General features: G+C 40.8%; 2 protein-coding genes across 6 annotated transcripts; one reads left to right on the forward strand and one right to left on the reverse strand.

Moving 5' to 3' along the window:
* Positions 1-2,720: 2,720 nt before the first annotated feature.
* Positions 2,721-44,507, forward strand: Fbxo38 (F-box protein 38). 4 transcript variants are annotated; one of them, XM_075968494.1, is made up of 22 exons: positions 2,721-2,861; positions 10,822-11,008; positions 13,612-13,745; positions 16,244-16,407; positions 16,611-16,776; positions 20,176-20,313; positions 21,312-21,449; positions 23,714-23,807; positions 24,963-25,093; positions 27,990-28,160; positions 29,731-29,873; positions 30,629-30,842; positions 32,880-32,999; positions 34,330-34,509; positions 34,956-35,690; positions 37,290-37,390; positions 37,588-37,690; positions 40,410-40,576; positions 41,646-41,791; positions 42,328-42,431; positions 42,780-42,893; positions 43,689-44,507. In XM_075968494.1, exons 2-22 carry the CDS (start codon positions 10,881-10,883, stop codon positions 43,865-43,867), a joined length of 3,570 nt encoding a protein of 1,189 aa, XP_075824609.1. In that variant the 5' UTR covers positions 2,721-2,861; positions 10,822-10,880; the 3' UTR covers positions 43,868-44,507. The 4 variants fall into 4 exon arrangements, with proteins under 4 accessions (XP_075824609.1, XP_075824611.1, XP_075824610.1 ...); XM_075968496.1 differs by having other exon boundaries at positions 34,956-35,465; XM_075968495.1 differs by having other exon boundaries at positions 2,726-2,820.
* A 1,321-nt stretch (positions 44,508-45,828) lies between these two features.
* Positions 45,829-213,302, reverse strand: Htr4 (5-hydroxytryptamine receptor 4). 2 transcript variants are annotated; one of them, XM_075968498.1, is made up of 7 exons: positions 212,993-213,302; positions 194,540-194,612; positions 135,075-135,200; positions 133,646-133,846; positions 118,974-119,127; positions 106,533-107,101; positions 45,829-52,119 (listed from the first exon to the last, which is right to left on the reverse strand). In XM_075968498.1, the coding sequence occupies exons 2-7, from the start codon at positions 194,563-194,565 to the stop codon at positions 52,032-52,034; spliced, it is 1,164 nt and encodes a 387-aa protein (XP_075824613.1). In that variant the 5' UTR covers positions 194,566-194,612; positions 212,993-213,302; the 3' UTR covers positions 45,829-52,031. The 2 variants fall into 2 exon arrangements, with proteins under 2 accessions (XP_075824613.1, XP_075824614.1); XM_075968499.1 differs by lacking the exon at positions 45,829-52,119 and adding an exon at positions 81,739-82,539.
* Positions 213,303-252,822: the final 39,520 nt, after the last annotated feature.

The following is a 252,822-nucleotide window of genomic DNA, read 5'->3' on the forward strand; positions in this document are numbered from 1 at the left end:
GGGTCAGGGAATATGAGCAGAAGCATGAGTGACCTTCAAGCAATGAAAGTCAGCATCCAGCAGAGCTGATCACTCCTCCATGGTTATCTAAAGCCCTCTTTCTCCAGCCTACATACTCTAGCATCTCCAAGCTCCTGTGGCCAGGCACAAGAATGGCTGAAAGGAGTGTCTGGACAGCCAGGTGAGGGTTCAACGTCCTTTCCCACACCCTTCACCATAAAGGACAATCAGTAGTAAAGAAGCCTGCATGTGATGACTGTTTGCAGGCTGGTCTTACAAGGGTGGCTTCTGTTTGGCTAGGAGGAGTAAGTACAGTACAACGCCAGACCAGAGGATAGCTTCCACATGCTTTTCTTGTAATCCTTTCTGCCTCTCCATTGACTCTGTGAACAAGAGATCCTGGGAGCAAGTTATGTCTGCAAAAGCTGACGGACAGATTGAACTTAGTGATGTGGAGAAGCTGGAATGCTGCAGACCTTGATCCTACTTAGAGTTTACCTCTTGCTATCTTTGTGCTACTTAATAGGTATTTCTTGCTCCTTTCTGTGTCAGGCCTAACATGTTAACAGACAAAAAACCTTTTGGAACATATTAACAAAACCCTAGCTTTCCACCAATCAAAGGGCTGAAAGTGTCCGATAGCATTGAAGACCTACAGTAGAGTCTCCCCTGTCTTGTTTAGCCAGCCAATTTGGTATACCCACCAATGTATTTAAAAGGTGCCTCGGGTTATGACTTTTCTTCTTCCTGTTACCATCAAAAAGTCCACAAAATGAGAGCATTTGTGGTAACCAAAATCTATGTTCTCTGGGCCAAACATAGTCACTCATCTTTGGCCCCAGAATTATTCTGAGCTGGTTATTTAAAGAACTTGTTTGGTAGATACCTTTTTATTTGTGCCAAAAGTATTTGGTTTAAGATATATATTTTGCTTTGAAAGAATTTTGACTCAACACTCAATTTTTGTTTGTTTTCTTTCGGATCTCTGAAGGTATTTTGTTAAGTAGTGAAACTGGATAACATCTCCTCCTTCTTGTCCCTCTCCCCTTCTTCTTTTTTCCAGTTTTCCTGAACTCTTCTCCCTTATTTAACCTAAGGAATGGGAACATGTTGGGTTGATTGTGAGTTTGATTAGTGCACTAATTTAACTTACAATTTTTTTAAAAATAGAAAACTATAGTTAAAAAAGATTCCTCTCAATGAAAAACATTTACTGCCTCCAAATTGGTTTCTTTGTACACTTAATTAAAAGTCCTAGGCTCACTGACAAACATGTAGCCTCTTTTAATTGGAATGTAAAATGATCTCTAAAAGAAATGATATAATTACTAATTCATCATAATAGCTTTAAAAACAAGTGTAAAGGAGATACTAAAATTAAAAATTTTTAGAGATTAAACTATATATAAACACAAACATATGTATATATACATATACACACATGTAAGTTATGAAATAATGTCCAACTCTCATCTTCTCTGACTTTGTTTCTCCATTCTCCATCAGAAAAAAATTATATACCAAAGAGAAAGACTGTGGCCAATTTTATGATGCAAAAAATTCTCATTTGTAAAGGCCACACTACTTTGGGAAGCTACACTCACACTTAGAGCTGTCATATATCTTTATTATCTCATTGCTATTTATTTTTCAGAACCTGGGAAATGGGGGCAAAGGAGCTTATTCTTATTTACTGAAGTCCAAATAAATTGAAAAGAAATAAGCACCATGAGAACACACATTTCTTCACTTACAGGAAGCATGCAGTATGAAAGTTAGCCTGAACATATATGAAGTTTAGTTTTTCCACCAGAGCTCCAAATTGATCCAGATACATGGTTGATAAATGGAGCCCTGAGTGTGGAAGAAAAAGCTAGCTTAGGGTGCTAATTCTTAGCAAGGGAAGATCCACTAAAGTCTGGTATAAATTAAAAATTACAATATGGTGCAGGGTGTTCCCATATGCCATATTTAATTCTGTAACAGCACAGTTACCGTATCCACCCCCCTCCCCCAGCCCAGTCCCCATTTCTTAACAAATTGTCTTAAAATGGTCCTGTGTACACGAACTCTGTCCCTATTGGGTGCTTACAGACAACTAGGTGCCAGTCACTTTAGTTCCAGGCCTGTTAGGCACATTGACAAGGGAGCTGTACGTTAAAAATCGATTTCAGTCCAGTTTTGTGACATTGTCACAGCTATCCTCTCTGAAGACAATTTGGCTATAAAACAAAAGAAAACTGATCAAGCTCACTTCTCATAAGTCAAAGGCTTATTTATTAATGAAACACTGATAAGAAAACTTCGATGTTCAAAAGATTATAAATCACATACAAAGGAAGTATTCGAAATGACTCTATAATTTAATAGTACCTTTGCGCCTTTCCACTTAGCCACATCCCTCGAAAACAAGTTCCTATTTTTAGTCAAAAAAAATCTGGAGGAAAATATCTTTAGTGAACTTATTAATTTTGCAAATGATAATGATGAGAAGAGCGAAAGCATGACCAGGACTACAGCACCACAAAAGCGACGTCAAAAGAATCCCAGGATTTCTGGCGGGGAACTTCCACGTCACCGGAAAAAAGGGCCGGTTGAAACGCTTCAGGAAATGCCACGTTGAACATGGCTGCCTCGCCGGGACGCAGCCACACTCAATATGGACACAGCGGGGGCCCGCCCACGCCCAACCTCCGATGACACTATTTCCGAAGGCTCTTGAGCCGGCGGAAGCGGAAGCTCCGCAGAGGTGGGGGCGGCAGGAAGAGTCTGTCGCGTTTCTCGGTCCCTCTCAACCACAAAAACAGACGGAGGGCCGGCGTAAGTGAGCCGCGGCCTGGGAGGCTGTCGCGAAGGTGGAGGTGCGCGGTTGTGGGCAAGTGGAGGGGTCCGGGGCTCCCACCGCCCAGACCTTCCCTCTGGGGCTCTGGAACTCCTGGGGGCCTAGAGTGACCGAGAAAGGAGTGTCTGAATATGTGGTTCTTGCCTTGCGGGCCTTACTTGTAAGGCATCCAACCTTCTATTCCGCCATAGAGAGCCTTCCCTGGGTCTCTGTTTCATCGACGAAGTGGGAGGTTTGCCCGGACTTTGGGCCTCTCCCCCAACACATACCCTGAGCGTCACAAATTCAACGATGTTAGTGTTGAGTCGTTTAGGCCAGTAAATTGAGGAACGCCTGCCCTCATCCTGCAGAGGACGTAGCTCTAGTATGATGCGGTTTATTCATCTTGGGAAAGATGGGAGACCCTAATTTTTGTCCCAGTGTTACTGGTTACTTGGTGCTTTCTTTTCTTTCTTTCTTTCTTTTTTTCTTTTTGAGCCGATCCCTTCATTGTTTTGAACCTGGAGTTTCTTATCTGTCAGAGCAACTGGCTTAATCTCCTCTCCCACCCCCAAGCCCGTCACAAATGGGAGATAAAAGAAGGTTTCTGTAAAGCTAAGGTTTTTCTGGAGGTGGAGAAATTGGAACATGGAGAGCACATACCATGTAGTACAGACTGAGGACTATCTATTCTTGTAATTTCAAAGTTTATTTGAGAATTCCATTTTTAGATGTCTGGAAAGACTCCATCCTTCTCGTCAGAATTTGTGATGTTGCAGTTGTACTGGGTTTGGGAGAAGGCTGTTGTAGAACATATGTATTGTAGAGTGAGCTCCATCCTCCAAGCTTAGCAGCAGCCTTCAGCCCTTGTCAGAGCATCTATGACTTCCTGAAAAAGACCCTGCAATTGGGCCTACTGTTTGTTGTCATTCCTTCATAGAAGGTGATGGAGGATGGGTCATTGGCCCTCATCTGAGATTCAGGACTCGAACCACCTGGCCTTTTGTATGTAATTCTGCCCCAGTTGCACATGGCCTCTTGGTAGGGAGGCACTAAAGTATTTAGTCTGGAAAGGTTAACTCTGTGGGTACAACTCTGAGGAAGCTGTCATCCATACCGGGTGAAGACTTGACAGTCTCGCTGCTTTTGAGTACACCAGGCTCCTGTAAGTAGCCCCTCAGTCATGCTCTGTAGTAAGCCTAGCTAGTAAACAAACATTAGTTCCTCAGGGTAAACTTTGGTGGAATTGTACCTTTGTTATTGGGGCCTCAGAAGGGAGATGGTATGTCTCCCCAGAGACGGAATTCAGACAACACTGTATTTAAATGGTTGTGTGCCTGAAGTACACATTTTATCTTTAGACAACAGGATATAATAGAAAGGGGAAACTAGCTTTCACTAAAGTTAGGTGATACAAAAATTGGTCTTGAGTTGGAATTGAAGGCCTAGATTCTTCCTTCAGAAATGGTATGTTCTGCCTCAGTGGCAGGTACTATGTCATTCTGGTACTCATTTTCATTATTTGTAAAATAAAGGGTTGAACTAGCGTCCTTGCTCTTTTCATTAGTATAGGTTTGGCTCCCATTCCCCCTTTAAATCAGAAGTGTGATGGCTGGATGACCCTTTTGAGGCAGAGAGTATATCCTAGATAGTAGATACATAAAATGTCTTGTGAATATTAATTAGCTGATTTGCAAGGTTACTGTGGCGTAGATTGAAGCCAACAGAAAATAAAGAGGCATTAGAAACCTCACAGGCAGGAAAGACATTGGCATTGTAAAACGATTGGGATGTTTGAAAGAGATCTTTGTTCTGTGTTTATGTTTGTTTTTTAGGGCGATGAGCTGTCATTTGCTCTTAGTCAATGGGAATGATTGAAGTGAGAATTATCTCTAAGGATAAACCGTGTGGGAAGGCTTTGCTGCTACCTTTAGCTACCAAACAGTAAATAAGTGAGTGAGGGGAGGGAGGAATGGGGAGATGCTGGGAATCAGGAGAAAGGAGCCTTTTCAAGGGGGTTGCCATTGATTAGACACAGATGGAAATGTTGATTCAGAATGGGGGGTGGGTTACTAGATCCTGCATTTTCGGCTAGTTTCATGAGAAGTTAGTTTAGCTCTTCTCTGTGAAGTACCCATATGAAACGAATATGTGTTCCAGAGTGCCTGTGTGAGATGAGGAAAGGAGTAATTACTCCATGTAATTAGTAGGCCCTGCTAGAGACGCTGACAGGATAGCTCGGGCTGTCGGTTGAAAGGGGTTTAAGGACTCCAGGACGTAAGCTGTTTGTAGGCACAGCTGATTTCAGAAGTATGCACTGTAGTTTTCAGTAAAACCTTTGATGGAAACACACAATTAAACGAACTTAATTCCAGGCAAGAGAATGTTGGAGCATTAAAGCTTGAGACAGGCACATTTTGGGGAGTAACACAAACGAATCTGTCAGCTATAGTATAATGTCCTTTTAGCTGAGGACATGGCTGAAGATGAAGAGGGACTTTAAAGAAAGTGTATTTTAGAAAGCCCTAGTTTCAAGGGCACTGGCAAAGAACTCAGGCTGAAGAGTGCTTGGGGGTGCCCAGACAAAATTGAAGCTCTCAGTGCTTAAGCTCTGGTAAACAGGCTTCTGTGGCAGGATAATGGACCGCACAGGTGGCTGTGGGCTACTGTGTGGAAGCCTAGCTTTGTGAGGAAGGGTATGGTTAGGATTCTAATAGGAGCATCCTGAAGCCCATCTCTAGGCATTGGGGAGTAGCTCTGGAAGGCGGAGAGACAGCTGTGGTGGCTGAGGACTGACAGTCGTCAGGTATGTTATGTAGGCCAGGAGTCAGAGTCTTCTGAGCTCTGACACTTCGTATTTGACCCAAGGCAGGTGGCTTCCCGATTTATCCTCTCTGGCTTCTTGTTCATCTGAAAGAGCCTCTGAAAGTTTATTTGTAATTCCCTTGGCATGGGAGTAGGAGAGAAGCACCACCGTGGTATTCTCAGGCGAGTTGGTAACCCACAAACTGTCAGCGGTGTCACTGTGTGCTCTCTGAGGGCCCTTGCGGCATGTAATATTCAGGGATTCGTTATCATTCCTGTCAGAGTAACATTTCCTACAGGTTCAGAGCCAACCAGAGTCTCCCAAAGCTGTTAACCTTAGAAATAATGCTTGGTGTTTTAAAATACCATCTTCACATACTTCCATTTGCATTGTTGATTGTCGCCTGCCCCTCACTTACATGATTCAGCCAGGTCCACCTCATCTCTGCTGCTGCTGGTAACTAGACCCTCTCCTTTAACTTGCTACTCCTCAATCTGTCTTGGCATTTCTCCAGGGAAGCAGAGTGCTTAGTGGTATGGGGTGGATAAGGTGGGAAGAAAGGGAAATAAAGGCTAGTTGTGGCGGTTTCCTTCCGGTTTTTACTTGCTCTTTAATCCCTCTCGAGACAAAGGTAAAGCATGGTAGTCTCCTTCCTAGAGAGATCCCTTCTTACCTGGGAGTTTGCTTCACATGCAGGAGATGCTCGGCATAGCTCAGCTTGGTATTTGATGTAAATGAGATGATGCCCAGTGGAGTTGAACAATTCTGTTGTCTTTTGTCAGTGAGCACTGGGCTAAGGAAATCAGCAGAGTCCTTGAGTGAGGGAGATTTTCTCACACATGTTTCCAGAGGTCTACTAATGTTGGAGAGGGCTTCCCGTTGTCTGTAGGCCCTCTGCTTGTCAACCTCCTGATGGAGAGATCTGCCCCTTATCCCAGAGCCGTTTCACGTCCCCCCTTCACCGAAGGCTTACGCCTTCCTTACCTGACAGGTACGGTAGAGAACACATGTTTAATTACAGGCCTAATAGAGCTCTGATGCCCTGGCAGTCCTGGTCATTTGGATTTTTTTTTTTTGTCGTTGTTTTTTGGTTTTAGATAAAGATTATAGGCTAAGTAGACTTCATAGGCTTCTTGAACTATTATATCTTCTATGTGATTTATCTCTGTAGTTTTGAGTTCTAAACAAATTTTGTAAAGTTAATGATGTTAATGCTAATTAATTTAGAATTTGAAGCGTACATGGGACAAATGGGCACTGAGGGTTACTAAATATGTCTCAGGAAGAGCACTGCAAAATAATAATGCATAGTCAGAGATCCAGGCATAAAAGGAAGGTGCTTTAAGAGCAGTGGCCTCAGGGGGGGAAAGGAAGAAGGGCTCAGGAAACGCCAGGAGCGTGTCATCTGAAGGGCTGTCAAAACTCTTAAGTCTGAAGCATGTCCTCAGCACCTGGAGGATTGTTCTGAACATCTGCGCAGCCCCTGGGTAAATTGGGCTCTACAAGTTAAGTGTGTTTTAGAGCTTTTGCATGCTAGAGGTAGGTGTTATGTATGTTTTTATTGGACTAAACTCTGATAGTATTTACTGCTGAGATTACTGAATATTGTAGCATCAAACTGCTCATAGGAGTGTGAAATGATTAGTGGATGCATATGGAATAATGAATTTCTTATGAGAAAAGACTTGTTGCCTGGAGGTGAGATTGAAACCCTTTCCTGCCTCCCCACAAAAGTGATCATGAGACCAATACACAATTGCCGTAGAATTTTTCTGTTATGTTCCATAGAGTACAGATGAAAGAAGTTTTCATAAAACACTTAAACTTTAAATTGGATGTTGGAGGCTAATTAATGGTTTTCTAGACTAGAGAGAAGGGGAAATGGGAGGGGATGGTGTAAGGAAAGATCCATGTTTAGAGAGATGAATGGATAGGAGTCACAGGTGAGCTCAGAAAAGACCTACAGCTGGATTAGAAGGATCTCACTCTTTAAGAGCCAGGGTTCCTTGGACTTTGATTTTCTTTCCTTTTTTAATTTTTAATGAAATCCCATATGCAGGTCAATCTGAAAATCTCAAATGATTGAGGTGAATATGACATAAAAAGTAAGTTCCTTTTTTATGTTCAGATCAAATCTCATTTCCTAGAAGTAACCACTGCGAATATTTTGTCACAACCAGGCGTACGTGTCATTTACTCTCATCTAGAGAAAATCATACCTGAGACTGAGACTTAGTCTACACCTTGTTTTGATTATACTTTCTTTTTGTAACCGTAGTAGAAATCAGAGAAATGTGTTGAAAAGATAGCCATAGCGGCAGTGTAAAATGTGGTATGGTAAGCATTTAGTTAACGAGTTGCCTTCTGAAAGCCTGAGCAATGGTTGGCTTTTGCTGTAGGCTTTGACAGTGCAGTGCTGTGTCCCTCATAGAAAGCCATGAGCCACAATAGCATAGATGAGGGTTGATGGAGTTTCAGAAGCCAATTGGAATGCATATTTCAAGAACAATATTTTGGGAAAATAGGTGATAGCTTGTTGAGTAGTTATGGAACATGAAGATACCTGGATGTGTTTACGATGGTCAAGGTTTATAATTTAGGAATTTAGTGACCTATAATAGAGGACAATATGTTATATGTTGTGTTTGCATTTGTAGTAGTGGAACCTTAGGAATGAGCACAGTTGTCAGTGAGAAGCTGGCTTACAGGGGAACTGGCAAAGGGGACCAAAGAGTGGTCACAGAGAAGAGGATAACTTCGGAACCCAAGGATGAGAAAGAAGCAGGTTCAGGAGTTACTGGAACATGCGGAGTTTCAGTTGGTGAGAAGGGACAATGAGCAGGCAAATGTGGGTGTGATATAATCAGAAACTGGTTTGTATAATTTTTAAATAGTTTCATAGGTTCTGTCACTAGCGGTCTGAAAGCCATAATAAGGTGGATAACATAAATCAGCCACCAAGAAGCCAACGTCGGTGTCACAAACTCACTGTACTCTAGCTTCGTCTCCTCTAGCAACCCACTGGTTGCAGAATGTTTTAGGTCCTTTTGTTAAGAACCCACACAGTTACATAAGTAACTGGGTTGTGACTGGGGAGAAGCAACCGATCAGGGAGTATGCTTATGGTTAATGGAACACAAGCAGTGGCAAGCATGCTGATACCAACAAGAACCTTTTTCAGTGAGGAAAGAGGAGGTCAGAACTCAGACAAGCACATGGATATAAGGATTCATTTAGTTTGCTCCCGTTTGTTGCTGAAGCAGAGGCTTCCTGGGAACTACACATATTTCAGCTGTGTCCTATTTTGAGGTGCCCAAGTTCCCTAGGTATAGTGCATGCTCACTTTGATGGTTCTTTACCGGCTTTTCATCACATTGAGGATTAAGAACTCTGCTAATAGTTCAGCCGCATCTTCCATTTCACCTTCTTTATCCTAACATCATCATTGGTTTTGTTTTTAGTTCTGTAAAATTGATTCCCTCCAGAGTTTAGCACATCTGGGGAGGAAAGGGAACTCTGAGAATGTAAAGTCCTGAATGAATGTATGTTGTTAACATGGGTGCCGTCTCATGAAGACCCTAGCATCAGATCCAGAGGGAAATGGCAAAACCTTCTCTTTTGGTCCATGCATGGATGCTGATAGTGTATGCAAAAAAGTCCACCATAGGACCACCCCCCACCCCCACCCCCCCGGGATATATACAGCCTGAAAACCATTCCTCTACAGAGACTTTGTGCCTATTGAGATTAGTCTACTTGTATACCATAAGCCCCGCCTCCCTGTCTAACTCTAGGTAAACACACTGACTGTTTGGGGTGCTGTAGTTTCTCTACCTGGGATCCCAGCCCATCTAACTCTTAGCATTTCATTCTGCCCCAGTGAGGTCCAACTCTCTGGGAGCCATTTGAGGACATGCAGTCGCATGCTACTGGGATCTCCTAAAATACTTTTTTAAAACTCTCTTACTCCCTTTTTGCCCTATTTTCAGATCACCCCTTAGGTATCATTTTAATTGCCCTGTCCTTCAAAGAACCAGCAGTGAATGAGGCTGATGTGTTACACTTGCTACTTTGAAACTGAGTTTGCTTTCTTCACACCGCTTATCTTGACTTGAAGGTCTAAGCTCCTTTGCTGGGTTCCTTATCTCCTCACTGGCTTCCCCAAGGTCTTTTGTTTACTTTGGACGCTGCTAGGCTTACTGCAGGCACTGAAAGTATGTGAAGGTACGTCTGAATTGAGGAATACTCAAATCTTATGTCTACAGAGCCCCATTCCTACTGAGGAGATCTATATTTCATAACTATTCTATATCTGGACCACCATCGTTCACATAGTTATTCCCAGACAGTCTGACAATCTGGGTGTTACTCCCACATACCAATAAACAGAACAAAACAAAATATGTTGCTGCTTCTCATTTTCCTTCCCTTTTCCTCTTCCCTTACTAAGGTTTTATTTTAAAAGCAAAGTGTATATACTTTATAAAAGTGAATTTTCCCTCCAAAATTGTAAGCTTTGTATGGTTTTTAAGGAGAGTGTCTGTAGTTTGATTTTACCCTGTTCACACAGAGTATGGTTTCATTCCCTCAATTTGTAGATAGGAGAATGAAGAATTTGTAAGGTTGATTCCTGTCTTGGAAGTAATCCTTTGTGACAGATCACAGCTGAGAGTCTAAGAGTCTCTGCTGTGGTGGGGTAGCTTCTGTGAAGCGCTGGAGATGAGGGGGCAACTTCAGTTAATAGCTGAGAAGTTCACTCCTCTGAGTTCAGACATCCCTTTACAAACTAATTTTGGTTGCATGTTTAGAATCATAAGCTCTCAGCCAGAAGCGGTTTTGCTACCTAGTTTAGTGAAGAAATTGATGCTTGGAGAAACTGAGAGAACCAGCTGGGTAGGAAGCTCCAGAATACAAATGAAAAAAAAAATGGGACTTAATTCTTGGGGTTTTGTTCATGCTAAATATGTTTATAATCTCAACTATTCTCCAGGAAAAGGTACTCTGTCTTGAGAATAGGACAAATGAATAATTTCTAAGTGTGAATATGGTGTAATGTTGTAATAACATCAGTATTTTAGGCTTTTGGCCTTTGGCAGTTCCAAAAGAACATTATTGTAACTCACTTGTAACAGGGACAGTCTGGGGCTTAAGTTTGGTGTGCTGATTTTAGACTCCTCTACTCTTTTTCTTGCAGGTGTTTTGAACTAAAATCAGAGGCCAGATTTGTTCTTTGGCACTAACGGCAGCACAACAATGGGGCCACGAAAGAAAAGTGTGAAAATGTGTCTGATGGACGATGAGACCCCAGAGGAAACGATAGCAGAGGAAACGAAGGACTACATGAATCAGCTGTCACATGAAGTGCTTTGTCATATTTTTAGGTGAGACTTTATTTGGTTCACTTTTATGTACCTGAAACGTAAAGCTAAGAGCAAACTTGTTTTATAAAGCTTTTGTTTTTCCTTTAGGTTTATTTATTTTACTCTATACGCATTGGTGTTTTGCTGACATGTTTGTCTGTGTGCCATGTGGCATGTATGTCTGTGTACCACGTGTGTGCCTGGTGCCCATGAAGTCCGAAGAGGGTGTTGGATCCCCTAAGTCTGGAGTTGCAGATGATGTGTGCTATTTGGAGGGCATCAAACCTGAGCCTTGTAAAAACAGCAAGTGCTCTTAACTGTTGTCATTTCCTAGCCTCCAAACAATTTTAAAATTACTATTTTTTTACTTAACTTCGTTATTATAGCCATTAATTAAAGCAAGAAGGAAAATGTTTTATTTCTTTTCACTCTTTTTCTTTTCAAGTTTTATTTGTAGGCTCCTAAAATGTTTATCAGAGGACTCTTGTTGTGACGGTGTAATGATTACTTAACATGTTTTTGAGACAAAAAAGTTGTTTCCTTTAAAAGAAACTTTTTCTTTGTTGACTCAAAATGCACTTACATACTTTTATAATATGGTTTTTTATTAACTTATGAAGAATTAGGTCTCATTATGCTATTTTTCAAATAAAATATTATTGGTGTGCACCCATCCCCTGCCTCTCCCCACTCCACTTTCTATGTGCCCTTTCAACTATAGATTTTAATCACATCTACCGTAGAAAAACATACATTTCTCCCTAGGAAAAGTTTTATATAAAACAATCTTGATTTATTTTTTTAAAGTTGGTCAGGGCTTATAAAACTAACATGGGCAAATATTTTTGGATAACAGTAAAAGTGTTGGAAAGCTGGGTGGTGGTGGCGCATGCCTTTAATCCCAGCACTTGGGAGGCAGATGCAGGCGGATCTCAGTGAGATTTAGAACAGCTGAACTGTTACACAGAGAAACCCTGTCTTGAAAATCCAATATATATTTTCTGAGGCAGTTCCTCTGCTTTTAAAATGGCATGTGTGTGTGTGTATATATATATATATATATATGATAGAAAACTTGATTTAAAAAGCAAGCAGTGTTTTTTTTCATTGCATACATAATGTGTAGTCTTGTATTTTCTGAAAATTGTTTGAGTTCTAGAGAGCTAGTTAGGTTATAGCTAGCGATAATGTTTTTGGTGAAAATTTAATTTGACTTTAATCTCTTTATTTAAATAGCTTTGAAGAAGGGCCAGTGGTAAGAAAACAATGCAGTAGAAAAATACTGAGCATCCACACATAGACTTTTCTCTTAAAATTAGCATGCTTCTTAGGGATTAGAGTCAGCTGCAATGATTGTCATTGTTGCTCTTCCCACTTAGCCAGCTGTGGGAACTTTTTAGGCTTAGCTTTTCTGAGGCAGTTCTTCTGCTTTTAAAATGGCATAATAATAGCACCTACCTGCTGAGTGAGGATTCCAGCAGACCATGGACTTTGAGGATAAAGGAGCAGTCAAGTGTGTTGAAGATTCATCTAGGAGACTGGTGGCAGCAGAAAGCAGCCCTGCAGTTGGTGCCTCCTTGCCACAGTAGCTGTTAGCTAGAGGACCAGGCACAGGATGACACAGAGGAGAAGAAAGAAACTGGGCAAAGGTTGTGTGGCAAGAAGGAGCAGCCAGCTGCATACCTTGTAATGCAGTTGTAACCCAGTCCCCACTGAGTAAAACATGGCTTCCACTCGACAGTTAGGTGAGTGTGGAGGACTCTGAAGAGACAAAGGTGAGGTTTCCTGCTATTTAAAGGTACATGTTGTTACTAGAAACAAGCTAGAAACAGGTTAGTTGTGACTTTCAGGAAGGAGATGAGAAGATTGGGAAGAGAGGTGCATCACAGGGAAGACTTGAGCCACACTGCTGTAACCTCGTGCTTATGTGCTTATTGATAGAGAAACAAAGGCGTTTGAGGGAGCAGTGATGGTTGAGAGGGAGCAGCAGGGACCGTGCTGTGACACTGTCACATGTCGGCTGTGTTCCAATCTCTGCTCTTCGGCTGCCATCTTCCTTTTCTTGTCAGTGTACCTAAAAATGTGCTGAGGGTTTTGTTTGTTATCTTCTTTGCGTCATTTTTGCTTTTTGGTATGCTTATTTTTAAATGTTTTTTGTCCATGAAAACTTATGGGAAGGTTAGCAGGTTTTATCAGCTATCACATGGAAAGAGCTCAGCCTCTATTTGGTACTTGAGTTTGCTGACTTACCTATATTTACTCAAAAGCCAGAACGGGGCTGGTTCAGTCAGTGGTTAAGAGCACTTGTTGCTCTTGCTGAGGTTACAGATTCGATTCCTAGTGCCTACATGATATCTCACAACCATCTTTAATTGTAGTCTAAAAGGATCCAGTACCCTTTTCTGACCTCCAAGTTCACCAGGGTGCATACTATGTACATATATACATGCAGGCAAAACATTTATACACATAAAATAATAAATCTAAAAACGATAAGCTGAATTACCTTACACCTTAAGGTGCTGCTGATGTTCCTAAGACCTCACATCATTTAAAGGGTGGGGGCATGGTAGAGGGAAGGGAACTGCATACATCCTTGATTAATATTTCTTTCCATTACAAAGGTACCTCCCCCTGCAGGATATCATGTGCATGGAATGTCTCTCTCGGAAGCTAAAGGAAGCAGTTACTCTGTATCTGAGAGTTGTCAGAGTGGTGGATCTCTGTGCAGGCCGGTGGTGGGAATATATGCCAAGTGGTAAGTAGGCAAAGCTTTAAAGTACATTTGTACCATTAGAACCAATAAAAATGGCTCCGCAGAATGTGACACCTTTTTAAAAAGTGTTTGTTTGCTTGTTTGTTTATTTTGGTGACCCAATTTATGACAAGAAAATTGAAAACAGGAGGGACTGTATGGAGGGGAGGGAGAAAGTAGGTCTAGCAGGAGAAAGGGGAACAAAAGATGGTGGGGAAATCCATGATACACGTGTATGAAGCAAAAGAAGCCCTAGTTTGTATCCTTGTTAAACTAACAATAAAAAGGACTGCCTTTCTTTAACAGTAGTCTGTTAGTTACTGTGCTCTGCTGTTGCTTTTTAGAGTCTTCTAAAATCATGCTTTTAAAACATAATATTCAGATGTTTATAAGACTTTGAACATGGATTGAAGCTGAGGCAAACTCCTTAACAGCATCAAAACAAGAGAGCAAAGTCCTTACCAGAAGCACAGAGGTGGAAGGCTGAAGAGCTGCCTTGTTGCGCTCTCCTGAACAGACAGACAGACTACCTCTAGAGTGCTGTAGTGTGCAGTCTTGAAAAGACCATTGCAATGCCAGGCTAGCACTTAGCTTCAAGGAAACAAACGTAGTTGTCATAGTTACTTAGGAAGCAGTATGAAGGGAAAGTGTTCATCTAATTCTAGACAGTTGCGCTTTGTAGTGGGCAAGAAATCAGTCAAGGCAGCATGAGAATAGTGATGTGATGCTGTGTTAGATTTGCTTTACCGGGGCCTGAAAGCAGGATTCTGGAAGATAGCATAGCTCCTGTGTGCGCCAAGCTTAGCATTAACACCGTGGCACGTACCACGTTAGGGAAGAATCTGTGTGCGCACGGGCCGATTTTCAGACTGCAATAAATACCGGAGAGCCCAAAACTTTTCGTTTCTTAGCGAATTTAAGAAAATGAAAGCTTACAGACTGTAGCCTGGGTGAAGAGTACATTAAATGTGTGTAATGATCCACTGGCCTGTTCTCTGGAGTTTAAGCCCTGAATCATTTTTTAAGACCAGGTCTCACTGTGTAGCCTTGGCTGTGGAACTCACTATATAGACGACTTAAATTCAGAGATTCAGCTATATCTGCCCAGGTGTTGAGATTGAAAGCATGTGCCACCATACCCAACCAAAGCCCTAAATCTTGATAGACACACCTGATGACTCACACCCATGATCTCTTTGGAGTCACATCCTATCTCACTTAACTTTCCCTATTTATGATGCTTATAGTCTGTGTAAAAAGAAGCCGACATTCATGGTGCTCACATTAGGTTTTGAATTCTAGCATTGCTGATTGGTTCTTCATTTTTTTCATTTGTATATGAGGTACTAATCTACCTTATCTATTATGTTGTTAGAAATGAGAAACATATAAAATAGTTAATTTTTAATGGTTCAGCCAGTAAGCACTACAAGAGAATAATGGTCACTTACTGTTCACTTTGTTGTTAAAACCAACTGGCTTGTAGGCCAGGCTGGTTTTAAACTTACTATGGAAGTGGACTGAGGTTGACGTTGAATTTTTGGCCCTTCCTGCCTCTACCTCTTGTTGCTGGGGTTATAGGCTGCACCACCGTGCCTGGCTCACTATTTACCTTCCTGATTCTGTAGTTAGTAACTCTGGACTAGCCCTGTACAAGTATAACAGATAACTTCAGTACTTTGGTTTAGTTAGAAGGTTAATATTTGGTTATCAGCTAGCAGACTGTTGGCTTTCACACACCTCCCAGGGCCTCAGTAATAGAAAGTATGTCCTGCCTGTCTCCATTTGTATTCTGCCAGTAGCTCCTGCTCTGAATGTTTGCATCTTGTCAATTCCTGCTACAGAGCACACTTGGCCTCCCAGATACATAGTTTCTTAGCATCTCCCACATTCAGTTGTTCTTGTTTTCCTAGCCAGGTTCCTGCTGTCTTTTGGGTTTTGTTTGTTTGTTTTGTTTTGTTTTTGGACTGTCAGAAGTAATAGGGAGTAACAGTTAAACATAGAAGAGAGAATTGCCAGGAAATGGTTAGAATAAGATGAACTCAGTTTGGGATGGCATTTAGATGAAACGTTGAATTTCTTAAAGGTGAGGATTGTATCCTATTTTTACTTTTAGTGTTCTGCAGAACTCTGGAGGTTTTCTAGAATAGCAGCTATGGAGGAGGTGAAGAGACTGGGTGGTAATGTGATGAGTAGTCCTTACCATCCTCCCATCCAGAAGTCCACGTTATCTAGGTTAAATATGTGTTGTTAGGACACAGATGAAAAACCTTAGTTGTAAAGTATGCTAAACATGCAGTGGATACTTGAGCAAGTCGTACTTGTGCCTCATTTTCCGTGTAGAGACTAGCATACATATCATCTTCTGTTGTAAAGTTTACTCAGCATTAGCTGTATAGAACTTTCAAAGGACCCTTTTCTTTTGAATGTTTGTTGAATCTTATAAGTAAACATTGATGGACGAATGATGTCCCTGTTCTAAATGCCTCTGACCTTCTCAGGCTTCACAGATTCCAGTTTCCTCACTCTTTTGAAGAAGATGCCAGATGTTGAACAGCTATATGGCCTTCACCCTAGATACCTCGAGAGGCGAAGAGTGAGGGGCCATGAGGCTTTCAGCATTCCAGGAGTCCTAGAAGCTTTGCAAGCATGCCCAAACTTGGTGGTAAGTGTACCTGGTGGAACATTTTAACTGGCTGGTTGATGAAACGGTGGCTCAGAGGACTGTGGAACCTGTTCACACACATGCAGACTGCACACTTAATAGACTTTTTCTTAAGTTGCATTGCATATTCAGCATCTTGTACAGAGACACTTTGGATGTGAAATGAAAGCCTTCCTTATGCTTGCCATGGTGCTATTTTCTAGGGCGTAGAAACATCTCATTTGGAGTTGGTAGAATCCATTTGGACATATATGCCGCATGTTCATATTTTGGGGAAATTTCGTAATCGCAATGGAGCATTTCCAATTCCTCCTGAAAATAAACTGAAAATCCCCATAGGAGCCAAAATCCAAACTTTGCATTTAGTTGGTGAGTACCTGCTTTCTGGTTCACTTGTCATGCCTTATAACACCGTGTAAATGAGTAGTCACGGAAATAGTTATGACATTTTAAAGATTGTGTTATTGATTGGCTGTAGAAAAGGAAGTGCTTGTGAGATTTGTTTGAAAGCTCAGATTTTTCCATTAGATAAAGATCTCTTTCAAGGGAAAATGTTATGTTGCTTTTCAAACAGTCTATTGCCATGTTGAAGACAGTTGTGAAGTTTTTATCTTTTTTGTGTTTTCCCATTGAACTAGAATCCTGCCCTTACTTTGATTTTAGATGTGGGATCTCTTATACAACTTTTGGAGAGGAGGAATTTTATCTAATTTGCTGTGTTAACATGTATGATGTGTGTGTGCCACAGTGCACACGTGGAGATTAAATGAAAAGTGTATATAGTTAGTTCTCTCTTTCCTTTTTTTTTTTTTTGAGACAGGGTTTCTCTAGTTTTAGAGCCTGTCTTAGAACTAGCTCTTGTAGATTAGGCTGGCCTCAAACTCACAGAGACCCATCTTGCCTCTGACTCCCGAGTGCTGGGATTAAAGGCATGCATCGCCACCACTGTCCAGCTTCCCTTTCCACTTTTAAGTGGGCTCCGTGGGTGGAATTTGGGTCACCAAACTTGCATGGCAAGTGCCTTTACTACAAGACAAGTGCTTTCCAACAGTAAGCCATGGACAGTGTTTTACTGTGCTGTGTGGCACTCATTCAAGCTACTGAAACTAAGGAACTACACTTTTAAAATTTATTTAAATTCCTTTTTATTAAACAAAGAGACGAGTCAGGATCTTCTATGTAGCTCAGACTGACCATGAGTTGTCTATCCATCTTTGTTTTTCCAGCTCCTGAGTATTGGCATTACAGGTGCACACAACCATGCCCAATTAATTTACTTAAATTTAAACAGGCAGACATACCTAGTGCCTATTAAACCTCAGTCTAGAACATACGGCCCTCAGTAATTGTTAGTTTTTTTCTTTAAGTAAAACAATTACCATGTTCTTCAATGAAATGAACATTCTGCCTCTTACCATTTTTCTCTAAAAAGATGGTGATGGAGTGGTCTTTTCCAGAAATTCTTTTATTTCCATCATTACATTGTACTTTGTCCGTATGTATGCTCTTTAAAATTACATCACCGTAATTTCAAAAAGGGCAGATATTTTATCAAGTTTAGCTTTTCATCTTTGCCTTAGTCTACTAAGACACTTTTGAGGGACCCTTATTATACAGCCTGACACTTTATTTATTTACTTATTTCCTTATTTCTTTATTTACTTATTTATTTATTTTGAGGCAGAGTGTTACATAGCTCAGGGTGGCCTCAAATTCACTAAATAGCTAAGGATGGCTCTGAATTTTTTTATCCTTGTGCCTTTACTTCCCAAGAGCTTGGATTATGAATACATTAAATGCTCAGTTTTATGTGGTGTCAGACAAAGATGAAATCCAGGTAGATCTTTGCGCATGCTAGGCAAGTACTCTTGTATTATGGCTGAGCCATATCCTCAGCCAAAATATTTTCAGTTTTATACTTTATTAATATTTTAGAGAACCTAGACAACAATGAGGACCCTAAGAGAGACATCCATGGATCTAATCTACATGGGAAATAGAAAAAGACAAGATTTCCTGAGTAAACTGGGATCATGGGGACCATGGGAGAGGGTTGAAGGGGAGGGGAGAGAAAGGAAGGGGAGCGGAGAAAAATACAATAAAAAATTTTAAAAAGAAAAAAAAAAGATTTATGTTTTACTTTTAAGTTTATTTTGTATTTTTCTATTAATATTTATATTAAATATATGCTATATTCCAATAATTATTCCAGATATAGGGGATATTCTAAGGATATAGAAGTTTCTAAAACAGGTTAGATAGTCATAGAACGACCTGAGGATAATATGGGACAGGACTTAAGTCCATGCGCATGACTATGGAAGGACAGTACAGATCCTCTTGTCTGTAAGACTGTAGAATAAGTCTGAGCAAGGATTTGGACATTTGGATTTTTAGTTTGTAAAGAGGTTCTACTTCTGTAATATCTGAAATTTATAATGTAACCTTAAGGTAGAAGATTCTTATATCTTCACATTTTCTGTAGTGCCTGCACCAGTTAATTGCAAATATAAGTATTTGCTACGTTTCACTGAAATGAGTTAGTTATGGCTCATAGCTTTGTAGTGACTATATGGTGGTAATGTGAAGAAAATATACATTATCCTTTGTTTATAGGCTACATTTGGCAAAAAATAGGATTGAGCATCATATAACTGTCTTTGGATCTTTCTGACCTTGCCCTTTGACCCTTATAGCAGCCAGCAGTACCACCTTCATGGTAGACATTAAGTTTAATTTGTAAATTCTTTGCTTTTTCGTCTCATTTTCTTCCTTTGGTTTTATCCCCATTTTATTTCCTGTTTGTTGCCGTATGGTGTGTTTACATAGTAAAACTGAAGTACACTACAGTTTGGAGAAGACGGGTTAAGGAATAATCCATGTAAGTGATAGTAGGGCGTTCTTCAGTTTATCTTCCGAAGAACCAACCAGTTTTAAGTTCTGTGGCTTTGCTTTCTTTAGCTATTCTTCTTAGGAGTCTAGAGAATAAAGTGGCATTATGTTAATTTTTTAAGCTACTGTCTGTTAAGTGCTGTCACCCTCAACCCTTAGATTTTTCTCAGAGGCTTTTGGATTATTAGAGCACATTTCTGAAGCTGCCTCCTTCCGTTTAGGATTTACAAGTTAGCAATCTTTCTTCTTTCACATCTGCTGACGTCTCTCTAGTACATACCCTTCACCTTTTCCAGATTGAGTTCTGTGGGGATATGAGTCATCAGAGGCATAAAATATCCTTAACATTTTGAGGCATTGAAATAAATAGCTGTCAGATTCTGTTCTCAAGGCTGTGCTAGCTTATTCTACATATTTACAAATGCTTAAGATTCTTATATATTGTAGAAATGACTTCAAGGTGTATTTTGAATGTGTTGTCACCAACCATAATAAAAAATCTTACCTTTAGCTGAGAGATTTGTCTTTCTTACTGATAGGGCAGTAGTGGCCATTGGCAGCCGTACAGTATTTACTTAACTCACCTCTATCATCACAACTGTACTTCCAGAAATTTACTTTTACTTCGCATCCTATAAGATATGGCTGTTAGTTGTTTGTTTTAAATACAGAAATAGATTTTAAGTCTCCCATTCTTTATAATACAGTTTCCGTCTTTACTACCTGTTTACATAAACCAAATTTGATGGACTTTAGTTATTTCATAGATAAGCTCGAAGGATAGTTTTATCAATTGAAAACTGGATTCTTGAACATGCTGTACAGAGAGTGCTGATTGTTTTTGTCATGTTCTTGTTCTTTTGTGTGTGTGCTCAGGGGTCAATGTTCCTGAAATCCCCTGCATCCCGATGCTAAGGCACCTGTACATGAAGTGGGTGAGACTCACTAAGCCACAGCCGTTCAAAGATTTTCTTTGCATCAGCTTGAGAACCTTTGTCATGAGGAACTGCGCAGGTAATGCTATACAGTTATGCTTGAATTAAGCATCCGCTTTTCTAAAAATGTCCTGGCAGACTCTACGTCTGACTGAAAGTATGTTATTACTGTCTACATTTCGTGACTTACACATCTTGGGAATGCATATCTTTTGTTTTGTGGACAGTAGAAACACAATCAACCTTAGCAAAAAACAAAGACTATGACTATCTTGTATTTTATATAAGCTCAGGTTTCAGTCCATCGAATTCAATAGATTTCATCTTTTTAGCCTCTGATTTCCTAAGCATTGTGAACAGTTATTCCACCTTAAGCTTTGTTTTTATGATGTTATGCAACTGAACAGGGCCCTTAGTACCCAGTGTGCTGATTAAAGGGTGTTTATCCTTCCCGTGGCTTTTTTCTGACCGTCTTCCTGGTCACATCTACCTCTTTACTGCCCACGCAGATGTGCGGCTTCCCCTGAGGTTGCCTTTGGTTACTCTTTCTTACCCTGAGATGCATGCATCTTTTCAGCTTATGCATGTTCTTCAGGGTCTGTTTTTCCTGACATCTCTCTCTCTCTTTTCTCTTTTTTCCTTTTTATTGAATATGGTATGTATTATTTTGGTACTTCATATATTTGGCCTTTTTGTCCTTTTGGAATTAGTTATATGCTGCTTCTCCTTTGGAGAGAATCTAACACACTACTGGACATAGATGCTGAAATGATAGAGCAACTCATTTGAGTGAGGGAACACATTTTCCTCTATATTTTTTCCCATTTATTATTTTGAAATTAAAATTATTGAAACTTAAGTGTATTTTAAAAACATTGAATATCTCAACATGGTTTTTGAAAGATTCTTGTGCTGAATAAGTATATGGTTAGCAGACTAGCCCTTTGACCTAGTAAAACACAGGACACTGACAGTCACCAATAGTCTGTCTATCTTTTCAACATAGGAGGTTTATAGGAAAATTTATCTTTGAAATAAGTTATTAAATTAAGATTTATTGTTATTTACTTTTTCTAGGACCTACAAATTCCTTGAAATATGTGCCCTTGGTAACCGGTCTGGCATCTGCCCGGAACTTAGAACACTTGGAAATGGTCCGAGTCCCTTTTCTGGGAGGTCTCATCCAACATGTGGTTGAAGACAGCTGGAGATCAGGTATTGGATTCTCTTAGTTACAAAACAGTTTTAAAATTAGCTTTTATTTCTTTTAAGCTTTGTTTAGATGCTCTTATCCTCTTAATTTTTAAAAAACAATGCTTATGTGGTTGGTTGTCTTTGCTTTCTTTATGGTGTATTCGAGGATGACTCACATCCGTGAGCACAGGCTAATATCCTTTGCCTTTTTATGCATGTTAAACCTCAGGAGAAACAGAGGAGTGATAAGGCTGGTTTTCTGTTTTGTTACTTGCTACTTGGTAAATAGGTAATACCTTTTGTTATATTTGAGCTCTTTCTTAGAACAGCTCACCCAGTTTCGTTGCCCTTTGAAAAAGAGGTCCTATGACGTGGACATCTTAGGTCTCTAGACGAGCTCAGGCTTTAGTATTGCTGATGTGTCTGGTATTTACTATTATAGAGTATAGATGTTTGTCATGCCCGATAACCTTGACATTAGATTCATCTGCCACATGACATCTCTTGAAAGAAAAAGTACTTACTCATAACATCCCTTAGATGCAGGGTTGCAAGATGCTAATCATTTCACTGGTAAAGAAAAAATTAACCGAGATGATTAGTAATTAAAACTAGAAACATAGTTAACATAAATTATTAATAAAGCAAGTTGGAAAAGAAAGTAAAATGAAAAATAATAAAATGGAAAATCATCCAGTAACATCAATAACATGTAGATGTGGCTAATACTGCTAACTCATGTTGAAGACTCTTTGTCACCTAATTAAGTCAGTGATGAGTTCCCTGCATTGCATTAAATCATAGATGGGAACAGGCTCCCTCCAGACCACCATCAGTACTTTCATTTTATTTTAATGAACAAGAGAAAAGTCAAGAATCAAGATCACAGTATCTGTTAGATAGAAGGCCTGAAGAGAGTGGCCAGGGATGATCTCAAGGGCATGATTAAGAGTGACAAGGCAGTCTGTATGCGGAGTAGGAAGAACTCTTGAGTGCAGATCTCTAACAGTTTGCTTGCATTAAAAATGTGTAAGGAATTCTTGAAATTAAGAAAAAAAAAGCAGGCATCGTAGTTGGAAAAATGGGAAAGGACTAATAACAAAAGCCTTCACAAAGGTAGGAGTTTTATCCATATGACTGATAAATATAAAAGAAATGATAAAATTTGGCAGGACTCGGAAGTACAAATTAAAGTTATAGTGTGCCACACAAGCACTGACCTGACCAATATGAAAAACAGTAGTGTTGGCCAGGTTGTACACCAGCAAGACAATGCTGAGTATGTAAGTTGATAAAAGCCCTTATCTGCTAACATTGATCATTCAGATAAGCTTTAAACCCAACAGAAAAGAATGCATGTTTATTCAAAAATACATGGGAGATTGTTTATAGGAGCATTGTTGCTAATAGGCCCCCAAATGGGACGCTCAAACCTCAATAATCCATAGAATAGATAATTAAAATGTGGCATATTCACATACTGTTCTGCACAATGCAAAAGGAACAGACTGAGAGCCACCAACAGCAGTGTATAAATCACACGACAGTCAAAGAGGCCAGACACAAAAGTGTATATACTTGGTAATTTGTGTTCAAGCAGAATTCATTGATCTATACGTTTTTGATTTTTGTCTGCTGCTCTTCCCTTTTGGTACGTAGTTAAGCCTTTCAAAAAAAAAAAAAGGAAAGGAGAAATGTCTCTGTGGGTAAAGTACTTAGCATACGGACAAGCTGGACCTGACTCAACAGTCAGGCTTACAGCACACAGGCAACATGCATCACCCACAGTGCTTGGTGGTGGAGGCAGGCAGGTGGGTGGCCAGCCCATGTAGCCAGATGGCACATTCTAGTTTCCGTGAAAGATTTGTCTTAACACATATAAGATTTAAAAGGAAATAAACATCTGGCTACCACATGGGCATGTGCACCAATATATATACACACACACAATAAAGTTTGAAAAATTTAAACATGAAAATGAATTGAAGTAGTACTGTCTTATTCATGATACACTGGAGGTTCAGGATTTGGCCAGGAAACATCAATCCTGCACTTCCCTCATGAGTTTCCAGCATTTTCTTTGTCTTAAGGCTTGAAGTGTTCTGATGCTCCAAGTGTGTTTTCAGAGTGAGTATCTGTTTGGGGGAAATAACTATGAGGAATAATTCGCCTGGTAATTTGGTTGCAAAAACAAAGCATTTCCTTTTAAACAAGTAATTATTTCCTTTGCCAGAAGTTCCGAGGTCAGAGAAATGATTGTTTTTATTCCCTTTGTCTCTACCCAGGAGGTTTTAGAAATCTGCACACTATTGTTTTAGGAGCTTGCAAGAATGCCCTGGAAGTAGACCTCGGTTACCTCATCATCACTGCTGCCCGTAGGTATGTTTTGTCTTCACCTTACGGTTTTTGTTCGAGAATTAGAAGTTTTAGAAAACTTTGGGGTTAATGTAAATAAATATTTGTGTATAATGACCATGTCTCATTTGGATTTAAAATCTAAATTAAGTAGCAGGTGACTCGTCTTCTTCATGTTTTGTTTAAATGAAGAACTGGAGCCATTTGAGCTGGCTGGGTAGGTCAGCCCTAGAAGGGTGTATGGTATCACTGCACAGGAAATCAGTACGTGAGTGTAGCATGAATAGAAGTTGGTGGCCCTCTCTGGAAGCATTTTCTATCTGTACTTCGTCTCCTGAATTGTTTTAGCTGATAAGCTTTAGAAACATGTCTTAAATTGGTTTTTGCAATGTTGGACCTCCATATCTTTTAATGTGTCTTCATATCACTTTATACTACATTTGCTGTTTTCCACTTCTCAGAGGTCTACCTCTACTTACTTTTTTTCCTTATGTTGAATATTTCTATCAGCTTATTAAAAGTTTTTACCAGTAGAATGTTAATTATGAATAAAACAAAGGTGTTTAACTAAGTATTTTTACATACCACAGAAGTATATCTTTATTAAAATGAAGCATTAATGCTCACATAAGAAAAATGTCAGATATTCTTCTCTGATACCAGATATACTCTATCACACTTTTGTTTTTATTACTCCGCATGTGCGTATGCATGTGCACACCACAACATGCATATGAAAGTCAGAGGACAAAACGTTGAGTAGGCAATTCCCACCCTCCATTGTTGGTTCTTCAAATTGAACTCAGGTAACCGAGGTTGTCATTGTCAGGCCTGCATAGCAAGTGCTCTTCTGTCCACCAGCTCTACACTCTCGCCCTGATCATGCTTAATGTAGTTCTTAGGAAAGAAAGAAAAGGTCCTCCAGCAGGCTGTAGGATTCTTGCTCTCTGGGTCATTGTTGCTGTAGGGCACTGCTAATGTAAGGCTGCACTTGAGCAACCTGGGTGGGGGGAGGGTTGTTTGCTTGATTTCTTGGTTTTGTTATTGCTGTTTGGTCTTTAATGGAAAGGGGAAAGTTGTTGATACCTGTGATAACTTTAGTAAAAGTATAAACTGTTATTGAGCTCTGTTATCAGGAAGAATCTAATTCAGTGTTTTAATAAATTTTTCTGTTTGTAGGTTACATGAAGTTCGCATCCAGCCTTCTTTAACCAAAGATGGTGTCTTTTCTGCCCTAAAGATGGCAGAATTGGAGTTTCCACAGTTTGAAACACTGCACCTGGGATACGTAGATGAGTTCTTGTTGCAGAGTAAGACATGATGTTTCATTCCATGGATTTGCTGAGGGAAACATGCTTGATAGACTGAAATCTGGATATTATGTGCCTTTATTTTCCTGAGCGTAAGCTGACCTAATGTCTTAAGTGCTTGCATGTCTCGGAGAAGAATTGTTGTATTTCGACTCAGACGTATGGACTTCCTCTGGGTCTGTTAACATGCTGTTAGGAGTGTAGTGATGAACACCATGCCAACAAGATCAGTATCTAGGTTTGCAGTTGTTTCCTCTTCACTGTCCACATTTCTTTCCAATTCTGGTTCATTTTTCCACAGAACGTCACTCATAGTTCCATTTGTTGAATTTGATCTGTCACATTTCTTGAAGCTTTTGATGGTCTCCTCAGATGAGGCCCCATTCTTTGCTCATATTAATAAGCCTGCTGGGATTCTGAACTTTGCAGATACTGTAGCACACAGTGGTTAGTATTCATTTTATGGTAATTGCTGCTGGCTTGATAACGTTTGGGGTATGCATTTACAATTAGGAACTCGTGCCTTGGGGTTGAATTTAAGCCAGTCAAATTCATTATTTAAACTGTTTTCCCATGAGGCATTTGTAAGATAGGGAAGAAAATTTTCACCAATGTGTTTTCATTTGTTTTCATTCTATCAAGAATTAATTTGTTTCTCAGATAATTTATAAAAGTTTTTGAACATCCAATGTCATACTAGATAGTTTTTCTGTTTCCTTTGGCTCTAATTTGCATTACAGAACATAGAAAGTTATAAATACTATTGACTGAGACAAGCATAGGACAATCCTGTGCAAAAAAAAAAAAGATTACCTTCCTCCTTCATTTCAGGATATGTCACAGCATGTGTTTTTATTTCTTTTCTTCATCGTTGAGGTTCTCATTTGTATAAGTGCAGGATTCTTTAAAAGAATAATAAATCAAAACACCCATTTTTAGATAATACTGGAATAATCTATGTAGCTTGGAAACTCTCAGGTTTTATCAGCATAGCATTAGGAGGCTGAGATGGTTTCATAGAAAATTAACTCATCCCTTGTCTTGGTCTTCTGGTTATGAAAGAGATTCTGCTATTCTCTTTTTTGTAGCATCTGGGTTCAGAAGTCCTCATGTCAGAATCTGGTCTTTCTAAAAGCCCATAATGTAGCAACTTCCCTACCTAGTCTACAAGAGCTAGTTCCAGGACAGGAACCAAAAGCTACGGAGAAACCCTGTCCTCTAGGACTTAATAAGATTGTCAGGGCCAGATTGGGTGATGAATGTTCTGAAAAGCGGATGCTGTATATTAGGAATAAAGGTTGCTGGGATTCAGTGACCTAAGGATATTTGGAGAAGGAGTTTTCATCTCAGAGCTTTATGTGAAGGTGATCATGATGTAAAACTCAGCAATATCAACTTTAAGTTTTAGAACTCTAGAGAGAGATGGAATTGAGAGTTGCCTGTTGTTAGTCGTGAGTTTGTATACGATACTTAAGTACTTCCCTACTTTTCTCTTGATTGGCTCTGAGGAGATATTGGAAAAATGATAAATTTTTCTCTAGCCAAGTTTGGGCTAGAGGAAGGAGAATCAGAAGGTCAAGGTCATCCTTTGCTACGTAACAAAATGGACACCATCCTAGGCAATGTGAGACTATCTCAAAAAAAAAGATAAATTCATTTATAGCAATTTCTAACACTTGAGGTATTTATTTAGTAAATAGTAGTAGTTTTTACCATTAGCTGCCCTGTAAGCTTAAAACAAAGAAAAGGAATGGAAATGAATTTTTGATGACATCATTGGGATTTTAAAATTTTTGGCCAGTAGAAAAACTTAGGAGCAGTAATGGGTTGCCCTAAAGGCTGGTCGTAGGACATGCGTTTGTCATTTTATAGTGGAGCGTTTATGTGGACAGCACCTAATAAATAGGGTCAGTTCAAGATTTTGCTCATTGTAAGAGAATAAGTAATCTTAAAGTCCAAAGAGCAGCAAAGAGGTCTAAGTTTAGGATGGCAAGATGACTTCTGCAAGAAGTGCCTGCAGTTACCAATACTGGACAGTAATAGAAAGCACAAACTATATGGAGAATAAAATGGGCAGAACTTGGGGTAGATTGATTGGTTAACACATATTCCAAGCAAAAAAATGTACATTGCTCTGTTCAAAAACAGTTCCACCAAGAGCAATTGAGTTTTTGTTTGTAGGGTTGTTGCATTAATTTAAAGGACTATAAGGTTTATGTATGTGTATCTGTGTATGTTTCTCTTAGATTGCTAGTACTATCTAACACACAGAGGATGATACAACTTAACTAACATCCTTCAGAGAGCTCTTATGTTTAAGTTAACTGTCCTGAAGTGTGAGGACCCGCCATTCGGAGGAGAGAATGATGATATGTAAGAGTTGAAGTATGGTTGCCAGTGGCATGATTTAGGATAACTTAACACCCTCAACCTCCCCTCCACATTGTGACCTGGCCAGTGACATGTGTCTGAGTTAGAATCAATTCAGGGTAGACACCTATTCACCTGTATTATGGGTTCTGATCCTAGTTTTCCATGGCCACACTATACTTTAAAAACTCACTCCTTATACCATGAGAGAGTTCCATTTTATGGTTTCGTTTTCCTTTTTAAAGGATAAATTAAAGCATTATAGTTGTACAAACCAGTACATCTCTGAGTTAGTCTTTTTCTTCTTTCTAAACAGTTTAATATTATTTGTTTCCTATTATTTATCCTTTGACTTTTAACATAAATTCTGTGGGTATGAGAATGGTACCATATATTCAGAACAGACTTTAAACCTGAAGTCAGCCTGATGATGGCTGAAACAGAACAGGTTAATCACATGGAATGATAAGATACAGAATTGGCAACACTCCATGGCACTGAGACTTTAAAATTGATTTCTTTCTAGGCAGAATGGCTAATGCAGATTTGGTGAAGTATGGTTTGGCAGATGTGGTAGAAAATCCTGGTATCATCACTGATATAGGAATGAAGGCAGTCAATGAAGTTTTTTCCTGTATCAAATATCTGGCAATTTATAACTGTCCTCATCTACACAACCCATACAATTGGATCTCAGGTACAGTAAACTTGACAATAACACTGTGTTTTCTGGTAGTGAAATATGTCTTTTTATGTGATATGATTGTATTCCTAATGTAGATTTTATATACATATACTTGATGTGGATTATTTATACAAGTTTTGAGGACCATTATTCAGTGAGTTGGAAATACGATAGAATCTTTTTCAATTTTTAAAGTTCTTAGCTTAGAAGTTTGCAGTGCCCCAGTTATAGATTTAAGTACCCTGATCTTTGCCTGCACTTTGCACATGCGATTAAAACTAAGAGTCTCTGCCCAGAACCTAGGATATTGTTGTTGATTCCTTTGAATTACCTTCAAAGTGGCACATTATCTGGAAGGAAAAAGTAGGGGCATATTTCTAAAAACCTTACTTACATGACTTATTAAACACTAACCTGAAATTAAAGCTTTGATTGACCAGGAATTCTATTCCTTTTAACCTGTCCTGCCTATCCCATCTCAAATATAGAAGTGACTTTTGTGCTTGATATTTTTCCTTATGGCACAAGCTCATTTTCTCCTATGAAAAAATTTAATGCTGTTTATTTTAAAGGCCTTCAACTGTCTGTATTCACAAAACTTAAGTAGATTACCGGTTAGAGGATAAGGTTTTTGTGATACCTACTTTAACCAAACACCCTCGCAAATACATACTGAACCCTTGACCTCTTGCCAAGGATCTGCACCTCCTTGCAGAGCTGCCCTCAGGACTGTTCAGAGCCCTCGAGCCTCTTCTGAGATTGCTTGCCAGAATGTCCATACCTTACCTGTCTGTGGCCCAGATGAATCAACATGTTACTGGAATTTAGGAATTTTAGGATATAACAGGTATAGATCACTTTTAAAAAATAACATTTATTGGGTTTTTGGTTTGTTTTTCTTAAATACAGAAGAGTTTAAAGAAGAAAACAAAAAATGGCTTATAATCCCATCACTCAGAACTCCTGTTAACACTTAAATTAAAGTAATACATGCACTTGATAAATTTCAGACAGTACAGAAAGGTACAAAATGAAAAGTCTCCTCTTCTCAAGGTAACCATCATCAACAGTTTCTTATATATTCTTCTGGACAAATTATTTTGTGCATATTACATCCTATACCTATATAGCATTTAAAGTGATTTTTGTTCGAAGGCTCTTCCTGTGTTTACACTGTCCTGTGCCTTAGTTTGCATACTAAGTATGTTCAGGAGAGCGGTCCATCTCAGCAAGCCTGTAGCTCTCCTCATTCTGTCAAAGTAGGTGCATCTGTTCAGCTAAATGAATGTGCCACGTTTGCTTTCCCCAGTGTCCTGTTGCTGAAGGGATATAGGCTGATAGAGTGACATTTCAATCAGGGCCACCTTAGCTTCATGTCAGTGTTTCCTGGGCCATGTATTTCTCACAGTGAAATTAGCTCTGGAGCTTCGTAATAGGTAGTCATCAAGTCTTAAAGACTATGAAATAAGGGAAAAATTACTCAAAAGGAGAGGATTGGAAAGACTTTTGTGATCTGTAGCAAAAATTCATGAGTTGCCTGGGGACAGTGCCGAGTAAACACTTGTCGTATTGTTTTCAACAGATCACTCTAGATGGACACGGCTGGTTGATATCAACCTTGTGCGGTGCCATGCTTTGAAGCTGGATTCTTTCGGTCAGTTTATTGAATTATTGCCCAGCCTGGAGTTTATTTCCCTGGACCAGATGTTTCGTGAGCCGCCCAAGGTGAATCCCAGTTGAGAGAAGTTTTTGGGGTTTTTTTTGTTTGTTTTGTTGTGTTTCAGTATGGATACAGGGAAGAAAGCAAAACAACCTGTCATATATGCCTTTCTGCTGTTATAGTTGTATTTTTAAATTCTATCTTCAGTGAAGGTGTGGCATTTATAGCATTGGATGGCCTCTTATTTTTCAGTGTGTGTTAAGGGGTCTTCAGGGAAGGGAAAGTAAAAGTTAGGCTGCCGCCTGTTTTGTAAATTTGTAAAGACATTAGGACACAGTGCTTTCCCAGAGCACTTAGAAATTAGTCCGCAGAAGCTCAAGTCTGAGGATAGGAATTCATTTTGGAAATGTTTTACTTTGCTGTCATCTCCTAATGTTGTCCCGTTGTACAAATGTTATTTTTAAACAGCCTCACCAGTAGAACAGTATTCATGGTAATCTGTGCTGCTGTGGTTTTTCCTCACTGCTGAAACAGTTCATTATAGTGGGGAAAACATAGAATCTGCTTTTGGTTCCCAGCTAAGCCACTTATCAGTCATGTGATGTCACACATCTCTTTTCCCAGTGTGCACTGATAATTGCAAATCAGGCTAGTGATGCTTTGTCTTGCTTGAAGTGTGGTAGCTTTGAATGAGATCTTTTCTACATATATGAAAGCATTTCTGAAGTTGTACTTTTAAATACTCGTCCTTATGTGAGGAGTTATTATAAATAAAGTATTCCAACCCAAATTAATAAGCACATGGTTTGTTTTTGCCTAGGGCTGTGCTCGAGTTGGTCTGAGTGCAGGCACTGGAATTGGGGTTTCCTCAGCACTTGTTAGCAACCAGAATTCCAACAATGACAATGATAATAATGCTCAGAATAATAATGCCAACATCCATGACAACAATCACCATCACCCAGATGATTCGGATGAGGAGAATGACTTTCGTCAAGAGCTACAGCCGGGAGAGCAGCAGTTTGGTGCTGATGGTAACTCAGATCTTTCATGAGCTCCAGATGCAAATGAGCTTTGCTTTAGTTTCTGATTCTATCCTGTTGGTTTTTTTCTTACTTGAGCTTGTCACTCGTGGTCCACACACAGAGAATTCAGAGTGGAAGGACTGGTAATACTAGGACTCAGAGTACGTTGACAGCATTAGAGGCTTGATTTAACTGAGCTTTAACTCTGAGGATTATAGCAAAGTAGCTTTTAAACTACTTAGGTTAAAAAGGAAATGAGTACCCACTACATGCATGGGCAAGCTTCACATGCTCTCAGTCTGCAGATCTTTACAGCTGCCCTGCAGACAAAGTGCATGATCTAATTCCAGCCTATGAAATGTCAGCTCTGTAATTGCCTGCCCAGTTCTTTCCTAGCTACTAAACAGCTGCTGTCTGTTAGCCTGTGTACTAATAGGCTCCATCTCCATGCCCTCTGCCATTGAGTACGAATGAGCCAAGGTAGTTTTCTGGTTTCTCAGTTGATCCCTCAAAGCTAGGAAAATAATTCCTCTAGCCATCTTCCTGTCATTCTTTTGTCTACCGCATAGACGTTGTAACTGAGAAGAAATGGGTGTCCTGATCCTGTGGAATGACTTGTAACTAAAGGCGTGCTGTGAACATAGATGTCCTGAACAGAGTTACCTATAAACTTTTTTTGTTTTTTGGTCTCAGCAAAATCACCAAAGACTCTCGATCCTGGTGGTTATCTTACTGGACAGATCAACTGTATTTGAGAGTTCTGTCTACTTCTACCTTCTTGAAATACTTTCTTCTCTTGGTGACTCCGTAGTCATTTTCCTGGTTTTACCCTGACCTAATTTGGCATTCCTCCTCAGTTTCTTCCTCTCCCCTGTCCTCCCCTCCTTTCCCCCCCGTCTCTCCGTATTCATTGTCACTTAGAGTAATAGCATTAGTGCCAACTATATATTGAGCTCTAGATCTTTTTCTAGCCTTGAACTTCACACTTTTTTAGAGTAAATGAGGCCGTATGCAGCTCTAAACTTTTTTATTGTCGCATACAAACTCCTAGACATTGCAAGCTTAGAGTCAAATCCATCTCCTGATCTGAACCCCAAGAGATATAAAGACATATAGAGCCAGCAGGTAGTAAAGATGAAAGAGGAAGTGTGAAGTTGAATATTGTCACTTTGATGTGGCCAGAGAGGAGTCATATATGTACAGGTCACAGGCATAAAAATACAGACTGGAGCAGCATAAATCATCTCTGGAAAGTTATTACAACTGCTATAACACAAAACACTACAAATCCTATAAGCCTAGTTGTGATGAATTGCAGTGGAAAATTATGTGCCCGCAGCTCAGTACAGGGAAGAAAATGCCTTTTGTTGCAAAATCTCATTAGAATACATTCAATACTGGTCTTGTTCTGACTCAAACTAAGATCAGTTAACAAGTTTTGGGAAATAGGATGTTGTTATAGAAATCTTGAATATTGCTTTGAGGAATTTCAACATCTGATAAAGTTAGCTATTAGTAGTAGTAAGTTGAAGCTTTTTGGTCTTAAGGCTTTAGTGGACCTTATCCTTTGGAATAATGTGAGAATAAAATCACATGTTCTCATTCATTGATAGGCACTTGATAGAGTAAACACTGAAAAAATCAGGCATTTAAATGCCATTAAAGAGTTATAAACTGTATGTAGTTTATTAATGGTCCTTGCCATATATCAGCCAAAGGGAGAATTTGAGTTTGTGTGCTCAATATAGCCTGGTTAAGACAGCAGGTGCCACAAGGATCATTGTTCATAAGATGATCATCATCTTCAATTGTGACCTTTCTCCTGCCTTTGTCTTACATTGATTTATGAAATAATCCTTTCCCATCTGTGATTTCCTTCTCTTGGATTAGCTGGGCCTGTCTTTGTCTCTATTGAAGCAGTTACAAGCTACTCTTTTAAGAGTAGGTCTCGTAATGACGGTGTGTGCTGTCCTGGCCAGAACTGCCAGTTTTACATGCATTGTGGATTTTTGCGTTTCTTTAGTTTTCACTTTATTTTTATTTAAGCATTAAATGAGATGGAAGACATGGTGCAGGAGGATGGAGAGGTGGGAGCTGAGAGTGGAAGTGACGTGCCAGCTCCCAATCAGGGACTCCTTCCTATGGATGCTGATGAGGAACAAGCAGGTAATCATGACACTCTTCCCACATCCATCATCCAGGAAATTAGAATCGGAGTGTAATGGCGAATAGGAAGTACTGAGAACAAGCACTGATGTGTTATCTGCTATTCCCTACTGAGCCTTGTTATAAATCATTGATATTCTCCTTGCCGCATACATCTGTATCTTAAGAGTTGTTTATTTGTTTGTTTTGTTTGTAGCTTCAGCCAACAACTGCTTTTTCATTTCACTGTGTGTCTCGTGTGTGTAGATGTAGAAAAAGAAAGCACTCAGACTTTGGAAAATAACTTGATTACATACTCTTGTGTTTGTATGAGCTATGTTCAATGGACACAGCAAGCTGTGTGTGTGTGTGTAACAATCATTAAGAGGTCATCCGTGTGAGAGGTCAGGAGAGAGGACTGTAAATGATGCAAATACAGTGTTTATTTATGTGAGTCTCAAAACTAATATTTTATTTAAATTTAAAAAATGTGTTTGTACTCTGACCTCACTTTGGAGGGGAGGAGGAACAAGGCAGAGGCTGTTCTGGATTAGTGAGTGGACTAAAAAATCCCAGTCTCTCACCCTAGTGGCAGGCTAGTGTCACAAGTCTTTTAAATGGCCTTGATTGGCTCTTTGCTTTCTATGGGAAACAGATTTTCAGAGGTGAGTGGTGTGCTCAGCACAGCGACAGGGAGCAGCCTGAGATTAGAACCCAGCACTGTCCTTCCTGGCTTACCTTGTTCCAAGTGTCTGACGAATGCAGTCACTTACCCCGCAGACTTACTGCCAGCTTTGCCAGTCAGTGTGACAGGCAAGGGCAGACAAGGTTCCTTGCAGCTTGTGTTCTGTCAGGATCACCCGGATTGGAAGAGCTGGAGGTCTGAAGCTGTGCTTTACTTAAGTGCCCATTCTCTACCAAAGTATAGCGAGTGGTCCTCCAGAGAGACTGTACTCACCACTCCATACATTCTGAGGGTTATCTTCTTGTGTTCTTATACTTTTGGGAAATTGTGTAGCTTAGTTTTTAAAATATTGCAGCTGTTACTTGGATTATTTTAGGATAGATTCTTGTGCTTTGTGAACTATTGAAATTGGGACAGATGTTTTCACTTGCCTCTAGAAATGTATGATACCAGTTGTCATTCTAGTCAGCCTCATGTTGTCGTAGTGGCTGTAGCTGCTGAAATGCTTTCACAGAATCTCACACAGGGACTTGTTTCACCACAGTAAGTGATAGAAGGCTGCTTGCCAAAAGCATCTTTCTCACCCTAGGTCTCAGAAATAGTACTTTCTGTGAGATTTTTTCTTGAACAAGTATTCTTAGTCATTGTTTTTGTTTTTTGCTTTAGGACCTAGTGGTCTACAACGCGTAGTAAAACCACCCCCAATTACAGTTCACGATTCAGAGAGTGATGACGAAGAAGACAGTCTAGAACTCCAAGAAGTCTGGATTCCTAAGAATGGCGCCCGGCGTTATTCAGAACGGGAAGAGAAAAACGGAGATTCGGTCCAGTCTAGGGAGCTGGCAGGTGAGCAGCGCCCAGCTCTGGCTTGGCAGTGGGAGGTGTCCGAGCTGCTTCACTCCATCTTCATATGTGTCTTTACTGCAGCCCACGGTGCAGCTTGCATGTTAGGGTGTGTGCTAGAAAGCAAGGAGGGCAAAAGTCTGAGCAGGAGAGGGCACCACTGTGTGGGTGAGTAGCACAGCAGAGACGGCCGTGAGGAATCCTTCAGTGCGGCTTTAGGTTGCTGTGCATCAGGTTGTCAGTGGTCAGCAGAAGGCCTTGGTTTCTGGAAGGATGGGTGGAGAGCTAATGAGGGAGGCACTAGAGATAGTGCCGAGTTTTGTAGTAGTGAGGTACACAACTAGGAAAGATGCTGCACTTTGGCATCCAGATTTACTCTTGCCTTTTGTCCAGAGTTCGCACTGAAGTCTTTTCTTTCCCTCGGGCCGTTCTTCTTTTTCTGTAAGCAGTAAGTGGAAAAGGCAAGACTCCACTTCGGAAGAGACACAACTCCCATCAGACGGGCCCGTCGAAGCCATTTCCCCTGGAGGAGGGCAGCTGTGAGAAAGGCTGTCAGGTCACCAGTGAGCAGATCAAAGCTGACATGAAAGCAGCGAGGGATATTCCTGAAAAGAAAAAAAGCAAGGATGTTCATCCCAGCTGCAGCAGCACCAGCGCCAGCGCAGTGGCAAACTCCAGCTCATCCAGCACTGCTTCTCAGAGCCCCGACTTTGTAAGGACGGTGACCAGCGGGGGCTCTTCTGAGCCTAGCCCTGCAGAAGTGGATGTGTCCAGGCAGTGTGTCTGCTCCCCTGCTGGGTCAGAGGACTCTGAGGCCATGGAGGAGGGAGACGCAGAGAGTTCTGTCTGCCCCAGATGCTGCTGTCACAGGCCCCAGGAGTCCCAAAGGAGAACTAGCAGGTGTTCTGATGAGGAACGTCCTTCAACCAGCCGAGCCTGTGTTGTGAATGGCCCGGATGGTACGAGATCCGCCTTTTCCTTTAGGACTCTGCCACAAGGGGGGTCTTCAGGCCCAGCAGATGATGAGAGGACTAATGGGAGTGGCTGTGGGGCTACAGGTGAGGACAGGAGGGGGAGCTCCCAGCCTGAGAGTTGTGACGTGCAGTCTAATGAAGACTACCCTCGGAGGCCCCTTACCAGGGCCAGGAGCAGACTGTCCCATGTACCGCTGATATCTGAGTCAGGTATGACAATGCTCCCAGGGTTAGCAACTGCAGGGCAGGGCTGGACAATGGCCCGAGCTTGTGTCATGAGTCTTCGTATAAAAAGCTAATTTATGGTAAATAGTACTCTTATTTGGGAGTTCTGTGGATCATAGAAACTTTTAAATAATTTTTAAGAATGTTTTGGTGGAAGGGGGTATAAAACAGGTTCGATCCAGAAAACCCAGAGTCATTTCACCTTTAAGAAAAGAGAAACCATGTGTGTTTGCCCAGAATGCAGTCCCAATTCTGAGGCCTCAGCCCCCATAGATGAACAGTGCTTCCACCCCACACTCAGGGTACCTTGGAAAGTGGTCAGGGGATGGCAGGAGCGTGAGGTGGCTGGGCTGGTACAGTTCCTTGTCCGTTCCTTGTTCTACTTTTATGGGATTTAGTGATTGCTTTTTGTTTTGTGTGTGTGTTACTGTTTTGTTTTTCCTGAAATTTATTTTGCTCCCAACTAGGTTTGGCAAGAAATAAGCAGGTAAGTAATTAGTTTTCCTCGGATTCTTTGGGTGAAAGTACACACACACATACACACACACACACTTAATTTCACTGCTATTTGTAGTGTATCTGGTTGGCATTGAGTTGAACTGAACATGTTTTTAATCTTAATTCTATTTCTGTTCTAAGGTGATCCCTCTTGCCTTTATTAAATTACTAGTATTTATCAGTAGATAGTAATGGATTTTAATTTTCTCTAAGCATCTCAGCCTTAAAATAAGTCCCACAACAGAGGTAGGGTCCTCTTTTTCATCTACTACAAAAGTGAATTCATGAGGCACTGAGCTCACAAAAGTGAGCTGCTTTTTATTTTTATTTTTATTTATTTATTTATTTATTGGTTTTTTGAGACAGGGTTTCTCTAGCTTTGGAGCCTGTGCTGGAACTAGCTCTTATAGACGAGGTTGGCCTCAAACTCACAGAGATCTGCCTGCCTCTGCCTCCCGGGTGCTAGGATTAAAAGCAATGTTGAAAGCCAGGTTTTCTTTATCCAGAAAAGTTGTTGCCTTTAAGGAACTTTACTTTAAATATGGAAACAGGTATACAGGGAATTTTGCAGAACAATAAATATTTGGAGGTCCAAATAAATTTGTTAGAAGCAAATGATGATTGAATAGGACTGAGATAGGTCATCTTTACCCTGAATACACAAAGATGTTCTGAGCAGAAAGAATGATGGCTTCAGACACAAGTAATGGGAGATAGAGAGGAGAATACTGTTGAGAACAGTACAGTGGGGGCCTTTGCCTCACATTTACCCCCAGTGTCAGAAATTGAAGCATACACACTAAGCAGCAGTCATTGAAAGGATTTTGGTAGGAAAGTCTTGAGTTAATCCTCCAAGAGTATCTCTAATGAGTTTTAAACCGGGAATATGGATGAGATTTGGGGGTTGCGTGTGGGATGAGCTGGTTCAGGTAGATCATGACTTGGAGCAGTCTTGGAAACGCACCTAACAATTTCAACAACCAAGTTGAATTTTGGAGTTATGATGGAGTTTTCGTATGTAACTGAACTTGCTCTGGGAGGAAATAAGGAAGGATAAAATTTGAGGGTTTGTTTTTCTTTTTATAGAAGTTGCCAAAACTAAGCCATGTCATGCCGTGAAGCGGAAGCGAACTGCAGATAAGTCTACCAGTACCAGTGACCCTGTGATTGAGGATGACCATGTACAGGTAAAAAAGAACTAACTGCCCAGCCCAGTTTTCATGCAACGATACTGAAGTTTCTATCTTTATCTATTTTCTATATTCTAAAGAGAAAATTTTGTTAGCAGCTTCTAGGTTCTAATGTTGAAAAATTTACCCTTTAAGAAAACAAAGCCCAGGGGAAGATATACTCACTTGTAAATTTTAAACATTTATCATTGTAGGTTCTTGTATTAAAATCTAAAAATCTTGTTGGAGTCACAATGACCAATTGTGGAATCACAGATCTTGTGCTGAAAGACTGCCCCAAGATGATGTTCATCCATGGTATGTATTTGGGGTTATATTGTATAAGAGCATCATGCATCCTAAAGCCAGACCAGTGGTGCAGGCTGTAACCCCAGCTACATAGACTGAGGCTGGAGGATTCTCCAGTCCCACTGCACATGCCTTCTCTTTCTCATTTATTTTATATACTCCTATATATCTTTCATGACCTTCCTCACATGACTGTCTCAAATCTAGGCTGGTCTCTGTAAGGTTTTAAAGTTTTAAATGTATATTATACCCATTTATAGTGGTTTTGTTTCCTATTTATATTTTTTTCCTTTAAAATAGAAATATAAAAGGAAAAAAATAATCTAGGCTGGGTGTGGTGGCATACACCTTCAATCCAAAACACTTTGGAGGAAAAGGTAGGCAGTACTCAGAGTTTGAGGCTAGCCTAGTCTTCATAGCAAGTTCCAGGCTAGCCAAGCCTACACAGTGAGACCTTGTATAAAAAAAAAATCAAGTTAATATCTGCCTTGTTCCTGCCTTGAGTGATTTACATGTTGTATGTTCGTTTTCTTCTGTGTATAAAGTGTATATAATTTTGCTTAAGTCACTTGGGCTTTGGCCTTTGTTGTAGTTAAATGCAGTGGGGTGTGTATGTGTGTTGTGTGTGTACATTCATATATACATACATGTAGGTACACAGTACAGAGTATGACTGCTACCAGATACCTTATACAGCTGGGCATGACTCACATGTAGTCTTAGTACTTAAGAGGCTGAAACAGGACTGCCGGGAACCCAGTGCCAGCTTGGGCCACAGAGCAAGAATCTGTCTTGAAGGAAACATCTAGCAGATGTTATATTAGTATTTCAGAAAAATTGTTAAAACAGTTTAGTTATATTTTCTGTTTCCTGTGGTACTGGTGATTATAGTGATATTTTATTATGTTTTAATAAATAAAGCTTGCCTAAAGAGCAGAAGGACCAAGCTAAGCCACTAGAGGTCAGGCAGTAGTGGCACACACCTTCAATCCCAGGATTTGGGAGACAGAGGCAGATGGATCTCTGTGAGTTCAAGGCCACCCTGGGCTACAGGAGATTAATGCAAAATCAAACCCAGGTGGTGGTGGTGCAAACCTTTAATCTCAGCACTAGAGGGAGTATAAAATGGGAGGAGAGAGGCTCTGTCTGCTTAGTCTACAGGCACCCAGCCTTAGTAGAGCTAACACTTCTAGTGGCTTGGCTGCCTTGCTTTTCTGAGTTTTAGGTTTAGTCAATATCTGACTCTTGAGTTTTCATTATTTGTGCTACATATGAAATCCCATTAATTCCATTAAAAGACACCTTCCAAATATGTCATCAAAGTAGGAGAATATAAAAAGGACAGATATGACTCTCTCCCCTGATTTCTATAAGATGTCAGACTCTGTTCATGCTGCAGAAATTTGAATATTTTTCTATTTCAACCAACAAGGTTTATGCCATAGAATATCTGATCAAGTCACTACCTCCATTTGGAGTTTCTTCCTGAAACAGAAAGCTCTGAATGCATACAATAGGCTTGCCCTTCCTAAGTTGCTCAGGAGTCCACCCTCTGCCTCTGGGCATCTAAAACAACTTCCAGACACTCCCCTTTGCTATATCAACCTCTCAAAGTAATGAAGTGCTTCTTAGAGAGTGCCACTGGCTTTAGTGCTGGGCTTTGCCCATAATTCTCTGGCATCATCCTCAGCCTGCTGATATAGATCATAGGGTCCACCTTCTGCCCTTGAAAGCAAGGTGTGTAGTTCAGTGTGTCTGAGACACAGGGTCTTAGAAAAGTAACTCAACCTCTAGACAGCAGCTAAGTTAATGGCAAATGGGATGCCTAAATGAGATTAAATCTAAGCTTTGTCTGATTTTACAGCAGAGAGCCGTCAGGTCCGTATCACCATCTGGTTCACTCTCTTTTTTATTTCTGTCTAATTCCTTCTTTTTTATGTAACAGAGGATGCAGTTGGCCTGAAGGCAGGATGCTGACAGTAGTTAAACATGGAAGTTAGAGGGCAGAGTGCTCTGGAAGATGGTGTTTGTGCTGAAGATCTTGTAGACCTTTATGAAAGTTTAATCAGGCAAATCAGCTTTGTGTTTGTACAGTTGCATCCATTTAATCCTCTCTCCAGATGAACTACGTGATTTAAAGCAGGAAAGGAGAAGGGATGGGGTGTAGTTGGTGTATCAGCGTAGTGACGCTTGTGAGGTGAGGAGCAGACACTTCTCCCTCTGACTTGATGTTTGCTGTGCTGAACAAGAAGTTGTTTTAGGTAATGTTTCCAGTAGATCTTTGCACAGTGCTGGAATCCCTAGCCGAAGACTTCAGAGTTCACATAGTGCTGTGCCTTTTCTCCAGATCTGTTTCTGTATTTGTGACAGGAGTTAAAATTAACTCTGTTCAGTTTTACCATTAAATACAAGGTAATATTTGTGAATTGTTCTAGGTATGACCTTTAACTATGTAGTTATGCCATTCAGTAGTTCTTCAGCATTAAATGTCTCCTGGGCAGGTCAGCTGCTAAGGAAGAGGGTCCTTACTGTCTTGATGACATGAGGATAGCCAGTTTCTGAATTGAGTCACGGTGTCATCTCTTAGCTGTTATTTGTATTTGACCAGCATAGTACCTGTGTTCACAAACACAGTGCCTGGGCCAGGGTTTCCCAGAGAAGCTTCTGGGACTCTATGCTTTGCACTCTTGTGTGAATTATTTATAGCATTTATTGCTTTATTTTATAGCTACCAGGTGCAGAGTACTGAAACATTTAAAAGTAGAAAATGCACCAATTGTAAACAGATTTGACTATGCACAGTGCAAGAAACTAAATATGGATCAGGTCCTAGATCAAATACTGAAGATGCCTCCAGAGAGGAACCGCATCATCTACCTGCGTCCAATGCAGCAGGTAACGAGCTCTGCTTTTTTATGATAAAGTACATCTTGTACTAATACTTGTTTATGAAATCTGTTTTGTTCAATCTTCAATAATGATTCTTTAAAATCTGTTGAGCTTTCATAAGCAAACCAGATTTTTTTGCCAATATTGCATGTTAATGCTTTGCTGCTAATTCTTTAGGGACTCCTAGCAGCTACATGGCCTCCTTCGGCAGGCTGGAAGTGGCCTGTTGACTAAGAGCATGCGCTCAGATCACAGACTTCCTGGTTCAGATTCTCCTTTGGCATGGAGCAAGTTCTTTAACATCTGTCTCTTAATTTGTTATGTGTAAAATTAGAATCATACTTAAGTTTTTGTGGTGTTTTAGCTAATTTATATGATATACTAGGACAGTTGCTGGTGTACCTTAAGCAATAGTGTGATAGCTGTAATTTTTATTGGAAGTGTGTATGTAGGATGATGCTTGTTGCCAGAATGAAATATTAAACAACTCTTGGACTCTTGAGATTTAGGCTCCTAAAATAAGTTAATCAAATTCATAAGTGTATTAATACTCAAAACTGGCTACATGATTAAAACTAGATGATGTTTTTCTTCCTTAAGCAAGTTTTCCTTTCTGACAAGGAGTTAAATTCATGTTTCCCTGAAAGCTCAAGATGCAGAAGGGCATCCACGAGAATGCACTGTCAGCACAGAGTCTGTAACGAGAAAAGAAACGCACTGTCCCTCAAACTTAGCGATTGTTCTAAGTAGGACAGTTGTATACACTCTGGGTTCTGTAAAGCAGCCTGGAGCGACACCTGTGAAGGACAGCCTCTGGAGATGTGGAGTTGACGGCCATCACCTGAGTCAGCTCTCTGACTTACCGGGTTCTTACACAGCAGTGAGGGGGAAATTGCTGAGTCCTCTGTGCAGAGAATTCGCTGTCTTAATCCAAACATGGCAAGCTGTGCTTTGAGACAGAGCTATTATTTGATTTCCAAATCAGCCAGGCATTTCAAAACTGAAGCTTTTCAAGGTCTTCAGAAGTCTCAGACATATTATTAGTCCGAATACCTTTTTCTGGTGTCTTCCACAGGTAGATACACTAACTTTGGAGCAGAAGCTGTTTAGTGGCCCCTACCCCTATCACATTTGTATAATTCACGAGTTCAGTAATCCTCCCAACGTGCGGAACAAGGTGCGCATTCGCAACTGGATGGACACTATAGCCAATATCAATCAGTAAGTGACTCTGTGGCACTTTTTCATAGTTCTCCCGTTGGTTGCTTTTAGGAGCAAATTCTAATTCATTTTAAATGATTCCAATTTGTCTTTCTAAGTAGACTTGGCATGACATAAATGTGTAAAAAAGCTTCAAAGAAAATTTCAAACTTAAAATCATGCATGTATTTATGTAACATTTTATTCAAACTTAGAGAAAAAATCCTAAGAAACCGCATACACATGTTATTTCTCCAGACATGGAGGATGCCAAAAATTCAAGTTAATGACAGTCTTGAGACTCTACAGAAAATTGTTTTTAATCTTAAAACAGTGTACTAAGTACCCTTAATATACAAGGTATTTGCCCAGAGACTTCCGTGAATGCAGGTTAGACTTGCTCTCTGTGTGGAGTCATTGGTGATGACGGAGAGTTGTCGTCATTCTACCTGAAGTTGTTGGTAGAATCTAAGCTTGAATGGACCAGACGGTTGCTTTCTCTCCAGCATTCTTTTTCAGTTGTTTATTTACCTGATTTTTTCTCCTATTGCCTCCAGAGAACTCATTAAATATGAATTTTTCCTGGAAGCCACTCGGACTGAAGAAGATTTAAAGAAGTACCCTAAGTACCCCTGGGGGAGAGAAATTTACACTTTAGAGGGTAAGAATTTACCTACACTGGGGAGTTAAATTTCAAGCTGTGAACTAGATGGGAGGGGCTTGCCTTAGGATGGAGCGCCTTAGAATTAATTCATCAGATTGGGTGTGAATCTCTGCAAGAAGCAGAGGCTGGATAAATATTCGTCTGTCTATGTCTTTACCACCCCTAGAATAACCAGAATCTGTTGACACACAAAAGGTAAATCAAAATTAAGAGTTGTAGTGGTTAGAAACGCCTTTGAAGGCAGTTGTTTCAGTCTCTGTACCCAGCTGTAACTGCTTAGGTCTAGTTTGCTGCTATTACCATTTCTATGCCAACGGGACTTTGATAGCTGTCTGCTTATTTCAGGTGTTGTGGATGGAGCACCATATTCCATGATTTCTGACTTCCCTTGGCTGAGGTCACTGCGGGCAGCAGAGCCCAACAGCTTCGCCAGATACGATTTTGAAGATGACGAAGAGAGTAATTATGGCCTGATCTAACTTGTGTTCTCTAGCTTGAGTCTGTCTTAGTGTGTTAAATAGTTAATAGCAGCAGATGCACAGTGGGTCTGCTGTCCACACGATGGGAATCTCGGATACCCTCAGTTTCCTGTGCATTTAGTTGTTTTGTTGTATGGTACATTGGATATACACTGGAAATTTAACTCAGGACTAATGAAAAATACAGCAGCCTTACAAAACCACTTCGAGTTTGCCTCTTGAGAAAGATTCTCATGTAGCCCAAGCTTGCCTCCAGTTATCTGTGTAGTGAGTCTGGCCTTGAGTGCCTAGTCCAGGTTGCTGGGATTATGTTCAGCACGTACACCTGCACCTGACAAGCTCACTGATCTTTACTGAAAAATTTACAAACACGGTCTTTCAGATTGCTCAGTTACACTAATTAGTTGCCTGATTATGGAAGCGTTGTGTCACTGCAACTTATTGTGATTTAAGTGTAGAAATTTGGGGGGAAGCTTTTAATAATTTTTTCCAAGTTTTAACATATTTGTATATTTTACCTATAGGCAAAACTTTGAAATAAATATGTATGAAGAAGTGAGTTTTTTAGTTGTACTTAGCATAATTTACTCATTGGTGCATTATTTTTACCTGGGGACTTTGATCATGTCTGCTGTCTTAGACTTCAGCTCTGATATAAAACTGAAGTAGCGAGGACAAATTCTATGAGCTGTCCTTGCGTCAGCTACATTGTGGTACAGGAAGTGGACCCGGTGATTCATTCTAAGTCTTTTCTCATCTCTTTGCTGTTTCCCAGGCACCATCTATGCTCCTCGAAGGAAAGGACAGCTGTCTGCAGACATTTGTATGGAGACAATAGGAGAGGAGATCTCAGAGATGCGCCAGATGAAAAGGGGCGTATTTCAGCGAGTGGTGGCCATTTTTATCCACTACTGTGATGTCAATGGAGAGCCAGTTGAAGACGACTACATTTAAAGAGACCTTCCCTGGCTCTTCTGCCTCAGAACGGTCAAGAAGACTACACAGGAAACTTCGGGCTTGGAATTGGGAGGCCCTGGCTCAGTTTGTTATATAGGAGATATATAAGGAACATGGAAATTGTATACAAAGATTTATATATAGAGGAAATATACAAAGACACTTCCGAAAGTAACATCTTTATATCCTATGTTTATACATCTTAATTTAAAGAAGTCATTTGAATGAAGGCAGATAATTGACTATTGATTCTGTTCCCTTTTCCTGACTTAGTTCTCAGTGCCGTGTGCGTGAGCCCATTTTCTCTGCTACTCGCCATTGTCCCTTCAGTCTGTGCCTTTTCTCCTTCAGCAGAGCTTCTGCGTCAGTGCTAAAGAGTGCTGTGTCCTGTGTGTTTCGTTATTAAAATGCCAACTAACTCTCAGTCAGAGAAGGCTGTCTCTGTATTATGGTGGGCTTCTGTTTTTCTTAGTGTTTATATTTGGCATATTTCTTTAAATGAAAAGATCCACAAACTTAAAAAATGAATTTGGAGGGCAAATAGAAAGTTTTCAGAGCATTTCTAGTTATTTATTTCTGCATTCAATTGTGTATATGCTTTATCTTGAACATGAAAATAAACATTTAGTAAAAACTTTATTGTTGCCATGGACTTGAAACTGTGTTTTACGGTAGCAGTACTACACAGAGAAGCAGTGTGTAGTTGTGTCTGACTCAGCAGCGGTGTCCACTTTCTGATCCAATTTCAAAGTATGACCATGAGCAGCGCAGTACCCTAAAGCTGCGGGCTGCAGAGCTGCGGCAGAATGCTGAGGAAATGGGCCATGGGCTAGTTCAGAGGAACCGCCTTTCTCTTGCTGCTGGAGGCTGCCTCCTGCGGCAGTGGTGGTGCTGTTCACTCTCAGGGGCATCACCAAATGACTTTGCCATTCGATAAATAAGTGACCTTTAACAGGCTTCAGAAGCCAAAGGCTAAAGTCAAAGGAATTATGGTCTCGAAATGGTCAGGTCTTTCAGAATTTGTTCAGCCCCTTCCTTTTCCCGGGGTTTAATTAAGGCCAAGAAAGGAAAATATCAGTCATCCATGATCGGGACTTGGTGTTTGCTGGATAAGACATGAATTTGGTTTATGATCGCAACTGTATAGACAGACAGGCACGGGTGCTGGTGAGCTTCCCTAACACTGGACTCCTGCATGACAGGTGCCCGTGTCTTCAAAACTTTTAAAATTCTTGACATGCTAGATTTTTAAACATCTTAAATATGATTGGATAGTTCATCTTTTGGTTACATTGGGGGTTTTTTTAGCACTTTTTTATTTAAATTTTTTAAATTTTGCACACTAGCCCAGTTACCCTTTCCTCCCCTTCTCCCACCCCCTCACCTCATCCCATCTCAGCTCCATTCAGTCAGTAGAGGTGATATGGCCTCCTTGGAGAGTCAACAAAGTCTGGTATACCATTCTCCCCACAGATTGAGGTACATAACTGTCACCCAAATTCAGGGGTCATTGCATTGTTTTTTAACTGTTTAGTTGACTGCTCAGGTTATAACTGCTCAGTAAGAGGCAGGATACAAATGCAGAATAATAACCTATAGTTCTCAGCAAGAACCAACCCCTCTAGTTTCCCCCTCGCTCTAGCAAGGACCTCAGATAGACGATGCTTACATTGGCCACAAGAGGTCGCTGCTCTTTAACATTACTCAGTTGCCAGTCATCACAGACTCCTTGATTACAAAGGGGCCCTAAGATCATTAATAAAGATGCTGAAGGTAGACAACCGAAAACACAAGAGTGGAAGCCACCCACTCTCAGACACTTGGTAAATATGAACAAACAGCTAGGAGTGACTGTCTTATAGCAAGGTCAGCAAGTGTGTGGGCTAGAGAGTTAATATTTTATGTTCAGTGAGCCATAGACCTCTGATGGGTAAGCCATGAACAGCACACAAAGATGGTCATATTATGACAAAACTTTATTTATAGACAGAAAATTGAATTCCACAGAATATTCACATCACAAAATAGTACTCTTGGGTTTCAGCCGAGACATACTAAAAAACAAAAACCATTCTGAAGGTTTGCAGACTACATCTTGGCCAGTTTACCAACACCTGATGCACAGCTGAGTTTTCCACCCATTCAGTTATGTCACCAGCTTTGTGGTCCAAAGGTCTGCTTTTAAAAGACCTTAAATAGTTCACAGATGACCTCTGAGCATCAGGATCAAAAAGAACCGTGTGTCTCATGCTGCCAGGCCCAGTATATGGATCTAATACTTTAAACAACAGCCGACACTGAGTCTTAAGGTGACTTAGTACGTGCAGTCAGAAGTCCTGGATTCAGATTCCGACTTCCTCAGACAACAGCTCTCACCAGGAGACAGTGCTCTGTGGTGGAGAGGCCAGAGCTGGAGCCTCTCTTTTGGTCATTTGTAATTTGGTCGTCTGTAAAGTGATAATAGTTACCTACCCCCACCAGGCAGGGGTGAGGGTTCAGCGGGAACATCCAGTATAATCCCAGGTTTATTATAAAAGTCAGGTTTGCTTGGTTTTCTGGGTTTTGTGTCTGTGTGTGTGGTTTTTGTCAGTTTATTCTCATGTTTTTTTTTCCTTAATATTTCCTTAATGTCCCTTAGACCATATCCTAGGATAGCGATCTTTGAGAACTAGACAGGCCTTAGAGAGGAGGCCACACTTGACACTAGCATCTTGAGTTGGTTACCATGCCTCCTAAGCTTGTTCACATCCAATTTAGCAGTATAGATAGAGACCTTGCTCAAAAGCAGGTGCTTAGGATTACTGGAAGTGGGTGTTTATCAGTCTGACTCCAAAGAATCCCTCCAAGGAAAAGGAAGTCAGGTGAGCCCCATTGTGAGGCTGGCTCTTGCCCACAGGGCAACGGCTGTGTCTCAGCTGCCACTTCATCCTGAAACCGTCCAGCTGACCTCGTGGAAGACACTGGATGCAGTCGGTTACTGAATCTCCCACTCTGCAAGACTGGCAGCATGAAACACGTGTGTATTGGTGTGAAGTGATGTGCAGTGTTGACTGTTGAGAGGCAAATAGCGGATCACATACAGCATTACCTTAGTCGTAAACAACAGCGCACAACCACAAATTACCAAACTACATATGCCAAGTGATAAGTCCCCACCCCCACCCACCTTGGGAATGGAGTGGCACTGAACTGGGGTCAAGAGTATTTACCTTATCAGTGTTATGGGGCTTTTTTTTATAGTGGGAATAGACTACATAAATGCATCATTTATATAAACCATAATTTACGTAGGAGGGAAAACAATCACTGTGCCAGGATAGGAGGACCTATGTGTTTCCATTCATTTGTCACATTTCCTTGGGCAAGTCACTTGCTGTGACCAAGTCTTGTCTATAAAAATGAACCAGTAATCACACCACAAGCTTTTGTAAAGTTCTGAGAACTTGTGAAAGGGCAGATAAACTGTAAAGTGCCCATAGTGGTGAGCAGATACTAAGAAAATCAGGCTTGCATCCAAATAATTTAAGTTCAACCAAGAAGTCTGGAGAATTCAGATTGCCTTCTGCAGGGGGCCTTGATGAAGGTTTGCAATATTCAGGGTTCAACCATTTACCTCAGTCTGCTGCTGGCTACCCAGTAACCCCAGGCTCCGAGTGCTAGAGAGCCTTCCTGCTGCTCATCCCTGGACCAGAATACCTCCATCATTTGATTTAATTATGGAAACGATGCCCAGGGAAGAAAACAATAGAGCAAGTGAATGGCAGAGCTCAGACCAGAACAAGCACAGCTCTGGGTCCCTAGGTGATAGGGGAGGGACGTGGCCATGAGAACAAAGAGCTTGTCCCTGCTCTCTCCTACCACAGCCCAGTACTTCAATACATCCTCCCATTGAAGGCCATTGGGAGTGTTGAACATGGTGGACTACGGAATCGGGAGGCCTGGGCCTCCATTCCACATCCGTCACCAGATGTTTTCTCTGCCGAGGTTTGCTCATTTTTAGTGGGATGTAGTTTTGGTACTTGCAGTAAAGATGCTCATGAGAAAATCCATGAAAAGCACTTAACCAAGTGCCCAGTGGAAAGGAGTTTGTTAGTTAGCTTCTCTTGCTCTTGTCTTACTATTCATTAAGTTCAGAAGGTGCTAGAGTAAAGGAGACGCAACCTGGATTAAGTACAACGCTAATAAAAATAGTAAGCAATTTGTTTCCCTTCTATCTTTGTTTCCAAAAACATGGAATGTAATTTGTACTAAGTGGATAAATTTCTATAGCTTGGGATTCAGTTTAAATTCTTTCGATATTTCCAACTCCCAGAAAAGAGATAGGGAGACCCTACCATCACATGTTTGTCTTCCTGGGACATGAAGAGGCAGGGGACATGCTCTGAGTATTGACATCTGGTTAGAATGTAACAGCTTGGTGTTATTTTTATTTATCTCTATGGCTGCTTTCTATTTACAGCAAATAAAGCTGATTTTCTATTTTGGGTCTGATAAAGCGTTTCCTTCTAAACTAAATTCCTGTAAGTGAAATGAAGATATTAACATAATTAACAGTACAGGCAAAGCATATCTTCAGCGAAACTTGTAACAGTGGCTTTTGGTGGCCCATGTTGGGATGTTCACACAGATACAGCCAGCTCAGAGACCGTCTGCATTTTGCAGAATAGAGCGAGGCAAGTTCTGCTCAGAGCAGAGCAACAGTATGCCTGATCCCAGATCTTAAGTCAGTCCCTGTGCTGGCTACATTCAAATCCAATTCTTAGTCTTGGTTTCCTAGGTTGTGTGCAAAGAGTCCACTTTTGGCCAAAAAGGGCAAAAAACGTTTTCCTCGTAGGGGCAGCTTTTGAGCACAGCCAATTGCAGGAAAGAGGGAAAGAAAAGTACCTTGCATCGCTCACCTAAGAGAGCCACAATGCCAAAGAGAAATAGCTGGATGGCACAGCACCAGGATGACACTTTGTTCTCACTTGAAGATAATTTGGTTGTTGCCGCTCTCTGGTCTCTCACTGAGTCCCCTCCCTCAACTACCCACAATGCCCCTGCCCTACCCCATTTCCCAGATAGTTGTTTCAGGGCAGAGCAAGCAGGAAGTGGAAATGTTACTGAGAGGCAAAGCTGAAATCTGAAAGTTGGTTTTGTTCGTTTGTTTTTAACCAATACATTGTAGGTTTTATTTCTTTTACTTTCTAGTTGCTAATGGAGATGGCTGGTGACCTGGACCAGCAGGTTGTTCTTCAGTGACAGCCTTCAAAGTCAAAAGGCCAGAAGAGAAGATAGGAAAACCAGGACTGAGAGGATTTGCACAAGCTGTGTCTTATGCCAAGCAAGCTTATTTAAGAAGTAAAGCATCTTTTGTATCCTATTTTCTGAGGGAGAATGGCCAAGGTCGACAGAAAGCTAAATCAGTCAATGTTGATGAAAAAACACGGACTATCGCAGCTGCAGCTGTCTTAGGACTGATAACCACAGCCCTTCAGAGGGGAAACTGGTTTCCCAGGAACTGAAGCCTTAACTCCTTCAAGGCCCAGGCCTCAGAGTGGGCCTTGCCAAGTCTGCTCCTGGGCAAGGAAAAAAACTAACATGCCCTTTTTCCTTTCATCCGGATCTCTGAGCCTTGGATCATTCTGGCTCCCAGCAAGATGGGCTGGGATCTTCAGAACTGGGCATTTCTATGGACTGCAAAGTCAAATGGAGAGAAACACAGTGAATCAATCCCTTTATCCCTGGCATGGAGACAGACTTCATTAAACATCCAAGCAGTTGCCAGTGTTCATCTGGCCAGAGTAACTGGACCACAGCCTCCTCTTTCCTATCTCATCTTAACAGCAGCCTTTCTGAAAGAGGACTTTTTAGGAAGAGGACAGGTTTGGGTCTCCTTGAAGCCTGGGCCGCTGTATGTCTTCTGTGTCTTCCACCCTCAAGCTGTCTGGATTGTCTGGATTCCTGGAAGCCAGGGATGCTGTAATAGCAGCTGTCCAGACAGAATGAATCCAGTCTTGTCCCATGGATTCGCATTTGGTCTATCATCATGTCCTCTTGTCCCTAGTTCCTTTCTTCAGGTTTTTTTTTTTTTTTGAAAAGAGAGAAAGGGACTCAGATGTCTATCTAAAGGGTTTAACTTCATTGCTTTGTGAGGGGTGACCATCCTTCTCAGAGACAAGGATGCCATTGTGACCTGTCATCACGGGTGAAGAAGGAACGGCACAGGAAAGGCAAGGAAAACTTGGTATGATGACTGAGACCTGTGGCCCCAACACTTGGAAGGTGGAGGTAGGGAGGACGGAGTTCAGTTCAGCCTCAGCTACATAGTGAGTTTGTAGCCAGCCTGGGCAATGCCAAACCCTGTCTCAAAAAAGTATAAGGGGAGAAAGAAGTGAGAACGGTGGAAGAGTGGGAGAGAGAAGAGGGAAAAAGAATGAGGGGTTAGAACAGGGCAAGGAGAACTTTTGGTTGAGGCTCCAGACACATCCTGATCTTACAGTGTGCCGCCTAAGGATGCCAGGCCATGCCCACCTTCCCCATTCCCCACGTTTCACCAGCAATAAATCAAACTGGTTTTTGTCAGCAGAAAAAAATGAAAGAAAAACTCTTGTGAGTTTCAAGTCTTCTCTCTCTCTCAAAGACATAACTTACCCAAGACAAAGAAGGTGATGACAGATTTAGCATGGGAGAGAAAATACCTCTTGGGTTTAGAACAAACAGCATTCTGCAAAATATTTGTATGATGGAAGCATAGTAGCTTCAAAGCTAGGGTTCTATGACAGCTCCCAATACAGAAAGATGGGTTTGTTCTTTGCTCAAAGCGGAAAGTGGCCTAGGACTAGACTATTGGGTTGTTCAACACAGGACCCTGACCATCCTTAAAAGACAATCTCCATGGGAGCAAGTCACTTTCCTTCCTTAACATTTTTTGTTGTTGTTGTTTTGTTTTTTTGTCTTAGAGTGTGTGAGTGTGTGTTGGGGAAGGGGTGCTGAATGTGCTTGAGTGTATGTTTATGACCATGTGTGTGCAGGAGCCTGTGGCAGTCAGGAGTGGTATCGGATTCCCTGGAACTGGAGTAACAGATGGTTGTGAGCCACTATGTAGATGCTGGGCGCTAAACTTGGGTCTTCTGCCAGAGTATCAAGTATTGTTCTCCTAAACACCGAGCCATCTTTCCAGTCCCCTACTCCCACCCCTCAGTTTTTGAGTTGTGACTGTTCCTTGTCAGCATCCATAGCAAGAAGGGTTCAGGTTCAATGTCATGGAAGGGAAGCAAATAAAGATTCATTCCAGATGACGCAGAGGGAAAATGACAAGTTTACACACATGTGCATGTATGGGCATGCTCGCGCGCGCGTGCACACACACACACAATCTGTATAGAGGTCCTTTGGTAATGGATCCAAAGGCAAACTGTAAGCAGAGTCTTTAAAATCTGTCCTGGAGGGGGAACTATTACCTCAAGTAGTATGCTATGATAAGAAATAAGGGAGGGAGGAAGGGAGGGAGGGAGGGAGGGAGGAAGGAAGGAAAAGAAAATGTTTGTAGCTGTAAACCAAACTTCCTGACGCCCTTCATGTCAGTACTTCAGTGCTTCTGGACAGACAACTGGACCCAGCAAAGCGGTCCAGAAGACTGCTGGAAAGAAAAGGAAACTGAAGGTGTTCCACTGAGAGAGAAGACTGAGGGGTGGGTGGGGGGAGGTGGGTCATTTCCTTCCAATATCTAAGGCTTTCTGACAGGAAGAGGAGACCGAACCGCTCTGTCCTGACAGAAGCTATAGAGCACAGCAGACTCGTGTGCCAATGAACGACAGAGTTTCCACGTGATTCGAGCGTTTCCGCCACAGAAGGGGCTGCATTAGGAGGTAGTGAGCTCCTGTCCCTGGAGAGGTGCGAGCAGAGACTGTCCTCATGTCAGTATGCGATGAGAGGTGCCCCTCAGGCTCTGGTACAACGCTGGGTCTGATGATGCCTGAAGTCCCCACACAATTTGGAAGTCCTTGATGTGCTGGATCCAGGTTCCACTCAACACCACCTTCCGTGTATCTTCACTGGGCCCTGGTACCCATACTTCATGCGTCACTGGTGATGACCAGGGTCAAGAGTGTGTCCAGGGGGTCCTGTTCATGCAGACATGAATGGGAATGGCTAGCCTGATGGCAAGCCATGTCGTCCATCAAAAGCATGACTCCAGGGACTCTGGGTCATTGTGGATGGGCAGTTTCTCCAGTTCCTGGTGATGTCTACTGTGCAAAACGGTGTACCTAAGGAGGAAGGCGAGAAAGCAGAAGAGTTTCAGCAAGCATCCTTCAAAGGGATGAGAGGCACCCTGTCACCTCTCCACACCCCCTTTTTTGAATGTATTTGAGGAATAGAGAGGTGGGGATGGAATGGGATGAATCTACACAGAGAGGGAAAACCAAAGCACCCACCTAGATTGTCTAAGTTAAAGGTGGGGAAATGGCATCCTAGGGGAAGGAGCCCTAGGGGAATAGCATCCTAGGGGAATGGCATCCTAGGGGAATGGCATCCTAGGGGAATAGCATCCTAGAGGAAGGAGCCCTAAGTTCCACAGAGAGCAAATGATAGAGCTGGGGCAAGGACCCAGATTCCTTTTTCCAAAGCAATTCCTGTGCCACTTGTCAGAATAAACCCGCAAACAGTCGCAAACTAGACCTGAATAAGCCCTTACAGTAGCTCTCTGGTGCCTGTGCTAAAATGTTAATCAACTATCTGTTGTGGTTTCTGATGCCAGACTACACCCTGTGACCTTGATTGAGGAGGGAAGATGCACACAACTCGTGTTCTGAGGGACTGTCCTTCAAACCAAGCAGCTGCCATCTTGGGGCATTCATCTGTACTCTTTGGAAAAAAAAATCTCATCTGGGATTGTTTACAATTTACACCCCCTCCTGAGTATTCAACTGCCTCCATACCAACTGACTACCCTGCACATGGTCTGAAGGAGGATAGTGTGTGTGTGTGTGTGTGTGTGTGTGTGTAAATGTGTGAGTGTGTGTGAGTGTTTAGGTGTGTTGTGTGTTTGAGTGTGTGTGTGTGTGTGTGTCTGTCTGTAAACAGATGCTCCTAAAAGCCATGAAGTTGGGAATCCCAATGCTAGGAGTAGGTTACCTCCTTTGGAGTTGTTAGCCATAGCATCCTAGGAGTCCTAAAACAATAGGACACAGTTGCTCGCCGCCTTCCAGAACTGAACCAACTGTTGCTAATTGCTAAAGAGGTTGCATGCTTTCTTTGCCTGCCAGACTTAGAAGGCCCACACCCCAGCTGCCTGCAGGCATACCTGTGAACATCCATACCTCCTCAGATTGAACAAGTATTGAGAGAAAATCAAACTCTCCATCAGCTAGTTGTATAAGCTGACCAAGCCAGCTATTCCTGTGTACCTGACACCTTTGAGGTAAGGGTCAAATTAACATCTGTCAAGCAGCTGGGCACATAGTGGGTGGCAGAATATTCACACGTGAACAAATCAAGCTTAGAAGATGTGACTTTCCTAAGGTTGAAGTGGGATATGGGATAGTTAGGAATAAGAAGTATATGTATGGGTAGTTAAGAATTCTTGAGGCAGAATGCTTGGGTCCAAACTCTAACTCTGCCTCTCATTTGCTGTGTGAAGTTCTGAGGTTTCCGGAAAGTTGTGCCCATTAAATGAGAAAATTACCATCAAACTCTTGTTAATGACAGCCAGATACTGAATAATAAGCAACAGCGATAACCTGGTTATAAGACGTCTAAGGGCAGGACTTGAACCAGTTGAACCCAGCACTTAATTCCTGGTTTAGTGCAGAATCCCATTCCCGAGGAACTGACGCATGTGTTGCCTGCTGCTAACTGATCACAGGGATGAAGGAAACTTTCAAGATGGCATGAGAGATGAGATAGCACACCTAGGGAGGGGTTGTCATCCCTCAGCATGCCCAAGGCCTCCAAGCTCTGGTGTGAGATCTAACTGCCAGGCTAACCTGGGAGACACCAACCCCTGCGAGGGAGTGCTTGCATCTGCTGAGATTCATGACCTGGGAAAAGTCACTGCTGCTTCTCAAGCAGCCTGGAAGCAGCTGTCTGCTTTGTATTAATTTATTCAAACATGACAGGAGCCACATTAGGTTTGGTGATTACCTGAATCTGCAATTTGTTCACTGAGCAATTAGTATCAAACTTGGAGCAGCCTGGATAGAGCAATAATTAATAGCATCACAGTGCTGCTTCTCCCTGCCTAGCTTGGCACCACCAGGAAATGCTTAGACTTTTTAGTACATAGGGCCTCAGGCCTCCTCTGGGCAACAGGCCTGGCACACTCTCCCTGAAGATGCTTGCAAAATAAGAGCAGCTCCATTTAAATAGATCAAATGCTCAAGCAGATCGGAGCCCTGTTGCTTGGAATGCCAGATACTTCGGGAGCAGGTGGGTTATTTTTTTCCCCAATGTTTATGAAGAAATGAGATTTTTGCCTGGTGGTGGTAGCACATGCCTTTAATCCCAGCGCTCAGGAGGCAGAGGCAGGCAGATCTATGTGAGTTCGAGGCCAACCTGGTCTACAAGAGCTAGTTCCAGAACAGGCACCAAAACAGAGAAACCCTGTCTAAAAAAAAAGAAAGAAAGAAAAAAAGAAAGAAAGAAAGAAAGAAAGAAAGAAAGAAAGAAAGAAAGAAAGAAAGAAAAACAAGATTTTCAAATGCTGGGCATGTATTAACCCAACTACTCATTTTAAAATTCACCCTGTGGACCTACTGAGGCTCAGCCCCTCTGCCAGGCCTGGTGAAGCTGAGGTGGGGAACTGACACCGCTGTTGCTCATCGAGTTCCCAGTACTTGGTGAGCCCCGCAGTCAGGAGGACATCTGTAAACATGTGACGTCCTTGATGGTGCAGAGGGCATATGAGGAGGACACGAACCCAGTGAGGGCATCAGGGCAGAGCTAAGAACAACAGCAAGTGGCAAAACCCACAGTGGTGGAACAGAGCAGAGGAGGGGCATTCATTGGCCCAAAATGTGCTGTTGGCAGAGCCCTACGGTGCTAGGGGCCATTGCCCACATCCTAAGTGCAACCAGGAGACAGACCCAGGTGTAAGTAGAGAGAGGCCCTCATGTTCTGTAGGAAAATTAGGCTGTGGTATAGGCGAGGCTGTACTGGGACACAACAGCACATTGGGAGTGATATTAGCTTTCTGTTGCTACTGTAAAAAAATCCGCCAAACACAGAAGCTTGAAATAACATAAACTTCAAGTCCTACAGTTCTAGAGCCTATCAATCCAAAATGAGTCTCACGGGACTAAAAAGAAGGTGTTGGCAGATCTGCCTTCTTTCAGAAGGACAATTCATTCCTTGCCATTTCCATCTTCCAGCATTCCTGCCCACATTCCTAGACTTATGGTGTCAATTTGTTAACTTCTGCTTTTATTTTTATATGCTCCTTCTCTGACTTGGTCCTCTTGTCCATTCCTTATAAGAAAACCTGTGACTACTGAGATCCTCCACACAGTCTTGAGAACCCTACCCACATCAAGACAACACAGAGTTCAACCATATAATAATCAACCTCTCAACGCATGGTATAACATATTCAAAGGTCCTAGAGAACAGGATGTAGATCTAACTGAGTGGGCATCATTTCACCCAGCACAGGTGATTTTAAACGATCCCCAGACCCAAGATCTGTAGAACGGCTGCAGTCGGGGGTTGGGAAGAAGTCTCATTCTAGATATGCAGTGAGGAACAAAACTATAGGTCCTGTTAACACTTACTCTGGACCCAGGAGCATCCATGGAAACACAAGGAAGCAAGGACTATCATAGAGCACAGACTTCAGGTGAGGAGGTGGGAACATCCCAAGAGCATCCTTATACAGTGAGGCTAGAAGTACTGATGTGTCCAGGCTACAAACTTAGACTCACGCTAGACACTCAAGTCAGCCCATTCCTGGGACCAGTGATGGCATCTGGCCCCATTATTCTGGGCAAAGTTCTCCTCTCTGCTACCACCTTTGATGCTCTTAATTCTCACGTCCTTCTCTTTTCCAGAGACTGGTCTGAGCTTTAGATGTCACCTCCCTACCCAAGGCAGTCATTGCTCTGTTCACTGGTCATCATGTAAGCATTCCACCCAACTACAGTCCAGCTTTGAAGGCTCTCAATGTTGTTGCTGGACGTTAGCCTCACATCTCTGTCAGTGTTCCTCACCAATTCTTGTCTGCTTTATCTGCCACTGTTGGATGTTTGGTCTAGCCTATGTATGGCCTCCTTAGGTTCTTGAGGGATGGAGTGCACATCTCATCGTGGCCTAAGAGATAACACACTTCCAATCTCTGCCTGACCCTATTAAATGTTCTTTAAGTATTGTAGTTCTTATATTGACCATGATGCCAGTGCTATTTTAAACGTCCACATTTCAGAGGTGGGAAGACGGAAACTCAGGGAGGGAAAGATTTGCTAAAGGTCACTGAGTTGCTCAATCAATGATTCACAAAGCCTAGATTTAGACATCCACCTGCTGGGATCCAGAGCACTTTGCAGCAGTGTGCGCCAACATCATTCTTAACGTTTAATCTACGGTTCTTCATACCTCATGAAGCATGAGAACTCTTACAGTCTATGGAAATACTTACTAAATGCATAATTGCTTTGCCTGGCATTTGAACTGGTTACAAATGGTAGTGGCAACTCATATCCCAATGGTCTTCCCCAAAGCTTTAGGTGCTACACCATTCCCTGCAGTTCTGCATCTGGAGCATCTGCATCAATTGCTCTGTGGGCAGCACTGTATGGTTCTGGACTGGAGCTGGGTAGAGCAATCTACTCCACATATCTCTCCCTCTGAAATACTCTGGATGTTGCTGTTTCTGGGTTTGGGCTTTTCTCTGAAAAGGTGACTGGAAAATTTTAACATCAAGAACTAACTTATTCCATATCCATAGGAAATGCCTATGGAAACCTTCTAGAAGAAATTCTGGAGAGTGTGTTTTGTAGATTTCTACCCTTTCCTGTAAGCAAAGGTGAGTTATTGGGGATGTAACTCGGTGGTAGAGTCTTGCCTAGCATACAGAAGGCTCTAGTTTCAACCCCTACTCCCGAAAAACAACAGCAAAAACCAACAGTTACTCAGTGATTTCTGCTATCCAGAAACCTAAACCGAGTTGACAACCAGGGTAGTTCTCAAAAAGTTGTAGAATTTTCTTCCCTCCCTCGGCCTTCTCACTCTGGCGATGTGTAGGTGTTGTGCATACCTCTATAGAAATCCTTAACACATAATAGCAGAGACTGGAGACTCTTCTCAGGAAGGGAGCTTGAGGTGGCAGTCACTGAACTGACTGCTCTAGATGACTGCTGATGTAACACAAATGGACTTTGAAGAAAGTCAACAGCAAACTAACATCTTAGAAAAAATATTTCGAATAACTCCCTAGGCCATTATTTTAGAATATGATAATTTAATTGAATATAAAATGACAACTTAGAACAAAGTTGTTTTTAAACTAACTTACTACTAGGTAAATAAAAATAGAGTTCCATTCAAAGTACTGGTCAGACTGGGCAGTGGTGGTGCACATCTTTAATCCCAGCACTTGGGAGGCAGAGGCAGGTAGATCTCTGTGAGTTCAAGGCCAGCCTGGTCTACAGAGTGAGTTCCAGGACATCCAGAGCTGCACAGAGAAACCAAACCAAACCAAACAAAAAGAACAAAAGAAGAGAGAGAGGTGGGGAGTAACAGTCAATGGTAATTATCTAGTTTCGATAAATGTACCAAGTTTATATGAAATATTCACTTAAGGAGGCAATGGACCAAGGTAAGACAGTTCTCTAAGCTATTTTTATTCTCTATAGATGCTGTTTTAATTTTTTTTTAAAAAAAATCATTGATTATAAAACTGGGGGGAAAATGCTCTCCCTGGCTTCCGTGTTGTGGTTCTATTCTAACAAGTGAAAAATTTTACAAACTTAAATAAATAAATAATAAAACTCTCAACACTTCCTAGACATGTAACTGAACTCAGGTCCCTGGGCCAAACTCCAAATGCACACAGCAGAGGTATGGAATGTACTGGAAAGTCCAAGGACCCATCATGGAAGGGTCTGGCTGCTCAGAGCATCATTGTAGAGAAAAAAAAAAACCCAGGAGATCCAGCAGTTTCAGACAGGGAGTGAGAGAGAGCTCAAACATGTTTTGTTTTGTTTGTTATTGTTGCTTGAACAAGGTTGGCTGATGTGGGAGTTCCCTCTATGTGCTGTGATTACCATTAATGGATAAAGAAACTGCTTTGGACCTATAGCAAGGCAGAACTTAGGTAGGCAGGGAAAGCTAGGCTGAATGCTTGGCAATAAAAGGGCCGAGTCAGAGAGAAGCCATGGAGCCGCTAGCGGAGACAGATGTGCTGAAACTTTGCTGGTAGGCCATGACCTCATGGTGATGCACAGATTAATGAAGATGGGTTAAATTAATATGTAAGAGTTATCCAATAAGAAGCTAGAGCTAATGAGCCAAGCAGTGATTTAAATAATACAGTTTCTGTGTGGTTATTTTGGTTCTGGGCAGCCGGGAGAACAAGCAGCCTCCTCCTACAGTTGGCCATGAGGAAAAGCCAAGTGCCTAACTGAGTGATAGGGAGGAGATGAACAACTTCTGTTAGTTCCACTCATTAGTTCCAGAAAATAGTTAGGAAGAGCTGAGAAATACTTGTGACATTCACTATCCAGAAGGGCAGTCTCCCTAAATGATAGGCTATAGGCAAAAACTTTCTGTCTCTAGTAGCACAAGAAATAATAACAATAATACAAACTGAAAAATTGGGTTACATAAAATTATGATGCTTCAGCATAGCAAAGGAAACAATTCTAGGAGTCAAGAGACAGACTATAAAATGGAAAAATATTACTGGCTACACATTAAGCAAGATGTTACTATAAGGAATCACAACAATTAGAGCAATACCCCCAAATCATCCGACCAGCAAATGGGCTGGTTTGTCTGTAGGCATCTCTCAAAAGAAGAAGCACATGTGATCAATAAGTGCTCAGAAATGTGTTTAACATCTTTAGCTACCAGGGAAATGGAAATAAAAAGAACTTTGAGATTTCATGTCACAATCAGCGCAGTGGCTATCAAGTAAACAAGTGATAACACATGATAGTGAAGATGGGGGAAGGAGAAGCTACCACTCAAAACTGCTGGGAGCGTAAAACTGTGCAGCCACTATGGAATTTATTATAGAGTTTCTTAGAAACAGCAAGAAAAATAGAATTTACCATATGGTCCAGCTATCCCATTCCTGGGTGTATACACAAAGAAAACACAAGAAATCTAAGTCAGCATATGGTGAAGATACTGGAATAGCCATGTTTACTGCTGTATAGTTGCAACAGCTAAGGACTGGAACCTGATTAGATGTTTAATCAACAGAGGAATAAAATCACACACACATACAGACACACGTACACACCCTGAAATTTTAGACAGTCAGAAAAATGAAATTTACAGAAAAATAGAGACAGTTAGAAATCATTATGCTAATCTAAACAAATCAGTATCAAAAAGGCAGATACCACATGTCTTGTATATGGAGAACACAAATTTAAGTTACATCTATGTAAAAAAAAAACTAAATTCAATGTAAGTATAACAAAGTGTCAAAGCATAATTCAATGGAACCGAGACTAAAAGATCAATAAAGAAGAAATAATAAAACCAAAAGTTCATGTTCTCAAAAAGTGAATAGAAGGTGATAAACTAAGAGCTAGTCTAAGACACAAACAACTACATCAAACATTGAAGAGAGATGCCGGTGACTCCAGATCCCACAGACATTGGAAGGTTAATCAAGTAGTCAATGCCCGCAAACCTGATAATCTACATTAAAAAGACTATTTGAAATACAAATATACCAAAACTCACAGAGAAGAAATTGACATGGAACATCAATTTACTAGACTAGGCGTATCTATTCATGAAGTCTCCTGACTAATAACCTTCTGCAACAGTAGTCCAAGCTCAGAAGTGTTGATTCTATTAAAAAGTGGAGGAAGGAAATCATATTATTTATCTACAGTATCCTTCCGAAGACAGAAACAGAAAGACTGTCTCCTAAATGAGTCTTTTCATGAAAACAGCATGATTTTACTGCTGGAACCAAAGACACTGCCGAAAGAAAATGCCTTAACCCACTGTGTATTGCTCTAACAAAATATTTGAGAATGGGTTAACCTATAAAATTATGTAATTGGCTTATGATACAAGGGGCTGAAAAGTCCCAATTCCATGGCTCTGGCATTGAGTAAGTCCCTGCCAACGCTAGGCCTCCATCATTACAAGGTAAGGACTGCATAGGAAATAGCTATGTGACAAAAGATGGCAGAGGAGGAAGAGCCCTGAAAGCTGAAACCGCTTTATAGCAATCTGTTCTCTTGGGAATTAAACAGTTTCATGGGATCTGACACTTACTCTAGAAATAATAGTTAACTCTTTATGAGGATGGTGCCTTACTTAATCCCCCCAATTTAAGCCGCACCTCTATCCATCACCTTCCAATACTGTTATATTGAGGACCAAGATCCTAGCACGTGGACTTTTAGGGTACAAACCTTATTGAGACTGTAGCCATTATTCATGAATATATATATGCAACAATCCTCAAGAAAGTCTTAACAAATAAAAGCTAACAATGTACAAAAAGAACTGTGAATGAATGTATGAAACTTATGCCTTGGCAAGGCTGAAGCATGCGTGGGCAGCCCGTATATGTTGGCTCTGTTGAACTTGTCCATATTGGGTTTCATAGTCTAAGTTGATGAACATGACTGACCAGGTTCCCAAATTTATTTATTTATAGTGTGCAAGGGAAATTTAGCTTGAAAATTCAATGAGGCTGGGGACATGTATCAGGAGGAGAGTGCTTTGCCCGGAATGAATAAGACCTGAGTCCAACCTTCAGCATGAAAAGAATGGTAAGTAAAGTCGGTATAATCTATCACATCAACAGACCAAATCGGAAAAAAACTAAACAAAGCAAAAATGGATGATCATGTTAGCAAATCCACAAAGGGCATTTGACAAAATTCAATAGCCCTTCTAAGTAAATGTTTTCAGTAAGCAGGGAATAAAGGGAACTTCCTCAATTTGATGAAGATCACCCCCCCCCCCAACACATGCAACCAGCATTGTGCTTAATGGGAGAAACCACGAGTTCCTGCTAAGACCAGGACCGATGAGAACATCCACTCTGATTGCTACTTTTCAGTGCCATGCTGGAAGTTTTAGGGAATGCAAAACAACCAAAAAGTTATACAGCTAGAAAAAAAGATAAAAAAAAATAACTGACCTTGCAGATGGCAAGATAATGACATGCATGGGAAAATATGAAAAACTCTGACGCTAGCAAGTCATTATGTTAAAATTTGCAGAAGTCTCTATGCATTTGCAAGAATATACAGGTGTTTATAGCAGCTTTGTTCAAAATTGTTAAAGCTTTGAGGTAACTGAGCTATCAGAACGGTAGCACATCTGGCAATGGAATATGATTATCCAGAGGTAGAGGAATAAGCTATTTCCATAAAAGTATATGAGAATAATTTAAATATAAATTACTAAGTTAAGGAAGCCCATCTATGGGTGCTAGATAGTGAGTTATTCCAGTCAAATGAAGTTCTGGAAAAATAAAAAAGTATGGACATAGAAAGATCTGTGTCTGCCAGGTAAGAACCGAAAGACAGAGTACAGAGATTTTAGTATAGTGATGATGTAGTTCTATAAAATGCCACAATGGTAGATAGGCATCATTACACACTTGTCCAAACCCAGGCTGTACACCACCAAGAGTGAGAACTAATGTCTTCTATGGGCCCTTGCAGGAAATGAGAAATCAGTACAGGCTTGTTTCTAATCAATGGACCACTCTGTTGAGGGATGTTGACAATGGGGGAAGCTGTGACAGCAGATGGCGTATGTGAAATATCTGTATCTTTCAATATTTTATATGAAAAAAAGAAAGTTCCATATAGCCAAGTATACCTAAAACATCTTAAAACATTACCTTGATTTAGTCATGATTTGTTGAGGTACATGAGGGAAGGCCCCATTACAGTCAAGGTGATTAAAAAAAAAGAGTTGGGCATGGGAGGTAATCTAGATAAGAAAACATTTTATATAGATATAAGGACTATGGTTATATTAGCGCTCAGGTCCACCACAGTGCATATTTCCCATAAGATTTGCAAAGTCAAGAAACAAAAAACTCCACTGAGAAGTTAACAGGTAGAAAACAAACCTTTCGTCCCATATGAACCTTGGCCTTCAGGTCAATAGCCATCAAGGTGCAGAAGGCATCTTGGGCTTAGCAGGCCTCCCCCTGTACACTCTCAGCCTGCTTGAGAGATGCCAGAGGATGAACACGGATTATGTTTTACATGAAGCAATGGATGGACAGATCCGGACAGACTCACACAGCCTTGCAGGACACGCTCAGGGTTTAGACGGGAACAGGTCTCCTGCAGAAGAGCAGGGGGAAGCTTGACACAGATGAACAGCCACAGATGAGAAAGAGTCAAGCATAAATTGGGAGAAAAAAAGAAATAAAACAGAAAGGTTAGTAGATGCTCGGTTTAACCTACATGAACATCCAGTTGTTCCCAATGGAGACTTAGTAGAGAGTGGAGTATGATCATTGCACAGCGTGGTTATTCCGTGTAGTGTGTTTAAAGCACTGCTTTATAGACATTGGCATTGGATTTAAAATATGAAAATGTAGGATAAGTATATTTACCATCCTTTTAATATCTAATTATACCACTTAGAGCTTAGGTGGTAAGATATGTATGTATATTAGCTGCCCAGCCTAAATAATTACAATTTTTAAATATTGGGCACTAAACTGCTATGCTTTCCTAATAAAAACAGTGGAACTTTCTTTTTTTTTCTACCAGAAATTTGAAAATAGAAAATCACGGAACAAGTGTCTCTGTAGAAGGACATAGAGTCCTTTGGGGGTGTGCTCATGTGGGAGACCTATTTTCAGTCTTTTTTTAGGAAAATTCATACTGATAGTCATAGTGGTTCCACCAGTTTGAAATCCCATGAACAGTAAATATGTTTTCTTTTCTACATCCGTGCCATAGTTTACTGTCTTGATGTGGGATTCCCCTTTGTATGCTATGAATACCATTGGTTAATAAAGAAACTGGCTTGGCCTGATAGGATAGAACAGAGCTATGTGGGGAAAACTAAACTGAATGCTGGGTAAAAGAAGGGAAGAGTCAGAGAGAAGCCATGGAGCTCCAGCCAGAGTCAGACATGCTGAAACTTTGCCAGGAAGCCACAGCCATGTGGTGATGCACAGATTAATAGAAATGGGTTAAATTAGCATGTAAGAGTTAGCCAATAAGAATCTAGAGCTAATGAGCCAAGTGGTGATTTAATTAATATAGTTTCTGTGTGGTTATTTCGGGAGTCTGGGCAGCTGGGAAACAAACAAGTGGCTTCCTACAACATTGTCTTTTTAATAAAATCTTCTCAAAGTAGTTTTAATTTACGTTTCCCTAATGGCTGAGGATGCTGAGCAAAAAACAATTGCTTTAACATTTTTGTTTCCTCTTTTGAGAAATCTCTGATTATTTCCATGACCCATTTTATAATTGAATGATTTGTTTTCTTGATGTTTGGTCTTTTTGTTTGTTTTGTTTTTGCTTTGTTTTGTTAATTTTATATTCCAGACATTGTTCCTTTCTCTAGATGGCAATTTTTTTTCTATTTGCCTCTTCACTTGATTGATGGTGTCCTTTACTGTAAAAAGCTTTTACGTTTTATGAGATCCCATTTGTCAATTGCCAGTTGGAATTCCTGTACCATTGGTGTTCTATTCAGCAAGTCTTTTCCTGTGTCTATAAATTAACACATATTCCCAACTTCCTAATTTAACCAATCCAGAGTGCTTGATCTTCTGTTGAGGTTCTTGATCTATTCAGAGTCAAATCTTGTGCAGGGTGAGAGATAAGGATCTAGTTTCATTTACACAGAACTATCCAGTTTTCCATCACCATTTGTGAAGATGCTGCTTTTCTTCAATGCATATTTGGTGGCTGTTTGTTAAAAATCAGATGGTTGTAGAAGCCTGGGTTTTTATCTAGATATTTCGTTCGGTTTCTATGATCATTATGTCTAATTTTCATGACAATACCATGCTGTTATGATTGTTACTTGAAATCAAGGATGGTGCTACCTTTAGCAGTGATTTTAGTGATCAAGAGTTATTTGGATATCTGGAGATCTTTTGAGTTTTTTTTTTTAGTCTCTGGGAAGTTGAGACATTGAATGTTCAAGGTTATTACTGAAAGATGCATGTTGATGAATCAACACATGTCATTTTATTGATGTTGTGATCTTTGTTTTCTTGGTTTTCTTTTGTTTAATCACTGACCCAACATTGATATCATTTCTCCACTCAGTTCTTGGTGATATACTTATCCCTTTCTACAGTTTGAAATATTACTACCAATATCCTCTGCAGAGCTAACTTGGTGGGCATTCATTCCTTTAGCCTGCCTTTATCATGAAAAGTTTTTCTTTATCCTTTGCTTATCACTGATAGTTTTGATCCATATAAATTCTGTAGTCTTCCAGAACCTGTAGAACGTCAGTCTAAATCCTTCTTTCTTTAAAAGTCTTTCTAGACTTAAAATCTCAGTTGTTATTCTGATGGGCCTGATGCTCTGTGTAACTTGGTTTTTATATTTTTTACTTTTTGGTATCTTTCATTTGTTCTATACATTTAGTGTTTTGACTATTATATACCATGAGGAGTTTCTTTGTTGATCCTGTCTATGCAGGATAGACATATGTTTGGGGATTTTCTTCTAATATCTTGTTGAAAATATTTTTCTGACCTTCCTTGTCTATAGTTATGATTCCCTGGAGGAAATTTATGATTCTCCACATGGTCCACAAACTACAGGATTGGAGTTTCTATGAGGATGAGGGTCACATCTGCATATTTTCTTGGAAACTCACCTAATAATTTCTTTTGTAGATCTAACATTAATCAGTCATATGACTGAGAAAATTTGAGAGAATATGTCTGAAAATATTAGGGAAAATAATATTTCTTTGTGAAAAGGAAACTCAGAAGATGATAGAATGTTCATAACTACTTTTTTAAACTACACACCAAATGGGCTTTATTTGCCACTCTATGTCAAAGAAATGTTCAGATGAGACTTAAATGCTGGTATAACAAAAGCTCAGATTTTCAAAAATTATACAATTTTAAGTACATGGCTTTTCTATATTCCATGTAAACCTTCCTAAGTTAGCAGTGTATTTTTCCTGATATCTTCACTTGTTTGAGTTTTTGGTGAAAAGATAGTCATGTTAAAAAAAAAAAAAAAAAAAAAAAAAAAATGGCTTTGTGGGAGCCTAGGCAGTTTGGATGCTCAACTTACTAGACCTGGATGGAGGTGGGGGTTCCTTGGACTTCCCACAGGACAGGGAACCCTGATTGCTTTTCGGGCTGGGGGGAGACTTAATTGGGGGAGGGGGAGGGAAATGGGAGGCGGTGGCGGGGAAGAGACAGAAATCTTTAATAAATAAATAAATTAAAAAAAAAATAAAATAAAAAAAAAAAAAAAAAAAAAAAAAAAAAACCACATCAAGTTGAAGCTGCAGTTTACCAGTCGAAATTGCCATTCATATTTGTATTTTCAAATAATATGCTATAAGCTCTTGCATATCCAACGTCTTATTCTCTCTATACCACAAACCCAGCTTTTAGAGTTTGAACAGGAGAGAGTCACAAATCCTAGGCCTTTCCCTGCCCACACAGCATAGAAAACTTTGAATGAGCACAGGAGCAGATGTTAACTGGTCAGTGTTACCTTTTGTGTGTTGAAATATGTTTATTACAGGCAGGTATAAGGCTATCAATCTGAGACAGAACTATGGCAGATTCCAGACAAACATCGTGGTAACAGCTGTCTTGGACATTGGTGCTGTGAAATGGCTAAAGACTGTGTTCAAGGTTTAGAGAGTAGCCGGTTACAGGGAGGAAGTCCTAGACAATCAGCTCACAGTACGTCAAATGCCACACTCTTTTTGGAGGCACTCACAGAAACACAAAAGTGTCTTATTCATAAATATTAATACTTTAAATTGGCTTTCCTCAGAAGAGAAGACCACCTTGGCAACTTGGCCACGAGGCTTAGGTTACCTGCATGGGTTTCTTCCTTGACAACCGTCCCCTGGGCAAATAATGGAGTACAAATCACAGTGCTGGTCCTAAGCAAAATTCATCACCATCTTCAATAGCAGATGCTGGTCGCTTAGCCTAACACAGTGAAGCCCTAACCACAGAGTATACGTCGTCTATTTTGTCCTGGACATCAGATATGCTTCTAAAGATTCATATGGGTAATTTTAATGATTGGCTCAGCGTCCTCATTGATGCAAGAGCTGGCTGTCTCTAGGTAGTAAGGGAAGAAGTTCCATGGTGAAAACTGTAAGTTGATCACATATGCTGCAATGAGAGCAGATCCTGAGGTTAAAAGGGAGATTAAGGGTCCAAAAGGCAGCACAGAGCACAGGGAAGGCTAATAAAAAGGCTTGCAGTTGGGGATGGGGTAATCAAGCTAATCAGATAAGAGATGGGAATTACAGCCCTAGGGGGTTAAAAGTGACACTTTCAATTTCTCCTGCTCAGTGTTCCCCTCACCCTGTTCCAGGTCTCTTTCTTTCCTGCAAGATTAATGAACTGTTGGCACCATGACACTAGTGAGTGCTGGCTCCATTTATAGAAAACCTTTCTTTCTCTAACCAGCATTCCCTCCCAACTGGTGTCTTCTCATTTGGATCCAGCTTATTCTCCCGAGTAGCCCCAAACAGAAGGGTCTGTGCATCCCAGTGACTGTAAGAATAACATATTACAATAAATAAATAAATAAAACATATTATACTGAGTGGGAACTATTCCTGCTCCAGCGCTCTTTAACACCCTCAAACAGGGCTGGTTGTTTACCTCCCTGTGGTGGTTGGCATCACCTGGAATTCTCTGTGATCAGCTCTTGGTGGAACTAATAACAACAACCAAGAGTTCAGCGAGGAGTCTCCGAATGCTACAGGAACACCTCTCTTCTCTGCCTAAAGATAACCTTCCAAATCAGTGAACCTTAGACCTCTTGACAGCAGAAAGAAAGGGAGAAGCCTGTCTCAATGAAGAATTCTGCCATTATATCAACCAATCAGACCAGGTAGAAATGAAAACTAAAAACTCCAAACCAAAGCCAGCCATCTACAGCTCAATGGGGACTCATAGCCCTCTGGGCCATGGAATGTCTTCAGTAGCTAGGTAGCATCTGGCCATGGCTCCTGCTTTTTCTAAGACCTTTTACTTGGCTCCTCCTCCTAGCCCTCCTCAAATGTATGCAAACCAGGTAAACAAATCACCCACCCTCCTTCTAACCAGCTCCTCCTAGCCTGTCTGTCTTCTTTCCGTATCTGCACTTAGGTCTCCTGAAGCAGAGGCCACTTTTCTGCCCTACCTTTCTGTCCCTAGATTCATTTCCCCTGTCCAGCTAGAGGAGACCATTGGTACGCCCTCTATTGTCAATAAGAGGCTGGCCCAAGTCCCTGGCCAATATAGAGCCACCTAAGCCACCAAGATGGACGACCCATGTGGGAACCTGCCCCTTTGTGGAAATGGAAACTGCATGTTCCACACACGGCAGGAATCTGACCCTTATCTCAGCAAAAGCAGCATGAGCACAGAGTCCCATTGTCTTAACAACCAAAGGTCCTCTTGAGATATTTCTGCTTATGACAGCTCCTTCGTTCCCAGCAGCCCCTCCCCTAAGTGGTCTTCCACCACTTGCCCAACCAACTTAGGCCATCCTATCAAAACCCAGACTCCCTTTTATTAGGACTGCTCTTCCTTCCCTTGGCAACAGCCTGACAGTTAGTACTTTAATAGAGCTTTGTTCATTGGCCTCAGCCTGGCTCCGGGGGTCTCACTCATAAACCTTATACTTTCTTTAACCCCTCCCCCCAACTTTTATAATCAAGAGTTTGCTCCAAAGCTATATAGACATCACTTGTTCTTAATTCTTTTGTTTAAGCACCAATCTGAGAGTGCTTCACTCAAACAAAGTCTTTCGTCCAAATCAAGACAAAAAGCAGTTCAGATGTGACTGCAGCAGCTACGCTGTCCAATACTCCCGGGCTTCTCATTGAACACTCCAGGCACCTGTTCGCTCCTGGTGGCGGCTTGGGACCTGGCAGGTTCTGAAGCCAGTCATCTCCTGGGCAGGAACCATCAGAAAGCGGCTGGCTATTGTTAATGGACCACTCACTGCAGCGTAAACAATGAGCCTCTGAATCATGCTCGTGTTTGTGCGGTCAGGGCTTTTTCCACCAGGCTTGGCCATCAGCGTTAGCTAGTTACAAATGCAGTCCCAAGGCCAAATTACTGGAATGCAATTATCCCAGCTTCCTGTGTGTAGAGCCCTGCCAAGGAAGAATACTCATGTTTGTCTACCTCATCAAGCTCCCAGGATTCAACAGCGAACGCTGGAAGAAAACAGGCAATCAATAGATGGTCAATCGTTTTTATGAAGTGGTAGCGCAGCGTAGGAAGGGACTTACTAATGCAGAATGCAAAGGTCATGTTGTGAGCCCTGTTCTGCCTCTTTAAGCTTTGGCATCTCCCTCTATCACTCTTACGTGTCAATCTCTTGCTCCTTGGACTGAGATCGTAACGCCAGTTGTTCGACTGCTGTGCCATTCGAGAGAGATGGTTTGTGTGAAAGCTCTGAAAACGAGGAGAGTGACATTGATGATGGTGACAGAATCCATGATAAATGATATTAGTTGACCAAATGCCAAGCCAGGGCACCATACCAAGCACTAGATGTGGGATAGGCACAGCATCACTTAATTCAAATTCCTTCTAAAGAAGAAAAATGTGCTGATGAGCCAGAGGAGGAGAAGAAAGGCTCACACAGCATAGTAGCTCACGCCTGTAATCTTGACACTTGAAAGACAAGAGCAGGAAAATTGCCATGAGATTGAGACCAGCGTGGGCTATAGAGTGAGCACCAGACCATTTAGAGCTGCAAACCAAGACCCAGTCACACAACATAAAGGGCAACCCTGCATTTCATGAATGTTTTCTTATACACCAAGCTCCATGCATCTTAGCATAGGTATTGTGATCTACTTGGCACATGAAGGAAACTGGGTATCTAACTTAGATAATTACTCAAGACCACTGGAGGGAGTCACATGGGTTCATACACAGGCATTCTATCCTAGGACAGAGTTTGCTAAACTCTCTAGTGTCTGTAAAGCTTTCCAGCAAGTCTGGGCATCTGTATTCAGTAGCCTTTTGCATGTCTTCATAAATTTGGTTTAGTTTTGTCATTATTACTCTCTGGTTTTGTCTTGCAAACATAATAACCATTTTTAACTCAAGGTTATGACCAAACAGGCTGATTTAGTTTTGTAACTACAAATATATGTTTGTATCATATAATATATATGTATATATATACATATATATAGCATGCATATGCTCTAAAATAATATATGTATGTGTATATGTGTGTGTGTGTGCTCTAGAAATATTTCAGTTTTATAGATAAGGAAACTAAAGATCAAGGACTCAAGTTACTCGCCTAAGATCATTTAGTAAGTGCTGAAATCAAGATTTTAATCTAATTTACCTTCTTTTAGAAAAAGTATCAACCCCTGTAACATATGCTAAAATATAAGAACATCACAGAGAGCAAATTTTGTACTTTCCCCAGTCAATTTCCAAATAAAGTATGCTTTTTATCCCTGGAATTGGTTTGTATAGAAAACAGAAGGCTGGGTTCACAATCCTGATGATGGATACAATGCCCAACATTAGAGTCAAATAATAAATAAACTTCTGTTGGGCAAAATAATTGATTATTTACTTTGAGGCAGGGTCTCACTAAATAGCCCCTGGATGGCCTGGAAATTATTCTGTAGACCAAGTTGGCCTCAAATTCACACAGATCTGCCTGCTCTGCCTCCTGAGTACTGAGCTCAAACGTGTACACCATATGCCCAGCTGAAAAAATTGATGTTTGATTTAGTGTTTGAGTGTGAGCTAAAATAATAATATTTCCCTAATATTTCCAAGTTGAGATCATATGTACTTGGTTGCAAATAATGGTATAGTTTCCATAGGGATATCTTGAGAGAAAGAAAATTTTATGCTAAAATATTTTACATTAAAAATATTTTTTTCTGAAATGAATCATTCTTTTGACAGAAATGGCACCAGGAATGTATAGTATGACTCCTAAATCGATGTCATAAACTGGGAGGCACACAACAAGAAGGGTTTTAGAAATTTCATCACAAATGAATGTTATATAATCTTGTATTAAGGTTGGGATTTTTTAAAGTTTTGTTTACTTTGGAGTTTTGTCTTATAAATTAAATTCTCAGAAGCATATTAAAATATCTGTGGAGATATCCAGAATTTTAAAGAAAAAGGTGATATATTTTCCATGAGACCCTCAAGGGATTTTATAATAATTTGACTGTAGGCTATGTTGTAAAATCATTCCTGGGTAGTTTATATTTGCCCAGAAAGGGCAGAGGTGGGGGTCACAGGGTGTAGTAGTGAGTTCTGGGGTTTCCAGATGTCCTGGTAATGTGACGCTTTTGTTAATCCCTGGGACACCCACATAGAGTCTCACAGTCTCTCACCAGGTCCTGCTGATTAAGAAAGCACATTCATCTACATGAAAGATCACCACTGGCTACAATTACTACTTAGGGGCTCCACTGGGGAAGACAGAGACACAACACATCAATGAAGAGTCTGCAGCATTGGCATCTAATTTTATGCCCAACACACAGTGGGTGCTAAATAAAAGTTGGTTTACATGGGTATAAACACAAATATCTCTTACAGTGTGTATAGTCGTCATAGATTGAACTTGTTGGTCACTCCTCTATACTTCAAAAATTATATATATGTATATTGGTTTTTGAAACAAAGTTTCTCTGTAGCTTTGGTGCCTGTTCTGGAACTAGCTCTTGTAGACCAGGCTGGCCTCGAACTCACAGAGATCCATCTACCTCTGCCTTCCAAGTGCTGGGATGAAAGGCGTGCGCCACCACTGCCCGGCCAAAAATTATATTTTAATTAAACTATTATGTTCTAAATAAACTTACTGTGGTTACTACTTTCTCTTTGGATTCCCCTCTCTCTCTTTCTCTTTCTTTTTTCTTTTTTTTTTTTTTTTTTTTGGTTTTTCGAGACAGGGTTTCTCTGTGGTTTTGGAGCCTGTCCTGGAACTAGCTCTTGTAGACCAGGCTGGTCTCGAACTCACAGAGATCCGTCTGCCTCTGCCTCCCAAGTGCTGGGATTAAAGGCGTGTGCCACCACCGCCCGGCTCTCTTTCTTTTTTGTGACTGTATCTTTCCCCTGCCGTTAGCATATCTGTACACATCAAAGCCCACTGAACAAAGCTCATCCATGTATCTATCCAGTGAACTTGAGTGGATGAGTAGACTTGGTAATTTATCATGAAAAATGGAAGACACTGGAGAGTAACAGCCTGTCAAGGCTCACCCAGCTACTATGTGGCAGAAGGCAAGGTGAAGTCAGAATCCATGTGATCCCATCGTTCATTCTACCACAGGGAAAACATCAGCCTCAGTGGCAATACATGAACAGCAATAAAATGCCTGGGTGGTAGAAAGCAAACAGACTGACTGCTTTCTACCAAGAGGGAAGAAGCCATTAGACGAAACTGAATTCGAGAATGAGTTTGAGCTTTGCGTTTTCCCAGCTTAGTGTTGCCAGAGGCTCTGTGCTCAGCTAAAAGCCCGTGGTGAAAAGGGGTGACCTTGGTAAGATTGCCAGCTCCTGGCTACCAACACTGACTCACACCACTTTGGCCCACTCTCTCCGGCTGGTTGGGATAGGAGGTTGCAGAAGCGGTGCCTTAGCTGATCCACGCAGGAGCTTTTCACTTGACATTAGGAAACCCTGCCTTCAATTCCCTTTCGTGGAGTCTCAGCAACTGATGACTCAGTGCCCTCAGCACACTGGCAAACAAATGCCTGACGGTGATGGAGAGAGATTGCTATAAGGCCTCGGAGAAAGAGTGTGGGTGAAGAGGAGGGCCTGTGTTCTGGCCAAGAACTGGAGCATTAAGCACTGGCATATGGGCCCCATTTGCTGGAATGAAATGGCATAATCACTGAAAAAATGAACTGAAATTAAATCATTTGATTTTAACCAAGTTTTGAGAAATTACACATCGTATCTGCCCTTTTTTTTGAAAGGTCTAGACCAATTTAAATGACTGTCCACCCAAGGTACTAGTATATCCATATATACTAAAAATTGTCTTCTAATTTGGAAGGAATGCTTCTTCAATACTTGATGCAATTCCATCTATCTATAACCTATATTATTTTTTCCACTTTTAAATTATTTTTTAAAGAAAACAAACTATCTTCTTTCATTTTACACATCAATCCCAGGTCACATTCTCTCCTCTCCTCCCATTTCTTCCACCTACTCCCTCTACCCCACCCGCTATCTACTCCTCAAAGAGGGCAAGGCACATTGCTTTGAGGAAGGTCCAAGGCCCTCCCTACTATATCCAGACTGAACAAAGTATCCATTCAAAGAGAATAGGCTCCCCAAAAGTCAGGACAAGCAGTTGGGATAAGTCCTGGAGTCACTGCCCCAGCCACACAATTGTCACCTACATTCAAAGGGACTAGCTTGGACCTATACTGCTTGTGAGCTCCCATTAGCTCAGGTAAACTGTTTTAGTGGCTGTACCCATCATGATCTTGACCTCTTTGCTCATATTCTCACTCCCCCCACTCTTCAACTGGACTCTGGGAGCTCAGTTCAGTGCTCCGATGCAGGTCTCTTCCTCTGCTTCCATCAGTTGCTGGGTGAAGGTTATATAAGACTTTTTAAATATTCATCAGTCTAACTGCAGGGTAAGGCCAGTTCAGTCCCCGCCCCTATTGCTTAGGGTCTTAGCTGGGGTCATCCTAATGGGCTCCTGGGAATTTTCCTAGTGCCAGATTTTTTGCTAGCCCCACAATGGCTCCCTCAATCAAAATATCTCTTTTTTTGCTCTCATCTCTGTCCTTCCTCCATCTCAACTATCCCATTCCCTCAAGTTCTCCTTCAGACTCTCCTTCTCCCCTCCTCTTCCCCTTTTGCTCTCCCTACCCCCCCCTACTCCCAATTTTTCCAGGCAATCTTATCTATTCTCCCTTTCCAGGTGGATCTATATATGTTTTTCTTAGGGTTCATCTTGTTACTTAGCTTCTCTAGGACCATGAACTATAAGGCTTAATATCCTTTGCTTTACAGCTAGTATCCACTTATGAGTGAGTACATACCATGTTCATCTTTCTGGGTCTGGGTTACCTCACTCAGGATGTTTTTTCTAGTTCCACCCATCTACATACAAATTTCAAGATCTCATTGTTTTTTACTGCTGAGTACTCTAATATGTAAATGTGCCACATATTATTTATCCATCCTTCAGTTGAAGTTGTTTCCAGGTTCTGGCTATTACAAATAGTGCTGCTATGAACATAGTTGAACAAACGTCCTTGCAGTATGATTGAGCATCCTTTGGGTATATGCCCAAGAGTAGTATTGCTGGGTCCCAAGGTAGGTTGATTCCCAATTTTCTGAGAAACCACCATACTGATTTCCAAAGTGGTTGTACAAGTTTGCATTCCCACTAGCAATGGAGGAGTGTTCCCCTTACCCCACATCCTGTCCAGCATAAGTTATCATTGGTGTTTTTGATCTTAGCCACTCTGACTGGTGTAAGATGGTATCTCAAAGTTGTTTTGATTTTCATTTCTCTGATGGCTAAGGATGTTGAGCATTTCCTTAGGTGTCTTTTGGCCATTTGAGATTTTTCTGTTGAAAATTCTCTGTTTAGTTCTGTACCCCATTTTTTAAATTGGGTTATCTGGAATTTTGTTGTCTAATTTCTTAAGTTTTTTATATATTTTGGAGATCAGTCCTCTGTCTGATGTAGGGTTAGTGAAGATATTTTCCTATTCAGTAGACTGCCTTTTTGTCCTTTGCTTTACAGAAACTTCTTGGTTTCAGGATGTCCCATTTATTTATTGTTGCTCTCAGAGTCTGTGCTACTGGTGTTATATTTAGGAAGTGGTCTCCTATGCCCATGCATTGAAGGCTACTTCTCTTCTATTATATAGCCTATATTCTTAATATAGGCAAAACTAGGCCTGTCCTGGTCCTGCCTGTTATTTGTTGGCATTGTGTCACAAACTTAATCATCTTTACTTTTAAATTCAATAACCCTCCCCCTCCTTTTTGGTTTTTGAGACAGAGTTCCCTGTGTAACAGTTTTGACTATTCTGGAACTTACTCTGTAGACCAGGTTGAGCCTGAACTCACAGAGATCCTTTTGCCTCTGCTTCCAAAGTACTGGGATTAAATGTGTGTGCCACCACTGCCTGGTCTAAAATCCTTATTTTTATTTTATTACATTTTGGTTGTTTTGTGTAGATGACAGTGGGAAGGCACCAGGGAGTGCCCGTGGGAGAGAGGAGAACTTGAAGAGTCTGTTCTCTCTTTCCACAGAGTGGGCTCCAGGAATTGAATTCAAGTCATCAGAATAGATAGCAGACACCTGGACACCTGTACCCACTAAAGCATCTCAGCAGAGCTTCTTTTTATTTTAGTGTGTGTGTGTGTGTGTGTGTGTGTGTGTGTGTGTGTGTATTAGTGTCAGAGGACAATGCTCAGGAGCTGTCTTCTGGACACATGGTTTTTTCCTAGCTTGGAATTTGTCAAGTAGGCTAAGCTCACTGGCCAGTGAACCCTAGGATCCTGACTGACTTGGTCATTCCAGCAATGCCACCATGCCTTGCTTTTGTAAATTAAATGTAACTTTTTTGTGTGTGGTTTTTTGAGACAGGGTTTCTCTGTGTATCTTTGTCTGTCCTGGAACTCACTCCGTACTTCAGGCTGGCCTCAAATTCACGGAGATCCTCCTGCCTCTGCCTCCCGAGTGCTAGGATTAAAGGCGTGTGCTGAATGTAAATATTTAAACATGGGTTCTAGGGCTTGAAATCAAGTCTTCATACTTAAAAGGCAAACACTCTGCTGACTGAGCCATTTTCCTAGCCTCTGAAAAATGTAGCCTCCTTGGTCCTCCTTTTCCTTATTTATAAAATGGGAGTTAATGAAGGAATAATGAAAATGAGAATAGGAACTACCAGTGACCTATCTGGCATTGTCCTAATAGTTGTGAACACATCCTTTTATTTAAATGATAAAATCTCACAAACTAACTAGCAATAACAGTTCTCTTTTTATCATTGAAAAAAAATGAAGCAGAAAGAAATTGCCTAAAGAAATACAAATTGGGAGGCTGGGATTCAATTCACTTAAACCTTTTGAGAACAAGATTGAGGCAATACCAACATACCATAGATGCTTATTTAAGTCACATCCTTTTATTCCTTTTCAAAGAGGAAATGATGAGTACTGTTTTTGAGAAACATCAACTGGAGACCATTATAGACATTATATAGTTTCAGATCTGTAACGAGACACTAATGACAGCTGTACTCCATTTTCCGTCCACATCTGCTATGTATACATTCCTTTTCTGATTCTGCCATCGAATCCTTTGCTATCTCCATGTTTTCCTGGATACTAACTACCCTTGTCCTATTACACACCAGGCATAGAAAATCATCATCAATAACAACAACAAACCAGCACTGTGACTTCCACTGTGTTCCAGCTCGTGGTTTCTCAACACTAGTTCCTTATGATTCTACATGCTGTCTCCAAACTTTAAATGTCTGGAATCCAACATAACTGTAACAGACGTGGGGAGTAGAGGAAGCCCTGAGTGAGTGACTTACTGCATACATGTGCATTGTTCATATGGACACAGTCTTAACTAAGACCAAGGCTTTGAACCATGGGGAGTGGAAAGGCCATTCCCCACAAGAGCCAAGTGGGATAACAAACTCTTCCTTGGGGATCCAAGTGAGTAACTGATGTATGAAAACTAGCAACTTCCTCCTGCCTAGTATTTACAGCCCCAGACGGCTCATCTATAGAGAACTATGGAAACCTGCCAACCCCACCTGCTGTGTGTACCTAATACACACTGAGCTTCTCTGTTGCCAAGAGTAGTAGGTGCCACTTTATCAAAATGAATACACATCTACCTGCTCCCAGTCTTCCTGTTTCTTCTGTCTGTCTGTCTGTCTGTCTGTCTGTCTGTCTGTCTGTATTTTCTTCCTTCTTTTGCTGCCCCTGTCCAGGGTACCAGGGCCCACGCTCCATGGGACAAGGTGAACTGCTACAGTTCTGTATGTCAGACACTGGCCTGTCTACTCCCTGAATTTTCATAAGAGCATTGGGAGGACATGCTGTCAGAATCTCTATTACTTCCACTTCAAAGAAGAAACTGGAACTATGAGCATTAAACAATTTGCCTACAAGCCCATATTCAGTATGTAGCAGAGTCTAGAGCTCAACCCAAGTCCAAATAACACTGAAGTTTCAGGCTTGTAAAGACTGTCTCTTAATTTGTAGATGGTAAAACTTAATCCAGAATGGGGCTCTATGTGCCCAGTCATAGCAGTAATTTACTCGGGATTCTAGGCCGGAAGCATCGAGAAGCCAACACCATCTGAACAAGTTCAGTCCTCGTCTAAGAAGTTCCTGTGTTCACCCTGTACTCTACCATCACAACCCACCATGTTGTGTCAATAAATACTGTTGTTGGTAAAATATTGTCCGATGTCCTCTGGGTCATTGTATAAGGTCAAGTAACTTACATAAGTTCCATCTGATTCATTACTGCTTCTAAGACGTATAAAACGTCAAGATTAAGTTCCTTGAACCCAAAAGAAAAGAAGCCTGTGGCAGACCAGAGAAGCAATGGTATTTTAAACGCTAATCTTCTAGCTACTTGCAAAAATATGATAAGCATCTTGATTATACTGTCACAGAAGGTAAAACTCCTTTTATCAGGAGGCTGTAGCTTTTGCAGTGGGTGGCGGATTAACCATGAGAGCTACACTGAAGGTTAGTTAGGGCAAAGGAATAGAGAAGGATGCCATTATGCGGATACCACACTGAATGGTTCTGAATTATTCTAGCCATGCAAATTTAGTTCAGTTGCTGAGTAACCTCAGGGCACAAGAACCTTCTCTGAGCACTAGAAACACATCTAATTAGGGGATCCCAGAAATGGAGTCAATAATTACCACACAGGAAAGCATTTAAAGTGTCACAGGAGAAGAATAAAAAAAAGTTAGTTATTGGATAGAAAAGGTTAAAAAAAATCTGACATGAGTGTTGGAAAATATGGCTAGGAAAACGTGCCTAAGGGAAAGTGCAGCTATTACAGTCGCCTGACTGCAGAACTCAAAGGAGAGAGTACGTAGCCCAGAGCATCTTGTTTGCCTTGCCGGGATAAAGAGGAGTAATTGTAAGTGAAATCATACATGTTGGTGTCAGGAAACAGTAGAAGACCGCAGCTTGTGTGCAGTGAGGAGTGCTCCAAGGGGTCAGATGAGGTGACGGCAGCGCAGCAGTGGATGTCAGGGTCTGATGTCCCAGTCTGGATAAAGGTGATGCCAAGTTGTGGAAGAGAGTGTCAGTCAGGATGTAAGCAAGGAAGCGCGATGAAAAATATCTATTGATTGCACACAGGATGGACTTCACTTATTTCTGAAGACAGGAATTGTTTTAGTAGGAAACCTCTTAGTGGTTGGTTATGATTTTTTTTTTCTCTTAAGAAGGCTCCTATTTAGAAGCAGGTAACTTAAAGTCATGGAAGAGCCACAGTAGTTGTATGAATTATCATATAATATTTACATATAATATTTACATAGCTCTCTGAGTGCACCCTCTGCAACATCCCACACTCCTTGAACTCCAGCGGCCCATGTCATACTCACTCCAACCCCAGGGAATTGGTATCTGCTGTTCCCTTTGTCCCACGCAATATGTCCACCCACCCGGGGTCTCTGATCAGAGAACTCTCTTCTCCTCTAAACCTTCTCCAAACAAGCCAGGTAGTAGTGGCACACCATCCCATGCGTGCTATGCTTTTTATTTATGTTCTCTCCAGCACACACCAATATCTAAACATGTCTAATTCACATATATGTGTTCTTCCTGCTTCTTTTCTATTTGACAGAACAGAGAGCTTCTCAACACTCATTGGCAGGACTCTGGAGATAGACCCTAACACACAGTGTGCTCAAAAACTGTTTCTTTGAACTCTGTAGTGCCATTGGGAGGATTAAATTACAGAATGGACAGAAACAACCGGGTTAGTTTCTCCTGCATGATATTTCTAGGGTCTAGAACTTCATCCGAATGTAGCAGAGACTCCATATTTGGTACTGGCTTAAGTTTTCATCCCAGGAAGTTCTAGGTGGTAGAATATTCAGGGAGAGGTTTTGCAAAGTATTGTGTTCATCAAGGTCTAGGATTGGCAACAGGAAAAAAATTGTTTGCCTGGGTTCTATGGGCACTGTTTTAGAAAAACTAAGAATGATGGGAAAATGGATACCACCCCAGACCCACAAGCCCAGTTGTTTAGGCTTTAGCTCCCAAGCAGGGCCCTTCTAGTATGTGGGCTGAAATGAACAGATATGGGAAATTCAGAATTACCAAACTCCTTGAATCCTTTATGCAATGGGACTCTGAAAACTTCCGTATGAAAGGATTCTGACCTGAAAACCTGATTATTGTCCCATTCTCTACATTCTATATCAGAAAGTTGAAGTCCTGAGAGTTGAGGAGTTGGAACTAGTCACTTCTCACTCTGCCCCAGTTTGTGGGAGTCTTTCTTTTGCCATGTACTCAGAAAAGATGGGACTGAGATTTTTTTAAGACATAATCTGTCCAGAAGGGAGCTGGACAGGCTCCAAGGTAGTTTATTAAATCAAAAATTTATATTATTATATTAGAAAGGAGGTACATGCTTAATAATTTCAACCCAGGACATGAGCATATGTCATGCTTGTACTGCTGTGAAAGGCTCCCTATCGTTCTCTGAACTGTATCCCCACACTCTGGCCACAGGTTGACCATGTCAGAGAGATCTTTCCCCATACTTGAGGCCTTAAGAAAGATGACAGGCAGGCGGGCAGGTAGAGTCAAACTACTTAGGAGCCCTGGACTTGGGATTTATTTTAAAGAGAACTGATATTGAAGAGAGAACATTTCCAGATCCAGTTGACAGGAGCTTTTAGGGAATGGCCTGTCTCTGAGGGATAAACAGAAGCCCCACAGCACTGGCAGACATGGATTGACTGGCATTTTATTGCATAATCAAAACTCGCTTATTTCTTTCAGGACTTACGATTTGCTTTAATGCATACTTTATTTAAACATGTACAGATGAAGTTATATAAACATGTGTAACATGTCAGGATCTTATCAATAAATATAATTAATCAGTTAAAAAAAACCTGGGCAAATCCCTGTGTTTTCCAAGAGCATATTCTTGGAAACTGCATCAAAAAGAATCTAACATAAAACCAAGGATGCTTCCCGTGGAAACAAGGTTATAGTCAGGACTCTTGATGCCTTAAAAACAGTAGCTTCAAATAAATGACAGGTATAACCAGCAAGCTCATGAAACCAAAGGTAACACAGTCATTGGAACTTGCCCCCTCTAACACTGTAAGAGCTGAGCTTCGGGTTCTCTACTACAGTACTTGCTGGACTCAGTGCAACTATAAACTGTACAAGTGGTCCCATTCATAACTACACTTGGAAAAATGTAAACAAAATTAAGATAATCAGATTACAAATGGAGTTACGCTGTAATCAATAGCAGCTTACACAGACTAGCATGTCAGGAAATGGAAAAGTTTATCCTGGTTCAGTAACTTAGTGACCCTTTATGTAACATTCTTCTCAGCTGGTCATTCATAGATTGGATCACGTTTAATCTTTCATATGTATATATATATATATATATATATATAATTTATATGTATCATATAATTTATAAAGTGGGAATTAATTTTATGGATGGGCAATTTTTTCTTCAGAGATTTTTATATGAAAAACAGATGTATGAACTTAGCTCATGAGACTATGAAGTTACATATAAAATTAGAATAATCATTCTTAGCAAAATTTTCCCATAGTCTTCCTCTCTATTCACCTCTTTGAGACTAAGGAAGTCCCTTTAAATGGAGTGTGTTGGGCAGCGTGGAGTGACTGAATGAGGAGGGGTAGATTGGGGCATGTTGGTACCCAAAGGTTGTTCTTGGGTTTTGTTTCCAATACAGTTCATTCTAAACTGATCAAATTTCTTAGTGAAAAAACATGCTCAGCTTATGAGACATCAAGCACATCTATAATAATTCAAAATACTCATAATAATAACAATCATACAGACTATCATTTCATGGTGTTTACAGAATGTTTCCATACATATTATTTATCTCCAAATCAGCTGTTATGAAGTAAGCAAAAGATACTCTGAGGTCCAAATCATCCAATTTCCAGTCCCATATACTCAGAATGTCAGTCATTGACTGCGTGCTACTTTCTCACCTCTATGGTCATGGAAGGGGTGGGTATATGGCCAGCCAAGATAAGTTGTTTGCATCTCATACTTGGTATTAGAAACAAATCAACTTCAAAATGATGCTTGCCCCCAAATGAATGTCGAGCCTAGTGATGGCAAGGAAGCAAGGACCCACAAATACAAAGCAGACTGGTGCAGTTACAAAGTCAATGTGCGAGTTAAAGCTTTAACTCTCTTCATGGTTGACAAGAAGGGGCCTCCAGTCAGGACCACTCCATTGGATCAGTCTTAACGTGAACCATCTCAACATGCAATATTTCTTAGCACAGAACACTTTTTTTTTCTCAGCAGCATCTGGGAGTTTTCTCTCAGGGTCTACCTCCTTTAATAAGGCATGGTTTGTGCTCAAGAAAACTAAGTATTCACATAACAGAGAATCTTTTTGGCATTTGAATGGATTTTTGGCAATCTTCTCTTCCTCATTCCAGAGTCTCATTCCTCCCAAATTCAGTTTTAGAACTAAAGTCATCACTGACAGGAATAGTAAATGTCCCTTCATGAGCAGCTCCAAAGAAGAGTGCAGTAAACAGTCCTGAGGAGGAATCAAACCACAGCCAAGACGAAAGCTAAAGAAAGCATCACTTGGCTCTGAGAAGTGGCACTTTCCTCACTGAGACCTTTGCTCTGGGGTAGTTGTGACAAACTGTGGACTTGGTTGGGAGTGAAAGACACTGGGTTAACTGTAAGGGTATGGCTGACCAAGTCAAAAGTCTAGAAGGGCCAAATCAGGAGGAGGGCAGTTCCTTTGAAACAAAGTCAAAAGGTAGGCAGGCCATGAGTTTTCGAGGTAGCTGATGGCTGGCAATAGCAGCATCCTGTTGTCCTAGAAATGGAAAGAAATCTTCAGGACGCCTCTACTCCAAGCTTCATTTGGCAATGTAGAAAGTTAGTGTTATAGAGGAAAAGATGATAGTTCATGGTCTCTCAGAATTTTAGAAGCAGAGCCGAGGCTGGCGTCTGGGTTCTCTGACTTGGAGTCAGGTATCGTTTTCTCTTTCCTAACACTTCTGGATTCTGAACTTCTCTGTCTAACAGATAGCAAGGGTAACATGGCCCCACAGTGTGAACTTCCATCTGTTCTGTTCACTGTAAACAATGAAGCCATACTCAAAAGTTCCAAGTTGCTGCTGTGGGCTTTGCCACAAACTCATTGAAAAGATGCCCGCATCTCTTAATAGACACCCATAATGCCACCAGCCCTACCTAAGACTCTTTAGGTGTTCCTATCCTAGCTGACAGGAAAGGAAATTTCTCAGATGAGATAGATCTGGTCCTGGTGCTGGGGAAAATCATCTTTGACTTCCCTGCAGGGTTCATGCAGAGACTGTTGTTCACTGACAGATCTCGATTCTGTGTCTCCAGCGGCAAATGAACGAAGACTGGCCTAAACGGAACACTGACATTGAACACAGAAAGAAAGAAAGTGGAGCTCAGTGTGCCTACACCTAGACACAAGAAAGAAAGTGTACAAGTGCCCAGCACAAAGGAAGGCAAAGAAAAGATAGTGGAGATTTTGATCACAGCTATGGTAGATGTGACCAGGCAAGAGATGTGGCCAAGACAGGCACATATTTTGACAGTATCTGTGAGAAGACACCTCAAAGAAGGTTTATTTAGAAACTGAAAATCAAACACAGTGAATGCTTACAAGACAGACTGGAAACAGCAAGGGGACTAGGCCGTGGACTTCAGAGACCATCAAACAAGAGGGCAGACTCCAGGAAGAGGAAACGTTGAGAAGTGAAAAACAAACAAGGAAGCCCTTCTCTCCCCTGACTCCCTCACACACCACCTGCTGCAATCCTGGCGGGAAAGTCCAGGGCGCGTTGCTGCATGCTGATGGAAAGCCTTGGAGAACAGAGTGCCAGGAACAGCCACATACACATGGGTAGCAGCTTAGGACTGGCCTCTTTTCGAGCCACAGCTGTCTTCTAGGTCACTGTCCCAGGGGCCTAAGTATCACTGGACTGAGCAGCCACCAAAGGAGAAGTTGCTGTTAGGTGGCACCGACTCTCCCACTGGCCACCACCTTCCACTGCATCCCTGGAGGGGGAGAAGATTACAAAGGCTCAAGCACTGGAATGTGTCAAGGGACTGTGAATAAACTCACCATGCAGGTGCCCTTCACGGGCCATGCACATGGCTTCTAACTTAGCCTCTAAGCTGAGAGTCCCCCGTAACAAAACAGCCAATAATTATTTCTGAACAGCTTTGCCTATTTAGGAGTTCATTAATGTTTGACCCAAATTTCACCCTCCCCAAATTTATTCCCAGCGGGATTATTCTACATTCCAGGCCCACCCAAACTCCCTCATCTCCCCTGATGGGATATCTCAAGTCTTTTCTTCCCCAAGCCAATAGATTATTGTATGTTACACCTTCCATATCATCCCACGTAATGAGCACTGTCTTATGAAAACTAAATATTGTGATGATCTCTCTCAGAGTAAGGCACTTGAAAAGAGCCCAGCTCTTCATACACAGCAAACGTGACATAGGCTGTGCCCTTTACTTAAGTGGAGATACCCAATCGATCTCTTTCCTGGCAATGCTAATGTGTTATTGATTGATAATGAGTTTGTTATCAACAAAAACTCATGTTTGCTATTCTTATGCCTTTCATTTCTTTCTCTTCCCTTATTGCTCTAGCTAGTGCTTTAAGTGCTTTGTTGAAAAGAGGTGGGGACAGCAAAAGCCCTCTCTTGTTCCTGTCTTCAATGGGTTAGCTTTGGGTTTTTTTTCCCATTAGGCTCACATTGGCTATGTGTTCTTCATATACACATTTTATTATGTTGAGGTATATTTTCTCCAGTCTAACCCTCTCTAGGACTTTTATCATGGAGGCATGTTAGATTTTTGTCAAAGTTCTTTTCTGCGTCTAAGGAGATGATTGAGTGATTTTTGTCTTTAAGTCCATGTATAGGATTGCATTTATTAATTTATATATAGTAAATCATAGCTGCATCTCTAGGATGAATCCATCTTGATTGTAGTGAAAATCTTTTTGATATATGCCAGCATTTGGTTTGCAAATATTTTTATTGAGAGTTTTTGCATCCATGTTCATCAGGAATATTGGTTTATATATTTTGGAATTATAGCAGTAACTGAAAACATTTGGAAGTATTTCCTTTGTTTCTACTTTTTTTTTTAATTTGAGAGCTATTAGTTGTAGTTCTTTATTGAAAGTCTGGCAGAATTCTGCCTTGAATACGTCAGGATCTGCTCTTTTTAAGGTGAAAGTTTGCATTACTGATTTTTAATCTCCTTATTTGTTATGATACTGTTTAAATTGTTGCGAATTTCTTGATTTAACTTCCGTGGTGGGTAAATATAGACATTTATCCATTTCTTTTATGATTTCTAACTTAATGGAGTGTAAGCTTCCAAAATATTACCTTATAATGTCCTAAATTTCTTTGGCATCTAGTGTAATGTCTATCTCTATTTCTGCTAATTTGGGCCATGTCATCTCTTCCTTCTTTTGGTTAATTGTCAATTTGGCTTATCTTTTCAGAGAACCAGGTCTTAGATTTGTTCATTCCTCACATTGGTCTGTTTGCTTCTATTATATTAATTTCTGTTCTGTTTTTAATTTTTCTTCCCATTTAGGGTATTTGGGTTTGGTTTATTCTTATTTTTCCAGATTTTTGCATTGCATTAGTTCTCTTTCTGCCTTTATAATGAGGGCATTCAGAGCTTATATAGCCCTTTTAGGGCATGTGTCTAATGTGTTTTGCTGTGCTTTGATTTCACTTTCATTTGTTCCCAAGAATTTTTAAATTTCCATCTTAATTTTTTCATTGTCCCCTTCATCATTCAGTGGTGTGTTATTTAATCTCCACAAGCTTATGCAATTTCTAGAGATTTTTTTCTTTGAATTTTAGCTTTATTGCATCATGGTCATATGGGTTACACAGTGTTACTTCAATTTTTCTATATTTGTTGAGATTTGTTTTGTGTTTCAATTAATTTGTACATTTCTCTGTTAATTTTTGTCCATTTGCTCTAGAAAAATTGGCTTATAGAAATCACCCATCATTACTGTGTTGTGGTTAATCTTTACCTTGACAGTAGAATGCTTTTTATGAAATTGAGTGTGTCGGAGTTTGCTGTATATATGTGTAATATTTGAATGTCTTCTTGGTTTATATAGTTTGTCTCTTTGGATTAATTTTATGTTATTAGATGTAATACATTATTGTGAATTTGAGGCAAAACAGAAAATTTGTCTCAGTTAAACTTCATATTCTGGGCTTATTAACCATTTTGTCACTCGAGTGCATGCTATACAAATTTCAGTGTTTCAAATGATTTTGGATACCTACCTGCTAAGCCATGTTTCAAATGTCTTCTAAGAGCATAGATGACCTGTAGTGGTCACTACCTAGATATTTCAGTTCTGCCTTTTTGGTTTTCAGTCAAGGGAAAAACACTCAGGCGGGCAGAATGAAGTATACTAGCTCACCATGCTACAAACACATAAGGCTCAACGTGCTTAAGCATGGGCTCATCCTGTACAGCTTTGCCTGATGATCTGTTAAATGTCTCACCAAGCAACTCTTCTGTCCCATGGGAAGATGATCTCATCTTGCATGAGTTACTTTTAGTCATTTGTATAATGAAGTTCATAAAATTCCAGTAAAGCCCACTTTTAAGATGCAACTTTGCAATTTCTAGGGTTTGGCTTTAGTTTTTCTTGAAGAACTGGGGTACTGCTCACTGATGTCTAAGCTTCCCTATTTCACCTGTGCTGCAGAAGGGCCATTTGGAGCTAGCCTTCTGGTCGATGAGAGTTTGTATACTTTGCTCAGATTCAGTTCAGGCTTTTCAGTAACTCTAGACAGCAACTTGTCCCAAAATGTTTGCTATTTTTTCAATGAGAGTTTACTCTTATTGTAGCAGAATATGCAATATTTCCTCCATAAATAGTGAGATAAAAGTGTTTCTGGGATTTCCACTTTCTCTGAACATACTTTGGATTTAGATTTGTTCTTGGTTTTATGTTCTTTCTTCTAAAATTTTCAAATGTCATTAACTCTCTGGATAACTCAACATGTACCCTCAAATCATCACACTATCCGATATCTTCATTTATCACATACGTTGAAGTAGCTATGAAGAGTTAGAGAAAGGTTTGAATAGAAGGGAGAAGAGAAAGAAAGGACTGCTAATATGCCATTGCTTAAGTCTTCATAATGGCCAAGCCTCTTGTTACATCCATAGAAGATGTAACAGTCCCCTCTCAGCAATAGCAAAGGCAGTACAGGACTTTAGAATAAAAGGGTGATGTGGTGACATCATTGGCCTGGAAGAGCCTCAGCATATGTTATTATACCAGTACAATTAACAGTTAATACTTTAGTGTGATTGGCCTAAAAGTTTTGATTCAAGATAAAAGTTTCTGAGAGATTCAACCACACTAGAAGAGACCGACATTTGGTGCAAAAGGCAACATTGAATGTGCATGGCTTTACCATCCCAGGAGCCCCTCTGCTGCCAGCTCACTGTTCTACCCCAGCAGGAGCAGCAGGAGAGTGTAATAAGAAGAACAATAAGCAGAAGACAGGGAGTTCTAGCGTGGTGTTAGTCTACAGGAGTGTGTACCCAACTGCACAGTTCTATTCCTGCACCTCATCCCCTCCCCCCATTTGTTAAGTGAGTGGGAGGAGAATAATCCATAAGATCCTTTGTCGTTCTGACATTCTGATTCCGTGAGTAGCGGTGATGGTGGGTGACAGACACAGGCCTTTTGATTGGGTGGCAGTTGTGTGGGGGACTGTTCTGCAAAGCTGTGGGTAATTGCTTCACATTTGGCTTTTAATATCCTATTGTTAGTATCTGAGACTTTATATTCCACGTAGAAAGAAGAGGTTTTGCTGGAAACACAGGGAGGGCAATTTCTGCATTTGTGTCAAAGAATGGAAAAGCCCTCAGTTTCTGAGCTGTGAAATCACACTCGAAAGCTGTTAAGTAGAACGGTGTGGGGTAGGGTTCAAAATGTAGTGAGACCATAACTGACTCTATTCAACCACAGATTTGATTAAAAAAAAACACTGACCAAGCTATGCAAAATCCTTGACACAAAACATCATTAAAAATGACGTTTTCTCCAACAATCCAGCAGGTAAGTTTAAAAATGCAAGGTTTTGCTTTATAAATTTTGTGAAATACTTTAAAATTGATGGCACATTTCTCCACATTTAATCTTCAACACAAATCTATGAGGATGGAATGAAGAGAATACCATTCTCATTTGATAGGAAGAGGGAAATGTAATGTAGATACGGATTGATTATTGATTGATTGAAGGTGTGGCGGTTGGATGAGACATTCCCTAAAGGCTCGCGTGTTTGAATGCTTGCTCTCCAGTTGGTGGCTGTTTGTGGAGGATGACAAGGTGCACAGTTGTTGAGGAAGTATATCACTGGACATAGCTTTGAGATTTCAAAAGACTTAGCGCCAGTTCAAGTTACCTCTCTATACTTCCCCTCTGTGGATCAGGATGTGAGCTCTCAGCAGCTGCTCCGGTGCCATGCCTGCCTGCCTGTTGCTGTTTCCCCTGCCTTGGTGGTGAGGGAGCCTTATCCCAGCAGAGGATGGTTTGAATAAAATGGATCTCACAAACTAATATGTTTGAATAACAGTTTTCCAGTTGGTGGCTGTTCAGAGAGGATTAGAAGGTGTGTTCTTGATGGAGAAGTTTGCCACTGGGGGTGGACTTTGAAGTTACAAAAGACACCGTTCTTAATTAGCTCTTTCAGCTGCTTTTGGATCAAGAAGTGAACTTTCTTTCAGCTGTTGTTCCAGCTCCATGCCTGCTGCCTGCTCCCTACCGTGATGGTGAAGGAATCTTTCTATCCCTTCCTGGATCCAGAAACCCTTCCTTTTATAGCTTGTCTTGGTCATGGTGTTTCTTTACATGAACATAAAATTAACTAACAGAGGTAGTTAACAGTGGCTCCCATGCCAGAAATTGAGACCTCTTCCCAATTCTGCTTCTCAGGCTCCTTCCCAAGATAGAGTTCTCTCTATTGGGAAATACTGGGTCATTTTTTGGAGGAAACAGTTTTGCAGTGAAGTTTGAAATCAACAGTTAATCAACAGACTTTTAGTATGCATGCCTTGTAAAAGAAGAGGAGAAGAAGAGTAAAGGAGAAACGCGACACCATTTCAGCCATCTCTCCCAGAGGCCTCCAGACTCTCTGTATGATGATTGTACATCATGTACCTGCCACAGATAGAGTCCAAGCTTTCACACAAGTCCTCCCTCAGTAGAGGGCAGGGTTTAGGTGAGAAGAGAAGAAATCTGCACTTAAAAAATTGTTTGCAACTGATGTCTATGTACACAGGAGTATGAGGGTCTTTGGACAAGTGAGTACCAAACTTTTCCATTAATACCCGAGAGGAAACATAAGAGTGAAGGTATGCAGCAGCCAATGGTGCTGTCAAACAGAGCAGAATGGAAGCAATGACGTGAGATACAACATATCCCTCTATAACGAGATGAAAGGGGACATTTAATCATTCCTTGACAAGGATGACAGAAAGGTTTGGTGACCAAATCATCCAGAGGGAAAGCAAAACATTGTAAGGAAATGTACAAAAACAATGATAATGAAAACCCACCTAATTTCCTATTGTCTCCCTCTATGTGACCCTCCCCCACAAAGGGTCCCTTTCTATTTTCCTGGCTTCTTTGTATATGTCAGCTATATGATCAAATCTAAAAATTCAGAGCTTGGATTTACAAATAAGAAAGAACATGGAGCATCTGAATTTCAGGGTCTGGGTTACCTCACTCGGTAACCCAGTTCCATCCATTTACATTCAAATTTCATGATTTCATTTCTCTTTATGGCTGGACAGAATTTCATTGTGCATATTGTGCCACATTTAGGTTGTTTCCATTTCCTAGCTATTGTGAATAGAGAGCCAATGGACATGGCGCAGCAAGTATCGACAGGATGACATTGGTTCCTTTGAGCATACAGAAAGGAGTGGTATTACCAGGTGATACGGGAGATCCACATGGAGCTTTTTGAGAATTCTCCATAATGATTTCCATAGTGGCTGTGCCAGTGTGTAAACCCACAAAGCAGTAAACAAGGGCTCTCTCCTTTCCCTGCAGGCTCATTAGCATTTGTTGTCAATTGATGTTTTTAAAAGTTTGATCTTACTAAAGGGGTAATAGGAACAATGGGGAACTTCAGCTGGGGAGTTTGGGGTAAGCAAAGTATTAGGAGAGTGGGAAGAAGCAGAAATAAATAGCATTAAATGTTCTTGAAAAAATCATAGAGAAACATTCTTTTATAAACTTACATACATCGTGTGTGTGTGTGTGTGTGTGTGTGTGTGTGTGTGTGTGTGTGTGTGTACTTGAGCGAATGGGATGATAATGCTCCTCTTAAGAGTTACACACCATCTCACGAAAACATGCCCGGTGCCAGGCTTGGGAACACAGTGTCTGGTTGAGATGGAGCAATGTACCTACAGGGCAGATACCTTCAGATCTTAGGCCAGAGCGTTCTCTACTGTAGCTACAGTAGATTTTGGGTTGCTTTCAGAAAGGACTCTCGAGATCTGTTTGTATGGCTCTGAATACCTACCCCTGTGGTCTCTGAACAAAATATATTCCAAGGAGCTCTGAAGTACTCCACCAAGCAAAGACCTATATCAGGGCTCTGACATGACAAGCATGAGACCATGTCAAGCATGGTTGGTTTTGACTTCAGTGCACGTCTTTCCCTTCTCAATGTGAAAAGGTGGCTGAAAAAAAATCCAGTTGTCCTGCAAGATATTTTTTTAACCATTGTCCACCAAGATTTATAGATAGCAAAGGAATTAGAAATCTGAGTCTTTGGGCAGGTCAGATATGCCTGTGCGTGTTGGTTTTGTTTTGTTTTGCTGAACCATTTCTAATAGAAGAAAATCTAAATGTATCTAGAAGAACATACCTTTAAAGAGATTTGTAGTAAAAAGATCCCTTATTTGCTGTCTTTATTATTGTATTAGATAAATTGTGGATGCCTCACAGAATCATCGAGGAGCTCTATCACACTGATATTTTTTTTTTTTTGGCAAAGGAATGTGGTCTACTAACTAGGCCCAGGTATAACTGGAGAGCCTCATCAAGCCAGCATCACAAAGTTTTCACTGTCAACCAAGGGACTCCTAAACCCCTAGACAGTGTTCATGAGAAGCAATACAGGTGGGTGAAGATGTAAAAGGAGCACAAAGAACACTTAAGATCCTGGGATAAGCTGAGCTTCCATGAGAAAGGAGAAGAATAGGGAAGAGAGACCACAGGAAAAAGCAATTGATTATTGTTCAGAGATCAGGGACTGGGATCAGGGAAGTATAGAGAGCTAACTGTAGTATAAAGGGGTGCTTGTTGGTTCCCAGCTGCTCAGCCCCGAAATAGTTTTCTTTATTCATTAACCAATAAAAGCAACACATAGACAAAAGGTCCTCCCACACCAGCTAATATTGGAACGGTACCTAGAGGAGAAACGAATGTTATGCCAGGGAAGAAACTGAGACAACATTCAAGGTAACCCGAGGGGTCCAGTGGCAGGAACATTCATTGCTTATCTAGAGAAAGCCCACCCATCTTGACCATCACCACATGAAGAACATGACTGCAGAGGGGGAAATGAGCAAGAAAACGAGACCGGGTCGGGCCCAGGTTGACATACTCTTCAACATCAGCTCACTGCAAATCACGTTACACTGTTTAAGCTTATTCTAGCACAACCCAATCCAGCTGGCATTTTCAGCTTAAATCCCACATGCCCGAGTGACATCCTCACAGATGATAATATGTGAAATGGAGTCTCTATTCAGGCTATACTATACAGTGGTCCAAAAGAAAAACAAGAAGCAGAAAACACATATGGTTTACTGTGCTATCAAGGGAAAAATCTCTGAAAATCACTTAAACATGTGCTGAGATTTGAGTTCAAGCATTTTGGAAAGTTGTGGAAATACTGGACTGACTACAGGGGCTGCCCAGGATGGTATGAATAATTTGTATGCAGTTCTGTGTGTGCCATCCAGAGGCAGGACTTTGACCATCAAAAAGAAGTGAGAGATTATTAACATCCTATACAGTCTTGTCTGGAAGGTGTCTTCTCTGTGTGCATTTGTGCTGAATTTTCCCTGTGGAACATTGTCTTTTCTCTCTCAGTAAATTGAGAAGAGTAATGGCTGCCCAGAGATGATTAAGAACTCAATATGACAACACATACAATGCAGTTAGCTCAATGCTTTGCATATAAACCATGAGATAGTAGCTGGTAGCCAGCTGATAATGGCCAGAAAGATGAAGACGGTGCAGAAACGTCTCCAGATCTGTGGGTTTGGCCAAGGTTTTCCACCAAGGCAATTTCAGGCATCCGATACTTGTACACTATTGAACTCAGGAACAAATCTCTTGCTTAGGAAAGTCTGAACGTTCTACTTCTTCATACTGCAAGAATGGTCACGAAGAACAGAACAGCCTTTGAGGTTGACAGCATCCTCTGCACACCTCTCTACTCACTGAAAACTTCTCCAGCCTCAGCCAAGCACAGCGGCTAAAGTGGGCTGTGCTTTTTACTGCACTTCACTGTGTCGTAGGAAGAAAGTGGGGGTCTGAGACCCTCTCATGCAATCTCCCATACTTCCTCAGAAACTCTGACCAATGACCAGGGGGCGTTCCAGTGACTTAACCCACAACTGACGTTGCTAAGTGGTGGTCCAATTGACTCCTCCTGTTTCGCAGGAGCCCTCTAAGCAAGGCCAACCATCCCACTCAGTGCTGAAACACATATTCCTAAGACCCCAAACCACAAAGAACAAGCCAGCTGCTCGCTTTCCCCAGAGCAGGCCTTTAAATATATTTTTCAAAGCTTGTGGTCTGAATCATTTGCTCTGCACACGGCATCCTGTTCCTCCCACCGTTCTTCACACACAGAAAAATCATGGTATCTGCCCTCTTTTGAGCACACCCAGTTTGCCAGTTCCCTGCATATGAGGAAGCTTCTACGGATTCAATGGACCAGAGACCTACACCATTCTACTGTGGGTTAAACACCCATTTACACAAGAATATAGTTTTTCAGTGGGTTTCATGGTGTGCTTTGGAGGCAATTCCTTCCTGAACAGCTGCTCTGACTAAATCGAGAGGGCTGCGTCCGTGCCAAGTACATGCTGTAAGGGAACAACAAGTGCATAGAGCCTCCCTGGTAGAAAGCTTATCTGCAAGGTGGCTGCCAACACCTAACCACAGAAATTTAGGCGTCTTCCCGGCACAAATATCAGCTGCCTTCTGCAGGGCTTCTTTTTCTTCGTCTTGAGACTGCACGGGTTGAGAAATGTCAATAAGTACAGGTGTTACCTCTAGAGGCTATTCAAGAGATCTCCAATTGTCTCCCGGCAAGGACAAGAAGTTTCTCTGTTGTGAATTCCAGATGACTAGTTTAATAAAGAACTTTCCATTTCAGGACATGTAGCACTTTTAGGGCCATGCAGTTCTTTCTGTAGGGGGCTTCCCTGAGTACTGCGAGAAGTTTAGCATAATCGCTAGCCTCTGGTCACAAACTGTCAGTAGCAACCCCAGGTCTAGCCACATACATATTGCCAATCCCCTGGTAGGTAGAATTATACCATTGAGACGTGATGGTTTAAATGTATGTTATCTCAGTATCTAGAAAACTGGATCTAGGCCTGATCTTAGGGTATCATCTAATTCCACCTCATTTTACTGGTATTAAGTGAGAATAACTGATTGGTGACCCATAAAGGATAAAGAGCCTCTTGACGTCTCTAGTACACAAATGGTTTTTCACCCTACTGCATGTTAGATCACTTAAACCCTTTGGCTTTTTGGCCCTCACAGGTCAGTTGGGCTAGCCTCTTGCCCATAAGGCTCTCATTCTCAGGTAGTGCTTAAAAGTTCCCAGGTATCTCTCATATGCACTCAGGACTCAAAGACATGACACCATACCACACAGTGCCCATTTTTGAGCTTGGATCTTTCACGTGGATACATCAAGGTGCCAAAGATGATGACTGCCATGAGTTTTCCCTGCACACAAGTACCATCGTGATGCGGTTGTCTTTGAGGCATTTATGTTCCTGTAAGCAAGCAACCCCAGTAAAACTCATTGGTTCACCAATGTGGACCTTTGGTGGGATCTGTTCTTTGGTTGCCATGGATTTGCTATCTAGGGTGAGTAGATGTGCATATTGTCTTTCCCTAGGAAAGGTTGTCATACAACAGCTATGTGAGTTTCTGTCTCAAAAGGGGTACATTTTTAGGATATTAATTATTATTCTATATAAAGTTGACAATGGATAAATGAATAAAAATCAGAACAAAAATTAATGAAATAGAAACAAAAACAATAGAAAGGATCTAGGAGCTGCCACTTTGAGAAGAAACACAAGATTGACAGACCCTTGGCTCTGTTAAGGAAAAGAAAAAGATGACCCACATAAATAGGATCAGGATGATAAGAAAACATTGCAAGATATTGTAAGGGAATACTTTAAAAATTATGCTCTATTACTAAAAGAAAAGGGCAAATCTCTAGATTCGTATAAACCACCGAAGCTCAGCGTGGGGAGAAAGAGCAATGGTGATGGAATGGCCATACCAGATTTCCGGTTATACTGCGGAGCAAAGGTAACAAGACAGCATGGTGCTGCACAGAAACAGACATGGAGCAATGGACAAAATTGAAGGTCCAAACATAAGCGCCCTTAATTACAACCTGAAAACATCCACTGCAGAAAAGACAGAGTATTCACCAAACAATGCCAAGAAAACTTGATGGCTACATGTAGAAGGATGAAATTAGACCCACATCTATTGCCTTTCCCGTAAGCCAACTCCACATGGATCAAAGACCTCAGGGTGGAGCCTGAAACCCTGAAATCGCTAAGAGAAACCCTAGGCAGCATCTTACACAATGCAGATGCAGGAAGGGAATTTCTGACTCGGGTTCCAGTTGGGGAGGAAGGCCAACAATTGACAAGTGAGACCCCATGAACATAAAATACTTCTGGACAGCAAAGAAAGCAAGGAAGCAAGCAGTCACATGAAGAGAAACCCACAGGAAGGGATAATGCGTTTGCTTGTCTGTATCTGATAGACGATTAGTATCCAGAATATGGAAAGAACACAAAGACTCAAAGACACAAATCGCCAACTAAACATGGCTATGAAGCTGAACTGTGAGTTTTCTGAAGAAAAATTAAAAATGGCTAAAATATTTAGAAGGGAAAAATGAGGCAATTACTATAATTTCAAAAACAAAAAAAAAGAATAATCTTAAATGTCTTCAACATCCTTAGGAATCATGGAAATGCAAATTAAAATCACTCTGATATTTTTATCTTCAATCAGAATGGTTAAGGTAAAAAAAACTATGGAGGACAAATTCTGGCGACAAAGTTGAGGAGGGGAAACCTCCATGCACAGTTGATGGCTTTGAGAGCTGGTCTAGAAGCTGTGGAAATCAGTGTGAAGACGTCTAAACACGGAGAAATAGATCTGCCAAATGATGCAACTGTACCAGGCCTTGGCATGTGCACAAAGGATGGGGCGTCCTACCCTACAGATACTTGGCAGCCATGTTCATTTTTGCTCCACTCACAAGAGTCAGGAGGTAGAAACAACCTACACACCAATCAACTGATGAATGAATATCGAGAATGTGATATGTATACATAATGGGAATATTCCTCAGCTGGAAAAATCAAAAGCACACAATTTTCAGGTAAATGGATGAGACTAGAAAATGTTACGCTGAGTGAGATCACCTAGATCCAGAAAGACAAACACCACATCTTCTCTATCATTCGTGGTTCCTTGTTCTGAATCTCTCTCTGGATGTGAGAATATAGCCTGGAGTAACCAAAGAAATAAAGAAAGTAGAAAGGGACCGTGGGTGGAGGCATAGAGAGATCTTTAGAGACGGGGTAGTAGGACACAGCAGCTCTAAATGGGGAAATGAGAAAATTCAGGACAGACTTGAAAGGGCAGGAAAGAGGAAAAGTAATACAAAGGAAACAGGAGGGGGGAGAAATAAATAATCCCAAAGATGGTTAAAAATGTCAAAGGGAAACTTTTTTTTTTTTTTTGGTTTTTCGAGACAGGGTTTCTCTGTGGTTTTGGAGCCTGTCCTAGAACTAGCTCTTGTAGACCAGGCTGGTCTCGAACTCACAGAGATCAGCCTGCCTCTGCCTCCCAAGTGCTGGGATTAAAGGCGTGAGCCACCACCGCCCAAAAGGAAAACATTTTATTTTGGTGGCTTGAATGATAATGTCCCCCAAAGGCTTAAGTGTCTGAATACTTGGACCTTAGTTTCTGGAATTGTTTAAGAAGAATTAGGAGGTGTGGCCTTGTTGGAGGAGGTTTATCACTGGGCTAGACTTTCAAAATTGCTTACAGTTTCTCCAATTTCTTAGGAACTGAGATTTGGGTAATTATTCTAGGTTTGAATATCTGAACTTGGGGATCTAAGAGATCTAAGCCAGATGGGACAGAAGATTTTTGAGGTTTCAAAGACTCTTCCATTTCCAGAGTGTTCTCTTTATGCCTTCACTATGCAATCATGGACTCCACCTCCTGAAATCATAAGCTACATTCATAGCTTTCTTTTACAAGTTCCCTTGGTCCTGGTGCTTTATTATAGCAATAGAAAAATAACTAATACATTGATCTTTATTTAAATATATATCTCAAGATATTTATACATACATGTATGTGCACACACACACACACACACACACACACACACACACACACACACACATATATATATATATATATATATATATATATATATATATATATCACACAATTTTAGGTCACTTGGGGTGATAATGCTACCCCTGAGAGCCATAGGCTAGCTAACAAAGTACCTCAGCACCAGATATAAAAATATCCTCTCAAGTTGTTAATCAAGAGCATCCAAAAGACTTGCAAATCTGGCTATTACCATTGCTATTGGTTGCCTTCCAGAACTTGAAGGTAAGATATTGTAGAGGAAGACACCACACGCTTCAGGCAAAGGGTGTGGAGGCATACAGCTGGAGCTGATCTAGAAGACTCCTCCCTGAGAACTACTCTCACAGTATCTGAAGGTGTTATGGAAGCTGCCATGAGAGAAAAGGAATGAACAGCCTCACCAAGGTGTAAAGCCTATGAACCACAATAGCCATCATGGTAAGATATTCTCAGGGGCACAATCCTGATACTTTATGTCTTAAGGTTAAACAACAGCCATCTAGCTAAACTTGTGGCCTGCTAGACAGGAAGGAATTCATGCCTACTACTGTAAACCTAGCCGACACCCATGACTGGTGTGGTCATGTACACTAGAGAAGATTTGCTGCCATTTTCCCAAACCAGTAAAATTCCCAACGGCATTCTAAATGCTCATCTTTATATTCATAGGTAAGTATAGCACCCATTTCTCATCAAAGATGCTACTTTTTGCAGCAGCTAAAGACCTTCGCTGGAGGCCATAACTGGTCAAAATGAAGAAAACACGCAGCAGAGGAATGGCCAATTCCAGTTGATACATCTATAACTCCTACTCCTAAGGTTTGGAAAATATCACAGAACGGGGCACAGAAAAATAGTAAGGGTCAGAAGATCAGAACATCTGCTGTGAGATTGTGTCTTGTATATAGGACAGGGAAGCTGTACCCATGAAATCTGAAGTGCGTAATAACAATACTAGTTCATGTTTCAACATACAGGGTAGAAATTTCACAAGACTCCGCCCCACTATAAAGAGTTATAGGTAATTTGTGGCTGCTAGGAGAGGGAAAATCAGGCTTCTCCAGGGACAAACCCCTGGTAGGTTAGCCAATCCAAGTGGTCAAACCTAAACTACATATAAGCAGCACTAAATAGACTATCAGGTAGTATTTATGTGCATCTGTGTGATTTAACAACAATAATTAAAAAGAAGAGGTCACAAGTTTGAGAGAGAGTTATGAGGGAGACACGAAGAGTTTGAAAGAAGGAAGGAAAGAAAGAAAATTATGGAAATTTCCATTGGAAATTCATGTACTCATACATGAAATTCTCAAAAATATAAACTTTATGATAATAATTAAATTTTCTTCTATATAAAGGCACACAATGAGCAACAACAATAAACTACCAGATAACAGAGGTAGATGGAAGGAAAAGGCCACGTTTCAGTACCTTTAGTGGCAATTTCCCCTGCCCTCTGAACAAGTAACCCAATATGTTCCTTTTGTATTGAGCTATAAATCACACCGACCCTGAAGAAGATTAAGGGAGATGAGCAAGGGCATCCACATCCATCCTCAATTTAACACAGATCAAATTTGCTTTGGGTCAATTCAATGAGTAAATGTTGACTTCAGTTGTAACCTCCAAAGGTAAGGCCATAAAAATGGCATTTAAATGTCAAACAACCTTCCAACATTAGTAAAAATCTCTCAGGATCCCCAAAAAACCAAATCTAAATTATTTGCTCATATGGTGGAGTAGTAAAATCTTCTAATTCACATTGTGAAAATTTATTTTTTAAAAAAGGAATGCCAGGGATTCTGTTGAGTTGAAGTCAAATGATGGTAAGTAGATAAATGATGAAAAAAATAAAAATTTTTTTAGTAGTCACTTGTGTGTGTGTGTGTGTGAAAAAAATTTTCTAATACACAATCCATCTACACCATGGAATAATCTATTTATTCAGTAAACATACAGAGAAATGTCAAAATCCTGGGGAAACTTTAGGGAATTAAAGAGACAATTATCTTTCCTCTAGTATTGACTAGTCTAGTGGGGGAAGGACAGTCAACTAGCAGAAAACACAATGCATGTTCTGATAATTGGTTGTAAGGGAAACAAAAAGAAGCAAAAATCTCCAAGGAGTCATTTTTTTCTGCTTTGTGTAGGGGGAAGATGGAGTCCTTATACTCTTTGCCCCTATATTTTTACTTTCTTTCTGGCCCCACATTTTCCTCTTCTGATACCCTACAAACTTGAGTATACTAACCCCATACTTAAAAACATAAAAGATTGGCATGCAAATACACAACTGCATTATTGAAGATCGAGCTCTGGCAGGTATCATGAGTTGTTAAGGCTGAGAGAAAGGTATATTGTATCTCCTTCGAGAGAAAACATTTGACTGTCTCTAAAATACATTAAATTACATTATCTAATAGAGCTTTTCTACTCATACATTTTCGCATTGTTCAATGTAGAAGTTACTCATGTGACTGAACTGGAGCCATTATCACTAGCAAAGTAAATTTTTGTTTTCTTTCATTTTAAGTTTATTAAAATGTTAATAGTCACACGTGACACATATTTACACCAATACAATATTTTAGAGGTAGCTAGACAATGGAAACCTGTCTATCAGGAGTGTTGGAGCCAGGACGGAAGAAGCAAAGAACCAAGATAGATAGCAATTCTATGGAAAAGATTCCCCACCTTTCTAGGAACTGAGAACTAAGTAAGTGTCCTAGGTTTGAGTACCTGAAGTTGGGAATCCAAGAAAGATATCTAAGCTTGATGGGACAGGTGACTCATCTCTAAATCTAAACTGTAGACAGTTCTGCTATGATGCCTAACTCTGTCTATCCCATGTAGATGTGCATCATATTAGCAAAATATAATTGCTGAGGAACCTCAGATCAAATCAATGTGACTTGTCTACTACCTGTCACCTAATTATTGTAGTCACAAAGCAAAGGTATGTGGTCATATCAAGTCTCTCAAAAGTAAAGATGCTGGCTTGAATCATGACTACACGAAAGCAAATTCAAAAATAGTTTTCTAGTAAATTTTGTTAGTTAAAGTACAATTAATATTTACCCTTACACAGACTTTATCAGATTTTCAAGAAGTAAAATGTGTATCCCAACTGGAAGCCCTGAAATACAAGCAATGCCATCAAGCACTGAGCATCCTAATCAATATAAATTAATTAGAAATGGTGGATCTTACAGTTCATGAGGCATAAAATTAGTCTTGGTAGAAATATGGTTTTATTGACCTGGTTCTGATTTGCTGAGTAGGCTCCAGGAATCTGATTTATTAAGTAATTAGATGATTCTATTCAAGCAAACCTATGATCCTACTTGAATTGGGTCTTCTTTTTAAAATATGTAACTCTGATCTCCTATACAGAAGTTCTTCCTGAGTCACAGAAAGCAGCTTTGAGTTATGAGAAGCTGAGTAGTAGGGACAGGGAAGGCCCAAGGGATGTGGCAGGAAGCAGGGAAACACGCAGCTGAGGATTCTATTTGGCTCATTTCAACTTAAGATTTTGAAACAATGTCTATATGGGGTTATCCAGCAAGCACACTTTATCTTCTTGTCTAGATCTCAGAGGAAGCTATGGCTAAAAATAAAAGAAGGAAGTAGGTGGCGTTTAGACGACAATAAAAGTCATGGGTGGGGCAATCACACGTGTATGGAGAAAAACTTCCTGAGAACTGGTGAGGCCAGGGAGAAAAGGATGAGCATATGGGGAAAGAAACGACCTATTCTGAGTTGGGAAGTAAACTGGGGAATTAGAATGCTTAGGAAAATGAATGGGGGGAAGTATTTGAAAAAGGAAGCCGAAATGATTATAAGAGGTCAAGTAATAATATTGTTTTCAAAACTTGAGACTTCTATTATTTTGTTGACTAAGGTCAAAAACCAAGCAGAAGAAGGCGAAGCTGCATTTGAAAAATACAGAATGAAAGATTAGTATCTAAAACATGACTAATGCCCAGACATCAATAAAGAGAACACATATACTTGAATGGCAGGACAAGGAGAAATCAGTCTTGAATCGACCAAAATACAGTCCCTGCTGACTAGCTTTAACAGTGCTAGAAGGGACTGAGAAGGTTGCCAGGGGAGAAAGGAATGTTTAGTCATCAGGGAATGGGGCTACTTGACAAGGATTAGGAGGTGTGGAGGAAGTCTGTCACTGGAGGTGGGCTTTGGAGTTTTAGAAACCTGAGCCAGGCTTAGTGGCTTTCTCTCTTCCTGCTGCCTGTGAATTCATATACAGAACTTTTAGCCACCTCTCCTGGACCATGTCTGCTTGAATGCCACCATGTTTCCTGCCATGTTGATAATGGACTAAACCTCTGAACTGTAAGTTAGCCCCAATTAAATGTTTTCTTTTCATAAGAGTTGCCATGGTCATGGTGTCTCTTCACAGTAATAGAACACAGACTAAGACGTGGTATATATATATATATATATATATATATATATATATATATATATATATATATATGTAAAAATTTCAAAGATTAAATAAAAGTAATAAAAAAAAGCACATAGAATTTGTCATAAAAAGGACCAGACTTAGAGGGGTATATGGTTGATATAAATATAAATAAAAGTAATTAAGAACCAAAGAACTTTACATCCTACAGTAAAAATACTTGCTCAACCATGTTCATTGCTGCTCTATTCATAATAGCCAGAAATTAGAAATAGTCTAGATGTCCATCAATGGAAGAATGGATAAAGGAAATGTGGTACATTTGCATAATGGAATATTATTCAGCTGTTAAAAATGAAATTATGCATTTCGTAGGTAAGTAGATGGAGCTAGAAAAAAATTAACACTTGTAAGGTAATCCAGACCCAGAAAGAGAAATATGGCATGTATTCTCTTATATGTGGCTGTTAGCTGTTAAGTCTTTGGTAAACAGGTTATAATCCATATATTCACAGAGGCTAGGTATAGAGTAAGGGAGGGGGGAGATGGGTCTCACAAGGAAGAGGAAATAGAATAGATCACTATGAATGGAAGAGGTGGGGAGGGACAGAAGGATCTAATGAGGGGGGAGAAGAGTGATTAAGAGAAGGACAAATAAAACTAAGGACCATTAGAGGGATTATATGGAAACCCAATTCTGTGGAAACGTCTTAAAATATACACATATATGAAAAAATAAAAATGGAATAACCAAATATCAGAGGAGACAAAATCCTGACTAGACATCTCTCATCACCAAAACCTACAATTCCATGAATGGGTTACATCTAATTGAATTGTTGACCAGGGGACCCCATGGACACCCCCAAAACCATAGGTTATTGCCAAAGCTATTGGGTGCTCTCTACAAACTGATGGTAAGGCCCTACTGCCAAAGACAACACCTATGTAACTCAATGAACGTGGAGAAGTTGAGCTGGTGCTTGCCTAGAGCCTTCACTCCTCCTGAACAGTATTGCTGGTACTAGAAGGCTCTCTGCACATTACCTGGGGAGAAAGGTAAACAACCCAACTACAAACATTACCATCTACATTGGTGACTTGCCTACAAGATAAACTGGTGTGATGAAGACACCAACTTGTGGGACTAACCAAGCAATATCTGATTGGATTTAAGGCCCACTCTATGAGGTGGAACTCACACCTGACACTTCTCAGATGGCCAAGAACCCGAGACCAGATAGACCCGAGTCCTGGGAAAAACCAAACACTATTGTTCTGCTGAAAGAACATGGCAGTAAAATATCTCTCAATAACATTCTGCTATGCTTTTAGATCAGGGTCCTGCTCCACCATCATCAGAGAAGCTTCTTCCTGGCGCATAAGGGAACAAACACAGACCAACAATGGAATAATGTACAGAGAGTAGGAGACCTTGGAATGCTCATCCCTAGTGGGACATCTCCATCAAATCCCTCTCCTCAGAGCTCAGGGAACCCTACGGAAGCAGAGGAGGAAAGACTCTAAGAGTCAGTGGGGATCTAAGACACCAAGGAAACAAGGTCTTCCATGCACAACAGGACTGACACACGTGTGAACTCACAGAGGCTGTGGTAGCATGCACAGGTCCTACACATGTCTAAGCCAGATGGAGTCCCAGTGCTGAGAGGGGGAGCAGACCCAAGGCTCCATCCCTAACCCAGAAACTATCTCCAATTGATAACTGCTTACAAATGAAAAACTTAGCTTTTCCCGGTGGCGTCTTCACTGGGTATACAAACAACTCTTAGGGACAGATTCCATGCCGAGCACAACACAAAGGGAACTCAACACCATTTCTGGAGGCTCCTCATCTCTTGGGGTTTTGTCTAGGCATGATTTTTATTTTCTTTCCTTTTTCCCCCTTTAGGTTTTTTTTGTATATATATATATATATATATATATATATATACATATATATATATATATATATGATGGTTTCCATGTTGTATTTTTATGAGATTTCCATGTGTTCCTTGTGCTTTTATCTTTGGATCTTTTCCTCCCAGCTGTTTGTTTCTTCTTATTTCAGTTTGTTTGCTTTTATTTTATCTTATTTCTTCTTCTTTTTCTTCTTCTTCTTCTTCTTCTTCTTCTTCTTATTATTATTATTATTATTATTATTATTATTCCTTTTATAGTCTTCAGAGAGAGTGAGGGCAAGAAAGTGAATGTGTGTGTGTGTGTGTGTGTGTGTGACAAAGAGAAGAGAAGAGGAGAGAGAGAGAGAGAGAGAGAGAGAGAGAGAGAGAGAGAGAGAAGATTTGTCTGAATGTCTGGATGGGGAGTAGGGGACAATCTGGGAGGAGTTGGGGGAGGGGAAATCATAGTCAGAATATATTGTATTCTGTATGAAAAACAATCTCTTTTCAATTTTATCAAAGGGAAAGTAAGTGGCGTTAAGTGATGTTATCATTATAGGAAGACCAGCCCTAAAGACAGGGCTCAGTTTAACAAACAGCAGCCCTCTCGAAGTGGCACTAGACTGTTGCTCTTCTCTGAAATGCTTCTTTGGAAAAGCGTCATTAGCCAAATTCGGTCAGTTCATAGCCATAGATTTTCCTGGGTGAGGGTGACCTGGCTGTCTTTGTATTCAAATATATTCTGTTTTAACATGGTTGCTATTTGTGGACATCAGAATTTTCAATTTCCCTTTTATTAACAAATATGTGATTAGATTATTTCAAACAAGAGCCATGTGATGATCCATCAAGAAAATTCAAGCCCTTCTGAGTACTGCAAGAGCTAGAGAATGGCTGTTTTCCTGCCAACGGCAGCTAGCCTCTCACTTCTGGGTTAGGATACTCCTTAAGAGTGTTTACTCCATGCTCAGTTGCAAACAGGACATCTATACCATACCTCCTCTCCAGAGGTTCAGGCTCCATCGTGGAGAGGGACCAGAAAGGCTGTATGAGAGAGCATCCTCTGGACACAGTAAGATTGCTGCTCTCATAAACTCACAAGGTTGTGGTTGCTTGCACAAGATCAATAGTCAGTGTTCAGCTTCTAGGTGGGAAGGGTTCACTAGTGCCCACCTCTTGCTGAAGAGCCATCAACAGTCGATGGATTCTGAGGGAGATGGAATGCCAATTTCTTTAAGGGTGTGGTTTCCGGTAGGTGGAACACACTCCAGTAGATGGTCCTGCACACATGAGTATACGAGCAGCACACATTGTATCAGCGAATTGTTAAGACAAATAAAGAGGACCCAGATTGGAAGGGCATGAGGGTTAACAGAGGGTTCTTGAAGGAGGTGCAAAGAAAAATGGGGGGTGAACAAGACAAAGTGCATAGCTTGCATGTGTGTGATGATTAAAGAATTAACAAGAATAATATATTGCATCCTTTTGTATTTTAAAAATATATCTAACTCAAACTTTTACTTAAATAATCATAGGTAGCAGATGGATACCAAGTCACTCAGTGAGAACTTCACTTATTCCTCTTGTTTTGCATGAGTAAGGAGCGACTCAGAGAATCCATCTATATAGTTTCTAAGGGAGGAAATCAAGACTAAAATTCAGACCTTGTGATTGCTAAAAGTAATGCTGTCTGTATGGTGTTCAGTGGCATTTCTGTGCATCTATGTGCACACTTAAAAGGAAAATCAACTGTTTTAAAAGGAGTCGTACATTTTTAAAAGTACTAATTTTTTTTAAAGGTTTAATATGATAAGTCATCTGGGAAAGACAAATTAAATGGATGTTTTTAATTAACAAAATGATAATGTTTGTTATTGGTGAGTGAGATAAATACTCTTTTACAACCATTTATAAAAAATGATAATCATTAATACAGTGTTGTAGGAGATCTATTTTGTGGCAAACATGTTATTAACATACATATTAATAAAGCATTTCAGCTTTGTTGTTATCTGAAATTCCAGCATATACATAAAGAAATGTGTTCAGGGCATTAAAATCATAAAGTTTTCTGAAATCCTAGAAACACCTACAGATCTAGTAGTAGAAAATGAATAAGACAGATACAGAAAAAATGAATGAGTTCTGTTTCCACATTTTCCAGTGATGTTCAAATACATTGTTGTTAAAAAATAAAATAAAATTCAAGATCCAGAAAACAGGAAAGTGCCAATGCAATAGCGCCATTTATATAAAACAATGGGGAAAAGTTATGACTTTATATAGTTTTAAGAATGTGTGTACTGGCTTTGTGGGAGCCTAGGCAGTTTGGATGCTCAACTTACTAGACCTGGATGGAGGTGGGGGTTCCTTGGACTTCCTACAGGGCAGGGAACCCTGATTGCTCTTCGGGCTGATGGGGGGGGGGGACCTAATTGGGGGAGGGGGAGGGAAATGGGAGGCAATGGGGGGGAAGAGACAGAAATCTTTAATAAATAAATAAATTTAAAAAAAGAATGTGTGTAGAGATAAAGTTATCTGGGGATGGGGTGGCCACTAAAAGTTGACTTCTTTTTTGTTATTTTGGCCTTTTATTTGTTGGATTCGCCTCAAGTCACTGACATTCTACATGTGAAATCTTTAAGGCAATGTTGATTATTGAACATTACATTTAAGTTAAAACACTTGGTCTGAAGAACTAAATTTTTTTATGCAGTCATCAACAGCTTAATTTCCTAGGTGCCTTAGACATTGGGTTCTTGGTATGGAGCCGTGAACCAAATAGGTATATTCTTGCACCTGAAAGACTTTCCCTACAGTTTAGAAATAGATGTGTTTTCTCTGCAGAGACCATCTGACTTCCTTTTCAGCATAAGGGGTTCTAGACAGAGTTTTGCTATGCAGCTTTAGCTGTCCTGAAACTTGCTCTGTAGACCGGGCTAATCTCAAACTCATGGAGATCATCTGCCTCTGCCTCCCAGGTTCTGGGATTAAAGGTGTGGACCACCACCATCTGGCCCACTCTGACTTTTATATGGTTCTCTTCCCCACAACTCTAATCCACCTCCTGCTCCTCCCGACTCCATTAAGAAGTGTGTGGAGGACTGTACAGAGGATGCAGTCACAGCCAACCAAACCCATCTCTTTGCTTTATAGCCATCCACAGGTGACCAAAGGATCAGGGCAAAATAGTACCAAGTCAGCAAAAGAGACCCTCTTCACTTGTCCCAGAAGTGTTCAGATCTCATCTACGACAGCACCTGAGCTAGAAAGCCGCCAACTTCAGAAATGACTGACTTAGCAAATGTGTTGCTGAAAGCATACACGGATGGAAGCTGCAGACAGCCTGCACCTGGGCAACTGCTAGCTTGAATAGTTGAAGCTCCTAGCACTCACACACAGGTTCTGCACACACTCTGTGGTTGTTTTTTTTCCAGTGCTGCTCCCTCCATGGTAATGAGGAGAATGCCAGGCTGTCAGACTGTCCTTCGAGGCCCTTCCACCAGCTGCAACTTCAACATTGTGTGAGGCTTGCCCACACTGGTGGCCGTAGACAGAATCCATGCTTCTGGGCTGCTTCTGAGAACCACTGTTCATATTTCTTAGCAATTTAAGTCTGTTCCTCGTCTCTTATGCCTGCAAATGGAAATCCCTCCATTTCATAGTCTCAGCTGCTAGAACCACTTCACACTGTCATCATCAAAAAAGACAAATGCTTAACCCCAGGAAGAAAGTAGTCTTCAAAGTTCCTGATGTGTCTTAGAGCAAAGAACAGCATAGTGAAGATTCTATACCTGTAACTTCTCAGTTGAGAATAATTCAAGCTCACACCGAAAGGCTCTCTCTGTGTGGAACAATGGCATTAAACTCCTGTATCACCTCCACCTCCACCAGCCTGTGTGACCTAGGTAAGTACCATAGACAGGCACATTTAACTCCAATGTCGCCCCCACCTCCACCAGACTGTGTGACCTAGGTAAGAAGCGTAGACATGCACATTTAACTTCAACATCATCCCCACCTCCACCAGCTGGTGTGGCCTTCGTAAGTCCCTATTTTTCTCTTTCTTTCCGATGCTGCTCTATCTTCCTTATCTCAGCTTCTTACAAATTGCTGTTCTGGGAAGTCTTCCCTAAGTTACAAATCAGTGTTCCTCCTGCCCATATGACTAACGTCGACCCCCCATACTCTGCTGTCTAACTTGTTACACAGCATTATTATTGCAAACATGTTCCTCAATTTATCTTAGCTTTATCATCTCATTTATGTTGCCAGCCAATACACAATTTCTACCAGTTTAACAAATATTAAAACAATTGCTAATGCTAGGAACATACTACAGGTAAAGCTGTATAAACACATTCTCTCTGATTGCCACAAAATCCTATTAGAAAGTTAGTAGTGTTATTGATGTGTTTGTTGCTGATGAAAGTAAATGCAAGAAAGATGACAGAGATGGTTAGTAGGGCATCAGGGGAGTTAACAATCAAGCCCTTGCTGCTTTAAGGACCATGAGTTTAGCTGCTACCCTGTGAATAGGAGCTTACAACACAAGCTCTGCGTACTTAGTGAACTCAGGCTCCGTATTAGAACCGTCACACTCGTTAAGCTCCCTCAAACCCTGGGATCTACATACAGTGGTCATAATACCAATTTTTTAATGTACAATTGAGGTTTGGAACTGTTAGTGATCTCGCCAAGGTCAAAGAACTAGGACTATGAATACAAGTGAATCTCCCTACAGAGCCCGAGTCCTAACCGACTAACTGGTTACATGATGAGATGGTAGAACGGACTTGAATCTTTGAAAACACTATACACGTTTTCAAGAATAACTACCTAGAACAAAACTGGATCCTAACCCCTTCTGAGTAATGCAAACCAACCAAACTGATCTACCACCCCGCCTCCCCCCAGCACTCACCTTAGCACATGTGTGGATCCATTAATGGTTGTGGTTGAACAGGGGACAGTCTGGCCCAGAATGGAGGGTCTTCTGTAGCGTTCATCATCACAGCAGAGAATGATGAGGAAGGCACGTCTGAAAGACTTATTCAAGAAGGCATAGAGAAAGGGGTTCAACCCTGAATTGATGTAGCCAAGCCAGAGGAAGGCAGTCCACACCTGCTCAGGGACAGTGTAGTCTATGAATGGGTCCACGACATTGGTGACAAAGAAGGGGGCCCAGCAGAAACAGAAGCAGCCCATGATGACGCATAAAGTCTTGGCTGCCTTGGTCTCTGTCCGCATGCGATGTGTGCTGTGCTGGTCAGCTGGCTGGGGCCTGCTTTCCGGGGTAGCTCCTGCTCGTTGTAACATCTGGATCTGCTGGGCATGCTCCTTAGCAGTGACATAGATACGGTAATAGGCCAGCACCATGAGGAAAAACGGGATGTAGAAGGCTACAACAGAGCAGGTGATGGCGTAGGGCTTGTTGACCATGAAGACACAGCATGTTGAGTTAGAGTTGTGGTTGAGTTTCCTTTTCTCTATCTGAGAGTGGGGGGTGGGGAGAAAAAATGAGGGTGGGAAGGTGAGTGAGGAGCAAACAATGAAAAAATGGCAAAAGTGAAAAAAACATGGGAAAAATGGAAAGAGAAGAGAATAGGAAGAAGATAAAGAAGAGCGCAGGAGAGAAAGAAGGGGAAAGAGAAAAGAAAAAAATAAAATTTATTATTAAAATTTTATTTTTCTTACAAATCTATAGCACATAAGACTTTCACGGTAGAAAAAGAACATAGTCCAGAGTTCAATAAGCTTATCTATGTGAGGTCTCATATCCTTAAACAGGATGTCTTAGATCACTACCATCAAATATGTTTATGATATGTGAAGATTTTGACCCCTCATATTGATCAATTGCTCAATTTCTTCATTTTAGTTGCCACATTTTTAAATAATAACTTTGTTAATATTTGAAAACTTCACCCTGTATCATTGTAAATCCAAATCTTTGGGAAATACTGAGCTCTTTCCTAGATTTGTTTCTTTGCTTTCTAGATATACTAATGGAAGTTTTACCATTTAGAAAGTATAGTACTGGAAGCATCAACATAGAGAAATGAGCAAAAGAAGTATAGGGCTTGGGAGAAAAAAAAAAGGTAGATATTTCACAATCGCAAAAGATAAAACACAGTAGTTGCCCGATTGTCCATAGTTTTACCTCTCATGGCTTTTGTTAACATAGGTCAACCAGTTTAAACATTGGAAAAATAAACAATTCCTAATTTTTAAATTGTATGTCATCCTGAGTAACATTAAGAAATTCTACGTACTCCATTCTCTTCTGTCTCACACAAGAAGTGAGTCATCCCTCTCTCCAGAATGTCTACATTCTATATGTCACACAATCATTAACTACTTGGTGGCATTCTCAATCATCAGAATGACTGTTGAGATACTTGCCTTCAGGTAGCCCTTATTTTCCTTCACAATGGCCCAAAGATCAAGATTAGTGCAATTTGATAGCAGCGTGTAGTTGTAATTGTTCTACTTTATTACAGTCATTGTTATTGATCTCTTTCAGTGCCTAATTTATAAGATGAATTTTATCATACATGTGTATAGGGAAGATATTGTATGTATATGTAGTATATATGTAGTGGTTCCAGGAATCCTCAGGGGTCTTGGAATGCAAAACCTAGTGGATAATGGGATATTCATTCTTGTCTTCTATCTTCTACTGAATCCACTCCACTCAGGACTTATTTCCAGTCCTTCCACCCAGACTGCCATGGTCAAGGTTGCCAAAGACCTCCACAAATCTAAGTCTTATTTTAAATCAGCTAATGTATTGATGCATTAACGTATTGATGCATCTGAACATCTGAACCTCAACGCCTCCCTTACAATACATATTTTATTAAAGTACAAAGTACAAAATCATATGGTGAATGAATTTTACAAAGTAAAAATACATATGTAGCCATACATGTACAAATTAAAGTATAGAATATTAGTGGCATCTCTAATGCCTCCAAAATGCCCCTCTCAGTTATAACCATATAGTTTGTTCTTATAGTCATGTAGTTCCCAATGGACTGTATCAATGAACATTTCTGCCACTAGGCTAGGAACACACTATTTACTCCACATCCTAGGTATCACTTGTCACAATAGTCTATACATAGATGTTCCTCATTGTGGGCTTGTTTGAAACTTTTTGAAAGTACTATCCATTTCTCTCTTTCTCCCTCTTTCCCCCTTCTTTGTCTCTCCTCCCTCTCTCTCTCTCTCTCTCTCTCTCTCTCTCTCTCTCTCTCTCTCTCTCTCTCTCTCTCTCTCTCTCTCTCTCATGTGTGTGAATGTGTGTGTGCTAGTTCTTTGAGAATTTTCAATAGTGTGCTTTGATAATATTCACCCTTCCTCCCCCCAAGTCTCTCCAGATTGGACCCATTCCTTTTTCACCCATTTGTGTCTTTAATTTCCATCAAGACCAACTTGTGTTTCCCAAATATACTTGGATTGTGGTCTTCCATTGAAGCATGACAGACTTATCAAGGGCTACACTCTTAAGGAAAACTGTTCTTCCTTTCCCAGCAGCTAGTAACTGCCAGAGGTAAGACATAATGCCTAATTCCCCAGTCAGTGCTGGGATTTGGTCTGGCTCGAGTTTGCATATGTCTTATGCATGCTGTCATAACCACTGTGAATTCATATGTGCAGCTTCTCTGATGGATTCAGAAGACAGTATTTTGCTGTCATCATTCAAAGCATATGACTCTTACATTCTTTATTCAATGTTCCTTGCATCTTTGGAAGAGGAAGTGTGGCACACAAGTACTTTTTAGGGATGAACATTTTATGGTCTCTTATCTCTGCACATTGATTAGGTGTGGGTATCTGTGTTGATCATGGTCTACCGCAAACAGAAGCCTCTCTGATGAAGGTTGAGAGCTGCCTTAATCTGTAGGTGTAGTGTCATTAGGAGACCATTCAATACTATATCCATTTAGCACAATAATAGTAGTAGGTTCTTTCCCAGGGTCTGTGATCTGTGCAGTATAGGCTCTTTGTCTGATAATGGGAACAGGTATGGGCTTCATCTTGTGAAGGTGACCATAAATTCAATCAGAAAGTGATTGGTTGTTCCAACAAGATTCATGCCTTTCATGACTTATGTCTTTCAAGGCCAGTCATTATTACAGCTTACAGGATTCACAGATGGGTATGACTGGTGATGGATTTTCTCCTCTGGTAGCATGTATAACCTCTGCCAGCACCATGAAAGCTAGCCAGCAAGGATGAAGCTTCCAAGTCAGTACCAGCTTGATTTTCCATGTTCTATGATTCAATAATGTGGTGTGTTTGGTAGTTTGGTCTTATTGTCAAGTTCTGGTTGGTAACCAGGAAGACTGGCAATAGCCTTTATTGTGTGACCATCTTGGGGAAACTCATGGGACAAGAGGTCAAACTTGAACAATGTCTTGGTCTTCCTTGCCCACATGATTTGAACATACTGACATGCATTCCTTGGGAAAGAAGGGATGAGTTTCTGCTTCTATTCCTGATTAGTGTTTTAGTTCCTCCTCTAAGACTAGATTAGAACACTGAGCTACTTCCCAGCTTCTCAGGCCATAATCTTGGCAATTGTGTGTTTAGACTCAATCCATGTTAGTCTTCTTAGACTCAGTGTACCCTGTCCTCTGTACTCTGTTTAATGCTTATCTCACCTCACCCGAGGAACTAAAATTTTGAATCAAATACAGTAACACAGAATAAAGTCTAAATTAATCATAGCTGCTCACATTGGGAATACGGTTTTACCACACATTTCCAGACTTCTAGATGTCAATTACCACTTTGTCATTTGTCTTGAGAAGTCATTATTCAGGAAATTTCTCCTTAATAAAGATCTATATAGGTCTTTTTTGTTTCAATAGTTTGATATTCTGGACATGTTCATTATCAAATCTATATATTACAGATTCTTGGTTTATTTATTTTATTGTTTTCTTACTAGTATTAGGTGATGGAAATTTTAATTTTAAGAACCTTTAGTTTCAGTTAGTGCCTTTGTGGCCTGTTAAGAAATCTTTATCCCTCATGATAGAAATATTCTCCTATCTACCACATGAAGACATTTTCTCATATCTTGGTACACATTTGATGTATGAATTTTTACATTGTGAATTCTTCAGTTCATTTGGTATATACTTTTCCTGTAAGTTTTTTTTGTTGTGGTTTCTATTGCTATAATAAAACACCATAATCAAAAGGAACTTGGAAGAAAAGCGTTTATTTTATCTTAAAACTCTCAGATCACACTCGATCCCCGAGGAAAGTTAAGGCAGGAACTCAAGGTGGGAGCCTAGAACCTGGAACTGAAGCAGAAGTCACGGAGGAGTGCTGCTTACTGGCTTGCTCCCCATGGCTTGCTTAGCTGCTTCCTTATTTATGCAAGCCAGGACCCCCAGCCCAGAAGTGGCACTGACCACAGTGATCTGGTCCTCCTACATGAAGCATTAATCAAGGCAGTACTCCCATAGACTTGCCTAAAAGCCAATCAATATTATGGAGGCATTTTCCCAGTTAGGATTCCCTCTTCACAGATATGTCGAGTTTTTGTCACACTGACAAAAACAAACAGCACAGGTATGGAGTAGGAGAAAGATTTTTGTTACTAGACAATCCACATTTAATTAAATTTTAAAAATCAAAATGGAATGGTAGGAAAATCTTGAGAGCAATATAGAAAATCCTGACACACAGTCATGTGCAAATATATCTTCGTATTTAACTTTTTATTTTATCAGCATAAGACATCTTTATCTGAATTAATACTATGTGTGTTAAATATGCTTCATCACATGTAGTAGTAAAGCTATACAAGCTTTTTAAAAATTCAGTACTTCTCCCCTTCCTTCTACCCCCTACCCCCATGCTCCCAATTTTGTCTGGCAATCTTGTCTGTTTCCAATTTCCAGATGGGTCTGTATATGGTTATTTTTTTTGGATCCACCTTATTGCTTAGCTTCTCTAGTATCATGAACAATGCCCTTTGTTTATAGCTAGTAGAAGGGGAAAAGGAGGGGAGAAGGGGAGTCAGGAGGAGAACTTGAGGGAATGGGATAGTCGCGATGGAGGAAGGACAGATATGAGAGCAAGAAAAGAGATAACCTGACTGAGGGAACCATTATGGAATTAGCAAGAAACCTGGCTCTAGAAAAATTCCCAGGAATCCAAAAGGATGACCCCAGCTAAAACCCGAAACAATAGAGGAAAGGGTGCCTGAACTGGCCTTGCCCTGTAGTCAGACTGATGATTATCTTAAATATCACCACAGAACCTTTGTCCAACAACAGATGGAAACAGAGACAGAGTCCCACATTGAGCACTGGACTGATCTCCCAAGGTCCACTTGAAGAGTGGAAGAAATGAGAATATGAACAAAGAGGTCAAGACCATGAAAGATTCATCCACTGAAACAGTTTACCTGAGCTAATGGGAGCTCACCCAACTCCAGCTGGACTGGGAAGGAACAAACATAGGACCAAACTGGTCCCTCTGAATGTGGTTGACAGTTGGGGCAGACTGAGGGGCCACTGAAATTGTACTGGGATTTATCTCTACGACATGTACTGGCTTTTTGGGATCCTATTCTCTTTGGATGGATATCTTGCTCAGCCTGGATGTAGAAGGGAAGGCGTTGGACCTTCCACAAAGCAAAATGCCTTACCCTCTCTTAGGATTAGATGGGGGTGGGGTGGGAGGGTGTGTGGAGAGAATGGGAGGAGGAGAGGGAGTGGGAATTTGGATTGGTTTTTTTTTAAAGAAAATCTAATAATAAAAAATTCAGTACTCACAAGGTACTGTGATTTTTCCATTTCATAAATTTTTAACCTCTTTACTGTATTCTGCACAATGGGCCGCTCTTTAAACAGCATGCATTTGCAATTTTTCTAGATTCAATATAACCGCATTTATCTTTTAGCAAATTTTCTTCACAGAATTTAGTCATTTGACATTTACTATAATCACAGGTTGAGTCTATCCATCTTAAGACACTGTCACTTTTCTAATTCTGTGAAGAGACGCCATGACCTCAGCAACGCTCATAAAAGAAAACATCTAATTCGGGTCTTGCTCATAGTTTCAGAGACGTAGTTCATTATCATTATAGTGGGGAGCATGGTGGTAGACAGGACAGGCATGGTGCTGGAGAAGCTATACCCTGATCCACTGGCAGAAAGAGGCTGGGCTTGGTATGAGCTCTGGAAACTTCAAAGCCCCTTCCCAGTGACACACTTCCTCCAACAAGGACACACCTCCTAATCCTTCTAGCCCTTTCAAATAGTGCTACTCCCTGGTGACTAAGCATTCAAATATATGATTCTGGGGGAGAATTCTTATTCAAACCTCTTCCTTGGGTTTTTGGCCTCTTTCCTACATTTTCTTTTACTTATATGTTCTCATCTTTTCCGTGAAGACCATGCCCATCTATGAAATATAATTACCACATTACTCTTTTTGACAATACAAACATCTTAAACACTGAATCTTCATTTTCTCACCCCATTCTTTCCTGGTATGTTGACTTTTATGCATCTTAATTCTATATGTACTAAAAACAATCCAGGAGGTATTAATCGTAGTATCCCAGTAGTCAATATTCTTTTTGGTTTTGCTGTTGTTGCTTTCCTGTTTATATACTCATAATTCAGAGTGTTCTGTATTTTTCCTGCTGTCTGATATTTTTATCTGGGGCTTTTTTTTAACTGTAGAGAATGGGACTAAAAAAATGTTCTTTAAATAATATTTAGAATAAAAATTTTGCAGATTTTTTTCCTTGTGTAGAAACATCTTTAATTAAGCCGGGCGGTGGTGGCACACGCCTTTAATCCCAGCCCTTGGGAGGCAGAGGCAGGCGGATCTTTGTGAGTTCGAGACCAGCCTGGTCTACAAGAGCTAGTTCCAGGACAGGCTCCAAAACCACAGAGAAACCCTGTCTCGAAAAACCAAAAAAAAAAAAAATCTTTAATTAAAACAATTATTAAAAACATGCTGATTTCTTTATCATTTTATCAGTTATTGAAAGTTTCTAGTTATATGCAGCATGTTCCGACCACATTCACCTACTCATGACCCATGCTCTTCCCACATCCATCCCCTTCTCTATCCACTCCTCTTCCCATTCAAAGAAGCCTTCCAGACCAATTTGTACAGTATAAAATATTCTTGGATGTATGGTCTTCAACCAGAGCATGGTCAGCTTGCCAGGAGGTACACTCCAAGAGACTCTGATCCTTCCTTTCCCAGCCTCTAACAGTCACCAATGCCTTCAAGGTTAGGGATGGGATTGTATGCCCAACTTCTCACTCCAAGCTGGGATTTGTTCTGGATTAGGCTTGCACCAGATTTTTACTGCGTAGTTTAAGTTGGCTTTGACCATAAATTCTCCTGCATTTGCTTCTTAAAAGCCTATGGCTATAGGCATGAACTACAATTCCTGATACTGTGTTTTTAATATAATACATTTTACTCATCCTTATAGTCATAGCTAGGACAGTTGTTGTCATACCCAGAAAAAGCATTCTCCAGTCTTTGATGTGTTTTTAAATTGGTTTTCTAGAATTTTCCCTCTTTTTTATGCTTCCTTCTTAGTTGTATCTTCCAACCCTCCATTAGTGGTTTTTTCAGTTCTTAGACATCTTCTCTTACATATCTTCACTCCCCAGGTGATTACATCTACTTGTATGGGCTTAAACAGCATCTAGCTCTGAGAATTATACAAACGTGCTGTTTGTTTCTCATAGAGAATTCCCATAAATATCATGGTTTGATAATAAGCTGATTACTTCACCGTTGCACTAAAATATCACTATTTTTTTAACAGATATTTAACACTTATGTTGTGCTTTCTATCCCATAGAACTTATCCTACAGTACTTCCAATCTGGAATTTCCAGCTGAAATCAATAGTCATTCTCTCCATTTTTCCAGTTGTTCTGACCAAAATCTTAGTTGTATTAAAGTTTCCCTTTACCATTTCTCTTCCAACCATACGGATGATCCTGCTTATATTAAAAACCTACCTATATTCTGAATCACGATCTCCATCACTCCCACTGAAAGTACCTCACCGTTATCTCTTACCCATGGCATTACTTTAGCAGACTTTTTAACAGAAAAAAATGAGGATTCTTTCAAAATATTATAAATCATATTAATAACATGCTCAGACCCTACAGCAATCCATATCTCTCAAAGTTGAATCTGATGCCTTTAATGTCTCTCAGAACAACACATTATTTTCCTATTTATTGTATTTTATCATCTCTTAAACTCCTCTCCTGCTTTCTTACTTCCACATTAACTTAGTATCGGCTTATGACAGGGTCATCTTGCCTCTGGACCTTTGTATCAACTGTTTTATGCCCACAGCATGCTTCTCAAAGATGGAGGAATTATCTCCCTAAAGTTTTTATTCAAATGTCACCTTCTCAATAGAGCCTACTCGATCTCCCTATTTAGACTTTCAATCTGCTAGCAACCCACCTTATAAAGATTTAATATTTGAAAATTGTGTGTGTGTGGGTGCGTGCACCCACATGTGGGTGTGTGCACGTGTGAACAGGTTGCCAGGGAGGCCAGGGGTGTTGCATTCCCTGGAACTGGAGTTACAGGCAGTTCTGAGTGGTGTGGCTGCTGTCCACATTCTTACTTCTGAGCCATCTCTTCAGCCCCAAACTGATGTAAAATATAGTCATTATCGCCCCACACGCTAGATACCTGCTGATTTTTAGTGTATCACTTGCTGCTTGCATCTCCCTGGTTGGATATAAAGTTACGAGGATTTGAACCATTACCAGCTCTGCTCAGTGATGCAGCCCCAGCACCTAGAAAAGCGGGTGTCCAATCAACACAGAGTGAGAAAACATCTAAACTCTCTAACCGTGTCACCACTTCAGGTGACTGGTACCCTACTCGTTACCCTCATCACCCAGCAGGACTAAGTCTCTCCTCAGGGTTTTCCCAGTTCTCTACAGCCCTATCACTATTTACTGCAGGCTGGCTAAGATAATTCTTCTGAATCCTCCAATTTCAAAGTTGAAAAAAAACCCTACCACTGTTCAAAGTAAAAACAAACAAACAAACGAAACATTATCTGGCCCAAGACCACCTCTCCAACTTCTGTGTTTCAACTGAGCCAAGAATGTCCTTAATGAGGCTCACTGGAATGGTGATTAACGTGAGGCTTGATACACAGTAAGTACAAAACATTTGTTGACCATTATTACAACTGGTATTTGAAAAACAGCACTTGGAAGCTGGTATTTCATTTTCCCTCCAAGTGAAAAAAAACAAACAACAAAACAAAACCTAACATTCTGAAAGAAAGGTATAGGGTTAAAGAAATTATCCACAGGTTCTCAGGATGGAGTCCCTACCTCTCTACTCCCTGCCTCTAGTACGTTTTCAGGGGCTCAAGCACTTGTTCTGAAACATAAGTCCTGCCATGGGATTTGAATGAATGCTGTTTCCTATTCAAAGAGGAAGTTAAAATCATTCTGTGTAGAAAGGAAGGGGCATTCTCCCTTTTCTGGTCCTTCTGGGCCAGCACCCATTCTCAGTCTCTTCTTTCTATTCTCTTCCGCACATCCTCGGAGGACTGACTTTAAGTGACTGCAGGTCATTTTCCATAGCCCTGCCAAAGGATCCAGATTGTCAGTTTTAATCATCATTATAATTCTTGTATGCCAGAGTAGAACTCTTAAAGATGATTTTAAAGTGAGATGGTTAATATTATGTGTTGGGAGCAGTGAGACCCCAGATCCTGAATTTCTTGTAATCCCCTGATCTGAGTGCCTACAGCTGCTCTGAGCACGAGACCTTCAGGAGTTCCTGATGGCAGGAGAGTGGTTTCTGGTGGGTTTGGCTGGGGCGTGGCTAACTCTATATAATCTGCCCCTGAACACAATAAAGGGGGCATTCTTGGGGAATTCAAGGATGACCCGTGTCACTGTCTCTCTGTCTGTGTGTGTCTGTGTATTTTAACCTCCAGCCCCTTGCCCGAAGCTCGGTAACTGGGTGATAGTGCACCAAGCGCAGACACGGGGGCGCGGTGCGCGGCAATTATGTGTCAACTTAACTAAGCCATGGGGTACCCGGAAGTTTGGTAAAGCCCTATTCTGAGTATGATAATATTTTTGGTTGAGATGAAACTCTGAACTGATAGACTGTATACACCAGTTTTCTCTTCTAATTTAACACTGAAGCCAACCTATTAAAGGCTTGATCAGAACAAGAATGCGGATTGCTCTATCATTGTCTTAATTAAGGGCTATCAGTTTTTCCTATCTTTGGCCCTGGACTGAAATATTGGCTCTCCTGAGTCTCTAGTGTGCTGAGACTTGTCAACTTCCACAACCATGTGGATCAGTTATAATTTGTCTATTTATCTGACTCTGTTACTTTTTTTAAATAAAAGTATATAAGTAGATAGATGGACAGCTACATGACAAGGAAAAGATATATAGATGATAGATAGATGATATAGATAGACTATAGATAGATAGATAATATACATACATATATGCATATATATATACATACACACACAAAAATCCTATTGGTTCTATTTCTCTGGAAAACCAATACCCAGGGTTTGGGCAATGCATGGCATATGTAACATATGTGCCCTTAACACTCATATTAGACACCATTTTCACTCAGTACCAGCTTCCCTTCTTAATACAACCCTTAGGAAGTTGAACATTAACAGAGCTGGGTTCACTGGTTAGCTCTCTGACTTCTGGCCACATTTACCTGGCATGTCTTTCCCCAGGCACTGCACACCTTAAAGACTCTGCACACGAAATAGGATGAATGCTTCTCAGGACACAGGATATATCCCATGTTCCAGGAACTGATTATTAAATAGTGAGTCCCTGTTCACCTACAGGGAAGCTATGTGGCATGAGAAATGCAACTTAATCCGCTCATCATTAAAGTGCATATATTTAAACTTTTCCAAAAAGGGATTCTCTGGGGGTTACATGTAAAGTGCTTATTGTACTTTTCAATATCCAGTAATGTTAAAAAAATGGTTTGAAACACTTGCTAAAGCAGCCTTTACATTATTATAAATACAAGAAGCTACTGTGAGTTTTGCAGAAAGAAATGAATTCCAACTCTAAACACAACAAAAAAAGTGGGGACTTATAGCCGAGGAGTTGGTTGATGAGGCTCAGTGGACAGAAAATTAGGAAGAGGAAACGAGAGGAGCAAGTGGGATTCGAGCTGAGTCAACTTAGCAGGATTCTTGCAGAAGACAAGCCAGGGCAATCAGACACAACCTGGGGAAGGTGAAGGAGAATGTGCCCAATCCTTTACTGAGGGTAGGGATGCTAGTTAAACCAGCTTATCAGCATGCCTGCTGACACTGAGCAATGCACAATTGGGCAGTGCGTTGCTCAGAATTAGCTGTTAACCTGACCGAACTTGGGATCACCAGCAAAAAAGCCCTCTGGGTATATCTGTGGGGGGTTATCTTCAGTACTTTAATGGATGTGGGGAGATCCATCCCAGTTATGAGCAGGAGTTCTGGAATGTGGAAGCCAACAGAGATGACTGAGTCATAGTGTGCATTCATTGCTCTCCTTTGACTATGGACATTGTGGGATTTGCTGCTTCAAGTTCCTACTGCCTTAGTTTCTCTGCCATGATGGTATCTTAAACTGTGGGCTAAAATAAGCCATTTCTCCCTTCAGTTGCTTCTTTTGGGGTACTTTATTCACAGATGCTATGATACTATATATAAGTGACCCCCAAAAACTCTACCAAGGAACTCCCACAGCTGATAAATACCTTTAGTCAAGTGGTTGGATACAAGATTAACTTAAAAAATATCAGTAGTCTTCCTATATAAAATGAGAAAAGGACTAAGAAGGAAATCAGAAAATAACCCCCTTTACAAAAACCTCAAATAATATATCTTGGTGTAACTCTAACCAAGATATATTTTAACTTTCATCAAGCAAGTGAAAGATCTGTATGACAAGGACGTCAAGTCTTTGAAGGTATTTTATCATAGCACAGCAAAGAAATTAAGATAGACATGGAAATCCAAACTTTGGTGTCTAGGGGTTCCTGTGATATAAATACATTGTGCTCATGCATGAAATTTCCAGAGAATAAATAAATAAACTTTAAAAACACATGATCCAGCGGAAAGATAATTCAGAGGACCCTGACTAACATTTGGCCAAGGTGAGACTCTGTCAGTAGACATTTAGAAACATGACTCAGACTGCTGTTGGAATATCTATTACAATAGCTACCCAGCTTAAAATTGTCTGTTTATCTAGCATGCCCAGTAAAGTTGATGGATTTATAATCCCGTGGCTTCTGTGTAGATACTCACCACATCAACTATGCCAATGTTGTTCCAGCCTTGCATTATGGGGAGAAAAGATATAAGCATGGGAATGGCCCAGCAGCCTCCCAACATCAGTGCAATGCGGACAGGGGTCATCTTGCTTCTGTAAACCAAAGGTTGGCAGCAGATGGCATAATACCTGGAGAGACAGTGAAGGGTGGGTCATGGGCAAGGAAAAATGAGGGGGAGAGGGGAAAGATAATAATAGATGGGGGAGACGAGGAAGAAAGGAGCAAAGAAGGATGGAAAGAAGGGGGAGTATTGAGAAGAGGAGGATTGGAAGGAGAGAAGAGAGTGAAATAGGAAAGAGAAGAGAAAAATTGAGAATAAATGGAGGCGCAGGTGGTAAAGGAGTAGAAAGAAAGGGAAGGGGGTAGGAGGGGAACAAAGGAAAGAGAAAACACAATTAAACAATAAAAATAATAACACATGACATATACTTCTGTTAATTTATAAATATGCTTTAGATGAAGGTCATTGCCTTGAGTTGGCTTCACATCCCTCTTCATCTCCCAATGTCTTAATCAGCTTGACCTCATGAAGGTCTACTCTACCTCAGACACAGGTCCACTTTCTGAGAACTGAAAACCTCCTCAAGCCCTCCAGGCCCCTGCACACAGATACCTTTAGCCTCTGTGACTATGATTTGACCTATTTTACCCTTGCTCTCTCTTCCTCTTGATGGCTGCACTGAGATGTACTTGTATGTTCCCTAAATTGGTGTCCAGGATTACCCTTCTCCCCCTTCCCCTGCAACAGATTTAGCTGAGAAGGTCAGTGCAGACCCCAAGGGTCTCCTGAATCACAGCTTTCTGGGAAGCCACCTGGAGTTTACATTTTCACCAGCAAGTCAATTCTACCTTCAGGTAAGTATCCCTTACTTCCCCCTTAGAGGTGCATGCACTTCCAGGTTTCTCTATTAGCATGAGACCAAGTGATGGGCTCAAGACAAGGAGATACAAGTACAGTTCACATGAATTGTTTCTGACAGTGACCATTTCATTGTTATTCTAAAGCAAGGAATATAAAGTTGCAAACATGTCACTGTTAATTATTGCCTACTTGTTGAAACTGCCCTCCCTCTATTTCCCGGGTCTGACCCTTTCTTGGATTCACTGCTCACTCTCTTTTGTGTTTATATTGTGCCTTAGGTTTTAAACTTCTTCTGCTTCGACAAATGGCCTCCTCTCTAACTCCCAAACTTGGAATCCTGCATGTATGTCATTCCAGCCTGTTCAAAGTTTCTGTGCCTTGATTAGCATTGCTCTAGAATAGTATGGGTTGCTGCTACAGAGAAACAAATGGAAGTTTCAAATTCCCTTTAAAATGTAACTGTGAGGGTGATGCTATAGAGCTAGCAGACAGTTTTCCAAACCCTTGTACAATTCACAGATACAGTCAGTCCTGGAAAACGGATACCTGAAGTACAGCTGTTGGGACAGTTCCATCCTCAGGGGCTACGGTGGGATGCAGGGATGTCCCCTGCAACAGACAGCTATGGACACGCGCTCTTGCATAGACTTGGATTGTTGAGAAGGGTGGTAAAAATTCTTCTTCTCTCTCTTTAAAATATTAGCAATAGTAAAGAGGGGGAAATGATTTTATTTTGCTTAATTTTAAACTAGGTTAGTGAAATTCTGAGTGCTAGGTTAGTATATATAGATAAAAACGTGTGGTCACGCCTAGATTTATATTGACTTAAATTTTTGTCTCTATCCTACAATAGGCATTATGTAATTTTTAGAAACTGGTAGCACAAAGCAAAGCCTATGAAATATGAGATTCTTAGCTAAAACTCACTACACTGACATAAATACTGAAGATTCTTCCTAGCAGAGCCCTCAAAAAAACAGCTGATATATTTTGAATATCTTTCCTCATAGCATAAAATCATTTCTTTCAAGCAAAGAATTAAGAAAAGTTAAAAAAGAAGGAAACTTCCCTATCGTCACTTCCTCTACAATATGCCTGGTAGCACCACTAGTGAGAGGTTGCTCGTCAAGCTGGCAAGTGTTCTGAGATCATTTATAAAGAGCATTGGATGCATTAATCATAACAGTTATCATTGATTTCCTTACCAAAGGCCATATTTATATAATATTTTACAACACTCATAACTAGTGTGTGTGTGTGTGTGTGTGTGTGTGTGTGTGTGTGTCTGTATCTGTGTCTGTGTAGGTGCACCTGTGTTCATGTGTCTGCGGAGGGTAGAGGTGAATCTTGGTTGTCATTCATTTGTTTTTTTGGAAAAGGGTCTTTTGTTGGTGTGGAGCTCACCAAGTATTCTCAGCTGACTGCCTAGCAAACCCTAGAGGTCTGCCTGTATCTCCCTCCCCGACCCTGAGATTACAAGCATGTGCCACCACACCCAGCCTTTTCATGTGGACTCTGGGGATTGAACTCAAGTCCTTGTGCTTGCACAGTGTGTACTTATATCAACTACGATACCTTTCCAGCCCCATATGGGTTTTTAAAATGAGGACATACACCAATGTATCCAATGAAGAAATAAAAAGGGTGTGTGTGCTTGCGTGCGTGCATGTGTGTGTGTGTGTGTGAGTGTGTGTGTGTGCGTGCGTCAGGATCTTGGCCAACACTCTGCATTGGGAAGAGTTGCTGGCACTGGGCTTAGACAGACCACTAAAAAGCCAGCTGGACCACCACTGCTATCATTTCACTCCGATATCTCTTCAGAATCCCCGAGAGATTTCTTTTAATTCCTTTAATACCCACCTTATAAATAAATGAAAAATAAAAATATTCAGGATTTGAAAGGTGTTTCATGTCCTTGTTAGTTTATCTAGAGTCATCTGGGAAGAACTTCAATTGAGAAAAATGCCTCCATTAGATCGCTTGTAAGCACATCTGTGTGCACTTTTGGGATTGATGTTTGATCGGGGAAGAGGAGGCTGTGAGCCTACTATGGGTGATGCCACCCCTAGGCTGGTGGTCCTAGGTGATATTAGAAAACAGACTAATCAAGTCACAAGGTTGCAAGCCAGTAACCAAGATACAACCAAGATACCCTTGTGGCTTCTGCTTCAGTTCCTGCATCCAGATGTCTGTCTGTAGTTCCTGACTTGGTTTCCCTCAGTGGATTCTGACCTGAAATATTCAAGTCAAATACCCTTTCTTCCATGCACTGCTTTTGGTCATGGGATTTATCACAGCAACAGAGAGAAATGAAGAAACTCAGAAATGCAAAATGTTTAAATTCTACTAAACAGGGGTATGTATCCAAGTCTCCTTGAATTACCAGGACCTGAGGATTCTGTAGGTTCTACCAGAGTATGTTATAAAACTAAGAGTATCCTGAAGCTAATAAATTTTTCTCTAAAAATGATTTTCTGTTTCTTCTGATATTAACCCTCTAACCCAATTAAAATGTTTTATGTTTAAAGGTTTTTCCTGCATGGCTGTCACATGGTCATTAGAAAAGCATTGTTATAACCCGTTGAAGTCACAGTTTAGCAAAAAAAAAAATAAAAATAAAAAATTCTCAGTTGCTTTCAGCCAGGAGTGACTTTGCTTACCAGGTGACTTTTGGCAATCTAGAGACAAGTTTCTGTAGTCACGACCTTGAAGTGATCCTACTGGAATCCTGCTGCTTGAGGTATGCCACCAACAATGGGCAGGGCAGCCTCCAACAGTAACTAAGCCTCTGATCTACAATGTCAGTGTGCTGCTATTGAAAACCGCTGGTTAAAGTGATGTCACTTTCATCCGTAGTAGGGGCTCCATAGCCCTGATATGTTCCATATGTGTCATTATAAGAGTGGGGTGCCATAAATGAGCACAATGCCCTGTTGCCTGTTGCCGTCCACCATGTTACCATAGCTCACTATGGCCAGGCTTAAGCCCACAGAAGCGCAGGCACCTGTGCATCCTCAAAGCACAACCTAGGACAAAGGTAAGAAAGTCTACTTTACTGGATTGTGAGCTTCATGAGGACAGAAATGGTTCAGAAGCAGCTTTGTAAGCTCCCAGGGTAGAAAAACAATTAATCATCCTACCTGGATGTAAAGCCTATGAACCACAATGGTCAACATGGAAAGATATCCTAAGAGGTGCAATAGTGGTACTGACATTCTGGGGTAACCAACCTCCATCTAATTGTACTCAGGGACTTCTCAAACAAGAGAGAAGTCATGTCTGGAACTGTAACAATAACCGACTAGGTGAGATCATGGGACATAGAAAAAAATCTAGTACTGCCTCTTTCTCACAGCGGTATAGTATCTAACTGCATTCTAAATACTTAGCCTCTACACAGGCAAGTGTAGCTTCACCCTTCATTAAAGAAGCTTCTTTTTTTCAATCGATGGAGACTGGCACAGAAAAACCACAACTGCTCAAAATGGAAGGAACAGTTGACCGTGGGTGTCGTCCCCAGCGGATATATCTACCCCACAGCTCCTGCATCTAAGGCTCAGGGAACATAGCGAAAGAGACAACAGAAAGATGGTATGAGCCAGGGGATCAGGACATCTGTTTCAAGATAATCTCTGCTCAAAAATTAAAAAGACACAAAATTGAAGGGGGCAGGAAAAGAAGGAGAGGGTGGATCGGGGAGAGTTTGGAGGAAATTAATTAATATTACAAAAATATGTCATATGTAATTCTTAAAGAATTGGCAAAATACACTACTTTTAAAAACAGTTTTTGGATGCTAACCTATAAGAGGTCAGAAAACTTGAAACTGTTCATCCAGATCAATTCTGAAGCATTCTCTTCTAAGAAAGAATTACAGCAAAGGGAAGGGCTGTTGATTCTCAGACTGAATGGATGTTATTTACCAAACAGAATTGCGGTTCATCTCGGGAGCAGATTAATATACAAAGTTTGCTCTTTAGCCTTTCATAGGACACTTTCTATTTAACCAAAAATACTTTAATAAAGTGATTTAATAAATGTTCTAAATGACAAATTAGGTTCCAGATGGGCAGGATTAACTAGAATGTAGCAAAGGTATTCACAAAGTAAGTTCTTATGCAAAACACTTCCAAGTTTGCTCATAAAACTCCACTAAAATCCCCTTTGGTAGACAACCTGCAGCTTTTCCAACCACAACCACATGCAAATGTAGGATCTAATTGCTTTACGGTGTCTCTAGGGACACAGTCTACTTAGTCTTAGCTGACAGTGGTATATTTTAAGCTCCATGCTAATCCCCTTCACCACTCCTGCGACTGGGGAGAACTCTTCCTCCTTGTTCCTAGCACTCCAATCACAGGAAAGGGAGAAGTACTCAGAACAAACAGGGATCCTGAGTTTTCAGAATTAGAGAACTTAGCAGCCAACTTCATGTCTCCTCACAGAGGGGCAGTGACTTCTTTTACCTTAACCTCTTACTCCCTCTGGTCTCAGAGCTAGCTATTGACCTATAAGACAGTTTCCTTTTCGGTAAAGTGGGATAATGATGCTACATCATCCACTCACTGTGAGAACTGATAAAATAACATGTTGAAAACATAAGAAGTTCCCAGCACATACACATACATAAACATGTGTGTATGTGTGAATTTTAAATGGATTCAGTTACATTTTGGAACTTGGGCTCTAAGCTATTTGCCAGACCATATGAAAACACTTGGATCAGCATCTCCTCCTATAGTAGAGTCTAAGACAAACACTAAACAAGTTGTTCCCTACAGGCAAATGGTGTGAATGATGGAGTTTATCACATAATATATGTATGTATGTATATATATATATATATATATGTGTGTGTGTGTGTGTATCTTGTAAGCAACAGTATATATATGCTTACAAGTTCTGGGGACAATGTTCTATACTCATACCTAATCACAACAGGATAAACAGAAATATCATCTCTATATCTATCTATCTGTCTATCTCTATATATCTAAATACTTTTATACTGTCTGGGGTTACTTGTTGGGTAGTAACCTTTTTTCCATGTAGTGGTCTAGATCTCTGAATGTGTCCTTTTCTTCAGATCAGAGATGGGGCTCCCCATTTCGGCATCATTTTTGCCATTGCTATTTTCACATGGTGTTTCCTTAACTGCATTGCCATTGCCACTAATTGAAGTGCATTGTGTAGCAAGAACTGGGTCCTGTTTCGTATCCAATGTCTGTAATTGCAAGGCAATACTTTGCATCCTTTGATGTACTAAGTAGAAAGAGTATTAAGGTGTGATGGAAATTTTTACTTTGAGCCTATTGGGTTTGAGAGAAACAGAAAGACGCCTATGATACCATTCTTAACTGGCAGGTAGAGAGAGGACCTTGGAGCCCAGAGATAAACTGAAAGACAGAATAAAAGCAAAGGTACAAATGAGTCACCAAATAAGCAAGTTCTTCAAGGGAAAGAGAGGAGCCACACAGGGCTGGGAAAATGTGTAACCCGCCAACAACAAATGGCTCTTCAGGCTGAAGAGTAAAAGCTTTCAGAAGAAAGGAAATAACACAAAAACGTAACAACAATAAAAAAAACCCAAGGCACCTCTCAGAGCGTGCTATGTTCAGCCAAGCATGTGTGGAAGAGATGCTCTATATACCTGTAGCAAGAACATAGAGTTGATGAGACAGATCTGGTTCTTTTGACATTCACAATTAGGGAGAGGCTGACAAAAAATAGACGAAGATGAGCTGCCACACTTATATGTGATGGTTCCTGCAAATGCTAAGGATATACGAGGAAAATCAAAGGCTAAGATGTATATCTAGCCCATAGTTAATGAGGAGTCAGGGTTTGGCTTCAACCTAACCTCCTGAAGGACATTGCATGCCTTGGAGGATGGTACAGCACAACAGCTTTTGGAATTTACTCCTATTGCTCTTCAACTATTAGTAATTTTACGCTAATATCCCATTTTCTACCACTATGTTCCCTCGCTGCACTAAAAGCCCTGTGAGTCAGCCTTTCCTGCCATTTGGCACCTAATCCCGATGTCCAGAAGCACTCCCATCATCCATAAGCACTCCAGAAATGTGTGATGAAATGGATACAAAAATTACAGTTCATAACCTCCACCAGGAGATCCAAATGTGAAGGTTAGGTATAGTGTGTAGACTTGGAAGAAGAATTTTTTTTTGAGTGCTGGGGTGGGGGTGCTATTTGGCTTACACTTTCACAGCACTGTTCATTGTAGAAAGAAGTCAGGGCAGGGACTCAAACACGGCAGGAACCTGGAGGGAGGAGCTGATGCAGAGACCATGGAGGAGAGCTGCTTACTGGTTTGTTTACCATGGCCTTGCTCAGTCTGCTTCATTATAGAACCCAGGACCACCAGTCCAGGGATGGGGCCACCCACAATGAGCTGGGCTCTCCCACATAAATCACTAATTAAGAAAATGCAAAAAGAAGAAACTCTTATTCACTCTCCTTGCAAAAATCCCTCCTTTATATTGGGAAAACAAACGGAACTGTGTGACATGCATTCCCAATGACTGACACATTTGATTTATACATTGCCCAATTTAGTTATGCTCCAGGGACATCATTAAGCGACACAGACAACTTATCTCTTGCACGCGATTAAATATGCAGCCCTGGAGTCAGGAGAACATGTTTTTACAAGAAAATAAATGTGTTTCAAAGAAAACCTGGGACTCGAGAACTGGGGAGGGTTTTGCAGGCAGAACGTGTCAAGTTTCTGGATGGCAGAAGGAGGTGGACGATAAAGAGCAAGGAGCCATCCTTACAGGAAATGACCTCTTCATTAAAGTAAAGTAGACTTTTCGATGTAATTGCATTTAAGGCCAAATACAGGATAAATTGCAAACATGTTAAAAACAAAACAAAAAACAGAGGTAGAACAGCGAAGTCTAAGAAAGTGTGGCTTAAGAACCCAGAGGAAGAATGAAGTCATAATTAGTCAATACAGAGGGACCCAGTGGATGACACTTTCCCACTGATTGCCACTACTCCGAAAGTTCCCAGTAAGCCTTCAGCTAGCCTGAAAGAAGTTGGAATCTGATCCCACACAGTGTCCCAGTTCTGGGGGAACTACCAAGCTTTGCTACCACATGCTTTCAGTGAAGATGGAGGGTCATAGAGCTTCAGCTTTGCCCAGGAAAAACCATGTGTCATCCCCACGCCATGGTGAGCAGGTGTTGGGGAATGTGTGGTTCCAACATTTAGACACAACACATAGAGCTCTTTTCCTGTGGATTTCTGTGATTTAGATTTATGTTGTCAATGCTCCGCCCCCCCCCCCCCCCCCAGGAAGAACCCGCCTTGAGAATAAATTCAACAAGAGTTCGGAGCTGAGAGACGGAATAAGAACAACAAGGAACAGGCATAAATAGAGACAAAGGTATAGAAAATAGGAAAATGCAGATGCAGATGGGTACCAAGAAGGGAGTAGAGTAGGAGAAAGGCAGACGGAATGAAGCAGCTCAAATCCTTGAAGAAAGCCATGTCTAATGCCAGATTTTTCAGTTAACTGGTCCATCACTTTAGTTTCTGCCAGAAATGGTGCTTACTAATGGGTTGTCCAATAAGCAAATTGGGAAGAACAATTCCAACATTGACTGGCATCTTTACAGACAAAGCCTTCAAAAACTACTAAAACACAAAAACTACTAACGCTACAAAAGCAAATACACTTATTGCACATGACGTCACTTTACAGATAGCTGTGTTCACCGTGGTTACATCAACCTGGTAGGCAGGCTGTGTGGGACCATCTCTATGTCATGCTTCTGTATTGGAGGCATTTTTTTTTACAAAGCTCAGGTATTACTGTGTTTTTGATTTAGTATTAAGAAAAGGATATGGCAGGATGGAGCAACTGGCAAACCCATGTGGGGCTAAGCAAGATGAGAGTGAAGAAAATCTGCTCATGAATGCTCAATCGATCTCTCCCCCACTCCCCTCCTTCAATTTTTTAATGTATGTTCAGATATATCATATTTGAATTTATTTTATGAGTGGAATTGTGACCAGCATTTAAGTCTGAAACTTGATTTTTCTCAAATAACAGTTATACCTCTCAGCACATATGATCTGCTAGGAGTTTCAATGGCTTCATTGTATTTCACTTTCAAAAATAGCAAATTTTTATAGCTACTTGGTTGTTTTTCATTCACTATAGAACCTCAGACAATACAGTGTTTGACCTTCCATGACTCTTACTATACTGAATATAGCAATTATAGTTTTGAAATTATTTTAAGTTTTCAGTAATATGTCATTTGTCAAAGTACCAAAGAAGTACAGAATTTTAGGCATGTAAATGGGTCTTTTAATATTCTAGGAGTTGTACATTTTTACTGAACCCAGGAGTCAACAATCTAGGCAACAATTAATAATAAAAGTGAGACGCCTTTCTCTAATGGTGCTATCATTTCCTAGAACACTCACAGCAGCTGGAGGTGAGAGAGTTGTGCATCTTGTCAGGGCTCACCCAGATGAAAAGAGCAACACACCCCACCCCTTCTCTCTTTCTCTGTCTCTGCCCAGGTCAAATGCAAGACCAGAAGGGACAGTGCAAAAAGCGGAAGCTATATGATAAATAAAACCATGCCGTTAAAGGCAAGGAAGGCATTGTCTGTAACATTCAGGATGGATCCTCTGGCTCAGTGAGGGCATCACCTGGGATAGGATCATACTGGAGATAAAGAAAAGCAAAACAAGACAAACGCTGTCTAGTCCCATCTTCCTTGGGTGTTCAAGTTTCTGATGTCTACTAGGGGAAGAAAATGAAAATTTGCCACATACCTAAATAAATATTTATATGCAGCTACTGTTTAATTGCCAAAATTGTCATTATATGCAAATTCCACAGATTCAAACATCCTCTTGGCCTTGTTCATAATGCACAGCTTCCTCCCACATGGGAGAAAACAAGGACTTTGTGGGAAAAAATACAGAACTGCATTTAATAAAAAATGCAATGAGTTCTACAAAGAACACATCTGAGGAGAATAGAGATGACTTCTGCAGCAGGGGTATACAACTAAGCCAAACCTGAAAGTCACACAGAGGGCAAAGGAGCTTTCCAGGGACAGAGAGGAGCCAATGCCTAAAAAGCAACAGGAGAAAGAAAAGATCAAGGTAGTCAGAGCCAAGAAACAGGGCTAGGGAGGGTCTGAAGGGAAACTTGCTACAAAGACAGAAAATAGTTAAAACTGTCTATACTCATCAATCATAGCCACTCTCAGACTTCATGGGAAAAGTTTCTTTGTGCAGTGGATGGTGATTAACACATAAACTCATTGGTCTATGTGCAGAGACTGTCAGTGGAGTGCTCAGCCACAAATGAAACATCTAGATTGCACACACACACACACACACACACACACAGAGAGAGAGAGAGAGAGAGAGAGAGAGAGAGAGAGAGAGAGAGAGAGAGAGAGAGGAGAGAGGAGAGAGGAGAGAGAGAGAGAGAAACACAAGGACTCAGACACTGAAGAGAGAGAGAGAGAGAGAGAGAGAGAGAGAGAGAGAGAGAGAGAGAGAGGAGAGAGAGAGAGAGGAGAGAGAGAGAGAGAGAGAGAGGAGAGAGAGAGAGAGAGAGAGAAACACAAGGACTCAGACACTGAAGCAAAGAGGAAGCAGAGAGCTCAGAGGAACCAGAGATTAGAGAAAACTGGAGAAAAGATTATAGAAAGTGGCGTCTTTGGGACATGACAGGACTCCTGTATTGCTGAACTCACATTAGCTTTGTCTGCCTGCATAGGACATGAACAACACCAAGCCAATTCTAGCACTGAGGGAGAAGAAGAGCCTTCACACTTACCTGAGGAGCTATGGACAGTTGATGCCTTCTCAGGTAAGGGAGTCAGTTTGCTCTAAGGGCATGGCTCCCAGTAGATCGACTGTACTCCAGTGCTTGGCCCCACACTTAGAGGTAACTGAGCAGCACAATTGGAGGCGATAGGCTATTTTAAAGAGGGGCATAAGTTTGGGAGGTAGGGTAGAACTAGGAGGAGTTTGGGGGAAGAGTTGGGTGAATAAAATCAAAATGCATTATATGAAATTCTTGAAGATTTGATAAAAATATTTTTCACAGATGGCTAGTAAGATGCAGGTGTAATAAGGGGGAAATAGAAAAAAATCAGGGGAAATTTTAAATGTAGAGAGGGGAGGGATAAATAATGCAAAAATATTTTAAAAATCTACAGGGAAGTATCATTTTATGCTTACTTAAAATCATGTGTAATACAGGTAAGTTCATTTAAATGAAGTATGTCATTTGTAGTAATAATGTTCTCCCCAAGAGCTATAGATAGCTAACAAACCCAAGTGCTGGGCACGGGAAACTTCCCTTCAAGCTGTTGGTCAGGGTAGACAAGAGGCGACCCAAACCAACACAGGTTATGGCCACCTTGATTTCCTCCAAGAACTTGAAGGTAAAACCATGTTGCTGAAAGCACTGCACACTTCAAACACAGGGATCAACATGGATATGACACAGATGTTTCCTAAGAATCTGTCAAGGCAGAACAGCACTCCTACCCCACTGTAAAGCCTACATGTCACCACAAAGGCCAAAGGTCCAAGAGTGACAAATCTCAGGGGTAAACAACAGCCGTCTAATTGGACCTACAGCCCACTCAATGAGAGAGAATCCATGCTGGTATTGTAAATCTACTCAATTACGCATGGCTGGTCTAGTATTGGACTCTAAAAGAGAACCTACTACCGCTACCTTCCGAAAGCCTGTAAAATCTCTAATCGCATTCTAAATACCTACCCTTATATCCACAGATAAGGGGAGATATCCCTTCATCAGAGAAGCTTCATTTTGTAGCAGATGGGAACAATTAATAAATCAACAATTGATTAAGATGTAACAGGTCACTGGGATGCAACCCCAATTGGAGTATGTAAAATGTAACCTCTACACTTAAGGCTTGGGAAACATTGTAGAAGAAGGGGTGGAGAAGAAACATTGTAGAAGAAGGGGTAAGAGCCGGAGGACCAGGACATCTGTCGCAAGATAGTGTTTTTTATATAGGACAAGGCAGCTACTACACTCATGAAATCTCAATCTCATTGACTGAAGAAAACCTGCATGATGATAGCACCAATCAGCAGGCCAACACAGAGGGAGACATCTCAGGGCTCCACCCTCAGAAGAAGAGTTGCAGGCAGGCAGTGACTGCCGAGAGAAGGGGAATCTGTCTTCTCCAGAGATGAGATTATCCAATGCCAAGTCTTCAGCCTTAAACACATACACATGTGAGTGACACTAATGGACTCAGCAGGATGGGGGGGGGGGAGGTGGAAGCAGGACATGGGAGAGTGTAGGGAGACGGTGAGGTAGAAACACCATAAATCCAATACTTATGTATAAAATTCTAAATAAATTAAATTGAATTTAAAATGAATTGAATTAAATGTTAAGATTCCCCACATCAAGAAGTGTGGTCATATCTCAAAGCAAGTAACTGTTGAAAAGTCCCAGAGTAGCAGTAAGTAATGCTCAGAGTTGCTGTCTGGAAGGCTGGGATTTGTTTGATCTTGTGAGAGTAGATGATAAACCGATGTGAGGAGAACAAACAGAGGATGCTCTGGTGTTGTAATGGAAGTCAAACCTTGCTAAGACAGACGACGATTAGCTCGGTAGCACCTACAGCATTGCAGTACTGAGTCGCAGTGGACAATGTCTCCCTCAGGCAGCCTAGCTCGTTTCTTCCTCGCTACAGTCAGTCCTGCAGCATCAGTTCTTTAGCCTCCTTTTTTTTTTTTGAGACAAAGAAAACTGAGACTCAGAAAGGCTTATTAACTCACTGCCAATCTCAGAGGCAAAATCTAACAGAGCTGAAATTTAAAGTTAAATCCCTCAAATTTGAAAACAGATGGCTTTTAATGTCCAATTCTTAACTGCTTCCCTACGATGTGAGCCTTCGTGAAGAAATGTTCATGAGGGAGTGTAAGCTTAAATCTGTAAATCTGAAGCCAAACCCCACGGGAGACCTTCGGCTCTTGTCTTGAGGCTGTCTGCTCTCTACGGCAGAAAGATGAATTTTCTCCCATTTTTATTCCCTGCATGGCTCATTTTCTTCTCCTGGCTTTTGCCAAAATCTCACTGATTTCCAACTCCCTTTTATCCCCAGCCTTACTTTTTTTTTTCTAAGTTTCTATATTATATCAAGTCTTACAGATCATTCTAGCAATGAAGATATACAAGCTAACCTCTAGGATTTCCCTGCATTTTCTCCTTCCTCATACTTTCTTTTCTGTAATATGAAATTTCATGTAGTAGAAAATGCCTTTGAGATGCTCTTCAGACACTAGTGTCCAATTATAAGCAAGCTAAGACACAGAAATTTCTAATTAGGACTCATGGTGGGTCTTGCCGTTGGCACCTATGCAGTGGAATCTCATTATACCTACACAGAACCTAGGCAATTTGACTTTGTGCTCTTGTCAGAAGAACAAAGAAAGTGATTTAAACAGAGCAGGCTTGCCAGGCAGGCGGTGGTGGCGCACGCCTTAAATCCCAGCACTTGGGAGGTAGAGGCAGGTGGATCTCTGTGAGTTCAAGGCCAGCCTGGTCTACACAGCAAGTTCCAGGACAGACAGGGCTGTTACACAGAAAAACCCTGTCTTGAAAAGCAAACAAACAAAAAGAAGAAGAGGGGGAGGAGGAAGAGACGGAGGAGGCTGTCGCTGTCACACCTGCCTTCCTTCCAATCAGTGCTCTCATAGGGAAGGGGTGAAGCTGTTACCACAGCACATTGCAGCTCTTAAATACCTGCCCCCAATGAGTAATTTTCTAAGAAGCCATTACTTTACTCTTTAAAGATGAATATTTTAGACATATAACATTATCTAACTTTTGCGGACTATTTTTCTAAGTTCTCGATTTAAGAAACGCATCTTTCCCAAGCCAGGGAAATAGGTCTCAGGGCAGCTGGAGAGAAAGTGAGATGCTGTCTCTGACAATCTAAGCTCATGAAACTTCTGACTCACATTTTCTTCTGTTCTCACCCCTATGCCACATACATTCTCAGAGTTGTCTGACTTCTAAAGAATATTCTTTCATCTGTTAGTCCATGAGAATGAATAGAAATTGGAGAATGGAAAGAGCTGATAACCATACACTCCCAACAAATAGGTCAAAGATTGGAATTATTAGGCAACCTAAATTATAAACAAACAAACCAACAAAAAACAGAACAAAACAAAGGAACCATAAGAGCCCACAGTTAACATGGGGATGGATATGATAAGCTGAATTTCTAAAACAGTAATTACTAGAAATTTTGTTATCAACTTTCACTTTCTAGGGAAAAAATCCCCATGATCACAGGCACTTTCCTAGACTTTAGTTATCATGTGGCATATTTTAGGAGACAGTCATACCGCTCAAACACGGTGATGTCACTCTGAATTGGCCCATACCCTCCTGGGCAGAGACACTTAAATCTTACTACCTATCTCCCTTAACATTTCATTCCTTTCAATAATATAAAGCTAGAAGTAAATGTAGATAAGGATACCTATCTACAAGCAATTGCCAGACTGTGCAACCTTTGGATCTTCAACATCCCTAAGAGTGCCTGACTGGGAAGAAGTCCTCCACGAGGACTGCCTTGGTGCAGGAATCGCCGACCTTCCACCTCTGACCCTGGAACTAATTTCGTGAGATGGGTTAGGAAGGAAAGACACTGGCTAGTATCTGCTAGGTCACTGGTGTCAACTGGGTTCCATTCTGCGTATTGTTCAGCTCTTACCTATCCAGTGCAATGCAGCATAGGTGAAAAATCGATGCTGTGGTGAGCAGGACATCCAGAGAGGTCCGGACCAGGCAGAACATCTCCCCATAAATCCAGACGTCTTGGACCAGCTCAATGGCACCAAAAGGCATTACCAGCACCGACACCAGCAGATCAGCAAAGGCAAGAGACACAATGAAATAATTGGTTTTTATTTTCCTGTGAGTGAAAAAGTATGAGCAAGGTGGCAGGGGAAGGATTTGGAGAAAACAGTGGGAAGAAAGAGCAAGAGAAGAGTTGGGGGAAGTGGAAGGAAGGAAAGAAGGGAGGTAGACAAGGAAAGAAAAGTCACACATTAAACATAATACCCAAACATAATACCCTTCTGCACCACGGCCAAAAAGAAACACTGTGGTTCAGCCTCTTCTGACTTCTCCAGACCCATTTCAAGCCCAAAGATACCTTTCCCTCTCTTTTCTGGCCTGACCAGAGGCCACCAGTGTATTGAGAAGGGTTCTGAGGCTCCACACAATCGCACTCTTCCCCACCCACTCTCCCAGCCACTGTCCACCCTGGCTCTAGTCCTGGCTGAGGCGCTCCCACAGAGCCCTCTCAAGATGCTGCTCTTACAGACAGTGTCAAGTGTACTACTTGCAGCTACTAGGGTGCCCTCTTGTGTACCCCCTTCATGTGTAACCCCAGCCAAAAAGTCTGCATTGCCCTTTCTCCCCCTCTTCACTGGTTCAGGGTAGGTCCTGCTTAGAAAGGAGCTACCTTTAGCTCATCTCTTCCTTATACCAGGCCACACACTAGAAATATTTGGTGGATTTTAGCAAATATCAGTGCCCAGGGTTCAACTTAGGATCAATTAGACAAAAAGTCTTGTGGCTAACATCTTCCTCCACTGAAGATTGCTACATAAGATACAGGATGGCCGTTTGACTTTTAACACTGAATTACTTTTTTAAACATAAATATTTCCACAATATTGCACAGGACATACCAATATCATACAGTAGTATTTTGAAAAATATCTCAGGTGATTATAAATGTAATCACAGTTGACACTGATAATGGACAAAATGTGATAGATACGATGTTTATTCTTACTCTGCCCTGAATCATTGGTAGCAGAAAGGTGTATTCATATATATATATATATATGTGTGTGTGTGTGTGTGTGTGTGTGTGTGTGTGTGTGTATTGACCACAGTTATTTAAACAAATGCAACACAGCATAGATAAACAGACGTGATGGAATTAGCTCAGGGTGCTCCTGTGGTTATGTTAGTGTTGGGGTTGTAGGATTATGTATGATCCCTTTTCTGTCTTTCAAAACCTGTTCTCATGAACGTGAGAAATTAAAATGGAAATTGTTCAGAGCCAATTTTCCAGGGTGATCCCTCTGACCCCCGTGTTTCCGCAGAGGTTCCCTTGTAGTGCTCACCTGAGCTGCCTGTCCCTGCACACAGCCACCATCACCAGCAGGTTGCCCAGGATGGCCATCAGGATAACCACCGAGAGGAATGTTAGCAGCACGACCTTCTCCACGGACCCGAAACCCTCATTGGAACTGGAGGACATGTGAAAACAAAACACAAAGATGTAAGGGAGCCTCAGTGACACTGGAAAGGAATTCAGCTTCCGTTCAATCTCCAGGAAGTTCACTTCACCATTAATCAGCAGTAGTAACAGCTAAACTTGCCAGAGTCTGGTTGGGCTTTCCTGGATGCATGGAGAATATGAGCAGAGGTCTGAGGAGGAGAATCTCTGGCCTTGACTGCATGGTGCTATTTTGTTTCATTCTTCCCTTCAGAGATTCACCTTGTATAATACTCAGGTATTCACTTGGTCGATTTGTTTGGCACACCTGTCTCATCTACAGTGCAGGCACCATAACACAAGGACCCCAGTTGTTTTACTCACTGGTGTGTGTTCAATGCATCATTCTCACTTATCAGATGGAGGAGATGACAGTTTATCAATGAATGGTATGAACTGAAACCAAGGGCTGCATGAATGCAAGGGCTACTCTTTTCTGAGTTTCAGTATGGCTTGAGTAAAAGCTGTGCTTTGTAGGTGGGCTGTCTGGGAAGGGACAGCCATGCTTGGAAGGTGTTCTTGTGATAATGTACAAATGACCTCAGGTTCTGGGAAGTGTATGAGACAAGAAGCTCAATCTCATCGTCTACTTCCTGACTATGTTGTTTTTCTGTCACCTTATGTCATGTTGATACTTCAAATTCGTGTTCTTGCCAATTTCAGCACCTGATTGGACTCTCCAAATTCTCTCCTACAAGCATGAGCTCAGCATTTTGTTTTATTAACTTGAAGTGAGTGCTTCTTCTCAATGAAAGCAAAATATTTTCTGGTTGCTCAGAAACTGTAAGAAACAGTCATGTTCCTAATGTCACAAAAAGCTCTTTTTAAGAAGCTTTAGTTTTAATGCCAGCACTCAGGAGGAAGAGGCAGGTGGATCTCAGTGACTTCAAGGCCAGTTTGGTATACATAATGCATTCCAGGACAGTCAAATCTACAGAGAGAAACACTTTCTCAAAAAACAAAACCAACAAAAAAGTTTGAAAATGATTTTAAACTTCTGGACATGAACTGTCCGTGTCAGCACAGAAAACTGAAGGAAAAAAAGTCAAAGTTGTTGGGATAGTTGAGTGTCTGGTTTGTGAGAGGACATTTTTCACTTCAACACAACACACAGAACACAAGGTCCCAAAACCCAAGAATCTCCTGTCTATACCGCACTTCTTTGACCGAAAAATTAAAATGAGCATTGACCCCTAATATCCAGAGTTGGCTCAGTTCTAAATTTGACCCTGTTCACAACTTCTTCCTGTCGGCATGTCCAGAAGAAAGCATGCCACTGGGGATAAGAAATGATCCTTAGCCAGTGGGAGACTGTGGAAGACCCTTCACTCTGTCTTTCCTTACATTGACTGAAATGCTTAGGGCTGGAGTTCACACAAAAAGGATTGTTTACCTAAATCACCCTTCTATACTTAAGCTCCAGCCTTCAAACACTGGAGAGGGAAGATCTAATCCAATAAAAACACAGTGATTTGCTCACCAAAACCTAATTTTAACTTAAGCCATATTGATTGAGATAAAGAGCCTAATAAAGAAGGTGATAAGGGTTTGTTTTCTATGTGCTCTTTTCAGGCTCTAACTCAAAGACTCAGAGAATCTCTGAATCATCTTCCTCCTCAGGGCTTTGTATTGTATGCTCATCCTTCTCTATAATTAAAAAAAAACCCTTAGTTTATGTGTATGAGTACTTTGCCTGCATGTACATATATATGCATCACATGTGGGCCCACAGAGGTCAAAAGAGAGTGTCAAATCCTCTGGAACTGAAGTTACCAATGATTTATGAGCTATTGTGTAGGTGCTGGGAATCAAACCTGGGTTCTCTGGAATAGCAACTGTGCTCTGATCCACTGTGCCATCTCTCCAGCGTGAATACCCATTCTTTATAAAATGTGCTTTCAGCGTTTGGCTGCTTTTTGTCATTCTTGTCTGATCAACCCTAAGGCCATGTCCAGTAGCCAACACACATTTTTCATCTTCAAGGTGTTGACTACCTGAAATAACTTTTAAGATTATTTTGTAAGTCGATGTACCTTAAAGACATCACACCAGGTGAAATGCACGAAAAGAATGAATGGACAAATCCATGATTCTGCCTACATTAGACTCATAAAATAGATATATTCACAAGGAAAGAGAGTGGAATAATGACTCCCTAAGCTTTGGGGTACGGGGAGTGGGAAATTATTACTTGAAAGGTGCAGAGTGATCCTTTGGAGTACAGGGGAAGTTCTGGAAACAGTATTGATGATAATAGTTCAGCACCATTATGCACGTACTTATTACTGAAGTGTGCAATTATAATCATTATGAAGTACATTACCGGTAAAAAGGTCTATTTGTGATTTATTATAATAAAAAAAATATACAGATGAGTATGCATCAGGATGTTAGTACACAAGACTGTGCTAGTGGCCAGCTGGGCTGAGTAATTTAGGTCCCTTTCTTACCTACAAGGGCTGATACGAATATACCCTTAGCAGGTAGATTCTCTGCATAACTCACCTTCCCCATCAGAACCACTTTCCTTGAGTTGACTTTCTCCTTTTACGAAAAGAAAACAAACATGTTCAGAGTGTCTGTAACTAGCACCTCTGGCTGCAAAGAATCTATATTTAAAGAATGTGGGTCAGAGGTTCAATGTCGTGGTTCATCTGTTGCATGCCAATTAGCAGTTGGAAGATGTTAGCCATTAAATTGTGAGTGATAAGCACAACGTATCCACAGAGAGAACTTTTATAATTAGGCAAGAGTAAGTATAAATGCCAGTTGCAACAATTAAAATAAATCAGGAGCCACTTTTTCAAAACCTACGTTAGATCCCTGGGTGGCCTCTGACACCCTCCAGGAATACTGGCAAGAGCAATTAGACAGTTCTCACCACAGAGCTGCCATCTACACTAAATGGGTTCTTTGACAGCTCTTCCTGTGAGAGATTTTCTTACATTTTTTCAGAGATCTTTTGACCCATTAATAAAGAGATTCTACAAAATTGTAGGCTGTGTTTAACATTTTCTCTGTTCTTAGTCAAAGCAAAAGGAAAGACTAAACCTGGGTATTCTACATTAAGTTAGTTTATATAAAGCCGATGTCAAAGGACAGCGCTGATAACAAATAATTGTTATAAATTTCAGAAGCCTATACACACAATAGGATAAGGTGCATATCATGCTACAAACGTGCTCGATTCTATCCTGGCTTTATTAATAATAAGCTACGTGACTTTACAACACTCACTTATTTTCTCTGAGCCTCAGTTTCTTTATGGATTAGCTTTATAGAAGTTTGAGCAGATGTCTCAACACCCATCAGATACACATTGAGAGGCAACTATATGCCGAGTGCTGTGCTGGACACAGATAAAGCCCACTGTGGTGGAAGCAGAGAAGGTAGACGGGGACAGCCAAAGAACAAATGCAGGTGTGGTCAGAGCTTCAAAGTAGTTCTCTCGCTTTCATCTCGGTGATTCACTGAGTATCCTTTCCAGTTACAGATTCCGGTGTGGAGCATCTCAGGTGAAGCATGGGATTCTAGCTTGCTCACCCTCTGTGCCACTGGGGTTCTTCCTGAAGCACACCTTCTTTTATTTTGTGCAGGGAGGATGAGGTGCATGTGGTTGTGCACGCACACAGAAGCCGGAGGCTGACCTCAGATATCTTCCTCAGTCACCGCTCCACTTTGTGCATTGAAACAGGGTCTTTCACTATACCTGGGGCTTATCAATTCGGTTATACTAGTGTGCTACTAAGCCCAGGTGTCCTCTTGTGTCTGCTTCACCCATGTTGGGATTTCAGTGACAATGCTACTCTGCCTGGCAATTCTACTGCAGATGCTGTGGAATGGATTCATATCTTTATAATTCATCTCTCCAATCTTCTGAATTAGACCTGGATTATAAAACTCTAAAGGGCATAAGCATGAAGGTGTGATACAGAGCGATTAAACGAGAGGGAAATGTTAGGTAGTCCAGGAACACTGCAGATGATATCCAGGTGACCTTTAGAGAGGACGCAGACATCGAGGAAACAGAGTAAAGCTCAAGAGGAAATGCCTTGAGACAGGAACTCCTTTCTGTGTTCTCTCTCGGGGAGGAAAGCACCTGACATGAGTTCACAAAAGTAATGAGAAGCAGCCTCTTAGGGCTGTTCCTCCCTGGTGAGATGCTGATGTTGGCAGAATGAGAGCTACGAGGAGGCAGGAGAGGTGGTCCTACCCACAGAAGAGCACACCAACTTCTTGTCCAGTGCCAAAATGGTCAGCCCAAAACACATAATACAAACAACATTATATGAACTGAGAAGATTATGTTTAGGATTATATGTATATATGTGTACGTATATATGTTTGCACAAAATAACAATTAATGAAAGAAGAGGCCACGAATTTGAAAGAGAATGGGAGGGTATAAAGGAAGTTTTCGAGCAAGGAAAGGGAAGGAAGAAATGCTGTAATTATATTATAATCTCAATCATAAAAATGTTTAAAAATTTATAGGTGCAAAGAAGACAGTGCTTACCACAAAAGGGGCAGTGTTCGCATATATGTTATTTAATATCCATTATTCAAAGAGTAATAGCATGGGTGGTGGTAAGAAGCAAAAGTGTATCTATATTTCTCATTTGCATACATAGATCCATGGTATAATTTTATTCAATGGAACAATAAGATGTGAAATACCTGTAAAAGCTTCGAGTATACATCTTAAATAGACACCTAGGTACCTTTATCTACAACTGAGAAGGGTTATTCAGGCAGGAAATACACATGGTATTTGCCTTGGGGAAAAATGTAAACATCCAAGAAGCGGGTCAGTCTTGACTTCAACATACTGTAGAGAAGGTAGCAGCTGAAGATACTGAGAAAGTCCGAAACAACTTCAGAGCATCAGATAAATGTGGCATCATATAAGGAAGAACAAAAGGAAAGTTTCTTGGGAGTATCCTGTGTTAGTGTGGGTATCACACTTATCCTTGTGTGAGTGCACCGAGATTGTGAGGTGGGGATGGGTACAGAAAGAGCTGCATAGGAGCATTTGAGTGGCCCGGAATCCTCTGTGAATTCACACTGTGTCTTTTCAGAGATGTTTCCCCTGTATATGGCGATGCTAACACGAGCAATGGTAAGCCTTTCCTCAGACAAAGATCGTGGTCCAATGATGAAGTTCTCTTTTCAACATAGTTTTATTGTGATGGTCCATTTGTAAGTATATAAAAGAATTACTCAGTTATCTTTTCTGAGCCAGTCTCAATTATACCCCAGTGTTATTGTGCTCTAGTGTTCTCTATTTCTTCCCACATATTCTATTGAAACGATTTTCTTTTAAAACACACACACACAGGACAGCATTATTTCCAGGGTTTCAATGTATCAGCCTGCAGATACATATCTTATTGCTTTTCTTTACCCATCTTTTCATCTAGCATTAGACAAAACTGTCGCATCTCTGACCATTGTCCCTTCTGCCCCACCTTTCTATTTACTTTTCCCTCCATCAACCCAATAACAGTCCCATCTTACTCCACTGCTTTCCTATCCACCAATAACCATGGTAACAAATACACAAGCACACACCATACTCTCAGTATTCCTGTGACTATGTGTTTTCTGACCATTGTTGTATGCTCATAGTGGGCCTATACTTCAATAGTGATGGCTTTTTCAGAGAGAGTTCTCTTTTCAGGAGACTTCTGGGTACTGAACCTTATGCCCCAAGATATATTCTAACAGAGAAAAAAAAAGGACAAATCAATCCCCTAAAACTTAGTCTCTCTTTGATGTTGAAAACTAAAAGAATAAGGATGGGTTGTCAAAATGACTCCATGGGTAGGCACTTTCTGCCAAGCCTGAAAATCTGAGTAATATTTCAGACCCTTAGGACCCTCATGGGAAAGAACTGACTTCCACAAGCAGTCTACTGATTTCCATATGTGTGCCCTGGCAAGCACATACACCTACCTCTCTCAACAACACAAAATAAATGAATACAAGATTTTTTAAATTAAAAGAGGAAGAATAAGGGTGATTTTTATAAAAGACCCAATCAGTAATTTAACCCTATATATCCAAGTCTCACTGCAAAAACTTAAGAAACATGAAAATTTTAGGCAACATGTCTTCTCCCAAAATTATTAATCACACAGTAATATCCTCCACTGAGAATGAATTAGATGAAATCTCACAGAAAGAATTGAAAGGAATGTTTATAAGTGTATTTAAAGAAATCACAAAGGAAATACACTCCTAAATACATTAGTAGGAAACAAAAGCTGGGTCAAATAAGGAAGTCAATACAGACTTAGATAAAAACATAGAAACACTGGGGACAAAATCCAAAATACTAGAAAAGAAAATTTCAATAAACCAAATACAGAACTAGCTCCATAGAAAGTTTCACTGATACTATGGAGGAAATAATATCAGGGTTTATAGACAAGGTGATAGGATTGAAACATTCAAAGAATGACAAAGACAAATTGATAAGGTATGGATAGAATATTCAAGATCTATGGACAACAAAAAAGACTCCATCTATGAATATTAGGCATAGAAAACTAAAATTTAATTTTTAAGTCATAAAAATTATTTTTAACAAGATCATAGTGAAATTTTCAAATCTAGAAAATCATATGAGAATACAAGGACAAGATATTTAGAACACCAAATGAACAAAACATCATGTCAGTTTATAATAAAAAAATAAATCTACAGAGCAAAGAGAACATACTAAAAGCTGTAAGTGAGAAACAAATCATATATAAAGGCAGGCCCATCAGAATAACAGCTGAATCTTCAAACTTTAGAAGTGAATATTACATTTCAACTTTTGGGATAACAACTGTCAACAAAAACAACAATAGTCAAAAAAATTGTCAGCACTCTCCACAATAAAAACACGCTAAAGAACTAATTAAATCAGCTTTACAGAAAAGGACTCCTTCAGACAAAAAGAAAGATAAATATATACACAAGGCAACTGATACCAATAAACCACACACAGAGTCTGGCTTTGGTAGCAAGATACATTTCCTGGAGGCAATAAATATCAAGAACCTGATTTTAAATCAAAGCTGCTAGGCTGTGTTTTATGTCTGGGAAACTAAGATCATTAATATTTGAAATTAGTATTGAAAGGTGTGCATTAGTTCCTGTCATTTTGTAGTCTTTGATGTTTTCCAGTTTCTCACCTGCTTAATCTCAAATAAATAACTTAATGATGTACCTTAGGCCTTGAAAAACAAAACAAAGCAATAAAAATAAAGCAAACCAAATCTTCAATCAACACATAGAAGGAAATAATGGGTAGACAGGACTTCATGAAATGAAAATATAAAGCAATATAGAGAAACCAAGAGTCAGTTATTTAAAAGACAAATAGAAAAAAACAAACCTAGCAAGACAAATATAAGATCACTTTCGGTACATACTCACTGTCCCATAGCTCCTTTACTCTGGTTTCTTCAGACTTATTCTTAATTCTTTAGGAGCCTCTCCTCCCAACCCATATATATTCCCTGGAGATTCCGCCTCTTGATGCTGTCCTAGGTTATGTAGGCCCGTATTTCTATATGGTGTGGCAGCCAGGCTCTGAAGCCATAAGCCCCACCTAAGGTGGTCATATACCCCTGCAGACAGTCTGTCACTGCCCTAACAAAAAAGATCAGGATGTTGTTGCTCCTTCCTTTGTAATTTGGAGAATGCCTGATAGAGATGCTGATTCAAGCCTACATGACAGCTAGCATACATAGCTGACAGGTAGATGTGGATGTGACAAAACGCTATTCACCTAGTTACCTAGGAGACAGGTCTGGTGTATTTTTCACCCTCAGTTTATATGTTTATATAAAAGCTGTTTTGGGAATAAACAAGAAAAATTCTTCAGGATGTGAACTCAGGACTTCATGAGGGACCACTGAAAATCTCCCTCCCGATAAAGCCAAGTGAGATGTGTCTTTATTCCTTCATCTCCATGCCAGTCAAGAGAGAGAGTTTATGTTGGGGTCTGGTCAAGATAAATAATCTATGTTCTGGGCTAGCACCAGGTTCCGACAAGGTTATGCTTAGCTCTTTCTCACTGACCATCTCAGTCTTTCCTCTTAGCCTATATCTACTCCTTTATGTCACCAGCAAAAACACCCATGGACCCACACAGCCACAAATTCTAAGATTTCATTAAGAAACCCCAGATGTCAGCCTAGATCACTATTCCCAGCAAAACTATCACTCACAATTGATAAAGAAAAACAGTCTATAATAAAACCAAATTTAAGCAATCTATTAAGTCAGCTCTATAGAAAGCACTAGAAGGAAAACTTCAGTATGAAGAGGCTAACTACACCCAAGAAGTCACAAATAAATAATCCCAGAACAATAAATCAAAAGGGAGAAACTTCTACACCAATACAACACAACAGCAGGAATCAATAATTACTGATCACCAACAAGGAAGAGAAGACCCAAATTAATAAATTATAGATGAAAAGAGGCATTGTATCATACTAATAACTTTCATAAGTTCTTTAGAACATATTTTAAAGACATACATTCTACTAAATTGAAAAATCTTAAAGAAATGTATGAATTTCCTGATGTATATAACTTGTCAGAAGATTTGGAAAGATATCACATGCTCATGGATTGTTATGATCAATATTGGGGAAATATCCATCTTATTCAAAACAATCTACAGATTCAGGGCAATCCTTATCAAACTTCAAACACAATTCCTTACAGAAAATTTAAAAATAATCTTAAATTTCATAAAGAAACTCTAAATATCTAAAATATCCCAAACCAACCCTGAACAACAACAGCAAAAACCTGTGGGCAGTATCACCATTTCAAGTTACTTTGCAAGGTACTAGCATTAACACAATCTCTCTCTCTCTCTCTCTCTCTCTCTCTCTCTCTCTCTCTCTCTCTCTCACACACACACACACACACACACACACACAAACACATATACACACATTGATCAATGGAATTTTGCCACCTGACTTTTGATAAAGAGTACAAATATATACATTGGGGGAGACAGAAAATGATAGTTTTGTGTGGAAGATTGAAATGCAATCCTTATCTCAAATCCTGTATAAAACTCAACTCAACATCAAATGGATCAGGGAACATAAGACCTAATTTCCTGAATCTGATAGAGAATAGAGTAGGAAACCAATCTGAACTCACTAGCAAAAGAAAGACTTTCTGAATAGGACCTTGAAGTTATAGACATTAAAACCAACAATTAATAAATGAGATCTTAGTAAACTAAAATGTTTCTGTACAGAAAGGCACCTTCACTTGAGTGAAGAGTCAACCCATATAATGGAAAAAGTCTTTGCTAGATACACATTTTACAGAAGGTTAGTACTTAGAATATACACATAACTCAAAATATATATCATCAAAGAAACAAAACAAATAAAAAATTTAAGTAGGGCATGGACCTCAAATCTAAACATCTAAAAAACAGTTTTTAAATATCCAATAATTTTACTCACCAGAGAAATGCAAATCAAAACTACCTTGAAACTTCATCTCAGCCAAGTTAGAATGGCTAAGGTTTTTAACCCAGAAAGCAAAACAAACCTGACAATACATACTTGCATGAACACGGAGGGAAAAGGGAACACTTCTTCACTGATGGTGGCACTGCAAACTGGCAATTCCACTACAGAAATCAGTGTGGAGATACCTTAAAGATCTAAAAAAAAAAAGCTACACCACTCTTGAGTATATACCCAAAGGATTTTCTATCTTAAAATGGAGATACCTGCTCATCCACATTCATTGCCACTCTATTCATAATAGCTAGGAAATGAAAACAGCTTTAATGTCAATCAACTGATGAAATGTATAATAAAAATATGCCATATTTGTACAACAGAATATTATTCCGGTATTAAGAAAAATAAAATTATGAAATCGGCAAGGAAATCATTCTAACCCAGAGCCAGAAAGACAAATGTTGCATATTTTCATTTGGGATAGTTAGCTTTGAACTTTCAGATGTGAATTTTATTTAGAATACACATGGAGGCTAGTAAATTATTAAGGAGCCATGGGGGAGGGGCTCTTAAGGCAGAGGAGATAGAATGAAATGAAATAAAGGGCTAAAGGAGTTAAATAGGAATAATGGAGCAGGAAGGATTAAATTGGTGTTGGTGAGGGAAGGGCATGATAGAGGTGGGAGAACAAGAAGGGATAAATAATACAAGACCTTACAAAAAAGACAAATAGAAAGTTAGAACTATAGGAGCTTCCATAAACACACACATACATGCATGCACACACACACGAGTGTTACCCTATAACAGAGCAACAATGTCCCTTCTAGACATCAGAGGCTAGCAAATAAAAATGTTCAGTGTCAGGACTAGGATACTCATTTTGGAGTTGTTAGTAATAAGGTCTCAAAGACCCTCAGTCAGTATAGGGCAATGCTAATGTTTTTGGTGACCGTCTTAGGGTTTCTGTTGCTGAAGAGAGACACCATGACCATGGAAACTCTTATAAAGGAAAACATTTATTTGGGGCAGTCCAGATGTTTCATCATCACGATGGGAAACATGATAGCATGCAGACAGACATGGTGCTGACATAGGAGCCGAGAGTTCTATATCTGGATCTGCAGACAGCAGGAAGAGACAGGGAGGCACTAGGCCTGGTTTGAGCATCTGAGACCTCAAAGCCCACTCTCAGTGACACACTTCCTCCAACAACACCACACCACCTCCAACAAGGCCACAATACCAATAGTGGCAGTCCCTGTGAAACTATGGGGCCGTTTTCATTAAAACTATCACAGTTACCTTCCGGAATGCGATGGAAAGACCCTACTGATGAAGACACTATATACTTGAATCATAGAACGTGGAAAAATCAAGCTGGGATTGACCTGGACTTTCATCCCTACTGGCTATCTTTGATAGAGCTGGAAATAATATGTATACTACTGAAAAAGAAAAGCAATAATCAATCATTACGAGCTGTGAAACCAACAAGCTACAATAATGACTGGTCCAGCAAGATATGCTCTCTCATACAATAGTAGCATGACCATCAGGAAAGTAACTCATGACTTTCTTATTACATTTGAGTCCTATTTCCTAATATAAAAACAATACTTAGCACCATTATCTAGCCAAGCACCTGTAGGTAGACAGGTCATAGGTGCTACCAGATAACCTATTACTATTATTTTGCTATATTGACATAATATTAAACCAAACCCCAATGCCTCATCATTATACCCATGGATTAATACATTTCTTATCGCCATCAGAAAAAAATTTTATTTGCAGTATATTGCGCATAGAGACCCACAAATGGCCAGAGAAAAGAAAATAAAAGACTAAAGAATGTCTAGCCCTAGATGAAACATATGAACCATTCCCCCTCCTTCCAAGGCTTAGCAATAATTGTGGAAGATAGGTGTTCTGGAAAGTTTAATGTCAACTTGACACAAGCTTTAGTCATCTGAGAGAAAATAGCCTCAATTAGGAAGATCAGACTGTAGGCAAACCTGTAGGGCGTTTTCTTAATTAGAGATTGATGCAGGAGGGCCAAGCCTCTTGTGGGTGGTGCCATCCCCAGGCTGGGGGTCCTGGTTCTGTAAGAAAGCAGTCTGAGCAAGCCATGATGAGTCAAGCTATTCATCAGCACTCCTCCACGGCTTCCGCATCAGCTCTTGCCTCCAGGTTCCTGCTCAGTAGGTTGCCTTTTTGTCTTAATGACAGTGTCCTTTGCTTTACAGAAGCTTCTCAGTTTTAGGAGGTCCCATTTATTCAATGTTGCCCTTATTGTCTGTGCTACAGGGGTTATACGTAGGAAGTGGTCTCCTGTGCCCATATGTTGTAGACTATTTCCCACTTTCTCTTCTATCAGGTTCAGTGTGTTCAGATTGATATTGAGATCTTTAATCCATTTGGACTTGAGTTTCGTGCATGGTGATAGATATGGATCCAGACGTTGTTGATGTATTTACTGCCTGTATATATCGTATATAGTCATTGTACTTTTTATATATAGTTTTCTTATGTTAGTTATAGTCTTCTTTTTATTTTAGACAAAAAGGGGAAATGTAGTGGTATTTCAATTATATTTTAATAAATAAAGACTGCCTGAAGATCTGAGAGTAAAGCAGTCCCACTGGTTCACCTTACAGACCAGGTTATGATAGAATACACCTTTAATTTCAGTAGCCACAATGACACCCACCTTTAATCCCAGTAGCCACACTCATTACCATAGAAACTGGGTGGTGCCTGCCTTTAATCCCTGCTCTAGAGAGTAGTATAAGATGGGGGAAGATAGCTCTCAAACACACAATCTCATTCTGAGGTTCCTGGAGGCAGGATCGCCATTTCAGACTGAAATGGAGGTAAGAGCCAGTGGCTGGCTGTTTTGCTTTTCAGATCTTCAGGTTGAACCTCAATTTCTGAACCTGAGATTTTATTAATCGTGCTTCACTTAATCATACTTCAGGAAAGGTTTTTTTAATTGTTGTTGTTATTGTGCTGGCTTATTCATCTTCACAGTTATGCCATCTGACATCCTATACTGCCACATGGTCCAGAGACAGCATTCTGCATCTGTCAAATGGTGGAGCTGGGATTTAAGCCCATGTATTCTGCTTGCAAGTTCAGTGTTATTTCATTAACTGGAGGCATGCTAATTTGAAACTGAGTAAATTTCCTTTAGAGAAAAGACATGCTGAAGTTTAACTTTTTGTCTAAGAGCTTAAGAAAAATAGGCTGACGATGACAGCTTAATATTCGTAATACATGCTGGCTATATGAAATGGTATAAACAAAGAGTAAGTCCTATGGGATAGAAATTATATATAATGGAACTTCTTTATAGTATTAAAATAGCTCACACTGATTTTGAAGAGAAGTAGTTGGTACATGTGTGCTGACGGTTAGGTAATTCGGAACTGAAACCGCACGGACTGACATTCTCCTGGAACCTCCTAAAAGCACATTTGAAACCAAAGATCCCACATAGCAGTCATGAGAAAAGCTTCAAAGTTCAAAGAGGTTTGTCTATACAGTGCACTACAGCATGCGAAAAGCTTCAAAGTTCAAAGAGGTTTCGTCTATACAGAGCATTACAGAGTTAAGTTACAAAAGAAAGAGAGTACAAAGGACATGAAAATCAAAGACACCGTTCTCTGAGCCATGTGTGAGTGTTGTAAACCAAATCCAGAACCAATCTGACAAAGTACCAACTACGTTAGGGAAGAGCCTCTCCACTTCAGCGTGTCAATTGCTATGGGTCCATTCTTTTGGGACGTGACATGATTAATGATAGTGTTTATAAATTAGACCATAAAAGAGGTTCCATCATTTTAAGAAAGTTCATTCTAACAGAATAGAAAAGGAGCAGATAGAGACACATTCATGTTTATTTGTGGATTCCATATAGCATCTTGGACTTACTTTGCCAATATCTCTTTACCCACAACTGTTTGGGAAGATGCCTACTGAGTACAGAAATATCTTCCTCTGTGCTAAAATGTACAATAATATCTTTTTAGTGTTTGGATGGTGATTTCTTGAAAGGATTACCTTGATTGTAAGAAGGTCAGTGTGGGAGGGTGGGGGAAGAACAGGAATTGTATGTGGCCTCTCCGTTGTGTTCAATCATTCGCTTCATGAAGCGCTCAAGTGAGAGCAGATTCTCACAGTCTGCTAATGACCTGCCTCCAGTTCATTTAAATGAAGGGAAAACAAAACAAAATAAACCCCTGTTTAATGTTACTCTGCTGCTGGGATAGCCAAACAACAGTCGGTGGCCAAGGTCAGCCCACTGCATTTTTGTAAATACGGTTTTCACTGGAACACAAACACCACCCTTCATGGGCTTCTGCATTTTAATGGTGACATTCACGCCACATAGACAGAGCCCAGGGATTATTGTGGGAGCTTTCTGGCCAGCTAACGGCCTACTCCATGGCCTTTCATGAAAAAAAGTTTGATGGCCCTCAATCTTTAGGAACCAGAGTCAAAAGTGATTTAAAGATATTGAGATGCCAGCTGTGGTGGTACATGGGTATAATCTAAGAAGTTGGGAGACTGAGACATGAACTTTGAGGCCAGCCTAGGCTTCAGAGGGAGTTCTAGGCTAGCCAGGGCTATATAAGAAAGACCAAGACTAAAAATATTAAAATATAAATAAAAATTTCGAAGAATATAGTGTAGAAACAGTAAGACCAAGGGAGCCACTAACAAGATCTTGTTTAATTTGGGCTTTCATTTACCTGGGTTTCCTCCATCAGTGGCTGAGCCGTTGACAAAGCACCATGCCTCTCTGTCTTCCTTCTTTATTCTTTACTATTTTCTCAGTCTCTCACTTCTCCCCAATTTCCAGCCAAACCCCAAGAGGAGTCTTTCTTTTGTCTTTGTCTAGACATTCCTAAGTATCCATCCTCCTACCCATGGGGGGGGGGGGAGGCAGTTCATCAGGCAGCTTAAATCTATGTGGCCTCAATTCAACTCCTGCTTTTCTTCCCTCAGCCTGCTTTCCCTCCTACTACAGGGCAAACCCACCGTTCCTGTTGATCAGGCAGCAATCTGGAATCATTTTTTTTTTTTATGTCTCCTTCTCTACTATTCACACCTGTCAGCAAATCCTCCCAGCTCTGCCTTCTGGATGTCACCTTATATCCGGCCCTTCATCAGCTCCTGTTCTGGTTCCTGTTCTGTGGCATCCAGCCATATAGCTGCATGACTTTTTCCCCTACCCCCCCCCAAAAAGTGTGACCCGGCATCCACTGCTTTCCACACACACTGCAGTCATCCGTAAGGCTGGATAAGCTTTGCAAAACATCTTGCCTGTAATGTACTGCTTCTGTACTTACTTCCCTCGACATGCCTCGCCACTCCCTGGATAGCAACACCCAAAGCCTCAATCGTGACCTAAATTGTGATCTTAGAGAGCTAGATTCCTATTTCCTCCACTGATCCAGATAGAGAAGCTCCCAGGCTTCCTTAGAGTTCCCAGGATGAGCCAAGCACACTCTCACCCCCAGCTTTCTCATCAGATGCTGCCCACCCCCTACATCTTCCTGTCTACCTGGACCTCTCCGTCTAGGACCTGATGAGCTCCCTTCTCACTTCATTCCAGTTGAGAAACCTACATACTGATTTCCACACAGACTAGACAAGTTTATAGTCCCACCAGTGGTATGTAAAACTCCCCCTTTCCACAATGTCATCAGTATTTGCTGCGTTTGTTTTCTCGGTGATTGCCACTCTGACTGGTATAATTCCATTTCCCTGATGGCTAACAACATCGAGCACTTTTAAAAATATTTATCTGCATTTATATTCTTCTTTTAGGAATATCTATTTGATTCTCCAGCCCACTTAGCAATTGAAAGCTATTTTGATGTTTATTTTTTTCAATTCTTCATTCAAATTAGGCATATTTACAAAGACGACTGCATACAATGCGAAATTCCAGATTGACAACCACAACACAAGGGGCATGCATCACTTTTACAATAGGAATTTCCTGAAATGAAGAAAATATTATGCCATTAGGCATAGTGGCTACAGCAGCGTTAGTTCCTTTGACAATAAGCTGCCTGTGTTTTGGTTACTGATAATATATACTTTTTTGATGAAAAACCAACTGATTCTTTTTATTATAGCAAGCAAAAAGAAAATGAACATTTTATGAATGAAATTTTATGTATTCTTCAGTGACAATTCATTTGAAAACTTGAGTAAATCCTATTCCCGAAGTTATGTAAGCAATTTTTGCAGTTCTTTACATGTTGTAGATACAGATCCTCTACCTGATGTACAGCTGACAAAGACTTGTGACTCTTTATGCTGCTGTTTATTTTTATGCTACGCAGAAGCTTTTTAATCTCTTGTAATTTTGCCAATTATTTGAATAATTTCCTGTGATGCTGAAGTTTTTTGCACAAAGTCCTTACCTCTGCCCAGATTGTGAAGTGTTTTCCTTTGGTTCCTTCAAGGTTTCAGGTCTGATATTAAGGTCTTTAATTCATTTTGAATTAGCTTAGTGCAGAATGAGAGATACGGATCTACTTGGATTCTTTTACATGAGAAGATCCCAGTTTCCCAGCACCATTTGTTTAAAGGGATTTTCTCCAATGAGCCCTTGACAAACTTTTCTTATTGCTGTGACAAAATATTTGACCCAAACAACTTAAGGAAAAGTTTGCTTTGGATTACAGTTTGAGGTTACATCCACAATGATGGCAATGCCATGACGACAGGATGAGGGAGCTGGTCACACTGTATCACAGTCAGGAGTCAGAGAGAAATGGATGCTGGTACTCAGTACCATTTCTCCTTCTATTCAAAACCTCAGCCCATGGGGCAGTGTCACCCACATTCAGGGTGGGTTTTCCCTCCACGATTTAACCTTTCTGGAAACATTCTTACAGACACATCTAGAGTTGCGTTTCCATGGTGACTATAAATCCAGTCATGTTGACAGTGAAGATTAGTCACCACAACACCTTTGTCCAAACTATGTGGCAACAGCTGTGTGGGTTTATTTATGGATCCTCCTTTCTACTCTGTTGAAGCTACATTTCTATTTTTGTTTAGATAAAATGCTATCTTTGCTAGTACAGACTTACAATTTGAGATCAATCATTGTTGTGTCTTTCTTCCTGTCTCTGTTTCCAAGTCTATCTAGGGTTCCAGGATTGCTTTTTCCAGCGCTTTGAGGAATGCTGTTGTAGTCTTATGGAGATTATATTGCATATGTAGAGTCTTTTGGTAATGTTGACATTTTCACATTAATTTTGCCAACCCATGACCATGAGAGATCTTTTTATCTTCTGGAATCTTGCTCAATGTCATTGTGGAAGTCTTCCATGTGCTTGGCTAGGCTTCTTCATTAGTGAGTGTTGTTTGTTGAAGCAATTATGAATGGAATATTTTTTCTGATTTGTTTCTCAATACATTCGTTATTAGTATATAGAAAAACTACTGATTTTTGTAGGTTGATTTTGTATGATACTATGCTGAAAGTGTTTATCAAAGCTTTGAGTTTTTAAGTGGAATCTTTAGAATTGTTTAAATATAGGTTCATATAATTTTCAAATAATAATTTGATTTATTTCCTGGTTTTCCTCTCTCTCTCTCTCTCTCTCTCTCTCTCTCTCTCTCTCTCTCAGAAAATTGGGGAGGCAGTGATGCATGCCTTTAATCCCAGAACTCAGGAGGCAGAGGCAGGCAGATCTCTGTGAGTTAAAGGCTAGCGTGGTCTACAGAACAAGTTCCAGGGGAGGTTCCAAAGCTACACAGAGAAGCCCTGTCTCAAAAAAAAAAAAAAGAGAGAAGAAGAGAGAGATAGGGTCAGGGGGGGAAGAAGGGAAAAAGGGAAGGGTAGAGAAGATGGAGATCTTGTTTTGCTGAAGATTATAGAGAAAACACTTTCAGGTTTTCTCCAGTTACTTTAGTATTGGCTATAAGCTTATCATGTACAATGTTTACTATGTTATGATATCTTCCTTCTATGACTAGCTTCTTCAGAACTTTTATAATGGAGGTATGCTAAGCCTTTTCAAATGCCTTTCTATATCCATACAGATGATTATGCAATTTCTGTCTTTATATCTTTACATATATTGTAATAGGTTTATTCATTTGCATATGTTCAATTAGCCTTGTACCAACGGCAGGAAATCAACTTGGTGAGTTTATATAATTTTTTTCACATGTTCTTGAATTTGGTTTACAAATATTTTTTTGAAAAATTTTGCAACAGTGTTCATCAGGCAAATCCATCCATAGCTTTGGGTTTTAACTGTGTTTTTATTTGGTTTGAGTATCAAGGTAATTCTGACATTGTAGAATGAGTTTGGTAGGTTTTTTTCCCCCCATTTCTACTTTATAGAAGAGTTTAAGAAATACTCATGTGACTATTTTCCTGAAGATTTGATAGAATTCACCAGTCAGTCCTCACAGTCCTGGGCTTTTCTTTGTGGAGAAATTTTTATTACTGCTTAAATCTTGTTGCTTGCTATTATATCTTGATTTAATTTTGATAGGTAATGCATGTCTAGAATTTTTCTTTTCTTTTTTAATGTAGGTTTTTCAAAGAATTCTCTAGCAAATCTCTGGATTTCACTGTAGTTTGTTGTAACATTCCCCATTTCATCACTTATTTTAATAATTTGAGCTCTTTAATTTTTCCTTCGTTATATAGGAGATTGACCATCTTGTTTATTTTCCAATGAATAACCATTTTTATGATTGATTTTTTTTGTTTTATCATTGTAGTGTCTATTTCACTGACCTCTGGCCTGACCTTTACTGTGTCTTGCTCTCTGCCATTTAGGTTTGACTGGATTGTTCTTCTCCAAGCCCCTGGGATGTATACTTGTTTAGTTTAGATATGCCTGATTTTTTTTTACTCAAAGTATTAATAACTATATACTTTTCTGTTAGAACTGTCTTGGCTCCATAAAATTTGATAAGTTATATTGTTATTTTCTTTGGAGTCTATTTTAAAATGACTTTTCTGCTTTCTCAATGACTTACTATTTGTTTTGTTTTTTAAAAACGTGTATTGCTACATATCCGAGTATTTGTGGAGTCTCTGTGTTTTCTCCTACTGTTGGTTTCTAGTTTTCCTACAGAATGATCTATACAAAGTAGTATTTTGATTTTGTCATGTATGTGAAGGTTTGGTTTGTAGTCTGTAATAGGATAGATTTTACGAAATGTTTCTTGGGTTGGAAAGAGGAATGTGTATGCTACCTATATTAGATCAAGTATTCTGTAGATACGTATTTAATCCAGTTCATCTATGATTTAGTCTAACACAGAAGTTTATTTGTTGACTTATAACAAGACAGTGGGGTTAACTATTCCTGAGTTAGGTGCATTAGGGCCACCAATTATCTCTTTGAGGTATAGTTTTTGGTTGTTGACATCATACACACTGGGGAGATACCTAATTTTTGTATTTCACCCCGGTACTTTGATGAAAATATTGACCAAATATAGAAGTTTTATCTTGAAATTTTTTGTATTTCTTACATATAATAATATCATATCATATAAATAGGGAAAATTTTGACTTAATTTTTTACTTGTATCCCTTTAGTTTCCTTCTCTTATGGATTGAGCTACTACTTCAAACACTATGTTACAAATTAGTGGGAATATTGAGCGCCCATCTGTTTCCTGAATTTAATGGAGTTTCTTCACCTTTATCTCCATTTTGGATGATTTGGGCTGTGGGTTTGTCACATGTAGATTTTATTATGTTGAGATATATTCCTCTAGCCCTACTCTCAATATGATATTTATCCCGGATACATGTTTGATTTTGCCAAAGGTTTTTCCTGCATCTATTGAGATAATCATATGATTTTTGTCATTAAGTTCATTTTTGTGGTGTATTACTTTTATTGACTTATGTATGATGAGTGATCCACACAGCAGAGTTATAAAGTCTATTTGGATATGATGGATGATGTCTTTGATGTATATCTGGTTTCTGTTTACAAGTATTTTATTGAGCATTTTTGAATCTATGTTCATCAGAAATATTGAGCAGTAGTTTTCTGCTGTGTCTTTATCTGGTTTGGGTATTAGACTGGTACTGGCTTCATAGAAGGACTTTCTATTGCTTTTATTAGTTTAAGAATATCAGAAGTAGAACTTCTTTGAAAGACAGTAGGGATTCTGCTGTGAATCTAGTTAGGCTCGTTTGGTTTTTGTTTGTTGTTGTTGTTTTATTTTTTTAAGTTGGCAGACATTTATTATTGTTTAAATTTCCTGACTTATTATGCTCCAAGTTGCTACGTTGTTCTCTTCTTGGTTTAATTTTGGTGGTTTGAATTAACTTGGAAAATTGTCTGTTTCTTTTAGGTTTTATAAATTAATGGAGCAAAGGTTTATAAAGCACTTCTTTGTGACATTCTGACTTTCTTTTCTGTCTCTTGTAAAGTTTGCCTGCTCATGTCTGATTCCATTCATTCTTTCTGCTCTGATGTTTTTTATTCATTACCATCTACTTGATTCGTGTTTGATTTGTTCTTCTTTCTTCAAATTCTTAAGTCGCATCATTATGTATTTGCAGTTTCTCACTTTTTCAATGAAGACACTTGTAGCTATAAATTTCTCTTTGGGACTGCCTTTTATGGGTCCCAGAGGTGTTTTTATGTTGTGCTCCCATTTTTATTTCATTCCAAGACTTAAAATTTTTCTTTCTCAATTTCTTCTTCAATACACTGATCATTCAGTAATTGTATTGCTTAATCTCTGTGAGTTTGTGTATTTACTACAGAATTCTTTGTCATTGATTTTAAGTTTTCTTATACTGTGGTCAGATAGGCTACAAAGAGGTACTACAGTTTTTCTTAGTTTGTTAATATTTGTTTTGTATTTCAATATAAAATCTATTCTAGAGTCTCTACATGGGCCACTAAGTAGAATGTATATTAATATTAAATGATATTATCAAAATGACCATCCCACCAAAAGCCATTGATAGATTCAGTAAAATCTCAATTACAATTTATATGGCACTTCTCAAAGAAATAGGAAAATACCTAGATAAAACCCTAGACAGCAAAACAATTCTGAGCAGAAAGAACAATACTGGAAGGATTGCAATAGCAGATTGCAAACTATATTACATATCTATAGTAATAAAACCAGCAATGACACTGCCACAAAAACAGTCATTCAGATCAATGGAGCAAAACAGAAGAGCTAAACATAAATGCACACCAATCTCGTGTTTGACTTCAAACATGGGTCTTAAAGGAATCAAGCTGGAATCAACCCAGAAGCCCCTTCTCAGAGGACTAGCTTTCATAGTATTTGACGTTTCTGCATGAGAAAAAACTTCAAGGGAGAAAAGCGATCACTAGCCTACCCAGTTGTAAAGCCTAAGAATCACAACACTTACCAGCAATCCAAGACATCCCCACTGGTGCGATAATAATGGCATTTGTATCTTGGAAGTAACTAACAGCTGTCATTTTCATCTGTGCACAAATAAGTTAACTTGACCATGGACTTAGTTCACTTAAGTATGATAGAGAATGTTTAAAGTAATCATCTTATGAAAATGGAGATTAGTGATTGATTTGAAAGGACTTAAGGCCCACTACAGAAGGGAAATCATGCCTGGTACAGTAAAACTACCCATGTAAATACTGGCTGTGCTGATAAGGACCAAAGAAGAGATCCTGCTATTTCCACTTTTCTAAGCCAGTATAATTCCCAACACATTCTAAATATCTATCCTTCTACCCACTCCTAAGCGTGACTATCACTCCTCATCCAAGAAACTTCTTTCAGCAGCAGAGAGACCATCACTAAAAGCCAGGGTTGATGGAAATAAGCAGAATAAATGAGCACATAATATCCATCTCCAAATGATATGTGTGTGTAACACAATCGCTCAGAGAATGTCATGGACAAGAAGGTGGGAAGTTTGTAAGCACAAGCAGAACGGGGCATCTGCAGCAAGACTGTCTTCTAAATAGGATGGGGAACTACACTCATGAATGTGTAACGATGTGGTTATCTCAACAAGACAGCACAATGGCAAAACGAGCCAAAATGCCAGTGTGAATGGGGAACTAGGGTAGGGCTTCATTCCTAGACAAATAACCGTATGCAGTTCATGACTGGCAGGAGAGGGGAGACATCAGATTTCTCCGGGAATATACCTCCTAACAGGTTATCTCACACTAAATGGCCAACCCTAAGGATATATACAGACAAGCAAGCATTTATATGGACATAAGTGTGTTTAATTAACAACAGTGAAGAAGAAGGCATGAATTAAAAGGATGGAGGGTCACAGGAGATGGGAATGATGTAAATACAGTATATCATATATCAAATTTTCAAAAACATATTTTAAAGACCTACAAAGGTGATCTACAGTTTCCTTTGTTCTATTGTCCTTTAACAAAGGGGCTCAAGACATTTAAAAATAACTGTGGCAGAAAACAATTAATGACAGGAGATTCCCCCCCCCCCCCCCTTTTGAGACAGAATCTCACTGTGCAACCCCTAGCTGATCTGGAACTCATTGTAGACCAGGCTAGCCTCAAAGATGACAGGAGTAGTTTTTTGTTTTGTTTATTTGCTTTTTGTTATTCTGTTTTTGTGCAGATGGGTGCTCTATTTGCATGCATGCCCGTATATTATATGGGTGCCTTGAATCAAGAAGGCAAGAAGAGGGCATCAGATCACCTGGGACTGGAATTAAAGACCATTGTGAGCTGCCATGCAGGTGCTGAGAATTGAACCCAGGTCCTCTGGAAGAGCAGCTGGTCTCTTAACCACTGAGCCATCTCTCTAGCCCAACAGGACAACTTTTAATTTGAGTTGCTGTAGCTTAAGGAACACGTAGCTTTGGGAATGGGTATGTCTATGCGCTGCTTGTTCAAGTGGAGATAAAGGAGAGCCCCGCTATCTTGTGAAACCCAGCCACTCTTACATTTGTGGCACACTCACAAGTTGTCGCTTTCCCTTTCTTTAATCCATCAAACTAGAAGGTTAACACATTGTCCTTGCCAAATAGGTCAAACATTAAGTCATTAATTTCTCCAGGTAGCTGGCATGTAAGCTCTGCTGCAAAGCAGAAAACAAACAAACTCACTGACTCAAAAAGAGGTTTGGTCAAGGAATGTCAGGTTAGTCACAGGCATGTTTGGCCATGTGTTCATCCGATCATCTCTTGTCCACTCAGGCATGTGTGCATGCAGCCGACAAAGTATTTGCAAATGTAGACTCATGGGCACTAGGAAGAGAAAACAGATACAGGTCTTCCCACAAAGAACTCAGAAGCCACTAGGGAAAGCAAAAACCCCAAACTGCATCTGTGGAAAAGGGGATGCTGGGAGGGAAGCATTGGCCCTAGCGGGAGCTGCACTGTAAAAGACCAGACAATGTTTTTCCAAGAAGTGACCATTGAAGTGAGACTGGAGGGAGAACAGGAGTTACTGAAAAGCCGGCAGTAAGCAGGAGCAAGGCTGCTGGTGCAGCAGTAACAACCACATGGCCTAGTGCAGCAGAGGAGAAGAGCCGCTGGAGTGCAGGGAGTAGAAAGAGGTAGCGAGCCAGAATGAGATCGGAAAAGCAGATCTGAGAGGCGGCACTGGAGCTGTGCCTTATCATTGCCCTGTCAACTCAGTGAGGAGTCACAGATTGCCCTAAGAATACTGGGGATGACACCATCATAGTCCCTGTCTGGATTATCAGGGTAGACAACTGTAAAAAACTACATCTGCTCTACGTGCTACAGTATGGTCCGCGAGCCTTGGGCAAGGGCTGATTTACACACACACAGACGGAGTATAGATGTGGACACAGGTCATCCTTGAAACAAGAATGCCAAGAATGCCCACTTTATTGTGCTCAGGGGCAGCTTATGTAGTGCTGCTCTGGCCACGCCCCAGCTCTGGGGATCTTTCAGCTGCAGCCACTAGAAACCACTCCCCTGCCATCAGGGTCTCGTGCTCAGAGGAGCTTCAGGCTGCTCAGAGCAGAGGAAAATGAGTTGTTTACAGGAAATTCAGGGTCTGGTGGTCCGCAGCCCCCAACAGACAGCAGTGCAGTGAGTTACTGAGTCAGTCAGTTGGGTTTTGAGGTCTGATCTTGGTAAATTCTGAGACTTCCCTTATGTGTATCCGCATCTGAATCATGGTTTTTAGTGGATGTAGTATAATCTCCAGGGGGCTGTTTGTGATGACTAATGGAGACATTTGGGCATGGTTATGATTTAGAGAACACAGCAGGTCCTAATGGGGAGGGCAGGTAACATACTGCGATACGCCAGAGAATTGCTCATGCAGAAAATACAGCCCATAGTCTCTATGAGGCTAGCATGCATTCCCAGGCATTTATGTAAATACAATAATCTAGTATTCAGCTTCTTCTACTTGTAAACATGAAGAATTTTCCACGGTTCCTTATTTATACTAGCTAGATGGAAAGACGGCTATGAGTTCATTCAGTTCATGCATTTGGTAGGTGTCGCCTGCAGCCAATCACGGTATTGGAGCTGTTAATCCAGCGTACACTCTTTAGGCTGTGAGAAATTTTCACATCAACTGGCCCTCAATGTGTTACACATATATGCCAGGGCCTTTGTTGTTTCTACTTTAGACAAACCTAGGTATTTATATCCCATGTGTAATTTTATTATAAATTACTCAAACTTCTAAAATATTCTAGTTCGTGAACAATGTTGAGATTTTTATTCATGCATAAATAAATTTTCTCACGGAAAGACTTATTTGACTTCAGTATCATAAAGAGATATTTAAAATATTGCCTGATAAAAGAGGAAGTTAGTAGCTGATCTGAAATGAGGAGAAGTACTAAAATAAAAAAGTATGGATTTCAAAATCCTGGTACGTTTTATTTCTTGAAGAGCGGGTGTATTGTTTTACAGCCTTGGTTGTAAGCTGCAAATGAAGACCGGTGGATACGAAGTGTTGTAAAGACTGGAAATGGAGGCAAATGCTGCTCACTGATCCACTGCCAGCCAAATTAGGATGATCTGTGCTAGCTTCGAGATTTCCTCACAGTCTTCAAGATCTTTGACAGCTGTGATAAACATCTTCTGTAAAAGGTTGTATTCCATTATCATCCACTTGCGAGCTGCTTTGTGCAATCCTCCTTTCTGTTTACATCCTCCTCCCACTTACTCAACAGAGGTAACTGTGCCCCACACATGGAAGCTATCTTATTCCTGTGCTTTTTTAATTATTTGAGTACATTAAGCAAGTACATTAAGTATTCCAGAATGATGCAATATTTTTATATTGAATTTTATTCTATATTTTTAGTGTTTTTAATTTTATGTAAGCAAAATGCTGCACGTTGTGTTGGAACAATATTCAAAATATATTCATTTTTAACTTTGATAGTAAATATGTATAATATATCAATATTCATATGTTTCTCACTTAACTGTGAGAGTTTGCTCTATGACAATGATTTTTATTCTCCTGTTCATGAGCATACAGATAGATTATAATGTTTTGCAATTACAGAAACATCTCCATGATCATATCACATTGGATCCATGTGTGAATTTCGTTATGTTTCTCTGCCTAGCTTATTTCCTTTTTGTATTTGCCTTTATTTAGTGGTAACAAGATCCTCTCCAACGTCATGTTACACCTTCTTGTGGTTTGCAGAAGTGTTGTAGATATATCAGCCGGGAATGGGTACCCGTGGTGAGTGGTTCTGGACAGAGTCACTAACTACGGTTTTCTTGGATGGTCACTTTCTGCTGCAAAAAAAAAGCTTCTTAGACTGGGTGGGGCAAGAGCTGTACTTATCGTTAGATATAAGGATGGGTACTTAGAAAGTAGCTGGGAATTATACTCCTTAGGAAAGTGTAGTAGTCTGTTGAAACACAGTCCCAGAATGAAGTCCCATGAGGAGATTTCTGAGTGCTTGAGATAAAACCCCAAGAAAGCAAGACGAGAGCCTTGTAACCCTGAGTCAGTTTCTTCAACAACACGGAACTTTTCTTGGATTATGCTTTCATGCCCCTTGTAGGTACAGCAAATAGGAGAGAGTTCACATCAGGTTATCCACTACAACTGGCTACTGTCATTTATTTATATGCCTGTATGGAAAACCATGTTTTTGCAGCAGGTGGACTGTCCACCCTGTGCGGCTTGCCCTTGTGAGTGGACACTTTACTCCTGCGACTCCTCTTCACCCTCAGAGTACAAATTGTCTGATGCTCGGAAGAAAGCTGGCTTTTGCAGGAGTCATTAGCTCCCTTCATTTCAATATGAAAAGAATATATATAGAATATATTAAGGATATAAAAAGAACTCAAAAAAACAGAGTCAAGAAAAAAGTGATCCAATTTTAAAAAAATAGGCTATGGATCTAAACAGAGAGTTCTCTAAAGAATAAATAAAATGGCTAATAAATGTTTTAAAGGGTGTTTAAAATAAAACCATTAACAAACAGTTGGGGAAATGTAAATCAAAACCACTTTGAGATTTTACCTTAACCCCAATCAGAATAGCTAAGAACAAGCCAGCAGTTGTTAATAGGTGCTGGCCAGGAGTCGGGAAAGGGAAACCCTCATTCTCTGTTGGTAGGATTGCAAAAAACAACTCTACGCTATGGCCCAGCTATGCCACTCCTTGGCATAAGCTCGAAGGGCTCGGCACCCTATTCTACAGGTGCTTACTCAGGCATTTTCGCTCTTGCTCTATTCCCAGTAGCTGGGAAATGGAAACCGTCTCAATGCCATTCGACTGACAAATGGCTGATGGATGATGAAAATGCAGGACATAGACACTACAGATTTTATTCAGCTGTAAAGAAAAAAGACATGTACAGTTAATGGATGGAACTAGAAACCACTCTACTGAATGATACAATTCAGACCCTGAAGACAAACAATATGTACTTTCTCTTAGCTGTAGATCCTAGCTCTGAACTTTGAGATGTGAGAGTCTAGTCTGGTGTAACAGTAGATTCCAGGAAATTAAAAAGGGACCATGGTGGGGACAGGGGTATTCTAGAGAGGAGGACAGCCAAACACAGCTGGTATGAATGGGGAAGTGGGGAAGACAGACAGGTTTACTTGGATACTTTGAGAGGGAGAGGGAGAGCAACAGAGCACAAGTAAAGATGTGTAAATAACACTAAAGGTGTTTTTTATATATTTTTTTATTGAGAAAAGGAAGAAAAAAAACAAGTTTCCACCTCCTCCCAGCCTCCCATTTCCCTCCCCCTCCTCCCACCCTTCTCCCCCTCCTCCCACTCTTCTCCCCCTCATCCCACTCCTCTCCCCCTCCCTTGACTGCTCTTTGGACTAAAGGTGTTTTTAAAGACCAAAGGGGATCATATTATTTTATGTTTATTTACCAGTGTATGATTGTGTGTGTGTGTGTGTGTGTGTGTGTGTGTGTGTGTAGTAATATATAAACAGGTGTCAGCCATGGGAAACACCCTTTCAAGCTGTTGATCAGGGGGAAAAGTTCAAGAGACCCACTCCCAATATAGGCTGTTAACATGGCCCTAGGCTGCCTACCAGAAATTGACGATAAGACCCTATAGCTGAAGACAATACACTTTTTGAACAGAGTATTTGGATAAATTGAGCAGGAACCAATCTGGAAGGTTCTTACCTGAGTACATCTCACAGTACCAGAAGGAGCAATGCAGACTGCCAAGAGAGAAAAGCAGTCAACAACACTACTTGGGAAAAGGCACACAAACCAGAATGGAGAGCTACTCTGAAAGGTGCAATAGGTGGCATTTACAGCCTGGCAGTAACCAACAGGTGTCTCATAAGGCTGGCTCGATAGGCGGGAATTCATGCCTGAGGTGTTATTAAAATACAATATCATTTCCCCTTCCCCTCGAGTTCTCTAAAGTCTATATACTCTTCTTTGTTCTCCTTCATATCCATGGCTTCATTTTCATTGTTTTAATATACATACATACATAGTTTTTGCATATAAATGTTTGTTCCTAAATACAACCTGCTCAGTCTGTATAATGTTACCTGTGTTTATGTTCTTAGGGCTGACCATTGGGTATTGAATAACCAACTGATGGGCTCTTCCCTGCCTAAAGGAGGATTTTCAAATCATCCATAGCTATCAGTTGCTGCCAACTTCATTTGACAACTAGGGAAATACATTAAGTATTCGTACATCCTCATCCTTTCTTTAAATTAAACCTAGGGGACACAGCCAGCCTTCTCTCCTCTCTAGCTCTCCACTTCATTCTAATGATACAAATGATATTCTGTGTTGGGTTTTACACAGAATATGTAGCTTGCGGGAAATTGCTTTTCCTTAGAGTTCTCAGAACTAAATTCAAATTCATATCTAAATGGTGACCTTGTTTTACTTCACTTATTATCTGTTTATCTATCTATCTATCATCTAAGACTTGGAAAGGGAAGAGGTATTATTTTGAAGTAGGAAGGGATAAGGCAGAACTGGAAATGAGAGGTAACAGGGGTTATGAAAAAGAATAAAATATAATGATAAATGCATATGAAATGACATAATGGCACCCACTATTGTATATTCTTAAAATGAATTAAAAATTTTAAAACCTATTTTGAATAATATAAAATTTGTCATATGCTTAATTCTTCAATATGAGAGCTTTTTAAGCTTTAGAGTTGCCCAAAACTGAGTCCAAACTACAAGCAAACCACATGCCCAAGGGAAGTGTGTTCATTTCTTATATTTAAATAATACATTTCAGAAATTTGGTGAACTAAGATAGCACCCATTGCTTAGTCCAGGTGTGTGCTGAAGCCTGGGCATGGTAAGCGGGTTCTCTGCTCAGGAATGAACTCCAATTCCAGACAAAACTCCTTGCTAACTGCATATGGAGTTTCAGTTCTTATGTAGTTCGCATTATCATTATTTCCTGCAGCTGTAACATGAAAACCCTCTTTCCTTTTTATCTTTTATAAACTGTTTTTAATTATTGAAATTATAATTATATCATTTCCCTTCTTTTTCCTCACACCTGCTCCCCCAATATCCATGACCATGCTCTCTCTCAAATTCGGCTCATCTTTTTCATATAATAGTTACATTTCTCCCTTCCCTTTCCTTTCTCCAAACCTTCCCACATATCCCTCCTCACTCTCCTTCAAATCTCATCCTTTTTTCACTTATGATTCTTGTATGCGTATATATTTATATATGCACATATTTCTAAATGTGACCTGCTCACTCCAGTATAATGTTACCCATATATATATATATTTCCAGGGCTGAGAGTTTCAAATTTCATACAATGTGTTTGGATCCTATCTACCTTCCCAACTCTTCCCAAATCCACCCTTCCTCCGTAGTCACACAACTTTGTCTTCTTAGAAAAACAAACAAACTTCAAGACCATTTTGGGCTACCTGAAATATTCCTGGGCTATACTCTTAGAGAAAACGGAACCCATTCTTTCGCTGCAGCTAAACTGCAGTTCTCATCCTGCCTATGGGTAAGAGAGTTTGCCCCATTCCAAGTCCTGCCCCTGTGCTCAGTTCATTTCCTGATCCCCTCTGTAACCTAACGTGTTGCCTAGAGAGTGTGACCCTGATTTTATTTCCTCAAGCTGGACACTCTCGTTCCTGGCTACAGAGTTTTATACTAGCCAGTTCTGATTGCTCTTCTTTATTTTTCTGTTACTTCTCTGCTACCCACGTCTTTCTTCGTTCACACAAACCACTAGATCATGCTTTATATTCGCACATACCTGTTGCTGCTCTGCAGAAGGGCAAGGAATGTCCCTGCCTTGTTTATTTCTGTGTTCCAGAGGTCACAACAATGCCTGGAGCCAGAGTTGGCACCTAATATTTGTCAACTAAATGTTATGTAATTCTATTTGTTCTAGAATTCTAGGCTCCTAAGACAATATTTGATGAATATTTATGAGCTAGACTTGGCAGATTTTTCTTTATTTTTGCTTTTGGGAATCAGTGAATGAAATGAATGAATCCTGAAACCACTCTATCTTTCGTTTCATAGAGTATAAAATGTAGAAGGTATGTCAGAATCTAGCCACAAGGAGCTTCTATTTAGGAGAGGAGGAAAGTGGCGATACAGCCTGGTCTCTAGACACAAATAATTGAATTCCACCAATGTGTTTGGGGCTGAGGACAGCAGCGAGATCCATGGTAGGCTGCATGTCTGAAAAGCCAATGAATACTGTGAGAGCTAACAGATGAGATAATGGATGTCCCTACTTTCATCACCCCGCAGTCCCTGCTATTCCCTATCCTCTTAAGTCTACGCTGATGGCTGCAGAAACTCATAGACATGTTCATTTCTTGTATAAGGTGGACACTGGCAGCCCAGCATTGCGGAAACATTCCGATGCCTCTGCCGCTGGGGAACGCATGCACTGTGGAACTCAGCTGTGCTGCCATTGCTGGCTACTGTGTCACATTTGACCGCTCCTGTGGGAACTTATGTCGCTGCCTTGGTACTTGGCAGCTAGCTTTGTATCAGGGTGAAAAGTAGGAAGAGTTGAGGTGCTACCAGTGCCAGCAGTAGATAACTATAACCGACCATGAGTAAATAAACCAAAGCTATTATCCCCGAAGTATTGAATAAGGGCCTTGAAGATTCTTAACTGCACAGTTATCAGAAGTAGGAGAAATTTGATATAGTTTGTGCCCATCACCTTCCCTTGAAGCTGGAAAAACTGACACTTGAGGGACGGGTTTTAAGGTCACAGAGTAAGCTAGTAGTACATCTGGGATTTAATATATACTTGAGCATCTAATACCAGGGTGAATTGGTGCAAGTCAGAGATTCTTTGAAATCCTAAGGTTTGGAGGAAGCTGGGGTGATGGGCTCTGCCTGAGCTGAGCCCATCTTTCTCAGACATTTTCTTCCATCAGAACCTGGAGAGGTGGGAGGCCTGCCCCTCCCTCATGAGGACACATCTGCACCTCTATTCTCCTTCACTAATTTGTACCTGTGTCTTTCTTTCCTGTCACTTTATATAACTAATCACTGTTTATTCTTTTAAGGTAGAATGACTGGGTATCCAAGCTACCGGTGACAACACTGTTCCTTTAAGGAAGCCTTAAAAGAAGTGTATGACCTGCAGCAAAGGGAAATTTAGCCTGTGTCTTTTATTTTTTATTTTTCCATTTTTGGACTTATATCTTCCCACCTAAAATCCTGGGGAAGTTCAGTTCAGAAGGAACAGTCAGCGACCCAGACTCAACCTCTCAACCCATATCAAGGCTGCATTCTAAAGGTTCTTTGGCACAGTTCCTCCCCTCCTATGCTTCCTCTCAGGGTCTTGCTGGCCTCTGTTAGGGGATGACCAACTTCATCTTAACTTTACTAGTAAGATTTTGGGCACACCTATGAGGGTTTATTTTTTTATCCAGATCTTTTGAGGCAGGAAGATTCGCCTTTATCTGGGCCACACCAAGGAGGAGGAGGAGGAAGAGAAGGAAAAAGAGGATGAGGAGGAGGATGAGGAGGAGGAGGAGGAGGAGGAGGAGGAGGAGGAGAAGGAGAAGGAGAAGGAGAAGGAGAAGGAGAAGAAGAAGAAGAAGAAGAAGAAGAAGAAGAAGAAGAAGAAGAAGAAGAAGAAGAAGAAGAAGAAGAAGAAAGAAAGAAAGAAAGAAAGAAAGAAAGAAAGAAAGAAAGAAAGAAAGAAAGAAAGAACTTGCTCTCTTTGTCTGCTTGCCTTCACTCTCACTGGCAAGACAATCCCTTCACTGACATTAGAGCCTACTTCTTTAGGATTCCAGAATATACTGAAGACCAGCTGAGACATCCAGACTCTAATCACTGTTCAACTGATCAAAGAAAGCCGTCTAAATAAGCCAGTGAGCCGCAGTCCTCTGCGGACTCTGCACCAGCTTCTGCCTCTAGGTTCTTGCTTTGTTTGAGTTCCTGCCATGACCTCTTTCAACAAGGGGCTATGATGTAGACGTGCAAGCAAAGTAACCGCCCCCCCCACACACACACTGCTTGTTTTTGCTCATGTAGTTTCATCACAGCAATGGTAACCCTGAGTAAGACACACAGTCAGGAACAAAGCTGGCTTAAATCCTGATCTTGAAAGTTTCCATGAAGTATGATAGCTACAATGATAGCTTTTTACAATCATTGCAAGGCAATTCCAAAATGCCTATGTGAGCTTTCATTTCCCATGTTTCATAAATGGAGTAAAGCCATAAGAGAACAAGCTTTCTCATGTATTTATTTTCTACTGCTTTTAAAAACCAATTGCGTATGATAGAAAAAAATTGAAAGCAAATACATAAAAGATAGAGATCTTCAGAAATCCTACCTGGCATAACAGAACGATATTCTGCTTTTCTTTAATACAAATAATTTAAAGATAGAAAAACAGATGTGACCACGCAGGGGGATCAGACAGCATTTGCAACTTCAAATGTATTTTGAGCTACCTTGATAAAGAAGGCTCTCCCTGAAAAAAACTGGGCAGCTCCGGACTCTTTGGGACGGTTAAAGAGCCATGGATGCTAGGCACCTAATTGCAAAACAGTGGAACAGCACTGAGAGCATCAACTCAGAGGAGATTCCAGTCCCATGGACGCCAGTGGCACAGGTGAAAGAGTTTACACTGCGGAGTCTGGGGAAGGCGCTAGAGCAACATTTACCTTTGTTTCTCCAAATCCCAGACCCACCACTACCTGTTCTGCTAGGAAACAGGTTCCTCAAGGCATGTGCACCACCATAGCTTTTTCTTCCAAGTGTATGCCTCTCTGGGGTAGATCTGGCATACAAACTCCAGGACACAGGATGCATTCCATCAACGGGGAGTGAAAACACTCCAGACATGGAGATGGGATTGACAAATCCCACAATGCAGCAATATAACATTTTTAACAGAAGACTTCAACGATTTTTGTAGTTTTAATGTATTCTGCAGTCATTAGTTCATTGACCTGCCAAGATTTATAGTCCCTTGGCTGGCTGTGTAGTTAAGACTGGTATAGATGGCTCATGTGGTAGTTCTGGTTTTACTTTTTGACAATCCTCCACATAGATTTCCACAGTGACTGCACAAGTTTACATTCCCACAGAAGTGAATCACATGCAGAAGAAAGAAGATATGCCCATCTCTCTCACCCTGTACCCCCCAAAATAAAATAAATAAAAGTTTTATATGGATCAAAAACCTGAATATAAAAAGTGAAACACTGAAGCTTCTCAAAGAAAACCAAGGGGAAAACCTTCAAAACACATGAGAGTTTTCTGGAAAGGGCTCCAATAGCATGGGAAATAATAACCAGAACTGACCAATAGGATCACATGAAATTAAAAGACTGCTGAACAAAAAGAATAAAGAAGGAAAGGAAGGAAGGAAGAAAAGAGACTCAAACAATGGGAGGAAATCTCTGGAAGTTATAATTCAGACAAGGAGTTAATATCTAGAATGTAAAATGAACTGAAAAATTGAGTTGGCTTCTTAAAAAACATGGCTGAATTTTCTTTATTTCACAACAGTTCCCACTGTAGACTGCCCAGGGTCCACAGTATTTACATGGGTGCTCAACCCATATTTACCAACCCAGAACCATTTCCACACTCATCCCATTGTCCTTGTCTCCAGCCCAAGGTTGCTCAACCTCACTAACAGTAACTCAGCGTTTCTAACAGTAAAGACAGAGTATATGCTTTTTTACTAGTACAAAGGCTGTTTCACAGAAAAACTGACAGCAGGCCATTGGATGCCAAGAGCACCAGAAGCATCTTTCAGCATCATAACTAAAAACGTTACCAGATAATGGCAAGTGTTCCCTGAGAGTGGAAGGTGGAGTCTCCAATTAAGAAACGCAGCTATAAAAAAAATCTTTGACACTATGAAAGGACCAAACCTGTAAATAATAGTTATATATGAAGAAGAAAGAACCAGATCAAAGGATGATGACCTTTGATTTTGATGACCTTTGAGAAAGAAAAAAATGTCACAATAAAAACAGACTTAAGGAATTTATGTACTCAAAACCAGCTCTACAGAGAAACATATATTTTGATCTGAAGAGACTATTAAACATATCCAAGAGGTAACAGGGAATATATAGTAACAAAACAGTTAACTAAAGAGGTCTAAGAAAATAAAACAACCACAAAAAATAGCAGGAACTAATAAACATTATTCAATAAGAACTCTCAATATTAATAGTCTCCATTTACATAACAAAGAGACAGACCAACAGAATGGAATAATGAAATCTTAGAGTAAAGGGAGGGAAAATAGTACTATGGTACTCCAGAAAATGGGGCAAAGGCACAGCAGGCACAGCTAGTCTGATACCATGCAAAAGGGATTACAAACCAAAAGTAGTCAGAAGAGACAGGACAAGAGACAGAGACATCCCATATTCGTTAAAGGAAATATTTTCTGAATGGATGCTATAATTCTAAACATTTATGCAGCAAAAACAAGGCATCTAGTTTCATAAATATTATGTCTAAAAAATCACAAAATGTCCCTAACACAGCAATGGTGGGTGACTTCAATACCATGCTCTCACTAACAGACTGCTCATACAGACAAAATCTCAATAGTGAAATCTGGGTGCTAAATGATTTTTAAAAAGAAAAGGATCTAACAGACAACGACAGAACATTCCACCTAACCACTAAAGAGTACACTTTCTTCTCAGCAGCCGATGGGATTTTCTCTAAAGCTAATCACCTATTAGGACACAAAGCAAGTCTCAACAAATTTAGGACAAAAAGAAAAAACCTGGATGTCGACAGCAATGCTGATGACTGGAAGTCCACACTAACAGAACAAACTCCAGAAAAACTTAATGAACTACTGAATAAAATGATGAATTCAAAGAAAAATCAAGAAGGAAATTTTAAAATTCCTAGAATTGAGTGAAAATGAATACACGACATATTAAAATTATGGAACACAATTGAAGCAGTCCTAAGAGGGATGTTTATAATACCAAGTGCCTACACTAAAGCTGGAGAGACCTCATTTGGGTAACTTAAAGCTGCTCCTGAAGGCCTTGGAAACATTAGAACAAACTTTACCTTAAAGAGATTAATTAATGTCAGTATATTACTTGAATTCTTAACTGGCAATAGAAGACGTGAAGGAAAAAGAGGGAACACAGATAGGGAAAGAAGTCAGTGTCATGGTCTTGACTCCTTTGCTAATATTATCGTTCCTCCTTCTCTTGGGCTGGCCTCAGGTAGCTCAGCCCAGTGCTTCACTGTAGATCTCTGTTCCTGCTTCCATCTGTTGCTGGTCAAAGGTTCTATGATTACAATTAAGGTAGTCATCAATCTGATTACAGGAGAAGGCCAATTTAAGTGTCCTCTCCACTGATGGTGATACATATAGAAATAGCTGACCAGAGCTAGTGAGAGCTCACTGACTCTGGACTGATAGTGGGGAAACCTGCATAGGACCAAACTAGGCCCACTGAATGTGGGGGACAGTTGGGCAGTCTGTGGGGCCACTGACAGTGGGCCAGGATTTATCTGTTGTGCTTGAACTGGTGTCTAGGAGCACTTTCTTTTTGGAGTCAAACCTTGATCTCAGCCTAGATACAGGGGAAGGTCTTGGTCTTGCCTCTAAGTGAAGTTTCAAACTTTGTTGACATCCCATGGGAAGCCTTACCCTTTCTGAGGAATGAATGGTGGGATGGGGGGCGGGCACAGGAGGAGAAAAGGAAATGGGAACGGGGATAGCTATGTAAAATGAGAAAAGATTGTATTAAAAAATTAAAAAATTCTTAATAAAAACGAAGTCAGAATCTTCTTATTTGCAGATAATTTATTAAAAGACTCTTAAAGAACCCACCAAATCTCCCACATCCAACATCTGATAAATGCATTCAACAAAGTCACAGGATATAAAATCAACACACAAAAAACAACAGCCTTCCTAGAAACCAATGACAAACAGAAAAAGAAAGAAATCAGGGAAGCGATCTCGCTCACCATGGCCTCAAGACGTACTGGGGAATAACTCTAAGCATACACAATGAAAACTTTTCGACACTGAAGAAAAGTGCTGAAGAGAATACCAGATGGAAAGACCTCTCATGTTCACGGATTAGCAGAATTAATATGTGAAAATGAATTGCTTGTCTACCACAAGCAATCTACGGATTCAACAAAATTCCCACTCAATCCTTCACAGAAATGAAAAGAAATGGTAACACAAAGGATAGCCAAAATAAATTTAAATTTTAAATAAATAAATAAATAACCTCCTGGAGGTGTCACATCTCCAATTTCATGTTATACTACAGAGGTAGAACAAGAACACTACTGGCATCCAAAGACACATGGATCAGTGAGAAAGAGCTGAGGGCTGAGATATAGATCCACGCACCTGCTGCCATCTGACGTTTTTATGAAGAGGTTAAATAACACACGCTGGAGAAAAGACAGCAGCCTCAACAAATGGTGTATATAAGGCCGCTTTAGAAGCAACAGTGAAAATCGGCTTTACATCCACATCCCTGAATTAATATTGGCTGGGCACTACCGCAGTAAGAAGCTGGGTAAAGAAAGACGGTGTTTATCTTTAAGCCTCATAAAGCCTTGCAGGCAAACCTGACCATAAAAATCTCATAAGTACTAAAATGAGAAACCAACAAAATGTGTAAGACGGATGTTGGAGTACAGACAGTTAATTCAGGCTTTTCCCTAGAAAATGACATGTAATCTAGGACTCGGTAAAGGTGATGCAATGTCATGTGAAGAGATGGGGAAGGCTGCTCTGAGAAAATGAAGGAGCACACAGGACCTGGAATACATGTAGAAAGTGGTGCAATATAGCTAATTAAAACATACATTCTGTTATGGAGTAATATGTCATGGAGGGAGCTTGTTTGCACCACTTCGGATTCAATTCAAGCCTTTCCTGTTCTGGTTCTGGGCTGCTTATGCAGAATAACAATGGGTAATCATCTATTGACTGATTTATTGAATGGTAAGAGTGGGGTGCTCCTGGCCTTAAAAAGATCATAGATGCCAGAGGAGCAGGCAGGGATTCCTATCATAGTGCTGCAATATAGACTCAACTGATTCCAAGAGAGGAGGCTGTTACGCTGCAGGCGATTCTGCTCACTATACACAGAGAAATCTCAGGTTCCCAGAAAAGCCGGAGACAAAGGCTGGCATCTATCTGTTCTCCTCCAGTCCAGTTCCCCACGGTCATCACTGGGTACAGACACTGAGACTCTGTTTGCAAATCAAAGATCTATGTATTGAAAATTCAAGCAACACATATCGTCCAAGCTAGCCAGTTTTCATCGAGGAAAAGACACCTTTGTTTGCGTTTGCACTCACTATCTATGTTGAGGAATGTTCAGGGTGATTTTTGACTACATTGTAATCCACTTAGGTGTTGCTAAGCTTAAGGATCTTTCTGTATGATTCTGGTCTAAAGGACAGTGACAGAATTCACCATCGTACAAATTATAGAATCTGAAAATACAGATTATGAGGTGCATGAGGATGCAAAGGGAAGCCACAGGGTTAAGGATCAACCTTAATAAGACAGTCTTCAAACAAGAGAGGACTCGCTTTCCTCGTGAGAATGTAAGCAGACACTTCCTAAAGACATGATTAAGTTCCCATTCTTCCAGACTGCTCAATCAAACGCTGACTTGGAAACTTTCACTTGTCAATCAATTCCTCACTGGGACAAAAACAAAATTTTTGCCAAAATTATTCACCTACTTAAACTGAGACATACACTATGTTTTGCATCTGGAAAGCCAAATGGATCTTTTTTTTCCACTTTGTTTTCCATGGTCTTTCCTCCGTCTTTCTTCTGTTTATTTTTTTAAATGGAAAATAAAGAACAGGACTCTATGGCTATTGAGAAGCGCACATAGCAATTCCATCCCTGTTGCTAAGCAACAAGGGCCATGTACCAGCACAATGAATGGATTCTGGGCAGCTGGATTATACAAGCAGCCATCAAGAGTCGTCTTCATAACCACAGGGGTGAATACTCTTGGACACACACGAGGAAAGGAAAACGGACACTTATTTCAAATCTTTCTGGTACTCAACGTTTTTCCAAAATGTTTTCAAAATTCTCCTTGATGAAAAGTTGACACAAACTGTTATAACAATAATCATCTCAAGAGATGAAAAGAGGTGAGAAGGCCCTCAATTTCTCTGGTTCAGACCATATTTCACAGCCGGGTGCTTCATAGCCTCCTTCCTGGTCCCAGAGAGCAGGCTCTCTTCCTACTCTCCTACTGCGCTGTCCACCCAGGCTATTAATTCCAGGAGAATTTTGTCTCCTATTGTGATCAGTACTTGCTCTCTTCAGTTGCTAGGAAGAAAAAATACAATGTTCTTGACTGTGCTATGTCTGTATTACTTTATTTTTATTACAAAATAATATATGGCCACTAAATAAAAGTAGTGCAATACAGACAGATGTATGAACAGCTCCCATGATCTCTCTTATCTGTGGCAGGCAGTGTAAATACCTATGCACATAATATTTCAGATTATTTTATGTATTACACAAGCATACCCTTTCCTTATATTACCCATAAATATATTTGTTGCTTGCTTTATATATTTAATAATAGTCAATGCAATTTTATTTATTTTTTGGGTTTTTTTTTTTGGTTTTTCGAGACAGGGTTTCTATATAGCTTTGGGGCCTGTCCTGGAACTCCCTTTGTAGACCAGGCTGGCCTCGAACTCACAGAGATCCTCCTGCCTCTGCCTCCCGAGTGCTGGGATTAAAGGCGTGTGCCGCCACCGTCCGGCAATGCAATTTTAATGACTCCTATATCATGTCATAATTATCTATTACTATAAAACTTGGAAGAATGGACAACAGGTAAGTCATCTATGGCAAGACAGCTCTACTAATCTTACTACATCTTCCTTCGAATCCAACCATAGCTAGCTAGCACTATTAGTTTCCCAGTTCAAATAGTTCATTTCCTTTTTATTTCTACTAAAACGACCTTTGTTTGAGTCTTTTGTCTGGCTTTTAGCTTTAACAACTCTAGGTAGACTATAGTTTTAAATGTTACAAACCCAAATTCAAAGTGGCTTTAAAAAATTAATTTCTGGCTACATCGATAAAATTTCCAGTAGAAATGGATACATCAATTATAGGGTCAGATAAGTCCAGTGGTATCCAGCATCTTTCTCTCCATCTAACAATAATCCTAACCTGTCCCTACCATTAGCCTGAGGGCTCCAGGTCTTCCTAACCTGTCCCTACCATTAGCCTGTGGGCTCCAGGTCTTCCTTGAACCCATTTCTTCTCCATCTGGGCTTGGCATATGGACCTCATCAATTAGCTTTCTTTCCCTCTGGCCAGTACCAGGAAGAGGCATGAGCAAGTGAGTAGCAAGAGCATTTCTCCAATTCTCTTCCTTGAGTCTCAGGTGGACAGTAGTAGCCATATCCCTGTACTAAAGTTCATAAACTCTGTGGATTTCCACAAGCTGAAAATAACTCTCATAGTATAAGAGACTGCAACCTAGGGTCCTCGAGATGCTTACAGTTCACAAGCCACTGCTAGTCCAAAGTGCTACTTCATCCTCCACTGCTCGCTACAGACCTCTAGCCCTCTGCATTTTCTTCACTTTCCTGGGGGATGTGCACAGCTGCAGCCCCCTCCGAAGCTGCTTGGTTGACGAGAACCCCTGCACATCAGCAATGAACCTGAGCTTTTTAACCAGCTGCATCGTCATTCAAGGAATAGATGAGCATCTTTGAAGTTCAAGGTTAGGAGATCTTGTTGATTCGATATGAAATTCAAGTCACTATTACTTCTGCATTACTAATCGCATTAAAAAAGTCTCTCTTGACTAAGGAATCAAATTGTGTCTAAACGCTCTGCAACTGTCAAGTTAATATTGAAACCTAAAGCTAGGACACTAGCCTCAGTTCAGACTTTCGCTGTAGACCAAATGTTAAAACAGATAGCATGATGCAGTCTGCAGTGAGACCCAAGGAAGGAGTCACCAGGATCTCACACAGCCCCATCCCCAACCAAAAACAAGACAATTACAAGGGAGGGAGTCCCCACACTTCTTTGTGTAGTTTATCTGGTCCAGCCAAGATTGTGAAGTTGTAGGAGATATTTTTTAAAGGCCAACAGCAAGAAATGAGTTATAATTTGACAGAATCACAAAAAGAAAACAGAAAAACATGAGCCATATCAGCTCCAAAAAAGGAATTTGGAAAATATAGCTTGATTAGTCTGCAGTGAAGTAACTAATAATATTTAAAAGGATACAGAAGACAAAAGAATTTAGTATTTCATGCTAAAAATACCTACTAGAAACAGCCAGTGTGGAAGGACAGGCAACAGATAAAATTAATTTAATAGGTAAGTATGCCAGGAGGTGGACTCTGTCCTGTGGGCTGATGGCCATTTGGGGCAAGTTAAGGTCTTATACCCAGCTCAGGGACAGCTCAGCAGGTGCAGACAGTGGGGGACTATTGGGATTTTTTCAGAGGTCAAATTCTACTGGCAAGATGGTTGGAAGTTACTCATCAAGCGATTGCTCAGTTGGTAGATGCTGTCTCAGATACTCTGAAGTGTGGCGAGGGTCGGAGCGACAGACACAGCTCAGAGGGTGTAAAAAAACGCTTCTGTGTCTGCTTGACAGTGTGCATTCTGTCCTCGGGCTCTGCAGTATTGTCCCCTGACCTCCGCAGCTGTTAGAGCACGCACGCTCCCACTCCCACATACACATCATATATGCAATAACAATAAAAGAAGTATTTTGTTAAAGATGATGAAGACATAATAGGACCCCCCAAAAAGAATTAAAAAGGAAAAGCAGATCAGCAGCGTCCACAGTAATGGTGGAATCTGGGTGAGGCTTTAGAAGCCAGCGGTGGTCTTCTTGGCAGTTTTCTGGCTCTGGGACCTAGGTTCTGCCACTGCACTCTGTTGGGGCCTGTGTGAGTCCAACAGAGATAATTTTTTTCCCTAACTGGGACTGGTATGGAGTCGCGAGGAATAATCAGACACAACTTACACGGTCATCATGGAAGATCTCTTTCGTTTATTATCCAAATCGCTTATATATCATCACATAAATTGAGCAGGAAAACACATTAGGTTGTCTCCTAGGCAACCAGGTGAATGGGCTGCATTCTACCTGTATGCTAGCTGTCACGTAGGCCTGAATTAGCATCTCTATAAGATATCCTCCAAATTACAAAGAAAGAAGCACCAAACATCCTGACTTTTGTTAGGCAGAGAAAGCCTGTCTGCAGATCTATGAGACCACCTCAGATGGGGGCTACGGCTTTATCGCCTGACTGCCACACCATACAGAAATATGGGCCGACAGGGCTCCAATGTGGTTTCTCTTAGCCACTTGCAATGATTGGACATTTAAATGGGGTTAGTTTAAAATTTTGAAAACTAAGTAACCAAAACTGTTAACGGCCTCAATAAATATATTGATATATGATATCACATGCATAAATAATATTCTGGATGTATTGTTATACATTATAAATCATTAAAATTAATTTCAACTGTCTTTTCCTTATCTTTCAGTATAGTTACTAGACCACTTGCAATCACATTTGTGGTTTGCATCTGTGTGGTCTGACGATACTTCTACTGAGCAGAGCTATTCCACACAGGCCTGTGTGCTCTCTCTGGGCTCTGGTGATATTACGGCATCCAGGAAAACCTGACCTAGCCCTCCATCTTTCTCATCTCACACACAGCCTGGCTTTTGACTAACAGGATGAAAACTGCATCAAGACTCAACAGCTGCCATGTCCACACAATTCACACCCACGCAGGCAAATACACTCACTTAGAAAAATGGTCACCACCGCCTCTTCACACGAATATCCACTTACCATATATGCGCACAGCCGTATCTGCACGTGTCAGAAGAATAGCTATAAATAGAGGAGTAATTTGCAGAATGTCTTCTTACAGGGGAATTTACATTTCTGATGTCAACTCCAATAACCATGCGTTTAAATCAGGAATAGTAATTAGTGTTTGTTAATAAGTTCTTTGAAAGTCAAACAAATATTTAAACTTTGGGGTTTCCATATAATAACAAAAAATCAGGCAGCTGGGGGGATGACTGCGGCCGTAAGCTTCCCACCCACAGTTGAGATTTCTGCCCGAACACAACTGAAGGACGGAAGCAAAAGGCCCACGAGTTTGCTTTGGGGCAAAGCCCTCCCTTGCCACCTAAGGAGTGATACAACTGTATTCCAGTCGCTCGGCTCTTGTCTTCCGACATCTGCTCTTTTGAAGTCATAAGCACACCCGATCCTCCCAGCCTCACCAGTCCCACGGGATGCTACCACCCTAGCTCACCCTGCCAGTACCTGCTTTCTGTGTCACAGGGCTGCTTTGGGCTTTTACCTCAGTCGATAAAACCTCAATTGTTCGGAAGGATGCAATGCAGGTCCTACTTAAGAGAGAAAAGGACTTCCTTCAAACCTGAACTTCAAAGAAGCTGAAAAGCACATTGACTGTTTAAGCTAGTCATGGAAGGTTTTGGGGCCTGGTATTGGACCCACACTTTAGACCAGTGGATCTCAAACTTCCTAATGCTGTGACCCTTTAATACAGTTCCTTATGGTGTAGTAACCCCCAACTGCAAAATTATTTCCATTGTGGTTTCATAACTGTAATCTTGCTACTTTTATCAATCCTAATGTAAATACCTATGTTTTCCAAATTTCTTAGGCGCCCCCTGTGATCCCTTGTGATCCACAAGTTGAGAATCACTGTTTTAGACTATGGAGTATTCATGTTCTTTCTTAACTTGGTAAAACAATTCCATTTTCCTTAGATGAATTGGGTTTGCCCCTATTTTTAGTCCACATGATCCGAATTGAATTCATTCTTCCCATTTCGTCTCCAACGATGATTGTCTTGGCTGGCTACCACATTTCATATGCCTGGATATTCCAAAGGGACATGTCATACGATCTGCATGGGTTTAGAGGTGAGTGAATGTGTGCAAATCTCTTTCCAAGAGTTTAATTCTGGGGCTTTATTAGAAATATCGGAAAGGTGTGTGTTTTCTCTGTAATAGAAAGTAGTTAGGACAGAAGCTGAGAACTTCAAGGTGTTATTACATGGGCAACCCAGCCCTGCAAGCACGGCAGCGTAAAAAAGGAAAGATTAATTCCAATGCCCTTGTTTAGATCCCATGAAGTGAGCTAATGAACTCCCACCGTTGTTTAACCTCCACAGAACTCAGTTCTCTTAGGAGAATTCTAGCTAACGGAACTCAAAACACTTAGGGACCCCATGTGTAGATAGCCTATGCTTCCTATGCCTCGGGGAGCAGTGTCTTACTGAGCCTCCCTGATGATGTGTGTTCACTCTGAAACTCCCCACTTCCTTGTCTATAGGGCATGATTATCCTCATTAGAACTTCCTTGGAGGTCTGGTCCATCTATAATAAGGAAATTCAAAGGTCAATTGAATACTTGGTGCTCAATTGTTGGCAACTTTCACCATCAAGTCATCCTTGCAGCGTCTTGGAGTATAGCCCAACTCTAGGCTCTTAGCTTCTGTGTGGGTCCTAAGACCTAGATACCAACTTGCATTCTAGCTTCAACTAGCATCCAAATGTATGCTAGATTTTTTACTGCCTGTTATAACGCTTTCTCCCAGCCTACCAGCTTCAGGAATCATTCCTCCCAATCTATACGAACTATGAGAAGTTTGAGGTTCTGAGGAAGTCCTTTAAAAAACACCTAAAAAAATAAGCCTATAATTTAAAACTTTCACCATGCAAATTGCCCTTTAATATAGTGGATATTATTATTTACTGACCCGGTGAACAGTAACTGTATATTATAATGGTATTTATTATGCAGTAGCCTTTCTCCTAACCAACCCGGTCCTAAGGGATAAATTAAACTGCAGATCCCAGCAACTTCTTACCAAGCTGCAGTTAGGCTTTGCATAGATCCCTACCTAGAATAAGTACCGTCAACTAAGATGTCTCCCTAACTAGAGTGCACATCTCAAGACATCTCTGTCATCACGCTGACACTGATGACACCCTATGTTTATTTACTGACACACGCATAGTAAGAAAACACTGGACCGAGAATCAGAATGTCTGTATTCTAATCATGGTTTTGTGTGGCTTTTCAAAACAAACAGAATACAGAAGTAAAAGAAAGGAACACTTGTTCTATTTCACTGAATGTTGTAGAATTAGAAAGCAATACATTCGGAAGAACATTGTAAACTTTGAGCTACCAAAGACATAAACTATTAACATGGGAGCTTATTACTCACCAAACTGTTAGTTTATGCTTCTTTTAAGCCAAAGTCGGAGGTTTTGTATGCTGTTAGAGAATACTTATAGTTTCAACTATCCCTAAAAATGTATTTGCAAAGCAAAATAGCATGTTTGCCAGTAAGTTGGGGCTAGGAGATAAAGTTCAAGAAGAAGAAAAATGGGGGTCACAAATGTGATAGAAAGTGTTGAGCAGAGAAGAAAATTAAGTCAGCAAACCATGGGCAAGTGTGATACAAGGTGGCAGAAACACAATGCAGGATGCAGAAGAAAAAGACAGCAGGGAAAGACAAAGGAAAGAGCCATGGAGCAAGAGGCATCAGTCATTCCTAGCTCTTTCCTGTTCCCTGTTATCTTTCTCTTCTCCATCCTGCATTGTGTTTTTGCCATCTTGTATCCCACTTGCCCCAACTTACTGAAGGTTGTGCAGGAACACAAACAGTGCCTAGTCTGTGGGAAGAAACAGGGACAGCTGCAGGACAAACAAAACCTAGGGTGCTTTTCATTGTTGTTGTTTTGAGACAGGTGAGTAGCCTGTGTAGCCCTGGCTGGCCTGGAACTCACTATGCAGACCAGGCTGGTTTCCTAGAGATCTGTCTGCCTTGGCTTTCTGAGTTCTGGGGATTAAGGTGTGTACCACCACACCCAAACTAAGCCTAGGATGTTTAAGAACATCACAGAAAAAGAGCAGAAGGGTAAGGGAATCAGGGATCTTAATCTACAAAACGAAGCCTGGCAGTAAGACATTGCATAACTTGACACAATCTCATTATTGTTGCTTTGCTTCACTAAGATGTCAATTAATCTGGATTTAGTTGATTATTAAATCTAATTCAACCAATTATCTGGGAATACTAAAACAATTTAAAAACAAACAAATAAACTGAGATTCTCAAGTCTGAGCAGGGTAGCTACTTTGAAGGACGCTGCAGTCGGAATTTTAATGCATGGAGGGGATTGGCTTCTTAAGAGTATTCCTGTGCTAACATTCAAGATCCCTGACTGAGCACAGCATCTCTGAAGACACCAAAAGAAGACAGAAGGGATAGCAGCTAATGAACTTCAGTGAAAGAAAAAAGAAATAAAAGAAAGATATAACTGTTCCTATTATATAGGTATTATAGAGGAAAGGGTTTATTGCAGATACAAGGGAGACTATAGAAAGGGGCAAAGACCTAGACATCTGAGAATCCAGAGTGTATGTGGCCAAACTGAGCCAGGCTATGTGAGGAGAGATGGGGACAGGGAGCAAGAGAGGAGCCACCAGCCAAGAAGGGTGGCTTAGGCCAAGAGACTAGTCAAGAGACCAAAAGGGCCAAAAAGGACCATGCAGCCAAAATGTCTGGAATATATAGGGAAGATCAGCTAGGGGAAAGGGAAGACTAGTCCCTAGGCTTGAGAGTTCTGGGTAGGGAGTGTGGTATGCCGGTCAGGAGGACCCTGTGACAGGTAAGGGCTGAGCGATGCTGGAAGAAACTGGCAGCCTGATGGAGGTGGGTCTTGTATCTATCTGTTGCTTTTATTGGTTAATTAATAAAGAAAACCGCTTGGCCTGATAGGACAGAAAATTAGGTAGGTGGAGTAGACAGAACAGAATGCTGGGAGGAAGAAGCAGATTCAAGCAGTCACCATAACTCTCCTGTCTGAGATGGATGCCCATTAGATTTGTCCCGGTAAGCCACACTCAAGTGGCTATATGGATATTAGAAATGGGTTAGATCAATATGTAAGAGCTAGCCGATAAGAGGTTATAACTAATGGGCCAAGCAGTATTTAAAAGAATACAGTTTCTGTGTAATTATTTTGGGTAAAGCTAGCCATGCTGGGGGCCGGGCGCCAGGAACACAGCCCGCCGCTCCTTCTATAGCAGCCAGCATCAGATTTGATGTGTTAGTTGGCACCTCAGTTAGTCATTTGTGCCAGGTTTGAGACCTCACAGAACTTCTGATCAAAACTGAGGGAGAGTTTCTTGAGTATGAATCAGTCAAAGAGAAACAAGCTATTTAAGGAGCTAGTCTCCTCAGGAGATCTTGAGTCACAGAGGACACTGCTTCTCCTACCTGAGATGTGTTGGATTCAAAGGATATTCCATTTCCCCAAATTTCAAGTAGCATTGGGGCATATGACTACCTGCGGTGCCTGTTAGCATACTAAACTGGACGCGGGCCTCCGGGCTCTCTCAGCATCACAAGCAACTCTTCCACACTTCAACGTCCACACCAGTTCTCACCTCCTTCCCTATCCTGACCTCCTTCCAGCTCGTGGGCTTCCTTCCCACAAGTACTCGTTTTCCTTATAATTCCGCTAAATTTTGCTATGGTCACTTCCTTTGTCTTCCCCTCCATTTCCCTCGGCTCCCCCTCTCTATGGTTAGTCCCTCTCTCTATGGTTTGTCCATCTCTCTATAGTTAGTCCCTCTCTCTATTGTTAGTCCCTCTCTCTATGGTTAGTCCCTCTCTCTGGTTAGTCCCTCTCTCTATGGTTAGTCCCTCTCTCTATGGTTAGTCCCTCTCTCTATGGTTAGTCCCTCTCTCTATGGTTTGTCCATCTCTCTATAGTTAGTCCCTCTCTCTATTGTTAGTCCCTCTCTCTATGGTTAGTCCCTCTCTTTTTCTCTCCACTCTGCACTTGCTGCTCATGGCTGGATCCAGTCAGCTGGTATTCAGTCTACTAATTTCTCTCTCTGATCTGGACTCTTCCACATGCCTCTGGCTGTTCTCTCTTTCACAGCTGCAATAAGAATCTTCCCTCTAACCACACCACATTGTATCCGTGTTGTCAGTCCATATGCCATAGGCATTCTTTCTCAAGATACGCTCTTTGCATCTCTAGCCCAGGGAAGCCGAACACTGCCTGCGCGGGTCTTACTTAGTACAATGTCAAGAACAAAGAAAGATTTAGCAACTCACAGTCATGATACTGGAGAACAAGGCTTAATACGATAAATAGTTATAGTAGTAGTAACAACTGTTGAAGCAAAATGAGTAATGGTGGTTTCAGGGCTTGGTGGCACAACGCCAGTATTCATAAATTCAATAGTAGTTGTTCTGTAGCACAGTATTTAGAGGTTAGAGCTCTGTATGCAGACCTAGTAATTTTACATGGCTCCATAACATGCAAATAAGTAAGAATATCTCTCTTTATAAAGCTGTTATGGAATAAACAAGAAAACACTTATAGCCCAAATAATGATCTATCATGTACTCCCAGGTATGTTAGCAAAAGGGGAAGCAGGAGTCAGGTGACAGCCCTGGCAAAGGAATCAGTCCCACAAGTGGCTAAAAACAAAGGGCACAGTTAACTTATCCCTAGAGGTCCCATTCCACAGAAGAGGAATTCCAGTTTCAACTAGAGAACTCATATGCTGTTCATCTTTCCATCTCTTCAGTTTCAGAATCTATGGTTGCAATTGAGATTCAGTGGTGTGTGTGTACATGTGCGTGTGTGCACGTTTGCATGTGTGTGTGTGTGTGTGTCTGTGTGTGTGTGTGCCCATGGTGGTGGTAGTCTTGTCATTAATAGTCCTTAGGCACAAACCTTTTTCATATGGGGCTTTTGATAATACAATATTGCCCAAAGTGTTGAGCGGTGAAATAAAAGCCTTTCAAACCTAGCTAAGTTCCTCCAACATTCTAACATGCCAGGCAGTGTGCGTACTACTGGAAACATGATGTACGCGCGTTAAATGAATAATTACAAACAACTTTGACAATTACAACTGATAGCGGGAGCTTTCACGGAGCTCTGGGGAGTCAGCTGGTGACAAATGAGTTCATATTGAGTATGAGTAGGAACTCAGCCCTAGAAGGAAAATGGTCAGTCATGGGAAACGTTAAAGGGCCTGTAGGTAGGAAGGAATATATTCAGCACAGTCAAAATTTCCTTCAGAAGCAAGATGATGAAGCATAACGACAAGGTAGGTAGGAAGAGTAGGAAGCCCATGGCAGAGTTAAAGTTATGTAATCTTAGGGAAAAAAACACAGCTAAATTAAGCTGTCTAAAAAGGTTACTACTTTTCCCCCCACAGAGTAAAATCTCATCAGTTCATCATAATTGGATAGAAGCATGTCAAAATTAATCAAATATGAATTACAGGTTTTTAAAAAATATGACTAAGTGCTTGGGATTTTTTTTTTGACTAGATGAGGTATTTTCAATAACTTTTAACTTCCCTACTTTTACTTAGTTAGCATCATCAGTGCCCCTGCAACAGTTAAAGTAACAGTCTTTTTCTTAAATGCTTCTGTGTTTTCATGAGATAATATAATTACATTTCTCCCTCCCTTCCCCTCCCTCTAAACCCTTCCAGGTACCTACCCCCTCACCTCACTCTCTTTCAAATTCCTGGCCATTTTTTCAATTTGTGTGTGTGTGTGTGTGTGTGTGTGTGTGTGTGTGTGTGTGTGTGTTTGGGGATTATTGCAAAAGAGGGGATAGGAAGATGTACGAGCACAAGTAATAGAAAGTTTACTATGAGATTGTGTCTCCTAGAAATATCAGAGCCTACACTCTTGAAGTCTTACCGATATTTCAGCCTAAACAGGACCTGAACAAGGATGACACCAATAGAAATGTTGATGTGTGTAGGGGAGTGGCCTACAAGGCTTCAATCCTAGACAAAAAGCTACAGACAACTAAGGAACACAGAGGGGAAGACATAATCTTCCCCAGGAAGGGGAATACAGATTGGTTATCCAGTACCAAATGATCTGCCCTAGAAACATGCAAATAAATAGAGCTTCTTAAAAGTTTTTCTTTTTTCTTAAGAGGATTAACCTTTGTGTTTTTTTTTCTACTTTTATTCACACCTATGTGCTTAGGATAAGAAGCTGTTTCTATGGCTTCAGGCTGACTATCCAACCTATAAAACCTTTCAGTTAAGGAGAACTGACTAGCCGTTGTTCTTCTTTCTCAAACTAAGGGATGGAACCCATCTACAATAGCAACACAGAAAGAAATATGTCTTGTGCCAAAGTGGCTGAAGCGGAAAGACTGCTACCACTCTGAGGCTAGCCTGTGCTGCAGTGGTAAGTCCTGTCTCAAAAGCAAGCAAACAGATGAAAACACAAGATAAAATGAAATAAAGATAGGAAGGCAATATGCTTAAGGTTATAAACAGTAATCAGCCACACTTCTGATTCTCAAGATCCCTAGGGTGACTTTATTGTTTTGCAAAACTTCTGTCAATACTGCAATGATAAATTTTAGTTCAGTCTCAGAGCAAACTATCCAAACATTCCCTTTGGGAAAGAGATGCTCTGTACTAAAGTATTAAGTTGGCTTGAGCTCTTAGCTGCCATAGCTTGTTTAAAACTCACAGGAACACACTGCACTATTTATTTTTCAAATATTTAGGCATTTTTACATGATAGTTTTCACAGGTCATGAAGAAATTATTTACTCTGCAAAGAACTAAATTGGATTCTCACCATCAACGAGTATAGAAAGTGGAAGAATTTCCATAATTCTGATATCACCTATAGACTTGCTGTAGGTGGTTTGCTCCCATAAATGTTCATCAAAGGCTAGCAGCTATCAGAAGGGTCAGGATCCTAATGTTTATATACTCCCTAATTATACAAAACATCCAGAAGCTTTGTAAATTAGAGCAAGAGCGAGCCCTGAAACCTCAGAAAGGAAATGGCTCCATAAAAGGACAGTCTCCTTGCTCTCAGAACCTAAGAAGCCACCTTCTTCTTCCAGGAGTCAGAACAATCATTGGTCTTTTTAGGAATCAATTCCTATGTCATTCAGTTCATTATAAAGCAAATCTCTTAAGGTAATGTCCATTCACCAGGAATCTCCCTAAATCTGCCCCAAAGGTCAACTACCCTGGGCAGGGACAACTAGCTTCCTAGTTCTCCAGCAATCCAAACAGACTGTATCAGTTCTTTGTGGTGACATAAACTCTGCTTGCTTTTCTCCCCATTGTGTTCTTCCTTCTCCCAGGTCACTGCGGGGAGGGGAAATAAGTTGCCTTGGCAGTTTGGTCCTCAGTAAACCTTTCTTTCTACCCATGGAGTGATCTGGTTAGGTAGTTTCACTGTACCCTCACTTAGAGCTATGTAAGAGGACCCTCAAAGTAGTCCTCTGACCTCCACGTGTGGCCTTGTAACTGCACACACAACACACACACATACACAAATAAATAAATAAATAAATACATGCAACAAAAATCACTATAACTTTATACATCTCTTTACACACATTTCCTGGAAGTTATAAAAATGAGCAATCGTGACACTCGAGACAAAGAGACTGGAAAATGTGAGTCTCGCTTCTCACAGCGAGAATTTAGGATGCTTACAATAAGTATGCACCTGTATCTATTACTCTAGCACTGAGCAATCAGAGATGAGTAGTTGTATAAAAGTTTTCACCAGCACTGAAGTAGATAAAGCCATTGTAAGCTGAGGAGCAAGAGGGTGAGCAGATGAGAGAGGGAAAGGTTATTCCTTCAGTTCTTTAGAAATGCGAATAGAACTTGGCTCAAATGCAGGCTGATAAAATGGTAATCACTTACCAGGTGTTTATTCAGAAACCTGTTCTGATTCCTTACTTGAAAAAAAAAAATGTCTTAAATTGAACATATCCCATTTGCTAAAGGACAATAAATTAAATATCAAGGTGAAAGCATATGTCATAATATAGATCTGTAACTTTAGAGATAATTCTAACTAGTGTTTTCCCAAATTAAGTGCTCAAGTAAAAAGACCATGGGGCCAGACCAGCAGATCACAGACCCTCTGGCCACTGATATGCTGTGTAGTGCCTTAGGTAACAGAACAGTTCAGTTTCTTTCAAGTAAGAAGGAAGCACAGCCACTTGGGAAAACTGTCTCTCCTGCCCCCCACCGAGGGTTTTAGTCACTTTGTAAAAACCCATAACCAAACCACATCTGCTAAACCTTTGGTTTTGGAATCAAGACTAAAACGTCAAATGGTAGACCTTCCCAGCAACATAACTTCTACAGAACCAACTGTAAGACTCTAAAGACTGGAGTGAGACCAATCTCTGGAACCCATGTGGTTAACGAAGCAATTGACTTCTACAAGTTGTCCTCTAACTTTCAGAGATGTGACTTTGGTAAAAATAAAGATCCCTTTTGGACTCAGCTGATTCATGTATAATACTGCAACCTATTAATAAAGATCGTCTAGTATTTTCAGAAGTGAGCTTATTCAAGTCACCTGTTTCACAGAATGACTACATCATAGCAAGCTGTTCTTATCAAATGCTCAAAGCATCGAGGATAGACCGTTTTATATTTTAATGTTATTCTCTGGGACCCTTTTTTCAGATTTAGTTGTGGTTATATAACATTTTAATCTAAATTTATACACACATTAGGAAATAGTTTGTCTTTGAACAGTTGGAGAGAGATAATTTGAAATAAGCAGTGCTTTGGGCAACAAAGACTTTTATTTTAGTCTTGGGTAAATCACTATATATACGTGTGTGTGTGTGTGTGTGTGTGTGTGTGTGTGTGTGTGTGTGTAAACTGAGATCTCAGAAAGAGTCCCTCACTCTTCTGAAACCCTTTTTATTTCTTTGGTGTTCTTTTGTGGAACTGCAAGGGGCTATTAGACATAAGTAGAACCCTAATAATTCAAATAATTCTGAGCATCAATTATGTGCTTCACATATATGGACGTGTTTGTGTGTTTGTACATGTGTGTGCATGTGTGTAAGGTTAAATCTTTATTTTAATTATAACACATTACAGTTTGGTAATGTGGACAGTATGCAATGACTAAATAAGTTTAGTTAGCATTTTATTTTCATTATTCTTTCACATTTTATTGTCATATAATAAATATGCATCTATGCCTATTATGTACAAAGTTATAACAGCATTGAACAATGACACTTTTTGAGACACAGTGCAATACTTTAAGTTTTATGTTTCTTGAATCTCACATCGCATTCTTACAAAGAAGAAAAAAGAAAAAAATAACCTAACCTGTCTGTAATACAGATGACCCTTCAATACAGACCACACTGTAATCCTATTAAGTACCGAGGTGAGTTTTACTGGGTGGAAAGTGAGGATAATTTAGATACATTTTTTGGCAAAATTAGTCATTACCTCTACCTCCCCAAGTTATTGATTTATGTAAGGCCATAAGAAACTATCTATATGCATGCTACTAGAATAGGAGATTTCAATTAAAGATTGACAAGAGCTAGCAGGACTCCAGAAGAACCCACGAAGGGACAACAGGACATCAAGAGACTAGCAGCCAGTTCTGCAGGTGGCATGAGGGGCAGGCAGGAGGATGACTGTGAGTAGTGATTTGAAGGAATGTGGATTTTTCTTGTCTACAACACAAGCCCCATGCCTAGGGCTTGGGAAACATCACAGGCGAGGAGGTGAAAATATTTTAAGAGAAGAGGACCAGGATGTCTGCTGAGACACTGTCTTTTACATGTGACCAGAAAGCTGCACCCATGAAATCTTCCAACAACATGGTTCCCTGTTGACATGGCAACACGGATAGAGAAAATCTCACAAGGTCCCACTCCTAGATGCAGAGCCATAGGCAATTAATAACTGTTGAGAAAGGTAAAATGGGCCTTCCCGAGGGATAAGCTCTCACTTGGTTACTTGGGTCAGCCTTAAAAATATATACACATTTTTTTACACCTTCTTCTTGTTCTTTATTCAGCACTGTGCAAAGCATCGCATTTGCAGGTTGGAAAATTATGTGTGTCTTTTCAAGACAATCCTCTCAAATTGACTAAAAGTAATGAATATAAACATAATGTCAAACCAGAACCAAAAAAGCTATGGAGAAACCCTGTCTCGAAAAAAAAAAAAATATATATATATATATATATATATATATATATATATATATATATAAAGAACACTAAATGAACTCAGTAGAATATATTCATTTATTCATTTATTTATATACATATATATCAATGACAATTAAAGAAAAAAAGTCATAAAGTTGAGATGGGGTTTGAAGACATGGAGGGAGGCTAGAGGAAGGAGAAGGAAGGGAGGAAGTGAAAATACAGTACACATATAGAATATTTAAAATAATTTTTGCTCTGTCTGAGTCAAGGTACACTCTTATAGGCAGAAGGCAACTGGCCATTCATCGGCTACAGGCAAAGCTTGCCTTGGTGAGACACAAAGCACAGGAGGCTACAAGAACTCAGCTGGCAAATCAGACAAAATTTAAGATACTTCCAAGTGCCACCTGTTAGGAAAAATCCAGTTTCCTACCACAAGTCACAAAATAAGTGGGGCCAGAGACTTTGTATGGTCAAAGAGACAGCTTTAGATGGCGATGTTACCATCATCCCAGTCAGCCTCAAACTGTGCAGCTGCACAATCCAGAAGGAACCCAGGTCGCATGATGAGGAGCTATGCCTATTCTTTCATGCCCTTATCTCATCCAGAGAGAGCTAGAGTATCGAAAACTGTATTTGTCAAAATTTCCTTGTCTGTGGATTTGTGGTTCTGTTTTCTAAATAAGAAGTTTAAAAATGGGAGACGAGATGGTGTGAAAAAGATATTTTTCTCCTGTATCAGAAAATGTTTTCTGCAGAAAAAAAAATGCTTTCAGACGCAAGAACTGGTACATCAGCAGCACTTCTAGATCCATGGCACTGGGTGATGGCACCTGCAGGAGTCCCATGGTGCTGGGTGACAACATTTGTAGACAACTTGTAATTAAGTTCCTGAATGAAAGCTCCATTCTTAAAAATATATATACCATTATATTGATTACATATAAATGAGAGATGGCCATATTGAATTCGGTATAAGACCAGGAATCAAAAATACATGGGATTTCATCCTAGGTTCTCTAATTCCTGGACAAGAATATGCCCAGGTTCTTGTGTACCTCACAATAAAGTAGAAGGGGTGCTGGATAGTGTACCAATGCCCAGTGCTTTCATTCCCAATAAATCAGTAATTATTACAATCTTGAAGATTTTCTGTCCTCTTTGGAAGCCTTAGTTTCCATACCAGATAATAAATGTAATCAGAGGCAAATATTCAAAAATGTCAACAAATTATTAGTAAGGTCATTCAGTTAAGTAGAAAGTGAATTTAAGCAATCAAGAAATTATCAGTCCCAGGAGTTACAAACACCCACTTTTCATGATCTCTATGGTGACCCTGGACAAAACTCACACCATTTATTCCAAGTAGTCCGTGTCCAAGATGCAAGAAATGTGCAGGTTCTTTAACTTTGACAAAAGCTGCAAACTGAAGGCTTAGAGACTAAATAAGCCTATTCAGGACCATGCATCCAGTCACGGGGAAAGGTGAGACCCAAACCCACATGTGGATTGTTTCCATAAGCCACGTGACCCCAGCTGCTGCAGTGATCTACTGGGTGAGGAGCAGAAGCACTGTGGAACTCTGGAAAGCCCTCTGTCTACGGAGGAATGTTAGCTGAAATCCACAGTCAGGAAATGCACACACCCCTTGCTGCCTTGCTGGTAATCTGTGATGCATGCGTTGCTTCAGGTTCCCTGGGCCCCTATTAAGCACAGAGATATTCAATACAGGGTGAGTTTCAACTCAAATTCACTGTGTCCCTCATCTAATCAAAAGAATTAATGGAAAACTCACCACTTTGTCAGTTGGGCTGTAAAGCTGAGTATTATCCCCATTTACAGCAATATAAAAACAACTCCTTTGAAACCATACCCACTCAGTTTCTCCTTATATGCTAATGAATGTCACAATTTCAGAGCCTGAGGAGAGATTTCTTGTACAATATTTCCCTGCCTTAATATCGCACCTGTTCCCAGCTCCAATTGCCAGGTTACAAACACAAATTAACCCTAGTTCCAAATTGATTCCATTCCATATTGCTTAGTCCCTGGGGAGGACAATTTACATCTGTGAATTGCTTCAAGACTTTGAAACAGTTAGCATTAAAAATTCTAACTTCATCCCCAGACGTTTGTCAAACTTAAGATATGTATTGTCACCACCACTAATAATCAGACCCCAAACCAACCTTTCTATTGACACAATTGTTACCCTTTCTTCATTTATAAAACTGGATAATTTCAATACATTTTGTAGTCACACTGATACCTAATGCAATGTCTTGAAGTAACAAACTGTAACTAAGCACACCACGACATTACGGCAACTGGTTGGTTAATAAACCCAAACCCAACCGTTTATCTTTGTTATGGTTTTTAATTAATGTCATATGCTGTATGAAGCAAGACACTGTTTTTGTGTTTGGAATATACAACTTTTGGGCTTTGTCTCTCTGTTTTAATCAGCCTACGACGATGCAGGTGTGCTATCATGAAAGCAAATGAAGCCAAAGAGACCAAAAGGAGTTGGGAGGAAAAAAATGAATGCACATGAGAGCCTACGCACCCTTGCTTTTACCAACTGTAGGCTTGGCTCTCAGTGTTTTAGAACCCTAGCATAAGAAGGAGATTGCCACCATTTATGATTTTTCACTGCATAAGATGCTTTGTTGCTTGCTAATAGGAAACATTAATAAGAAAACACAGAAGCATTTTGAAGAGAAGAAACAGAATCCCAGATGAGGATGCTCTTATTGAAGAAGGAAGAAGCTCCGGAGACTGCAGCGGCAGTAAAGAGAGAAGTTCAGAGATCCCAGCAGGTAAAGAGGTAAATTCAGGATGGCAAGAAGCTACCAATACAAGAAAGCTAAGTAGAAAAGAAGACTGCTTTTACTCAACGCCTGGGGTCATTGCTTCAAGACACACCAAAGCTTTCTTCTATCTACACAATGCTTCCCTGAATCCTGTGCTTTCTAGAACTAAGCATTCAGAGAATAAAGTCATGGAAAGCAGACACCTTTTACCTGTAACAGGCAACAGGAAGAAAGAATGGAGACCTGGTTTGCTTTCAGGGGTCACACCTGAGTCGATGATAGGTATCAGTGGAAGCATATGCAGTTATACAAACGTTGAGTTCGTGCTGTCTCTGAAGTGAAACAGCAATTCTTTAGAGACACATTGAATGTCTTCCCAGTCTTGCAGAGAAGGGAGAACCAGTGAGTTACCCTTCCTAACTCTGAGGAGAGCTAGGAAGAACAGCTGCTGTAAATTAGATATACTGCTTCCTTTTCCTCCAACCCTCCTCAGAAAAGAAGACAGCTGTCTACCCTAAAGCCCCAAAAAGAGACACAGGGGCCAAAACTCCTTGAATTCCATATCAAATTGTTTAGAAAAAGCTGCAAGATGACTGTGAAACTTGTGAGACACTAGTTATGAAAGGAAGAAAAGGTCAGAACTTGCTCTCCAGTCCTGACTCACTGCGGTGCTTCATCGTGACTCAGGCCACCCTACAATCCTGCTCTTGTTGGAGAGCCTTCAGGAGAAAGCATCTGCACTGCAGTTCATGCCTCCTCAATCAAGATCTAGTGTTTATCTTCTTATTCTTCTTATAACGCACAAAGAACGTGGCTCGCTGCTTATCTCACTATAGGGCTTCTTCCACATTCCTCACGTCTTTGCCCATTTTAAAACATGACCCTCTAACATTGTGGCCTTAACTTTTTAAACTTCATGATAGCTGGTCCCAAATTAGCTCTGATTATGTTTACCAGGGTTCGTACCCGAAGCTGCTAGCCGAGAACTCTGGCAGATAGATAATAACAAAGACGAAGCCATAAAAGCAAATTCAGTTCGAGCAGATGAACAAAAGCTGAAGCGGTCAATATGGTTTGACAAACTGGAAGACTTTGTATTTGGCTCTAAATTCAATCAAAGAGTTCTCCCTCCCTTCATGTTTTGTGAGAGTTGATTAGATTAGGTTCCTCAATCTTAACCATCCATGAATGTGAGAATTATTTCTGAAATTTCTCCCAAGATGTTTGCAATGTCACCCCTCTCTGATTCTTTAAGGTGTTCCTTATTGATTATTCATTCACTTTTCCAAACTATATTTCCATATTTACCCAGACAGAAATGTAACTGCAGATCTCTCTTTAGCTTACACACACACACACACACACACACACACACACACACACACACCATAAACTCCTTGACCAAACCATTATAGGATAAAAGAAAACAGTATTTAATGACCCTGAGCATAAATAACCTTTATTTGTTAATTGATATACACTGTAAAGTAGATAATAATAATGATGTATATGATAATAATGATATGTAGCTCCTAGAATTGTTTAAGTATTAGATGGAGTGACACAAATCAACATTATAGCTCGCAATGATCTCACACATCCAACAATACAAACATTCAACACCCAATTTTCTGCAAGTTAATGTTGTTAAAAGATTGAGTCCTAGGAGACTTCAATACACATACCACTGTGAAGTGTGTGTGTGTGTGTGTGTGTGTGTGTGTGTGTGAGAGAGAGAGAGAGAGAGAGAGAAAGAGAGAGAGAGAGACAGAGAGAGAGAGATCAGTGAGGGTATACATATCCACTAATATGTATATCTAATCTCAATGTCTGTTATAGCTGCAAGACCATCGGTTGTTAAGCCACTTCCCATCTGAGCACAGATGTTCTTTTTGTTCTATCTTTCTCCCCCCCTCACTGGTTTTCCTCTGTCAGAACAAGTAAAAGAATTCCTGTCTTGGGCCAGAACCTAGAGCTTTCAGCACTCGCCTCATTATGTATTTGCTTTCCATTTGAAGGCAGCAATTAAAAAGGGATAAAATTTACTCTGTCTAGTGAAACCTAGAACATTCTAGAATATCATCATTTATACTGAACCATTGTGATTATTTACATTAATTTATTAATAATAATTTTCTTTACATAAACTCACTTTCAAATTTAAATATATTTATATAAAAGGAAATTCATTTTACTCTCTGTAATAAATAAAAATCACCTAAGTTCATTGTAAATTACTAATGACGTATGTATCACAATTTGGCAAGTGTGAGCCAAAATGTCCTTTTTTTTATGGACACTCAGAGGCTGTACTGAGCAGGAAATGAATAGAAAGTCCATGACATTTGCCTGTTACTAATATTGTGGGTAGAGGGGGAGTGGGTAAGGATGAACATATGTTGATCGGATCCGGTTAGAAAACGGACTGAGAGAACAGTCCACAGACAACATTCTGGGGTGTGAGATCATCTTGAATCCCACACCATTGTTTCACAATAGCCCAGGAGAACAGCTAATGTTCACTTAATAGAATCATATTTTGCCATCCACAGCTAATGCTGCTATAAATAAATGTCTAAAAGCTAGCAACGTAAGAGATCACAGTGTCTCAATTATCACCCCCAGTGGTGTGTTTTAACCAACTGACCCCATTTGATCCAACGTTGAGAACTTAAAGCTGTTTTGTAATGTTGCACCATCAATACTGCCCACTCTGAATTTTGGTTAACAACTGAAAACCGAGGTGCTCTGTATCCTACTATGTTTTCCCTGCATAAATAACCTCACAACCTTTGAGAGGGAAGTAAAACACACGCCAGGAGGTTTAAAACTCCACGTGGAGTCTTAGAACGACACCAAACTACCTACTATTGGGTAAATAACAAAGTCCACCATATTTTCTACTGAGAGCGTAAATACAGTGTTGCTAAATTATCCCTTTTTCTATCTAGGTGGACTGGAACACAAGGCTATTTGAAATATGTATTCTACACTGATGACTGGCTCATCAACAGCTCTTTAGTCAATACCCAGCGGGTGCCAGGGATGCTATGCTCTATTGTGAGACACCCTCTCTGCCCTTCAGGAATCCCCTAGTGGAATGATGGGGCAACTTTGGCAGATAGTGCACTCAAGTCAGAGAAAGCCAGAGGTCCTGTCAAGCCAGCTGTCAGAGTTTCTGCCACAGCAAACCAGAAGACAGACCCCTGGTTGACACCTGGAACATACTTCCCCATTGGTCTCATATGAAAGAGAAAAAGTAATGTTTCCTGGGATGTGACCTTAGGATGCCTTCCAACTCTCAAGATTATCCCTGTGGGTAACTTCCCCCTCGAGCGCTGTAACAGCAGACCGCGTAAGCGGCCTTAAGTGCAACTTTCTTCGCACTGTTTGGTAACGCCAAATAAATCATAATACACCTCTAGGAAGAACATCCTATCCCCCAAGGCTTACAGAAAATTACAAGAACAACACCAGCAAAACCATTTAGGTTAACATAACTCCACACAGAACACTACAACTGGTATCAGATAACCACCATCTGATGCCCTGGGCTGAAAACGGAAGTAGGCCAACCAGGTCATGCAAGACAAAGCTACTTGAATTGACATCTAAAATTTAGCTACAGATAGACCATCTTTAGAGCATTGCTTCCGCTTAAATGCATCATTTTTCTTATTGCAAAAATGATTATGTACCTTTAACTGGTGTCTGCTGATTCAAACATTAACAGCTAGGTTTTCATCATTTAAGCGTATAGTAACAAAGCACTAATAATCAAACAGTATACCGTACTCATGGTTTATACACAAAACAGCTGAGAATAGCCATTTTGGCTTTGCAATTCCACCACCACAACAGATTTGCAGAGGCTGCCTAGCACACAGTCCCACAGTCAGCACACAATAAACTCAGAAATGTCGCATACCTCACATTTGCATCAAGTTTGTCCATTACAGGAAATGGGCATGAGTGTGCTGGATGTCAGTGCCCACAGGATCCTGCAAGGAAAATAAGACGTTAGGCAGGAAGGCAACGTGGAAAAATAAAGGTCTTCATTACAGGAAGAAAATGCCAAGCAAGTATTGCTTTCTATTGACTGGGATTTTCATTTTGTTGAATGATTTAATAACCAGTGCTATATCAAAGAACTACCAGCACACTGAGGTGAGGGGGGGGCATGAGGCACTTTTGCTGAATGCTACAGAAAGATTCTGTTCCACTGATCTCCTGGGATGAAAGCATACAGGTTACTTCTCTTCACTCTGTGCTAATCCACTTACTTGTTTTGCTTCGTTCTTCACAGAAACATAGCTTATTTCTATGATCTGCCTTAATACACCAACGAGTGAAAATAGGTAACTGTGCTGCTATAATTAAAACAGTATGTTGTCTAAAATGGTCAGGTATTTTTTACCTAAGAGGTCTTTCAGGTTTGTTACTTTTTATAAACAACAAAAGTTGGGTATTTGATAATCCAGCAAATACTAGCTTTCTGGTCAGAAACAGAAAATGTGTGCATCCACAGACAAATATACTTTCTAGGGAGTCCAGGAATCAGACTCTCTATGTCTGTCGTCTGTCTGTCATCTGTGTGTGTTAGTGCAGGCTCACATTCATGTATGTGTGCATGCATGTAGAGGCCAGGGTTCGACAGTATGCAGCCTTCTCTATCACTCTGAAACTTGGATTTTTAGATTCTGTCCCTGAACCCGAAGCGCACCAGTTCGGCTAGACTGGCTAGCAAGAAAACATCCAGGATTCCCATCTCTGCCTTGCCCCAGACCAAACTGGCTTTTACATGGGTGCCAGGGATCTGAACTCAGGTCCTTGTGCTACTGTAGCAAATGTTTTAGTGACTGAGCATCTCCCTAACCCCAGTCCAGGAATCTTGAGTCTAGATATTCAGGACTCCAAGGCTCACTTGTCGTTTCTAGGCTAAGTAATCCTAGCATCCATGTAAAGAAAGTTAAATTTCTGATTACTGGGAGATCCTTGGATGGAGGCTTTCAGAAGCCCCTACACAACTCTCGCTTAACCAAGTTAGTTCTGTTAACCTCCTATGAGAAAGAACCTTTAAGGTTCGCCTCCTATTTGTTCCACCACACGTTCAACTAGAGGATGCAAGGGACAGAGCCCAGCTGCCTCTCCAGGTTACCCTGGGCAATCGCCCTTTCCTTCCAGGCACCATCATCATTCACGTCTCAGAGCACGGGAGAGATCGTAAGAGAGCATTGCTGGGTTAGCTTCCAGCTCTGGTAGTCTGTAATTCCATCTGTGGCTTTTCTAATTGAATCTCACCAAGAAAAAAATCTCCAGGTTTGTTTATCTGCATAAGAGAACCATGAAATTCAACCTAAGACTTTAGATGCCTTGGGTAGCATCGGGAAGAAAATGGTCAACCGTGAGAGGAGGGGAGGACATAGGACAGGCCTTTTGCTTTTAGTATTTAGTATTTATTAGAATTTCTAAGTCTAACACAGACCTGGAATTTTTAGGGTTGTGGCAAGTGAGGGGAAGGCCCCACCTGCAGGATCCTAGGGCCTCAAATGCACAAATACACGCACAGCCTGAACCAACATCTCTCTGCCCACCATTACCTTCCATTTTGAAGTCAAGCCAAGTAATATTTTATTTGAAATATACAAGTGCAAAGCCCTTACTATTGAGTAGCAGGGTCCCTCCTTTTTGTAAAACCATTCCTGGAGTGATCAAATCTGTTCAGGTGGCGTGTGTGTTGTGTGTGTGTGTGTGTGTGTGTGTGTGTGTGTGTGTAAGGTTCACTATAGGCACCCGAAGTTGATCTCCATTGTGGGCTACTCCAAGATCCTCATTGCCCACCTGACATCTCATGCAGGACGATTAAAAAGCACTTCCAGTTGAACTCATCACTCCACCGTTAAACTCAGTTACTCACAAGGAATTTCTTTTCCTCCATCCGATAGCCAAACCATCCATTCTGACCACTTGAAAACATCATCTTCATTCCTCTTTTCCTATCCCCGCCCCCTTGCTCAAAACCAGAATCACATTACCTGAAATCTCCGCCTCTCTCCCTAGACCACGACACTCTTGATTTGGTTTCCTGACTGACAGTCACTGTCACTTCCTCTCCCCTCTAGCATGTCAGTAATTTAAAAATATAAGTCACAAGTTGGACGGTGGTAGCACATGCCTTTAATCCCAGCATTTGGGCAGTAGAGGCAGGCAGATCTCTATGAGTTCAAGGCCAGCCTGTTCTACAGAGCGAGTGCCAGCATAGGCTACAAAGCTATAGAGAGAAAACCCTGTCTCTTAAAAAAAATAAATGTAAGTCTCACAATTTCTTGTATGCATATGTTATAGTAGTGTGGTGATTTAAACGACCACTATAGACTCATATGTTTGACTGCTTGGTTCCCACTTAGTGGAACTATTTAGGAAGGGTTAAGAGCTGTCACCTTGTTAGAAAGTGTGCTACTGGGGATGGGCTTTGAGTTTTCAAAAGCCCACACCAGGCCCCATCTATCTTATTTCTCTCTGCCTGAAACGTATTGATCAGATGTGAGCTTTCAGCTACTGCTTCAGTGCCAAGCCTGCCTAGCCGCTACCACTGACGTTCACGGACTAACCTTCTGAAACTGTAAGCAAAGCCCCAGTTGAACCCTTCCCTGGTATAAGTGGTCTTGGTTATGGTGTCTCCTCACAGAAGTAGAACAAAAACTAAGCTAAGTAGCTTCCAATCACTCACAGCGAAATCTAAACTGGTCGTCACAGCTAATCAGACCATGCACACATGCGATCTGGCTTGAGCTTCCCTGCAAACTCAGCTCGTCCATCTTATTGCCCACACACTCGCAGCTGTGCCATTTCTCTTGAACATCAAAAGTAGACACCCCCGTTCCAAGAACTCTGCTTTGGTTTCCTCTTTGTGGATTCAACAAAAATTATTCTCTCACCTCAAATGTCACTTCCCCAGGAAGTCTTTTTTTCAACGTATAAAATCTCAGACCTCATTTCCAGAAAATTCCTGTCCTCTACATTGTATTGGTCTTTCTGGTACATGCATTTCTTCTAGGCAACTGCATTCTCATCTGCGTTCTGTTTCTGTCATGTCAGTGCCAATTTCCATAAGTTGTTATCTTAACCGCGCTAAAATCCTCAAAGCCTAGAAATGTTCCCAGCACATTGCAGTCTCTCTGCAGACATGTCAGTCAAACTAAGTAATTCATTCACTGTACAAATGAGGAAATTGAGTTTTGGCATTCTGCAACTTTCTCACTGTGGCGGGGGGGGGGGGGGTGAGGGTGGGCAGGATTTCACAGGAACATCCTTGAGTATAGCATTATAAGTAAAATGTAGCCAAAGTCAGGGTGGAGAGATGTTTAGCAGTTAAGGGCACAGGCTGCTCTTCCAGAGTCCTGGGTTCTGTTCCCAGAACTCACATGGCAACTCACAATTATCTGTAATATTAGTCTCAGGGGATCCAATGCCCTCTCCTGGCTTCCACAGGCATAGTCACACACAAGGTGCATAAACATGTATGTAGGCAAGCAGTCATACACATAAAATAAAAGCAATTGCTTTAGTGGGTGAGTCCATTTCATTTTAATTAGCTGCAATTAACTATGTAGTTATGAATGTCAGACACTGTTTCTTTTTCCTTCCATCTCTGAATCTTTATCTCCAGCTCCAGGTCAGAGAGTTTAATTTACTTTCTAAGTTACACAGCTAATGCATGGCAAACCTGGGAACAGAACACAAAACCATAAATTCCAGAACTCAAGGTTTATCTTGCATAGCCGTGATGATGAGACTATATGGGTATGATTTCTCTGACATCCCTAGGGGATGTAATCTCACAAAACTTCCTGTTTCTCTAGCTCCTAGAATCTTTCTGGACCCTCTTCCTCAATGAACTCTGAGTCTTAGGTGCACGAGTTTTGTTGTAGATATATTCATGTGAACGGGCCACCCTAACGCTGCATCTTGATTAGCATGGGTTTTTGTAAAGGTCTCCATCTGGTAAGGGAACTTTCCTTTATGATGGATGAGGTCTACACTTATCTGTGTAATAAATATTTAGATATATAATGAATAAATTAATAAATACTTAGATATAAATATTTAGAGAAATATTTAGAGTGTAGTTAGGGATTATGCTGGTTTAGTAAACTGGTGGTTATAGGTTCCAAGCCAGATGGGAAATTCTCATATATAAACTGTATAGAGTATACACAAATAGACTTACATGTATAAGAAGTACTAGGACTTTTGGTAGATAGTTTATATATGATTCTATATGGCCTTTCCTACACACCCTTATTGTTATTTTACCCTCCTGACTCCTTCTTCTCCATTTACCTCACTGCCTCCTCTCTAATCCCGTCTCCCATTTTTACCAATTTCCCTCTTCAGATACCTGACACCCTACTATTCCCCTAGCTATTGCTCTCTAAGCCCACCCCCACAATGGTGTTGTTTTACTTTTTCTGGTTTCAAAGTTTACTGCTTTAAGTCAGTTTGAGTTAGGGTTCTGCCACAACTCAAAGAATCCTTAATAATACTCAAAAAATAAATAAATATTGCTCTGAGATGCAGATTAGAAGAGAAATCTGAGTAGCAAAAAAAAAAAGATTGAAAGTTAAATAAAATTGAGTTTACATTTGAAAAATGTTATAATGTGAGGTGGAAACCACTTGTGTTCATAACAATGTTCAGTGTTGCATTTTGCTCATTGAAAATTAAAAGTATGGCCATTATGCTAACCAGTGAGACAGTATCTATTCTGTTAAGGGGGAAGGACACCAAGGCAAACCGAGGATGAGTGATCAGCACCTATTCTAGTTTGACTAATCAATTACACGCTGTAGTATTCTGTGCTGTTTGCTGGGAAAATTTAGTCAGAGCTATGAGCACATTAGTATCTCTTATTCAGAGAATTTCACTGTGTGTGTGTGTGTGTCTGTGTGTCTGTGTGGTGTGGGTGTGTGATGAGTGTTTTTACTCACTACCCTTATAATTCTGGCTTAATATACTTCAGAACTTTAATTTCTACTTAACTAACTAACAACACAAACAGCCCCGAGTGTATGATATGGTCATACAAGTTGCATCACTTCTACAGAGCTGTGTCGCTTTGAGATTCATCCTCACTTTTCCCTCCTACCCCAAGCTAAGGGGTTGTTAATGACAGTTATGTTATATACTATCGCTTAATCTAAGAGAAATGGAGCTGTGCTCCCCATGTGAATCTCTTCCAGATAAACACCTGGTGATTGTTTCTACCAGAAAATGAGCCTGGTACGTTGGTGGGAGGTAGGTGGGGGATGAAAAGAAAGCCTAACAACCCTTTCTGTCATGTGAGGGACAGTGAGTGTCTCAGTATTTTCTCAGGAACCACAACAAGATGAGCCACTAGAATTACTCAAACACTGTATGTGTCATAAAAGAAAATGACAGGAACATACAACTCAGACTCTTTGGGGCTTATTTTCTTTGATGGACATGTCCACACACAATGCTGTTCCTGAAAGAGTAAGAGGGGAGGGGGAAGAAGAATTCATCTTTCTAGCCCTGCGCACTGTTGATCTGAGGCTCAGTTTTCTGGTTTTTAAGTTTTTAAATGACCGAAGGTGTGAAAACCCACAAGGTAAGTGCACCTCAGAATGGCCTGAAATACTGCTAGGCAACTGTCGTTAAAGGTTAACAGAAAGTGTGTAGTTGCATCTCTATTATAAGAAATACGCACACTGGACTCACCTGCAATGACCCCCACCTATTGGAATGGAAGATCGATGTAGTTTGGTATGATGCCAACACCTGCCCACCTGCAGCTAAGTCATAACCTCAGCTTGATTGGCTGTGTCTTGTTTGCTTTCCCTGGGTTTGGTTACATGGATGGATATCCGTGCATAACTGTGCTCAGATGGACCGCATTTCTTTATAGAATATGGCTACATGGGTTACATTTCTGCATCAAAGGTCATACTCGATATCTTTGTTTTGGACAAGTGTCAGGAATAAGTAAAACATTATGTATCTTAATAGCTAAATCAAGGCTACAAGCCTGGTATGCTATGAGCACTGAACAAAGGGGTTATGGGCTGTGTGTTCTCAGCCCTACCCTGCTGCTACTGACTCACTGTTCCTCTTAATCAAATCTATCAAGGGCTCAGTTTCCCCAGATGTGGAGTGGAAAGTCACGGATTATTGGGTAGGGTGAGCACAAAAAAAAAAAAAATCAGAGAATTACAGACTCCAAACGTGAAAGGAAACATACATACCATATCAAACATAGCCTACCCATCTTGTAGATAGAACTAAAAAATAAGAGTATGTATTTATAAGAGTTAACTCTTATAAAGTTGGGAGTGGTGGCGCACGCCTTTAATCCCAGCACTAGGGAGGCAGAGGCAAGCAGATCTCTGTGAGTTCGAGGCCAGCCTGGTCTATAAGAGCTAGTCACAGGACAGGCTCCAAAGCTACAGAGAAACCCTGTCTTGAAACCCCCTCCCCCCAAAAAAAGAGTTCTTCACTCAAATGTATGTTGCTGACCTCTTTGCCTCGATGGTCTAGCCTGCCACCAACCTTAAGCCACAAGGTAAATGGTCCTACCAGCGGCACCCCAACAACCTCAAAACAGCCATAAACTCTATATTGGCTGTGATGTCCACTAGTCCCAACTCTTTTAAAGTAAAAAACGTGGTATAAAATAAGAATCATCTAAAGATACAATTGTGAAATTTTCACTAAACAAGAAAAATTGTTCTCCTTAGATATTTACTTGGACTTCTTTCCCAGAAAACACTTGGAATTTGTAGGATATTGTTTTCACAATCTTTCTAACCTCCACCAACTGATATATTCATTTGTAGATATCCCCTTCCCAAATTCATATTATTTCTTTTGTTTAAGTGTTTATGTTTCAGTGTGCAGATGCAACTGTTTACAACACAAATGGAAAAGAAGTACCTGTGTTCCACAAGTTGGGTCTACGAGGGTCGGTAGCTAAAATGCTACTGGAGCTAAGTCTTCTAGGATACTTAGTCCTAAGTTACAACCACACTTCCTTAAGTAGAAATCCATATTAGTATGCTGGTGTGTGTGTGTGTCTGAATGAATGTAAAACACTCTTTAATTTTATTTTCAAAAATAACTAAGGAAAACATCCATGGGTAAATAAACTATTACTCAGTGGAAAGTTTAGCAGCATTGCTAAAAGCTGTTATTTTAAGCAGTGGCAACCACAGAGGAGGCACACTCAGTCTGTCTTGCAGGGAAAGCAATGGGGCATAGGAAAAATGAAGAAGGAGCAGGAACTTCATGTGTAACTGAAGGGAACAGACCTAGAATGTTTGTAGAAAATGGGCTTTTTACAAGGTGGGGATTCCCAACCATCAACAGAAGGCTTACCAGAGACAAACTGGGTCCAATTAAGGATGGATCGTTGCCTTTCAGGATGGAAAGGAGATTAAGAGAGACCTAAAATAGATTTTGTGACCACTTGATCAATGTCTCCTTTTGACCAGAGTCTATGAAGAGAGATGGTGGCCAGATCACCAAGCACCTGTTGAATGAGCACCATAATTTGCCATTGGGGAAGGAATTAGCCCCAAATTTGGGGCCCCAGAGCAGGGATGTATAGAACTCGAGAGCAGTTTGAAGCTTGCCATTATGAAGATCATTCAAATCGCCAGAGCTTTCCACTTATTGCCCTGTGTGCCTTGGCAAGAGGCCACACCAGTGGAGGCTCCAAACGAGGCCAGGAAACCATCAGTCACATCTGAGGGGAGGAAGTAAGACTGAGACGACTTTGAATTTCCAATGAAATCCAAGCGCAATGAGAACCGAACAAAGTAAGAGGCTGTTTATGGTAGGGCCGTAGTTTTTGTGCATGAGAATCACCAGCGGGCATTTTAAAGCAAAATGCCCCTTCTGGTTTCTACTGAAGAGGAGGAGTGGAGGGTGAGAGTAGAGAATCTGTGTTTATAACAAGCTCACGAATACTGTTGATGATGCTGCTCCAGAGACTCACTTTCAAGACCAAGGTGGTGCCCTGGCTAAACATGGTTCTTATACCCCTTGAGAACCAACATGATGACAGGGAACAGCTGGCTCCGGCACTAAACGCTAGCACACTGTATGGCAGAAATGGGCTCTGTTTTCATTTTCCAATTCACAAAGCTTTTATGTTATAATTACGTGCCTGTGTGTGTGCATTTGAGAGAGACAGAGACAGAGAGACAGAGACAGAGAGACAGAGACAGCGAAAGAGACAGAGAGAACATGGGTATATAGAGGCTGAATACAGGTGCCCTCAGAGTCCAGAAGAGAGTGTTGGATGCCCTGGAGCTGGAGTTGTAAGCCACCTGATGTGCCTGAGTGCTGGCAATCAAACTTGGATCCTTAGAAGAGCAGCAAACTCTTAACCACAAAGCCATCTCTGGAGTTCCTCATTTTCTATTCTAACCACTGTTGTTTATGTTGATGAGAAGGACTCAGATATGTGCTAATTTATCTTTGAAATCTCCCTGCTGTTTCAGAGGGTGTGTGTGTAGTGAAAAAATAGGCCGAGAGTTTGCAAGAAAGTACACATCAGAGGGTTTGGCGGAGGAATGGGAATGGATAAATGGTGTAATTAAATTATAACCTCAAAAATCAGTTTAAAAAGGATCCTCCTGCTATTCACTAATCATTGTTATAATAAAGAAGAACAAGCTTCCAGTCCCTAATCTTTAGCAAGAAGCACACCATTATTTTAGTTAGGTGCCCTGGAAGCACATCTTGTTGTGTAGACTAAATGCAGATAGTTAGTTAATCTGGCAAGTGAAGGTATGAGTGATGATATTTAAAAAGGAAGGGAAGTAGGATCAAAAACCCTCGAGCTGATGAGGGAGGGGGACTTGATCGGGGGAGGGGGAGGGAAATGGGAGGCGGTGGCGGGGAGGAGGCAGAAATCCTTAATAAATAAATAAATTTAAAAAAAATAAAAAGGAAGGGAAGGAGGAAGGGAGGGAGAGAAGAGTAAGGAAAGGATGGGAAGGGAAGGAAAAGGAGGGAGGGGAAGGGAGGGAGGGAAGGAAAGGGAAAGAAGGGAAGGGAAGGAAAGGGAAAGAAGAGAAGGGAAAGGAAGAGGAAGGAAGGGAAGGGAAGAGGAGGGAAGGGAAGGGAAGGGAAGGGAAGGGAAGGGAAGGGAAGGGAAGAGGAGGGAAGGGAAGGGAAGGGAAGGGAAGGGAAGGGAAGGGAAGGGAAGGGAAGGGAAGGGAAGGGAAGGGAAGGGGAAGACAAATGAGAGGCAGCTCATGAGAAATGCATTATTCAGACACTGAAGCAAAACCCTTAAGGGAAACTCTTGGAAAGGAGGACATCATATGCCTCAGACTTGCTTCGAAGAGTAGGCGGTAACTGGGACATCATTTCTCCCACACCTGTAGTTTGTTGGTTAGGACTGATCACAGAGGACCACAGGGATTCCCAGACACCAACTATGATGCCTATGCACAAAGGGAATCTAGCAGATTGAGGATAGATCTCTACAGACCATGCAGGTGTGTCAGGAAGTCAGGACAGTCTACAGGAAAACAGTGAAGGCATCAGCAGGAATACAGGGGAAAGGTAGGCAGGACCTGTCCCTGCTAGTTAGCTTAGCTCAGCCACACTGTGTGTGCAGTGCATGGGTTCTATGGTCTCTTCTATTTCTTGCAAGTGCTATTGACTTCCACTTATGGCTTTGATTCTTTAAGAATAAATTTATTTAAGGAAAATTAATTAACCTAAAAGAAAATGCTGTGCAGATCATGTTCCAGATGGTATGAGTGTTGGCAGGATTCACACGGACAGAATGCAGATGACTGGAATGTGGGGCACATGGGCATAGTTGTGTAAAGCAGGGGGGCAATATATTGTACCCTTCTATAAAGGGTCACTTAACAGGTATGTTAGGTTTTTCAGAGCACAGAGTCACACCCCTAACTATCAAACTCTGCAGGTTGTGTGAAAGCAGCCACAGACAAACTAGAAATAAAATTGTATGGCAACATTCCAGCAAATCAACATGGATATTTGAATTTCGTAAAATTTCCACCTGATAATATTCCTAGCAATTTGAAATGTAAAGCGGGTCTTATCTTGCAGTCCACACAAAGAAAGGGCAAAGAGTTTGCTAACCCCTAATTCGAAGAACTGAAATCTGTTCCAGTCCTCTCAAACACCAGAATGACCTTGACAAATTACTTAACTCTCCCTACGCTGATGGTGTCATCCATATAATGGGACATGGGTAATATTAACCTCACAAGACCAATATAGAAGTGCATACCTAAACATGAGGTTCCCAGTGAGTTCTGTGATGTCAGTCTGTTTTTCTTGAAAGATGCATGCCTGTTGTTGGAGAACATTTCCTACCGTGAGCCTCCAAAATGGAAACAACTCACCAGATGACTTATGCCTCCTGTCCTGGGCTGTGATCACAGAAACTGTCCCTCTTGCTCACAAGGAAACTGAGCGTGAGAATGTTTAATGTGTCTTTTCAGCATTGATTTTAGAGACCTTAACCTGGGAGCAACTGAAGCCAAAGTTTTCTTTACACCTAAATTAAAGCTTTAAAGTTGGTGTCTCTCGGGTGTGAACGAACCTAAAAGTGAACCTAAAAGTCTCTCCCAAAATTGCAGATTCAGAAAACCCGAGAATCTCTGGTTAGCAAATACCCTGGTGGTTGTTCTGCTGCAGATGATTCGTGGGGTGATTCAGGAAAGGCTACAAGGATAGGGAACATCCATCCAGTGAGGATCGCTTCTGAAATCCTCCTCAATAGTGTTCCTTTATCTGTCTTTACAGCCTAATGACCAAGAGTCTTGGATCCCAGGATTTGCTGAGCATACCAAGAGCAAGGGCTTTGCAGCATATGTATCTCTTCTGCCCCTGTCCTTCCATTGCTGCTGAGTATCCCAGATTAGAGAATAGTTTATGCAGATTTCTATATTCCAAATATAATATGCAAATTATCGTATCCAACTAGATTTGCCAATGCAATCTCAATGAACAAAGGTTATTTACAAATTATTACCTGGAAATGCTTGAGAAGAATCCAAACCCTTTACAGATAAAATGTCACCAATAAATTGTCACCTCTAAAATGCTCCTGTCTATACTCTCCTCCCAAAAGCATCTCCTCCCCGACTTAAAAAAATAGGGAAAGTGAAACTGTACCAACAAATTTTTACAAAAGTCCGTTTAACACAGCAAAGAATTGTTTTAAGTGGGCCTATGACCAAATCCTTCTTTGCATCATCCCCTTTTGACTTCACACAATACTAGGAGGCAGAACTACAATTATCCTCATTTCACAGATTTGTAAACTGAGATATATAAAACAGGTGCTGTCCAAAGTTACACTAAAAGTCACTCGAAAGCCCAGGTCTTTCACTGCTAAACCATCCCATGAAAGGATGCCATCTTAGGGAGCCCCAAGCTCAACTTTCCCAGCTTAACTTTGCTTAGTACGTACGGAACTCTTCAAAGACTCCATGACCCCTCAGCATCTACTAGTACCTAAAGAGAAAACATTTTCAATGTGGCCCAAGCAAGGTTCTCTGCATCCTATCACATTGAGTTTCTTGTTTTGTTCATGTAAGCCACTAATGTCTGGATGTCAGGTGTCCCTAGGAGAGTCAGCCTATCTGTCTTGCAGAACTACTATTTCAAGTCAAAAACCACCAGCAAATGGTTCTTGGAATTATCTAAAGTAGTAGTTTTCCAACCTGCCTTTTTCATAGTGAATTTAAAATGCTGAGAAGAAATGAGTCTATGAGTTCTATGAAAGGTCTCCGGGTAAGCTGTTCAGTGCAGACGGAGTAAGGGACACTACTTCTTTGGAAGGTGAGCTGCTTATTAAGGTTCAAACCAGTGGAAAGTGTGGATGCTTGTGAACTAGCTGACCTTGCTGGCCATGAGCTCATCTTTCCCTCTTTCTTCTCCGAGGAGATCCAGCTACTTGGCAGACAGGAAAGTGTGTTGCAGAGTTAGATGACCCAAGTTCAATCCCAACCCTATAGACTCTCCTGCATGTGACCTTGGGTAAGCCATGCTACTTGTCTTGAATTCAATTCCCAAATATAAAAATAGGGGAGGAGGATAGCAACTTTATAATTAAAAAATGAACTAATGGGTTATGGAATTATGATAAAGCAACTCTAACAAAATAGGAATTCCAAAAGCTACCTGGCTTGTACTTACAGATGTTCCTTACATAATTCCTTCAGCTTTTCACTTCACTATGAATTCTCAAGATAAAATATTGGGAAATAAACACAAAATTATCACCCAGGTTGTTAGAAAAGTTGAACAGTGTAAGAGTTATCAGCAAAATTCACAGCACGTGTAGGGTGTGCCGTTGCCTTAATTATTTACTATATAGAGGCATGGCTGGGACAAGCCAGTAACGCCCGCCCACGCCTGAGATCTGTGAGTTGAAGGTGTGACATACATGAACAGAATGAGAGGATGGGCCAAGTGGCATAGAAAACAGAGGACAGAAGTGTGCCAGAAAAACCAGGAGCTGCACACAGATGGAAAGATCAGCACTCTGTGCAGGGACTGGTGAGTGGGGGGGTATGGGCCTGTGGGGGATGGGCTTGTGGGGAAACATGGGGAATGGGGGGAATGGGCTTGTGGGGAAACACAGGGAATGGTGAATGGAAGAAAGAAAATGGCAGCTCTGGAAATAAACCTGGCTTCCAATTCTGTCTTCATGACGCTAGTTGTTTGAGAACAGGCAACATTTACTAGATTTTGCAAAAGATCTCTTGTCACTGGAAAAATCTACCAAAACCACTAGCCTGAGTCCTTGACAGCTCCACTTAGTTTTGACCTTGTGTTCACAGACGAGTGACTCAGTGAGAGTCATTTCTGGAGAATTCTAACTGATTGACACAGACTTGAAAGAGTGTCACATTAATGAAGACAACAAAGAACAGGTCATGAGCTCCCAGAGCTGAGCTCTCTGGTAATGACCTTTTACCTTTCTGTCCTGGAGCCTGTTTCTTCAAATCTTTAAGAAAAGCCCCTTAAGAAAAGTGTCCTGCCAAGAAATTATAACTTTTATTTAAGTAAACCATTGTTAAATTTTGTAATGCAGAACCAAGAAGTACAGCTAACCTCTGGACACAAGAATTCTTAAAATATCTTGGCCTTGCTTTCCAAATCTGCAATTCATGGAAACAGTACTTCTCTAAAGAGTTGATAGAAAAATCCAAAAACTCCAGGTATATAAGACTCTACTTAAACTTTGATAACACACAATAAATAGCAAGCTCTTTCTGGGTGCCGGGGAGATGGCTCAGCAGTTAAAAGCATCTACTCTTCTTGTAGGGGACCCAGGTTTAGTTCCCAGCAGCCACGTAGTTGCTTACAACCTTCTGTAACTCCAGTATTAAGGGATCCAGTGTCCTCCTCTGGTTTTCCAGGCATCAGACACACACCTAGTGCACACATGCCTTGCTCATGCAAGCAAACATTCATGCAAGTAAAATAAAAATAAGTAAAATTATCTTTTGTTGTTGTAGTTTTGGAGACAGTGTTTCACGATGTAGCTCTGGCTATCCTAGAACTCATTATGTAGACCAGGCTAGCCTCGAACTCACAGAAATGCCTCTGCCACCTGAGTAAAGATGTGTGCCACTACATCTGGCAAGTAAATTATTTTTTTAAAAAGATCTTTCTGTATGAGTTCTTAAAGGTCCATAGTTTGGATGTGATCAGGTCAAAACAAAAAAAGGTATCAGCACTGAGGAGGAATGGACAGGTTGAATGAGTTTAAATTCTGATTTTTTAAAGGAAACTTTCTGATTGGTATTTAAATTTTTCATCAGGTACACATCAATGTGCTGATTTCCACTGAGTTTCTTCATTATCCTAATGTAGCTCTGAAAGGGAAGGAAACACAACACAACTGTCCAAGAAACAAAAGCTAGAGAGAGGAATAGCAAAGCTCCTTAGTCTTACAGAGGCTTCCCACGATGTACTTGGCATCATACGATGTAGTAAGGGACTTGGGGTCTAAATTATCCTGTCAATAATGGGGTATCTTATCATCTAAATTAAGGTAGAGGCGGGTGTAGACAGGGCCAGGAAAAGATCTGAGGCAGCTGTTTAATGAGAGATGTAAGTTCATCTCTCTTATTGGTTTTGGATTTTGCTCCAATCGATTCCTTCTCATTAATACAATGCTTGGTTATTTTTAAAATGTCATCTTCCCAACAAAAAGCCGTATTTGGGCTTTGATTTAATTATCTAAGTCTCAACCCCATGTCTACAGCAATGTAGACACCCATTAGAAGTGAAAATCCTTGGGGCCTAACCCAGAAACAGAAACTGTGGGAAGACAGCCCATTGATGTGGGCTCTAACAAGCCCAGTGGGATTAGTCTGTTGCTTATCAAAGACTGAAGGCCAGGCTTTCAACCAAACCACAGGTGTGTGGGTCAGAGCCCATGGATCTGCAGGTTCAACAGGCAGTCTTAAAAGAAAGTCAGCCTCCTTAGGCAAGCTTGGATTCTCAAGCTTATCAGTAATTGGAATCATCCTTACTCAGACAACTAGTCCTATCGATTGCCCTGTTGAAGAGCCATTTACATCTTATTTTTACCTCTGCCCCAATAGGAAAAAGTGAATAGCATGCAGAATGGAGTGCTCAAAGCGCAGGCCATGAAGACCAAGGAGACAGTTGACGGAAGCACAGGAACTTTGACTTTGATGGCAGAGACTGACCGTAAGGTAGTTAACAGCAACAGAACTGTCTTGTTCACTGTTTGGTGCCTTTCACCTCCTTCCTTTTCCCTTCACACTCCCTCTTCTGTAACCCCGCCCACCTACCGCTCTCACTAGATACATACCTTTGAGCTAACTCTGGATGAAAGAAGGTAATTGGTTTTTTCTTTCTTTCTTTCTTTCTTTCTTTCTTTCTTTCTTTCTTTCTTTCTTTTTCAATGAGGAATTACATATGGCTACTGAACACTATTTACAACCTGGAGTCTTTAGCATCCTTCCTAGAGGCAGACTTGGTCCTACAAACAGACTAAGAGATATTTAAGCTCCTCCTATGTAGCCTGTAACACCAGATCTCATTCATACAAGGCATTGCAAGTGTGAAGGTCCGAACAATGAACTGCAGCAAGACAGCACACCAGCCAATGCCAGCTCCAACACCCAATGAGAACTGGACATGTTATCTTACCTCTGTAAGCTCGAGTCGCTGTAGTTCTAAACTGAGGGCAATAGAAGTCTCTCTCCTTGGATTCTTAATGAAGATTAAATGCAACCATCCACCCAAAGCATTTAGAACTGTGCCTGGCACATATCAAGGGCTGGGTTAATGTGAGTTATTAAGACTATTAATGCCTCTGAAATGTTTCTCAGGCTTCAGCACACCGTGAGTACTTTGCAGGCATCAATGTTAGGCAGTGAAAATCCAGAAGGGATAAAGGAGAGGACATGAGGGTAGCAGACTTGAGACAGGGTGGGAAGACTGTTCGCAGTAGCAAGTGTTTAGCTGTAGAGTGGTGCCGTGGAAGACTCCCAGGCTGGAGTGTGAATTATAGTGGTGATTCTCAACTGGAGTGTGGGAAGACTTTGTCTTCCCACAGATAGCAGTGCTTGCGTTTGTACTTGGTTGTTGTAACTCTGGGGTGCTATTAATGGATACTAGGGATGTTGTTGAATACCCTATAATGCATAAGACAAGGGTCATTTGTCCCAAATGCCACTGCTATTGAGGCTGAGAAAACCTGAATTCTAATGTAACATGACGTTATCTTAATAAGGTAGACTTAGACTCTGGTACCTCATGAAGATAAAAGCAGAGTGGCCTTTAAAACCCTTCTGCTGCTAATGGTGTTGGCACTTAGTCCTCAGCCTCAAACTGAAGACAACATCTCTTTTCCTCTGTACCCACATCTTCTCCCAAAAATCAAACAATATTTTTTTTCAAACAAAGGTTACACATTTTTATAGGTTCACCTGAGACACTAGGAAGATTCATTCTTGCTGACATGGTGGCAATCGGAGTGTTTCAGTGCCGAGAGAACCCTTCGAAATGAGCTAGGGACAAGTCTCTCCTTGAAATCGTTTGTTTCCACTTTTACAAGTAAAGAAACTAAGACGGAGGGGGACAGAAACCTGAGCTAAGTCACACCATGTGGCACTCCTCAAGAATTAATAGAAGGTTTTAGTTGGACATACATGATCACAAGAATCGCATCTTCCCGGCATTTGTTCTCTTGCCTTGAATTTTCCTCATAATCAGAGTCTGTCTCTCTTCCCATCTTCGGAAAGTCCCTAAGCACTGGTGTCACCTGATGGAGGTGGCCGTGGCGAGAGTACAACGGGGGAAACTGGGTCCGAGAAAACAGACAAACTGCCAGTGGACTAAGATTGCCAGTTCCTGGTGAAGGGAGAGGAGAAAGGAAAGGTGACCTCAGTACCTCGTTTAGATGACTTGGGGGATGCTGCCTCAGCACCATGGGAAATCAAGGGTACCTGCTGGGATGCTGTGTTGCTTGTGACAGCTGCAGGTGTTGCCTTCAGTCTGTGACCACAGGAAGGAAGTGTGAGGATGAGTGGGATCGGGGTGAGGGTGGTGAGTTTGTTGGCCCAAGAAATCACATTAAAAGTAAAACCCAGGAAACTTGGGGGAACCAGGCACGTTATTGTTGTGGGGTTCTGGGACCCCTACCTGCTCAGAAAAGAGGGACTAAAGGTGCGGAGTAACTTCCCTGTGGTCTAGATCTCGTGAAGTTTAGACACCAACCGTGACTCTACCACATGAAAATAATTCTAACAAAGATATTCCCCACAAGAGGAAATGATGAAAACCCAACAGAGAGATTAGAACAAGGATGGATGCATGAGGAAACTAAGGGAAACATCTAAAAGTTACTTGGGAATGTTGCAACATCTGGTTAGTCTCTGTAATTTTTTTCTGTACAAACGTATTTCCTAGATGGGACCTGCTTCTTGGAACTCTGGGGGTCTTGTCTTTTCTCTGACTTTTTCCTTGATTCTCAAGCAGCAACCACATCTATCACCAATGTTGTTTTCTTTCCCTACCTGTGCTCACAAGAAACAGTAAGCAACCTCTCCTCCAATGGTCACTGCTGATGAAATCTCCCAGGACCAGACAAACATCTATCAGCAATCACAAGCCATGGCCACCAACAGCTAAAAGAAAACCTGAAGAATCCATCCCAACAATATGAAGACTAAAAGGGCAAACTTTCCCCAGTGTCCCCCTCACCGGAACACACTTTCAATTCATGTCAAATCTGTTCCTTAAGAAACATTTTGTGTTGTTTTCATGGGTCAGGTGGAAAGTTGCCCAGATTTTCTCTTAATATTGAACTCTAAGAAGCCAAGCACTTGCCATGACTTCTTCACCTTTGCCAATTACCATTCCCCTGAATCAACAGTCACTTCTTTCAAGAGCAGCCAGCAGTGTGCCAGGGGCAAGGTGCAAGCCTGGACAAGAAGCATGTTCAGTTGAGACTGGATTCTACGAAAGGCAATAGCCAGGATGGCCCCTAGTACCGTCAGTGACTGAGACATCCCCATGCAGCACGGAATAGCCACACACTCATGCTACTACACACGCTTGCTGCTTATACACACAAGAACAGGTATCTCATTACACACAGAGGGAACCCTCAGTCACACACTCACAATCATCTACAGTCTACCGAAGCATCATACATCAAATTACACACCAATAAAGATAGATACACAACATAAGCTTCTTCCCCTCTCTCTTTCTCCCTCTCCTTCCTCCCTCTTTCTCTCTCTCCCCCTTTTCTTCTCTCTCTCTCTCCTCTTCCCCTCTCCTCTTTACGTACAATCTCATATAGTCAGTGAACACACATGCAGTCTCACAAGTACTTACCTACACAAGTGCGGGAGGGCAGCTGTTCAACCTTCAGTGGTCCCAAGCTGCAGACAGGTCTTACCCAGACAGACAGTCCACCCACCCACACCAACACACAGCCCATCCCTGCGACAAAGGCTGGTGGGTGTCGGAAGTACAGAACCCAGAATCCCCCCCCTCAACCCCGGCATCCCGCCCCGCCCCCTCTCGGCATCCCCACCTGCACACGTGGGCTCCTGGGGTTCTGATCTCCTGGCGCACTCCCAGTAACACGCGGCTGCGGAAGGCTAAGGAGAGCGGCGCCCTGGCAGATCGTTGCGGCTACCTTTAGCGCAGAGCCCAGCTTCTGCCGCTTCTGTGCTGCGCTGCGCTCCCCGCCACTGCCTGCGCCCTCGCCGCCGCCCCCTAGATGCGGGCTTCAGCCCCCGCGCTGGGGAGCGGGCGGGCGCCTGGCACCAGTTGCAGGCTGGAGACCCCAGCCTGGGCTCACCTGGGCATGCAGAGCATCCTCCTCCTCCTAGCTGAGCCGGGCTCCGTGGGTTCCACAGCCCCCAGACTGGGCGTCCCTGCGGTCCTGCTCGCTGCCGCCCCCACAGGGCACGCGGAGTGCCACCTGTGCAGAGGGGCGCCCTGAGGAGTGGGTGCAGAGGCTGCACAGATCTCACACCTCTGGTCTGGCCAGAGTGTGCTTCCCTGACCAGAACCGTACCCATTCGCTGGGGACAGAGAGAGAGCGAACGAGCCCTGGCCTCACTGCAGACTCCTGGGTGACCTTGGGCAAATCCGTTCACCTTTTTTGAGTGCCCACTTCCTCTATTCAGAGACAATAAACTCGAGAATGCGTCTGAGGTGCCTGTGCCAGGGGCAATCCTTCCTTGGTGCTGCCTACTTCCTTCTTCTTATGGCTGACTCAGCCTGGCCCAGAGCAAGGCTTGTCTGGGAGCGGCATTCAGGAGAATTCGGGGCGCTTTGGAAACAGGATGGCAAGTTCTCCAGAGCTAATGCTTTGGTTTGTCTCAGGGCTCCCTAAAGGATCAGCCTCACCTTGTTAGTCCACTCTTTGCCTCCCTGTCTGAAGTTTCCGAGGTTTCCCAGCTCTAACCACCTGTCACCTTGACCATGTGACTAGATCGGAGCCAGCTTCAGGGCTCTCTCATACAAAAGAGGGAGCAACCCTACAGTAGTGTGAAGGGTCTCCAAAGGTCTAGGCCTGGGTACTCAGGGATCTGAAGTATCTGTGAGGGACTATGGCAGAGCAAAATCCATCTGACCAAAGCCTCCAATGACAAGGATGAAACGGGCGATGCTTTAAATGAGAAGACGTTGCTAGGAGAATTGCGAGAAGGCAGGGTCTTTGTCGCCTGGATCAGAGAAAGACCGCAAGACCATGGGGTGAAGAACTCACCCTCAAGTACCACCGAGGCTGCCTGGAAAGCCTGCCAGACAGAGAATTAACTTCTGTGAGCAAAGAAATCTTCCAAGACAGTCTAAAAAATCATTAACCTGCAACTGGGCCGGAACAAACTGAAGTGAGCCAGGAGTTTGCCCTGGATGGTTTGTATTCGGTGCTGAGGATTGAACTCAAGGCCTCACACATCCTAGGCTAGTCCCCTGCTGTCTTGTCCTGTTGTTTGATTGTCTCCTTAGTTTGGAGACAGGACCCAGGCTGCAACCTGAGGTCCTCCTGTTTTAGCCGCCATAGTGCTGGGATTATAGGCACCACCCCCGTGCTTGTGCTTGGCTGAAAAGTTTAAATTGATCAACATTTTCACCAAAAAGTTCTGTTTGTCTTCCTCCTGGCCTAGATCCCTTCCCCTCAGGACAATAAGATCCCTTTTGAAGATATATATATATAAAAAAAAGACAGAACTTGGATGAATGTTGAAGGCAGGGCTGATCCTTGTCCCAAATCTAGAAAGGACAGCAACCCTGCAGAAACCTCGATATTAACACCGTGAGAGCTGGCTCATATTATAATCCAGCCAACTGTGAGGTGACACATGTCCTAAGCCATTAAGTAATTTATTGCTGTGATGGATAATTTTTACAACGTTTGTCCCTTTAGAGTCACACCCACGTCTTTCCTGGTGATTAACAGCATTCTCGTGGTGCAGACAGCCAGCTGCGTTGCTACACCCCAACCCTGTTGTGTTTCAATCAGCCTTCTCCACGCCCCACGCCAATGTCACATAGCCTATCCCTTTTCCCTCTAGAATGTCTATGAAAGGATGAAGCTTGGGAAGAAATAGACGCAGGTGCAGAGGTGTCTCAATCATGACAAGTGGTTCCAGTGCAAGAGGGGCTAGACGAGGAGACGGAGACATACAAAAGCTGTGGACTGTCTCCAGCCAGAAAACAACCTCCCAGGACCAGTCTTCTCTAAAAAAAAAAAAAAAAAAAAAAAAAAAAAAAAAAAAAGTGAGCAGAATTGAGAAAGAAGGAATGAGCCCTCATCAAGCCAAGACAACATGTTTGTAATAAGTACTCTTGCCAGCACTTGGGTTAATCCAGCAGTGTTCAGGGGCTGAGAAGCCAGCTGCCCGAAGTAGAGAACTGAGACAATAAAGCTATTATAGGCGAGATAAGAACACCGTGACTCCTTCTGGTGTGGTTTTTATTCTCTAGTCGGCCTGATATTGTTTGGATTAAATATTTATGTTTGAAGGGACAGTTAACTGATTCCTGTTTTACTACCAATAAAAATCAAATAAATGGCTATTTAGTCTGGGGGTAGCAGTCTGGGGATGAGCATGAAGACAGGTATCATGAGCATGACCCAGTAAACAAAACCCTAGCCAAACTAAAGGTTAATGGTTTTTATTTATGTCTGGTAAACTTGTTGTTTTGATATGGAATTCTCTTAGTTTCTACAAATCCAACTTCAAAATTGTGTAAACAATAAAAGCACATTCAACGCAGAGCAAACTGAACTGTGACCGGAACAAGTATATTTGGGATACACCTGGAGTAATAAATTTAATGGGACAGTGAAGATGTGGATAAGCATAAGAGCAGTTAGTCTCTCTCAAAACCCCTCAGGTTTTGTCCTAGATAAAGGAGACAAGGGTGAGGAGGGAAGAAAAGAAAAGTGGGCCTGCAGGAAATGGCTTTTGACCCCAGAGGATCTCTGGGATAGTAGAAGTTGTATAAAGAAAAGAAATAAAGTTCGAAAACAGTGTTCAAACAGGGCTTTAGGCAGTGGCCAGGACTGTGCAAGGCCAGGTAACAAAACAGGGTTCAGGCTTGGCTGCGGCACTGTCTTTGGCACTCAGGGATGGATCATGCTTTTCAAATCCTTGGCCAGACACCAGCAACCTCATCAGTAGGGAGTGGCAGCAGGTTTCTGCTTTCAAGCAGTATTGCTGGCAGTGGAGATGGTCAGAGATAGATGCACCCATGAGTATAACAGCCATATTTGGGTTGTTCATAATATGAATACTTTGAGATTTCCTACAAGTAATAATAAAACATTATAATAGGAGAGTTAGTGGATTACTTGAACTGCAATCTTACGTTTAAAGGCAACGTAGTAAACCAGAGGTTGGTAAATATCCATTTTCTACAATTTCCTCTGTGTGTGTGTGTGTGTGTGTGTGTGTGTGTGTGTGTGTGTGATTTATGCATGCAGAGACAAGAGAGTCTGTGGCATGTCCTGCTCAATATTCTTCACCCTATTCTACTAAGACAGGTTCTGAACCTGGACCTTGGTCAGTGGCCAGGAAGCCCCAGAGAACCTCTTATCTCCACCATACAACGACACTGGGGTTGCAAGCCCATGCATAGACATGCTCTGTTATTTACATCAGTCCTGGGTTCTGAACTCAAGTCCTCACAGTAGTGCAACTAGCCTCTTACTTCATGAGCACTCTCCCAGTCCCAACATTTTTCTTAGACGTGTGTGCAGACTTAGTTGGTATGACCCCAAGAAGATCGGATCCCTCTTCTCAAATTACTCATAGCCATCTAGAAGAGACAGGACTGGGCAGAGAATCTCAACACGCTGTGTGAAAATTCATGATGGAAACATGAACAACAAGCCGAATTCATTGCTAGTGTTACTCTCATTTTATTATTAATTAACAAACATCCACTGAGCATCTACTATTTGCTGGTTGCAACACTAACTGCTTGATAGACCTTCTTAAGTGTCTCCTAACAACTCTGAGAGACCCTATTAGAGATTCACAGAGTTAAAACAGCATACACACAAGGATGAAGGAACCTGATATTGAGATGATGTGGGTAGAAAGTGGTGTCCAAATCAGACCCAAGAGCAGAATTCAAGTTGTCTTTCTGCGAGCAAGCAAGGAATAAAAGTCTTAGCAGTAACAACTACATCAAACAGCTTTCATGACTCATGGCCTTCAGTGCACTGGACACTCCACAGCTTGAGACTCTCAAACAGAGTCAGGACAGACATTTAATTTAGTATTTGAGAAAGAGGGGGATAGGCTGAGCCATCACAGAAAAAAAGAATCCCATCCAGACATGAGCTTCACATCTGGCACCGTCTGGCACTGTCGGTACTAAAGCGCAAACTGGGTACCATCTGCCAGGAATATTGAAGAAACCCTGCTCTTGGGGCAAGGTTCAGCATCACCTCTTGCTCTCCTTGGACTTGTCTGATGCTGAAATCTGAAAAGTGGGGTGTCGCTTAACTCTTCTTTAGCTAGCACTTAAATATCAATGTTCTCCTTCTTCTATTTCGCTCTCTCCTGCTCCTCTCTGCTTCATTAGAGGCTCGTAGTTGATTTTCTTCTCACAGTTTGGGGGCCCCACCACCCAGCTCCCAAATAACCACAAGGAGTCCTATTCTCACTTATGAATGCCTGGCCTTAGCCTGGTTTATTTCTAGCCAGCTTGTCTTAAATTATCCCGTCTACCTTTTGTCTCTGGGCTTTTATCATTCTCTATTTTATGTATCTTTCTTTCCTTCTGACTCAGTGGCTCTCCTCCTCCTTCTTCTCTCTTCTTCTCTTATTTATTCTCTCCACCTGCCAGTCCTTATTTCTCCCTTCTGCCTGACGATTGGCCATTTAACTCTTTATTTGACCAATCAGATGTTGTAGACAGGCAGAGCAACACCACAGCTTTACAGAGTTAAACAAATGAAACATAAAAGAACACAGCATATCTCTGTGTATCATTAAACAAATAGCTCACAGCACAAATGAATGTAACACATTTTAAGTTACTATTGCACAGCAGATGCTTGCTTTCACTATCATGTGTGTGCTGACAAGTTCTACGTTTGCACCGTGGCCCGGGTTCATTGTTGAGCCCTAGAGCTATCTCTAGATATAAGATATCCAGAGTTGTTGTTGATCGCAGGAGTACCTGGTCCCGTTCAGCCTACATGACCAGAAATAAAGTATCTAGGGGAAAGAAAACATAGAGTTGTGCCAGATTAAAACCTTAAAAAACTTAAAGAACACTCTGATCATGCAGTAGAGGTTTAAAAAGTACAGTGTTTGAATTTTAGAGGCACAAGCGGGCTTGTGTTTGATTATCTGCAAGGGAAATGTAAACATCTAGGCTTTCCAGGAACAATATTTATGATAACATTACCATCTAAATGTCATTTTCCAATTTCAAACTTTTCCATCTAACTTACAGATACTTGAAAAGATATACCTGGACTGACGGGACAGAATGCATAATTAGTGTTATAAAAAACAATAATGCATCTGGTAAACCAAGTGGAGAGTGGAGGCAGGAAGATGTATGAATGGAAGAAGAACCTTCAATGTCCCCCTCGCGCAGAATAAAAGTCAAGAGATATTGAGCCCTTTCTTAATGGAAGAGCAAATACCAGATGAGCTGGGCTGCTTAGAGTTGCCAAGGTGACTGGAGAGAGGAATAATGTACTGGAGGTCAGTCAATGGTAAATAAAATGGCTACATAAACTCATTAGGTACAAAACGAAAGATAATTTCTTCAAGAGCCACAATGAATAATGATCTCCAGGCAATTTCACCATTTTCTGTGCAGTAAAAATATCTCTGCAATATCTAGACAATTCATGTTTTAGGGAAGCTAACCCATTACCAGCCCTCAACATGACCTTAGCAGACTAAATCCATCAGTATATTCTACCTTGTTTGTCTTAATCTTTGAGTTAGCAAGGGATTAATCTAGCATGAGCCAAAGACACACAAAGCCTCAGCTCAGGATTTTGGGAAGTAATTAATATTCTTGCTTTTCTGTAAGAGGTCCTAGAAAGAATGCCTCTCTCCCTCACTGGACAGTGAAGTATAAGATGTTATTTTATGAAATTTTATTAAATGCTACAGATATCTTTCTGTTTCAGAGAGGTTCACTATTGGAACAAAACAACACATAAAGAAAAAAAAACCTACAGAATTTCTAAAAAGTGGAATTGAAGTCTTGATGATGTTTATGTGGCTTGAACAATTCCTGATGCTATAGATTGGCAGCTCTCAATCTGTGGGTCATAATCCCCTTGGGAGTCGCATATCAACTGTCCTGCACAGCAGATATTTATATTGCAAGTGATAACAGTAGCAAAATTATGAAGTAGCAATAAAATAATTTTGTGGTTGGGGTCACTACAGCATGAAGAACTGTGTTAAAGGGCCACAGCATTAGGAAGATTGGGAACCACTGCTCTAGATAATCCTTTAGCTCTTACATAAGCACTGCATCTGTCTGTCTGTCACTCCACTCTTTATCTTTGCTGATGAGTAACTGTCTTAGTTAGGGTTTCTATCACTGTGAAGAGACACCATGACTATGGCAACTCTTACAAAGAAAACATTTAATTGGGTGGCTTGCTTATAGTTCAGAGGTTCAGTCCATTATCAACATGGTAGGGAGCGTGACTAACTACATCTTCATCAGAAGGCAATAGGATATGGACTGACTAACTGGGCAATATCTTGAGTATATATAAGACCTCAAGCATGCCTCCACAGTGACACACTTCCTTCAACAAGACCACACCTCCTAATGGTGTCACTCCTTATGATATGATGGGGGCCGATTACATTCAAACTGCCACAGTAACCAAATCTCACTTTCATTCAGTCATAGAGGACTCCATCCCTAGCATCTCAACTCTAAGCTGAGTTTTGACCAATGAAATGGAAATAGATGTGCTCTTTGGAACTCTAGGGGAAGATTCCTTAAAGTCCCCATTGTGGCTCTAACTTGCAGAATGCCGTTTGCTCCTGCTTCTTCCCACTGGGGAGAGTGAACACACTCCCAGCAGCCTCTTGAAAATCAAAGTCACAATGGACAAAGGGAAATTGCAGGGTCTGGACTCCTCTGAGACATTATATACTCCAAGCCTGCATGAAGACACTGCTGTTCGTCAAGGAAAATCCCTAAGCGTAGGAGAAAAAAGTTGAAATACATTTGTGTTGTAGAGCCTCTAGCGCTCTCACAAATCGGAAAGTGATGTTCTATGGAATATGGAAATCCTGCACAGTTTTCTAGCTAAGTGCAATTTTAAATTATGGATGGGGACATTGGAAAGCATTATGTACATGAGCATGAATATATGCATATATCCAAATGCCTCTCAAGGAGAATCTAAATAATACAGGGAAATAGTCGCAAAATATTATTAAAAGAAAGAAGTGGAATGCCCAACAGCACACTTAATAGAAATGCCTTCAGTAGCAGATTAAAATTGTATGAGTTATATCAAAGAACATTGGCATGAGTTTTCTCTATATCACAAGTCAGATAACTATACTTTATTTTAAATGATTATTATACATGTTTTAATTTTAAAAAGAAGCTGAACATAGATAATTTGAGAGACTGGTAACAGCTCTTGATATCAACTGTGTTAAGGGGCAAATCGGAATGGAGGATGTGACCATAGCCAGTCTCAGAGTCATGGCCCTGTAATTGCATCCCAAAGCAAACTAGGCAGGCTACATAATCCTCTTAAAGCTCATCATAGCAGGCGTGGACTGGAAAAAAAACTACAGAAGCAGAGAGCATTCTAAACAGATAGACTGCCCTGGGAACATGGCTACTCACCTTTGCATAGGACATCTCCACCTCAGGCCTGTAGGCTTCCCTCTGGCTTCTTCCATTTTCTACTCTAGGAGGGTCCCTAAATAGTGGAGCAGAAGAAACAGGGAAACCTGTTAAGGCCACAAGGCAGGCAGCATATGCTTGGGGATCATGGCTTTCTGCAAATAAACTGATAACAATGCTGTCTTTGTATGCGGTTTACAACTTTCAGTATCTTCTTTATCAAGAAAGCTGCCTAGGTCATAAAGTACCTTCAGGAGAGAAGATGGAAAAGGTACAAAGTCAATAAAATGTCTCTTAACATAGGTACCAGGAAATACAATAAATACAAGGATAGGAATATAAAAGGGAAGGTGAATTAGCCAATTGGATTTTAAAGGCAAAACCGTGAGAGAAATAAAACAGCAAAATTGAGCAAAAAGTAAACATGTGTGTGGCAAATAAATGGGAAATCTAATGGCTCTTCACTCAGCTTTAGTTTGTAGTATTAAAATAGGAGATAGCCTTTAAGATCATTGATTTAAAAACTTTGGGAAAATAAACAGTGTTTTGTTTGTTGTTTGTGCTTTAAAACAGAAATACTCTAAGACTAATGATAGCAACCACTTGCTGCCCCAGCCTCCAATTCTTTGCCCCTCAGGCATTCCTAGACTTTGTTGTCGTTTGTCCTCAAAGTGAAAGTCTGAACTCTTCCCTACTGTGTGAGCCCTGCAGCTCACACTGGGGTGTTCTGCAGCTATTCCTCAAAGGAGCCTCTGTGGCCCTTGGAATGAAGCTTTTGAATATTCCCCCCAGCTGGTGGCACTGGTTGGGGCCTTGCTGGAGCTTTCCTGGAGAAAGTGCTTCACTGGGGACAGATTTGGATTGTTTGTAGCCTCTTCCTCCTTCCAGTTCACACTCCCTCCTTCCAGTTCACATTCCCTCCTTCCTGTTCACATTCCCTCCTTCCAGTTCACATTCCCTCCTTCCAGTTCACACCCCCATCCAGTTCACACTCCCTCCTTCCAGTTCACACTCCTCCCTGCTTCCAGTGTGAAGCTGAGATGTGATCTCCCAGCTCTGGGACATGTAGTTCTCTAGCACGTGAGCCACCCTTCTTTAAGTTGCCTTTGCTCATGGTATTTTATCCCAGCAACAGAAATGTAACCAGCTCACTTCCTTTCCTCCTAGCCTCTCTCTCCCCATTTCTAATAACGACATTAAATAAGCTGCACCTGAAACTAATCATTTGTCACTCTGGGAACAACACTCATGATGTTTCTGGCAGTTGGTCATTTTTTTCTTTTGCTTTTTTTAAGTTGAATTGGAGATTTACTTCTTTGAAGTTATTTTCTTTGAAACAGCCAAAACCATAAGAACAAAGAAAACCTTTCCTTTCACCTCTTTCATTTCTGTGTAAATAATCATGGACTCTTCTCAAGTAGAATACATTTCCTTGGCACCACCCTTTTTACTTTCTTCTTTCTTATCAGTGCACAATAATTGTAGAGGAAAGATTCATTATTTTCATATATGTATATAAGGAAGTGTCGTATTTGCTTCTCTGTTGGCCATACTTCCCCCTCCACTGCTTCTCCTGTCCACTTCTTACTCCTTATAGTCCCCCATTCCTGTTGTTCCTTCTGAGTCGGGTTTACTTAATATCATGCTCTCACGTGATCTCTAGTTCTGTCTACTTTTTTTGGCAATTGGAATAATTTTGTTTTTGTTTTGCAAGGTGGAAGATTAGATATAGGTACAGATACAGATATAGAGATAGATATTGTTGGGTCCAATCCGTGGGAGCCCCAAGAGACCACCGAGAAGACCAACTCACCGAAATGCAAAAGCAAGGTTTATTATCATACACATAATTCCAAGCCAGCAAGGACCTTATCAGCACAACAGTGAGAGGAGATACTCGCATTCTTCTAGAGAACATTAATTAAAGGCAAAAAACCAGGAAAGTTACATTAGCAGGGTTTAGGGTAATGGGTTCAATCTGATCGGCTCATATCTAGGGACTTTTCACAAATTTTTATTCTTGAGCCTCACCTGTTGCTTGTCAAGTTTTCTTATCGGCTGACCTTCGGGTGGGGACATTCTACAATTGTCTGTACTTTCCAGATGGCTACCCTGTTACTTTTGCCCCTAGCCATTTCTAAGGACTGGAATGTTTTATGGGAAATAGCTTACCGAAGACACAAGATGGAGGCAGAGGACAAAATGGAGGAACTTTGGTTCTTCAGATATATATAATCAAAATCATGTATATATGTGTTTAGGGTTCAACATTTGGGATTGGACAGCCAATAGACGGAGGGCTCATCCCTGCAGTAAACTGATTCTCCATCTCAGCTCTTTGTCTAGGGATGAGGTCATGTGAGAAATCCCTCACGCATAGTAACATGTTGACTTGTGTTGCTATTTTTCAAGTCTTGTTTATGAAGCCAGAGTATTGAGATTTCATGGATGCAGAAGATACTATCTTAGGAAAGACACCCTTGTCCCCTGGCACTTATACTCTTTCTGCCCCTTCTTCTGCAATGTCCCCTTAAATCTAGGTACAGAAACTATGCATTATCAATTGAAACTGTGACTCCTGTGGTCAGTTTTTCTCTGCCTTTTAAACCACTGTGGATTTCCGTAATGGTTTTTATCTGCTACAAAAAGAAGTTTCTTCGATGAGGAGCATCTTAGTTACTTTTCTATTGATGTGACAAAGCACCATGATCAAGGACATTTCTAAAAGAAAGCATTTAACTGGAAAGTTTTCTTACAGTTCAGAGAGTAAGTCTATGACCATCATTGTGGGAGCATGGTCGCCGGGTAGGCATGGTAACAGTAGGCATGATAGCAGGCAGGTATGGTGTCAGAGCAGTAGCTGAGAGCTGTTTCATACAACAACCACAGACAGAGAAAGAAAACTGTCAATGGCACAGACTTTTAAAACTTCAAGGTTTACCCCTAGTGACATGCCTCTTCCAACAAGACCATACTTCCTAATTTTTCCTAATCAGTTCTAGCAACTGCAGAGGGAGCATTCAAACACATGAGCTTAAAAGGACATTCTCATTCAAACCACTACAAAGGGTGAGGCTTACACTTACCTGTGAGTACAGGGATAAGCATTTAGGATGTAGTTAAAATTATACTGGCTTAGGAAAGTGGCAATAATAGGACCACAGGTAGCTGGCTAAGTTTACAGTAGAGGCATGACTTCCTTCCTGTTAACCAAGCGTTGAATCCAATTAGATAGCTGCTGGTTATTCCCAAGACATACATGTCACTATTTCATCCTTGAAAATTATCCTACCATGATGGTCATGACCAACCCTGTGGTTCACAGCTTTTACAACTGGCTAGGAATATTGATTGACTGATTTCTTGTCCGGCAGCTTTCGTATCATCTTTAGTTACTGTGAGAGTTAGCCTCAGGGAGGACACTTCCAGGTCCCGTTCCAGCTCCTCTCCTCCTAGGCATCTGTCTGAAATGTGGGCGTCTTCAGCAATAAAGTCTTGGAGGCAACCAAGGACAGTAACAATCACATACATTATTTTGGGAGTCTCATTGGCTCCCTTGACAAACAACTCAGAGAAAGATTTTCCAAGTCTAGCCCTGGGGCTTTTGTAAGATAGACTATGCCTCTCTGGAGGAGCATGTCACCACTGAAATTATCTGGTGCGAGTGAGAAGGAAGCATGAAACACGCAACAAACCCACTTAGGAGTTTATTAGAGTGATGTTAAGTTGGGAGCGTCACCCAGCTCCTGGTATCCATCCCAGCCCCCTGGCCTGGGAGTTTTGTTGCTCTGGACTCCAAATCCCAGCATGCCAGGTCCTGACCCCTCCCTAGGTGAGGGTCAGGACCACTCCCACAGGGTATTTAAGTGGGCACCTAAAGGAGGAACACGTGGTCCCAGGTTTTGCATGTGCTCCCCGGTTTTCTGCCTCCCCTGCCATGCTCTCAGCAACCCAAAAGTGGTGCATTTAATAAAACATGGGCGTTTTAATTTGGTTTGATTTGACCTGATAGGATTTCTTTGCACGGACGGAGCGGCTTGTCTTAGGATTTTTCCTAACAATGTGTACAGGTTGGTGAAGTTGGTGTGCAGAAAGAGAGAGCTGAAGATGGCTCATCCAGCTTTTAAAGCTGCCTAGGACATGCGCACAGGGGGATGACATAGCTACATCGTCATATGCAGATGACAGAACTCACGCATGCGCGCAAGGGCTTACACAGCTGTGTCATATGTAGGTGATGCAAACATGCTGCACGTGGGTCAGGCAGGGTCTTTCAAGATCCCCAGGGTGGTTATGTATTTTTGCCTGAGGGCTTGTCCGCACATGCGTGGCCCTGGAACCTGGAAATGCCAGCCATGCTGGTTGGCTAAAATCGTATCAACCACAGGTGACATAGCTTCATTCAAACTATGTATGTATGTGTATACATATATTAACCAAATGCTTCATGTTCTCTGTTACTAGTAGGTAGCTAGACTGGTTTTGTTTTGCTATTGTGAATAGTAAGTATACTACAATAAACATAAGTAGTTCTGGTCTCACTATTTATGTCCCTTTGGATCCTTTAAGTGTATATCCAAAATGATGTAATTGGATCATGCAGTAGCTCTACTTCTGTGTGTTTGAGGAACCTCCACGTTGATGTCCATAGCAGACACCCTAATTTACATTCCTATCCACAGGGTATAAAGTCCCCCTCATAAGTATTTCATTACTGTTTGTTTTTCTTTATGGCAGCCATTTGGACTAGGTTTCTTGGAATCTTGATACAGTTTTGAATTGCATTTTTCCTGATGGCTAAAGAAGTTGACACTTTTTTGTGTATTCTATTATCTGTTTGTATTTATTCATTCATCCATCTAGTCATTCATCTATTTATTAACTGGACTCTTTGTTCTTTGGTGTACACTTTTGAAAATGTTTCCTGTATCCCTGTTGAATGAATAGCTGGAAGGGATTTTCTCCCATTCTGTAGGATGTCTCTCAAGTTTGTCAGTTGTTTCCCTACCTGGGTATTTACTTTTTTTAATGTACAGATTCTCTAAACTTTTTAAGTGTTCTAAATACAGGGATAGTCTGTTAATTTATCTAGTTTCTAAGCACCTGGGACAGCTGTAACACACAGGTAATATACCTAGTTAGTGTCCTAAGAACAGGTGACTTAGAGCATGAACTCAAGCCCATCAAAGGCATTACGCCATACTGACCAGCATCTCTTCCTTAAGGATCCAGTTTACAGCAGATCCTTGAAAAAATATCTACCAATGGTACCAGCAGATTGAGGCAATATGTGTCTTCATATTATTTTAATAAATTTAATTATACATGTCCAAAATTCACATCGAAACAAAATCAAATTGAAACTATAGCCCCAATTCTTTCATTGACTTCAATCAGTGAATGCATGCTTGTGAGCTAGCAAATGGGAGGAAAGAGCTTCCATTCCCCTCTTTGGTCCAGTTTTATATATACTTCTTTTATATATACTTCTTCTAAAGTGAGCACTTCAAGGTGCTGAGTGTGATTTGAGAGGCCCAGGTGACATGCTTTCCAGATAACACACCCTCAACGCAAACCAACAATAACATGAGTGTTCAGTGTCAGAAACAAGAACTTACCTGAGTTAGAAATCTAGCTCTGTTGTATTTATTCTGCAGTAGTGTAATAGTTTACAATGGTGTCCTTTACAAGGGGATCTGCTAACTCCACTATCTTTGCACATATGTAGTTTTGCTTTTCACAGAAATTTTGAGGTCATGTCCAAGATGCAATTTTACTTTAAATATTTGTGGGGACCGGGAAAAGTGATTTGCTGCATGTACTGACATGGCAGGAATGAAGCACCAGGCAGAATGGAAAGTCCTCTTCTATCACAGAATTTTACATATTTTCACTTTTCTCTGACTTTGTAGTTAAGAAATTAGATTTTGTTGTAATTTTAAAAGCCCTTGTGCTACGGAAATTAATTTTCTACTCAATTATGCCTGGTTTTATTTCAGTGTTGAGATGGGGGGAGGGAAGGAGAGAGAGAAAAAACCAGGGAGACATATACATAGCATCTATATCTTGGGAAATATTTGTGGGTTGCAGTTTTCAGAAAATGAAGCTACCCAGAACATCTACCTATGCAACACTCAATAGATGCAGATCCTCTACAGACTTCATCCCTAAAATGGCAGAACTGTAGTATCTCTCCCAGAAAATGTGGGAAAGCATACATTCTATGAACTTGGTATGCAACACAGCAGTAATGTGCTTTCTTCTTATGTACAAATACCTGCGTTTTACTTTGACACCATATAAATGTAAATGGCATAAATTGTGAGAGAGTAGGACTCCTTTTCTTGCATTAATTCTTCAAAGTAGAGAATTATGTCTAATACTTATGTCACATTTTTTTTATTTTTTTATTTTTATTCCTTGTAACTACATGTGGCTACTTGCCATCATTTTAACCAAGCATAACACCAGAATAAACAGCTCAATTTGAAGCATTCTGTTTTCTTTAACAACAACAACAAAAAAAAAACAGCTAAACGTAATGCCTCACACTCTCTAAAGTGATGCATTTGGAGCCAGGGTTAAAGATCTAGCCAGCAATAAACACAAGGCCTAGAGGGATGGTTAAGTGGTTAGAAGTGCATATATATATAGTTCTTGCAGAGGAATTTACTTGTGTTCCCAATACCCTCATTGGGCAGCTCCTAAACTCCTATGACTTCCACCTCCATGGCCCTCTTCTGGCCTCCAAAGGCACTGCACTCATATGCATATACCCACACATAGACATATATGTAAACATATACTAAACATAATAATAATAATGAGTCTTTTTAAAAAGAACTGGATAAAAAGAATAATTTGCAGTGTTGCTACAGTGAGAATGTCTAAGAAACATTAAACCTAGAATCTTTCTAGGAAACCATCATTGAGCTTTGTCCTCAAAGGAGTTCCAGGAAAACTATTTACTTCCAAAGAATGGTTCTTGTTACCATTTTCTCCCCTATGAGCCTGTGAGAAAACTAAAGAAACTATATTATGGTTATATACTTTTAGGGATTCTATCACCATGATAAAATACCATGACCAAAACAACTTGGGGAGAAAAGTGTTTATTTCAGCTTACAGCTTTTTAGGGTCACACTCCATCACTAAAGGGAATCAAGACAAGAATTCAAAGGCAATAACTTGGATGCAGGAACTGAGGCAGAGGCCATGGAAGGGTGTTGTTAATAGCTTGTTCCTTTTGGCTTATTCAGCCTGTTTTCTTATAGCACCCTGGACCAGTGGCACTGTTCAAGATGAGGTGGGCCCTCCTACATCAATCATTAATCAAAATAATGCCTAACAGGCTTGCCCATGGGCCAATCTAGGGGAGACATTTTCTCAGTTGAGGTTCCCTCTTTCAAAATATCTCTAACTTGTGTTAAGTTGACATGACCCTAGCTGATGGCTACAGCTAATTAAAATAAAAATGATTGATAATGACTATCATCTTATTTACAGAAATCAAAATGACACCAGAAATGAATTATGAAGATAAAGAAGCAAATCCTGACAGTGGTGGTAGTGGTGGTGATATAAAGACAAACATAGACAGAGAGGGGCAGAAACAGAGAGAGAGAGGGAGGGAAAGAGAAAAGGAGGGAGGAAGGGAGAGAGAGAGAACAGTGTAGCCCCATGACCTAAGGAAGACTGTACTTCTCTTGGCTTGACTAAGTCATGAAGACTCTGAGAAGATTCTGGGATGGGAGAACTTAGCAAAGTTCCTAGACAGGAACTGATAGGCCATTAACCTGATATCAACACTCTTTGGTTGATCTGCCTCATCTATGATGCAGAACAACACCCCACCCCTCCCCTCAGCCTGTAGGAAAGCTTGGTAATATTAACTAACCCCGTGCTGGGGCTGTCTACCACTGGGGCAACTGCTTCTCATCACATCCAGCTGTGAAACCTAGACCTTGGGAATGGAATCACGTTCTGGTCCCTCTGTTCTGGCTTTTGACAAGCATGAAGGAGAGAGGGAGAACGCAGAGCCTTAGTCTTCCACTGGGCTCACATCCTGGCCACATCATTTGCCCTGGAGCCTGACCTCTGTGAGCCCCACTCACCAAGTGGGAGCAGAAGGCTCCTGGATCCTGCTGCCAGGTCCAAGGGAGATGACGTGCTCTATCTACAAGGCTTAGGGCCAGGCAACTAGTCATTAAGATTATTTACTTTTAAACTCTCTCTATATAGACTCAGCTTTGCAAAATAAAAGCTTTTTAACTTGGCAGACTATTAGGTGTTTCCATACATTTTTGCTCCATATTACACATTTAATTTAATTGGGTAGCTAGGGAATCAGTAAAAATACCAACAAGAAAGGCAATTATAAAAATAAAGTTACCCTGTTTTAAACATAAACATAGAAGGGAAGACGCATTCTAACTTCCTAGAGAGACTGCTTAAGGTAGTGCTGTGACCTCACTGACTACAGAATCGTCTGGGGATGGGAAATCAACAGAAGAAAAATAGGTTCTAATCTCACGTATGGGCATTTAACCTGGACTTCCTTCCTTACTCACCAAACTGTTGACAGGGTCAAGAAAAACAACAACCTTAGACCTCTCAACTGCTAACGGTGCACTAATGGGCCGGTGTCTTTCTGCTTCTCACATGTTAGAATTCTGTCTGTAGCAAGTTGGGTCCTGATAGTCATATTAATTGATCTGTGACAAAATTAGAATAATTAACTTTCAACTGACCTTTTCAAACCTGATGGAAGATCTTGCTATACTTCCTTAGGATCAAGAGGAAATGATGTCGGTAAGAGTCATAAGAAGATGTTTTGTGGAGTTATAGACTAAAAAAACCATAGAGGACCTGGCAGATGGAGGCATAAGTGTGGGTAAGAAGGAAAGGAGAGTGCCTGAATGTTCCTGGAATATCTCCCCATCCCTTGTTGAGACACTTAGGGAGGATTTGGCTTATTTTGAAGTGGTTGTAGGTTATATGGCTTTGTTCTTTTTCTGTTATTTGTTTGTTTGTTTGTTTTGAGACAGGATTTCTCTGTGTTACAGCCCTGCTGTTCTGCAACTCTCTTTGTAGACCAGGAGGCCTCGAATTCAGAGATCCACCTGCCTCTGCCTCCCAAGTACTGTGATTAAAGGTGTACACTGCCCCACTGGGCATATGTATTTGTTCTTTTCATGGAAATACCATTCCCAAACCAGTCGGTCAGACTGTGGTACCATTAGGGCACCTATTGGTCGCAGATGCCAAAGTCCAGGCCCAGCTCCTATCGACACAGCTCTTTCATTGTCCACTGTACCCAGTGCATTAACACCCTGAGGAACCTTTGCATGAGAACACCCCAAATGTGTCCCAAGATGTCTCTGTGATCCTCTGAGTCACGGAGGCACTGGAATCCTTTTCTTCCATTGTTCTCAGTTCTTTAGCTAGAGCAGCATTCCTCCACGGTCGGACATAAACAATGGTGAAACTTCAAATATGTTTTGTCTGGACATTTTTTTCCCACTTTTCTGAGGCTTAATTTGTTTCTCGTGTTTGTTTCCACTTTTCTTTGTGATTTTTAATTCAAACAGGAAGATAATTAAGTAAGTAACTCAAACAAGAAGAAAATTCGTCTCTTCTCCAGCTAACCCCAGACTCATTTCAAGTACCGGGCAGGTAATGTAGCCATTGCTCTCCTGAAAGCTTGCTGGACCTCTCTCTCTTCCTGCCCTCTAACCTTCCTTTTGTTTAAAACTGATTTTTATTGAGCTCTACATTTTTCTCTGCTTCCCTCCCTGCCTTTTCCCTCCCCTTAAGCCCTTCCCCAAGGTCCCCATGCTCCCATTTTACTTGTCTTTTTATACTACCCATGTAGATTAGATCTATGTATGTCTCTCTTAGGGTCCTCACTGTTGTCTAGGTTCTCAACACGAGCCGCTGATGTGAGCCTCTCCTCCACGGCCAAGTCTCTGGTGTGCCTGCTTCTCCGTGGTGCAGCACACACATCTGATGGAATACAAGTCCCCAATGAGCCCTGTGGGGTGGAAACATTGATGCCTCTCAACTGTGCCTCTTCTCGGGGGTCCTCCTCTTCTGCTGCAGCCCAGAGGGGCCGGGAAACCAGCCCTCTCTAGGTTCCCATGGGAACAGAAATAAATGCAGCAACAATTAGAGGAGATGAACACACTAAAAATATCATTTTCACAAAGCAAAAAATGTCACCATTTCAAACATTCACATTATACCTGCTGTCCTTTCTTGCTTTTAGGAAGATTTAAAAAACGGTGTATGAAATAATGGTCCTGCTTTAATTATGAAGTTTACTCATAGATCCTAAACTACAATTTGTGTGGGTGAGGGGGAAGAAGGGACAGAGAGAGAGAAGAAAGGAGATTATAAAACCTGCCCAGGTATAAACTATTATCTTTTTTAATTTTTAAATTTATTCCTTTGGTTAGATTTTTTAAATATACCCTTTTTATTTTTTAAAGTAAAATATAATGATATCATTTCCCCCTTCCTTTTCCTCCCTCCTGTTCATTGCGTGTATACTCCCATCCCCTCTTTAATTCATGGTCTCGTCTTCTTTGATTGTTAATTGTTTCATGTATATATAAATACATAAATATATACCTATAACCTGCGGATTCTCTTTAGTATTGTTTGTATGTGATTTCAGTGCTGATCACTTGGAACTGGACAACCAATTAGGAGCCTGATCCCTGTGACGATTACCCCTCCCTCAGCAGTCCTTAAATGCCTATAACTATTTGTCTATAGGTTAGGCCTCATGAGATTGTCCCCCTTTCACGTTAATTTGTCTACTTATATTGTCATTGCTCGGGTCCTGTTTAGGCAGCTTTATTGTTGAGGTATCATAGGTTCAGTCTTCCTGTTGCTTCTAGGAGACACGATTTTCTCTTTGAATTTTCTCCTTCCCTATTTCTCAATTAAACGCCTCTGCCCCTCCCAATCAATTTTTTACTAAGTACCATGCGCAAAATGTAAGCACTTTGCTATAGTCTTTCAAACTTTGGTGTACACGGTCTAGAAGGGAAAACAGAAAACTGAAAAGCAAGCAAAACTAAACGCAGTCATATGAAGTGCACAGGCGACCTGCAGGAAGTCATCAGGGTTTCTCTCAGGAAGAAGCATCTGGGGTAAGAGCTAGAAACAAAGCAGAAACTGAAGTGTCAGGAGCTAGGGGACTCCCAGGCAGAGAGTCGGTGTTGGAGAAATGGGAAGGAGGCTCACTACACTGCAGAAAGCTGACCAGGACATTTGTGATGTAAAAAAAAAGCTCAGCTAATACTCAGAATGCAATAAGAATTCCCTTACTTGTGTGTAATCCAATTTGTATTTCAAAGACCATGAAGCACCGTGCTTTGACAGTGCGGATGAAATGAATGTGAAAGTCAAGTGTCAGGCTTTGAATGAGTCAACTAAGAGATGCTGATGGTTTAAAAGTGATAGAGTAGCAGAAAGAAACGTGGAGGCATGGGGACGCTTGGGCATGGGCTGAAACACACATGTCCAAACAACTAGTGCCAGGTATCTGTTTAAATCTCTTCTTGGTATCATCCCAAGGACTGCAGGATCGGCAACTTTCTGCACTCTGCCCTCATGTTCTTCTGTACCCATCCCATCACTGTCTCAACCACCCTGGTCCTCCCTGTCCCTGAAATGCAGAAGCTGTGCTCTCGGCTCTTCTTTCCCTTGGCCTGAAATAACTCCTGCCAGGATTTTAAACACCTTTAGAGTTCTTCCCTTCAACTCTTTGATGTTTTGCTTATATGTATCAATGACCAAGTTCTTCCAAGCTTCATGCTTTCTGCACAGCCCTGAAAGTCCTCTCTGCCTTTGTGCTCTAAGTAAGTATCACCAGCTAATATGGTCTGTCAGCTTCCATTGTCTGATTCTCAATACAAGGATGGGCAAACACACAAATTTCTCAGTGTGGGGAAAAGCCAATACATAGGGAAGGAATTAACTTTTATAAATGAGGGTAGATCAGAAAGAATACAATCTGGTTCTTGAGTTTCACCTATACCAATTTGGTAGGTGTTTGTAATGATCTCAGAAAAATTAAAGGAGAAAAAGTACTACTCAAGAATAAAAGTAAATTAGCCCCACTTTGTTCTGTGATAAAGTCAGTATCCAGAAAGACCTGAGACTAGATACCTTTCACTAAGGTGGGAAATACTCATGTTGAGGAAATTGAGAGTTGATCAGATAAAGCAATGGGTGTTCTCTGTTCTCTTCTTTCCTCTGCCTTCTGCCAAGTGCTTTCTTCAGACATACATCCAGAACCTTCCTCATTTTAATGCAGTCTCCCTCTTTGGTGAGCCCTGAATCCTTTTCCTTGTGGCCGACCAAATTCTCTAGCATTTGCTTGTAGCTATTGTTATGAACTACGGTCTTAGTCCTCCACAAAGTTGCTATCACAGAACAAAGTCCTTCTACCAGTTTCTCTCAACCTGCACTTCCAAAGTACCCACGCACTTACAATGACAGGAGCCGTTCGCGGGGCAGATAAATCTGGAATAGACACCCCATTCTCCATTACCAGTCTGAGTATTTCCCTCCCTTGGTAGTCCTGCCTTGCTCCTCGCCACTGTCTTTTATAATTAAACAAGGAATTAAAGCTCCAGGGACTTGAGATAGCAAGTGGCTTTCCGCTGTACCTAGAAGGCTGCTAGAAAGACTTTGATGAATAAAATAAACACTAACATCTCATTGCAGAGCCTGGAACTAATAAGAATGCATCCTTAATCACTTCCTTTACACACCATCCTTATGCTAAGCACTTTGCTTTGTGCTGAAGCATTAAGAGAGAATTCTTTTAATTTCTGTTTAGATATAATTCCTGTTAGCAAGAAGGGTAACTGGGAAAATGCATGTGGAACAGCTGAAGAATCTTTAATATCTAGTCAAGCAGGTGATCCCTCAACCAAAACTACCACTAGATGGTCCTTGGAAGCAGGAAGAAGCCTTCTCCTCTAAAAGACTTTCTCTGCTGATTCACAGAGCCTAATAATTGCACGATGTATTCAGCCAGTATCTAAGGGAAATGAACTTGATTTTTAAAAAAAATACAAAATTCAAATTTCATAAACTAATATTACTATTAGGTTGGCGATTCTGGATTCTGGTGCTGGTGGCGCTCTCCCAGCCAGAGGTATACAGAAGTGAGACTGAGAAGAAACACCTGGAAAGGGCTTTTCAATAACCTTCCTTTCTCTCTTTAATCCCTTTTTCTTGGGGTAGTTTAGGATTCAGTGAGAGGAAAGCGATTTGCCTTGGGTCATGTAGAAATGCTTTCTCTAAGCTCAAATGGCAGCAAGGTTTCCAGCCCCGCTGCTGTCTAGGTGCGTTGCCTTCCCAGGCCAGGCTTACTCACAGAAGCTGCAGCCATAATCTTACCTTTGGGACATCCCTGCCTAATGCCACAGAGAGAAAAGAACTTCCAGCTATGAAGAAGGCAAAGGGCTGACAGAACCTCAGATACTTCTTGACTTCTCATTGATCTTTTGTTCTTTGGTGTAGTCCAGAGTTGACCTAAACCAATCTCTAGTCTGCAGAATCAGGAACAAGGCAAGTGTGAGAAAATAATCAGAACAGGAAGTGGAAGACCCACTCCACACTGTGCTTCTTTCCATCAAGGGTTGTGTTTTTAAACAAACAAATAAATTCTCAGCACATCTCCAGCATGGCTAATATACAGAGATTCTAAATCTCACACTTAGATGAATCTAAAAAACTATGAGAACTAGACAAAATTAAGAGCTTAAAAAATAAACTTTCCAAAATGTGTGCCTCAAATACATGTGTCTAGGGCATTCATCTTTTTCCAGCTCATTTCTCTTTGCTGATTCAACTTTGTAGTTCTATATTTGCTGCGAAAGTCTTATTCTGAAAACGTACACATCCCATCCTCAGGAGGAAAGGTAATCAATAATGAATAAAGAAGTCATCATACAAATAAAGCTGTAACTATAGGTGATGGTGGCAGGTGAATGATTTACACACATCTATCTTCTCCAGAAGGCAGGAATTGGTTTGTTACAGCTCACGTTCTTCCCTACACTGGAGTTCAGTTCTCATTACTGGAATTCTAAGACAGAGATTCACTGTTTTTGTGTGAGGCTGACAAGTTTTCAGTGGTTAGATGGTAGGATCTTATCAGATAAATGTACCTTCACCATCTTTGGTCTGACTGACTGTCTCTCTAACTCCACGTGTACCTACAAGATAAGCAAGGCATCCTTGGACATGTCCACATCACTCGGTTCTTACTAGCATAGAACAGTCACGGGCACGTGTGGAGGCATTGAGTTCCAGTTGCCCTTCTATTTTAAAAATATAGGACAAAGAACAGTTTATGGGGCCTCTCATCTCTGGCATTAGTGATGGATACTCAACATCTGAGAACATGAGGGCTTCTAGGGTCCATGATCTTTATTTGTCTCCTCTCACTGTACAAACATAAGAAAATCTAAAAAGAAGTTTTCTGAGCAGCCTTTAAAAATTCTCCCTCCCTTCTATGGGGATTCATAGTTCAGAGATACAGAGTATAAGCAATGATTAAAATTATTCTGAGATCTCATTTCTCCCTAGTCATAATGTCCAAAGTCCAAAAACTCACAAATGACAGAAAATGCTAGCATAGATGTCAGGAAAGTTGAACAGTCTTCACTGCTGGTGGGTATTCAAATTGTAATCCACTATTAAAATCAGTGTGGGGTTCTTCAAAAAGCTAAAATTAAATTGACCAAATGATCCAGCTGTATCATTCTTGAACATGTACACAAAGGGCCCTGTATTCTACACTAGAGACAACCATTCATCCATGTTCATTGATTATTGACAACAGCCAGGATATGAAAATAACCTATTTGTCTGCCAACTGATGATCAAATAATTTTCAAAAGTGGTGTTTTAACACAAATGAATACTATTCAGTTGTTTGGAAAAATGAAATCATGAAATGCTCAGATAAGTAGATACAGCTGGAAACTATCCTTTTAAGTGAGCTAACTCAGATCCAGAAAACCAAGTACCTCATATTCTGTCTTATCTATGGATGTTAGCTTTATATGTTCAGATATGCATATTTCATTTGGAACACTCCTAGAGATCAGGAACTTACTAAAGGGCTGTGGAGAAAGGCTTTCAATGAAAAGGAGATAGAATGGATTGGTATCAAGGATTAAAAAACAATAATGATATAGAAATGGTTAATTTGGGATGGGTGAGGAGATGGCGGGGTAAAGGGTATGGGGAGATAGAAATAAGAAGCATTAAAGGCCTTTTGAAAAGTTGTATGGAAACCTACTACTGTAGAAGCTTACTAAAAATACACACACGCACACACACACAGAGAGAGAGAGAGAGAGAGAGAGAGAGAGAGAGAGAGAGAGAGAGAGAAGTTAAATGAAGTCTCTCTATAATGGAGCCACAATGTCTATACAAGACACCAGAGGCTCAATTACAAGAATGTGTTACTTCTTTTAGAGTTGTTGATCAATGGGTTGGTCACTATAATATTATTAAGATATTAATACATCTTATATAATATATTAAGGAATATATTAAATATCCTGGAATTAATAATAGCAACAACCCTGGAGGATGATGAGATAGGCGTGCAGATGGGTAGTGTGCAAATCAATAACTTGTGTCTTGCTGATGATACAGCACAACATGCTGAAAGTCCAACTGAGCTGCAGGCCGTGGGAAATAGAGTCGTGGAAGTCAGTGAACACCTTAGTATGAAAGTAAAGGCCAAGAAGACTGAGATACAGCACGCGGGAAGGGTGCACAAGGATTTTAACATTATAATTAAGAATCAAAACCTCAAGAAAACAGTCAACTTTGTCTATCTAGGAGAAAACCTCAGTTTAAAGGAGAGAACTATTTTAGATGTCAGGAAGCAATAGATGTTATAGGGAGGCCGCTTGTTTGTTTCCTGGATGCCCAGACTCCTGAAATAACCACAAAGAAACTGTATTAATTAAATCACTGCTTGGCCCATTAGCTCTAACTTCTTATTGGTTAGCTTTTACATCTTAATTTAACCCTTTTCCATTACTTTATATTTTACCATGAAGCTTGTGGCCTACTAGCAAGGTTTCAGCACATTTGTCTCTGGCAGCAGCTCCATGGCTTCTCCCTGACTCTGCCTCCTTTCTTTCAGCATTCAGTTTAGTTTTCCCCGCCTACCTCTGTTGTACTAAGCCACTGGCTAAAACAGATTCTTTATTAACCAATGGTATTCACAGTATACAGAGGGGAATCCCACATCAGAAAGGGATAGGGAGGGCTGCATTTCAGGCACAAGGAAAAGTTTGATCAGCAAGAGACATAACGACAACAACAAAATTACAAGTATATTAAACACTTGTCTTGAGCTCAGAAACCTGGAAAATGAAATGCTCCTCAGAACAGCAGTTGAATGTGTTTGAGATGGCAGGTCTCAGGAAGATTGTTGGCATCACAGGAAGAGATAGGCTGTGCATTGATGATGTTAAGAAACATTCCCATCTACATAAGGAAGTAAACTACAGGATATGACAACAGCACTTGAGATACTTCGGCCGTGTTATGAGAGTGAATGATGGTGGATAAAGGAAGACTGTGGAACCTTGGGTATGACAATAACACAAGCATCTAGGAGTGCCTAGGAGAGGAACAAATGGAAATCACCATAAATGGGCTGTCCATGCTTCCTTAAGCATTGCTGGGGCATCAATGATGATGATAGGTTTTCACTGAAGCCTTAAACATTTCAGGCTATTGCCACTATTCTTGATTACCCCCACAGAACTTGACAGTAAGACTGATTGAATATATCAGCTTTCAGAGTCCTGGAAATTGTTACGCATGCTATTAGAGGAGAAATGTGACCATCATTCATATCCAGCTGAGAAACCTGTAAGCCCTGCAAGGTAGAATGATGACTGGCCTGGCAAGACATAATCACTGGCACAATAGGGACACAGATATTGTGGGAATAAACAACCACTTTCTGAATTTTATCATACACGTTTTTTCACAAACCCCAGAAGCCTAAGTTCTTGGGAAGTGTTTGATGCTATTGAGAAGTATGAGCCAGAATTTTCCACAGATGATCACACCAATATTCTAGGCCACACACTTGTCTTTGCATATAAAATATATTTACCTGTCAAGAAATGGTATCTGTGTTTCCTCTCTGAATAGGGTTAGAATTGATAGACTCTACATCATAGAAAAGGCATGGTTGCAGTTGCTTTTTGTAGGGTGCATGTTGCATTATTTACTTTTCTCATTTCTGAGATCAAACACTTGATAGGAAATTGCTTAATGAAGATAAGAGTGATTTTGTCTTATAATTTGAGAGTAGAGCCCCTCATGACAACAGTCGAGGCTCAAGGCTATAATGGCAGGAGTATAAGGCTGCTTGCTTGCATCTTTATGGATCAGAAAACAGGGTAAGGTTATAAACCTCACATATCCCCTCCCCCTCTCTACTAGAGAACTGGTCCCACCAGCTAAGTTTTACTTCCCAAAATTCCACAAGGTTGTAAGACAATGTCACCAGTTGGGGCCTAAGTGTTCAAATACGTAATTCTGTAGCTGACATCTTATCCAAGACGTAGTGCATGCACTTAGAATCCAATCAGCATTCTGTATGGATGCAGAGATGCAGAGGGAGGCCAAGTAAGATGGTAGGAGTCTGTTTTCAGCTACCACTGAGGCCCCAGAACAACAACATTGAATTAAAGCTCAAAGGATGGGTAATCCTTGAAGCAATTCTACCTCCCACTTGTTGAGTCATTCAGTGCTTCTGATGACCCCAGCTGAAGCTCAGAACTTGTAAAACCATGGCAAGTTTCTCATGACTCTCTGACCCATATACATCACACCTGGAGTGCTTGATGCTGGCTTGTGCCATGAGTCTGCAGGAAGCAAGCTGGGATACAAAGCAACATATACCTCAAAATCCAGGTTTCTTAACCCTCTTCTATTAATTTTTTTTATCATTTTTAGGTTACTTACTGATAACACATACCCTTTTATAGTTAACCTATATGAGACCATCCAGACTTTACACAAAAGCCCCTACCACCAATTCTATTGCAATTTCAATTCATTTACAGAATTTACAAATTTAAGTTATAACCTGGCAAGCCAATATATTTTCACAGACTCTTTGATGTTACCTCTCGTCTCTTCAGATGTTGGTGTTTTGAGGTGTAAAGATGGTGGGGGGGTATCCCATATCATTGTTAGTAACTATAGAAGACTGAAAGGGAAAGGAAAATTAATGTTATAAGAAAATATAGTTTTACCTAACATAAATGAACTCTATTCATAAACCTTTCTCACAAACACTAACACAATTCACAATTCAGTCTGCATGCAGACTTTGTAATAACACTGCTTTCTTTATCGGCATAACTCATGTTTGTGGGAACAACCTCACAATGTGATAATAGGAAGTTTGTTATCAATATTAAAGTTTCCCCAAGTGCTGGCAGCCAATTACTCCATCAATTTCTTGGACTAGCCTGGCTTCTTCATCTGTTCCATCCTATTTACCCTGAACCCACAAGCAGGAGATGAAGAGGAGAGGAGAGGAGAGGAGAGGGGAGGGGAGGGGAGGGGAGGGGAGGGGAGGGGAGGGGAGAAGGCAAGTCATCGTTTGTTCTCTGTTCCTCAGCTACAGCTTCTTAGACTCTTTATTCACAAAGGCAAATGGAGTGTGTGAACCCTTTGTACACTGATCTCCCCCAAAGGCAAGAACAACTTACTCTGCTTTGGACAAGACCATCTGCTGCTGTCAAAGTGTCTTTAACTTGAAAACAAAAGGGATCTTCTGGATCAAACGCTTTTCATTTTTAAAAGTTTCATGGGATAACTTAGTTGGGTTTTATGGGATTTTTAGCATGTTTAGTAGGTCTTCCTAAACTGTTACAAAAAATAGATATGTATATATATATATGGAGAGAGAGAGAGCCATGTCAAAGGAAAAAGACTCCAATGACCATAACCTTTTAGAGCATTTGCGGACTCCAGACCATACAGTGGACATGGTCGACAAAGATTTTGTTTTATTCTCCAAATAAGTCTATGATGTTGAACATCAGAGTGTCAGTTTTACAAATGGGGAACCGGTGCCTGCAAATCCTAAGAAACCGGAACAAGCCACACAGAGGAGTCGTGGCAAGGCTGGGATCCAGCCCAACTCGAACAGCTCCAAAGCCAACAATTACAGGAATTTGCCCTGGGCTCTGATGTGGAGCCAAGCTTGAGAACCAAAGGCTAAAGGCTCCCAGCTTTTCTTCACTTCCAATCAGCCAGCAAATCAGTCACACAGAACTTTTTTTAGTTTGTCTGATCTCAGCTGATGCATGATATCCACTGCCCACAATGTTTGCAATTTCTCTTCTTGACTATCTGGATATTGTTGAACTTTTTTTTCTTTAAAAAATTGTGAGAAAGCAATTAGCATCTAAAAATACCCCCAGTGAGCTATGCAGTGTAGTTCCCAAATTGACCTTGCTTAGAACGGAGTGCCCAGTGATTGCCGCAACAAAACCAGGGGCTGCCCAGTACTGGAACTGCAAGCTCAATGCTGGGATCCATACCCAGGCCAAGTTTACTGGGAAGGTAGGAATATTGGCAAGACTCCTCTACATCTGGACCATACTATTCCCATTTGTGAAGGAGTGTATGGTCTAAAAGCGTTTTTAAGTTTTTATCCCTCAGAGTGGTTTACAGGGCTACCTCGAGAACGGGTGAAGAACAAAGGCGACGTATCTCAAGTTCCCCTGTCCTCAAAGAAAACAGAAGAGCCCTATTTCCTGGACAGTGGAATTCCCGCTACACTGTTATTGAGGAAAATAACCAAATGGTTTTTGACCAACTATCATCAGTTCCATCTCCTCTGCAGTCTCCTTTCATAAATATCTTCCATTTTTTCCTATAAAACTGTCTTCATTCCCATTTATCATGGTCTTTGCAGTGGTATCAGGACAGACACCCTTGGGGATTGGCTCCATGATCCAAGCCAGTGTGGAATCCCTAGAAATATAAGCTTAAAACATGGAGGCCAAGAACCGAAAAATTTGGAGCAGGTTCGTCCCCCAGAAGACACCAGAAAAGACCAGTGCCAAAAATTAAATTGTCATACATGTTTGAAACTTTAACCAACTCCCATGTGACTATGCAGGTGCTTCTACACGTATGATGAGAGAGTGTCCCAGTAACATTATCAATTGTTATAAACACTGCAGGACGGAACTACCTTGATTATATTTACCTTACCCAGGATCATAGTACATTAGCACAGTTCACTGTCCTGGAGTTCACCTTGGTGGCCACATGACTAGCTAGATACTAAGGCTTGCTGATGCCCACCATCACAATAGAATAATATCCACAAATTGAGAAAAGATTAACTCAAAGTATGGTTTCTACTGAGCAAACATTACCTTCACACCATTGTGAAACTGAACCCTAAATCTAGACTGTCTGGTTCTGGAGCTAGGGCCTTTAAGGAGATAATTAAGATAAAAGTAAGTTATATAGGGTGAGAAACAAGGTCAAAGGGACCACAATCCTTACGGGAAGACCCTGAAAGTGATGGATGCAGAAGACAAATCCCTTAAGAAATCAGGGAGGTGGGAGCCATCTTCAATTCAAAAGAAAGACATCCCCAAAATTCAACCCTCCCAATACTTGATCTTGGACATTCAATGTGAGAAAATGAACTCTTGTGGTCTGCAATGTTCTGGACACTTGGCCAAGACTAGCACCGCTGGGCAGCATAATCTTGGGCCCTTGAGGTCCAGTCCTGCCTTTTCTAAAGCTGGGATTTTCTTTCTCTGCTTTTGATCAGTCAATCACTCCAGATCGTGCCAATAGATTGAGAATGTTACAAAGTAAAATTCTGCTGTTTAAAACCAAATCACATGGAATAGCACAACTTACAGGTAAAATACGCCAAAGTGTGGCTAACTGGTCTCTAAAGCTTATAGCATGACAGTCCTTCATGGTTTTAATGTTAACTTTATTCTAGAACTGGACACTTTCCTGCCATCACAGACATTCAAATTCATCTGGGAAGGCAGAAGACCACAGCATCTGTCATTTAACTCAAGAATTTTGAATTAGCTGAAAATCTAGGGAAGTAAAATTTTCATTCCTCATAGTTGTTGTAAGAATGTAAGAGCCTTGGGCTGAGCCTGGGGAAGCTGGTGAGAGAGTTGATGCCAAGGAGCAGCTTATCACTGCTACTTACTAGTACTCTGTGGTTTATGAATTGTGTCATCTCTCAGAACCTCGGCATCCCTATCTGTAATAGGAGTAAACAAAATCATTTGCGAAGATATTAAGCTGTGTTTATTTATGTCTGTGTTTGTCTGCTGTTTGCCTCTGTGTACATATGCATTAACACACATCTATGTGCATACACACCCTGACACACATGCCCAGAGAAAGAGAGCTCCAGAAAGAGAGAGTTTCAAAACCAGCCAAACCTTTGTGTTTCCTCACAGAAATCTTAGAGGCCCAAGGGAGACACCTTCAGCGCAGAACCTTCTCTGGGCCTTGATTTCCCACACTCTGAGATCCTGGGATAATTTGTGCTGAAATGGGAAATATTAGAAAAATGAGAGTCATCAATACGGATAAGAGGACATGGGCCTCTGATTTCCATAAATAGTAGGGACCTCAGCTTTGATTCCCAGAGCCATCTCATAGTAGGCATCAGGACCCGAGTGAGATCTGTCTGAGGAAAACATCACCTCTTAGCAAAGAATGTCCCTTTAAACTTAGCATTTCAGATACCTTGCTTGCCGGCTAAGGAGCCATGCAAATGCAGACAAAACATTTATTAGTGCTAGCCATGGAAGATTACAACCAGAGGGTTTTTTCTATGACTCTAGAGAAAGGGTAACCCCAAGGACAATGGATTTTCTGTTCGCCTATCAAGACAGAGGCTCATAGACTTCCCTTGTTTCATGAAAACAACCATCTGACACACTCAAGTGTATGAAATGAGATTTCTATGGATCAAGCTCAGAGTAATTCCTGTCTCTCAAATTTTTCAAGTATCAAATGCTTAAACCCGATCTTTCCCTGTCAGTAGGAAGTATTAAAGTTTCCTTTCCATATGAGTGGAAAGTGTTCATAAGCCAGGGAAGTGGGGGTGGCCATCACACTTGCCACAAAGGGCACGCTGGTTTCATCAGTGCCTCCAGAGGAGGGACAGTGTATTCCTGGGGAAGAGGCTGGGCCAGGAAAGCTTTGTCTACACCATGAATTTGCATCCTTCCTACAGCACAGCCTTGTGGAAGCACTGCATCCCTTAAGGGGATTTCACTGTCTTCATCTTTATCTGCTCCTCCTGTTTCTTCTTCCCCGTTGTCCTCATCTGTGCTACCATCCGAGCAGCTACTTATTTTGTTGACGATACTGCTTTTCTAAACACATATGTTTATTACCGCATTTCACCACACACAGCTCCTTAAAGGGATTCTTTTATTATTTATTATTGGAAAACCAGGATTTAGAGAGAGACACTTCCCTGAAAAGTTAAGTAGTAGCAGATTTCATCAAATGTAGCGAATCACTGGATTTCATAAAGGCACCATAATTGTGCATGTAAACATGTTCTGTGGAAAATAAATTTAATTCAGAACTAGACATATTATTTTAAATGTAATAAAAATCCCGAGAGCAGCTTTAAAACAAACAGAAACAAAAAACCCAACAACTAAATTCTAAAAAGGATTGTTGTTGAAATGCTGTAGGAAACAAACTCTGACTCCTTCTAGTTAACACATAAGCATTCCCAGAGTTAACTATGAACTTTATTTTTATGGCATCTGATGGACCTAATCCATTCACTTGCTCTCAGTAATGGTGAAATCAAATCCAATTCTCTTACAAGTGCAGGTCACAGACTTTCTAGTCTGTTTTCCTTCTATTTGTTTTGTCTTTCATTGATTTGTTCTTTGACAATTTCAGGCATGCTTACAGTGTATTCTGACATTTTTTTTTTGAGAGAGAGAGAGAGTCATTAAGGCTAGCCAGTTGTAGCAGCTAGTTTTATGTCAACTTGACACAAGCTATAGTCATTAGAGCGGAGGAAGCCTCAATTGAGTAAAGGTCTCCATAAGACCAGGCTGTAGGCAATCCTGTAGGGCATTTTCTTAATTAGTGTTGATAGAGGAGGACCCAGCCCATTACAGATGGTGTCATCCCTGAACTAGGGGTCCTCACTTCAGCTGAGGAGCCTGCATGGGACCGAACTAGGCCCTCTGCATGTGGGACAACAGTTGTGTAACTTGATCTGTTTGAGGGCCACCCCCCACCCCCTCCCACCCCCCACCCCCGGCAGAGGGACCAGGATCTATCCCTGGTGCATGAGCCGGGAGTTTTTGGAGTCTATTCCCTATTGCCTTGCTCAGCCTTGATGCAAGGGGAGGGGCTTGGTCCTGCCAGGCTTTGTTGACTCCCTATGGGAGGCCTTACTCTTTCTGAGGAGTGGATCGGGATGAGTTAGGGAGAAGATGGTAGGGGAGTGGGAGGAGGGAAGGTAGGGAAACTGTGGTTGGTATGTAAAACGAATAAAAAAACTTAAAATTAAAAAGAAAGGAAGGGAGGGAGGGAGGGAGGGAGGGAGGAAGGAAGGAAGGAAGGAAGGAAGGAAGGAAGGAAGGAAGGAAGGAAGCTGAAAAAAACAGGAAGAGCAAGCCAGTAGGCAGCACTCCTCCATGGCCTCTGAATCAGCTCCTACCTCCAGGTCCCTGCCCTGTTTTCAGTTCCTGTCCTGATTTCCTTTATGGAGAACTGTGAGGTTGAAGTCTAAGTTGAATAAGCCCTTTCCTCCCCAAGTTTCTTTGGTCATGATGTTTCGTTACAGTAATAGTAACCTTAACAAAGACACCAGAATGACTCATGTGACCATGGCTTTGGAATTATCCACTGGAGCCCGGTGGGCATCTCAGCCTGTTCATCTCAGTCTGTTCTTTTACTACATCTCTTATTTATCTGCTAGCTGCAATGACTCAAGCTAAAAATAACTCAGAAATCTAAAAAGTTGCTAATGCCCAATAGAATTTTGAGAAAAATATCTTTAAAACAATCTCGATTATATACCTAGTTTTCTCTGCATTTCCTACAACCACCCCTTGTTGTGGGTGAGGAATCTTGGTCATGCTGAGAGCTTAGCAAAAACCACCCCACACGAAGACCCACAAGACACCATGATTATTTCTTTGATCACAAGATTCCCAATGTTTTCCTTAAGAGGAGCGGGCTCATCTGCTATGGAAGGGAAAGAAAGTAGTCAAGAAGATGATTTCAAGCAGAGAAATAGCACGCGTGACTTTGTCTTTTAAAAATAGGCATTGGCAGCTTCTGGAAGAGACATAAAAGTGACCGTGTATGATGGTGTGTATAAAAATATCACCATGAAACTGATTTTTGTACAGAAACCAAAAATTTATTAAAAATAAAATTCTTTTTCTCTTTTTACTTTTTATAGTTTTACATTTTATGTTATTTATCTGTTTATTTTGGTTTTGTTGTTGTTTTTACAACCCAACTGCAGTTTCCCCTCTCTCCTTTTCTCCCAACCCCTCTCCTTACCCCAACCCCATCCGCTCCTCCTCTTCTGTTTCTCTTGAGAAAAGGGCAGCCCTACCGTGAATATCAGTCAGTCATAGTATATGAAGCTGCAGTGAGACTAGAAGAGGCAACCCAGTAGGAAGAAAGGGTCTCAAAAGGAGGTAACAGAGTCAGAGACAGCCCCTGCTCCCTCTGTTAGGAGTCCTACAAGAACACCAAGCTACACAACTGTAACATATATGCAGAGGGTCTAGGCCAGTTCCATGCAAGCTTGCTGGTTGTTGGTTCAGTCTCTGTGAGCCCCTATGAGCCTAGCTTAGTTGGTTCTGTGTGTTGGGTTTTCTTGTGGTGTCTTTGACCCCTCTGGCTCCTACAATCCTTTCTCTCCCTCTTCCTTGGGGTTTCTCAAGCTCTGCCTAATATTTAATTGTGGGTCTGCATTTGTTTCCATCAGTTGCTGGGTGAAGCCTCTCTGATGACAGTTGGGCTAGGCAATGATCATGTTTGTCTCCCTTGTTTCTAGTCTTGCCTTTGTTCCTTTTATGGTTGTTTCAATGAAATGTCTGATTTAAAAAATAAAAAGCAACTAGAAGGCAGAAATGGTGGCCAACCCAATGATCCATGCAAGATGTAATAAAGAACCCAACAGAATGCCCAGTGAGATGAAGTGGACTAGACAAACTGGGTGGCATGAAGACAGTGCACCTCAATTGCCATTATAATAGGTAAGAGAAGGAGCAGGGTCAAGAACCCATTTGAAGTATATAGTTTTTTAATAACAATAGCTATAATATGAAGAGAGAGCCCTCGGGAAGGAGGAATATCTCATAGAGTGAGGAATCCCATTCGGAACGCTGATGCTGGCATGCATGCTGGCTAGCCTCTATTTCAAAAGAAAAGGGGGGAGGAAAGGAAGTCCATCATAGAAACCATGGCTTACAGTGGAACTACTATGGCACAGAGGAGAATTACATGAGAGATTTTTTCAGAATATAAAGGAAGACAGGGGGCTTTTACGGGTCCAGTTGTCAGAGTCGTAGACCTATTCTCTTCTCATTTGTTCCTTATGTTCAGCAAGGATGCGGATGATGGAATCCATTGGTTGAGCCCACAGGCACACCCAGGACTTCTGCTACCTAATGTGATCTCCTTACAAACATCTTAAAGTTGCCAGGGACAAAGGCTTCCCTTCCTCTTCGCCTCCCAGATGGCACCGCACACACAGGATAGAAATGTTCAGGAAGGGCTTTCTTCTTTGAACTAAAAGAAACACCTTCTTTTCTTGGAGCCACTCCCACTTTCTCATCCTCCACAAACGGAAGCTGCTAACTTTGGCAAATTCTCCGTGACCAGAGCCTTGCACTGTTTGTACTCTTGGCAGATACTCTGCAGTAGACAGATAAGGATAGAGCTTAGGGACGTTTGTGTTTCTACTGGTTTCCTTAGCAATGCCCCAGCAGGCTGCCAGCTCCCCTACAAACCTGCTTCTGAGTCAGCCTGTTTTCTGGCTGGCATCTAGACTCTGCCAAAACATCGCTGTTAAAATGATAACTTTTTTTTCACAGCACTTCACAGTTTATAAAATGTTTCCCAGACTTTACTTACTTTTATCTTCACAGCAGAAATTCACAGAGAATTTATTATCAATATCCACGCTACACAAGTAAAGAAACTGAGGCTCGCCAAAGCTTCCAGACTTGCCTTGCATGCCCAGAAATTAAATAAACAAACAAAAATGAGTTTGGAGACATGGGATGGTGGTGTTTGCTTCTCTTGGCCAATAGTGAACACTGAGGCATAGTACAGCATCTCTGAGTTGACTAAGGACCTCAGACAGGATGGACAGACCTTAGGAGGCAGGACTTTTCTACAGATTAAGACAGGTTCAAGATGTTACTTCATCCACTGACTTGCTCCAGGTATTTTTAAATGGTAAAAATACAATAACTTTGTAGTTCTCACTATATAATAAATGTACTATGGGCTCATACCCCTCTACTTAGCCATGTATAACTTGACTTGGCATTAAAATGCTCCTAAGGCAAGGGTTGCCTGATATAGTACTGTGCTCAGTAGGTCACTGAAACAGTGATAAAACTTCATTTGATAATTGTTATAGATTAATATCAAATTGGCGTCTCAAGGAGAGCATATGATTATTGGTGCAAAGTCCTGTGTTTGTATACATAGGAGGGACTAGACCAACAATAAGGGCTCTTTCTCAATGAGCACTATAACACTGATGGATGACCAAGTTTCAAAGTGTGAAAAAATGGATTTATCCACCAAACCTCAGAGACACTGGGAAATAAAATCGGTGTTTATACTGGAATGGTTTTTCATGGCTCATTAAAAATAAATCTCCTAATCTCTTGATGAAAGCTCTAAATTTCTGAATTATGAAGGTGAGCTACATACTCAATATAATATCCTTTTATTTCTGACAAAATCAAAATCATTAAGATATTTGATCTGAAGAGTTCTTAAAAGGCCATTGGGGGAAATTCGACAATTGAGTTAAATAAGCTGTCCATCTGTCTACAAAAAATATTTTGATTCATTCATTTAACCCATTAACAAAAGTCATGTCCCCCTTTGAATAAACTCTGTACAAGGAGCATATTAACCTACAAAGGTGCTGGTCATAAAAATATAACATATACATACTTGATGGTTAGCGAGAAGAAACAGTCATGATTTTATCATTAGAATATACTCCTTGTAGCGGGGGGGTGGTGGCACACATCTTTAATCCCAGCACTCAGGTGGATCTCTCTGAGTTCGAGGCCAGCGTGATCTACAGAGCAAGTTCCAGGACAGGCTCCAAAAGCTACACAGAGAAACCCTGTCTTGAAAGAAAAAAAAAGAAGAAAAGAAAAGAATATACTCCTTGTATAGAGGTTGCAGCAAAAACATCATGGCTCAATTCACAGGCAGCAGTCTCATGCATCTTACATTAAATGTGTCTCCTAACCATGTCAAGAAGCCAGGTTGAGTAGGTGCCTTCTACATATTCCAGTTTGATTTGTGTAAACACACTTCATGATGCTGGCACAATGATTAACTAAGTGAAGGTGCATTTCTCAAAATGTAGCCCCTAAATTAAGCAACACCTAACTCTATTTTCCTTTATGTTGACTTATATTTTCCCTTATAATAGCTTTCAAGATAAAGTCGTGGGTTTTGATGTTTGATAACCTGTATTTAAACGCTGGCTTTGCCAACTGCTTGGGAGAAATTACTCTCAATGCTTTGAAATGGTGGCATAACAGACTAACTAATGATGTATAAAATTAATGCTACCTCTCACAGTTGTCACAAAGGTTCATTGAAATAATGAACAATGTTCTTATAATACAATGCTTGCTATAGTTACCACTTAATTAACTATAGCTACTATTAATACATACCCCACACCGTCACCTTCTCTGATTTGGCCCTAAAGACTTATGTGAGGTAGACCAAAGAGTAGACCAATGCCAACACTACATATTTGAGAAGTGTTTCCATTGACACTCATGTCTTCTTTTAAGACAATGTATATTTTCAAATTTAATTTTTATGAGAATTTCTTGCATTGATGCTGTATTTATACCACTTCTATCCATCCAACTCCTCTTGTGACCCTTCCATCCCCTCTCAACAAATTCATGACCTCTTCTTTAAGAATATTATATCCTGTTGAGTCCATTAGGTGTTGCTCATGTGTATGTGTGTTTAGGACTAACCACAGGATTAGACAACTCATCAGGAGGCTCATCCCTGAAGAAGGCAGATTCCCCCATTCTAAGTAGCTTAAGTTAATTGCCTGTAGTTCATTATCTAGGGATAGAGCCTCATGAGATTTTTCTCCATTCACACTGGGAAGTCAACTTGTGGGGTTTTATCATGTTTACATTGAAATGTCATGGGTGTTCTTCCCTGTCATATATAGAAGACACACGCTCCCAGCAAATGTTCCGGTCCTTGGGCTCTCCTGACATCTGCTCCCTTTTCTGAGATACTCACTGAGCAGCTGTATTGCAGATGTGTCATATTTCATCTACCCCACCGTCAGTTCTTCTTTTCATTTTGGCCAGCTGTGGATTTCTGTAATGGTTCCTATCGGCTGCTAAAAGAAGCTTCTTTGAGGAGCAATCTGTGTGTGCAAGGATAAGTGTTAAAATGACATTAGAAATTCTCCTGGTTTGTAAAAGTAGCAGTGGTACATTCCCCTCCAGGTCCCAGGTCCTCTCCCACCATTGGTAGTTGGCTGGCTTACATTACCGGGCATGAATTCCTTCCAATTGAGTCAGCCTTCAGTCCAACTGGACTTCCGCTGATTACTCCCAAGAAATGTGCCTCTGTTGTATCCTTATGGGTATCGTCCCATGCTGGTTATTGTGGTTCGTAGGTTTTACAGCTAGATAGGGCTGTTGACTGCTTTTCCTCCTTGGCAGTATGAATAGCACTTTAGATACTATGAAAGCTAGTCCTCAGGGAAGGTAGCTTCTAGATCAAATAAGAAAAAAAAAAGAAGTCAACTTATCTTTATTTATAGATGATATTACATTTTATATATAAAAGAACTTGTTGTCTAAAAAGCCACACCAGAAAACTTTTAGAAATGACCAAAACTTTCAGTAAAGTGGTGGAATAAGCCAGCTTACAAAAATCAGTAGCTTTCCTACATACCAGTGATAAACACACTGACAAAGATATCCTGAAAACATTCCTATCACAATAGCCTCCAAACTTTCAAGTACCAAATTATAGCTTAATTATCTATTTATCTCTCCCAAACTAAAATTTAGCAAACTTCATAAATTACTATTAAAGGGAGAAAATTGACCTTCATCCTAATGGTGATTGCAGCACAAACACCCGCAAGCGCGCGTGCACACACACAAACACACACACAAACACACATAAAAAACACACACACAAACACATGTGCGCATATGCATGTGCAGTGTGTGCAGTGTGGGGAGTACCATGGTTAATTTTCATCTTCTAGGATATGAATTTTTATCAAAAGAAGCAAATTCAATCAAGTAAGTTAATTCCACACTAGATGTCAGCTAACAAATAGAACACATGCAGTTAGAAGGGCACAATAAAAGGAAAACATTCTAGCTAATAATTTTATTTCAAGTTTGTTCATAACAAAATTATAGCAACAGTTCATTTGACAGAATCTAAAACCTAGTCCTTATTTTTCTAAGGTTTGAGAAAAGCACGGAGCAGTGTGATAACCTGAAGAGATCTACAGAGCTGCTACATAAGAGGTCTGAGCACTTTGGGCAAGGGATGGGGACAGCACTAAAAATTCATCTGGGCACTGGGGACACAGCAACGAAAGGTCACAGCAGCGGGACAGAGAGGAGAGCAGGACCCAGAACTATAATTATATTTGTTAAAATGTTGTTTAGAAACAGCTTTAAAGATAAGAAAAAGAAAGGGAAATATACGGTGGAGGAGAAAAGTGGGCAAAAAAATGCCTATAAAATCCAAAATTTAATAAACAAAGCTCTCTAAGTGGCCATGAGAAACATTTCTAAAAAAACTAAAGAAAGCCCTGATTAAAGAAGTAAAGGGACAATGGTGACAAAGTTACACCAAACAGAAAACCCTGTATCAGAAAATATCTAGAAATTAGCTTTTAAAGAACCAGATGGAATTTGGTAATTAAAGGTACAATAATAGAAATAAAATTTTTACTAGAGAAGTTCATCAGTAAATTTGAACTGGCAAAGAAAACGTTGTCCTGGACCAAGAGACATTGCTCAGCTGATAAGAGCACTTGGTGCTCTCTCACAAGGCCAGAATTCAGTTCCCAGCACCCACACAGGGCAGCTCAGAACTACCTATAACTCTATCTAATACCCTCTTCGGAGCCATGTGAGCACCTGTGAACACTTAGCAACACACAGATAAAATAAATCTCAATGGAAAGATAGCTCTATAGAGGTCATAGAATCCAAAAAGCAGACAAGAAAAGGAACAAATAGAGAAGCAGAGCCTCAGAAAAACCTACGATAGGATTATGCAACAGCATTCCCCGGGATAAGTGGTATAAATGTAGAGTCCTGTAATCTATCACTGTACAAATGTCGAAAGCCGAAGAAAGAAGGGAATCTTGAGTGACAAGAGAAAATGGCTTATCACTTGAATAGCAATGCAAATAAGGTGTCTTCTTATGAGAGCAAAAATTATGAGAAGACAATGGAATGATAACCTGATCAAAGAAAAGAAAAAGATCTGCCAGTCAAAAATTCCATGTCCAGAGAAATGATATTTTAAAAATCAAAGCGAGACAAAAAAATTTCCAGATTCCTATACACTGAGTAAAACTGTTATTTCCGTATCATTTTATAAGCATCAAACATTCTCAAGACTCAGGGCATGCAGTCTCTGAATGTAACGTGATTAAAAATAAAAGAGTATCAATAAAGCTGATTATGTACCTGAGACAATATAAACATATTCCTTTTCCTTTCCTATTTTTATTGATTTAAGAAGCAGTTGCATTGAACAACATTGCAGTTTATATTATTAGGCCTATTAATAGAGAAATGTGATGCAGTCACAAAGAGGCACAAAGGACCTAGATGGGATTAAGTTGTATCCAAACAGGAAACAACTCTACATGCAAAGTTGAACTCAGAAGAACAGAAGACCTGCAGAAATGATGAAGGGGAAGGTTACCATGACAACGCCTGTGGCTATGCACATGTCGCCATTCTTCTGCCAGCATATTCAAAAGGCATTAAGCTATATAACCAAATAACTACAAAAGTGTTTTACTGAGAATGTCACATCCATAGACATAAAACCTGCAAAAATAATATCATAAGACAAAGGTTAGCTAGAAGTAACATTTCTACATTATACTTAAATTAAATTGTTTTTACATACAAAGTTGTTTTTAATCAGCTATACTATATGTAAGAGCTAATGCTACTTAAAATATTCCTTTACTCCAAAAGAAGTCAGTGAAGAAAGAGTCATGGAAAATAAAGACATGAGAACAAGAAGACAGAAGAAAAACTGACAGATATATTCCAACCACATTGATATGAAATTAATATAGGCTTTAACAGAATAAATGAACAAAACAAGCCCCAGGATGTGCTGTCTGCAGGAGACATACTTCAGACTTTAAGCCAGTGGTTCTCAACCTTCCTAATGCTGTCACCCTGTAATACAGCTCCTCATGCTTCGGTGACTCACTGCCATAAAATTACTTTCATTGTTACTTCATAACTGTGACTTTACTACTGTTACAAATCATAATGCAAACATCTAATACACAGGATATTGATTGAGAATCACTCCTTTAGACTAAATGCTTTCATTCTAAATTTTGCAAAGAGTATGCTGTCAGCATCTCTTCAACTTTTTTTTTTTTAGAAAGTAATGTTTAAATGAGCAGAGGCAGGATGATCTCTGAGCATGTGAGGCCAGCCTTGTCTACATAGTGAGTTCAGGACAGACAGGAGTATGCAGAAAGACCTGGTCTCAAAAACAAGAAAAAGGAAAAAAAAGTGATGTCTGAGCAATTAGACGAGAGAAGAAAGCAAAAACATCTCCAGGTTGATAGAGAGGCATCAGTTACCTTCAGTCACGTGTGACTTCGTATATAAAGCCTAGGGAGGCCATATAAAAGCAATTAAAACTAATGCAAAATTCAGCAAATTTGAGGGC

Source organism: Microtus pennsylvanicus, chromosome 4 (genome assembly GCF_037038515.1).
Source record: "Microtus pennsylvanicus isolate mMicPen1 chromosome 4, mMicPen1.hap1, whole genome shotgun sequence".
In the NCBI taxonomy this organism is placed as follows: domain Eukaryota; kingdom Metazoa; phylum Chordata; class Mammalia; order Rodentia; family Cricetidae; genus Microtus; species Microtus pennsylvanicus.

Coding starts and splice junctions, on each gene's coding strand:
- Fbxo38 (XM_075968494.1), top strand. CDS start 10,881: ATGGGGCCACGAAAGAAAAGTGTGAAAATGTGTCTGATGGACGATGAG. Junction 23,808..24,962: donor ATCATCACTGCTGCCCGTAG/GTATGTTTTGTC, acceptor TTCTGTTTGTAG/GTTACATGAAGTTCGCATCC. Junction 28,161..29,730: donor CCCATACAATTGGATCTCAG/GTACAGTAAACT, acceptor TGTTTTCAACAG/ATCACTCTAGATGGACACGG.
- Htr4 (XM_075968499.1), bottom strand. CDS start 194,565: ATGGACAAACTTGATGCAAATGTGAG. Junction 133,847..135,074: donor TGCAGGGACAGGCAGCTCAG/GTGAGCACTACA, acceptor TTTCACTCACAG/GAAAATAAAAACCAATTATT. Junction 107,102..118,973: donor ACATTGGCATAGTTGATGTG/GTGAGTATCTAC, acceptor CCCCACTCTCAG/ATAGAGAAAAGGAAACTCAA.